This window comes from Pholis gunnellus, assembly GCF_910591455.1.
Source record: "Pholis gunnellus genome assembly, chromosome: 4".
Lineage (NCBI taxonomy): Eukaryota > Metazoa > Chordata > Actinopteri > Perciformes > Pholidae > Pholis > Pholis gunnellus.
In genome coordinates, this window is record NC_136530.1 from 5,065,604 (window position 1) to 5,339,245 (window position 273,642).

Here is a 273,642-nt window from a genome sequence, read left to right on the forward strand (position 1 = left end):
ATGAGGCATGGCAATGTTGGAGAGGCGGACGACTTTATCTATCCGAGGACTGTCGCTGCGGATATTTCTTTGCCTCTTGATATTAATTTGATTTAGCACAATAAGGCCAGAAGTTACTAACCACTGTGTGGCTGCTGCACTTCCTTTCCTCTGCATTTTCACGACAAAGAACCAACAATTTAGGGTCAGTGCTGGATCACTTTGCTTTAAGGAGATTATTGTTGGAGCACAATAATGAGATGAGAAATAAGAATGTCGTTCCTAACGGCCACTTTTCCCTCCAGAGCCGACACAGAGCAGCTTTATAGACAGAAAACGACCGTGCTCAAACAGTATATGAGTTGTGAGGAGAATTAATACCTCTGAGCTGTGCCACATTAAAGAGAGACATGAGACAATGCACAGCAAAACATCCACCGGACTAAGGGCACAGTTAGAGGTTGTTAGGCAATAAAGGATTTTCCCAGATACCTGAACAGCTAATTCAATCAGTCTATTCAATAATGTATGAAGAAAAAAAAAGTTGAATACTGAAAAAGCTAATCTAAAATCCACTTACACTCACTTTTCTAGGACTTAATTAGGCCCTAATGGGTCTAATATGGTGTGAAAATGTTTAGTGAGGTCATGTAAGTGCTCAGCGTCTGGCGCTGGAGGGCATGGATCATTTCCCGACTCTGGAAATTGAGTCAGAGTCCAACTGTGTCCTGCCCTGGCTTATTACTGGCTGAGAGGATCGCCCATCCCAGCAGCATAATTCCATCTGGGCTAAATATTTATACAGAGGGGGAACGACATCACTTATCCACAACACATTCATTCACATAAGAGGGAGAGCTACTTCCAGAGTTGAGTTAGAGTGACCCGTTCGGTTTGCCGGAGACACATCACTTGCTGCTCCTTGCTGATATTTGCAGAGACGAGCTTTCAGAGGAAAAAAAGAAAAAGGTTTTGTACCAACTAGAGTTCACAATGATCTGTTTCATTCCTGTTTTCGGGGTGATTCTCACTTTGTATCAGATCGGGAAGAATCCTGCCAGTGGTGAGTGGACTTTTTATTTTAGTATTTTTGAAAAAGTAGTACCACAGTGCTTTTAAGATGATGAATCGTCTTTATAATGATGAGGTACTTTTATTTTTACCAGAACACATATTTATGTACTTTTATTTGCTACTACAGTAGAGATGTTATCTAATCTTTGTATTCATACTTATTAAGGAATATATACACAATCAATACCAGAGGTTATATATGAGCCTTTTTAGCTCATTTACTGGACGTTGACTAGAAGAAGTCCGTTTGAAAGTAATATCATACACTTTTTAATGTCTTTGTACATGAGTTTATATGTGTTAAGAGAAAATCAACTTGTTTTTATCTCCAGCTGGGATGTGCTGGCTGCAGCAGAGTCAGGACCAAAGGTGCGACATGGTGCTGATGAGAGGGGTGACCCGGGAGGAGTGCTGTGCCGGCGGCCGCCTGGACACAGCGTGGTCCAACAGCAGCCTGCCCATGAATGAGGTCAGCCTGCTGGGCTTCCTGGGAATCGTCTCCTGTAAACCCTGCAAAGGTAAACAAACAGAACTTTTAGAAAAAGTAATTAGTTGAATCTGCTGAATATTGCTTTTGTTTATCATTGCTGCGGGGCACGGTATTAGCCATCGCATGTAACCCGAAAGGTAAATGATGCAATAAACTAGAACTGCTGTTCTAAAGCCACATTTAAATTCTTTACAGTCACATTGTAAGTGAACATTAGGGCTCTATACTGTCTGGGGTGTAGCTTTAAGGTAAGTACTGGGAGTTCTTCTTGCAGACGTAAAACAGAAGTTGGCTCCTCCGTTACACTAAATAACTCGAGTGAAAGTTTATTCAATAACCACAGCATTTGTGAATCAACACAGTGAGTTCCCGGTGAAGCGTCTGAACGAAAAGCAGACGTGGATCGTTCCACTTAATTCCACACGGCTGTCCCGAGAAGCTTCCCCTCCTGGACTCTCTGCAAGGTTCATTCAGGTTCACTAAATAAATCCTGGTCAGCACTTGCAATGTGGTGCTTATAGGCCAACAAATGTGGATATCTCCACGCTGATAAGGTCCAGTAAAAAGCTGGCTTCTGGCTTTTCTTTGAAGAGCACGGCCGACCACAGATCCCAGGTTTTTATGGCCTCGTCACTCAGCTTAGAGACACAGAGATGTGGGTTTTATTTATCAAAGGTAGCCTGCAGCTTTGTGAAGAAAAGACTCACAAAAATGTAAACGACTTTCACATGGAGAAAGAATGAAGGTGATCGAATCACAACCTCTGTCCTCCTCCTTCCCTTCTTCCATTACAAGTTCACTTTTTCTAAAGCTAGTTAAAAAAAATAGGTTTTGCTGTGTTTGCTTCCATGAGCAAAATAAAGAAATGTATTCCTCTAGGCTGGAAGAAATGCCTGCCACGTGCTCAGATGTCTGGGACTCATAATGTCTTGATCATTTGGAATTCTGTGGGAGGAAAACGTGGGTATTAAAATGAAAAGTTAAAAGTTAAAAAGTTAAAAAGAAAAATGTCAACGGTTTGTTTACAGACGACAAAGGTTATGAGGAGACGCAGAGGAGATAGAAGAGAGAATATGAAACAAAATAAAAGATAGAAATCAACCAAAAGTTAGACCAGGAGAGTAAGAGAGGAAAAAACAACAACTCTGTGATAAAGCAGGACATTGAAGTGCTGGTAAAAAGACAGGAAATAAGTTTCTCAGGATCATACATCATCTCTAAAGGTCCTGGGAAGAAACTTGTGTGCATTGTCTAATGTTGCCTCTGCACTGTGTAGGATTACAGTTCCCCCCTGTGCTCTGACATTATGGGGTGTCAGAGGAGCCCGAGGCTTCCTCATCTCTCAGCCCGTAAACGTCTCTGACAGCTATTTGAACTCCGTCTACCTCCGAGCCCCTCCGTCCCTCCGCGGGGAGCTTAGCCCAGTCTGTGTGCAGCCGTACACATAGATCTGTTATGAAAACACGCCAGGCTCGCATTCCACCAGGCGAGCCACCCCGGTGTGTAACGGTCAATAAAGAGATGTGATCATTGTAAATATTGTGCACGGTGGAAATTGTGTTATGGTCTGGGGAAAACCCCAGATCTCGGGGCTTGTTTTTGTTTGAAAATGCCTGCGGATCACCTGATGTCTGCAGACTTGTTAATACAGTAACATTGCACTGACACCTGGCACACATGAAAACCGCTCGCTGTGCTTTCGTAGAGACTTGCGAGGGAGTGAAATGCAGTCCCGGGAAGGTTTGCAAAATGAAGATGGGGAGGCCCCAGTGTGTGTGCTCTCCGGACTGCTCTCACATTACCCGGAAGCACGCTGTGTGCGGCAGCGACGGGAGGTCATACAAGGATGAGTGCTCTCTGCTGATGGCCCGCTGCATGGGGCACCCGGACCTGGACGTCATGTACCAAGGAGACTGCAAAAGTAAGCTCAAGCTGTTTCCAAGATAAGCTGTTCTGCACCAAAAATACTAAAATCACACTTTTTTATCTTTCTTCTTCCCGTCGCGCCTCGCACAGAGTCCTGCTCCAACGTGGTGTGTCCGGGTACGCACACCTGCGTGACCGACCAGACCAACAGTGCTCACTGCGTCATGTGCCGCACAACTCCGTGCCCAATCCCAATGCCGTCCGAGCAGCCGATCTGTGGCAATGACAACATCACCTACCCGAGCGCCTGCCACCTCCGCCGGGCCACCTGCTTCCTCGGCCGCTCCATAGGAGTCCGCCACTTCAGCCACTGCAACAGTAAGGCCGCAAAAACGCCTCGTCACCGTCTCTTTTTTTCCTCTTACTTGTCTGTAACAATGAGGATTCTATCGCTTTTCATGCAAGCACATCCTGACTCTCCATTTGTTTGCAGATCCCCCTCGGAAACCTCAAGCTTTCGAAGGCAGCGAGGAAAACTCAGTCTAGCTGGATAACTCCTGACGCAGTCCTTTTTCCCCAAGAGATGAGTCAGATCCACAAACATTTCCAAGTGTCGCACCACTAGCTTCCCATGATGACCTCTTTGTATTTTGACAATCACTCCCCCCTCCCCCTTTGTACACAGAATGACAAAACTGTTTGGAAGACATCTGTTGGAAGACATACAATAGTGTAACTGCCTCAAAAAGAGCTACAAAACCCCTGCAAGCAATTTGCGTTAATCTCTGCGTTAGTTTGGGAAATCGAGGCAGATGAACATGTGCGTGTCTCCACACAGAAATATCTCATTGGCTCTTCGGGAGATGTGTGCATATTGTAAATAGAATACCACTGCTATTTATTGGAGAAGGTATCAAACTCTATTTATGTTTTTACCCTAGTAACAAATCCATATATCCTCGGGAGAGCTGATGCATAAAATGTATTTATTGTGTTTTTTGTTTATTGTGTACATACAATAGCGGCCACTGGCATTGGCATTTTACAGCTGTTTTGCATTTTTCACATTCTCCACAAACAAACATCCCCTACCCACACAGGCTGATGGAAAGCATAGCTTGTGTGTTTGGAAAGTTGATCCCACTTTGTATTCTGCCAACGTGGTTTCAGGTCGACACGAACAAGAACAGGACAGCGACAGTTGTGCTGTATGTACTTAGGCTTTTGTCTGGAGGTGAGGATGGGCTCAGCCTAAACAAACCTTTATAGTCTCCCTCCCTCCATCCCCCCTTACATGTTTACTCTGGATGCTGATCTCTCTCTGCCACTTGCTGATGACTAAAATGAACTGTCTGGTTATGTTTGTATGAGTGTCAGATGACCTCCTCTGTGGAGAGCTTGGCTTTGTTTTGTAAATGTGTTGTTTTCGGTCTTGCAATGTTCATTCCATTGCTGTTTTCGCTGCTTTGATTTGATTTGAATCTTTCTAAGAATTTACTGGTCAGACAAATGCAATCAGCACCATCTGACTGAAAGGGAAATTAAATTTGTCTGAGAATGGACTGCAATTAAGGCCAATTGAGCATACCTGATTATACTGCAAGAGACGAGTCAAGCTGTTCGCCTGCCGGTCGACACAAATGATCCAATTAAATCTTTAGACTCAAAGCAGATGTCTTAATATAATACTCTCATTATGGAACATCTCAATGACTCTCCTGTAAATAACAGTCTCATGTGCACCTACCTGTGTACCTACTGTGAAATTTGAATGACAAATGCATCAACATATTTTTGTATTTTTGTACTGCCATTTCAAAAACAACATAAAGTTTAATAATTGTCACAACGTGTCCTCTTCCTTTTTTGCTTTTTTAAAAACAGAAACACACTTGTTGCTTTGCAACCTGTTTCACCTCAACATATCGTCTGTGTTGTGTTATGGAAACTGTGTCTGACGTACATTTGACAAAATTTGGATTTTTCCAAACTGTGTCACAGTCTTAATCAAGCCGGCTGTCAGCCAAATGAGATCATATTTGCACCCTAAAGGGAACTGGACAGCTTTCCTCTCATGCTGAAGTTTAGGGTGGTGGGTCAGGCGCCCAGTTCATGCGTGCAGTGGTTAGACCTCCTCTCCTGTGCGTGCAGTGGATGAGTCGCCTCTCCGACAAGAGGGCCTCGTGTGAGAATCTGAGAATCAAATCCAGGCCGGGCAGCTTTTCTCCCCTGTCTCCTCAGGGATATCCTCCTGCTCCGGGTTAGGCGGATGGGTCACGGGGGATGGAGGGCGAAGAGTGAATGTTTCGGAGTGCCGAGGCCTTGGTACTGACTCACGTCCCTGTATAAAGCACCTCCCTTGTTTTTCTGTCTTTCTCTCCCCTTCCCCTGAATCCTGCGCTCCGCCGTGCAGCAGCATCTGGTTCGACTTTAGGGAGATGTTTATATTCCCGTCCAAGTACCCTTTTATTACACTGGGAATGGAATTAGATGTTTTGTTAGTTTGAACAGGGCAAATAACAAATGCCACCGAGGGGCTGTTGCTGTGCCCATGGATAAAACACACACAATCGGCTTTTTCATAAACTTGTTTTGTAATGTTTTCTGCACGTTGTGTGTTTAAATCACATATGATTGATTGACTCAAAGTACCACAAAAACATATGCAACAAGCATAAATCAGATTTAGTCATCAGGCTTGCAGACATGACCTCAGTGTGGCCCGCTGGCAAAGGACGACTTCTGTCCAATGAGGCCTCCCGTTTCGTCTCTCATCTTTGGGATGAATACATAGCACTGTTCCGGATCTAAACTTTTAACTGCTTAATCTACACCTCATAATGTAAGGCGGATGTGGAACATACAGGCCCATTATCCCCATACATTTATGAGTGCGAGCCATCTGTAAATTCTTCTGTCACCCACACAATCAACTCACCAAACCCGTGTTTCTCGCCACAGTTTAAAACGTGGCAACCCCGCAGGAATTTGCAGTGAACACCCACTAAAATACAGCACTGTCTGTGGTCTCTTATACGGGAAAATACACGACTGAAACATTTTTGATACATGTATCTGGACACAAACATCCAGTCGAATACAAGCCCAATCCCAGTTGCTGTTGTCATAATGACTGTGTAATACACACCTGTGTATCATTACCACACGGCCCTGAGACTGGTGTCGGATGTGATGGGTCTGTCATACCAGCGGTGGTAATGACATAATCACAGAGTAAACCCATGAGCCATTTCAGAGCTATCCTGATTACACTTAACATGAGACCACAGGAATTCTCTGCCCACTTTGCTCCGTATTTCATTCTTTTCACTACATGTTATGGTTTGTGGTGCGACCGACGAGAGGTCGGCCTCACATCCACCGGAGCACAGCTCCTCGTGTGAGTGTGTGTGTGTGTGTTCGTCGGTATTTGAGTGTGTGATTATGGGTGCATCTCACCTGCTATGAGCACGGGATCAGTCCCACACATTACATCACGCAACCTCTGGTTGAGTTGTTTATATCCCTACAAACACACGGCGTGACGCCCACGCGGACATGTCAGGGATGCGTAATCATCCTCCTCTGATACGTCAAGCTTCTCCCTCAACGACGTCCACATGGTATCATTTCCGCCAAGTTGCCGTACTACTTCCAGTAAGTTAACAGCCAACATTCAGATCTGAAACGATGTTGTGATGGGACCAGGCACTGCGGAGTGTTTTTCAGAGACCACCCACTCTGGATCGCGCCACTGGATTGTAAACAGCTCAGTCCCACAGCTGAAACTAATAGATATCAGATCCATCACTCCATCAGAATATGTCTGCCTCAAACATGATTTCCCAGACTCGCTCTGTTACACGGCAAGTCTTTCAATTTTCCACATGTGCATGGAATTTCACTTTTGACTATTGATCATTACACTGACACAACAGCCCACACTCCCGTCTTGTAGTTCATACTGCTACAGATGACGTTCTGTGGATTTCTCGGAAATGATCTTTACTTCTTTCTGATTTCATAAAAAAGTAGTGTCATGTATGACATATCCGACTATATCAGCCAAACTGTCATCGTAGAATAACGCTCACATTTGATATAAGGTTCAAATGAAGAAATACATCATTTGTGCAATCTCTATCTGTTATTATCCCTCAAGATGGAAACGTAAGCCAAGCAAAGGACACTGCTCTTACAACTCAAAACTAGTGGTTCACTTGTTCAGTATGTGCAATCACCCTTTAAGCAACAAGTGAAACTCCCCACAGGTTTAGTGGAAATGAGCAGCGTGTGTCAGGGATCTGGTCAGGATCAGATCACAAACAACAAATCAGCAGTTAGGAAGTTGTGCAAATGCTAATTGTCCCCAATTATTCTTGGAGAAATTGTCTCACTTCCTCGTCGTGACCTCTGGGACGGCTTCTCATCTGGCTCTGTGTGTGGTCTGGCCCATTAGTCCTGACAGGAGGAAAATGTACTGGGAATGTAGCAAAGTATACTGTAACGGATTTAAATAATATATATGTTGAGTGTAAATATAAAAGTATTAATTGATATGTGTGATGTAATGGTTTTCAACAAACATTTAGGTACTGTGTGAGACTCCTCCGGGGTTTTAAAGTGTCCGGGAACACGTTTGACTGAGACACATAAACTATGAGGTTGTTGCCTCCCCTGCCTTGGCACTGACAAAGTCATTGAATTAACTCTGGTTTGAGTTCATGTTGAAATATGAAGCCACAAAACTGAGAAAAAAAAAGTCAATTAAGTCTGATAATTGCGCTACACTTACTACCCAAACTCAAATTGAGTCAAATTGTGCAATTTGAGGCTTGGGAAATTACCCGGGCCATAATTTCACATCAGCTTTTCAGGTGGCTCTCGTGTAGAAACAAGACGTATTTTATTTTATATAAGCCTTGGCCCACAAACCTGCTTGTTGTTTATGATGGAAAGTTGGTTGGTTTTCATGGAAAGTCAGTTGAACATTTGATTTGTCGTTGTGTGTCTGCCATGCAAGCTCAGCAAAGGTGAGAGTGGGAAAGTGGCCTTGGTTTGGATTTCACACAACCTTGTTGCTTGTTATCACCAGCACTTCTTATAGTCTGTCTAGCTGAACAGCCACTATAGGACACAGCTAATTCAGTTATCAGATCCTCTGCTTGTTGAAGTGGGACAGTGTATCACTAATAAACACAGCAGGCTCACATGGTATCTATTCCCCCAGACTACAGAGCTGCACATCTTGTAAACACACTGATGGTCAGTTTTAGATTACAGGAGTAACTGCACCCATGCATTGTGTTATTAGCTCCAGTGTTGCCTGGTGCCGACTGTGTGGAGACTCCGAGACGTACAACTGCGAGACCAAATATGTAAACATTCACACACTGTGTGCACGCCAGTGGAAGAAGTAATCAGGTCCTTTACTTAAGTAAAACTACTAATACCACACAGTGAAAGTACTCCACTACAAGTAAAAGTCCTGCATTCAAAAGATGACTTGAAGTTACTGTGAGGAGCTTTTAATTATGAAACAGTCTCAATTGACCTAAGTAAACAAGACCATCATTGAGAAGTTTGGCTACTTCTTCATAGTTATTTTTAATGCTTGTCATCGGTGCCACAGGGTCGGATTTTTGCGCAAAATTAGACAAAATCATGCATGTTCAGTAAAAACCCCCTCAGCTGAGACTCCAGCGGGGCCCTTCAGCAGCGACACCCAGCTTGATCAGACTCATAAAAAGTCTCATAAATAGGTAGATACTAAAGTACCTTGAATTTGTACTTAAGTAAAGTACTTGAGTAAATGTACTAACTGCAGGTACATTCCACCACTGATGCACGCAAATATATTCTAACAACACAGTCTGGAAACCCACACGCCATATCCTCACCCACACAAACAGACGCACATTGAAACATACACAGAGTACCTGCCAAAGGCAACACTCCAGACATTCCAGGAGACAATATTCTCTTGTCTTCTTCTCATGCACACACCTTGTAGTTGTCTTTTTTTTTTTGATCTTCATTTCACACACTTATCTACCTGCCGCGGAATTTCATGAAGAAATGTTGTAGGCTTTGTTTTTTTGATGGGGAATTTTTCTTGTCTCCTGTGGAGGTATGCGGTTTGGTGTTGCTATGTAGGATCGGCTGGGTAGAACAGATAACACTCTGTCTTTCCAACATGCTATCTTTTGCGTCTTGTGCTCAATGTCCTTGTGTTTTCTTTGACCGTATACTGCATTGCATAAGACGGTTCTCTGAGCGCTGGTTAGTGAGACTGTACTCACAATACCCGTACACAAGTCTTGCGGCATTCTGACATTTTCAAAATGACATTTGTAGAGACGTTTTCAAACTTGGCAACATAAACGTTCTAAATGGGGCCCTTTGTATTTCCTGTTGCGATATGGTTGTTAATGCAGTAGCTGACAGGAAGTGAAGGTGTTGACCTAGCAACAGAATGGCAATGAAAAGGTCTATAGACAGTGAGTGTTTATCACTTTAAAGAACTATATAAGTCCACAACCATGGTAGCGTAGCTGTGAGCTAAACGCTAATGCTAGCATGCTAACAGAATCACAAGGACAATGCTAACATGCTGTTTAACAAGTATAATGTTTACCACATCTTAGTTTATTGTGTTAGCATGCTAACATTTGCTAATTAACAACAATCACAAAGTACAGCTGAGGTGGATGGGAATGTCATTACAGTAGTTATTAATTAAGGTATTTGGTCATAACCACGATGCTTAGTTAAAAAGCGTTTAGCACTGCAAATCAGCCTGTGACAAGCACAAACACAAATAGACATTGATAAATTATTTAAACTGTTAAAACAACAGCATTTTTAACTGAGTGCACTGTGTGTAATTGGGACAGATGTAATCTTATTAAACAGTGGGTCGATAAAAGCAGATAAAGTCAAACTCTGCTGAAGCATCTACAGTGAGTGACCACAAACACTTCACTACAACAAAGGCGATTGAACCTAAATTGCTAATTGTACCCATGTGTTTCCTCTAGCAGCATCTATGTTTTCTTAGCTGCCCAGTGATGTAATCCCAAACACTTAAGTACCGAAGTAGTACCACAGGATTTCATTCTGGAACACAAGCAGAGCAGAAAAACACTTTGTGTGTAGACATGTTGAGGACATGTAAGGTTTACTTTAAAGGCCTCTTTGTTCATAATGTTGACCTTTACAGCCTTTTAGCTTTTTTTACCAGAGATCTTACGGTGTGTGTGTGTGTGTGTGTGTGTGTGTGTGTGTGATTGTGTGTGTGTGTGTGTGTGTGTGATATGCACAGTGTGTCTGGAGGGAGAGAGAGTCTTCGATGGGTGGGACTGAAAACAAGTGACGCATGACTAAGAGGCCCAGGAAGTTCCAGCAGGCGGCTGTTATTGCTGAGTGTGTGGGTGTGTGTGTGTGTCTATACATGTGTTTGTGTGTGCGCCAGAGTGTGATTCGGGGGCCCAGAGGGACTATGTGGGGCAATCCCGGCTGGAGTGTCTGGAAAAACTCTGTGGAGTGACAAAAGCCGCAGTGTCCCTTGCAGCATATCTGTCTGCTGCCTCGGCTGCAACACATTATTGCCTCTGAGTGTAACAGAAATGAACCAAGTAAAACGTAGGCAGAGAAAACAACACACTGTACGTGTGCACATACATGCATGTGCAGTCTAAAAGCTACTTAATTACAGCAGCAGGAAGAAATTAAATGAGTGACTTCCACCCCTTGCAGTGATTTACACGATATGTTTCAATCCGCATCACAGAAAGAAAACATTTAAATCATATTTAATTGTATAGTATTTATAATAAAACTAAATAATTCTAATAAATAAGTATTTTATTCCAAATCCAGATTAGTTGTGACTTTAAACTATGTGATGTGGAAGGTCGCTATGTCTGGTAGAGTTGTTTTCTGCTGCTCACACGACCTGTCTCTGACACAAAGTCACTCACTCCGCAGATTGCATTGCTACAATGAGCATTCGACTGGGATGGCTGTGACGCACTGGGCGCAGAGAGACAATAGCTTACCTCAGCCAGACAGACATAGCAAACCTCACTGCTATCAGACCCTCTCTAATCTCAGCCCATGGGACAGTCGTGACTTTCCTGCTCCCACATGGCCAGATCAGACACAATGCCGGCCTAGAGAGGACATTAGGACCTAACTAGGTAACATTGTGAGCTTTGCGAGGAAACATCAAGTCTTATTATAACTAATGATATCTATGTTATGCATGCCAAGCTGGGAAATTAAACCATTGGGTCACTGAAAGTTTTCAGTTGTTTTCACGGTTTATTTCATTACAACATGTGGCAAACAAGATTATTCCTTATAATAATGAACGCCATTAGGAGCTGCTTGCATTCTGGGCTGCTCCCCTAAAGAGCATAAAATTGAACATTTGTAAATAAAAATCAGGCCACACAGTTTGAGAGATGTGATTGGCTGATGGGAGGTCACATGGGAACTCCTACTTACTCCCACCATGTGTGCTAAGCGCCACAGATACTCCAGACTTGTGTGACATGTTTATAACCGCCAATCTGCAGTTACGGTAATCGCATTAAGGATACCTGTGAAAAAAATAAATATTGAGGATATTTTAATTTACAACCTCAAAAATGAAAACAGACCTGAAAACAAAATAAAATCAATCATGTTTCCCTCCAACTCTTATGAAACTCAGTGATCTCTAAGTCCTTCGCTGCTATCTCAGGGCCGCCAGATAGCCGCCAGCAAGAACTTGGCTGTGTTCACACACAAAAAACGAGAGAATGTCTTTCCCATGTGAGTGGCTATTTATTTACCGTTTTATGTCTCAGATTTGACACTTGATAGAATTGTTCCAACAACTTCTGTCAAATAATCAAGGACAACTCACAAATCCACCTCAGACGAGATGGATGGCTCCAAAACAGATGCTACTTTTAGACACTTCAAGTATGTCTGTTGGGCTCAGGAGGTGGTTGACAGGAATCCAATGGAAAACTAAAAATGTGTCAAAATAAATCCAACGCGGTGCCAGATTGCAAAAACACATCTCTGGTTTATATGTGAACAGGGAGAGCTGGGGGCCCTGAACCTGCAGGGATACAACATGAGCTCAGTGTGTTGATACATTATACAGATTTTGTTAGCGGGGCTTTGGTATGAATTATGAATTTAGGGCACCTTAACCTGTGTTTTCACCAACATATAATAACCTGACTTAAGATTTCATAGATTCTAAAAAAAACTTACCAAGAGTGCATTGTATCCCCAGTCACTGACTACATTGTGAAATACATTGACACTCTTCAACAACAAGTGGTGCACAAAAGCGCCACCATGTGGTGATATTCTGTGACACACGTGATTGCTAGTCTTTGTTAAATGCATATGAATGAATAATTCACAGTAAAATAATCAGTTTTTTTAAATTGCGTATGTTTACACCATTTATAAAACAATTCATTAATTGTAATTCATTTTGATATTTTACATTTATCTTAGTCTGTAATTCTACAATACATTAATTATAATCTATCCAATAATTTTATTTCTTACATTTTCTCTATCACGCAGTACATTTTGAGATATTTTTTGACGCATAGTAAATATTTCAATCACATGTGTCGTCGTATTTTCTAGGAGGTTATTGACCCTTCCGGTGCTCCGTAGTCCTTCCTCCTCTCTACCTGTTTAGTGGTTAAAGATGGCTGAAGCTCCTCCATGGCCCAGCCGGTTCTTCTGTCACAGATGCTCCGCAGAGATTAGTCCTCGTCTTCCCGTAAGTACCGTGGACAGAAATTAAAGATAGGGACAACTGGACAAATGAAAATCACAGTGGCGTTGTCGCCACTTTAATATAAATCGGCGTGGCAGCTGGGCCAACAGATAGCATGCTAACAGTGTTAGCATCTCTACGAGGTCCCGTTTATCTCGCTAGCGCTACCCAGCGTTAGCTAGCTTGTTATCTTAAGTAGTGGATCCATCAGCGCACACCCACGAACTGCGTAGTCATTACACACAGACCACTGCTAGTTTGTTCATAGGATATTTGCAACAACGTTGGTAGGATCATTTGTTGATTTCTGTGGTGTTTTACGGGGTATGTTGGCCTTTAACGGTTAACGTTAGTTAGCTTATATTCAAAGGTAATAACCGTTAACTGTAACACTGATCCACTTCAGGTATTTCTTGTATCAAAGAGACGCTGTTAACACTAGTCTGACTTTGTGAACTAGATTGTAAATCACATATGTGAACGATCCAGCAGCAACAATGCCACTGCGTCCTGTTCTTGTTTTGCCCCATTCACTAAAGCACACAAGTGGCATGCCTGTCTGTCACAGGCTAGAATGATCTGTCATAGAGCTGCAAATGTGCCCATCACAATGTAAAAAAGATCAGCCGTAGGTTTCTGGCTATTTTTGTCATTTAAACCATAGAAGATACAGCTGATTGACACACAGTTTCTGTAAGGATCAGGGTTTAGAACCATCTAAACATAAAAGAAACACAAGGACAAAAACATATGTATATCTATGATGACGTATAGTAAGGTGTTAGGCAGTCTGATAGCCTGGAGGAAGAAGCTGTACCTCATTCTGGTGGTGTTGGGCTTTATGCGGTGGTTTGCAACACCTGGAGGCATTTGCTAACCATCTCTATTGGTAGATGGCTCTCTTTCCGTGGAGGGGAAAGAGACCCTGTTGGTCTTCTCAGCTGTCCTCTGTGTTCAGCTGAGGGGGCTTACAGATTGCAGTTCCCTTAACAAATAGTGACGGCTGTTCAGGCCACTTTCAACAGTGTCCCAGTAGATGGTGGTGAGGAAAGGGTGGGAAGCCATCACCTGCCAATAACAAGGTAAATGTGGCAGGTACACATCCCCCCCCCCCCCCCCCCCCCCCATGGCAGATGGGTTAAGAAAGGCTATATAAAGGTTACTTGATAAGAGTCCATATTTCTACTGTCTGTCTCTGTGTTTTTATTTCTAAAAGGGGCAGATAAAGAAAATGTAGCTGCTGGTAGAAATGCTCAGTGACCTGCCACCGTGGCAGTTAAGGGAAGAAACTTAATTTGATGCTTTATTCGCTACAGCGAATGGGACGAAGGTTCGAGCTAGTTTTAGTCATATGAGACCAATTATCATCTTCTGTCTTCTTTATCTCTCTGTCCAGCTGTGCTCTCAGTGGAGTTGTGTTCGACACATCTTATTTGCAGTGTACACTTGCTCCATACTGACACACTAATGGCTGTAGCTGTAGTCGTCATGCAATTCAGTTTTTGTTTTTGTTTTTCGGGGGTTTAAATGATAAGTGATGCAGCTGTTTGTAAAATAGATAGTTGAGCATGTTATGTGTCTAATGTTCTGGTTTGTTTACAGGAGTATACATGTCCGAGATGTGACTCAGGGTTTATTGAGGAGCTACTGGAGGAGAGAAGGTGTGTATAAACTGTATTTTACTTAGTTTTTCTAATGTATGACTGTTGTACTCTAACTATTAGATAGTTATTAGAAGACTGCCACCATTCATTATGGATAATGGAATTCCGCGAATAATACACATACTTGGCTAATGAAGCTGATTCTGATTCTGAACTTGCAGTCACTGACATTTAGTATAAATGCACATTAAAAGCAAATTGTGTTATGATACATTTTGTTACTTGTGCTTTATTTGAAGTGGAAAATGAACTTTGGGCACTGCTTAACTAAAATGGCATGTTTTGCTTTCTTTTTCTTCGGCGGCTTAATACTTTTATTGTCCGTCCCTTTCCCCTTTTTTTTGTAACTCTTGATTTCATGATTGGGAAGGATGGAAACTATGACTTTAGTATCACTGAGTCGAGACATAACTTTGTCCACCACTTGTCCTCTGTCTAGTGCCGACAATGGCTCCATGTCTACCATCTCCAGCGGGCCCCAGAACCAGCAACCATTTGAGGTTTCTATGCTACTCTTTTCTCTCCTCTCTATCACACACACAACCTCTTTCTCTGTGTCTCTTCAGAATCTGCTAAAATAGTTTCCGTTTTGCTGATGTAGTACTGCACATGCTGGAAGCCAACTCTGGGTTTCCACTTCTGCTTTTGCGACGGACCAGAGTTTAAAATAATATTATAATGAATGATTGGGCTGTTTTTAACTTTGCCCAAAAAGAGGAAACATTCTTAGGCTGATATGTAGTTTATTTAAGTACTGTGGGGTAACACTGAAACATATTAGGGCTGTGATGATGCTGTTATCTAAACAATGAGATTCTGTATGCCAGCATCCATTTCTATTAGGTTGAAAAGTCAACAAAACTCTCAATGCTTCAGGTGTGTTGTTTTGGCAATAAGCAGTTGCAAATATTTAGAGAAATCCCAAAGCTTCACTGGTTTCTACCAACAAGATTACAGTTTTTTTTGTGTGCTTTCATCTGTTTTTCTCCCAGAATCCGGACCAGCACTTGTTTACATTCCCGTCTGGCTACGGACAGTTTTCCCTGGGCGTCTTTGACGACCGCTTCGACTTCGGGGCTGGTCTGGGAACAGAGGATAACAGGGATGCTGAAAACAGGCGAGAAAGGGAAACGGCATCACGGCAACGATACGGTGCCCGGCAGCCGAGAAGTCGTCATGGTTCGAGGCGACAAGCGGGGAGGCATGAGGGAGTTCCTACTCTAGAGGGGTAAGCAGTGCAGACCGGGGCTTGCGGGACTTGAGTCATAAATCAAGCTTGAGGACTTAATTAGTTCATTAAAGGATATTTTTCAACCTGTACCCTATTTGCCCATGTTTTTGTGGGTTTTGTGACTAACGGGTGCAACAATTTCTAATTGATCTGGCAACAAGTCACATGACACAATATCAAACAGTAAGCAAACGGTAAGAAAACCTTTTTATTTCTCTGTAGGGTCCTCTCCACACATCGTCATAATAACAATCAGAGCCCCTCGGTGGCATAAACAAGCACTTATTGTGGATGTACATTGACGGTGAGCGGCTGCCGTCTGCAGCGTTCTCGCTCAAAACTGGAACAATTTTCAAAAAAACTGTTGTTCCTATTGGTTACTTAGACCCCAAAACATGGGGAAATAGGATCCAGGTTGATAAACACAGGTTACACGTCTTTCACTTTTTCTCATTTCTCCATCAATACATCTGTGTCACAGCTGTATCTTCTCTTTTGTAGAATCATTCAGCAGCTAGTGAATGGAATAATTGCACCCACTGCAATGCCAAATATCGGTGTTGGACCCTGGTGAGTGTCTGGAACACACTTACATTTAACCAGAAAACAAATCTTCACCCGTCTGTTTCTCCTAACTGATCTAATGTGTGACTATTTTCTTAAAGGGGTGTTCTTCACTCAAATCCTATGGATTATGCCTGGGGAGCTAACGGACTAGATGCAATTATAACTCAGGTATTTTTCAGAAACCTTTAAATGTTTTTAAAATGATTGATGTGCTTATTCAAAAATATTGGTTCTAATCTAGATCCTTTTAAACGTGTGATAAAATATGCAGTAACATGCATACAAACATCTTTTTCTCTGTTTTTAGTTATTAAACCAGTTTGAGAACACGGGACCTCCGCCTGCCGATAGAGATAAAATAAAAACTCTTCCTACAGTACAAATTACACACGATCACGTTGGTAAGTTCAAACTAATGAAGTGTAACATAATGTTTTATCACTGCTTTTCTTTTTTCTTCTGATATCTTAGACAGATTGTGTTATTTGCACAGCAGTATAGTGTTCTTTAAATCTCATGGTTGCGTGCTGCAGTTTAAATTGAATGCGAGCAGTATTTTCGCCAGACTAGCTGGCTTCATTGGGCTTTAGTCTTCAACATTATAAGAATGTTTCTTTTGAAGCATCTCACCAGGGACTTGAGTTAATCATTCATGAGAGCGCAAATGCATAATTCTGTAATAAGATACATGTTGGTGGCACAGATAACTCAAACGGTGCACTTATTTGATAATCAACCACAAGATACATCTTTGAGATATATATATATATATATATATATATATATAAAAATATAAATATAAATAAACATTCAGAGAACTGGTCCTTTGCATGGCTAAAGGAAAATCAGACGAGTAGCATAGCATCCAACCCTTCTTCTGAAAAACAACACTTTTGATATTCCATCTCATTTAAAACCTAACTGTGGCTATTAATGACTATGTATTTCTAAATAACATTGATGGTTCATAATGTCATGTAACTATTTGTAAACCCCCCTCATTTATACTTGGTATTCTTTTCACATTTGTAACTCGCTGTGTCTTTCAGCTTCAGGACTGGAATGTCCAGTGTGTAAAGAAGATTACAGTGTCGGAGAAAATGTGAGGCAGCTCCCGTGCAATCACATGTTCCACAATGATTGCATAGTCCCCTGGCTGGAGCAGGTATTAAACATCCACGATCTAATGCGCTCCCCACTTGAATATTCACCATTAGCTATCTGAAACCATGTAATGGGGTATTGGTGATTTCAGTATTTTTCAACCTGCGCCCTATTTTCCCATGTTTTTGTGTCTTAACTGACTAATAAGGACAACTTTTTTTTTTTTTTCCAATTGGTCTAGTATTGAAGGAGAACGCTGCAGCCGCTTAAAGAGCTGCAATTAAATTGAATCGGGCAATTGCGCACCATCATTGTACGTCCACTAACTGCTTGTTTTTGCCACTGACAGGCTCAGATTATTATAAGTGTCTGACGACATTATGGAAAACACCCGACAGAGAAATACGAGTTTCTTTCCTTTTCTCTTGATCCGGTCCGTCTGTTCACGAGCAGAAATCTCGTTCTGAAATCTCGAGTCACATCCACATTGTTGAAATCGGCTAAATATTCAGCCATGACATTGTAAATCTTTCAGATAACACTGAGCTACGCTTTCTGTACTTCAACACAGCAAACACCGGCACTCCTCTCTGCGACTCTCACTCATGTTTCCACCGTTGTTTTCAGGCAACAAGTCACATGACACAGTAACTAACAGAAAGTGAAGGGTAAAGATAAACGTTTTATTTCTCCGTAGGATCTTTCCATAATGTTGTCAGACACAATCGTCGGTGGCAAATACAAGCACTTACAGTGAACGTACATTGAAGGTGCGGAATTGCACGATATGATTACATCGCAGCTCGTTTAGCGGCTACACGCTGCAGCGTTCTCCCTCCATACTGGACCAATTTCAAAAATGTATTGCATTATTTAAAAATAGACCAAAAAAAAACAAAGTTCCCTTTCAAAGAGCTTCTTATTTTGACCACCCTGTCGCTCTTTCTCTCCAGCATGACACTTGTCCAGTGTGCAGGAAAAGCTTGTGTGGACAGAACACGGCAACGAACCCTCCAGAACTATCAGGGATGAACTTTACCTCCTCTTCCTCTTCCTCGGCCTCCTCATCTTCCTCGACCCCTCAGTCCTCAAGTTCGGCCAGCAATGAGAACTCCACTGACAACTCGTAGAGGGCCGTTTGTCCTCGTCGCCCTGTGAGCTGCTTACAGCTCGTAGGGCTGCTGTTCTTAGGGGCGGTGACCTCCAGTCTCTCCCTGCTGAAGGGCAGAGACCCGAGTGCATCTCGACCAGGAGCACTCGAGCCTGATTCGGGGGGCAAGTGATACGCGAGGTCCATGTTTTTCTGCACGTCCTGTTGCTCCCATCTTCGCCAGGGATCCGAACAAAGGAAGGGGCGGAGGCCCGGAGTGCAGCTGCTGTCAGGGAGGGTGTCGAGAAGCATGGAGACTTCAAGAGGCTCGATCTGCCTGAATCACCTCACACAGGAAGAGAGAACAAAAAGAATCCAAAGGTAAAAGTCTCGGGACAACAAGACAGTCGCTGTTCTTTCTTTTTCTTTTCTTTTTTTTTTTTTATCTCCAGACTGTGTGAAATATGAAATGACCCACTTTTGCTAACGAAGCAAAAAGAACTGTACATTTATTCCTTTTTATAAGTAGTATTCATATCTCGCAGATAAAATGACCCAAAGTGCACTGTAGTGCACTGTTAACAGTGTGCACTTAAGTTTCTTCTCCTTGGTTTAGAATGATGCTACATTTTGATTCTTTTATTGTTTTGCTCAAAACTAAATTCCAATATATGAACTGATTAACTTACAGATTACCTGACACCACACAGGTACAGATGTTTGCACTTGAGATGATGCGGTAAACTGCAGTAATTCTGTGCTGTTTGGATAATGATGCGGATATCATCACTAAATTACACACACATGGATTTAGTTTTATCTGCAAGTCTAAAACACTCAGACACTTGTAAGAGCATTTTGAAGATTTTAACGTAAAGGTAAATGACATATTTTTTGAAGTTGCCAGTTGACTATTGATTTGCAGTACGATTGTGTAAAAAAAAAAAAGTGATATGAAAATAAAGCTGTTTTTGGGTGATACCACTCAAAATTCATGTTAAGCATTCTCAGTGTGTTTGTGTGTATAATACACTCTTAAGCTTTAATCGTGAGCAGTAGTAGTCCTACAATGTACTGAAAGACATCTGTTTGCTGCACTTAGTGTGTGATGCTGTGGTTAGACACTAGATGGGAGTGCAGTTAAAAAAAGGACTTTTCCTCAAATGTGGGAATTGGTGCAGCAAATTGGCTAATAGCCACTTGTTTGTCCCAATATTAAAATAGAAATGGTAAACAATTTTATGGGCAAACAGGGAAATATGAGCTGTGTTGTGTTCCCCGTGCTGAATTGTTTGTCCCTTTTAGTGAGATCTTGCAGACTCTTAGAAAAACCAGAGAACAATAACGCCATCGAGTGATTTCAAAGCATAATACGGTTTTGAGATTTTAAAGTAAGGCCTTGGTCCAAAGCCACGAATATAGTAAACAGACTCTGTATTAAATCTTTCAGTGGGGTGTTTTCCTGTTAAATGTTATCAAATAGCAAATAAATTCAGCTTCCTCTCATTGTGTAGCCATGCAGACACCTTTCCTCTACATTGTGCGTCTCTCCTCCTCTGGAGTTTATGCTCAAAGGCCTTTAATCTGAGGGGACTGTTATGAACAGAACATTGGTCTCGCTAGATGACAAGTGGACACACTTAACTCATAGTTATGAGTTTGACTTTACAATGAGAAATAACTGATTCATATTCTCAGTTTATTGTTACCTTTGTGCCTTTTTTAAAATATATACCAGGAGATGTGGCAAGCTGTTTTATTATTGAGTTACTACAGATTCAAAGTGTAGATCTACATGTGAAGGTGTAGGTAGCCATCTTCTTTTTTTTGCAACCTGAATTTAAAAAGGATTCAGATTTTGTGAAGCTACACAAAATATTTTGTGAAAACATTGAAATAGATTTTCAAAATGTTGGCAGCACTTTCAGAAGCATTGGCATGACACATCAGGAAATCTGAAATGAAATCCACTGAATTTTAAAGACTGAAGTCTGACCACAGATGGACTTTCAAGTTGTCTTCAGGCAAGCCTTTATGGCAACTCCCCGCACACAAAGACATCTAGCATCACCACATTTGTTGCTAATATTTAAGTTGAGTTGCATGTATTTAAGTGTCTTTTTACAAACTCCAGCTGTGATCACTCTGAAACACGGCCTAGATTTATTTTACCGGTGTGCTCGGTGTAATGTCCCATCCATGCTGATAAAAGATGTTCCTGCAAAGAGAACTACCTGATTAAGACAGTCCTCAGTATTTATTTTTGTTAGATGAAACCAAGATTCTAGAATCTCGACGTTAGCACTTTACCATTTAGTCGAGGAGATGAAACCTCTTTGAATATTGCAGACATTTCCTTCCAGACACTTTTTCTTTAGATGGCTGACATGCATGCTAATCCTGTGAATGTGCGACATGAAATGTTTCTTTCTAAAAGAAAAGAGCTACTTAACAGTGACATTATTATTTTATCACATCATTTTTGAGACATTAATATTCATCAAAAATGTAACTTAAAATCACCTTCACTATTTTATTTATTTATTGGTTTATTTTATAAGGGACAGTGCACATTAATAAAAACATTGCTGTAAATGCGCCAGAGTTAACCAAGAGACTATTTTTCATCTCTAGTCCCAAGAGGCAGATGTTACAAAGTAAACCTAAAAACAGAATATAACATTCAGATCCATGTCAGAGGCACAAAACATAAAAGCATGTAGAATATGTTAAATATATAAGTAAGTCAGACACAGCTAAACAACAATAAAAGACATGCATGCAGGTAGATGAGGTAGATTTCTCTGTATGTTTTCCATTAAAAAAATATTACATCGAGTCTGTGTTTTTGCCAATTTACATTCGAATATGATTAGTTTAACTGAATATGATTAGTTTAATTAAATGAATATGATTAGTTTAACTGTCTCTTTAAGTGGAGACTAATGTGAGTGACGTGACGTGACCACGCCTCTAAACAACACGTCATATTGTACGTGCTCTTTCAGGGCGTGTGCGTGAGTTGCAACTAGAGGACGACCGACTCCACTGGATCGTTCAGCGGAAAAGGAGGAAGAAGAAGAGTCATCTCTCGTAGCTCAATAACATTGCGTTTATTCGACACCTTTAGTAAAATACTAAACTATCCACCATGAAGTTGCTGTGGGCTGTCAGCGCCCTGCTGTTGGGCTGTTGGCGAGCCAACGCGTCCACAGGTAAGAATCTAGTGTGTCAGCCATGTTGGTGGAAGACTTTGCCCTGAACCACGAACATTTATCATGTTCACGCCGATTCCTGCTTCGTTAACGTGACGGCAGTTGTATTTTTTTGTTCGTCGGACATCTTTTTTCGTAGCAGCTGTGATTACGAAATGTGTCTGTAACGTTAGTAAGAAACAGTCACGTATTAGCGCTAACAGTTAGCTTCATTTCGTGTTATTGCTAATTTGCACTCAGGACGGTTAACTGACCGTTTCTTGACTACATTTAAAAATGAATGTATTTATCTATCTTTGTATGTCTCATTTTTTTTTTATTCTCCAGAAAGGTATTTAGCGTTAGATATTCGGTCACGTGAGGTCTAACGTTAATTTTTAAACATGGTGGCTCAGTTCGGCCGAGGCCGTTGGTGTCCACTAACCTCGTAATTAGTTGCGTAACGTTACCAAAGGGATGCTATACATTAGGAATGAACGTTAACTGTCGTTTTCACTTACCAAAAAAGGACTTATTACACCTTTTAGGGTGTAAGTGTTTCCTCCACACAGTGTTGTAGGAACCGGAGCACTAACGTTAGCTTGTAGCGTTAGAATTGACAGCCATAGTTGCTTGTTCGTATTTATTTATCGGTTTATGTGATACGGGACAGTGCACATTAATAAAAACAGAGTTAACCGAGAGGCTATTTTTCATCTGTAGTCCCAAGAGGGAGATGTAGTATCATTCAGGAGACTCTTATACTACATTTGTCAAGTACTAAACAAGACATTCAACACACAAAGCAAATAAAATGAGGGATAACTATGTTAAATACAAACATGGACGAAAGTCAATATTATGCTGCATTGTTAGACACTAACAGACTATGTGAAATATATAAATCAGTCAGACACAGCTAATCAATAAAAGGCATGCATGCAGGTACTCCTAATTAATCCCTGTGATGAGTATCAGTGATCACAATACAGTATCAGTTTGTCCTCCTGGTTCTCTATTTATTAACGTTACAGAACAAAGAGCTACATTTTCTTCACACTCAGCTCTTTGCTTGGTTACAGTGATCACAACCAGTTATTTGTTGGATGTCACGTGACTCTCTGTCAGCATTGCGACGACGGCTATTATGGAAAAAATATCAGACTGGCTCCCTGGGCATTAGGTGGGAGGAATATTCATCGTGCTGCTGAAGTGCTTATTTTTTTCCCCCTCTGTTAGAAAATACAAGTCTTAAAATATGATGATAGTCAACACGTGATACAGTATTTATACCAAGAGGACTGATTCAGTCAAAATGTTAATGTCTTGTCTTTTCATGACGGTAACGCCTTTCACTTAACCGTAAACCTAAACTTAAAATGGAATAATTTTGAAATAGCTTTGAGCTTCCTTTGCTGAGTTGAGTTTTAGCACTGAAGGAGTTCCCCATAATTATTTAAGTACACTTCAAAATATCCAAACTGAGTCAATTCCCCCCTGTTTTGTCATCCTAAAGGCATTTAAGATGGATGAGCAAGTACCTACACTGACGTACTATGTCGTAAAACCATGTACTTTGAAAATCATTTCAAATGATTAATACCGCTGAATGTTTCCTGCTTTAATAACGACGGCTCTGAGTAGATCAGGAGTAAAATTAGATTTCCCTGGAGTTTCAGCTTCTTCTCGAGCACTGAAAAGTGGGTTACGAGGCAGATAGGTAATGTGTGACAAAGGCACGCATCTATTTTAAGTGCCGGGGCTTTTAGTCCAAGTAATTTGGTAAATGGTGTTGAATATGGAGTCATTTTTGTTATTGACCACCATTTTGAGTTCCCAGCTGCTTAACCTGCTTTCACCTAAATTATCCTTCAATGATGAAAGTCTAAACAGTAGCACCGACAGTGACGGGTTGTTCTTTTGGGTTTGGGAGTTGAAATCTGTGGTCCACCACAGCTGAATGAATACATTAGACTGTTGCCAAATAATACAATGCTGAATTGAAAGCTTGAACCGACCTCTTTACAAAGTGTCTGGTTCCATGCATCACTGCTGTCAGTGTTGGAACCAACGGCATCCATCTTCTGTTGGAAAGGACGGCAAATTGTTCTAGTTTTTCCTGTTCGGTGTAAACAATTCAATACACTTTGTTTCTTGAGTATTAAACATGTTTTAGTCTTTGTGTGTAGCCTTTTGTCTTTTCAAAGGGCGTAGTAAAGTCCTTGAGTTGTTACTTTCCAACCAGCTGGTTGAATGAAAACATAAACTCTATGAAGATGAAGCATGTATCCCCATGGTGTGGGCTTATTTGCGGCTCTTTTTGGGGTAACAAATCTGTCTACAGCTGTATAACATTAAATATAAAAGCTTTTTTTCCTATTTGGTTAAATATATAGATGTCCAGGCTTTTTTTTTTGTTCATTGTTCGAGCATGTAGCATGTTTGTTGAGCATAGGTAAACATAGAGTATCAACTTAAACATGTTGCTGGTTCTCATGTTAAAGAGCAGAGGGATTCCTGTGGTTTACATCTGTTCAGTTGGGACTAGGTCTCAGCCTGTATTTGTTGTTGAACTTTCTTTCAGCGTGTGCTACGAAGGTGACCTTTTGATAGCAGTGGTGAAAGTCACTAAGCTAGAAAGGTTGCATGCAGAGACTGAGGCTCCTTTTTTACAAATTCACAAGTCTGCCTGTTTTGTCTTTAATTGATATCTGCTGACAGTTTTGGTTGGAGGGGTTTTGAAAATTGAAGTTCTCAAACACAAAATTCAACATATCTTAATCAAGGGAATGTACTGAAAGGGTGTGCGTTTTAAAATAGGGAGAACCACCCCCCCGATATGTGACTTGATGGTTGGATGTCGTGGATTAACTCATTGTTCGTGTTGGTACCTCGGGCCCAGTCCTGTTTTTCTCTGCTTTTTGTGAGCTACGGATTCTCCTGAGAGCAAGGAACAAGCTGGCTGTGCGTTAGCCTGTAGCGTGAGAATGTTATTTTTCTCCGGACCCACCTAAGTGTATAACCCCCCCCCCCCCCACTCTGACCACCACTGAGTGGCCAAACAAGTCCCCCGTCCCCCCCCTGCCTGCTATGGATGTGGAGAACTGTGATACTGGGAAGGAAACCAATACACAAAAGAAGTAAATCCATCAGAAAGTGATGTGACATTATTGTGTCGCCTGAAAATAAGTCACCCATAATGTTATTCTCATGTCAATGCATCGATGGGAAATGCTGAATGTTTGCCTCTCAGTGGGGATTGACAGTTTTGACTTCCACTCACATTGATTTCATGTGCAATAGTCTGCATGAAATCATTGGCAGAACGTCCTGAAAATAGGCCGTGTGTGTGTGTGTGTGTGTGTGTGTGTGTGTGTGTGTGTGTGTGTGTGTGTGTGTGTGTGTGTGTGTGTGTGTGTGTGTGTGTGTGTGTGTGTGTGTGTGTGTGTGTGTGTGTGTGTGTGTGTGTGTGTGTGTGTGTGTGTGTGTGTGTGTCTAGTTTAACTCCCTGATCTCCGCTGGGTGACACGAGGCACAGCAGAGAAAAGACGCCAGCCCGAAATGCGTGCATGTCCTAAGCCTTTTGTGGATTCTTTTACTTAATTTTATTATGTGAAATGTTTTTTCCATTTCAACCTCATCTGCTTTTCTCTTCATGTTCTGTTCATTCATTTTTTTGATTTCATGGGAATGCTATTGGATGCTTTAAATGTGTTGTTTCTTCTTCTTTTGCTTTACCTGCCTTTAGGGATGTCTTGATCGAGCATTTTTGCCCCCAGGCCCAACCTTTTATTGTTCAGTAATTGCTTAAAGCCTTTTAAACCAAACAAACGGCCATATAAATGAACTTCATTTGGTAGATTAAATTGACGGAGATAGTCCCCCAAACCTGTAAGTAGTCTACTCTCATTGTCAGTGTACAAAACGTTAGCAACGACGCCAAGTGTAATGCCATACAATTCAACTGCAACACAAATTACAGCCTCCAAAATGATCATAACATTAAGTAAACACCTTTCTAAAACAGTCTGAACTAAAATAAATATATAACCTTCATGAAGCTTGCTGTATGCAATAAATTGGAAACTGAGTGTATGCTTGATGTTGCGCTCCCATATTGTAATCTGAATCAGCTTGTGTCGTCCCTAATTGCTTTTATGTTAATTTCTCATTTTCATCTTGATGGGTCAGAGGACCAGGAATGATCAAACATTTCCCCCAAAAATAATTGGATGAAAATCTGTTTCTATGTGCATGCTTTCATGTTTTCATTTCATTTGTGTTTTTATTAACTTTGTTTCTTTTTCTTTCTTTTTTTCCTGTTTGCTTGCCTTTCTTCCATCACGGCCTTTTATCACCAATCCATGAAATCAATCGGCTTGCTTTAAACTCACCACTTTAAAATAAAATAAAAATATCTCTATTTGCTGGGATTACTGTAAACGGTGCTCAGCGGGCTTCATCAAGTGTCCCCTGTCTCAGATGAAGCTGATCAGTGACGGGGCAGATCTGCATTGTGAGGTGATAGGGACCCCCATCCCCGAGGTGCAGTGGTGGTTTGTAGAGGGCGAAGAGCCCAACGAGACCTTCACCCAGCTCTTTGACGGGGCACGGGACGGCTGTGTGCTAATAAACGCCACGTACATTACGCACGCCACAAGCACCATTCACCTCACTAGCCTCAGCCTCAACGACTCCGGCACGTACGAGTGCCGCGCTTCCAATGACCCCGACCGCAATGAACTGAAGAAGACGCCCAAAATCAAGTGGATCCGCTCGCAGGCAAACATTATTGTGATCGAAAGTGAGTGGCGGAGGAAGCACGAGGAGACTACGGTCAAAGTAGCTCGGCTGTTATCTCCTCATTAGTGAAGTCCTGGACACTCGACTCCCATGCTTCCCGGTCCAATACCCTCTCCATCCTGCCTCCCCCAGTCTACGCTCTCCCTCCTCTTTCCTCAAAAGCTCCAAGACTGTCCCTGTAGTAGAATCTGAACCTGGTCATGAAGCCGGGCCGCTCCCTAATCCTGTATTACCATTTAACGTGTCTTCAATCTGATGCCTTTTTTTTTTTTTTTTTAGGTTCCACTATGATAGGTTTTCTTGCATATAATACTGGGCAGAAGGTTTGAAATTTGCAAATGGCTCCTGAAGAAAAATTCTGAAATAATAAATAAATATAGGAAATGGCCGCCATGTACAATTTTTCTGAAATTGTCAAGGATAAAAAGCTTGTCTGCTTCTTTCCAATGTGATCCTTGATAGACTGAGGTATTGCATATCAACAAAATATGAATATTTTTATTGTTTAAAGAAAAAACAAAAAAAGGGTGTCAGATTACTGTAGCGTCTTGGTAGATATTTGTTTTCCTTCATTGATACTAACGTTGGCGTTGCCCCTTGTTAATGCTTGTAGACCAGCCCTGTGGCTTATAACCTACTCAACTGTTGGCACAGAAGATGGCAACTCATTGTTAAAACTACATGCTCAGCCATGGGGTATATTTCTGCCTTGTGGTCCAGTATTATATTGTCACTTTCTTTTTAAAGAATTTGTCAGTTTCTTCACCCAGTTGAAGCAAAAAATACATATTTATTGTATGTTATCATGTGATTGGCACTTATACTGTCAATACTACTTCATTCTCCTCTTGTTGCTTCTTCTGCATGTTTTAAAAGATCTTCTCCCCCGTGACCTTGTTGTAAACTATTGTATCTGCTAGATTTCTGGTACATCTCCTTTTCTCCCCCCCTCCTTCCCCTATTCTACTGTTGGTGGGACAGATCTCCCCCTCTTTGGGAAGCTCTTTCCACCTTATTCTAGGAAGGTTCTGAGCGTTTGTTCAGAACTTGTACTTGTGTCCTGCTGTTTTCTTGGTGTAACTCCGGAGAACGGATTTGTTTTCGTCTCAAACTTGGCAAGTGGGAGGATAATTCAAAGGATTTAGTGGCTAATTCTGCTTTGATTTCCACTTGCCCACTTAACACTCAACAGTTGTGTCAACAAATTCCCAGAGCACCCTGGCTGAGAGGAAATAAAGGTGCTCTGGTCTCAGGGTTGAATTTTTGCACTCTGCCGACCTTGTTTTTCTTAGCAATGAGTGAGTGGAGGGCAGCCACGAAGTCATTGATCTCTGTAAAGACAACTCTTGAGTGTTAAGAGATCAAATGTAAATTATACTTAAAAAGAATGAAGTATAAGGGTATTAAGACCACCGTCTGCCCTACAAAGGAAAAGTGCTGTAACTACAAACAACAATGCATATACTGTTTTGCTTTAAGTTATTTTCACGGATATTACACACTTCTATGGCGCTTTTTTTAATATCTTAAAACAGTCGTCAAATACAAGTTAAAACACAATTTTGACCAAATGTGTAGTTACAAGTTGTTTTTCCTTTTCTAGGGCAGCACTGTCTGTCGGTTATGTTTAGAAAAGGATGATAAATAATGAATCCCCCCCCTCTCTGTTTGTCTGAAGCCCCAACAATCGTTACTGACCCCATGGAGGTCAGCAACCAGACCTCCGCAGTCCTCAGCTGCAACCTGACGGAGTCCAGCCTTCCTGTCAAGGGCTCCCACTGGGTGTACAACGGAAAGCTCATTGAAACTTCCAAGTCTGCCGACGCCACTGCATACACAAGCCTCCAGTAAGTAGCTTCATCAGAGTGCCATATGGGCAGATCTGCCCTGCAGTTACTACGTCACTATAAATTCACTCATCCTCTGATGGTTCGTCTTGAATAATGTTTGGTTTTATTTGCGGTTTCCTGCTAGCTCGTAAAGCAGAAGAATTCCTTGTTTATGTTCAAGACAACAGTGCAATTAGCTGATTGGTTTATTCACTCAGTACAGCTAAACGATAAAATGTCATGTCCAACTGGCTTCAATAAGTTAAGACATTTAATCATTTCTCTGCCTAAAAGTCAGCTTTGTTGGCCTTGCAGGTCTTGCTCTAGTCCTTTTTATTCGATTCTTATACTCTCCGTCTCTGTTACTACAGTCAATATCCATCTCTCTCCCTCGCATTTGCATCTTCCTCGTCGGGCATCCCTCCCCCCCCTTTTCACCGTTCTCGCTGGCTGCCTCCCATTAGCAGCAAAGCTAGGGGCGCCATTCAGGCATTCGCTGCTCGTGATTAGCAGAGAGATGGACCGTGCATTCGTGCAGCTTTGCCAGTAGTCTTGGCAGCCGGGATAAGCGCCCCGAGCACTGTGCTCACTTGCCCTGACCTTAATTCCCCATTAGGGTGAGCGAGTAGAGCAGTACGGGACATCAACATCAAACAATAGCGGGATTGTGATTACCGGGGGAAATTTGAAATATTTGTTGCATGGACAAGCAGCTTTATCTCCCCCCCTTGCCCATGAACATAAACAGGGTTCTTTTGTGAGTTTTCTACTTAGCTAAGTGGAAAACTAATCGCTGTCATTAAAGTGAAGAATTGTTCACCACCTGCTATATGCTCGGTCTGCAGAGGTTTGTGTTCTTGCAAGGAATTCTCAAATCTCAAATTCTCTTTCCACAGTCTGGACAAGATCACCCACACTTCTGGGGGAAAGTATGAATGCGTGTTCCTCACCGAGCCAGAGGTGAAGCAGATGATTGAAGTCAAAAGTAAGTTATTTCATTAATATCACACATCGATGTTGACATTGGGGTTTTAGCTAACTCGGTTGCAAATGTTATGCTTTTATAGTCTTTATATAAAATACAGTATATACTTAAGATTAAATGTCAAAGGCAGCACATTTCCTGGAAGCATCAACAATAAGCACTGGTAATATTTAAGACCGTACATCAACCATTAAGAAAAAGTATTATGTGCCCAACACAGCTGGAAAATGGGTTTCATCTGCACATGCAGCAGATAAGAGAATAATCATGAGGGTGACAGTTTGATAATGAATTTGAATTAAAGTTCAGCATCAGAGGAATGTTTTCAACAGGAAACAATGAACTATGGGAATCAATTATTCAAAGTTTAGTATTATGACGGAGCTCTAGAAACGTTCCAGTTGCCTCTCTCTGCGTTTTGGTCCAGAATAAATGTTCACTTATTTCGGTCTCAAACTTTCCCGTTCTAATCTGAATGTGTTTGTCGTCTTGCCGCAGCACTTCCCCATGTTGCTGCCTACAAGCACTCCGAGCACGGCAATGAGAACGACAAAGGGGTGATGGTCTGTGTGAGTCACGGCTATCCACTGCCCACCGACTGGACCTGGTTCAAAGAATTAGACGGCTCCCAAATGGTATGCGTCTCTCTTACGCTTGTACTTTTGATTATCTTAAAATGACGTATTTATGTTTTTGATTTACAATTCTAAACCAGAGGACCGTAAACTAAACTAATGGTACATAAGTTGCAAATGATGCATGTCCAGTACTTGACTTGTAAAATACAATGAAGCAATGCCGAATGGTCACACCTGTCTTGCTATTTGCGTTACTAACTCCTTCACTAACAACCCGCAGCCTATCATCAATGGCACCAGCGACAAATATGAGATCAAGAGCACCCCAAACAAGACCACTCTGACCGTCAATGACCTGAGCATCGAAAACGACATCGGCAACTACGTCTGCTCCGGAACCAACGAGCTCGGCACAAACAGCGACAAGATCTACCTGCGTGTCCGCAGCCGGTTGGCTGCTCTCTGGCCCTTCCTCGGCATCGTGGCCGAGGTCATCATCCTGGTGACCATCATCTTCATCTATGAGAAGAGGAGAAAGCCTGATGAGGTCACTGACGGTACGTACGCCGTGCTGCCTCCACCACTACATACTGTATACAGAGTTTAGACAACAAAACAATAAATAGTGAGTGGATCGTCTGACATGGCGCTGCAGTCAAATGTGTTCAAATTCACATGACTTTGTTGCTTTTAATAGGTTCATTCAACTGTTTTACCTTACTTTAAAGCATTAGATGACATGATTACAGAAGCAGTAACTCGGTTGTCTTGTCTCATAGCACTATATAAAGGCTGTTGATCTTCTCACCGATGCCTGACGCAAACATGCCACCACCAGTTCTCTCCCTTTTTTTAACACTATGCTGTTTACAGTCTGACCAGACCTCAGAATTTGATGAATTCCAAAACGTGTTGCTGTTTTACTAATTACACAGGTTTGGGAAAATACCCTCATGTCATAAATAGTTAGCCAGGAAGTAAATCTGTATTTTCAGGGTAGATGCGGCCGTTTCTCAACATGCACTCATCTCCTCTGTAGTAATGTGTGGCTGAAAGAAATGTAGAAAGGGTCTCTTTGAAGTCACTCAACTTCCAGTAAGACAGAAATGCATCAAACTGTAGACTCGCGTGTGGAAAGTTGGAGGCTGTTAAAGAAAAGCTCTGTTCCTTAAGGACAACTACTTGCATGTTATTCCTGTGATCTAAGACGGTCAACAAATATACGTAAACATGAACAACTCTCAAAATCCAAAAGACTACAGGTTAAAGTTTGTGATTTGATTATAAGTCTGGAACTGCCCCATTAATAATGAATTGGGAAAGATGTTATAGGTCAGTGGTGTCCACTTTAATAACCAGACTAGATCTGCCATCATGAATCTAAACTGAATATATTCAGGGTCATATTTCTCACCACATGTTTTGGAGCCTTTACTGGCGCAGGTTGTCTCCCACATCACTCCTTTTGTTTTACAAACCCATCCATTTTTTGTCACTGCATCCGAGGGAACGTTGGCTAGTGAACAGTGGTGGAACACATTTGTCTCTAGCTGATGATGTGTAGTGGTGATATTTAAACGTAACGTTTATGTGATTTCATGAGCCCATTTAGAAATAAAATGACCTAGCTATGTTAAAAAGGAGAACATGTTTTGGGCTGAGAATAGCTGTTAAAAGTGACTCTGAACCAGCAGTGTTTTAGGAAAAGTACATTTTCCTAAGGTTAATTTTGACATTACAGATCGCCCTCAACACCGTGTCTTTAAAATGGTTAAGATATCGATGAAACCGTATCTAGATAATGTGGTATTGACGTCACACGAGCCGTTAGATGGAGAGTGAATCACTGTTTGAGTTCTTGGGACTAACAAACACACTCGCTGTCGTACGGTGGTGTTACAGAGTGACTCTTTCCTCGTAGTCTTTGAGTACAGACGCCGTCTCTAACCGGCCATCAAGTCACAAACTTTGCTTCTCTGGTTCCTGGCTTTGAGAAAGAGCGGCTCATGCTCACAAATATTGATTTGAACTTTCCTCGGTCCTGGAAGTAACGTATCAGAACTCTTAATTTAGGTGGGATGTACAGACTGTAGTTGCATGCATTCAATATGAACCCTTATTGTCTTTGGTTTTGCTATTATTTACATTTTTAGAATAAAGATCAGGAGTTCACTTCCCACTTTTGTATCAACGATCTGTGATAGAAACCTTTTTTATTTTTATTATTTACACTTTTACTTCTCTGTTCGCTGCTGATTTTGCATTTTGGTAAGTGGACAACACTGCATGTCAGACTGAAGTGGTTGAGCTGAGATGACCGCGTGGAACAGAACGCTATGGGAGTCTGAATGAACTGCTTTCATAGTCGCCACTTCTAAGAGGAATGCGCTCAAAGATTTGGTCACTCTTTCACTGGCCCTGCAATCGGAGCAAGCTTTAAAAAGTTTTCCTTCCACCTTCTATTGGTCCTTTTAAAAAAAAAAAAACCCAAAAAACAATCACGTGTTTGAGCCAATGAAAGAGTCGAATGAGACACACAAGCTAGTGTAATGGTTTGACATGAACTTGAACAGGTTGAAAAGTGAGAAGTTTCAGCATTCTGTCTGCATGCCCTCTGCATCTTGTGCTCTTTATGCATGATATCTGATAGGCAACCCTCTTAAGGTCAGTGCATCATTTAAGTTTGTCTCATTCACCGTTTGGCCTCAGAGACGGCCTCACTTTGTCAATACGTGCTCCTGCTCTGGTGTGACTTCTGCCTCTATACACCCGCCAGGTTGTCTGTTAGCTCGGCCAGTTCAGAGGCTCTTAACACAGCGACTGCCGTGTCCCGTTGGTGTCCTTTGCTTGTGCTGCATGAGCCTCTGTGACGCTAGGGGGGCGACTCTGGCCAATGTGCGGGAAAATGTTCATGAATGGCAATGTTCAAATCTTACCACACTTCTCTTAAAGAAACGTACAGCAGTCTGTTCAGTGGCATTTAGTAATGTGTCTTGTAGACTATGATCGTGTGGAATTGCTGCGTTAAAATGCTTTTCTACGGGTTTAGTTGTGTCATTCATTGTCAGAAGAGGGCGGGCATGCTTCAGCACATGTGCAGTTGGATTTGATCATAACCTCATTGGAGTCGTGTTGCAGAGGATGTTCTAACATTTGCTACCATCGTGTGTTGGGGAGGGGGATGGCACGTTTTGCTCACACCAGTAACTAGTAACGCTTAACTGACTGTTGTTTTTTGTTTTGCCCTCCTCCATTGATCGCTGACAGATGACGACTCAGGAGCTGCTCCCCTGTAAGTACAGTCAGCAGCTCAGTACCCTCATTGTCTCAAAGTGTCTTTTATTTTTTTTTTATAGAACTGATGTTTCTTTCTGATGTGTTTTTCAGGAAGAGCAATTCTACTGAAAATCACAAAGACAAGAATGTGAGGCAAAGGAACTCCAATTAAAAGCTGAAAGAGGTGAGTGACTTCCTGTGTTATCTACCAGTATACAGGGGATACACCAAAAATAGAATATAGGTTCTTCAAATGACTATAATTCATCTTTCATGCATCTTTTTTTTTAAATTTTGTTTTATTATTCCAGATGGCAGACCAGGATTCAGCTGTCGTGTGGCACATTCTGCTGTGCACCCTGCAAATTTAAAAGTACCTTTTTTGTGCTTGGGTGTTATTAAGAAACTGTCAGATTTGTTCTTGTTTTGTTTTCTTCTATCTTCTTCTCCACATTGTGCAGCCACAGAACATAGTGTGAAGTAATTTCTGCTTGAGGCCCAGAGGGCAAATATTGCATGAGTTAAAACGCCGTTATAGGAAAGTGTGTGTTTGTTGTGAAATCATAGACGGTTCATGTGAGGAATGCCTCTTTGTGGTTGTTTTCTGTTGATGCTTCCTACACTGACCTCGCAGTCTTTGCTTTTGTGTTCTCCAATCTGGAGCTGTTACTTGTAAAGAAGTACAAGTTCTGTTCAGAGTACTTCACTGCCACTCTCGTAGCGTCTGACCTGCTCCTACGCCATCGCTGATTCTCCCTTCTGCATAGTTCTATACTTTGCCTAAACGCCAACAAGCACCATTTATCTTTTGTGTGTAAATCTGACACTTCAAGTAAAATGCAGAAATGATGATATTAATATCTGCAAAGTTTTGTTGCCGTGAGAAATTACAGTTCTTTTTAGTAGAAATGCATTTTCCCTTTTTAAAGTCAAGCTTTTATTTCCGAATCCCATATTTTAAATCGGAAGTTTTACCCGCCAACGGTTTTCTCACCGACGTTTTTGTTGCCGATGTCACATCCAGAATAAAAATATATTGTTATGGACCAAGTGCAAGAGCTGTCTGTTACTTCTGTTGAATGCAACTTAAATACTACACACTAGCTTTCTTTAAATTTAGTAAAAGCAGATAAAACATTTAACAAGCTGTTCTTCTTTTCTCACTCGCTGTGATTTGTGTGCGCGATTGTTGGACCATCGTCTGTTCCCGTCACTGTGTAGATGATTCAGAAGCCAAATGTTTAATTCCATTTAATCTGATTAGTGTTGTGATTGATAAAAAGATCTAGCCAGAATTGTGTACCATTGTTGTACCATCAGAGTACATGGAACACCATCTGTTGTACAACTTGCACAAACTGAATAAAGGTCTTTGATTTTACATGCTGGATTACTTACTCGACTTCTTCTCAAAGCAAAGGGTGACTTAGAATAGCAGGTCTAGACTCTGTGTACGACGAGGCCCAAACAGCTGAAGATGATAATCCGTTTGTTTGACAAATGTCAGTCTATCAATGGATAACTATTACAAAAGCATAGCTTCCACAAGTCTAACGTGGTTTGAGAGGAAATTTAAAGCATGTCACCTTACAGTCTGACAATGACCTGAATATTCTGAGGTTGAGAATATAAGTATAGCTTTATTCATAGACTGTTGCATGTTGTTTACAGTCATAACACGCAGAGCAAAGATTCAAATAACTCCTCTGTGGATATGTGCGCATTGGGCTTAAATGTGCTCAATTAATTAAACATTTTTTTTAAATGTTTTACCAAAATGGCCCTAAACCAGGTTTCCTTTTTGACCTTAGCGTGCACAAATCCCTGTTTCAGGCCAAGACAGATAACGGCCAACAGAAAGCGTGTGTTGTGATCCCCTTTTATCAATAGAGCGGTGCATGTGTCTGATTATCTTGTGTTTCCTCAATGTGTAAAGGAAGGTTTAGAATTAGATTTATCTTGGTTTATGAAAGCCAAATGTTTGCCCCATTTGAAATGTGTTAATCTGCAGCAGAATGGTACGTTTATTAAAAAATGTTATAAAAATAATAATGCATCTGTTTAAGGGATTGTTGGGTTATAGTTCAGTCACAAAAGCGTCATGCATTGTAACGAGTTAATCTTTCCGAACGGTTAGAAAAAGGCCCATTTCCCCAAGAAGCTTGTGTACAATGTGTGCATTTCTCCACAAGGTGGAGCCCTTTAACCGAGAATGGAGGACTCCAGCACACATTGGCAGACTTATCAACCTTCAATCAACAGACAAACGCTGTTCATACAAGCGCTCTCTCAGTGAGGAAAGCCTATGGATCACCTGACCTGAGTAGGTTATTGGCTGATGGTCTACCTGAGATCAACTGTGGATGACGGAAGATGGAGAACTTTTTATTTTTTGTGACCTTCACCTTTGACCCGCTCTTATCAGGTGAGTTTATTTATGTATGTAATAATATATCTGTTTACTTATGTAAATAAAGTTTCTAATGACACTGACAGTTTTAACATTGTTTCTTCATTATAAGTGTAAGTAGTTGCAGCCCAAATGTAATACTGTCTATCTCTCTTTTGCACGCACACGCACACACACACGCACACGCACACTAACAGCAGCCAGGTGGCAGCCATAGCAACGCCACCGGTGCGCTGTTATCCTAAAGTGGGGTGGGTGTGTGTGTGTGTGTGTGGAAAGCAGAAGGCTGTTGCTGCTTTGAACTCCACACACTTCTTCCTCCGCCGCCGCCCAGTCTCGCCAGGTTCAAGGTGCGGGGAGTGTCTGTCCGTCTTGTCTTTGTTCTGGCTGTGATGGACGAGGCGGAAGACGGCGGCGAGGAGGAGCCCAAATTCCAGCAGCCTCGACCACCTCAAGTCTCCACCAGCTTGGCCGGACGCAAGGATCATGGGAGCAGTGGAGGAGCCGAGATGAAGAAATTCACGCCAGGAGGCGGAGCCGCGTCCATTGCGCGCAAAAACTCCAACAGCCACGAGCTGTGGCTCCTGCGAGACGAGGACTCCGCACCTGTCAGTGGCAGCGCAGCCTCTGCTCTGTTGTGCCGGAGGGATGCTGCTGCCGGAGGGGACGCACTTCCCGAGGCGGGCGTAATAGCAGAGGGAGCCATCGGCATGATATGCAACAAAAACGGAGATTGTAGAAGGGACCCGACCAGTTCAGGGAGCCTATCCTCTCTCATCTCAAGGCAGGAGAAGCAGGCGGATGGAGTAGTGGCAGCTGAAGACGGGAAGGGGCAGGTTGCAAGCATGGACGGCTCCATCACTTCAGCGGGGTCCCTGACACAGGGGCCGGGCGCCGAGGTCAAGACCGCGGCGGCGATGGAGAAAAAGGACTCCAGAGTTTCCTTCTCCAACGCCCCGACTAGTAAAGGACAGACTCCGAGTCAGCACTCGAGAAATTCTGTCACGTTCTCCAAAGCTGAGGATGGCTCTCAGATAGTGCCCGATGATGGAGACTCCCGGGCGAACCTGACATACATGCAGCGGCAGTTTAGTTCCATGCTTCAGCCTGGAGTTAACAAGTTCTCCCTGCGCATGTTCGGCAGCCAGAAGGCAGTGGAGAAAGAGCAAGAGCGCGTAAAGTCAGCGGGTAATTGGATTATCCACCCATACAGCGACTTCAGGTATGGGTCAAATTGAGTTAGGTCCATAACAGTGCATAGTCTTTAGATTGCGTTGCATGGCAGTCAAAGAGCTGTGTTGAATTTTATGGATTGTTTAAGTAACGCACTGCTTGGTGCTCATTTTCCACGTCAAACGTTATATGAGGAAAGTAATAGAATATTCAGGTTAATAATTAAAGCTCTTAGATATGTCCTCCAAATCACTTTAGCTGTATCCAAGATGAAATAAATAAAACAATAAATACAACTAATATTCAATATTTGTGTATATTTTTATTTAGCCACCTTGAAACTTTGATTTGATACATCATGATAATTCATTATTGATAGTAAGATATTGTCTATCTCAACCATGCATATTCCCCAATTTAGGGGACGGATAAAGACTCAAATAGTAACGTAACTGCGATACATCAGTGTAACAAGCAAAAGTCTTTCTTTTAATGAGTTTTGTCTCAAAGATAAACTTGACGGGAAGTTGGAAAAGTTAAATTTCTTGAGTTTGAATGCGTCTGAACATCTGTTTCAGCACCTAGGACAGCTCCTCCAAATCTCTCAACTGTAAAACGGCAGCAGTCTGAAGATAAAGACAGTTATTTGAGCTCTCAGCTGGCTGTGACTCAGATTTTTGCAATCAAACGATGATTTCATATAATGCTGAATTAGTGGTTTTTGTGGGGAATTATATGAGGGAACATTCATGACTCGGCAACGCTCTTCAATCGGTTCCTCCCTTTGCTTCGGAGGCTCTCGCGTTCCTTCAGCTGATCAGACAGAAATGGAACCCGGGGTTTCTGAAAAAACGTGACAAAAGCACATATAGGACTGCATCCACCAATGACCAATTATCTTTTGGTCCGTAAAATGTCTGAACATTTTGGAAAGAAAATCACTTTCCTGAAGCCCAAAATGACTGCTGTAAATGTGGTGTTTTGTCTGACCAGCAGGTCAAACGTATTCAGTTTAAGATCACATAAGTTAAAGAAGAGCAGCAAATCCTCGCTGGAGTATATTTGGCCATTTTTGCTTGAAAAATAGCTTAAAGATTGATTGATCATCAAAATAGTTGCAAATACATTTTCTCTTGATGGACTAGTCGTCTCATAAGGTGTCGCTCTTATAGTGCACTGCTTAAAACGCTTAACCACTGGTGGATTTTGTGGTATGATTAAACATGGAGCCGTTATTTGAACATGGGACACAATTGCTGTGATAATTGCTGAGTCATCCTCCATCAGTAGCTTTACTGTTCTGGCTGTCTGTTGTCCTTTTAAACGGCACCCAGCTTGTATTTCCTGTTATATTCCTGTCTCTCTGCTTGTCCTTGGTTTGACCTTGTCCCGAGTCAGATGGTTTAGGTTACATCACCAGGAGAAGATACAGTGCACTTAGTGAGAAAGGCTGAGCATCACTGTGTTTACGGTTGACTGTCTCTCAGTCTCTAACCATCTCCCCCCCCTGCTTTAGGTTCTACTGGGACTTCACCATGCTGATGTTTATGGTGGGCAACCTGATCATCATCCCCGTGGGCATCACCTTCTTCAAGGAAGAGACCACCACTCCCTGGATCCTCTTCAACGTGGTGTCCGACACCTTCTTCCTCATGGACCTGGTGCTGAACTTCCGGACCGGCATCGTGTTCGAGGACAACACCGAGATCATCCTCGACCCCAAGAAGATTAAGAAGAAGTACCTGCAGAGCTGGTTTGTTGTGGACTTCGTCTCTTCCATACCTGTGGATTATATCTTCCTCATCGTGGAGAGAGGGATGGACTCCGAGATGTACAAGACGGCCCGGGCGCTCCGCATTGTCCGCTTCACCAAGATCCTCAGTCTGCTGCGGCTGCTGAGGCTCTCCAGACTCATCCGGTACATCCACCAATGGGAGGAGGTAGGCAGAGGTTCAACATTTAAGATCCAATGAAAGGGTTTTGGGTTTTACTCCGATCACTCCAAGAAATCTCCTCTATTTAAATATACAGTGAGCCTACGGGCCTGGACCACTATGCTAATAAAGATGACAAAACCATGCAGTAGTGGCCTTGGGAAAGAAACAAAAACACAAGGGGAGAACATGAGCACCACTGTTGTAGGTTGTGTGCTATATTTAGGAAATGGTAGTTGCCACTCTAATGTAAGCCATCTGTACAGCTGTGCCCATCTGTAACATGAAGGATGTGGGATGATATACATCATATATGACCCAATACCAGCATCTCTCTCATGAGCCAGTATCGACCAATAATATGGTCTTATACTGTTTATACTGGTTTGTTAAATCTCTTACAGGAATCTCACAAAATCTCTTTCTTTTATTCCATAGAAACAATAGTGAAACAGAAGATACAATGAACACTTCCTGTTCCTTTTTGGTTAAAAGACACTAGATCTATTCTGATAAATACTGAGTTATTACAGATGCATTGGTGTTCTGCATACGCTGGCTGATAATTATGAATATGTCAGGGATCCATATCAAGATTGTTGTTAATGTGTTTAAAACATTTAAAAAGTGTCCGGCTAATCATCATTTTAAAAACTAAATAAAGGTATCGGCATTGACCAGGCTACAAAAGATAATCTCTGTTATCCTGACATCTCTTCAGCGTTTACGTTTACATCATGAAACATTCTTCGTCACCTTGCAGACAGAGGCGCCGCTGTGAGGGCGGATCACCACATCTGTAAAGGATTGTGCAGCATTATATTCTGTATAGAAGTAAGCTGCAGTTTGGATGTTAAGTCTTTTCCTGCCACTTTGAGTTGTTTGTTCATTTAAAAAAACTGTGCTCTAATTAATAATACAAAATTGGATTCCAGTGCAGTGAGTTTTATGTCAGCATACAAGTAATTCTGTTTGTACATCAAAACAATGCTCTGTATGATTACTCCCCGGCACAGAAACTGAGGTTTTACCATGTTGTAAAGCAATAAGCCTGATAGCTGTCTGATAGCTAGTGTGCTGATGTAGTTATGAATTCATGAAAAATTAATTTGTGCTTATTAGTGGAAAGCAAAGGGAGATTTTCCGAGGAAGGAACAGAACTCCCGGAGACACTAATTGCCTTTTCTATGTTCTCAAAACAAAAGCTACCTTTTTTTCCCTTCAATTATTATTATTGTTTTAATGTGACATTACAACTACACATCAGGGAATCATCATTTCTCATATATGCTTCTTAAACACAGTGAACCCGTGCCTGCTATGTGCTTTTGTATATAAAGGGAAAATCCATATTTGGATTAACTAAGCATCCACGAATCAAAAGTGTGCGTTCTCTCATGCCGAAAAATAAATAGCCACTGCTCATGTGAATACAGAGTGGTTATTTGAGCTCCAGGAGAAGCCTAATTACTGACTCTCGCAACTGAACGCTGCTTTGCTTCGCCTCAGCCCTGCCCCGATCACCTTAGTCCAGCCGAGCTCTGCTCCGCTCAGCTCGATCCAAACGTGGTTGGCTGGGTTTCCCCTCAGCTCGGCTCGGCTCAGCTCAGCTGCTGTGTGGCAGGGTTTTCCCAAAAGATCATCCTAGAGTTGTGATGAGTTCACCGTTTAGCGCCAAGTGAGTCAACCACGGTGCTCATAACAGATAAAAAAAAGAAAGAGCAGATGTATTTTTGACATGATCTTTGAATAGACTGGCAGTGTGTGTGTGTGTGTGTGTGTGTGTGTGTTTGTGTGTGTGTGTTTGTTTGTGGCACGGCCAACACAGCAGCAGAGATAAGCGTTGTCTGGAATAACCAGAGCAATTTCCTGAGGCAGGAAGCTTGTATCAAGGCTCTCCACTTGCTGGCATGCACTAGAGAGGATGCCTTTTTCATGAGCTAGAGTGGACGATGACGGCAAATGGGCGGCAGCGAGATTGCTTGCGGGAGTAATATTCATCAGGTTCAATATAGTTTCCTCTAAACGGTGTCATCCCGTATCGTGTTTGACAACGTGCTGCCGACGCGGGAGCCGAACGCAACTTTATCTGCGTTTCGCAGGCCGTGAGTCGTGGTCACAGTAATGGGCCTCAACCCAGATTGTGGCGTGACAGTGACACATGGCGCAGGTGCGCAGGTGTCACGGGGAACATTAGTCCTGGAGCCTCATTAATCACGATGGGAATGCTTTCTAATCACAGGGCAGGTCCCTCGGTGTGTTTCCCTTTCCCCTTCGTCAAATTAGCCAAGGCCATCAGCCATTACAGCAGGGGGAAAGTAGTGAAAGTTGTGTCTTTGGCATTTGGCCTGCAGCTAATTCGCAAGGGGAAGGGAAAACTTAAAATATGCAGACGGGTGAAGAATAAAGAAGAAAATCAACATATATGTGATTGAATATCCACCAAGTAGAAACAACACCTTGATGCTGGTAGATATTCTAGATGGCGGTGGAGGATAAGGAGGAGGTGTTTAGTGCACAGACAGCCAATATGCACAATACTAAAGTGTTATGAGCATTTAAAGCACTTTAAAGTCGAAGTAATTAATGGGACTTGGGGAACTCAGCCAGACGCGGGGCCATGAGAAAAGCACCGAAGCCACATTAGTGAGTGGAGTAAAATATGCATGTTGGTCTGTTTGGATGGAGGAATATGTTAGAACGCTTTGCTTTATTGTGTCGGTACTGTGACTAACAAGAGACATCTGCGCCCCGGGGGTTTCGGTAGAGGGATGCTGGTTTTGAGATTCAAGTGAGCTGAGGGTTTAGGGCAGCGAGGTGACCAGATGAGTCACACGTAGGTCGATCCTCCAGTTTCCAGTGAGAAATGAGCCTTTTGTTTGTGATGTAAGAATTCAGCAAATTGGGCCATAAAGCAGGGCTTTCCATTATACATGACTATGTAATATATACGTTGCAGACATACATCCACCTGGCCTACTTCCCTCATAGGACAGTTATCTCTCCCTAGTGGGGAAAATGCTTTTGCTTACGTTTTAGCGAAGCCTCCAGTTGGCCCAGCTAAGCATGGTTTTCACAGCGGAGCCCACACATTGATGTAAACCTACTCTCACGCACAGACACACACATCGTGGTTAACAAGGCCTGGCCAGTAGCCAGCGAGAGCCACACTGACACTAGTTCTGCACAAATGAGCCTTCGTACCTGAGGAGAGTGAATCTAAAAAAAACAAACAGAAAGAGAGAGAGAGAGAGAGAGAGAGAGAGAGAGAGGCCGACCCCAGGCTGCTGATCAAAGCCTCATCAGCGTCGTTCATCATTCTTCTTCTTGTTCATTTTGCCCACCTGGTTCTAATGTAGACCCTCAGCCTGACACTAATATGCTACTAAGATTGAGGAGGGATGACATGCAGCACGTCAGCTTTTTGTTCCTGATTAGTGACATGTTTTACCTCCTTTAACATCCACTATGTGAAGCACAGAAGCATCAGTCGGGCCAGGCTGTTGTTTCACTGAAAGTTATTATGAGGAACCTTTATCTGATTAAGAAACGGTCTCCATTTAATACCGCTGCCTCCATATGACCTACTTAAGTAAACAAGACCGTCAGCGAGAAAATTGGCAATTACTTTATAGTAATTATTAATGCTGGTCATTGGCCGTCGGGATCTCTGCCGAATCAGCCTCACCTGAAACTCCTTCAGCTCAGACAACAGCGTACAACAGTCGGTCGAATGACGACTTATAATGTGAAAGAGGTTTATTTCTTGTCTTTTACATTATTGTTTTGGTTTCTGTCCCACAACGGTACTATTTTGGTTCACCCTTACCGCTCTCAGCAGTGTCATTTGCAGACACAGCAGACAGCTGTTTATTTTTGTGGAAAAACACTCACTTTACCTGCCAAGCACTAACGGGTGCACTAATAAACTAGCCAGCAACAACAACAGAGCTGACAGGAAGAACGTGAATGATTCGCCAGGTAAACTGAAACCCAGCTCCAAATGAGTGATAAAGCTGCTCCGGTAAATGCTGGATGTATAAATAGGCAACTGTATGCTAACATGTTCACCATAATATCAACTTTATGAGATGGTTATGTGTCAATTTTGTGTTTACAGTATCTTTTCCTACTCCAAAGTGGGAAAAAATACAATAAATCAATTAACGCTGCCTTATGAGAAGGATGTTGGCCAAACTATCTCCTATAGAATACACATGTAATGATAATATTACACGTTCTCCTCTTTTTAGAAATGTACTGGATGTACAGTTCACCTCTTTCTGTGCGAACAGATTTTTCATTCCCCTCACACATCTATCTCCGTCTTTCCCTCCTCTCCACTTTGATAACCCTCTCCTCTGTCCGTCTCGTCTCCTCCTGACAGATCTTCCACATGACCTATGACCTCGCCAGTGCTGTGATGCGAATATTCAACCTGATTGGTATGATGCTGCTGCTGTGTCACTGGGATGGCTGTCTCCAGTTCCTCGTTCCCATGCTGCAGGACTTTCCGTCTGACTGCTGGGTCTCCCTCAACAAGATGGTGGTAAGCAAAAAATGTTGCGTATTATGTTTGCGTTATAAGTCACACAATCACAGGAATATCAGCATGCGAAGGTGTTTGAAAGAACAATCACTGCAAAAGCAAAGCATTAAACATATCCCCCATGGAGCACAGAAGTGTGTTATTTCAGGCAGATGGGGAAATAGGATTTATTTAAGGTTTAGTCTGCACACACACACACTCACACACACACACACACACAGGACCAGCCTTAATTAAACCCTCTCTAGTTAAACCCAGGAGAGATGCCAGTGTGTACAGAAAGCAGGAGTGAGGGATGAAAACAGAGCCTGTTTTCACTCGGTTCATACGGCGCTTCATGTGGTTTGTTCTTTAGCCAATGTCTTCTTTCTCTCTTTTCTTATTTACTTCCCTCATTCTAACTGGCAGCTATAGCTTCTGGCCGTCTGCAGACATGAAAGATAAGAATGACACAAAAAATAAATGCTGCAGCTGCATGAAAAATAATGATCTAGACCAGATCATTAATGAAAAATCATTATTAAAAGCATGTTTATTTTGACCTTTATACCTTTAACCAGCCTGTTGTTGCCAAACAGGAGCATTACTTGATCAAACCTCTTGAACCATAAGAATCTCAAAGAATCTGCAATCAATCAATAAAATACTAAAGTACAACAAACTACAGCTTCCAAATTACTATAAAATTGAATTAAGACCGAATACTGCTTCAACAAATACTGAAGATTATAACCTTAAATAAACTAGCAAGAGTACGCTAGATTTAAAAACAAACATCTCAAAAAAGTTACTCTTTATGTCCGAGCATTTCTTTTATTGATTGCTGTTGGGATGTAAACAAAGTTTCAACAATTATAAAATAAATAAAGATTTCCAGCTAGCTTGAATAAAGGTAGGATTTATTATAATAATTTTAATAATTAACCGATCCAGTTTAATAGTTTTGGCCATGGGGGACTAATAAACAGGAAACTGTGTTTTTTTTATGGCTGCACTGTTACATCACAATGTCACAACATCAGGAACCATTTTCACCTGTTTGTGTATTTATCATTGTGAGCTTAATCCCTTCCATGCTGTCTGACTCGTCACTGCGTATCAGAGATAACTGGCTGAGATTTGGTGACTGACAGAGCCGGAGGCACGGAGAAGTCAGGGGATGTGAGCTGTTAAAAACACATCTGCCGGGTTGCCCGTTGCTCAATACATGCCGTTTCCACACTTTTGTTTTGTCTTTTTATAACTTAAATACTATTTTTCCCACACACACATACACACACTCACACATATTGCCTGTGAGTCATGTGGTAGGCCTGTTAATAGTGCAACCAGGAGAGACCAACCATACAAATTAAGATATTTATAATATTCTGAAGAATATTAAGGCTTAGATTTCAGAACTGGCTCAAACCTTTTGTATCTTGATGGTTCATGCAGGTCAGATGATGGGCTTAATGAAGGGCTGTGACCCCTGATGCTGAGCTCACAGTATGTAGGGTGTACCGTGGATTGGTGAAAACCAACACTGGTGAAATGCTTTGTGAGTAACTTTAAAGAAATAGAGGATACAAGGATAAGTGGATTGGGAGTTAGAGAGGACAGTTTGCATTGACTGGAGCGGTAAAGAGCAAAGTGATTGGTTAAGGCTGAGGATAACTAGTTGGCATTAGTGGGGAATGACACAAGTACACGGGCGGCAACCGGTTCTTAAAAGTAGAGCTAAAGCTGAAGTGCTTTAAACTTGCATTCTGTCTTAAGGCCATTAGGGGGCGACTCCTCTGGTTGCAAAAAAGAAGTCTGATTTATTACCTCAGTAAACATTGTGAACATGAGTTTATGGTCTCGGTCGCTTCAATACAACATGATGTTCATTTAGTAAGTTATTGTCCTATTGAGAGTCTTCTTAGAACTTTAACCCTTTAACAATGTTTTCAGTTCATGAAAGTTAATTGTAACCGTTTTGTTTGCCTAAAAGGGTTTTATTAAGCGTTCGGTTTGACTTGGCTCCGCTTGTGCCACTTCTGGTTGCAAAACAAAACCAAGATGGCGACGGCCAATACGCTCAACTCGAGGCTTCAAAACTACAGCCCTCAAAACCAATGAGTGACGTCACAGTGACTACGTCCACTACGTCCACAGTCTATGGATCAACATCATCTGCCTCACAAACTAGCCCGCCACTGTGACGGAGCCCAAAGATGGTTGACTTTTTACTGTTGTATCAAAAGCTGCAAATAACTGGTTTGCGAGGTAGTTTATTCTATTTCATGGACCGAACATCACATGACTGTTGTGTCTCGGGAAGTGAAGCACAGCTGGATGATTCCTTCCTCGCGCATATGTCGTTGCACAGGCTGTCTCCTGAGCAGGCTGTCTAAGACTCTCTAAGAAATGCTTTATATGTTGAACCTTCTAGTTTTGGCACATACAGTAGATTTGAGACTTTCAGCCCTCGAAAACACTGTGTGCTATATGACACGGTGGTGTGTGTGCTTGCGTGCATAGCTGTCGCGCGCGTGTGTGTGTGTGTGTGTGTGTGTGTGTGTGTGTGTGTGTGTGTGTGTGTGTGTGTGTGTGTGTGTGTGTGTGTGTGTGTGTGTGTGTGTGTGTGTGTGTGTGTGTGAGTGTGTGTGTGTGTGTGTGTGTGTGTGTGTGTGTGTGTGTGAGAGACAGAGAGAGAGAGGGTTCTCCAGGAACAGATGGATCTCACACCCATTGACCCTGGGGGACATCACTTGCTTCTCTATCGCTCCATCTCTTGTTTCATCTCCGGCCATCCTTTTTTCTCACTCTTACCCTCTCCACAAAAAACACACACACACACACACACACACACGGAGGCTAACAAGAAGCCCACTGCTGTTTGTCACTTCTGACTAAAATGCAGTGAACAGCGATTTGGTAGACGTTGACTTAGTTTGACTGAGAGAATGAAGTGACTTTGTTTAGATGTTATAGTCTCCGCTTGCATCCCGGCGTAGTGCTCGAACACTTCTGCTCTGTTGGCATCTGGACTTGTTTTCTCAGCTCACATGTGCAAATATAGATGTAGCGATACCAGCCTCTTATTAGAATTCAATTCCAACTCAAATATACATTTTGTGTTGATGTCGTTTTCTTTTCCAATCTCAGAGAACGGGCAGCTCCTATATTGCATCACAACATTGTCGTGTATTACGTTAATTATCTCCAAAAGGTAAAATAAATTGCTCTCTAAGCTGTCAGGCTTCTCCCCTTTCCTGCCTCTCTTCCAGCTCGCCGTGCTTACGTTCAGCTATGTCTCTTGATGCCTCGGAGTGATGGGCGTCGCTTAAGTCGGTATGCAATTTTCCGAGCGATATTTGCCACAATGCCAGCGAGAGCACCCATGTGGGCGCGGCCCGCCTGCTGTGCGGTGCTGCTCTCCGTCTCAGGGTAATCGAGGTCAGAGATCCTCCTCAGAGCGGCTTTGAATGGGAGACGCAGCGTTAAATGATACTCATCCTTATGCTTCACTTCTTGCCCGCGCTGGACATTTACTGGACTCATCCTTGCACTTAGGCTATAATACAGCCGGATAGACACAACATGATTCTTTCACTTGCTCGGTCGGCACTCTCATGTGGACTATTACACCTGCTGTCACATGAATATATGTCTGTCTGTCTTTGTGTGTGTACGTGATCTGATAAAAACAGCTTCCCTTCCAACTATTTCCCCTCCTGTAATGTATTCAGCTCTGCCTCAAAACATCAAAAACAATATCTGTGACTTGTAAAAGATGTGCACGCAGCCGACAATGGTGTTTATTATAAGCCCAACAATCAGGCTCCTGCAGCATAGTGATCACAAGATACCAGGTCATCACAGCCTGTTACTTAAAGTGGCTCTCTGTACGGTGGATGACGGGTGGGTTTGTCCCATCTGCCTCATCCTGATTGGCTCATGGATCAGCGGCATTAGAATAAAGCCTCTCTCTTCCTCTCCTGCTTGAGTCTGAGCTCTGTTTCTGAATTTAATATTTTAGGCTGCTGAGGGATATTTTACTGTAGAGGAAGGGTTGCTAGAATTGCAATAGAACACACATTTGTGTGGCTTTATCACCTATGCATGTGCACTGTATCCTCGCACACACACACACACACACACACACACACACACACACACACACACACACACACACACACACACACACACACAGAGATGCACTTCAAGGAACCCTCCTGCTGTGAACGTTAATAAGGGTTTCCCCCATTCATTTAATTACTGAAGTGATCTAACTGGCAGGCAGGATTGTCAGCATGCATAAGAATAATGGGCTGTTACTGTGTGGAGGTGTTGGTGTGTGTGTGAGTTGAGTAACTGCATGTTATGATCCTGCAGCTTCTTTTACTTCTATTTGGTTCATGCATTATAAAGTGTAAACGATCTCCGTAACACAACATCCATTTTTAAAATACAGTCATCAGAGATGAACATTTAACATGAGTGTTACTGTACAGAGTGTTTTAGAACACAGGCAATACAAGTGAGTGCCATGTGGAAATTGATAGGATCCTTCTGTAAAGGTAGTCGCAGGTTGTTTGAGACATCAAACAGGTTAAGTCATGTATGTGTTGAGTTATAATGCATTTGAAACACGAGTAAAATCAAGTAAAGTTTGGAGACTGTTGACTTTCTTGAATAAGCTGGATCAAGCCATGTGTAAGCCAGCAACAACAAAACAACATTGCTGCCCAGTCTGTTTGGAGCAATGTTTGTGGGGCAAGTTGCCCCAGTGAAACCAACGCCATTTTAAGAAAATAAATTGTCTTCTCATATTTATCTAAGTAGTGATATGAGTTCAGGTTTTTATTGAAATACAGGATAAATATTCATCCAGGTTTTTTGCAAACAAGTTGTCTTCATATCGTGAAGTATAACAACTTAAACTCTGGAAATAGTAAGGGAGGTAATGCTCCATGACTACGCCACGACAGATCCCGAGGAGTGAAGCCAACATATCATGATTGCCCCCTAGTGGTTGGCTGCAGTAACAATTCAAAACACGCTTCAAATCAATTTTTATTTAGTTACTTCTGTCACTTTAGGTAGGTTTCACGAGGTTGACATATATTCAAGAGGTCCTTTTTCTTAAAATGTAGTTTTGAATTACTTATTTGATTGACACAAAATGGGGTGTGGCTTGAAATGACCGATCATGCTAACATTTGCTAAATAGCTCTTAACACAAATTAACACAGGCTGGTTTTTGCAGGTATTTAGTCATAAACGACAAATAAAAATGTGTCATTATAGATTGACAATCCATCCAAAAGTTGTTTAGATATTTCAGTCTGGACCAAAGGGGTGGAACGACCGACAGGCTAGAGTGGCTAAAAAAGCAATGTTGGCATGTCAGTCTGGCTTTTCCCAATTTTGTAAAATCTAAAAGCAGTATAGATTTTTTTCGTTTTACTTATGCCTCGTACGTGTCATGATCTTAGCAGCACAGATGCTTTGGGCTTGAGCCATATGGCCACAGCTTGCATCATCAACAACACATTCTCTGGGTGCACATGGTCGCACACCAACAGCAGTCTGAAATCTACAGCTGTGTCTCAATCCAGAGGCTGGATCCTGTGAAGGACACGGCCAAAGGCGAAGGTGGGTCCTTCAGAGCAGCGATTCTCAAAGTAGGGCGCTCTGTCAGGGGGTCTGCCAAATAATTTTTCTAGGAATTATAAAATTGTGCTGTATCATTAAAAAGTGCTTATCTACAGATGGGGATCATTTGTGGCAATACAACAAACTAATTGTGTCCATTACGACTGAGACCAACAGCAATAAATTCATTATTTTTAAGTAGAAGCACTTTAATTTGGTCCTTTTTAAATCTGGATGTTTTTAGGACTCCTCCAGTCTTGCTACCGTTCATTTACTGAAAGCGTTCAAGATCAATTACTTGAAAGAAAACCTAAAAGCTATAGAAGTGGTATTGATATGATGTTCATCACCATGAAACAGGTCCTTAAGAATTGCAAAGTTTAAGAAAAGTAATTCAAATAGCATCTAGTTTAATTGGTGGTAAGCATATGCTTAATCGGTGCTATGATAAAGAGGCGCTCCTTGGATAATGTTCATCCCTTTAAGGTGTCCCTGCTTCAGAGGACCTTAAGGCCAGACTGAACCTGCTCCCCCTCTGCAAACAACTCACTCCTCGTATACTTAGATTAGTTACAGTGGTGCTCCAGCAGCGTGTGTCCCTCGGCACACCTTATCCACACAAAGTTCCACTTGCATGGCTGAATTTTGTGATTTGCTGAAAGCAAAAGAATGAAAGCTGTGCTGTTCTCTGTTGCTGCTCTGCCAGGGTTGAATACCTCAGGGAGGAGGATGAAACTAGCAACTCTTCTAAAAACGAACAGATGTCAAGCTGGCAAAACGTAGCCGGCTAAAAAACAGCTGAACGTTTTTATATGTAGTAAACAACGTGAACGGAGGGGTGAGATGACAATTTACAAAAGAAACAAAACACATTGAATCTTTGTATTGTGTTCTTGGCAGAGGGAGAACAGAGGTGTGGAGTCACATGATGTGGACTCAAGTCACTAGTGTGATGACTTTTGACAAAATCAAAAAAGACTTAAATGATTCGTGACTTTGGACAGCCTTTGAACTTGAAAAAAGACTTTCTTTGAAGCCAAATGACTAAAACATATGTTATTTAAAAAGTGTGTGCTTGAGGCAATCAACTGCCCGGTACCAGAGGTTCTCCAACAGCACCAGAGATGTTGGTTCTTTTTGCTTTATGAGAGATCTCTTATTGATTCTTTCTATGGAAAGAAGATTTACTCGTGGGAAAAATACTAACTGAGCAAACAGAATTTTCCCTGAAAAGTGTTTTTGTGAAGAGTTGTCTTGGAGTTGAATCTCAAGGTTTAGGACTTGAGAGCAAAGACACGAGACTTGCTTGTGACTTGCAAAACAAGGACTTGGTCCCACATCTGTGTGGGAAGAGAAAACTAGCCCCTCTCATGTTCTCCCAAATATTATAATTATATTCCCTTTTCTTTAGCTGATGTTCAGCTATATGTTCAATGATAAATAATCAGATTGCTCAGTCTCCACTGTACAGCAGACATGAAATACAGTTAGTTTAACCCACAAACCATGATCATCTCATCTATTTATTGGTTGGAAGTTGTTCCTCAAGCACATCCTGTTGCACATCTTCCTGTCAAAGACGATTAAACTATTAAAGCTAATGAACTCAAACCCAATAACTACAGCAAAGTATGATCCACCGAGTCCAATTCCTCTCGCAAAGCAATTAAATTCCTGCAACATCATTTACAAGAATCCATTTCACATCTGATGAATTCAATTAAAGATGTACAGGAGTCAGCGGAGAAAGACTTCCATGAACCCGACTGACATGAAAACTCAAATCACAAGTACAACACACTTTACTTTTTATTTTTATTTGTCTTATTTTGGTGCAATGTCCGGCTCTCTAGAGTAAAACATAATAATTATAGGCTACAGCTGCACCACGCTGCTACAGGCAGACAGAAAATTGAAAAACGCTGCATTTAGTCAACCGAGACCTTTTAATAAGCTGCTCATTATATCCAGAGAAAGTAAATGTTCCAGTTCAAGCTATGAATTCAAACTTGTGATGTTGCATTTTCAAACACAGCCACCACGAAGCCCTAAAATGTGGTCCATTATTCTCAATTTAACTTCATGCAAGATCCAATCAAGAGAAATCCTTTTTGCTTTTTAACGCCGGCATTCCTCGTTAATATTGTCCAGTACATCCAGCCGACACCACACCATCTTGCAGCTTCCCGTACTCATTTGGTTTTAAATAATGAATACAAACACAAACACGCTGGTTCTGAATAATGAAACCAAACATTGCTAACAAGGTCCTTTTTGTGGCAGTTTACATATTAAAATCCTAAATGTCGGTGTCATCTAAATGTCACTCCTTTTTAAAGCAGTGTCAGTTTTCAAGCTGTCAGAGAGGGACTGCACCCTGTCAAAAAACGGAAGCTCGGCAGCATGACTGGCAAAAGTCTAACGCACACACACACACACACACACACACACACACACACACACACACACACACACACACACACACACACACACACACACACACACACACACACATATTCAAATACAAGCTGAGTCTCAAACAGCATGCAAAACCCAGCCGGACGTGCCAGCATGCACGTACGCTCACTATTCTATACTTACCCCATCATGTATCATGGATGTCCCGTACTCCCGTTGGTGTTCCTGCCTAAATGTATTATGTACAATTAGCCCTCATCCACACTGCTCAGTGAAGATCGATGGGAAATAAAATGCACACCAGAGCTGATTTCATTAGCCCCCCCTCACACAGGGTGGTATCTCTGTAGAATTAGTTTATTTTGTTACCATGAGGGACGTCATCTTCAACAGTAAGAGACAGCTGCACACCGTCAGTTTTAATCAGCTATTGTTTCAAACTTAAACACGTACTGACCTGTTACAGCTGGTCAGGGTGCGTTGTCTCCGTCTTCCTGCTCATACAGTCACGTTAATGAATACACACTTGTTTTGTTTTCAATTCTGCTTGCCGAGAGTTACAGTAAACAAGAAGATTGATACCAGTCTCACACACGGCATCACCATTAAATATGAAGCGTATCTCAGCAGCTGCTGAGCTTACTTCAGCATAAAGACTGGAAGCAGATAAAAACAGCTAGCTGGCCAGGCAACCAGCACAGCCAAGAAATAGCTAGGCACATTATTTATAACAGCGTTGTTTTCTTAGTATTAAACAAGCTAAATGGTTAGTATCAGTGTTTGGGGGTGGTCGCCTTTACCCACCGGGAGTAGGCGGTACGAAGAATAAGGATACTCATGTAGACAAAAATCAGAAGTGCCGGTACTCGTATACACAGAGTCTAACATTCATATAGTAAGAATGCATCCATTTGTTCTAATTACCTAAGCTTGGAGCATAAATTCTTCATAATCCAGGGATATGATCGTGTTGTGTATTTGTAATGAATATCAGAGCAGGAGACTCACCAGCAACTTAGGCCTCAACATCCACAAAAACCTTTCCCGGAAGCTGATTCCTGCCCGTGGGCTTACAGTCCCATGACCACACAGGACAGACTAAGAGCATGCAGCTTTGAGTCATATGAGTTAGACTGTTACACCCTGTGTCTGTACCAGGCAGCAACCTCAGGGTCTGAAAAAGTGCTTTTGAACTAGCATTCTGGTTCCGAAAACATGTCTGATTGTATAGAAGTCTATGAGAAAATGACTCTACTTCTCTCTTGATTTATTCCCTCAGTAAACATTGTAAACAATAGTTTATGGTCCCAATCGCTAGTTTCAAGTCTTCAACACAGCATGATGTTCATTTAGTAAATTACGATCCATTTAGAGTCAAACAGACCATAAAGCAGGGTATGCTTTAGGGCGGGGCTACCGTGTGATTGACAGGTCACTACAGCGGCGTCATCCATGTTTGCGTTTTAGAGCTTTAACCCTTTCAGTGTGTTTTCATGAAGAATTACATTGAGAAAAAACATTGTATTTTTCAGCATTCAGTTGTATTCGTAGCTCCACCATTTCATGTCACTTTTGGTTGCAAGAAAACAAAACGACAAACTCAAGATTTCAACACGGCTTTCCAGCGAAATCAAAGGGTAACGTCCTGGTGACTACATCCACTTCTAATATACAGTCTATGAGTTTGGTGCATTTACAGTAATGTTGTCTTCAAAATGTTACCACAGCATGCTGTAATAATAGCTAATAATAGATCCTATGGGCTATTTTTGATTTTACGTCCTCTCAGCAGCAGTGCATTCTAATCTTTTAATTTCCTTTGTACAGTTTATTGTTAAGTACGTTTAGGATAGATCCCAGAGATGGTGAAGACTTTAATCTCTGGTGCTCTGTCCATTGAAATACTGTATAAATGAAATAGTGTGTGTGTGTGTGTGTGTGTGTGTGTGTGTGTGTGTGTGTGTGTGTGTGTGTGTGTGTGTGTGTGTGTGTGTGTGTGTGTGTGTGTGTGTGTGTGTGTGTGTGTGTGTGTGTGTGTGTGTCTGTTAGAGAGTGAGACAGACAGATGCAGCCTTGTGTAAGAAGGTGTTTATTTCTCTGCTGGGCTCTGGCTTAGGGCTTCCTTCTCACGCTGTTCATCCACCAGCAGTGTGGCCGGCATGCTGACGGCTGACTGGAGGGACTCCCGGTCTGTTCACCACTCGTGGGGACAGTGAGGATGAGGCTCAGACTGAAGCGGGAGTGTTTCAAACATTCTGTTTGTCTGAAATATTGCTTATCATAATGGGCTTAAGGACGGCAGTGAGACGAGGACAACAACTACAGAGCTGCGTATTATTGAGATAACATCAAAGCTGGAGAAGATGGTTCTTGTAACCTTAAAGCCGGTAAACTGTCTGTTTCTCTGTCTGTTAGCTTCTCTCAAAAACCAACAGATAGGAAACATTGAGCCACGCTCGGCTTTCACAGTCGTCCACTAGGCAGAGTTTCTGTTACTTTCCATAATGCTAAGTACCTTTAAAATCTAATTTTCTTTCTTTGCTGTCCCTCCAATCACCTCTCTAAACACACATTTTCATTTGGCGGCAGTCTCTAGCCAGTACGTCCTCTTTCACCTCCAAAAAAACAAGAAAAAAAACAACCAAATTTGAATCTCAAATGAAATGCAAATGTTCCTGGAAAAAACACAAATCAGATACAAATCCAAGCAAGTCAATCAGTGACTGAAGGCTCCACTCGTATCAGAGAGGGACAGAAGAAGAAACGCACAAACAGGGGTGAACCTCGGACAGTGTGTGTGTGTGTGTGTGTGTGTGTGTGTGTTTGAGGGGAGGATGTGAGGTTCAGCGACGCCTGTGGAGGGCTTCATAATGAATCTAACATGGGAGAATTAGGGTTGACTGAACGTGTGAGCACCAATCACAGGCACACTGGAGCAGGCAGATTTACAGGCTCCTCATTAACACCATTGTTGTTGTTTTTTTGTCCTCTTCTCCTTCTGCTTTGCTCACTGATGATGATGATGATGATGAGAAGTCTCTCCAGCAAACCTGAAACAGTCAGAAACAGAGCCATACACAGGTCTTACTCTTTAGCCCTCTTGTTCTTTAATTCACTCTCTCTATCACCACTTCTGTCGCACTCGAACCGTCTAGTAGAAATGGCTTCGGTCATAAAGAATCATTGCAGCATGGAAGTAACAATATAAAAGTAAGGAGCTATTCTAGGAGGACACGATAACCCTGATTTTTCCTCTTTATCCTCCTCCGCCTTCCCTGTATTTTATCTTCCTAACTTGTTTTCTCCTCCGTCTCTCCCCACAGAACGACTCGTGGAGCGAGCTCTACTCCTTCGCACTCTTTAAGGCCATGAGTCACATGCTGTGCATTGGATATGGAAGACAAGCCCCAGAGAGCATGTCGGACATCTGGCTGACCATGCTCAGCATGATCGTCGGAGCCACCTGCTACGCCATGTTCATCGGCCACGCGACCGCACTCATCCAGTCTCTGGACTCATCCAGGCGGCAATACCAGGAAAAGGTAAGGATCCGGCTAGTTTGTTTCACTGGATGTTTACGACACATTTAATTATCCCGAGTAGCCTCTAGACATGCAGATAGTTATCCAGGGTTGTCCAGGTTTGAGATGTCGGTCTCAGTAACAGCCTACAATATGGAAATGTGTTTGATCAATGCATTGAATTTGAATTTAAAGTTACTGTTAACTGGTTATGAAACAGTCTCAATTGAATACTGATGCCTCTATATGACCTACGTAAGTTAATGACACCATCAGCGAGAAGATTGGCCATCTCCATATAGTTATTCTTAATGAGTGTCATTTGTGCCACTGGGTCAGATTGAAACCAGGTGATTTTGTTGGGCCCGCTGGAGGGAAGGAGGGCAGAGGAGAACCAGAACCAGGACTGAGCGCGGCCGACTGTCAGACCCTGCTGCTGTAAAATTAGAGGTTTTCTAAAGGGACTCTGGGTCTTGGAAACACTAACGCTTTTGTCCTCAGGTATTTCCCAAAATCAACAATTGGGTGAATCAACCCTTTGAACTCAAACATATCTGAGGAAATAGTACAGCGTTTTAGCTTTTTACAGAGAGAACCCCCCCCCCAAAAAAAACAGGGTTATACAGTTTGTTGTTAGATCACTGGTGAAATAAATCAGGGGGCTAGCTAAAGGATTTCCTTACCCGCCATACCCAGGTGTCCTCTCTATCTAGAGCACGGCAAGAGGCCATAAGGAGACTCCATAAGGAGACGTAATCCACAGTGCAACGATGTAAATAAACATTTGATATGAACGCAGAGGGTTTGCTCATTTGATTCCAACACGCTTTGATATGAACAGCATCTGTTCTATGAGTTCGATATCCCGTCTGACGTCTCCGCACGAAGGCCGATCAAAGCTTTCGGTGTCTGCAGGCCAAGCGTCGGGGAGCACGCTCCTGCTTTTAAAACAGCCACGGTGTCAGCGGTGCTCTGTGTCTTGTTAGTGTCCTTAGATCCGGCGTGATGTGGAGATGTCTTATGCTATCTGTCACTCGTACACATGCACGTAGACATGCACGCACACTTCAGAGTGATTGGTCGGTCTTTGGTCTAAATATTGGCCCAGAGGCTTCAAACAAACAACAAAGGGTGATCAGGTTTGCGTCTCTCTTATTGAGTCATACGCCAACACGTAGCTGTTTATTTTATTACTTGAGCCTTGGTTGTGCATCATGTTGAATAGATAATCATCCTGCTTTACTTTCTAGGTCATGATAGCAGTGATGTTGAGCTTATAGCAGACCAACACTCTTGCGAGAGGAGCTGTGGTGGTATTTAAAAAGTAATGAAGCTACTGTATGTGTCAGAAATATGAGCATGGTATACGCAGCAGGGAATGGAAACATTATCAATGGATCTGGGGTACTCCATCCAAAACCACTGAGCGTACTGAACTCCATGTGCAAACAGAACGAAAACATTGGATTAATGACACTGAACCTTTATTTTTTGTAATTTGGGTTTATCCATCCTACTTTCGTATCACATGTACGTCCCCGACATGTTGTACGGGATGTTAACCTGAGACCCTCACACAGTGATTGTGCAGTTTCAGTCAGCGGCCTCACATCTGCAGACTGCTCTGCTCCAGGAAGTCAGACTCACTAATTCAGTAGCATCTTTTAAATCCACTTCTCAAAACCAACTCAGAGACTTTGCTGTTATGTAATTGCCTTTTGATCTTGCCAACTTTTAACCTTGTGTTATGTCTCATACATTTTATGAAATCTAATTTCATTTTCTAATGTTTCTTTTTCTTTTGATCATGTTTTCTATTTTTATATCTTCATTAGTTTTTCTTTCATTATTTCATTCTTGCCTCTATGCTTTGTAAACTTTTGTTTTAGTTAAGTGCTATTTTCAAAGTTTCTCATTTCCTTATTTTCACTGCAATAAGGTTATATCATTAGTTCTGTCTGGCTGTTAGTTAGCATACTCATCCCCCAAAAAAGCTATTAGCAGATTGTAGTGGAATTTGCTGGAGACATCAAGCTGTGATGTAGTGTTGGGCAAAGATCAGGTGGCCATTAATAAAATACTTTGTCTTATACTTTGTCTTTGTTGTATAAGAACTTTGGACCCCAATGTTTTTTTGAACTATTCCTCTTACAAATGTCACCCACTCCTCACTAAGTTTAATGCATAACTTAGTTGGATGAACCTGAAAAAAGTTGCTGTACAAAAAAAATTGTAATTGGTTTCCAGTTGATCTGTTTGACATTAATGCCATACGTCTTAAGGACGTCCTCCTGCAGCGAGCTCGGAGACTAAAAAGAGGAAAAATTGAGAGAAAGGGCAAATGAGCTGCCGAGTCTTTGCTGGAGTCTCTGCTTTGTGTCAGTTATATGTCGCTGTACTCTGTCAGTGGTCTGACGTCTGCAGTAATCAGTTCCTGCCATCAGTCTCATGTTCCTCGTCCTCCGTGATGCACAGCAGTGAAATAATGAACAGAGTGGCAACTCCCTGCCAGGCTAGACTACAGCAACTCATCCACCATGCTGTCCCTCTCCGGTGCTCCATGACTGTTTGCTCATTATTAACCAATGAAACTAACCACGCTGCACCACAGATAACATACTAGAGACGGAGCTATGGGTAGAAACCTGCCTTTCTGACGAAAACGGATTCTTTGTCTAAGATAAAGTAAATGCTAGCAACTGCATGGCCTTGTGTTGACATAACAGAGCAAACAGAAAGCATCACGCTCAGTGTTGAGACAGAAATGTCACAATAGCTGCAGCACTAAGCTTCGTCTCCTGTCTGCATGAAGAGACCTCACCGACCAAAGAGAGATGAGGATTTGAAACCGTTTACTGCAGGATCAAGAGTTAGACAAAGCATGCTGGTATTTCTTTCTGCTTTATCAGAGTAGACGCATGTTGTTTGGTTAGCGGTGTGTTTAGAAGGTCTAGGAACAGGAATATAAATATAGACAAACACAGTAAACGTGAGATAAGAGCGGGAGATGCTAATGAGAGACTGTAAAGCAGTTGAATCGTCAGTGTTTAGGTCTGTTTGCCTTCGCATTACAACTTTCAGTGAAGCTGGACTTTTCAACCATTTATCCATTATCTTTAGTTAATTATTCACCTGTTTGTTCATTACTTTTAGCTAATCATTTCAACTGTTTATCCACTTTAAGCTAATTATTTCAGTTATTTATTCATTACGTTTAATATATTATCTAGCCTGTTTATTCATGACTTTTAGCTAATTAGTTCAACTACTTTTAGCAAATTATTTCTCATCCATTACTTTCGGAAAGTATTTATTTTTTGCTTTTAGCTATTTCACCTGTTTGTCCATTACCTTTAGTTAAATGTTCTCTCTCAGCTAACTTTTTACACCACGTATCATTACTTTAACACAACTTTTAGCTATCTCTGCTAGCTTGCTAACTAGTTTTCATGCACTCTCGATATAAAAGTGTTACAGCTGACAGGCTGATGAGAGACACGTAGTACAAAAATTAACGTATCGTAGCCGCTAGTCTCCTGGTTATTGCGACAAATTTACACACCATTTTGTAATCTTGTGTGGAAAGTTGTTATTTTCCTCCTAAACGCAGTATATTGATGTATGTATTTTTTATTAAACTGCAGAAGTACCCTTGGGATAGAAGTACCTCTGGTTGGGAATCTTTGTAGAGCATCTCCGTTCTCAAGAAACTCAAACGTTTAAAGATGGAGGAATATGAAGTGGCTGGATTTTATGAGGGGCCGCAGGGAGTGACACATGAAGTCGTGGATGTGTGAAAATGAGGCAGTGACAGCAGTTTAGCGTTCCCTCGTCATCCCCTCCTTCACGTTGCGGTGACCGGTGTCCACATCGCGTGTTTCTCCTCCCATCTCCAGCCCTCCCCTGCTTCATATGTCCATTCGCCCTTGACTGTAGGGCAACACACCATCTGCCAGCGGACACAGCACATGGACGCAGGGCATTAGCCATTATGTAACTCCACTCCCGCTCCTCCTCCCCTATCATCACTTCTTCCCCTTCTCGAGCAAGCGTGTCCGAATTGTGGTGAGCGTAGGGAGATGTGACCACTGAGGCCTCCGGTGATGAGCACTGATCCACTTGGGTCTTGACACATTAAACGGTGACTTGAACTGCAACTGCTCACTTCATAACCCAGATGACCACAGGGGCCTGACCTTTACTATCTGCGTCTCTCACACCTAAAAATATCTGATTTACTTTAAAGTGCACCTTTTCTGGAGCTTTAAACCACCCACGTCTCATAGCTGAGAGGGAGTCAAACACGGTTGAAAGCTCCAGAAATAGCGTGTAAGTGGACCTTGAGTTACGATGTTTTTTTTTTACCATCTCCAGGGTCAAGTGTGTAGTTTCACGCTCACCCTCACCTAATATTTTCAGAATATGAAGATTTATTTTATTTATAGGTCATTGTTTGTATAAATATTTAAAGCCAGGCAAAAATTGGTGCCGACTAGATCATGGACTCTAGGAAGTGGATGTAGTCACTGTGATGTCACTCATTGGTTTGTGGACTGCCCTTTTGAAGCCTGAGGTTCGTCCATCGACATCTTGGCTTTTTGCAACTACAAGTCACACGAGAGGGAGGCGTTAAGTCCAACCGAACACTGAATGAGGCTTTTTCAGGGAACCAAACACGTTACAGTTAACTTCAATGTACTGAAAACACTGTGAAAGGGTTAAAGTTCCAGGACGAAAACAAGGACAACGCCCTAAAGCGTACCCCGCTTTATAGTCTATTTTATTCTAAATTGGACCATAATTTACAAAATGAACATCATGCTGTATTGTGAAAGACTTGAAACTATATTGAGACCATAATCTCATGTTAACGATCTTTACTGAGGTAATAAATCAAGTGAGAAGTAGAATCATTTTCTCATAGACTTCTATACAACCAGACTTCTTTTTGCAACCAGAAGAGTCGCCCAAGTTTATGACACAGGCCTGTTGTTAACAATTAACGTTTCCAGAGAGAGTAGCCACGATGACAGTAAACTGAACTTGTACTGTAAAATCTGTTTGAAATGCAGGTTTTCTGGACATCTCTCTGTTATTTCCCTTTTGTCGGCCCTTTTCCACAATCCATCCAATCAAACATTGTATTTGCATAAACCTTGAAGTAGTACTCTCTCTATCTACATCCATATAAGAGAAATCAATATGTGATAACGGCATCGACCTGGGTTGATGTCGTCAGTGCGCCTTATGAAGAGAGAAAGTGTCTCTGATATTAGAAATATTAGAAACACTGCGTGTGTGTGTGTGTGTGTGTGTGTGGGCGCACACATTCGTGTGTGCTTATTTGTGTGTATCTGTCTCCGCTCTTCAGGCAGTGAGCTAAATGATACTGCTGAAGTCAACCAGGGTTTTATATACACAGGACATCACAGACACACACACACAGACAGATACGGGACTTGTCACATCCCGAGCCATGATGTTCAGTGACATGGCCCATTAATGGGAGGGCCAATTCAATTTCTTCCTTCCCTCTGTGGCAGCTTACAGTGACAGCCATGCATCACGCTCGCAAGCCACCAACTAGCGGCTTTATGTCCCATAAAAAAAGCCTCCGTGCTGCCCCTCAGCTAAGTCGGCAGACCGAGGGGAACAGATTGGATTTTAGAAATGTAATGCATTTGTTAGTTTTATACAAGTAGCCTACTGCAGAAGGATCTAAGTCCAGTCTTATCTGCATCCCCGTCCTCAAAGTTTCATTTAAAAAAAAAAAAAATGGACACTGCATTATTAATACAATATAGGAGGATAATATCTGTGACATTATGTTAAAAATGAGTGGAATACGAAACATTTCAAGTTCAGGTTCTGAAAACTTGCCATCTCAGAGGGTAAATATTAGTTGTAGAAGTGTTACTCTGGCTGTTCACGTGGGTATTCGTTCGTATGTACGGGTTCTTCGGTGTGACTCGGCATTAACTTACAGTTCACCCGTCATCCCAATGTTCCTCTTTGGAACATGACCATGTGCTGGATTTCCAAAATATATTTTCTTAATATTTCCCTCTCAAGAGAAATTGGTGAATAATATAAAGCTTAACTGAAACTGTTGTAGGATGAGACACCCCAGTGAAAAACATAGCTTTTCATGCACTGCTCAACTCTTTCAGACTAAGAAAACATCAAAAATACACATTAATGTGTCTATTTTACTACTTTGTCTATTAGCGCTGTAGGTTTCTCCTAAATTCACCAAAAGTTAGTATTAGATTATGCCTCATTTACATATTTAAACATAACATTTTAGAAAAAGTGTTATCCAAAAAATGATTGTCTAAACCTAAGTAATCAACTGGGAAAGTGATGTCCATCAGCTACTTTTTGTACCCTGTTCATCTGGGGTGTCTTCCTTTTAATAAGTGAGCAGATTTATTTTGCGACTTGTCACTAACCTGAATCTAATGCTGGGAAAATCAGAAAGTCAATAAAACTCTGGTCCTTTCAACAGACACTTTTAAAGAAGTGTGGTAACGAGAGACAAAGAGAGAGATGTCACTGAATTGTGAGGCAGGAAACACTTAATAGCAGCCTCCCTGTTTATCCCCACGGTTGATTGAATGAGCTGGATACTCTGGACGTCGACTGCATCTTTATTGTTACTGACACACTGCAAATGGGAAGTAATTTGTCAAGTGTGTTTCATTGAGTTAGTTAGGAATGCGTAGATTCTGGAGTATCCCCGCTTATGTTCTTTTCTTAACAATTCAAAGAGACAATTCCGATTGTTGTCTGGATTACGTGTTTACATTCAAGACGTTGTTAGAAACCTGCAAAGATGGCTGACGTTGACACCCTGTAATGTTTTCATTGAGTGCTGCTGAGGCTTTTCATGCTCAATGGACCACGGCCCGAGGCAATTAATCAAGACTGAATGAGATTGTGATTAAAATTGGTTTACATGAGAAGGAAAAGGATGCCGTTAATTGTTTTTGCAGATGTAATTTCATATTGTGGTTCATTAAAGTAAGTGATCCATCTGGATTTTCATTCAGTCGCGTGTAAGGCCATGCTGTGCCGTATGCATGCGTTTGTAGTGTTTATTTGTGCAGTATATACATCACACTGGGGAACAGTCTGATGTTGGCCAATCATTGGGGAAAAGTGCCCGAAATAGACTTTCCTCACACAGCAGGTGGATTCCCACGATGTCACAAGAACGTGCGAAAACCCATCTTGTCCTGTTTCAAGTCATGCGTTCACCTGCCAAGTATCGTTCAGAAAGAACAGTTTTCATTGACGGGTTTCTCAGATGGTTCTGTGTAATAAACCATCTGGCGCGTCAGGTTAGAAAGAGACAGGGAAGGGGAAACAAACAGTTTGAGGAAAATGTGTGATAAAAAGTAGAAAGAGATTATATCAGATTTAGTCTAAATAGAAATGAAGTTTTCCTGAAAGTAACGAGAAATTCTCTTCTGTAAAAAACACTCACAGCTTTATATTACGGGGAGAAAATCCGACTGTATGGAAACAAATTGAATGATGTCCTATGTCCTACCATGACAACCAATATGTGCTGTATAAAGGATATTGTGATTTGCCGTGCGACCAGGGTCAAGCCTTCATTTTCGTCTCTAACCCATATGTCACCTTACAGCTTGACACGATGTAATTTCCTGTACAGGGAGCCACCCTGTCCCATGCACGTGTCATTCAGTGTTACGATCAAGGTCAGCCACCCCCCCCCCCCCTCCCCCCCCCCCCGCTGGTCCTCCACACGTGTGCCTCCTTCTAAAGCGTGATTGTCTGGTCAACACTCACAGGCAGGATCATATCGGCACTCTAAATGATTAAAAGAAGTGGATGTAGTATGTACGCACAGAGACGGCTTAAGATCCCTACTAGGCTGTTTACACGTCTCAGTTAATACTTAAGTCTTTTTGAAGGTTTCTATTGGCCATAGATAGAGATGGGTGACAAATTAAAGGACAAAATCTGAATTAAGTGTCTTTGTACAATGTTGAGCCAACACAAGCCTCCAGTGATTGTTGACTCTCTAAGAAATACTGGTGCCTACTAGAACCATATAGGAGAACCATTTTTGCTTCCAGGTAAGTAACCCTTTCAGAGAGTTCTTCCTAGAACTCAACATAAAGGTTTGTACCTGGACCCATCTGAGAAAGGGTCTACCCCTGGGTTCCTCATGACAATCATGGTTCACAATCAATAGTTTTGGGGTGTTTGGGCTGGGAGGATCTTTTAACACCCATGCTGTCAACAACCTTTAATTAACTTCCAAAAAGGGTTCGTTGGGTTCTTAATTGAACCCATGGTCTTCTTCAGAAGCAAATGGTTCTGGGTAGAACCTCAATCCTTCAGGAAGAACCCTTTTGGAACAGTTTTTTCTAAGGGTGTCTCCAAGTCTCTGTAAAATAGGATGTAAACACTTCCTTTTTTGCCCACTCTTGGGTAAAGCATATGATTCGCATCATTAGTCATCAAATGGTGCCCTGTATGGAGGCGTCTGTTTGTTCCTCCGCTGATTCATTCAGGTTTTTCTTTTCATTTCTCACCCATGTAAAATGTCACCTGAGCGTGTTTTTGAAAATCTCCATATTTTCAGAGGCCTTTTCAGCTCTTTGATCATTTTTGAGTTTATCCAACTCATGATTGAAAGCAAAGTTTTGTTTTGTCATATTCCGTTTTTTAGTTTTTTCTTTCCCGTTATTCTTCAGTTGAGGTTAAAACAATGAAAGATTGACAGCTACAGATTGACAACAATAACTTCAAAGGTGGAAGAAAAACGAATTATAACTGCTGATTAATATAGACACTAAACCACAGGTGAGCTGTAAACAACGACAGCTTTGCTTGACAGGGTGCAATCAATTTCTTTTTCACTGACAGTGAGTGTTACTGAGCGAAACGTATCATATTTGAGCTCTAATGAAGATTGGAGCTGCGTCCTGTTGTATCTTCTGCTGTGGTGTTGAACACGGGAGGTTCTTCCTTGACCCTCTGCTTGAAATCTAGTACTCATCCAATTGACAGTTTATCCCTCAGAGGGATGAGTCACACTGCTTAACACACAGGGAGAGCGAGAGAGACCGTACGTAACATTTTAACTCCAACAACACGGTTTTGATCACTGTATTAAAACATATTTGGGTCCATGAACAGCTGATTCATTCACAATTCTCCTGCTTGTATGTTTTTGTTGTTGTTGTTATCCATTGAATTTTGGCTTTTTTATGGCTGCACTCCGGCGCCAGCCGTGGCCAGAGGCATCATGTCTTTTGAGTTGTCCGTTCATGTGAACACAATATCTCAGGAACGCCTGGAGGCAATTTCTTCTTTCTTCACCTGGACTCAAAGAGGCACTGACTCGATTCCGGTGGTCCAAGATCAAAGGTCGCTGTGACCTAATGTCCGCCCCATTTTGTGAATGCAGTGTCTCAGTCTTTAGGGAATTCTTCAAATTTTGCTTAAACGAACGTCCACTTGGACTCAAGGGGGAGGTACCGATTAGATTTTGGTGGTCAAAGGTCAAGATCACTGTGACCTCATGTTCGTCCCATTCGCATAAACGCGACATCTCAGGAAAGTCTTGAGGGGAATTCTTATGCTAAATATGACAATTTCACACAAATGTCCAATAAGATAAAATGATGTTGTGATGACATTTTTGCACAGAGATGGATATAAATTGTGACTTGACTGGGTCGAGGAGGCAAACAACCATGAAGCCGTAATTCAATTCTTTCCGTGTACCAGTTGTTGCATCTTTCTGGGGCGTGAGCGCATTTGCTGTTGATATAACAGGAAGTAAACCGCTCTGTGCTAGTTTCAGGGGTCATCTTGTTGGCCTGTTGTTCTAAAACATAAGTTATGTGGCCATTTTTTTCACCCTCAGGAGGCTTTTGTTGTGTAGCTTAAGGGTGTGTTTTGTATTTACAGGAAGGTGGTGATGTGTGAAACCAACACACAATGTGCCATCTTCCTGGTATGGATAAAAACAAACCCTAAAGCCATTCCATTTGTGTACAGTGTAGGGGAATAAAAGCAAGAGACTTATTTCTCAATTGACACCGTGCCATCGTGCACTTGCACGTCACTGCAGAAGCTATACAGCAGATGAGTGCCGGCTTTTTTCAAAGGGAATCCAGGCATGAAATGTGTTATGGAGCGTCATGAAGAGCTGAGAGAAGTGGACATTCGGTCTGCATGTGATACAGATAAACATAACGGTGGCAAATATGTGATGGTGTGAATCACTTGGGTGAGCAAACACAATCTGCTGCAGCCCGATGCCGTGTTCAGCTTTGGCTTTTTTTTTCTCGCCACATAGTTACATATTTATCCATTCTAACATAAATATCGAACATCTTCCTTTCTCAGAATAGTAACCAGAGTCCACAAATGCCCCACTCGTTCCACTTAATTATTTACCTCATGGAAGAGTTGTTTCGTATATTTTACACATGAAAACACAGAACAATAATACACATATTTTACCTTTTGGAAAGCTTGATTATATGTTCTGTACCCGTCCCTTCAAAATAAAGCATTTCGTACACCAAAGTACGGAGAGAGAAAGAGACTCGCCATGGTTAAGATGTACAGTAGCAGCGTCTTTCTTCTCTAAACACAGCAGAGCGTAATGAATCCTCAAGGGCTTAACAAAGCTGTCATGTTTCCTTAACAGCTTCATCACTTTCTTCCTCCCATAGCTATACGAGGTATAAATGGGTCACAGGATCTTCATGTTTGCAGAGCTGTACATCTTAATAACTGCACACATGAACGCTGCAGCTGAGAAGACAGACTGAGAGGAAAGTATTTTGTAGTATGAATGAGAAAAGAATGGCTTCCCCACAGCTGCTGGTCAGATAAACTTCTCAGACCTCTTCCCGTCACAGTTATCTAAAGAGTTTCATCGATTTACGCTTCTTGTGTCTCCTCATCTCTCTCTCACGCTTCTCTCCTTCCTCCAGTACAAACAAGTGGAGCAGTACATGTCGTTCCACAAACTACCGGCAGACTTCCGACAGAAAATCCATGACTACTACGAGCACAGATACCAGGGCAAGATGTTTGATGAAGAGAGCATCCTGGAGGAGCTTAATGAGCCTCTACGCGAGGTATGAAAACACCCAAGCATCCACTATAAAGTGCTCATTCACACACACACACACACCCACACACACACACACACACACACACACACACACACACACACACACACACACACACACACACACACACACACTCTTCTCAACTCTCCACCGAGCAAGTAGACTGGAATGAATTAATTGTTCATTATTGCTCAGCTAAGGTGCCCTTGTCTGAACAAAGAAGCCATAATGTCCAGACTTACTTTACTTATTGTTCTTAAAGAGTAACTGCACACTTAAACATGTTTTTTAAGCTATAAATGAAATGACATGACTGTACTGAGTCTTATCCGTGCTGGTGTTTGTATTGACCTTTCTAACCTCGTTTATAAAACCAAATCTTACACGGCCAATTCTGAGAAAGAGTCGACCGTCTTATCTATGTCATGAATAAAAGAAAGTCGCCGTCTAATCAGACCCCCCCCCTTCTCACCTCTCAACACGGCGTCTATCATTTTTACTTTTTCCATTACCACTGTGTGTAGCATTAGAATCACAGCACAGCTCAAGCTTCTCCTTTCTGAGAGCTGTAAATTAAGCTATCTGCACATTTCTAAATCTGGTGAATCAGTGTTAATGTGAATGTGCGTTATGTTACCTGAAGTGCACACCAGTTTTCACTGGAAAAATAACTCGGTTTTTGAAGAGAGGAACAAATGGGTTTGAAGTAATTTTCACACGGACTCTGTGTTCCCAACACTGTTTACTGGCGCTTACAGTAAGCAAGGTCCTCTTGCTTCAAGGTCAGCTCAAAGCACCATTCAGGTAACAGAACATGAAGAGCCAAATAGGGAGAATACTCAAATGAGCGGTGCCAGGGTCACTCAAGGTAAGTAAAAGAAGTCTGCTCAGGAAATAGTGTTTTTATTATCTGATTATGTAACCCTTTTATAATATTAAACATTGATCATTATGACTACGTATCGGGGCCATTGAAGGTAAATCTACCACTTAGATATGGGGTTTTTTTGCCTGTAAATGTTCACATGTAAATGTTATTCTTTTTTTACCTACAATGGCCATTATAGATCAATTCCTTTTTCCAAATATAATTTTTTTTCGAACTCATGTGTTAACTCTAAATCAATCGTGACATTTCTAGTTTTACAAGTTGCTCTTGCTGAAATGTCAATGCAGAACACCCCCAAAACAAATAAAGCTAAATCTTCTCACCTATTTTCCCACAACTGATTGTTCCTTCTGATGTTGGAATGTTGATGCAGTGTAACTTGTTTTAGCAATGGTGCACTGCTGCTGCATCTACAGACTGAGACTTTTATAGTGACACATGATCCACTGCTGTTTCCCGCTTCAAATCTAGGAAATCGTCAACTTCAACTGCCGTAAGCTGGTGGCCACCATGCCGCTGTTTGCCAACGCCGATCCCAACTTTGTGACGGCGATGCTGACCAAACTGAGATTTGAAGTCTTCCAGCCTGCAGACTACATCATCAGAGAGGGCACCATCGGCAAGAAGATGTACTTCATCCAGCACGGGGTCGTCAGCGTCCTGACCAAAGGAAGCATCGGCATGAAGCTGATGGATGGCTCCTACTTTGGAGGTACGTCGCTGTCTTTGTCACCTCGGGATCATCAGTTACTGCTCTGTTCTGTTCTGTTCTTAAATTCTACGGTTCTCTTTTTTCCCATTCTGTTCTCTTCCATTCTTCTCTGTTCTATTCTATTCTTTTGTTCTATTCTGCTCTGTGCTGTTCTATTCCACCCAACAGAATAGAAGTGAATAGAATAGGGTAGAATAAAGCAGCACAAAATATAGTAGAAGCATCAAATACAACATTTATGTTGTGTTACACATTCTACTCCGTTCTATTCTTTCCTATTCTGTTCATGACATAATAGAATAGGTCAGAACTGAACAAGAGGATAGAACAGAACTCTATTCTATTCTATACCAGAGTCCACTGGCAGTAATGTTGATGTACAGGCTACCCAGAGTTGCACATTCACATACGCATCACACATCCAATTAGTGAGAGCTAATTAGCACAGCACAACGCAGATGACGGGGGGGAATTTGTAATGTCAAGCATAGATTTTTCAGAGCTGTCGCTGCCACCAAGGAGGACATAACAGGTCTCTCTTCTTACGCAAACGTAGCAGTGGGCTTGGATTGGAGGGACAATATGGTTTAACCACCGCAGTGTGTGTTTGTGGTAAAATCTCTCAATTAGGAAGTAGACGGGGATGTCAGGCCAAACATGTGACTTGTGATTAAAAACATTAAGTGCAGATGTATACTGTACCTGTTATATTATTTGCATTCTGTAACGTCACATGTATGTACATGTATGTACCTGCTTGTACCACATTTTTGTACACATTTCTCATTGGAAAACTCCGTTACTGTATTGATACATTTCGTAAGAGACAGAGCTTTGCAGACTGAGTCTGCAGCTCAGCCTTTGGCTATTTTTTCTTTCAAAATTGCTATCTGGATGAACAATGCACACAACACTTTCCCAGCCACGGCCATCACACGCCAAAGCATTTATTCAGTATGATTAACTGCTTGAAGCTAGATTGGATTTGTTGAAAATATTTTTGAACAGTTGCACATTCACCGCCGTGATTATCAGTCTGCACATGTTTGTGTTGCTGCTGTGGTGACTGGTGAGCTGCCAAAGCTTTCACAATATGTCGCCTCAAAGTCACTTTTCTTTCTTGATATTAAAATAATTTATTTCGATGATTACAGATGAAGAACTTATGTAGTTAACTGGTTATATGAACTGGCATACATTTTCAGAATCTAGAAGATTTGAATGAGGGAATAAGGGAAATATGTTTATATGGGTACCTGAAACAGGAGGAGGAGTGAACATATCAGGCACAAAAACTGAAGGAAAAGTTGTGGATATATTTTCTACGGATGGGAACAGGAAACCGCGCATCCCAGGCTAAAGGAAAAAGTTAAACTAGTCATGACCCCAAATAGTGCATGGAATACTGCTAATATTCACTCTACCCATCCAGGATTCCTCTGTATTTTTCATCATTTTTGAGGATGACATCTACAAGCTACAAATGGTTACCCAGCGGTTTGAACAGCTTTCTAATGCAGCCCCGGTGGTTTCATTAGAATATTATTCTCTCCCGGCACATCCCCCTAATGATGCTAGCAATATGTAAATGCTTGTGTTACTGTATAAGCAGAAAGATCCCAAGTTACAATTGATGAAAGGACGTCTGGGGCTTCATGTGGATTCTGAGGAGATTTTCTCCACAACTCTTACTAAACTGGAATATCTATAATGCTTAAAACTTAAACTTCACTCCTCTAACACGACTGGGCGAAAGCTATGGAAGAAAGCAAACTCACCAAATGTATAGACAATAATGTCATTACTACATGACATTGTTCTGTCTAAAGGAGTTCATACAGTACATCACCCCTCAGCTTTACCTCCATTACAGCAGCTGACCATGAGGATCATGCAGTAGAGCATGTATCCATCTATAAGCGTCGGCTATTAATCATTCATCTACAGAGGAGCTATAAATCCTTAATCAGATGGGCCGAAAACATGGTCACACTCAAGGTCACACTTAAATAATCTCTGAATAAAAAGCAGCTGTATCCTGACTCATGGTCAGAGAATGAATGTGGGTGAATGTACTGTATGTACAGTATCTGTTTTAAAGAGACATGTGTTTACATGCAAAAGAGGACACACTAATAATATCTGGCAGTTGTGGCCTAGATCCTTTCATCATGGCTAATCTTACGATTATTTTGCCCTTAAGATACATTTGGTAACTATAAAAAAAAACAACCTTTTTGTCATATTTGCTCACACTGTTACTAGATTCTGACAGAAGTACATGAGACGGATAACCTGTGAAAAACTCTGATTCCTCTGCCTCCTTTAAGTGCTCCTCGTGGCGTTTGCAGGATTCTGCCGCACCCAAAGGAAAACAACCAATCAGAGCCAAGGAGCCTCCAACGCAGCTGTCAATCACTCCCCGCGGAGCTTGTGAAGTTGGAGACTCCTCAGGGCTGATTGGATGTTTTCCTTCGGGTGAGGTAGAATCTTGCAAATGCCATTAGGAGCTTCCAAAGGAGGCAGAGAAACCTGATTTTTCCACTGATTATCCATCTCGTGTTCTGTCAGGATGTAGTGACAGTTTGAGCAAAAGTGACAAAAAGACCTTTTTTATAAAAGTTACCAGCTGCAGCTTCAAAAGGATAGACATATTGGAAAATGCACTTATCTTCTTTATCGGGATATAGATGAGATAATTAATACAGCTCTATACTGTAAATATGAATCTAGAGACAGTATTTAGCTTAGCATAAAGAGTGGAAACGGAGAAACTGCTCGCTTGTCTATTAACTCTCGTCAAAAAAGCAAAGTAGCTTTTTTCCTAAATGAAACTAGTCCACTAATGAACACTTACAGAAACGTATGCTTGTTATATTTGTACTACTTTTTAAAGACATGCATATGTTTGTGTGTCAGTGTTGCTCTGTGCAGCACCCCGTTTGCAGCTGGACATGCTTAGGGGCTCAGTTTAGCGCCCCTACATGCATGTCCTTAATGGAGTCTCCTCGCGTTTCGTTAGTTTTCTCCCTTTTTCCCCCACAGAGAGTCAGAGGTGGTCGACCTTTCAAGCAGGAGAAAAAAGGAGGGCATACGGTTGTCAAGACAACAGTCAGCCCCAGCCCATAGAAGAAGAGGAGAGCTAGATAAACTATAGGGGAAGGGGAACGACTGAGTGTAATGAAGCTTAGCTGCACATCTCCAAATATAGAATGTGCTTCCTTCACACAGCTGTCTGTGCTTTGCACAGGGCTGGAGGAAACACTCCTGTCAGTGGGTCATACTGGCTACAACACAACCCTTCATTCTGACCACACATTGTCTCAAAGCCTATTTCAGAGTGCTCAACAACTCTCTCCTTTATATACGGTACCTCTGTTCTTTGCTCTGTCACCGTCTGACACCCAGGAATCTGTCGGTCTGTGAATCTGACCGTCTGCTGTCTGCTGTCTCTCTCACCTCACCAGAGATCTGTCTGCTGACCCGTGGCAGACGGACGGCCAACGTGCGAGCGGACACCTACTGTCGCCTGTACTCGCTCTCTGTGGACAATTTCAACGAGGTCCTGGAGGAGTATCCCATGATGAGGAGGGCCTTTGAGACGGTTGCCATTGACAGATTGGACAGGATTGGTAAGACTGCTATCTGGTTTGTTCAACTGCACCAGGAGAGTAAACTTTATTTTAATTTGTTTGACAGTTAATTACCAAAAAGCATGATAGTGTTGTTTGGTGTGTAAAGGTGTTCAAATACTTTCACAGCTACTGCTTGTTTTTTTGGTTAATTCAGGTGAACAGCGCCTTTTAAACTCAGATGCACACTAATATCCCTTTTACACCAAAATTAGCCCATATATGCAATTTTCTTTAACACGGGGAAACCAGCCCCCAAAAAAGGCAATAGATTATTTTCTATTGCTAGCAGACGAGTCACCCTTCTGCTTTTTTTTTCTGGTGTGTCACGTTTGACGTTACAAACGTACTTGTAAACAGGTTTAGTAAACAGTGAAACTGTTAAGTACTTTTATTTTGTTTCTGTCAAGTTTGAATGAAGTGTGTTTCGTTGATCAGCGAGTCTGGTGGCTTTTGAGGACAGCATATGTGTGGTGTTTTTACGTTAATAAATCATAATAATTGTCCAAATTATATGGAAGCCCATTCCCGCCAGCAAAAAAAAAAAGATTTCTATTTATCTTTGCTGGCTGAAAAAAAAAACAGATTCTATTTTTATTTTTTTTATTTTCTTTTCGGCTGAAAAAAAATAAAAAAATGCACCAACACTTTTCACAGTCATAGAAGCAGCTCTTTATAGGTTACCTTACATTTGACATATAAAATGGATTGTGAGTACATTGAAGACTTCTTTAAACGTGGCTTTACAACAGATGAAATACTTCAATTGCTTGATGTTTCATATGGATTGTACTGAGCAAACGCACCCTTGAATAGAATTTTAAGCAATAAGCAGCTCTGCAGTATAAAGAATAAAACCAATGTGGCTGAGGTGGCGACCTTCAAAAAACAGCAACTGGAAACATCTGTGTTTTTTTCTTTTTGCTGGCAGAAAAAAAGTAAAAAGAAAAAAGTAATAATAAACTTCTTTTTTTTTTTCGCCAGCCCCACCCCAAAAAAATAGAAATATATATATATTTTTTTTGGGTGGATTTCTTTTTTTTATGTTAACTTTTTTTTTTTTTTTTTTTTTTGGTGGGAATGGGCTTCCATAATCATCTTTACATCCAGACCTAATTTATGGGGGATTTAGTCACGAATAATTGGCATTACGACTCCCTGATGAAAGCCACAGGTATGGTGTCTTGTCTTCATAAGCAGTCATTCATAAGATGAATTGAAGCATAAGGAAATCCATTCAACTCGATGTCTCTGTCAAAACACTGTGTTATCTGACAGCTGCGATTCCCTGAATGAATGATCCGAAGGAGGATGACGTGTGCGGTGGAGGAAAGGAGTCAACGGGGAAAATGATTCATGGCTGTGAATCATTTTATCATCTAGTTTCTTGATCGGTCGTGGAAATTGAATGCTTCCAGTGGATATTTGCCATTTTTGAAAACAGTTATTTAACATGTTATTTAACATTTAACATGTGTGACACTTGTTAATTACCTGGCAGAAACCGCTGAGCAATATGATTTGTTTTGTGCCTCTCTGTCCTCTCTCTAGATTCATTTACTGACTTGTTTTATTTGCACACCAACATGCACAGAGACATGCTTTGGGATCTCCTTGTTAACGAGTAAACACAGACATGTTATTTTTCTCCGCCATGCAAACAACTTTCCCCTCCCATCATGCAGGTCAGAAATGCTGCCAATGTCACATCCCCCCGTCACATCGACACACTTCACAATGTTTACAAAAGCCCTGCATCTGCCACCTGCCAGCTGTTGCCATAGCAGCCAGATTCCACACATGAGCAGGATTCAGTCGGCAGGCTCACATATTTTGGGGGGGGGGGGGGGGGGGGGGGGGGGGGGGTGGGGACTAACGTGTCTGCTTCAGGACCAAACCACCGACCAAATATTCCCACTCGGCTCGCTTGATGAATATTATAATAATGTGTTCTTTTGTTGGTCAACAGTGTGACATCTGGATCATACACACTGAGGGCTATCAGAACCCAAGAATACGAAATGTAAAAATACAGACTCGCAAATAATGACAAAAGCTTTGATCCTTTCGGGTGTAAAGAGAGACTGTTGGATGCATCTCCATAAGGTGCTTATTTTAAAAAGCGAGTAGAATCCAATGCTTCCAAAAAACATCAGTGAAATCTTTTAGTTCCATCACATTTAAGATTTCTGTTGTTGAGCTTATGTGACCAGGAGTGCTTGTTTAGCTCAGGGCGCGGTGCGAGCGTAGCAAGAGAGTGACGGAGGGTCCGCTCAGGCAGCAGAGAAGAAATTAGCAGTAACGTTGTTTTTAGTGGTAGTAAATGTACAGTGAAGGTTTCAGTTTGTCCTTGAATAAACACTACAGCTCCTCCTCAAGAGCCAAGTTAAGTTCCCATGTCTTCAAAACATTACAACGGTGAATATTTGTTCTGTTTCTTTGTTGTCCATGGCTAAATATTTTCTGTATGGTATATTTTTGCTCTTAGGTGGGCCCATTCATGTATGCCTGTGTGCCTACCTCTCCATCAGGTGGTTGCGTTCCCGGTTCCCTTGTCAGCTTGTCATTGTGCCATCAGAGAGTTATTGTGTTTCGATGCCCCCTATTGCATCTCTTTGCCATCCAGGACCCCCCCCAAGAATGACCCAAGACTGAGTTGGTGCTACCTCTGTACCTGTTTCTCGCTTGCTCAGGAGGAAGTGTACTAAAAAACCCAAATATCTCCGAATACGACCTAAAGGTGCTCCTTGAGGAAGAACTCTCTCAACCTTATACCCGGGCTTTTCCAGGCTGCAGGACAGCGAATGGGTATTCTTCTGCCTCCTCGCTCTAAACCCTGAGAGGAGACATCGCCAACAAGCCTCAACTGTCTGTGTTCGGTCCACAGATGGAACTCATAAAGCATGTCAGGAGGGCGCAGGAGTCACCACAGTCTGGATCTGCCTCCTCCCGTCCTCCTCCTTCTGGCCAGGCTTCTGACTGTGAGAGAGAGTTCATCACCCGCCTTTTTGACCTCTTTGCTACACGGGTATCAGTCAGGCTGTTGTGCTGACTAATGCTGTGTTCGCACCAAACGCGGACATTTTTTTTCCGCACAAGTAAATTACATACAAAGTCAATACAAAGACGCGAATGGACGTAAGTAAGCGCTAATTTGCTCATGGCGACTCGAATGGAGCGACGCGAAATTTGCCCGACGCTGTGTCTTTAAAGCCTATCAGCGTTGAGATGCCTTTACTGTCATCGATGACGTTCTGCTGTTGTTGAATCAGGAAAAAAATATTTCAGCTGTAGGTTTGGCACCCAGAGCTCTACAATATTAGCTAGCAGTGACCGGAGGAAACTGTGTGTTTAAATGTAATCTAGGCCGTATTTACGCCTAGATTACGTTATTTTGAGTGTAGATGGAGCTGCTACAATGTTAGGATAGCCCAGCACCGATCGATCGGAGCTCCATTGGGAAAACAAGTATTTTTAAAAGCTGTTTGCTTGTCGTCTTGCGGAGAGAACTAACAAAACATGAATTCAAACTTTTTATCATCTGAACCTCAGCGGGAACACGGACGGGCAAACCCCTCTGATTCAACGTTCTTCTTTTCTTTTGAACTGATTGAAGGACACAGCTGACATACTGAGGGTGTGTTTGCCTCAACTTGCCATTATTTAACTCCCCATCACATGTCAAAGAAATGGATTCCCTGGTGAGACAGAATCATTCACCTTCTCTCTTTTCATCAAGAGGAGAGATGTCTCTGTTTACTTCCCCCATCACCCTTTCCTGGTCATTACGTCAGAGAGGAAGAACTTGTAAATTTAACTCTCAGCAGGTTTCAGACGCAGCAGTCTCTAACACAATCATCTTATTCACCTGACAGCGTTGAGAGCCCAGGGGGTTTGAACCTCACCGCTTTGTGACGCACACTCTTGTTTTCTTTCTCCGCCACAGCCTGTGATGAACAATGAGAGATTAGATAGGATGATTCTCTCACACACTTCCCTGCTGGGACGCCTCTATCTACCATTACCTCGCTTGGCTAAAGACATGCAACATGCTTTTTCCAGGACTAAGTGGATTTTCAATCCAATTTTCAGCCCAATATCACAAATCACAAATTAGCTTCAGAGGGCTTTTGCAATCTGTACAACATGCGTCATCCTCTGTCCTTTGACCCTCACATCGGATAAGGAAAAACTCACCCAAAAAAGGAAATTGAAGACAACTCGGGGTGAGTAACTGAGGAGGGATCCCTCTCCCAGGATGGGCAGAAACTTTCTCCTCTAGACTATCAGAGAGTGCATCATCTAATCACAGAGGTAGTACACCCATAGAGGCATAAATAAACAAATGCTTCGGCAACAGACATGCTCTCTCTCGCATTGTCAGAACTAAGGTAACTCTGCAAAAACTCTGGCTGGCAAAACCTCTTTCCTCATATCCTCATATCAGGGAGTCGGTGCAAAATATAATGCTCTGTATTTCTCTCTATATATGTGTGTGTGTGTGTGTTTGTCAGTGATGGATTCTGTGCATGGAGCAGATGTCAGATAGTTCCATATATAGGCTACACTATCCACCGTAGCCAGGAATAGAATAAAGGATGACGGTAAACAGTGAAACGGTTATTTCTGTGTCTAGTAAGAATTGAACGAGAATAAAAGAAGGATGGATAATACTATGGGACCAAACTTTGCTTGTAAAACTTTGGCTGTTTTTCTGTCTCCTTCTCATTTGCAGGCAAAAAGAACTCAATCCTGATGCACAAAGTTCAACATGATCTGAACTCGGGTGTTTTCAACAACCACGAGAACGAGATGATCCAGGAGATCGTCAAATATGATCGGGAGATGGTTCAGCAAGTTGATCTGCCACGACCGCGGGCCATGTCCATGACGCCTCCTCTCCACGGTGGGATCTTTAATTCTCCAGGTTCCTCCACCCTTCCCCAGAATTCAGCAATTGGCACTCTGCAGCAGGCCGTAGCCATGAACTTTTGTGCCCCCATGCAAGGGAACTCGATGGGAGCCGGGAACCTGCAGTCCCCCAGGATGGGGAGGAGATTCCAGGTGATGGAGAGTGTGTCCAGCCCTGTTTCAGCCTCTCCACTGCAGCCTCAGTTCCTTGCTTCTGGTGCCTTTGCTCCCGTCCTGTCCAGCCCTCCCGTCCAGAGTCCGCTGGCACTTGGAGGACGGTCATTCCAGTATGGATCCGGTGCCCTGGCTGGTCCCAACTCAGGCTCCCAGCTTTCTCTAGCCCAGCAGCACATGGTCAGCCCTGCACACCGGCCCAGCACACATAAGAGTACTCACTCCTTACAAATGGGCAGTTTGAGCCAAGATGCCAGGGTACTGTCAGCCTCTCAGCCCTCACTGCCTCATGAGGGGGCGCAACCAGGTGCCCCTAGTCCCCCCCAGTCTACACGAGTCTCCTCCACTTCCATTGGACCCCCTCAGACCCCATCAGGTCACACAGGCTCTCGGAGCGCTATACCACACAGGGTGGTACTGCCCCATCAGATGTCTGTGGGGGCCTTCCCCGTTGCGTCCCTGCCTGGTCCTGTGCAGGGTTTTGGGGCTGGTGCAGGGCTGGCAGTAGGGGGTGCAGGAACAGGTCTGGGGGACTCGGGACTACCCAAGAAAGACTCTATAGTGAGCCTTCCGGAGACAGACCACATTAAAATCAGATCCAGACTATCCTCAAACTTGTGATCGTAATTGTGGGAGAGTGACTCAGCGAGGGGCTTGACTGCAGGAACACGAGGGGGATTTCTGCTCTTTCTCCTAAAGTTCCTCTTCTCTTTCCACACAGTTTGACTATCCGAATGTATGAACGCTGAGTGAGCGACAGCAGGGAGAAGACTGTGCTCACACAAGTCTTGACTTTTGTGACTTTTGAAACTGCAGCATTGAGATGTTTCTACTCAGAACTAGTAGTTGCACAGTAGTGGTAAAGTAGCATCTCCAACTCCTTTATTTACTGTATTTAAGTCAACAACATATGGGCATATCTGCCTCACTATCCTCTTCATTCACCACAGTTAATGCAAACTTTGGGTCGAACGGGACTAAAAGAAAATCGGGAATATCAGAGGTTGGCACTTTAATTGGGTTTAACTACTATATCTACCACATTGTGACAGTAGGCTGGCTGTAAAAGACGATCTTCTCACAAAAGCATCACAATTGTGGTTTTCGGAAAAAGTCATAAAACGTTTGAACGTTAAGATGGTGTTCTACTCGTGTTTCTTGAGTATCCCTGTAGACCAAATTTGTATGAACAAAATTGAAGAATATTAAATACTGGCCTTTTTATTATCTTAATATTTGAAGCCATATTTTACCCCAGACTACTGATACATGGATAACTGAGTATATTTATACATCAAACATTTTTTTAAATATTGTTGGCCTCTTCTTCCCTTCCTCTAATAGTCCCCACAGATAAATATGTGAACGCCCAGGACGTCTATGTCGCAGACGATGAACATCCTTCATACCGAAATTACAGCTGTGGGACAAATTGCCTGGTTCCGGCCAAGCCATCGATTTCTACAGGAAATGTCTCCATGTGTGTTTAATTTAAGTTGCATCAATCAATATTTTTATACTAACGGTGAATCAAATGACTAAGGTTAATGTGGAGGGAGTTGCTTGCCGTCATGAACCCACCGAGAATGCTTAATCAACTCTCATGGAGCCTTTTAGCTTCTTTATTTCATTTTTTAGCTCATTGTTTTGGCTTTAAAACCCACAGATTTTCTGTACAGTTTGGACCTATAACTCATCAACGGTGTTTCCAGTAGCAAAAGGCAGCAGCTTTCAGCAAGAAAAGCTCCCTTAAACCCCATGATGTGAGACCAAGCAAGCTAAAGAAACAGATATCTTTTGGTTGGTGTACACTAATCCAGATCTAAAAGATGAGTAACTATATAGAAATAGGACTCCCAGTTGGATGGTAGAGTTGCTCGTGTCTGCTGGATGTGTAAGTAGCCGTTTCTTTGGTAACTTGTCGCCCACAACAACTTGATAAAGTAATTATACGTCACGGCTGTCAGCTTGTGTTTTGTTTACGTTGCCCCAAGTGGCCAAAAACTAATTAATGCAGCTTCAAGATTCACGAGTTAACAAGATCCAATTAAAGTATACCCGACTAAAGGACACTTCTACTTAACAGCAGAGTTGGTACCTGAGTTAAGGGGTTTAGTCATGTGAGTCGTAACATCCGACACTTTGTGAAAAGTATTCTATTGTATCTTAGAAAGTATAATCACTGCCAGGTAATTACAAAGAATGTTGTGCGACTCAAAACTCACAAAATCAGATCACTTATAAATGCGTTCTTCTCTAACCCAGGATCTCACATTTCTTGCAGTAAGCAGTTTGGGCAATGTGTCACGATGCCAAAAAGTCACACAGATAAGGAAACGTAACCTTAATGTAAACGCTACAGCTCTGATCAAACAGCCAAGACACCTTGCAGGATGTATATCGCTGTGTGCCTCTGTCATCAATGCCTCAATAAGAGTTCATCAGATATCGCTGATTTGTGTCCAAAAGCGTCATAAAAAAGGGACCCTTTTCTCCTGGACATGTCATTCTACTCACCTCGTCTCATTAATGCCTGCACCATGACTGGGTAATGAGAGTGGGAATTGGAATCCCTCGGGTCTGTTTGGGACTATTAATATTCTCCTTCGATTGGATTTCATTATTCATTGCCAGTGATGAGTTCCTCCTCCGTGATCGTTTTTTTTGCATTTTCATTTTGTTTTACTTTCAGTTCCTGCGTTGTTATCCACCTTGAGAGTTCTGGATGGGACACAGTTGAAGGTTTGTAAGTATTTTTATACAGTGTTTTTGGAGGTCTGTTGTGTTTTTGTTTCAATGCCCAAATTATGCCCCATGGAACCTATTTGGCTCCTCGGAAATAATGAATATAGAGGCATGTTATGAGAATAGTGTTTTACTGAACTTCACGTTGTGTCGTGGAGTTAACTCTTAGAACAAGAAATGCATTTAGTGACAAACTAAGTATATAGACATTTTTTTACTTCATTAGAAGGCCCACAATAGAGGAAGACAGGAGGAAAAATGTGGCCGTAGCTAAACGTCAATCACAAGCAGATAATAACTGAAGTGCAATGATCCTTAACAACAACCACACAATTTCAATAAATGCTGAAAAATGAACAGAGTGAAACCAAAGTTACATTTTTTTGTATGCAAGTGTTTCAAAATGTTAAGATACGAATGACTTGTCAGCGACTGATTCATCCTCACTAACTCAACGTACCAATCAGAGAATAGTACACTAAACATATTCACTCATTTTTACAACAATAGTTGTTTAAAAAAGAGTGCGATGAAGTCCTGTCGTATCCTCGAGGTGTTGATGGAGATGCAATATTTTACCTTTGGATTCATTTTGTTTATTAGTTTTAAGTCTGTTTTAGGAAGAAACAGATCAATTTATATCTGCGCTCTTTGCTTACAAGGACTTGAGTGACATGGTTGTTATTTCTATGTGTAAACGTCATGTACACCAGACTATTTATTTATTTAGCCTAGTTTACTGTAACTGTAGACATACTGAAAAAGAAAATGTTTGAAAATGGAATATCTTTTTAAATCTTTGACGAAATGCATATTAACATCTGGTGTGAACAGATATTACTTGAACATATAATTAAAAGCAGAACAAAACAGTTTGCATTACAAACGATGTATCACTTCTTTTTCTACAGTCGCTCACAGAACCACCCACAGTTTGTATAATGCTGTGCCAGTTGCTGTGAGGTCTGCATGGTTCTTTCTATTGTGTGTGTTTTATTTGTTTATTTGTTAATCTAATCTCACACTCCAGCCCATTTGCAAGTCTTGGTGCTTTGACCAACGCTGCTTTCTGACTTTTTTCCTCCTTTTATGTCATTACTGACATCTAATTAGCATGTTGCCCAAAACTCTGTAAATGCACTTTTTCTCTCTTTTTGCAACTTTACAAACATATTTAGTGTTATGTAAATGTTACAACACCGCAGCTGTTTAAGATTTCTAGTACACCTTCCAGGCTTTGGGAGGGATGCTGTCTGTACCACACACACACACACACACACACACACACACATGCGGCAGCAACAACATCCACTGAAGTATTTGTGTTTGCCAAGTTGTGAACTTTCAAAATGCTTTTTTTTCAAAGATCCTAATTTTTCCTGTTGCCAATGCTACAGCTTCTCCAGAGTTAAAACTTGATTCCATCCTAACGTGTCTTTGGGTTCATCAGTGACGGTAAAGCATAGAGATTCAAAGTGTAAGGGCTGTTCATTTGGATCGAGCAAAGATGTGATTTTTGGTCTCCAACTCACACAAGTACATTCATGCCAGGGAGTGCAGATGAATTCTCTCTTACTGACAAATAACGACTACAGAAACACTGAAAAGACAGATTTTTTTTTAACAGAATACAATATCTTTGAATATCAAACCATCACTCCTTTCCTGCTTTCTGTTGGCCTAACTCTTTCTTCATCAGATCCCAGACCTGTAAGTGACATTCGATAACACGGTGACCGAGTACAAAGCCGACAACAATTCCAAAACTAAATCATACCGAAGCACTACAGGCAATAGTAGGCGTGATAATGTACTCTGAGGTCTTTAACGGTAATCATGATTTTCCCTTGAATCAAACAGGCAATCTCAGGCAGTCACTGTTTGTGCAATCAGACAATAACTGTGCGGTAAATGGGTTTCTGTATGAAGGATCAGATTTTCTTTTACCGAGCCGCCCTACCGTCGTCACATCCCATTACATGTACTGTGCATACCTAGTGCCTAGCATATACTGTAGTCTCCGCATACATGGACAATAATCTTTGTGTATGTGGCTGTAAAAAAGTGAAAGCAAGCTCGTCACAATACAAACGTCACTCTCACTGAAATGAAGTTAGCATAATTGGAAAAGCACAAAAAGATCATGATCGTTTTGCATATTCTTGATAGAAGCAAAACCTCTTAATGCAATAAAGGAACGTGATGGTGAATGTCTCTGCTTTCTGTCCGTCATGAAATGATGTGTCGAAGTTATAATGGCCTCTGAATCTTTGTTATTGATTGTTTACATTTAATGTCATCTGATTATCTGCCTGATTATCAATATAAGAAATACCCTTCAAACTCAGTAAACGATTGCAATATTACTTGTGTGGTATATTGGATTCATATGTTCAGTGTTTAAATGCTTTGATTATGAAATGTGACATTTTTCAAAGCCTTCGTATGGGTAGTTGTTCATATTTTAGAATGCAACTGGTTATATCTTAATAAAAAAGCCTTTCAAAAAAAGGAGACTTTTTTCGACATGCTTTACTTAGACATTGTTGACCTACTATACTATGACTTTTTGGGATTTTTTTTGACCTGCTATACCGTAACGTTTTTCGACATACTATGACTTTTTTTCCCACTTTTGGGATTTTTATATATACTGTTACTTTTTTCAACATACTGTACTATGACTTCTTAAGACTTTTGTCGACATGACAAAAAGTCATAGTATGGTATGTCGAAAACGTTATAGTATAGTACTGTATATCAAGAAAGTCAGTCAAAAAGTCCTATATAATAATTATAATAACTATGCAGTAAAGGAAACACTTCTCTCTTTTAATTGATTAAATGACAGCCAAAACCTCGAACTAGAGATTGAAACAAATAGTTTTTTTTTCTTCAAATATTCAAATAATGGATAAGTCCGCTGATAAGGCATTCCAAGAATGCCACTTTGTCTAAGTTGCAGGTCTGGCTGCAGACACGGTTGGGATTGATGTCTCAAAAGGGGAAACTGAACATACATCAAACGCTTGTTGAGTGAGATGCCATCAAAAGGCTTAAATGCAGATTTATTTAGGACTTTCTGGATATAATTTAATGGCTATTTCACCACAGTAAAAGTCCAAACCTCGACAGAGCTATACATCTCCGAATAAATAATCAAAAGAAATATTTTCACATCAAAAAGAAACGCATATTTTATAGATTTAAACATCTAAAGGGAGGCCCTCTTTAAAACACACCTGTCTTCGACACCTGTCTTCTAATCAGGTCCAGTTCACTGAAGCAGCGCTGCATCAGGCACCAGATGTGTGTGTTTGATGGTTGTTTAATCAACCCATCACTACCTGTCAGTCAGAATAAAGGTCAAACAAAGGAAACTCTCTCACACACACACACCTGCCAACACTGCGCCACCTGTCTCTCGCTCCCTCTCCACGGTGCTCCCTCCTGCTTCCTCTCCCCTCCTGCTGACAGGGAACTCTGGCCCCACTTGCTCCCTCCAGGACCGTCTGTACACTCCGCTCCCCTGCTAGAGCTGCTGAGTGCCGGCCACTCGCGACGCCACGGGGCAGGAGATGGGCCGGGGTGAACCCGGGAACCTGGCAGGGAAATCAAAGTGCTCTCAGTGAGAGTGAGCGGTCTAGCTATCGAAGAGTGGCTTCAAGCTCTGGCATGCCTGGCAGATAACGGCCGACACCTTCCTGACCCCTCTCTGATGTGCCTGTGGCTGGAAGAAAGAGCTTGTTATGTACGCAGGTGCGGTGTCATTCAGAAACATACAGTGCAGTCACATATTATCATACCAGCAAACATTTAATTCAAACGTAATATAAATCTAAAACAGGCAATATTCCACACTAACACATCTGTCATGCAAAATAATCATTACTTTAACGTCTATTTCTGGTCATGTTGGGCTTGAGCCTATCCCACTATGCTTTGCGTGTCAGTCAGGGAAACACACCCGAACCCACGCTATAACACAGATAAGAGGGACACTCACCTTTACACTTATGAGCAACTTCAAGTCATCTATAGGACTGTTGGCAGAAAGCAGACCACCTGAATGAAGAACATGACTTCACTCAGAAACAGATTGATCTGACACTGGCTGTTACCCACCAAGCCTCTACTTTCAAGACAAAAACAATTTACAAAGATATTCTGGAAACGTAACATAACTAACAAATAAAGAATATTGAGATGTAAACCAAACTAAGAGAGTTAAATCTTGCCATAATCAAGTAAGTTGAACACCATTCAGGAAGGGACTTCCTTTATTAGTTTGAGCAGCAAAGTGTCAAATGTTTACTGAAGCTTAGTGATGTGAACAGACAGTGATTTTTTTATTGTTTTCACCTTGTGAGTGTGTGTGTGTGTGTGTGTCAAGGCAAAAATGTGGTCCTGGAGACGCGTACTGTATCAGGAACTACCTGAGAAATGGTTTTCCGTACTTTGCCAGGTGTTTATAAGTCCGTTTGTGGATCGATTTTTCTTATCAAGGTGCATCCTGCATCTTACAACCCTGTAAGATGCAGTTAAAACACTTCACAGGTGTGTGGAGATGAGATGAAAAGGAGGGCAGAGTTTAAAGGTGGGTGGGGTTCGAGCAAGGGCGCCGGATGAAGGGTGGTTATGGAAGTAGGGAAGAGAGATTTGGCGGCTGGTGAAATCCAATTGCAAGATAATCTCTAGTTTAAAATGATGTTTGGAAAACCGGAGCGTGACGCTTCTTGACCTTAGAAATAATAGCTTGTTCGAATTTTAATTCAAGGTCCACTTACTTTTTATGGAGGATTATGGCCATCAGTGCTAGTTTTTTCCAGAGCTTTCAGCTGCATCCCCAGTCTTCATCAGCAGCAAACAACTCAGCAAAATATCTGCAGATGAAGGCAGTTGAAAGCTCTAGAAAAAGCTAGTAAGTGGACTTACAACTTGTTTGAAATTTATTCAAATTGCCAGATATATCACATATTACATAACATAACCTTTGCTGAGCCTACACTACAGTAATCATTTTAATCAAAGGAGAACACGAGAGTCTAATTAAACAAAGCTGTACTTTTTACTGTGGCATACAATTATAGACAATTTAACCACAAACCACTTCCTTAAATCTAAAAATAATGTAGGTCAGACAGAGACAGGGAAGAACTAAAACATCCCGTCTGCTGCTGCCTTAAATATTATGGGGGACTGAATTTAAATGAGATGCACGTCAAGAGAATTTTTAGCTGCACTGCTTTGGACTTAGAGCCTCAATCAGTTATTTATGATGGCTGGCATGTCATAGATGTTCAGTTGAAAATGAATGTAAAAAAAAATAAGGACAGGAGATCAACATATAGAGGCCAATCTCAGTGGGCTCAAAGGGGATTATCATCATTTTAAAAGGAAGTCAATAATCGCATTTTCTTCTCTCGCTCTCGTCAGAACAGCATCACCTGCACTTTAGATTTCCCCACCCAAACACAGAATCATCATCAAAACAACACGTTAATCTCTGGAGACGACTCGTAATGGAAAGTATCGTGGCTATTTCCTGCTACAAGCTGTGCTCCATTACCGCAGCGCTCCGATCCAACAGCAGACATCCTTGGAATCACCCCAGAGAAACTGAGACAGGCCCATCAAGCCTCTGCTGTAAGGACATCTTCAATATCCTGTTTACTCCCTCGGCCAAAGTCAACGGTAGTTTACGTCCAAAACACACACACACACACACGTCATCACAATTGTTTTTGTGTGTTCCCTGAACTACCCCTCCGCACTAACACTGCTACTTGTTCTGCCATTTTACATGATGTACTGCCGGTATTTTAGAGCTAATTCACAGCTGCCCCACAGCCAGAGTCCCAGCTATTGATTGAGACACTTAAACCCTCGGCACCCATGAATCCCCCCATGACGACTCCTTAGTATGGAGCTCAGCTCATGTAGTGCAGCACTTTTTTTTATTCCTCAGCTGTGCGTCAGAGTTTAAGTTGTGAAATGTTATAGGCCTATGTGTTAAGTATGTGAGATCCTGAGAGCACTTTGAGAGCTCTGCCCTTGACAACAGGCCTTAAAGAGACGAGGGGAGAGGAGACACGCTGGGCCGACGCCTGCTGGAAGAAGACCTTGGCATTTAGATGGTGGCAGGTTCAGTGTAAACTTTACAAAAAGTTAAAGAGTCGCTTCTTCAGCTGAGGGGAGGAAAAAGAAGGTTAAATTAAAGCTGCAAGCAGCGATGTACGGGCCCTCGTATCCTCCCGCACGTCGGAGGTACTGGCGGGATGCCGGCAGAAGCGGCCATAAATATCTGCGACCATCAGACAGCGAGCCCACAAGTTAGACTTATTTTTAATGATTGGACTGTGTGACACTGGAAATTATGTAGTGCAAATATTTCACCAGTTCCTGTATCCACTATGTGGCGCTAGAGAACACGCGCAAACATGCATTATGTTGCTCTATATCAAGTATAGACCACATCGTGTAAATCCAATTCAGTGTGTCACATAACGACACACGACATAACTAAAAAAGTAAAGTAACTAAAAATGTAACTTTAAAAGTAAAGTAACTTTAAAAGTAACTAAAAAAGTAAAGTAACTAAAAAAGTAACTTTAAAGGTAAAGTAACTAAAAAAGTAACTAAAAAAGTAAAGTAACTTTAAAAGTAACTTTAAAAGTAAAGTAACTAAAAAAGCAACTTTAAAAATAAAGTAACTTTAAAAGTAACTAAAAAAGTAAAGTAACTAAAAAAGTAACTTTAAAAGTAAAGTAACTAACGAAGTAACTAAAAAAGTAAAGTAACTAAAAAAGTAACTTTAAAAGTAAAGTAACTTTGAAAGTAACTAAAAAAGTAAAGTAACTAAAAAAGTAACTTTAAAAGTAAAGTAACTAAAAAAGTAACTTTAAAAGTAAAGTAACTTTAAAAGTAACTAAAAAAGTAAAGTAACTAAAAAAGTAACTTTAAAAGTAAAGTAACTAAAAAAGTAACTTTAAAAGTAAAGTAACTAAAGAAGTAACTAAAAAAGTAAAGTAACTAAAAAAGGAACTTTAAAAGTAAAGTAACTAAAAAAGGAACTTTAAAAGTAAAGTAACTTTGAAAGTAACTAAAAAAGTAAAGTAACTAAAAAAGTAACTTTAAAAGTAAAGTAACTAAAAAAGCAACTTTAAAAATAAAGTAACTTAAGTAAAGTTATGACTTTTCGACATGGTACACTGACTTTTTCATGACTTTTTTCGACATCCTATACTATGCTGTTTATAACTCCGCAGCAACTCCCTTCATCAACATCGATTGTCTTCCTTCAGGATGGAGTCCAATCGCCAAAGACGTTGCACTATTCACATTTGTACAATGTGTAATACATTATTGTGAAATTCTAATGAAGTCTCTCCTGATTGAATGACTTTTTTGACTGTTTTTCGACTTTAACCCCAGTAGAACAAACTGAAAAAACACAATTGGGTTTCATCATTAAATTCTTTTCTTTACTGCATTTGCACATAATTCACTGAACACACAGAAGTCCAGAAGCATCCAATACATAAACTGACCGATGAAAACAAGGTAAAAACAATACGTCTGTAATAAAATACACTTTCATGTTCTTATATGCATAATATAAAAACAATAAAGGAAAATATTTAAATTGCAGTAATTACTATTTACAAAAGGCATTTTCTTTTAAAAGGAACTTTTACAACTTCAGTACCTAAAATAAATCAAACTATATGCAGGTCAGGTGCAGTAGTACAAAAAGGCTTTGATATCAGGAGAGTAAGGTGACAGTTTTACAGCAGGACAGAAAGGCGGGATAAGGCCTGATGAACATTAGGTAGCCTGGAGGAGTTCACCAATGAGGAGCGAGTGCTTTTCCTCCGTTTCGTCTCTGGCCGGTCCAGGTTGCCTTCCAACCCAGCTGATATCACGCAGAAGTTCCAAATCATCAAGGTTGATAGGGTGAGGTCATCGCTAACGGAAATAACGAGCCTGTTGACGAGGGCAAACATATCAATAGTACAAACTACTAAACTTTTTCCCCCTATCATGTCCTACAGCCCGTCAACGGCCTCCCTACTGCACAGACCTGCTTCTTCCTGTTTCGCCTGCCCCCTTACACGAGCCAGGTCATCCTCGCTGAGCGTCTGCGTTACTCCATCCACAACTGCCCCTCCATCGACAACTACATGCTGACCCACAACACCGACGCAGCAGACAGCTCCGACACAGAGGAGTGAAGCGGCCAGCTGTGGTCAACCTGGTGATGAATGTATCTTCTCCCATGCCATGCACATTATGCACTGAACACAGACTTCTATTCGCCAAACCTGTAAGGTAGTGTACTGTACTGTTTATATGTTGGTTGAAATTAAAGATATGTGTAGTTTTGGTTTTCCAAATGTGCAAGGTGTTGTAATTAATGCAGTGCTTACTCTGAATCAACACTACAGGGATACGGAATAAGAGTTTTTCAAATAAAAATAAAGTAACTAAAAAAGTAACTTTAAAAGTAAAGTAACTTTAAAAGTAACTAAAAAAGTAGAGTAACTAAAGAAGCAACTTTAAAAATAAAGTAACTTAAGTAAAGTTATGACTTTTCGACATGGTACACTGACTTTTTCATGACTTTTTTTGACATCCTATACTATGCTGTTTATAACTCCGCAGCAACTCCCTTCATCAACATCGATTGTCTTCCTTCAGGATGGAGTCCAATCGCCAAAGACGTTGCACTATTCACATTTGTACAATGTGTAATAAATTATTGTGAAATTCTAATGAAGTCTCTCCTGATTGAATGACTTTTTTGACTGTTTTTCGACTTTAACCCCAGTAGAACAAACTGAAAAAACACAATTGGGTTTCATCATTAAATTCTTTTCTTTACTGCATTTGCACATAATTCACTGAACACACGGAAGTCCAGAAGCATCCAATACATAAACTGACCGATGAAAACAAGGTAAAAACAATACGTCTGTAATAAAAATACACTTTCATGTTCTTATATGCATAATATAAAAACAATAAAGGAAAATATTTAAATTGCAGTAATTACTATTTACAAAAGGCATTTTCTTTTAAAAGGAACTTTTACAACTTCAGTACCTAAAATAAATCAAACTATATGCAGGTCAGGTGCAGTAGTACAAAAAGGCTTCGATATCAGGAGAGTAAGGTGACAGTTTTACAGCAGGACAGAAAGGCGGGATAAGGCCTGATGAACATTAGGTAGCCTGGAGGAGTTCACCAATGAGGAGCGAGTGCTTTTCCTCCGTTTCGTCTCTGGCCGGTCCAGGTTGCCTTCCAACCCAGCTGATATCACGCAGAAGTTCCAAATCATCAAGGTTGATAGGGTGAGGTCATCGCTAACGGAAATAACGAGCCTGTTGACGAGGGCAAACATATCAATAGTACAAACTACTAAACTTTTTCCCCCTATCATGTCCTACAGCCCGTCAACGGCCTCCCTACTGCACAGACCTGCTTCTTCCTGTTTCGCCTGCCCCCTTACACGAGCCAGGTCATCCTCGCTGAGCGTCTGCGTTACTCCATCCACAACTGCCCCTCCATCGACAACTACATGCTGACCCACAACACCGACGCAGCAGACAGCTCCGACACAGAGGAGTGAAGCGGCCAGCTGTGGTCAACCTGGTGATGAATGTATCTTCTCCCATGCCATGCACATTATGCACTGAACACAGACTTCTATTCGCCAAACCTGTAAGGTAGTGTACTGTACTGTTTATATGTTGGTTGAAATTAAAGATATGTGTAGTTTTGGTTTTCCAAATGTGCAAGGTGTTGTAATTAATGCAGTGCTTACTCTGAATCAACACTACAGGGATACGGAATAAGAGTTTTTCAAATAAAAATAAAGTAACTAAAAAAGTAACTTTAAAAGTAAAGTAACTTTAAAAGTAAAGTAACTAAAAAAGTAACTTTAAAAGTAAAGTAACTAAAGAAGTAACTCTAAAAGTAAAGTAACTAAAAAAGTAACTATAAAAGTAAAGTAACTAAAAAAGTAACTAAAAAAGTAAAGTAACTAAAAAAGTAACTTTAAAAGTAAAGTAACTTTAAAAGTAACTAAAAAAGTAAAGTAACTAAAAAAGTAACTTTAAAAGTAAAGTAACTAAAAAAGTAACTTTAAAAGTAAAGTAACTAAAAAAGTAACTTTCAAGGTAAAGTAACTAAAAAAGTAACTTTAAAAGTAAAGTAACTAAAAAAGTAACTTTAAAAGTAAAGTAACTTTAAAAGTAACTAAAAAAGTAAAGTAACTAAAAAAGTAACTTTAAAAGTAAAGTAACTAAAAAAGTAACTTTAAAAGTAAAGTAACTAAAAAAGTAACTTTAAAAGTAACTTTAAAAGTAAAGTAACTTTAAAAGTAACTTTAAAAATAAAGTAACTTTAAAAGTAACTTTAAAAGTAAAGTAACTTTAAAAGTAACTAAAAAAGTAAAGTAACTAAAAAAGTAACTTTAAAAGTAAAGTAACTAAAAAAGTAACTTTAAAAGTAAAGTAACTAAAAAAGTAACTTTAAAAGTAAAGTAACTTTAAAAGTAACTAAAAAAGTAAAGTAACTAAAAAAGTATGTGGGGGGGGATGTGAAATACGTTATTTTACTTTCTTCCTGAGAATTACACAAGAAGATCGATATCGCTCTCATGTCTACAGTTAATGTGACAGTTGCTTAGCTTAGCATTAAAGGCCTGCACACACTGGGAATTAAAACAGCAACATTTAGCAGATGAATAACCACAATCAGAGGATCTGGAGGCAAAAATAATGAGCGTGAATCTTCCTCTTTAAGTTCAACTTTGGTGAACAGTAACAATAATTTGCAATGTTGACTAACGGCACCAAGCCTTTTAGGTGACAGAGAGCATGAGTCCACAATAGAGGAAGCAATCAGAACCGTGCAACTGTTCTACAAAAGAACAATGGTTTGCAGACAGTTACAAGACAAGAATTTATGGTGTAAATATGTTGAATCTTTTGAATAATCCGTGTGAAATTCATTGTCCCCTTAGCGACCGAGCTATGCTAACGAGCTATGCTAACAGTCAGTTAGCAAGCTTGATAGCTCTGACAACTTTGTTTTCCCTCTTCAGTAATGTTTTTATAAGCAAAATGCCAGGGGGAAGTTAACAGTGGAGAGAAAACAGAAAAGAAGCCGGAGAAGCTATTGTGTGTGACTGGTACTAGCCCGACCAAAACCGGCATTTGAGTTACACAGCCAGCTAGCCAGGCAAGCTAGCTATTTCCCTCTGCTAAGCTAAGCTGCTACTTGCTTCATATTTAGAATATACAATTCAAAGTTGTAATTTCTTACCTAACTCTCAAAACTATTCTTTTAATACACAAAACAAAAGTTGTTTTCTGGTGCTGTTAAAGGTCGGCTTTCATTTGAAATGTCTGTAAACAGGAAAGGAAACCAGGTTATACTATCAATTCTAATCATGTGAGAAACACACAAACCTTTCATTTTCAAACTTTTACATTAACACACTGTGCGTTTGTGAATATACCTGTAAATTGAAGAAGAGTTCACTGTAAAGTCATTATGCGATTGTTCATATTTTTTCGTCTAAAATAGTAAAATAACTGATGAAAGTCGCAAATCATGTCTCGTGCCCGTCATAAAATATGAGGAGCATCTCCATGTGTGTGGCGCCATGCAAATCCTCTGAAAACCTACAGTCTAATCAGCACACTAGAGATTATTTCCATTTCATTACATTGCCACTCAGCCAGCTTTGTTTGGCTGAGTCTACGTTTGCCTTTGAAAATCAACGGCACCTTTTGTCTGAAACTGCTGTAACGTTTCCAGCAATGATCAGATAGCACTTCTGCTATTTTTACTTCTAGTTGTGGCACTGGCCCAGAAAAATAAGATCCGAGTTGATTAGTGAAGCCTGCGAACCCTTTGTGGTGCATCTAAAAGGACGCCTTCATCTCAAGACACACAATAGAACTGAAAAATGCAGATATTACTAAATAACAGGATCTCATTCATCCTTTTTAAGCACACCAAGAATACCAGCTATTTCTTTGAATGACTGAATGAATAAGGAGACATTTTAAGATACTTTTATTTTAGGGCAATTGTCAGGTGCTTAGTCACCCTGAGAAGGTGAGAATCAAGAGTACAATGGGACACAGTGCGGGCTAAGATCTCCTTGACTCACCCTTTTCCCATTTCTCTGAGAGTCCTCTATCCCACGATGTCAGTGTTTCTCTCATTTCCTCTCAACCGTCTCTTCTTCAGACAATGCTTAAATATTGTGTCAGAGAGCATCCTGTCATCCAGTAAGTGATGGGATCGATGATCGGGTGGGATAGTCGCAGAGGGAAGTCTTCGCAGCATGAAAATGCACACACACACTCACCACCAATCACTAGCAATTACAGCTCGTAGGTGAAAAAGGTTATTGAGCAGCAGAAGTGCTGAGTGATGGAGTCCGTATGGCTCATGTACACACAGACACACACACACACACACACACCTACACACACACACACACACACACACACACACACACACACACACACACACACACACACACACACACACACACACACACACACACTAATACCTGAATATGGTCTAAGCGCCCATTATAAGAGGTGCTTTCCACTGATTGAAGTCTTAACATTCCCATCCGGTGCTGATTCCCTCATCATTTCGCCTGAATGAGTATCCCGTCCTCCCTTCACTCAGCCCACTAGTCAGTCAATCAGGCGAGTTCACTGTGTGTCAACGCCTCCAGCAGCTCCAGCAGCTCCAGCCAGCCTGCGGACCAGGAGGCGGGCAGGGAGCGGCCGGATCAATGTCCTGAAGTCTGAGGGAGACAAAGCCAGCCGAGATCCGGGGGCCTGCAGCGTCCCTCCCTGCTGGACTCTGTCAATTCCACTCATCTCCCTCCGCTGACTCGGACCTCATGAGTCTCTCAGCTGAAGAAATAAGTGGACTCTTTCACCCGCTGGAGATCAAAATCACCTAGAGAGGCAAGAGGCGAGGTGTCAGAGCAGGTTTAAGTCTGTGGACAGTAGTTACAGAAAGTAAATTACACGTACTGCAGCTTTAATTAGAAATAACACTTTAGATTACCAAATAGGATTACACAGATAGCTATGCTAACACAGCTAAATGGCACAGACCAGCCAGCATAGCATTAACCCAAACAACGGAAGGTCATTAGTTTTGCAGGTATCGGTCATAAACCAAAAGAGTCAATACATAAAAAGCTTGAAGTGATGTTGGAACTAGAGGGAGACCGACAGACCATGACCATGAATACTGTCACTGAGAAGGAATATGCACTTTCGTAAGGTTTGAATTCATGTTAACTCTTGATAAATTAAATGGTACAGCTCATGTTGATTTATCCTGATACAAAATGCATTTTTTACAATTTGCACAGTGATTCATCTTTTATTTGTTTATTATTTAATGTGGTTAATGATTAAATTAAGGAAACAGAACTATAATATGTTTGTAGGATGTTGTTTGTTCTGAGATATAGTCTAGGGAAAAGACTCTTGAACTTTAATATTCATTTTGGCTCTGGGATGAGGCCCGGTCCTCTTTGCCCCTGTGACAGCAGACGACAGCAGCAGAAGCTGAAGCCTGAATTATTGAGGAAAGGCCATGAAAACTTTAAGAAGAAGAAAATGATGTTGATACGAAAGCTTAAAGTAAAATACTGAGTAACCAACAGTAATGTTTAGGTTACCTGTCAAAACTGTTTTTGCTTATTAAAATCCAAACTTTAATCTAATCCATACAGTAAGAGGTTGTACTTTCTATTTTGCATTTGTATTAAGTTACTGTGTTTTGTGTAGGAATATTATGTAATCATGGTATCACACATACAGACTGTTACCATGATGACATACTGCACTGAATTGTGTGATAGAGATGTTTTTCTTACCTTCCCTTCTTGCCTTATTGATATAAAACTATACCAAAGTAAAAATGTTGGTGTTTAAAAGAGCAAAGACATGAACTTAAAGCTTCCACTATTCTAACTTCCTTATCATCATGAAAGTCAGACCCTCGCTGTTGAAACACAGTAATGGCTTTAAGTTATTCAGTGAGCTCTCCAGACCTTTTTCTCCCTCACTGTGGTCATAGATGCACCTGATTCATCTGAACTCCTGCTGGATTAAACACAGTTCAGGATCCTTCATAGCGAAGATTATAGTTGATTTTAGTCTACGGAGTCTCATACTGAACACTGAGCACCGGTAAACACACAAGGACACACAGGCAGCCCACAGGAGCCCACCTGACTGGTCTCAGCCACATAAGCTGATTATGCAGAGGAGGGACACAATTAACAGTAATCAATTTATACAACCCAGCTGTCGGTGCCAAGCAGACAGTAAGTGTACAGATGGAGATTGAGCGAGGGGTTACGTAACAGCAAAGCCTCCATCCACTTGACTGACAGAGAGAAATCCTGCCTCTCTACCTCCACTCTGGACAACAATAGACTGACACTCGCAGTGGCGTCCAGAGAGGCTAATCTGGATCTGCTAATCTGGATCTGCTAATCTGGATCTGCTAGTGGCAAAACATGGCAGACATGAATATACACCCCTCATGGCAGAAGCTGAAATAGTTTTTTTAATATTTGAATGAGCAGGCTAAATACCCTGTGTGGGAAACACAGACAGCTAGACAACTAACTACAGACAATGGGATAACTATATAAACAATAGGCAACAACAATTAGCAATTATAAACCGGGATAGAAAATATAAGGATTGTGCAAGAACCCAATTCAATAACTTTCCTGTCGTTTCCTGCTAACCTCAGACAGGGCTTCAGGACATACACGTTCACTTCAATCCAATTAGTAAAAAAACAGCATGCTGCATGTTGGCCCTCTCAAACAATAGCCCAGCCTGCCTGAGCGAGGCCAGTTGTTTGGGGGCCAGACAGCTGCATGCAAACTGACCTGTCTGGGGCACTTTGGCCAGCAGCATCATCAGCCTCCTGTACTCCTGGTACTTCTTGTTCTTGGCCTCAGTCCTGTTACAAACGAGGACAACAAACAGAAGTTTAAAAGAGGAGCATGTTCGTGTGTCTAGAGGTGTTGAGTCAAACAGCACTTTCTGAGTTTCAGCCCTCGTTCAAGTGGCCTCATCTGCTGACTTATGTAAGTATTTAAAGCTCTGCAGGATGTTCACACTTGGATGTCACATTTGAGCTGTCGAGGTTACACGCGAGCCAGTGCAGCCAGACATTGCCTTTGAATTAGCACATAATTAGTACTTCTAATGTGAAGTGCTAGAGGTGGCACAACGCACCTGTCAATGTGTGAGATGTGACTGGTACACTCAAAAATAGCCAATTTAATATTTTACCAACCACCGTTGTGCCTGTGTGACGATGACATAATGTAGAACTTTTTACAGACTGCTGGTACCTTAAAAAGTTGAAAAAAATGCTCACACTGATAATGCAAACTTGATGTTAAGCAGGTGGTTACCATTGTCACCGCATGCTAAAATGAGCTAAACAGCGGTAAACAAAGTACAGTTGAAGCTGATGTGATTAGTTTTGCAGGTATTTGGTCTTGAACATACACAAAAGTATTGGATAAATTAAAAATGTTGGCCTGATGAGGGCGCTAGATGTAAAGTTAAAGGTTGACCAAAGTTTTTACGATTCATCCTCAGGGGAACATGAATGTTTGAACCTAATTTTACCGCAATCCATCAAATAGTAATAAGAATCTTTACCCCCTTAACTACAAATGTCAACCTCAGAGTAGAAATAGGGAAACGGTCAGGGGTCACCAAAGTCAGAGAGATTCATCCTGTGGGGACCATGAATGTTTCAACAACATTGTATGGCGGCAAATATTTGAAGTTGTGGACCGACTGACATTACCTTCCCAAGGTGGTTGTAACAATAAAATAAATGCTTCAAATTTCAAACACTTAATACATTGTAAGGTCTAATAAGCAAAAATAATCCATCTGAGGAAGAAGTTAAATTATAATCATATTTAACAAAATGTGCTTAAACTGTAGGGAAGGTTAAAAAAAATCTATTCAGTTACTCATTGCGACAAGGGAAGGAATCCAAAAAGTCTTTAGATTCCCACGCGTCTTTCTCTCTGTGGTGCCTAGAAGAATGAGTAATGCGTTCGCAAGGCTTAGGGGGCATTAACGTGCCTGTGAGCGAGGGAGGGAGACAGACAAAGAGGGCCGAGGGCTGCTGTGGAGTAAAGGCTGTAGAGAAGGTGTCCAATTATCCCAACGAGAGAAAAACACAGTCAGATGATGAGCGTAACCCAGCCTGAAGCCAGCAAGACAGATGCACTGAGAGAGAGCGCGAGAGGGGAAATCATTCTTGTATCTAATGTTTCAGAAAAGCGGAGGAAAAACTCTGGCGTGCTAACATAACTTTTACAATCTTATAATGTCAAATGTGTGTGCACCTTCTGTTTGGACAGTTTTATAATGTATGTACATGTAGGAGTCGCATGTTCAGCGCACATTGACTTCAGTCTATACCATAAAAGTCCATAAAGATCCGACAGGGTTGTTTAAACACAGACAGAGAGACTGATGGCTGTTATGTGAATAAGATGCACAGATTGCAGATCGGGTAATTAAGGTTGAAAATATTACCTCATAACTATCACATAAGATTTAGCAAAAGATACTGTATGACAATAATTATTTGTACCTGAATAGGAAATGCTATGAAAAACAAATAGCAGTTTTTCATCACCATAAACCTGAACGATAACTGACCACTGTGTTGCTCCTGAGACTTCATGTACGTACATGTATGCGAGTGTGCACAATCACATGTGTTCCTGCATGCAGGCGTGTAAACTCACGGGATCGCGGTGCAGTATTTCTGCAGCAGGAAGTTGGACAGCTCCTGAAGGATTGGCTGGCTGTGCAGGGCGACAAACTGTTCCCGACAGACCTGACAGGAGGAGGAAGAGGCAGAGAGAAGCGTACTTGTTACTCAAACCCTTGACCGACAAGATTGAACACCTCTGCTGTGGCTGTATGGAGAGGTCTGTGTGTAAAACAGAGGGTAGAGTGTGGATTTGATTTACAATGCTGCAGTGCTGACACACAACACAAAACCTTGAAGAAAGAAGAGCCATTCATTGTGCTGCAGGTTATCATACAGAAGAGGACAAAGGACATGTGAAACATGTATTTGAGTTAGATATTCCTGAGATCTAAACAGCAGTCTATTCAGATCTTCACATTGCTAAACACGAGAGAAATAGACTTGAAGTGTAAAAAGAAAAGCTGCCCGGCATCCGTGAGATGCATCAGTGTGAATTTATACATTTAATAAAATAATCTATTAGTAAGTTGTGTTGTGACTATTTGCAAATACAGTTGTGTGCCTCTGACAATTAGTCAAGTTGCAGTTTATATCAGAGTCTGTCCAAAATGTCTTTTTATCCTATTTAGACATTTGTGTGACATTGTCACAATTAGCATATCAATTCTTAAATTATGAGCAAAAACTTGTTTTGTGAGGCTACTGTGGCTAAAATCTAATCCGTTCATCCCTGAGTCCAGGGTGGATGTTTGTGTCTTCAAATTTGACAATACATATATTCAAGATCTCTTATAGTATGTTATGAGTGCAAAACTCACATGCTTGCTGTGTGTACAAGATTGACTCAAAGGAAATTACAAGTTCTTAATCCATATTTATTGCAAGTTTGTTGTTGTGTTGGCCGCATCAACATAAATAGTTGGTGGTGCCATTAAACCATTGGAGAAGAAGAGGGGGCAAAAAAAGGATCACCAGATTAGTTTTCCTCAGGGCTGCTATAATTTCACCTTAGCCTAGCGTAAAAGCTTTTTTCGTTCTAACATTTTTGTAGCAGTGAGAGCCGCCTGACCGATCACATGCCTCTTCCGAACCAGTTTCTGTGCAAAACTAGCCACAGCTTACTAAAACCCACTAGAGCTTTGTGCAGTTCAAACAGCAACAGACACAATCTTCATGTTTATCTTCTCATAAGCTCTCAGTCATTGTTTGCACACATCTCACAGTGACATCACTCAGAAACCCGGCAGGCAGGTTCAGAAAACGAAGGGGGGGGGGGGGGGGGATGAATCAGTCACCATTAAAATAAAAGACCTTCTTGACGTGCTTAGGTGTTGACTAAGATATCGAATACCCCTCCTCTGCCGCTCCGTTCAATTACCGGTGTAATGAGGAAAGCGTACGCACACATCAAGAGAATATGAGAGAGAATAAATGTTCTGAGAGGGAACTGCTTCATTGGTTGTAACTCCTCTGAGATTGGATGAAGACATAAAACTGTGACTGTGCTCTGAAGCTACATCTACAGAGAACTGGGTCTTTATGGTAATTCGATCCATTTAATGCAACGCTGTGTCTCAGTCTGGGCCTGAAGACAAGCTAGTTTCAGCAAGCAGGGACAGTCATTTATTCAGGCTCTATCTGATGGTGCTACCTGCAAGCCAGCAGCCTGCAAAATATATGAAACTGGGAGAATATTCTGTTTAGTTAACTGGCTTTATAAAGCTTCTACTTTAGCACAAGCACAAGGGATGCTACAAAAAAAAAGGAAATCTGGATGTAAAGGCAAGAGAGAGGCAGAGGATCTGAATCACACGTGTAACTGTAAGCTTCAATTAATCAGCAAAAAGAAAGGTGAATTCTAAACCGTGATGATAGACCGACAGGATGACACAGCTCTGAAAGGATGCTGAGGATGAGGAATGGGGGAAAAGAGAAAGGATGCACTGTAATGGGATACCTTGTTCATGGTGTCCACAGTGAGGGCGTGGGTCCAAAAACAGTCGTGAACTGAGACGAACGTCAGGCCGGCACTGAGACGAGAGGAGAGAAGAGGGGTGAAGGGAGTGAAACCAGAAAAAAAAAGAGCATTGAAGGCAGAGTAGACATTAAAAATGCACGACGATAATTGCTAAAACCCTGGCCGACGTTCATTCAAATCATGTGCGAGTTCTCACACCTGTCAAGAGGCCCAGTCTGTGAATTGAGCGAACATTACAAGGCATATCATACAATGCTTACCGTATCTGAGGTGATAATTGCATTCAAGATGAGAGGGTACATTGACAAAGCTATATGAGGTCATGCACACATGGAGAGACAATATCAGAAGCATATTACAGACTGCCTTTATAAATCAAATGACTCCAAGAGGAGACAAATGCATCTCTGTGTAACTTGAGGTGTTCCAGATATCCATGCTGTAAGTACAGTATGTTGAACGGTACCTGTAGCAGTGGAGAGCAGTCAGCATCATGTGTGTGGAGTCCAGAGAGTGAATGAAGTTTGGCGGGAAGGCATTCTTCTGTTTAACGGTGTCTGGCCTCCTGTGAAGGGACAAAAACCAAAGTACAGACATTAGAATATGTACTTTGCTGCTTTCTAATACAAAATGGGACGTTTCAGCCAACTTAATTCACACGACTGAAGTGGCCTCGTTATGAACTTCTCTGGTAACAATCCTATATTTTGATTCCCTTTTTAGGTTTATGCACTACTCAGGAGACAGCGCATGTTAATAAGAATTGCATTAAAAAGCCCTGTTCTTTGGAGGATGTTTTTAAGTCAGAGGTTACAGTACATTTGCTGGTGAGTGAAAGTGGTCGTGGCTTAGCGAGTGCAGAGCTGTGGTTAGATATGGAGCTTGTAGAGGACCGCTAGACTCCACAGACACCTCGCTCACACTCATTGCTAGATCCAAACACACAGTCTGACCTTTTGTATATCACTGTGTATCACAAGAGCTGTTCTATATGATGAGCCTGGTTATCTAGTCGCCTCAAACCACAAAGCAAGAAAAAGCAAGAAAAAGAGGAATTTAGATTTTTGTTATAAAAACAATATTTTCTTTTGTACACATTTATACGACTCTATATAATTTAAAGAAGTGAGCTGTTTGGTGAGCGGATTTTGTAAACTTTGGAAAGAGCAAAGCTACCCCTTTCCCCTTGTTTACAGTGGTCGTGCTAAGCTAAGCTAAATGTCTAACTAACACCACCAGAAAGGTGCATGTTAAGAGTAACTGAGGAACTTTTATCTGATTATGAAACAGGCTCAGCTTCATCCGGAAGGAGGGGTTTTCTAAAAGGGACTCTGGTGCTCAGAAACACTACCACTGTACTGCAAAAATCAACACTAGATTAAAGGTCCTTGTAGTATCTTAAAGGAAAAGTTTTTTTTATTACTTTTTCAAGGACAGCAACAGGACTATCACAATAACTACTTTTGTTAGATAATATATTGTCCCAGAAATAATTGCGATAAACAATATTATTGTCATTTTAAGACCATTTTATGCCAGAGATATAATAATAATACAGTAATGCAAATACACCCGTTCAAACAGCAATTCACTTTAAATTTTTAAGAATATTCAGAAATTGGAATTTGAATGCAATATATCAAATTAAAAGCACTATTAACAAAAATGTGCAATGTCTGCGCAATGCCCAATTCTTATAATGGCGGGAAAACCCTGCTTTTTATGTAAACACAACGGCCAATATCGAGCAAGTGATCAAGATCAAGTCTATATATTGTACGATAAGTTGCTAACGTGATTATCGTGACAGGCCTAGTTAAGGCTCATATTAGGAAGTCATAGTGACAGAATAACAGGTGTAGTAAACAACACAAACATGCATCATTGATATTATTAATCACACATGTGCTTTCCCTGCTATGACAATTCTAAAAGGACTGATTTGAAAAGGTCAAAATAGATTTCAACATCAATACCTATTTTCTGCTACGTGACCCTCATAGTCAATATGAGAGCACACAAATACAGAAGTGACAGAAAATAAACAGTACAAGGTAATATGAATGCAGCACTGCTGCTACTGGTGATGGAACTGGCAGTGAGAAAAAAAAAAAAAAAAAAAAAATGCCAATCTGTATCCCATGTTCCCATTACCCTGAGCCTGTGCCATTCAAATCCTCTGGGCTGCCACAGACCAGAACGCTCTTCTAATGGGAATGGAGACAGAGCGGAGAGAGCTTGGGCCAAACCCAAAGCTAACACACACACACACACACACACACACACACACACACACACACACACACACACACACACACACACACACACACACACACACACACACACACACACACACACACACACACACACACACACACACACACACACACACACACACACACACACACACACACACACCGGATGCCTGTCTGTCAGTCTTGTTTACCTTCTGTCCGCTTTATTTTTGGCTAGGGAATGTTAGACTTTTATCAGAGCGCCTTTAGTTCTGCTGTGTCGGGCTTGAGCTGAACAAAAACAAGATTCCTAGAGATTTATTTGCAAGCTCACTCGGCTGTCTGCACTTAGGACGAGACTGTCTTTCTCTTTTTCCCCTACATGTGTACACAAAATAAACATGTCACCTTTATCTCCCGTAGGCGTGACAGATTGGAAAGCTGCAAAGTCAGTCCTCTAAGGGTTAGCAAGCACAGCTCTCTAAAGTGTAACTGTTCTCCCTATAGAGCTGATGGTTCACTTCGGTTCACAAGAGATGACGAACGTTGTCATAGGGCTTAGCATTTAATGTTGGTTTAGAGGCCTGGATAATCAGCCGTCCCCTAAAGACGAGAGGGACGGAGGCTTCACTGTCACTACCCCGTCTGCGACTATTTACATATTTAGACGCTGGACGAGCTTTTTTTTAGGGTCCTTAATTACAGAGAGTGTGTGAGCTCCCGTTTTGCATGTGTGGAAGGAAAAGCGGCGGAAAAATCGACCATGTCCGGTTTGGCTCAGAATGTCAGCCTGTGAAACACTGACGCTTTCCTCTGACAGCGAATTTCAAGTTTCAAGCGAGACGGCCTTTCTGAGAGGCATCCCGCCCTCGCCGCTTCAACTCCCTCCACCCCTCCCTGCTGCTCTGGCTGCTTTTTAAGAACTGGCACCGCTGTAGATGTCAGATTGAGGACGGCTGTCAGTCCTCGTCATATCTGTCTTCAGCGCCCTCACTCCCGTCTTCCCTCGACTTTCCGTCGCCGGCTCTTTTTGTCCTCTACTCACCTCTGTCAGTCGTCTCTTTTTAAACTCTATCTCCACATTTTTCTCTCGCCTGCCTGCCACAGCGGTCATTCACTGATCCCGAACTAGCACGTATTCAAGGAACACCACAAATCACAGTCTTCTTTATCCCAAAAGGTCAAATATCATCTATTGAAGTAGACTACCACTCAGTAAATCACTGATGCAAAAGGAGCCGGTGTATTAATTTAATGTGAAATGTCTTGAATACGTTCGCATTAAATCTTCTTTTAGTAACCTATTGGCATCAAAAGAATAAAGCTTCTCTGTCGGAGTAAAAATAATCTAGTTATAATCCTTCTGAACAACCACTGTTAACTTTGGCAGATATTTTAGATTTAGTCAAAGTCTTACTCTTTGGGTGAAATGCTTAATGGTTTTAGACACATTTTAGTTTTAGTTGAAGAAAACTCATTACATTCTAATAATAAGTAACTTTTAGTCAAAATGTTTTCTGTCTTGCTTTTATCAGTCAAAAATTATTTTTAAGTCATCAAATTATATTGAACATTTCAATCAATCTGGTGCAGCCAAAACAAGTAATTTTGTCATTTTAGTCAGTTATTTCACATGAGCTTTTATCTTGTCAATAACATGCAAAAATATGCGTTAAAACAATCCTACCCGAAAAAAACAAGCCCCAACCCGACCTGCAAGCTTTCTTCGTCAGCGATATTGCATGTTTGATGTACAGTATGTTGACGCGGTCTCATCTTAGTCGTCATATTACATTTCGTCATAGTTCTATTACACAAAATTAACACTGTCAATATGTTAGACATGATAAAATGTGGATTTGCTCAGGTTTTAAAGTTGTTTTTACTGTTTATTTCAATTTAGTTAAACTTCCACGATGAAACTCTAATTCAGCCCATTGTTTTTTTGCTGATGTTAAATAATGTCACATACTTCTCATAAGATGAACTCATTTAAAGATGCGTTGTTTGCTGCTGACTTAGTGTATTTTGCCATTCACTAAACCTTTTTTGCATAAACCCCCTTTTTTCTTGTTAATGACTGTATACTATTTTAGCAGTAATATGATTTTGCAGTATATGTGTTGTACATCCATAATGAAGCTTCTGGACAAAATAGTTTAAACTACTTTTATGAACTAATTTCGATCACTTTGCTTTTAAAGGTTTTCCAAACACCTCTGATGCCATTACCTACTTTATGACAGCTGCAAAGTTACATCCGAGTTTGAGTAGGCAATTAGTGGAAATAGCCAGTGGAGAAAGAGCTTTTGTGCAGCTGAAAATGAAGTTCTTGAAAAAGTAAGCTAATTGCCTCCAGAGAGCTCTACTTTCTACTTCCATTCACCTCTAAAAGCTAAACCGAGAGTTGTCAAGCTGTCTGCACTACATTATAGAAACCTGTGAATGCAAACTCACTAAAGACACAAAAACAAAACCAAGACAAAAATGTTTTCCTGCTGTAAGCACAATTTCTCTCATCAGCTATCCGCTGTCTTTGTTCCGGGGCACCAATATGACACTTCAGCACAAAATGTCAATGAGCGAGAATGAGAGAATAAAGAAGTTTTTCATCTGCTGTGGGTCAGTTTCAGTACGAGAGCAGAGAAACAGATGTTCGTTGCAGGACGACTTACTCTTTGGAGTCATGGCTGATCTGGAGGTTGATGTGTTGCATGGTACTCTTCAGCTGGAGAGGCAAAACAAAGACAAACAAATAAGTGGGATATTCATCTCAAACCATACATTTTTTCATTGTTTGTTCTTAACATAAAAAAAAATAAAAAACATTTTTTTTAAATACATACAACAGCTAAAAAAGTCAATTTCCACACGATGAGGCATTCAATAATAGTAATACAATTTGCAATTAAATACATTAAATGCCCGGTTCATTACATGAGAGGCAGACCACAAAATCAACACAACAAAACCATAGCTGACATGAGTCCCTTCACCTGAAGGACATTTCCAAATAAGTAATCAAGCCAAACCTAAAGCCATTTAGATTTCTTGCCTCAGGTTGACTTATAATTGGTCATCACTTTCTCAACCCAATTGAAACCCAATTCAGGGTGAAAGTCAATAAATTGACTAACAAATCATGCTTGATAACACATATAGAAGCAGATCTATAACCACCGGTCCATCTGTCCATCCCTCTTCCAGCTGCTTATGTAGGTCAGGGTGTCACAAGGTGGCAACGTGAAGCCGCAGAGACGCAACGCAGGCGACTTGAACCCTAAAGGCTGCGATTGTGGTTCAACGGTTCAACTCTGCTTTACTGATTAAAAATAGCTGTGCTCGTCTTTGTAATGGAGGCTATACGCCTTTATTGGAGAATTAAACCCAGTGTCAGATATTATATTTCAAAATGGGTATTAAATCTTATTATAACAAATGTTATTAAAACCATTTTATTTTTTCTGCTGTGCTGAGTTATTTTACACCATCATATGAACATCATATGTGCAAATGTTTAGTATAACTAGTCCGGGTGGATCTTGGCTAAAAAAACAAACAGATTAGTGAGCTGTATTGTGCAGCTTTTGGGTGGCAACATGCTCATCAGGGACAGAACTGTGAATTGTTCGAAGGCAAACAATCAGAGGAAGAGAAGCATGTGCGAGTACATAAGTGACCTCATAATGTCCGGCACACCTCGATCACTTGGTTTCTGTAAAGATTCCACAAAATGGGGACTTTATTTCCTGGAAAACTGTCACCTAGAAACCAGTGAATATTGACTGGTGACCTCATCGGGCACACGCATGCGTAAACATAATCCCTGATCAATAAGGCCACCACAGTTGTTTTTGTTAAAGATATCCCACCCCTCCTTCTATTCCTGCTTTACTGATGCCAATAGTTTAGAGTATAAAATGATCCCTCACCCCGACATTTTGTTTAAAGATAAACTACGTTTGCATTTCTTGGGGCCATGAAGTGCTATCGAGAGTATCACCTGTTCTCACCTTACTCTCACAGACTCAGACACGTCTACAAAGGCAAATACACACATTTGCATCGACACACGAACAGGGCAGGAGATGGAGTTAGTTCACGGTAACGCACAGTCATCACAAACAGGAAATGGATGGAAAAGAGAGCCAGGAGAGGGGAAATTAACAACAGGAAACTTCCAAGCAGGGGCATCCCCATTACTGAAGCACCAATAGTATGCTACGATGTTACACCTCAGTAAAAGTAGGTGGTAATCAAAGTATAGTACTAGTATACAGTACAGGAATATTATCAAAACAACCCTAATGACCAAGCATCAGTGCAAAAGGCCGGATGTATTAGGCACAGCACGATATTTTCTAGTCTCTATACACACTCAGAAGACATCAGGCAAATACCTGCTTCTGATCTCTGCTGTTTTCTTCATACCATCATTTTTATTTTTTTACACGCTCTAAGACCAACACCAAAGCCTTTAGTTCCTAGTGGGGGGAAGACTTAGCGCTCTAATCTCCCAAGCCTTGAGGGTCCATCCAGTTAGCTCGCTGTGCCAAGGCATCTGTGGCAGGGCAGTCTTTCCCTGACACCTTGGAACCGTGCCGGGGTGGGAACGACGGGCTACTATCAGGATTGAGATATGACCGGCAGCAGGAGGCCAACGGCTCGGCAAGGTGAGCATTAGTGCGTTTACCTTTCATTCAGCCTGAACTAATGTATCTGAGTGACTTTGTCTGTCGCTCTGTCTGAACACGTTTTATTTCCCCCCCCAATGATGTCGCTTTGATGCGGAAACTTTTTGCTATTTCAATTCAATGATACTCAGAGTGCTGTACTGAAAAAAACCCAAGAGCCTTTATTGTTAAAAGTCATCAGACATTTGCACCGTTAATTACTGACCAGATTTACCCACAATAATATAAAGTAATAGAATTTGTTCCCAATTATGAACAGGCTCACACGAGGACAAACACGCTTTCATTTCCTAGATTTAAGGTCCAATACATGGAAAAACAGGCAAAATAAAGAAACAAATCATTTATTTTTTAATTTTATTTTATTATACTATATTTATCCCGGAAAAGGGGGAAATGTGTCTCTTCATTTGACCCATCCCTGTATATAGGGAGCAGTGGGCTGCCTATGACAGGTGCCCGGGGATCCGTTAGGGGGTTCAGTGTCTTGCTCAGGGACACTTCGACACATGACACGTCGCAGCCAAAGATCGAACCGTCAACCTTGCGGTTACCAGACAACCCTCTTAACCCAGTGAGTGAGCCATGGTTGATTTTAGTCAGCTTCGACGAAAACGCTGAGCTGGAAATTGGGACATCAAGAACGCCATTTACAATGAGGTGACACATTTTGAAATTGGTCCATTGACATATTGAGTCATATTGAGCGTGTGCGCTCACTGAGCATTTGTTTGAGATATTACATCCTGAAGAGTGTATGAGTGATGAATATAAGACATACACCATATCCCAGTAAAGTCGTCATGGGTGCCGTCAGGTTATGTACGTTTTTTTCATTACTCGGTGTCTGCAGAGCAGCTCCAGGATTTGTCTCTCTACATACTATTACCAGACATATGTCTCTCAAATTTCCTCTCTTCAAGTTCTACACTACAAAGAGTCCACATAGAATATTGAACAAATGAAAACTTTGACCTGATGATGACGGTCGATGAAAAGATACGAGGTCTACAAGGTTATTATAGTTCACCTCGAGGGGGGCTTGAATGTCTGCACCAAATCTAATTTAAAAAACACTCAACCTGGTGGTGGCTCACCAAAATCATTAGAATATACTGTCTGAGTGATAAATGTTTCTCCAAAATGTAGGCCAATCCATCAAGTAGATTTTGAGAGATTTTGCAGTAGTGAAAAATTTGACCTGCTATGAGCGCTAGTGGAAAGTCAGGGGACAATCAAAGCCAGTAGGATTCATCCTCTGGGGACCATGAATATCTGCACCAAATGTCACGGCCATCTATCTAATAGTTGTTCAGGTATTTCCCCTGCCAACCGAAATTGCCAATCTCATGATGGTGCAAGAGAAGTCGGTCGTTCAGTACGATTCATCCTCTGGGGACCACGATACCTGAATAAAAGTATCACGGCATTTATCAAATCTAATAGTTTTTGAGATATTTCAGTCTCAACCAAAGTGGTGGACCAACCAACCGATCCATTGAGCCACGCCGCTAGCTGTATGAAAATAGTATTAGTATAAAAATGACTCAAGTGCATTGAGATATTGTTACAGATTACACTTTTCTTATATTTTTATCTTCTTTTATCTACTCAGAGTAGAACAAGATGGAGGTGCTTTGATGGTAATAAGACACAAAATAGACATACTTTTCTGTAAATAATATTACCATGACAGCCTAGTTGTAAAAATGTAATATTGTAATTATTACATATTAGGGATTAAAGTTACAGGTCTTGGTTGAAAGCACATTAAAGCTAGCTTAAAGAAGCCTGCGAGCTACTGGGTTTGGACATTCCAGTTGAATACTTGAAGGTTGCTGTGTGATGAATGACGGAATCACACAATTATCAAGAAATGGCTTTAAAAGAAGCGTGGTGTGGCAAAACCCCATTAGTTCCTGCCATGGCTGCTATCTCATCCATCATTGCTGTAGGTGGACTTGTGGGGGGAATCTGTCCATCATCCCCCTCTTTACATCCGCTGTTAGTGTGCTAACGGATAGGTTAGAAAGGGAGAACGCTGCGACGCAAAAAGGTGCGAGGGTGAAAGAGATGGCGGTTACGTTAGATGTGAGTAATGGACTGCCACACTGTAAATGAGGTCACCATCCAACACCGGACCCCTGTTCATTATAATGCATACGTGCATGATTTGTGTACACGACCTGGCTCAAACCCAGAGGCTGTGATGAATGAGACCTTGGCGAACACTGCTGTGTGTCCGTGGGGAATAGGCTTCTGTAGTCTAAATCACATGAGAGTGGCAGCACAGATGGTCATGGATACACCAGCCATCACTAACCACATATACACCGTGCTGCCAAGAGGGGAATCCCCATTCATCACATAGTGGTTAATAACACACGTCTCTTCCATTGAAGTGGATGAAGTTTCTTTTCTCTGCTCTTCCGGGTCACCTGGTCCTCCCCTTCGCCTTCTCCCCACTGAAGACAGCTGCAGACTCTTTGACACTGACACACACCCCTGAAGCTCGCCACACTTATACTGACCTTTTCCCAAACCTTCCTGCTATCAAACTTTCTTTTTCTTCCACTCGGGAATGTCCTTGAAAACGCAAACTGCATTCATTATTTCATCCCAAAATGCCACAAGATTCTGCAAGATCACCGAAACTCCATGCTACCCCTGGGAACAGCATGGCTTCTGTTCCAAGGCAAAAGGAGGCATGGAGGGCATGACGACGACATTTAGAGATACCAAGTTCCCCAGAAATAGAAAAGCCGACTCACTCTGTATAGAATTGGAAACTTTCTCCAGGCCTGTACAATCAAAAGGAAAAGTAGACCAGACAGAAGCGTATATAATCTTTTTGGCCAAGAGATGCTAAATGCCCACAATGAGACTCAAACTGACCAGCAGACGACCATAAAGAGACACAAAACAACATCAAACGGACGTAGAACTACAGAGAGTCACAAAACTACCAAAATAACTCAGATTGACCACATAGCAACAACAAACGGACGCAAAACGATCAAAAAGAAATACAAAGTGGCCATAAACGGTTTCTCTTTCAGTTTGGGTGTCTTGCTCCTATGTAGGAGGGGTGAGTTCCTGTTTTGTGTGTCTGTCCCCAGGAGACCCATTGTCTCATAATCCCTACATGATTAGGAAGATATTTCTTTTTTTTTTAATAAAAAGGTATTAACTCTTACGGCTTAGACCACATCATACTAAACTCTCGATGTTGACAGTGGACCATATTGCTACTTGTACTGTAACAAAAAGAATAGCACAATGCCTAACTGTCCACCAATCACAAGCAAAACCTCACTGCATCTTTCCACACAGAGGACATTAGATAACTCAGCTTTTAGTCACGCTATAAACTCACAAATCCAGTCAAATCCAGCTGACGACTCCCGTGTGTCACCATCCCCTGAGAGTGAGATCTCACTGTAACCTTGCATGGGAGGGGAGAATGAAAAATAAACATGGAATATGAGCCAGAGTGACCTCTGATCCGATTAGTATCTCCCAATCCTGTTAAGCAGCCTCCCTGATGTATGTTCAAGCTCCATTCAGCTACTCCATCCTACTTTAATTTCCTCAACTCCCATCAGCCGTGGAAAATACTCGGCTACACTGACCGGCATTTGTACTCATCTCTGTACACACACGGAAAAGAACCAACAAACAGAAACGCTAAAAGATACACAAACATGCACACGCAATCCTTTCTGATGATGTGTGAGTGTAGCTACTTTCTCTCCCCTTATTGGTTTTCTTTTGGTGCATCACACTTCATCTTCCCGTTCTATCGAGAGTCTAATTACTAATGACCCCCAGAAACACTGTGGCCTTGGATTTAAGAGGCAGAGAGGAGACTGGGAGATTGAATTTAATCCAGCCACGCAGGGAAAAGGGTGACCTTCCTGCAAAGTTTCAATTGTTGTTGCCCAATGATGCAACTGGATTAGAGAATTATTGACGGGGATGAAAAAAAGTTATCTGTAAAATGTAAGCTAAAAACCTCAATCATCCATGAAGTTATCATCTCATTCATCATCTTTAGGCCTTGAAAAAAAAAAAAAAAAAAAAAAAACGCACATGCTAATCAGCTTCCTTGTCCCTGCTGGACATTAAAAGAAGCCGATCAAATCAAAGGAAATCGGCCTAACACATCGCCACTCTCTCATCGAGAGAGACATGCACCCTCAGGGGACCCGCCATCTGTCACCCTCGCTCTCTTGCACCTTCTCATGAGGTGTCACTGCCCCTCTAAGCCAACCGTCTGCTTGATGTCATTATAAAGAGCAGGCGGCATGCTGGGCCAACCTATCAGCAAGCTGACTGCATGTGCTCGGCATACGCTGTATGTCCGTCTCTCCTTTCACTTAGTTAATGACCTTAAGGATATAAAGGGCAACATGGATTTCATATAATCATCACACATACATCCACACACACACACACACCAGCATGTTATCTGCAGATGTGCTGGCACGCGGACGTGTTATCTCACAGACTCGTTACTGTCAGGATCTCCACAGTGACGGACAACTCTCGTGATGTTGTTGAGCTCCATTAAAGTTGAGGCACTCACAGCAATCACAGCAATCACAATACACCATCAGTGGTGCACTCCCGCACCGAAGCCATCGTACATTCCACCCGCAAGGCATCCTGTACTTAAGCCGTCATGATGGATTGGGTGTCTTGCATGTAAGAAGACTGAAACAATAATTATTTTTAGAGAGTTGGAGAAGAAAAAGACAGAAGACTGGGGGAGGGGAAGGAAGAGAGAGGGGGTGAATTAAAAGAGCAAAAAAGAGGCTGATCCAAATGCATGTAGAGGAGTTTGGGGCTATGCTTGTTGAGCCTTGCCAAACCACAATGAGTTAAGCAAAATGTGTGGGCAGGCTGCATGAGGACGACAGCTTGCTCTCAGCGGCTCAAAACGACGAGTTTTAACAAGATTTATGGCTCGTTATGAGCTGACAGATATTACACAAACCGATGTTCTTTGTGTTGTTATATTTGTCTGTAAATACTCATTGGACTCATATGTGTGTACTGAACACCTCTGACTTAGAACCAACCGACCGACTCACAGCAAACTGGCCACCAATGACTTATTATCAGCTTCATCAGAAATTCCATCAAAGTCCAATGAAATATAATGAGTGGGAATTGCACTGTGAAATTATGATTATAGTCAAAATGATGATCCAAAGCATCTCACTACCTCACGGAAATATTGGAACAAAATGACAATGAGGGGTAAAGTTTAAAACATATTACACTATATCAGCACTAAGCTGGTTCTCACAGGGGTTTCCGTTACTAGTCTGTATGTAAACAGAATAATAAATGTCTACAGAGTCGAAAAGGTGTGTACAAAGTGTGCTATGAAGAGGTGCGGTGAGTATTGAGAATGGTGTGAACGGTGAGACTTACAATACAAATTATTACAACCCCCACACATGCATAAAGCCGCAGGTGATTTGAGTCCCGCGACTACTTTTCAAGGAAATAAAAGGTTCTGTGTCTCTATAGCGTATAGAGATTTGGCAAATTAGTCCGCTGATGTATGAAAAAGTAAAATGACACGGGACGAGGGCTGCTGATGGTCGCAGGGGTAAACACCAGCTTGTTCATCTAAAAAACACGTTGAACAAAACCAAACCTTGGTTCGCTTTTGTCTCACTGCGAACCCAAATCTATACTTGAGTACTTCCTTGTTGTATAAATGAAGCGGGACACGAGTTGAAGCCGCGGCACATTGTGTTTGACCAATCAGCGACAGTAATCCCTGCTAACCCCACTCCGAAAGTTCCTGTACTTTCAGAAAGTGCTGGGGGGAAACTGGGGGAGTGCTGACCTTCATCTACAGTAGGTAAGACACCGACTATGGATAAAGACCTCATTCCACCCCACTTCAAAAACACTCGATTTATCCCTTTAATTTACTTACCACTTGGCTGCGTGTGCGGTGGTAAGGCTGAATGATTGGTAAACCCAGGGGCGTCACCCACTGCACAGTGTGGCCAGACTTGGAGATGAGCCTGGCGCTCTCCGTCAGCCAATCCTGCAACACACGGACGCCAGCAGGGGGAGAGTGAGGGTACACACTAGAGCACACTATAAATATTCAAAGCCCTTCACCAATCAAGAGTGTGAGTCTGCCTATTTGGTATGTTTGTAACTGTGTGTGTGTGTGTGTGTGTGTGTGTGTGTGTGTGTGTGTGTGTGTGTGTGTGTGTGTGTGGAGAACAGAGCAATCAAGCTCAAATCAGTGAGTTTGGACAGTTGAGTGGCAGATTTAATAAATCAGGCGACAAATATAACAAGACACTACAATGAAAGAGAAAACAGGACTTTTCTCTCCACAGCATCGACAGATGATCTATGCATTAGGTTTCAATTTCAAGTTATCTATTATCAAATGCAACACCAATGAAAATCTTGGTTCTCAAGCCGCCCTCCATTAAGGTGACAAGTCTGCTGTTCTACTTCCTGGAGCAGAAAACTTGCCGAGGAACATGTGAGGAGTTGTTGCCGGACTGTAAAAATGACGCTGTGTCTGGCACAGTCTGGCTCCAAGAATAGAGACCCTATTAATGCCCCGCAAGTGGCTCCTCACACATGCAGGCACACAGAGAGCTGTTGGAAAGATATATTTGTCCTCACAAGTTGAGGTAGCAGTCTGGCCCAAAACCGCTCCATTCATCACCACCTCCCCTCCTTATATTCCCAGGTACAATGAAACAAAGATGGCATGAAAGCGAAGAAACGGGAGGGAGAGATCAGCTGACGAGGAAGCTGGAGATATTACCCGATCAATCGATGGATTGATAGGAGGCAGAGGGAGAGTGAAAGCAGACAGACAGAAGGACGACTGAACGACTTGAAGAGAATGAGTAGCTGCTTGACAGGATGAATGGGAAATATACAGAGAGCGTTGAAGAGGTCAGGGATGACAGCACCAGGAATTGATCAGCTACATCTCTATCTCTCTCTCTCTCTCTCTCACACACACACAGACACACACTTCAACTCACCTCTGGGAAATACAAGAGGATGTGACCTATTTAAAAGCAGCAGGTGCGCGCACACACACACACACACACACACAAGCATCAGGTTGGCACCAAGGCATGATGGGGAAGGGGATTTTTCATCTCAGACTGGGCCATGCCGACACATTCCCCAGAGGACACACACCAGCGGTGGGTGGCGTTTCTATTTGCTGCCAGACTCCTCTCTGCCTGTGGAGATAATATACACACCCCAACCAGGTGCACGTCCTAAATCTAGTCTGCGTGATGAATGGGTGTCGTTGCCGGGGTAATAGTGAAGTAAACTAGTCATCAATAAAAATAAAATATCATCCTATGTGGAGTAGTGGGTCAGTAGTCAGAAACCTCTTATTTTACAGGTCTTTCCTGGGGAAAAACATTTGTATTAATTAAAAAGGGGAAATAGGGATTATGTTCTGTTATCTTATTAAGAGTAAGTCAGTTATGTTGGGTTTATACATAGTGGTTGATTCCCGCATGCTTCTACGGTGAACGGAGACTCCGAAAAGAGACTAAAATGGAATAATTCCTTCATGAACGGAGGCCAAGTTTTTTAGGAGCAAAACTATAACAAACATTCACAGAACTGCTTCGGTAAAATCCAGGTCTCTAATGTCCAGCGGTATTCTCACTTCTTGCCATCCACACGTGTTTTCACCAAAATCGTATTATTTTAAAAACATTTGTCTGGACAAGCATGAGATGGCAGTGGCAGAAGTTCTTTTAAATAAAATGTTTTGGTAAGTGGTGAGCCTACCACTGAATAGACAAGACTTGGATTGTGTGAGTTGTGTGAGAGTTTGCAAACGGTTGTTTTAAATATAATTTTGTTAAACGAGACACAAATTTATGTAAAAACGATTTTTCTGTTTTTGTATTCTCTGTTCACCGTGGAGAATAAAGAATTCAAGGTAACATGCTGTGAGTAATTAATAAACGAATAGTAATATTAAGTATTCCTTAAAGCGTAAGTGTGTTCGTTGACTTTTGTCTTAAAATTCCCCAAAAATAAGTAGCAAATCAAATCTGCCTTTATAGAAAACTTTGATCAAGAAATTACAGAAACCTAATAAAAAGTTACCAAAGTGGATGTTACTCTATACCAGGGGTTAGGATCTACTGCACGTGTGAATGTGGATCCTGCATGTCATATTTGTGGTGATTTGTTAGATGAGAAAATGTATTTGACTTTACGTAGGTGCAATGAACCCACCTGGATCTCTCTGGTCCCTGTAAACATCTCCTTCAAGCCACTGAACACCATACGCACCAAGTAATGGGATGCATCCCATACATGCTCCTGGAAATACAACACACGATTAGGCTTGTGGATTTGTTTCCCCCACACAGTCACACACAATATCTTTGTGCTCCGCTGCATTTCTCATTAAAACAAACTATACATTGTGTTTTTTTACCCCCCACTTAGTTATAATTAGGGATTAAATGTAAAATGTAAATATAAGTGATAAAAGTTGCAGCACTGAATGAGCGTGGTATATTCCGCATATCATTACAGCGATATGATCTCCTCCTCGGTTGGAGCTGCCTCATCCTTCCCCCTGTAATCACTCACAATTACACGTGCCCCTAATTCCCTGTTTAAACGATTAGGGACATTATGCAGAAGTAATTTAGCACAATCCTCCGGCTGTGAGCTGGTAGATACACCGACAGCGGGATCATGCCGATTCCATCTATACGGACAATGAGATTAACTCCAACTATTGTAAGGAAGTATATAGCTATGTGACAGAGAATCAGCACCACAGAGCTGGAAGAAGATGAAATGCCTCCATCCCCCTGCCACGGTGTCATTTGACAGAATGGGTGGCTCCATTTACGTGCAGCCAAATCGAAGTGCAATGGTTCCGAACTAAAAATAGATTCATAATGACCGTGTGCAGGGTATCGTATAAATCTGTTGTTGCATTGCACTGCTGGCCTCCCTGATAGAACCATGCCATATCTTATTTCACTGCAATGAGATGATCCATAAATTAGCTTGACTAAAATAAACTTTAAAAGCTACTGCTCTGTGCGGCTCCCTAAGAGACAGTGTGGTGGGACTCTTAATGTCAAGGTCAAAGCTACTGGAACCGGACAAATTATATGCAGTCACTTTCGACTGTGTGCTAAATGTCTTTGTGCACACGCAGGAGACAATGGAGCAACATTATCCGGGGAGCATTGACTTCAGTAGAGAAGATCTTGTACATCATTCCGACTCGGTCTGGGCTCAGTGTGTGTTAGAATGTATAGCCTAAGAGGAAGACGTAAGGGGACACCTATATAGAGGAGTGACTGTGCTAAAAAGGCCACTCTACCGTACCACGCTGATACAACGCTAAAAATAAAACAGTACGCAGTGCGAGGAAAGCCCCCGATCCATCACAACTGCTGTACCTTTGGGAACTCATCAATCTCCTTCAGTCGTTTCTCTATCTGGAGGCGTCCCCCGTAGCGCGTGACCCCGTACACGACAGTCATCACGGTCTGTTTCACCACCTTCCTGCTGATGAAGCCCTCCAGGACCTGGGCGATCTTCAAACCGCTCCGCGCATCGCGCGCTCGGAACTCCTCCACCTGAAAACGCACGGGCAAGTCGGAGGTACACACAGACGTGTCATTTACATAGACGCAAATGACAAAACAGCCTCAGTTCAAAACGTGTCTTTTGGAGGATATTTTGATTTTAAGTGCTGAAAAAGGTCAATCACAGTAGTGACGGACCGATTCAATCGGTTGCCTAAAGAATCGAGTCAAGTAATTACATTTTGAGATTAGGCAGCCTTCAGCTGTGGAACAAAGTTAGCCAACACCAGGGAAGGCCACGAAACAAACATTTTTATTTATTATTTGTATTCATGCAAGTTTGGAAATTCCATTCTCTTTCAGAAACAGAGAGACGCCGCTATCCACTGACAAATGCTGTTCTTAAGTCCACTAAAACACAATTTTTCATTCATAAGTTAGTTTTCTGATTAACTGTAGGAATATTTAACTAAAAATAAGTGCACTGCACACAGAGTACTGATCTATATAAAAGGGGATCAAGATCTAGACTGATAAATAGCACTAAAAGGTAAGAGGAAGAAATATGTATTTGTGATTTTGCTGTTTAGAAAATGTGCTAAATTTATTAAATTGTTGTGCTTTATCAGACCCCCCAAAAAAAGAAAAACATGATATTTGCATCGGCCATTGAAAAACCCACATGGGTCGACCACTACATCACAGTTTTGTGAAACTCAAGGTGAAGCCATCAAATGTCTATTTTTGTGTCCGACAGTCCAAAACATCAACACAAGAAAAGCAACAAATTCTCACAGTTTAAAAGTTTGAGTCAGAAAATCTTCTGCAACTTTTGCTTAAAAAAGGACCAACAGCTGTCAATTCCATTTCTGTTGATCAACTAATGCAGTAAACAACTCAGCTGTAGTAGAAGTAACATGGTCTACATGACTGTCGCCACTGCTACTTATTGTACAGCTTATCTTACGAGTTAACGAGGTGTTTCACAGGCCAGATTTCATTATGGTAATTATTTTACAATAACTGTGAAATACAACAATAAGATAGTGTCCTGCAGCGAACTGCTCTTTCAGTCAGCCCCCCAGCTCACTGACAACTCCACAATGTACTTTGTAATTACAGTCACTGCCATGGGACTGACTTTTTTTTTTCCTCTGCAAACTCTGATTCCTCCTGTACTGAAATGTCAGTTCATAACAATTGGCTTCACATTGTTTCTGCTTAAAAATAGCTGGGTTCTTTTGATAGCATTGCATATGCACACTTGCCTCAAGCCTTTGGATATGCGATGCAAGGCATGGGAAACTTATAAATGCAAGACCTACAGTGAGAAACTTGAAATATATTCTCAATGCTTAATCTGTCACTATAGTGAGTCATCTGAATATTAACAGCTGAGCAACTGCAACGTGCCTTGCAATTAAAATCGCAGTTCGGCTTTGTTGTGCGACTCCAAGTCCATGCAGGGAACAAAAAACAATGCAAACCAAAAAGCACTGGTGCTGACCTGCTGTGCTACTCCGCTGTACACATCCTGGGGCACGTCACAGGGCATGAGGTTGACTGATGTGGCACCGATAACATCTCTGCCTAGAGCAGCGTAGTGCTGGAGACCATTACAGGAGCCGTCCTGGAGGAGAGGTGGAGGGAAGGAGAGGAGAGATTAAAGCGCGGGATGAGGAGGAGGAGAGAACAGAATTACAGGGACAGGCACCAAATGGGAGAGGGCAGCGCGGGGCTGGTTGTAGAGGTTACAGTTGAACAAAACAAAAGAACCGATGATCTAAAGAATGTGGAAGTGAAAGAACAAAGAAACTAGAGAGAGGACAGAGGAAGTGCGTAAGAGCAATAAGAAAACATTGATTATTTCCATGTCCCACAGCTTAAAGTGAACGCTAGACTCGGAGCATCTTTAACTGGATCTGGCATCAGACAGAGGAAAGTCACAAGGGGTGTTCATAATTAACTGATGATCAATTATTTGTCTTTCACACATTTAAAAATGTATTAAAAGTAATAGGTAATTGTCTTTGTATTATATTTAACTAACGTCTCAATCAAAGAATGAACTGTTTTAAGCCGTCCATCAAACTCAGCAGTTTAAATGCGATTAGCTGGATCTGGGTACCGGCAGCGTCCCCGTGTTCAGCTCACAAGGCAAAATGAAAAAGCCGAATATAAATACTGCAGTGAAGTCGGCCACGTTCCTGCCAGCTGCAGAATTCATCTTTTTCATTTCATTTCCATCACAACGTGGCCTCTGACCCTCGTGTCTCTCTGCTCTTCTCTCTCTTTGCCTTCATGACCCTCGTGTTCGGGCTAAAGCTGTAGCATCTGTGTTGTGCGGAGCAGCAGCGGGCTGTCAGTGTGCTTAATGCTGTTCAATTAAAAGTTAAGTTTCTCCTTTTGGCTATTTAGATCCTTTTACTTTCTTTATTTAGTCATTATTTCAGTACACATTAATTACCATACATTTGATGATATTGTGACTGACTATTGTCTACAATCCTTGAGCAGGTTGAAGTTCAATGCTGCACCGTGTGAAAACCTTGACGCTACTGAAATTTAAAAACAGCTGCGAGGAGGTGGTGCTAAATACTGCTCAGTGGTAGAGCGGGTCCTTCAATCAAAAGGATCGGCAGTTCAATCAGTGTATGAAAGGGTGAATAACATGTAGGGTTAAAGTGCTTTGAGTGCTCGGAAGACTAGAAAAGCACTTTAACAAGTACAAGGCCATTTATTTGTAGGAGATTCAACATGTGTTTCAAATCGCTATTCAACTCTGTAAATAGATAAATAATTGTGTTGTTTTTTAAATGGTACCTGGTGAACAGGAAAATGGGAGATGAACTGTGTCGGATCGGGAGATCTCACAGCGTTGGCTATTTCCATGCTGCAGGCCAGAGCCTGCCAAGGCTCATCTGCATTCATCCACCACTTCTTACCCTGAGGAAGACAAACACAAGCACATGGAACATTATACTGCTGACATAAACACTCCTGCTGGAAAAGCTCACTATTTAGACCGACCGTCCCTGCAGTCAGAGAGAAAGGGGTAATGCTACAATCTGCATATTTCAGAAACTGTTAATAGTAGCTGTTTTTGTATTTCTGCAAATGTTAATGGTGTAAACCTCAAAACTGATACGTTCTAACAAGAAATGCTAAGTGGAACTATGAATGTAAGGTAGGACTAAGCTTTCAATGAACAGGAAAGAGCAATAAGGGCAAACTGACATTGAGTGGGTTGTCTGCCGAGTCCAATACGTCCTCCATGATTGAGTTAGCGTACTCCAGCCGTCCCTCTAGTGAGCTCCTCTTCTTCAGCCCTGTCAGATTGACTAAGTGGATCTTTAGCCAGTCCAGTCCCTTTGGACCGAGGGGCTTCCCCTCTGCAAACACAAGGACCGCCCGCGTGACATCACTTCCTAGGTGATTAAAGTACGGAGGACAGGGGTAAGTACGACCCCGGAAGTCCATGTTGTGAGGGAACCAGAAGATCTCATCCCGCATGTGGTTGGCGATGGAGAGTTTGTACAGAGCATCCATGCGCAGGCTGTGCATCTCACTGCATTTCTTTTTGGCATTAATCACCTCCCTCTTCATGTGGGCTTTCTCAGAGGCCGTATAAGTGGGATCTTGGACGTTGAAGTGGGGTATTTTGGGGGCCTCTGACAGAGGAGGAGGGATGTCTAGCTTATCACTGCCCCGATCATTGAAGATGGAGATAATAATGTCCAACAAGGGTTTGTTGATAGTCCAGGCACAGTTGCCCAGCTGGTTGAGGGAGTCCAGGACCGGGAGGAGGTTCTGGCATCTCTCCAACAACACCTCGTGTTGCGTGGCCCCTTCCACTGTGCGCATCAGCTTGGCAGGTGTCAGCAGGTAGGCTCCAAACTTGACAGACGTCCAGGGCACCGGAGGGCACAGCATCGGCATCACATAGGAGTCAAAGGTCAACTTGGTCTCCATGGCGTCCTGCTGCATCTGAGTCAGGATGGGGTGGGGTTTGATGAAGCCGACCTGGAGGGTGAAACATCAAAGGAAACCAATTAGAAGCAGAAATGAGCAGATACACAAAATAAATAACATAATCGAACATCTGATTAATAGAAGTTTGAATCATAACTGACAACAACAACCTCTGCACTAGTACAGAACCAAACAAACAGGATAAACATAAGTTATCAATGATATTATTCATCATTCATACAACTGGTCACCAGCTAATGTCAGAAAACTGTAGCTCCATAAATAGGGATGCACAAATCCGACTTTTTCAGTCCTGATACCGATACCTGGGCTTTGGGTTTCGGCCAATACTGAGTACCGATCTGAAACCAGTGTTTAATTAATGAGCTGTGTGCCTCACTGTGTGGAAGTGACTGGGATTATTCTTTGATGTGGCAACATCAGGCTTGACTTAGAAATGGCTTTCCTAACTTTGTAAAAACAAAATGTAACTAATAAATACATCAAAATGAATTTCATTATTTTCTTTTCTTTATTAAAATAATAAAACAAACACCAGCAACTTGGTAAAAAACTAACTTCAAAATTAACAGAAAATTAAATGCACCAACAAATTGGTCCAAACTTAAACAGGAATTAAAATTCCATTCTAAAATGTAAATAGCATTTAAACATAGATATGAATTGAATAGATCGGCCCAATTGTCACGATACCCGATCAAGCTATTTGAGTCAGTATCGGCCCGATATACAATATCGGTGCATCCCTATCTAAAAACCTCACCGCTAAACTGAATTGTCCCATTGTGATCACTGAAATGTGGCTTACATACTGGAGCTCCCACATTGCAGATGAACTAAAGGAACTTCTTTCTTTTCTTTCTATAATGATGTAAACCCCCAGCCAGGGTGGCAGACCGGAGGTGATGTTTTTTCTTTGATGTGACAGAATTATGTGTCCTTTGTTCTAACTCGTACGTACAACACGTAGGACCGGACATAAAGACCATCATAAGAACAACTACAGTAACCTGACAGAAAAATAAAACTCCTCAGCATTGCTTGCATGAGTCAGACTGTCATGCTGTGCTGTAAAATCATTAGGATGCTCCCCTGATGGGCTAACCTCCGAAGAGAGAGCGAAAGGGGAGGGGGAGAATACGAGGAAAGAAGAAAACTCCGCAACAGTGTCAAAGTGCATTTAGTCCAAAAAGTCCATGATTCTCTCTCTCTCTCTCTCTCTCTTTCTGCCTCACCCATGACACGGTCGGCTCACCCTCCTGCAGGCTCCTGTGGCAGTAAATCAACGAGCCAATTAAAGGGACACTAAAAAAGGGATTAGCCCGGAACCTATTCATCTTGCTCGACCGTTCCCTCTGCCAATTCACACAAAGGGGAAAATAGTTTTAGAATTCCCACTCTTTGGAGCTTCACATGGATTGGCGGGTGCACAGGTGTACGAGGCGATGAGCTTTAGAGTGAAGGTCAAGTGCTTTCAGGTATTTCTTTCACTGTGGTTCTTTCCATATTAATGAAAATTATAACTTCTGTGCAACAACTGTACCCAATTAACCTAAATCATACTAATTGTGTGTAACTTTCAAAAGGTCATAATGAATATAATAGTTTGATTTAACTGAAGGAGGGTTCTCACAATGAACAGTTGTTGTATTTTTAATCCTTTTGAATATTTTCCTCAGGATTCAGGAGATCCCTTTAAATATAATCCTTGACCATTTTTCCACATAAATCTGAGCTGAAAGGATCTTTTTTGGCTCTGGTTTAATGCTCCGTAATCCTGTTACCAGGTTATCAAAGCCCTGTCTATTTGGCAGGAGTATAATCGCTGCCAACTCCAGGGTTGCCGACTCCTTTGATATCCCTGTGAGCACTTGGAAAGACCTGCGCATCCACCGTACCTGTCGTGTGCTACGGAAGGTGTACATGTGGTACAGGATGGGGATGCGTTTCCTCTCGAAAGCCGGGTTCAGGATGTCGCTGTTGATTTTGAGGTTCTTGACCATCATATCCACCATGTAGGTGCCCAGCTCCAGGGATACGATGTATGGCCAGTGGGTCTCTCCTCCCTGCAGCGAGGGTCCTGAACTCTGGTCCGCCTCTAGCTTAGTCCACTGCTCGCTGGGCAGGACGTCATACTCCTACAGGGAGAAAGATGGAAGCGGGTTGTTTTTTGATTTAGTGAGGATGGAGTCATCGCTCATCCCAGTGAGCTGCAGTGTTTGGAAGGCATGTCGACATGTTTGAGAAGACCCAAGATCTCAGTTGATAGTCAGACCTAAAATAATTTGTCAAACAGGCACTATTTTTGTGATCTAATCAAAAGATAGCTTTTATGTTTCAAGAAAAATGATGAATACTATGATAAAAGCCTTGATGCATTAACATTTCAGCCAAAAACAAGAACACACAGCTGGGGAGCCTTCAAGAGCAAGATGATCCAAGAGGATAAAAACATGATTTGGTCCTCAGACAAGTAAGTAAGAAGCTGATTGTTTGGTGTCATAACAACAACAACAACAAAAGCACAACAATAGGTATACTTTGAACTACAAAGGCTGCATGCAAACAAACTAACCGTAACTAACTTCTGGTATAACTAGCTACTGGAGTGTAATGAGCTGTTGCTCATTACAATGTTGATGACACTGGCGTTTTTTACCCCAGTGTACCACAACTATCAACGCACTGGAACAGAATAGAGAGTCACGGATTGTGTTTTATGTAACTAGAGACTGAAGCAATGAACCACAAGGTCTTTCAGTTTGCACATTTGCTTTTCAGTTTCTAGAGCCGTCTGTGTCCTTCCAAAAGATGAAAAACTACATAAACTCATGTTTACAATGTTTACCGAGGTAACAAATCAAGTGAGAAGTAGAGTCATTTTCTCATAGACTTCTATACCATCTGACTTCTTTTTGCAACCTGAGTCGCCCCCTGATGGACATTAGAGAGAATGCAAGTTTAAAGCACTTTTGCAACAGCTTAATTTTCAGACATGGAGGTTACCGCCTGACTACTCCTTATCCACAGTGCATCTCCTAGACGCAAATTATAAATAAAATTGTACCAAATCCGTTTACCCAAAATAGTATTCTTTTGCTTTGGACTGCAGCTGCAACATTCATGAAGGTTTTTCAAAGGCTGCCGCTGTAGCGGTTATGCCGTGCAACCCAAAAGTGAAGCCAAAACATCTCGATCGTCCCCTGACAAGCTGGCTGTGAGTTTGAGAAGCGCTAGATTTGATATGCATTTTACATTACCATATATGCATTTCACAGTAAATCTTGTTCATTTAAGGGTGGGAAGCCGAAATCGTGATCAAGATTAATATTCGATTATTGTGTAGCCCAAAAAAAATAAATGCACGCAGAAGAGATCTTGCTCAGACTAACTAACAGGACACTTTCTCTAATACACATAAGAAGTACATACAGGAGAAGACATGTGGAGCGAGATGATTTCTCTACCTTTGTGTCTTTGGCCAGCAGGTCTGTGTAAGCATTGTAAATGTTGCGCAACTTTTCCACCATCTGGTTTTGGTGCTTCTGCCGCACAGAGTACTTGGTGTAGACCCGGTTTCCCAGATCTCTGGCTAATATCTTCAGCGACTCTCCACTGGGAGGCATGTTGGCAACGCTCTGAAGAGTAGGACACAGTTCAAAACGTCAAACAGAAGGAAACATTTCGGAAAATTCTGTCCCAATAAGCAGATCTGATTCAGTTTTAATGAAAAAGCAATCTCTCAGTCAGAGGGGAAATCAATGTGTAAATGGTCTTTTCAGAATAAAAAAAACACATGCTGTGCATTTGTCTATGTTGGAAGCAAAAGGTATCTGATCAAAGCATGCTATTCTTTGCTGCCAAAGATAAAGCCTGATGCTTTTGCAGCTGTCTTCACTGTCGGTTTTCTGATTTGTTTTTTCCCAGATGGGTTCGGTCGTATTGCACAACAGCAGTGTGGAGAAAACAAATGAGCGTAGCGGTGACATCACGACAAATCTTTTCTATAACACTAGTAAAGTTAAGCTGTTGTCCCTCAAATTACTTTGACTCAAACACCGACAAGTCTTTGTTAAAGCCAAGACTTCTGGCTTCTCACTGAGTGGCAGGCTGGGTGGTTTGTATTACCTGTATCATGATGTCAACATACTCTCTTTCCTCCAGCACACAGAGGTAGGGATAAAGGTTAAGCCGGTAGTCCTTGGTGTTGGTGTTAGCCAGGATCATCTTACTCTCCCTCAGGGCCTGGAGGAGGATCTTCTGCCACTGTGCCCGCTGATCCGCCAGCAGCTCCCTCTGAAAGGACAACACAACTGATCTCATGACGGTGACTGCCAGCAGGAAAACCTCAAAGGATGTGTCAAATAAAATGAACAATCCTGCACCGATGATTGTTTATCACATATTGTCTGAACCAAATGGAACGTCATTTTAAAGTGTGAAGCGGGAGATGGGGCCACCTCTCACTGGACACAAGGTATGGTGAAGCATGAGCGTGCATTCCATTTGATGGTTAGGCTTGTTTGGAGGAGAAACCTCCAGGTGACAGAGAAGAAACAGACTATCCTTCTGAGAGAAACACTACTGGGCCACCGACTAGAACTGAATGGAAAAAAGTTCTTGGCCCATTAGAATGGCTTGCAGTGATGTAATCAATTTATCAATGATACCATACATCCTCATAACATTGACGTTAAAGGATTTGTTTGACATTTTCACTTTCTTGAGAAGATTGATGCTAGTATAAAATTAGAGCCAGTTAGCTTAGCACACAAACTGGTAAATAGCGTGCCTGGTTTGAACAAGCTCACTAATTAACATTATATATCTTGTTTATTCAACCCGTACAACAAACAAAATGTTAAAACGCACTATTGTGTTTTTTGCGGGAGTTACATAGAAAGAGTCAGGCAAACTGTTTCTCCCTGCTTCCAGTTTTTATGCTAAGCTAATCGCCTGCTGTCTGTAGCTTTATATTTAACACACAAACAAGTGTATTTTCAAAAGGGTCAAAACTATTGAGGAATTTCATTTTGGGTGGTTTAGCTTTACATAAAGAGTTAATGATTTAAATGATCCACCAGATGATGTGGCTAAAGACTGGCTTCTGGCTTCTGGTGACTTCCAGTTACTGGGATAAAGTTATACTAGTGAAATATCGCTCAAAATGACTTTTTCCAGCCAATTTCAACATCTCTTTTTTTTTTATCTTGAAAGGCCTAAATATGACATCTTGTTTCAGGAAATCTTACTAGGTGAATTGTCCTATCAACTATATTTTTGTACTTTTTACAAGCATTACTTAATATTCTTGAAGTGCCCTTTTTTAAGTTTACTGTTGATTATTTTCCCTTTTCATCTTAAACTAGACAGCCATCTAAACACACACTGCTCTGTGCTCTCACATCGTGGTTCATATTTTGATCTGATGCGATTTAAAAGTGGGAGAAGCCAGAATGAGCACTTGCCTCGGCGTTATTATTTTTGGTGCACTTTAATCACTTTTCAAGCTATGCTTCTTGATTTTCGAGATTTACATGAAACAATTGAACGAATAATGCAAAATGAGATTCTGTAGATGTGTGAGCAGTTGTTTTGTTCATGTGTGCCTGTGGCGGTATTGTGGCTATACGCATGTTCTGTGCACGACTGTGTGAATGCATACTCTTCAGTCAGTCTGCATTGTGGATGGAGAGGCGACCCGGCGTTCTCTCCAGAGGCTTCCATTACAATACATTATTATTCTGCCCTGCCTGTCTGTAAATGCTTCCTGACCCCCAGGGACTCTCAGCCTGCTCGCTTCCTACGTAGCCCATCTGCAGGGGCAGACGAGCCAGTCTGGACTGTAAATGCCAGAGCTGGAAAAAAGACGGCACGCGACAGGAATATGTTTCTTACTCCAACATGTCCCGCCTAAATGCATATTATTTAAAAGTTGATAGAGGAAAAAGAGAAACTTCACTCATAGGAAACAAAGGGTACCCATAGATATAATAAATACATAAATGTCAATACATCATCACCGCGTAAACAGGGTTATATTAGTATGATCTTTTCAACTGCCAAGATAAACACACCCTCTACGTTTGTATTGTGAGCCAGAATGTTGGATTATAGAGGATTGTTCACAGATTAAAAGACACAAAATTACAGCAAAACATTTTTATCAAACAGGAAGCAACCAGGTTTATGGGAAATGTTGTCTTATATTTTTTTAAACATTGCATCAGCAACAACATTTTTGTAGATATCTGACAATAATGGGTTGAAATACCAAATCTTGTACATCTAGTATATTTTAGGATTTAAGGTTTCGATATAGACCAAACCACCTATTATTAACAACTACATAACACACATTTTTAAGAATTTGTGGATTTTCAGCATCACAGCACTATAAATCCACATTTTTTTAAGAATCTAGTGTATTGAGAGAGTGTGATGAAGATGAGGGGAGGCAACAGGTAGGTTTGTTTACCATTTTAGCCATGTGTTCAGTAACAGGCTTGGCAACCTCCACGGAGTCGATGGTGACAGTGCAGGCCTGTTCCATGCTGAGCTGGAGTCTGAAACGCTCCTGAAGCTCCTCCTGAGTGAAGTCCAGTTTGGGGTACTGGTGGTCGGACCTCTAAAAACACACACACACACACACACACACAACAGTGAGAAAGACAGAACCTAAAAAATAATGATTGCTTCAACTGTATGACATTAAAAAAGGTCCAGTGTTGAGGATTTTGTGGCAACCAACTTAACACCCCTCTGCTGTAGAAACATGGCGGTGCTACACGGCAGACTCTGTGAAGAGGAACCGCTCCCTGTGTAAATATGGAGGAATCGTCCTAAGCTAACGGGGATTTTACACCAGTGAAAATGTAGTTATGAATATTATATTCCATTTCTGACAATAGTTCCCCCTGAATCCTGCACACTGGACCTTTAAGGGACTTTCTTGCCTTGTGCTTCACCTCTCAAGACGGTAAGATTGACCGACAGACACCATCTTACTTTTAAGCACCTCTAACCCACCAATCACTTATTGGCTGGAAGTCACTTGGAACACGACCGGGGGATAAACTTTGCCTGAGAGGATCAATTCAGGGCAAGAAGTAGAAAAGAGTCTTTTCGGGCCAGTGAGCGAAGGCCAAGTCATAAAACCATCTCAGTCCGCCGCCAAGAGAGCATTAAACCCAGTTTCAATCTCACAAGCTTTGGCTCAGTATTGCTAGAGAGCAAACAAAGAGTTCATTGTTCCGAGTTTATTATTTTCAAGACTCGACTGGACATTTAATGGCAGCTTAGAGGGTTTGGATGGTGAATTTTGGAGGCCACCGTTACATTATATGAAATAACTCCATCAAACTAAGTGTTCTACAAAAGCCAATATTGATCAGAAATAGGGCTGTAAGGGTGTTTGATGGACAGATGCACAGTATTTGTTCATTTTTAATAACCAAAGGGACATTATTTTACAGCTGATTTTTCATTTAGTAGAGAGTTAAAAATGTAAACTAGCATGCTTTAGTTACATATGATGTTATAATTCTATCCAATTTCTGTTATCAGGATTTTATTATTATAATTCAGTTCTCCAATTCTTTAGGGGTAATTGTAACTGAAAATAATAACAATAGCAGTAGCTGCAGTTGCTATTCTTTTAAGCATCACTGTCACAAATAATAATAATAATAATAAAAAGAAGAACAACAACAATAGTGCTCCTTAAAGTGGTTTGCACTGACAAGGTGACCAACTACTGTCAGGAACAGACTGACTGTTGCCAAATTTCTTGCTAAAAGAAATAAAATGTGCTCTAAAAGTACATTGTTGTTTACAGAGGCAGTGGGACCATTATCTGTCCACGTCGAAGAAAGGCTGTGGGCATGAGTGGATGGAGTACACAACAGCAGTAAGAACAACATCAGACTGTAAATCAGGCCTCAGAGAGATGGAGCATGGCCAGCGGCCAGAGCAAAGCTTAAGGTAGCGTCCCTCACAGCTCTTTGTACAATAATACAACTTCAGAACAACAGATTAGCTAAGAAGCTAACACCACATGATCAGTATACCAGGAGGAAATAGCGCTGGCATGATGGTTTGTAAAAGGTACAAACTTCCGAAGCTTCTGGTGTTCAAAGAAAAGCAAAAAGCTCGACAGACTGCGCTGGAATTTTGTTAAAGCAAAGCTGTGCGATTTTATTTGAATACTTTGCGACACTGAATGAACTCAAATGTCCAAACCTATAATGTTTTTCCCAATCCCTACAGTGTCCAGCCCACAACGCATATCGGCCGGTTTCCATATGAACATAACGATCAAATGATAGAATACCATTCAACCTCTGATCACAAGTTGAAACTAGATCAAACTGCATTTTGTACGAGCATCAGCTTAAACAAAATTCCATCGCACAACAACAAACAATATTCTAATTAGATTGTGTGTCTGCCGCTAACACCGATTCAAAATCCTCCGGAGACCATCCAGTCTGCTCCTCTGTTATCTAGTGGACCAGTTATTTGGACAGCCTTTCAGTCATTAAAACCAACCTGCCAGAAAGTCACAGTCACAGTCAGATAACCAGCCTTACAAATGCAATCGGAACTGTAATGGAGCAGTCACATTTGACCTGTTTCACCGTGTGGCATAGCTTCACATACACTCCTAAGATAAAAATACATGACCTGCTGACTGCTGCCATCACACACGCAGGTCAATAACAAGATACAGGAGACCAAAAATATGTCACTCAGATGACGAGCAAAGTGAATGCGGCGCAAGGATTGAGGCTAAAAATACCGCAATTGAACAAAAAAGGTGTTAATGAATCATGTGAGGATCATCAGTGGAAGAAAAAAAGAAAAAAGAAAAAGGACGAGAGGTGAGAGGAGGAAAGGCAAGGAAATCGAGGGATCCATTAGAAAGCAGAGTTGGCTCACTATAAATAGGCCAGTGCCTGTCTGGCTGTGAGGGGGTGACAATCAAATCTTTCGTAGTCATGCTGGAGCCTTGACAGCTTTCCCAGCTCTCTGGTGCTTTGACACTCAAAACATACAGAATCAGCCTTGAAGAAATAACTTCTTCTGTATTTATAGTCATACATTATCACTCTTTAACATAAACCCTCCCATGCAGTTCTTGAATAAATTTAAGTCATTTCTATAATGCTTTTTGATTGAATATCCATTTCATATGAAATATACATGTCATGGTGTATATACATCGCATCGCAGGAACACAAAATTGCTGATTACAACAAACATCTGCCATCCAAAGATTAGCATGAAGCAGTCTCTGTTACATCCACTGAATTCACTGTGAGGTTGAAGCATGACGACCAGCAGCCAACACTGGGACGTACATGACACTGATTATGATGACTGAAGAGATTCAATCGTTTCTGTGTTTATCTTTAATATAATGATGGATGCTAAAACTCGTGAATTTATGAATGCTTTACTTTGAGTGAACTTTGGCGAACCACAAGGATTACTGCCCGGACCACTGACTTTTCTCTGCTATTCAGTCAATCCACAATCTCAAAATGTTTTAATTACAATTTACATACTTACATACATACTTGAATGAATAATATATATATATATATATATATATATATATATACACACACACACACATACATATATACACAGGAAAAACATAAAATGTTATAATTTATTAAGAGTTTAACAACAACTGATCTGCCTCATACGGACTGTGTGTGAAAAAAAAACTATTGATGAACTCTTTTTATATTTATTCAGGATAGTCCCACCGAGATTTTAAATTGCTTTTACAACGGGGGTCCTGGTCTCTGAAATACGCGACTTAACCTTTTGTCGAACAGACCGCTTAAAGCATGGACAAAACATTTAAAATAACCTTAACTGTTCAAACTTTGGGAGAAGATAATGTGTACATTTATGGAGCCATCACTCAAAGTCAAGCTTCATAATTGAGAAAATAGGCCGTCAGTGCCTGTAAGTAATAATATACCAGTGTACGGTGTCAAAGCGAGCCTGCGATACCTGTGTGTAGAAGTCGTGGACCAGCGATGAGGAGCACTCTGTTGTGCTCGCCTTGAGGCTGGGCTGGTAGTCGGGCTGGACGATGTGCACGGCCTTCAGCACCATGTCTCTCTCATCCTGCCGGAACACACACCGGCTGAACAGGGAGTCCACAGACAGGCCGTCCTCCTCCATCTGGCTCAGGCACCTGCACACACACAGGGACATACAGTTGGTGTAGCAGGTTGCTATTGGCCCTGGAGCAGATTTGAGCCATGTTACATCTGTGGGGACGCTCATCAGAACAACTGGCTGCATATTTATTTTTGCCAGGTTTTGAGATTTCTGGCGGTTAAATCTCCGCTGTTGGAATTTCTTTGGAATAAAAACATGCTGTCCAGTTATTCCCCAAAGACTCATATGAGATCTATGAGTCGGAATTGCCAATAGTACAATCAATAGAGAGTGTTAGAGTAGGAATACAGACTAGACATCATCTGGTTAAAGAGTCAAACACAGAACACCTAAAGAGTTTTATTTAACCTTTACTTAACCAGATAAAATGCAAAGTTTAGTGTCAAATGAATGTTGATTTATACAATAAAACAAAACAATACATTACAGAGTAGAAACTAAAGTCTACGCATCAACAGGAGAGGTTAAATAGACACGGATAGTGTGGGATACAAGACAAAAGCACTGACTGACCGACTAAAAAGTCATTTTTAAGCTTGGTCATGCTGCGTGACTTATTTCTCTGAAAATTAGGAACACATCTCTAATAAACACAAGATTTAAAGTGTTTTTTTTGTGATTCATTATGGAGAAACTCAGTTTTACAGATACGTCAGTTAGTCGACAAAAAGGTCGTGTTAGTCGTGTAAGAAACTTTGGTCAGGTCAGCCGTACTTAAGACAATAGCTGTTTTGTACAAGAGTTTAATACATTATAGTCATATTTGTGTAACGTGTCTTAACACTTGGGCACCTATTGTGCTATGTGATACCTGCAAAAGGATAAAATAAAGCAGACATTGAAAATTCTTTGCGATTCATTCCAGAGAACACAGAGGTACACCACAGTACAGCTGCAGCATTCATCCGCTTCATCTCCCATCACAATGAAGATACACTATACAACCAACAGACAGGTATGCAATGTAAGAAAGAATATACAGACAAAATGACGACAGAATGTACTGATACAACACAATATAGCATGACGGGCTCCAGACAACAAACCTTTATACCTTGCTTTGTGATTTACTGGAAAATATATATTTTCCTTTTGAAAATGAAGGTCAAATGTATTCATGTAAAAATGTCATTGCTTGTTTTGTAAGGGCTGCTTGTGTTTCCCTGAAAACATGCGCACAAACACACACACACACACCGACATATGAAGAAATATGACCTCCATACAACTCTGTTGCAGAAAGTTATTTGCTCAGAGTTCAGAGAGTTGACTAAGTAGAGTTTCATTTACGTGGGAGATCATGGTTGTTATGATGGAACAGACTTTGGAGTTTGATCTCAAGTTCAGAGATCACGACCTTGTGACCTGCCTGTTGGTGTGGGAATGGGGAGTGAGATAATCATTTAACTTGCCGGGCGCCTGATTAATTCAGCTTTTAAAAAAAACTCCCTCGTCTGTCAGATCATTGTATATGTCTCGCCGTCCCTAATCAACAGTTGCAGAATATCAATTGAAATATTTGCACTGACGGGGGCTTTTCTGTCAAGAGTCAAAGCATGAGTTGGAGACAGAGGCAGATGGGCACTGACGACATCAGTGAAATGTATATTTAAATAGAATCTCCTAGAGAGAGCACAGTCTCCATGACTGGACTGCAGAATAAAGACAATACCCAATGTGCAACCAATCCCTGGCATCTAAATGAGAGGTGCAATAACATGGTTATAACTCATGTTGATATAGGACACCTCAGAATGCCTGTGAATTAATATGCATCTTTATTCTTCTGTGAGATTCAGTGATTCATATTTTGTTTGTGTAAATGATTTATGAATTTGGGTAAATAAATAATATTATTAAACTGTACATCGATGTATTCTTCTGGTCTATAAATTGAGCCGGTGCAATGATTTATACAAGGACTGAATGTCATCCATGTACTGAATGCTATTTGTATGACCTACAGTGTGCACTCCTCCTTATACATGTAATTACAGAAGGCTTATGTATACAGGGGGAGAACCTTGTTAGTGTCGCGCACACTTTAGGGTATAAAGCCCAACCACGAGCCTGAAGATCATGTTTGGTTGCACTGCTCCCTTGAGGTTAACAACAGAACTACATGACTAAGGCGAGAGACGGAAACGAGGAAACCCCATTTGTCATCGACCACAGAGGATGAGAGAGCTCTGCTTCACCCAGCACTGCTTCTCCTAAAGACAAATAGAAATAACAGCGAGCTAATTACCATCTGGAGGAAACCTTGGCTCAGCAACTTCCACCGACTTAATGTAACCAGAAGTGAGCGGGGTTCTGCACAGAAATGAAGAAATACAACTAAGAAAGCCTCGTATTACAACATTCTGTCGGACGTCTAGTGTTTGAAGTTATGAAGTGTACGTCATATTTCTGAGGTAAGCCAAAGAGGTCAAATTTCTTTAGTATTTGCACTCATGCCTCGGATTCTCGTGTGATGCAATGTGCAATTTTGGTCAGAGTAAATGAGAGAGCCTCCAACAAAGAGAGGATTAGTCTGGGTGCCGGCACTGTGGTCCAGAGGAACAAAGACGGCAGAGAGGTTGAAAGATAGGGCATAATCAGCCTGGTGGCTGCTCTGCTGCACCCTCGGGGGCAAAGCGCTCTGGAGGACACAGCACTTACAAAAGGGAAAAACTTAGAGGGATAAGGGTGCGCGTGAGTCAGAGTGTGTGTGTGTGTGTGTGTGTGTGTGTGTGTGTGTGTGTGTGTGTGTGTGTGTGTGTGTGTGTGTGTGTGTGTGTGTGTGTGTGTGTGTGTGTGTGTGTGTGTGTGAGCGTGAGAGAGAGACAGGGGAACAGATTGGTACATTGAGGGCGAGGATGCTGCAGGGGAGACTTCAGAGGAGAGAGTGATATTAGGAGAGCACAGCAGTCGGGCCATAATAAATAGGTAGAAAACACAGTAAAAGGAAAGAACAGGCCGACTACAAACACATTGAGTGACGGAGAGAAATGATGGTGGTGAGGACTGCTCGGCCAGAGACTGAGCAGGAGGTGCACCACCGCAGAACAACGATGTCATACGAGCATCGGCTTACAGTGATCGATGGGACCAACCAGACACCTACCCACACAACCCCACTGGCCCGCTATTGGACCACGCTGCATAGGGTGATGTCTCCTGAGTCCAACATCGTTTTGGAAAACTATTTGACGAGCAGCCATTGAAATCAACTACATGGATTTAAGTCTAGTTGCAAAGCAAAACACAACAGCACCACTGTGTGGCAGAAAATGAACAGATATAGAACATTACATCGTTGAATTATCTGAATGACAGGATTGTGACAGGCCTACATAAGAGTGATAATATTTTATAATTTCACTGTAAAACTCCTGTTGTAGGAGCGGGCTCTTTTGCACGGCGTGATTAGAAGCGACAGTAGCTGCGCTTCGGTTCACAAGGTGCATTCTTCAGAGTCAGACCGAAGGCTGGACTAGGGTTGCAAAAATTCCGGGAGAAATTCAAGATGGACTTAACGGGAGTTAAGAGGAATTTATGGGAATTCATGAGAATGATATTAAATAATGGGAATAAAATGGAAATATAGGAGATATTTGCTCAGGCTGCATTCACCGTGTCATATGCAGACAGAAACTAAACTTAATCAAGCAGTAACATTTCATTATTTTGCCAAATAAAATACATACATTTGTGAAATACATACAGCGTGAAGTGTACAGTCTGGTGAGTTAGCAAGCTAGCAATCCGAGCAGACAATGTGGGCTGTGTGCAAACTTTGGGTTGCACGGGTTGCACAGGTTGCCCCACCCCCCTCCCCCAAATAAGTTCACTATTAAAAAGGTACAATTATTTATTTTGACTGAACCTGCACTCCCTCTGTGAATGAAGGGGTCTTATATCGAAGGGACCAAAACTTATAGTGCATTCAGGCAGAACTTGTTGAAGTTGTCTTCAACATCACCAATAAAGTGACAACTAACCGTAGAACACAGTCAAGTTCACCGATACCCAAGTTTACCCTACAAGCCCTGATATTTATCATAACGGACCAACAATGTACAGCGTTAATAATAAATATCAGGACCAAACCAATAATGGATTTGTGAGGGTGATGCTTATATCGATATGAGAGTTAAAATCTTTTGGAGTAAGATAGCGTTCTCCACATATAATGATGTTTTTCCTGAAATGCAGACTGAGAAGGAGAAGACTCCTGAACTGGGTCATGGCTTTTCAAAGAGGGCATGAAAGTGCATTGTTCAACAGGGTCTATACAGTATTTTTGATGCTATAATAACTTCAGGTTAGGCCCCTACAAAAAAAAAAAAGCAAAGTCTATATGAGCCCTGCCACTGCCTGGGCAGCAGGCCAGCTGCTTGTATTGGCTGCCATCAAACAGGCACACACACACACACACTGTGACACACGTAGAGTTCTGCTGAAGCTGTGCCCAGTTGCTGGATACTGTATGTGCTAAATGTCATGTAATTAATCCGACTGTGGGTCTGACACACAGTCAGTGACATAAAAACTTGATTAATAATACTTAACGGGGATTTGTCAAGATGACCTAGTTACCGCTGAGACACAATTGGGCTGCTGGCTGCCGAGGTTGTCCTTGAAAAGTTCAGTTCACCTCAATGCATGACGGCAGCGTCCTGCTGTCTTTTAACTATTTAATCAGCCTAAGACCACCTCATTACCACTGTGTGTCAGCATGCGGCCACAACCAAAACAAGTCTAGGTGGCCTTGGGAAAAGCTACAATAATTAATAATAAAAAGAGACGAGGGAAAGGAACAGCAGATGAGGTTCATAGAGTTATGAACACTTGATCCTGTCAGCTTAACACAGAGGAGACACCGAACACTGGTACTGTGTGGCACTCAAAATAAAGCGCGTCTGAATTTACGATTGACACACAAGACGACTTGTATCGTTTACAAATGGACCACAATGGAAGAGGGAAGCTTTGACCATCATTATTTGCTACACATTGCTTCTTCTCTGACGCCATTATTCTTAGATTAAAATGGACATAAACAGTGACAATCATCTTCAATCATTAATAAATAGTATAGGCAAGAACTCAGAAAGGATGTGCAAAAGTGCAAACTATGAGCACAGCATGACCCCTGCTGGTGAGTCTCTGTATTACAACTGTTCTCTAAAACTTAAAATCTGTGTGTGTGTGTGTGTGTGTGTGTGTGTGTGTGTGTGTGTGTGTGTGTGTGTGTGTGTGTGTGTGTATACCTTGTGATGACCTTTGGGGAGCAGTTGGGATTGCGGCCCATACACTCCAGGGCAGTACAGTAGGATCCCAGATTTGGCTTCAGACCAGCCTCTTCTAACAGGATAAATATGCGGCCAATCTGATTTAACGTGCCCTACAAACAGAGAGAGAGGGATGCATGGGAGGACCATAAACCTTTGCTTCCACCTCCTCTTTATTACTAATGTAACATGTGAAAATTAAACTCAAGTTACTGACCAAAGATGAGACTTCATAATATTGTTAACTTATAAAATACGACAGAAAGAATGACAACTACTAGAGAACCTGAGAAGTGTTCACAAGTAAGTACACATGTACCATCATGACTTATAAACAGTAACTATGCAAGATGTACTAGGCTGTTAATAAATCTGAGTGTTTCAATTGGTTGACCACCACACAAAAATAAACCCAGCAGACAAGAGGGGTAGCTAAACAAATGCTAGTTTCAATCCGTTTTAAAACATGGAGTCTTGGTTGCTGAACTCACCTTCTTGGCCCACACCCTCATCATGATGTTGTAGATATTCGTGTTCAGGTGTTTACGTCGACTCATAACTCTGTGCTGGCTGAGCAGGAAACGGTGCGCCCTCTCAACGGCCCCGGCGAACACGCACGCCTCCAGGTAGGAGCGGATGCTCAGCTGGGTGTCCCCGCATGCAGTGGCCTCACTGTCGTCCTGTAGGCGCTGCGAGTTACTCGGCGACGTCCACTGGCTTACCTGTTGACTGAGCCTCCTCTCCAGCTCCTCCACCTCGGCCAGCTCCTCGGCCCTGCCCTGGGCGTCAGCGACAGTCTGCTTCTGGCCCTCTTTACCGGGAACCGGATTTTTAGAGCCCTTCTGTTTCTTTTTAGATTCTTTATGTGCCATGGCGGCTGTCCTCGCTGCTGCTGCTGCTGCTGCAGCGGGGACAGCCGCCTCTGTTGAAGAAACTGCAGCACGAATCTCATCAGACAATTTCATCCGACTACCGTTCTTAATCAAGGGCACGGTTTTAGATATAGTTTTGTGTGAAGTACCGGGGAGCGTGGAGCTGCTTTTGCTTCCTCTAGATTTGGTGGCAGGTTTCTCCTTTACATTCTTCTGTATTTTCTGTTGGAGGTGCTGCTGCTTTGTGAGTTTGTTTTTCTTCTCCTGAGTTAATTTTTCCATCCAGCGGCTGGGCTGAGATTTAGAAGCCGCTTTAAGAGTCTTTGCGGATGTAGGAATGTCAGTTTTCTCCTTGGGTGCGCCTTTGGGACCCTTACCAGATAAAACGGCTTTAACAAAATGCACCTTTGCATGATGGACATCTAAAACGATGTCAGATTGGAGTTGCTGGATCCTGGCCTCAAGCACTAAGGGAGAAAAATAGAAAAAGGCACATTTATTGTGAGTAAACTAAATTATTGACTCGCCTGTTTAGTGATAGACAGAAAGAACTACCAAGTACTCTAGCAGACAGGAGTCCTGGACGAAATAGGACACAGATGCAGTTTGGGCTGGAAGCATTCAGAGAAGACAACTCTGATATTATTCAGCGTGAAATTGCAATTATTGATAACTTAAGTTACTATTGGGGGCTTGAAATGTGTCAGCATGACAACCTGCCGTCTACAACAACATACCGTCGAACAACTGAGACTGCTCCAGTACACGTTTCTTAGTATCGTCTCTCTTTGGGATCACAAAAGAAACATTTCTCCTTTGAAGCAGCAATGGTGTCTCTGAAAAAAAAAAAAAAACACACACACACACACACACACACACACATACCATTAGAGCTAATAATAAATACATGTGCATCTACTTTCTAAACAATAAGACAGTTTCAAAGACTACATATTATAATACTGATAGGGCGTTCTGCTTTCTGCCAATAAACAATTACTTCTATGTTAATTTTTCTACATTTTCCCTCCATACACGATGAGCAGTTGTGAGTTCAGAGTCCTGCTCAGCAACACAGGAAGAGCTGGGTGTCGAACCCCAAAGCTTTGGGGTCTGACCCGCTCCTCCACGTGAGCTACAGCCACCAGGTATAGTAGGAGTATAGGAGTGGCGGCTCAGCAGGTTTTCACAAAGAGGTCCTTGCAATATTGGTGACATATATATAATCTGAAGTTACTTCAATGACCGAAGAAGAAGAAACCGTTAACCGCTAACGTTAACTGTCACGCTCGTGACCACAAGGCATCCTCAGGCTGGACTCAATAACAAACCGTTTAAACAAACGGTTACATGCGCTGTATGCTCGTCAAACATCACACAAGCTATTCGATAGACCCCGGATGAGATAAACATACAAGTACATTCATATATATATCACAAGAGTCCTCGGACACTGGGTAAACTGGTCCATCATACTTGTAACTGCACACAGGAGTCCTTCGGCTCACCTGATATTCGTCTGACCCCGCCGTCTCTTATCGACACGCACAGCTCACAGCGGTCCGCTAGAGACACGCGAACAGGACCCTTCTCAAATAAACTGCGACGACTCAGACATTTTGCAAAGGCACATACTCTGAGGAGTGACATGTTGACATGTAACAACCGCGTTACTCCTGAGCTCTAGGCAGCCATCTTAAATGAGACCAAGCTAGTCGCGAGGAACTATGATCGTGGGTTAAGGCATGGCTAGAGGATCGCAGATAAATCGAGCAGCAATACGTTTTTAAGTTGCTCTGTAACGGTGGCTAATCATTTATTTGAATGTTAATTGAGGTGTAATGTTATCAGGTCAGCCGGAGTTTTTGCAAAGGTGTTTGATTATCGTCATGATTTGCTGTTGACGTACTTTGTGTACTTTTGTTAAAGCCATTATTCGAATATCAGGTGTGGGCAAGGAAACATTACAAATTAGTAGTTGAATATTAATGTAACCTAATGTTACACACTAACAGTAAACATGCTTTTTATAAATAAGGCTCCGTTTAAACAAACTTTCTATCTGTTACAATTACATGGATACAAAAATAATACAAAATATTATACTAAATAAATCAAAAAAAGTTAATTTTATTGTTTCAAATACATTTTAGAAAATAAATAAACCAGGACATAATTAGATGTATTTAAAGGGCTAGCAGTGATTAGAAAAAGTTTTAGTTATCACCCACATTATGTTAAATTGACTCCATGTATTTTCTCTCTTTCTATAAATAATAGGTCACTACACTTGTTTTTTGCTAATTATTTCTTTCTATTTTCTTCGCTGTCTTTTTTGTAACTAAAATGAACCGCCATAAACATCAGAGTATGGACAGTGAATTATTGTTTGGCCTACAGGTGGCAGTCTCATCAAAGTCAATCAAAGTAGGACTAGAGGTCAAACAGGAGACCAAGGTGAAAACCAGTGTCCTGCAATGGTACAAGCAACATTTGTATTCACATATGTGTTATTTTACACCCCCATTTAAATATAGGATTCTCTGAGATCTTTTGGTAATGCAATTTTACCATCATTGGTACGGTATATAGTTTAGTCTAGAACAGTAAAGTTATGATCATATTCCTGTGTACTGGTTAGTTATACAAGGAAATAAGTTTAAATTAAGAGCCCAGCACACAAAATACGTTATCTTGAGTAGACATACATATTGAATATGCAGCAGACAAAGTTGTGTATTTTATTTGTATCTATTTACTTACTTACAGTGCACATTAATACATACATCAGCTTCTACCTGCATGTAAATGTGCCAGCGTTAGCTAGAGCGCTATACTTTTTGGCAGGTTATTACAAATTAGTTACCTGATATTTTTTTACAACGCTTTAACAAGTTCTGCAGTACAACACAATATGATACCATGCAATATAGTACCATAAAATACATAAATGCATTACACAAGTTGCAGGTATGTAAAAACAATCATGTGCCAGAGGTGATGTGGTGAGATTAGTCATGACTGCAGGTTTAGTTTGCTTTAAGCCATCTCTGATGTTTATGTTTAAAGGTTTGGTAATTTGTGCTCTCTCTTAATTCAACAGGAAGCTCGTTCCAGTAGTGACTGGCTCTGACTGAGAGGACCGTTTGCCCAAAATTGCTACATCTGTATTGTACAACACGGTCCCCTGTTTAACATGAATGATAAAGTTATGGGAAATTCACAATTTCTCTTTGAAAAACCTGCAAGATAGAAGTGTGTAAGTTGTCCCAGGACTTGTACTTTTGCAGCTACAATTAAAATAGACTTCACAATTGAGGAAAAATACTGCGTATGTGGTTACATTTATTTCCATGAAAGTAATCTGAAACTGGTAGTACACACATGCAACATGCACGCACGCTGACTTTATTAAAGCCAATTTAAAATGATTGTCTTCTTCTTCTTCTTTTGGACTTTTGAAGTTCGAACGTCACAGAGTTTAAATCAAGCGTGACTCAGCTCCAAATTGAAAGCAAAACTGAATGTATCTCATTCACATCCTGTACACTTTCTGACCCCCCAGCAGTGTTGGCCTCCCCCTGTCATGCATCCATAAAGCATTCTTAAACACTTTAGCGGCCCTTTGTGTCTCGGCAGTCTGGAGGTTAACACAAGCACTACTTGACAGTGAGAGAGAGAGAGAGAGAGAGAGAGAGAGAGAGAGAGAGAGAGAGAGAGAGAGAGAGAGAGAGAGAGAGAAGGGGGGGGGGTTCAGGCAGTACATCTTTTCTCAGTGGAGGCAGTGGCTGAGAGCACAGCGGTGGGTGTCTGCTGCTGAGCTGTAGGTGAGGATCAGGAGGTGTTTGTTGCCACGGTTCACGAGCAGGGCCCCTTGACAGCCTCGTTTGATGTGGTTGGCCCCTGTCGGCGGCTGGCTCTTTGCGCTGGTGTGACAGTCATTGCCGGGTGAGTGACTGTCAATGCCTCGACCGACAAAAGAGGAGAAGACAGGCATTCATGGGGCCTGATAATGGCCAGGCCAGGACAAGGCTGCCATTCTCACACACTTTGATCATGTGGACTCTTTTGCACACCTTTGTAGGGGCTCCCTATTTGTTTAACAGATGGAGAGAGGGCTGCTTTTTGATGGAGATACTTCTGTGTGTGATGCTTGTGTTGGTAAAAGCCTTTGGCATGTGTTTGTGTGTGAGTCTGAGTCTCTTGTGTGTGCGTATGTGTGTGTGTGTGTGTGTGTGTGCACCACTTACATGGAATTAGTGACCTGTGTAAAATAAAACTGCTTCTTAAGGAACTACCCACGTGAGAGACTCCACATGAGACATCCGAGAGGTCATATTCAGAGCTGAATTTGAAAACTTTATTAAAACTTTTGGGCTCAAGCTGCACTTTTTTTACAGCCTTCTGCTAACTTCCGCAGCACTGACTCAAACATTATTATGAAATATTACTCATCGCATCACACACTTTATGTCCATTACTGTCCATTACAGGGAGACAGACATTAGAATGATCCTTCGGGTTTCTGCACGGGCCTTTACCGGACTGCTGTGACTCACAGAGCTCTTACTGCATTTGAAGACGGATTCAATTAGAGAGTCAGTTAAAATGTCTTAAGATGTGTCATGCTACTACTTACAAGTGCATGTTAATAGACTAATTTGAAAGAATTATGTAGGACTATACTTCAATGACGCTATGTCAACTTCAGCTTTCAGACAAAGCTAGGGAGAGTGAAGAAATGCTGAGTCAGCAAAGATTTTTTTAAAGTGCTTTTTTTCATCGTCCTGACCGCCGCCGTCCTGTTTCTGTCCGCGTGTCCTCTGTAATTTGCTTCTGATACATCAGATTAGCAATGCGCAGATGCTACGTCACCCCTGAAGAGTCTTTTTTCTCTCTCATCAAACACTATCAGACAGTTGGATCTCTGCTTGCTGGGAGAACTGGGAGGCTGGAGCTCTCAGAACTCTTCACAGCATCAGATAGACGACCCACTTATCATAATGCCCCCGACAATAGACAATGGTCACAGAGCAGGATATGCAAAGGGCCGCGTCCGAAACGGCACTGAGTTGCGGTGGTCTGGTCAGTCCCTTCAACCACGTCCGGATGTTTGTCAGCCAACCGCAGCAGACAGCTCAAAGATATCAAGCACACCTGCGTGTCGGCTCTGACGCAACAACACAGGCAGTGTTGGACGCGCTGAAAGGTGGAATTGCATAATAGCTGGAATTATGAGGATTTACTGCCAATGAATAATACGTGTGAGACAATTTCCTTATGCGAGTGCAGCAACTCCTTCCAGTTTAGCATCTACAATAAAGAGAAAGTAGATTGTTGTCTGGAAACAGTTTGGTTTAAAAAAAACAAACACCTCCCTACCACTGAGTTACAAACTGGCAGAATGTCAGCACTCTTAAAAGCACGAGGTCGTGGGTGAGCTAAAACACAACTGCAAGAGCAAGAGGGAGAGAAAGAGAGACAAAGACTTAGCAGCAGGCGAAACAATTAATAATAGGGAGCTATTACTGAGGGATTGTCAGTGCTAGGAGGGAGGTCGGGTTTCAGACTCTTTTGAAGACTTTGATGGTACAAAACAGGCCTCATTATAGAGATATTATCTCTATTCATACACTTACAGAGCCGCTTGGATTCCTGCTGGGAAAGATTAGGTTCCTCCACTTGAGAACATCCTCCTTGGATGCCTGGCTCCCATAGTGGTGTTCTCAGCTCAGGGCACACCCACACAAGTCCAGACTGAAATATCTCTTCAACTGTGTGATTGATTAAGATGAAACTTCGTGGTCCCCAGAGGATGAGTCCTAACGAGGATGTTGATCGCCTGACTTCTCCTCTAACATCACCATGAGGATCACATTTGTGGCTCAAGTGAAATGTGACAACAATTATTAGACAGCTCGCCAGGACATTTGGTTCAGACACTCATGTTCCCCTGAGAATTCATTTGTATCCTCTGGCACCGTCATCATGTCACATTTCTAATTTGTCCAATACTTTTGTTTAGGACCAAATACTTGCAAAACTAATGACATTCCCACCAGCCACAGCTGTAGGTCGTGTCGAGTGTTAATTAGCAAATGTTAGCATGTTAACAGGCTAAAAACTAAGCTGTATTAGCATTCAGCTCAAACTACTACTGCGCCTCACAGAGCAACCCTGTCTCCTGCAAAATTACGTTCCCATACAACTAAACTGCACTCTCCATTACGTTTAGAGGGAAATGTATTTTTTCCAGGATTACTGTCGTTTTAAACTCATGGCTAACGTTGTCAAGTGAAACAAAGCAAAAAAACAACAAAACGTCTTGGTAAGGTTTAGAAAAAACATCATGGTTTGGCTTAAAATTAATATGTTTGTTAAGTTATTTAAATTTCGAACGCAAATTAAAATTGGTTTCACTTTGTTTTTCCCGCCTGTTCACCCAAACATCCTCCCTACGCGGAATATAATAGAATCTTATCTACAAAAAAAGAAACTCAATCCAGGAGAAAATACTTTCCCTTGAAAAGTAATTGACAATGCTGTTTCATTGTAGAGGAATGTTATTTTTGGGAGACAGAGTTGAACATAGCTACAAGCATTAGTCGTTTTTTCCACAAAAGTGTTCTCGTACCTGTTTCTGATCGATGTAGAAGTTATGTAGTGGTTTGCACCCTGACCTAATTATAAATTGTGAAGAGGACATTAATCCAATCCTCATTATATTTCACAAAGTTGAAATAGTTTAAATTACGTCCTCAACTTCAAAGATGCACACTGTAAAACAGTGAGAGATTGCACGTTATGACATTTAACAAAGAAACACATTATGCTTGTGTCTTCTCTGGCACTGAGCTCAGAGCCCAAACATTTGCTTCCAAGACACCACAAAGCAATCTGCTGCCACATCTGACACTCACATGAGGCCCGAGCTTTGTTGTTGACCTCAGGGGGCACTCTGATTTTTTGAGAAGTTACATTGAATGATTGTATGATTTTAATTACGGGGAATTTTGGCAAAGAAAGGACAACTGGAACTTCCTGAGGCTTCCTATACTCTTTTGTTTCTCTCTCTCTCACTTTCTGTCTTTTGTTTCTCTCTTTGTTTTGTTTGCTTGTATGTGTGTTTGGCACCACTGTGTGAGACAACACCCCGACAGAAAATAATGAGACACCGCGTCCTCTATCAAAATGAAATAAGAGGGATTCATTTATTTTCTTAAATGAACTTAAATGAAAATTACATTAATGTTATTTTAACATAAAGCAAGGCTCTGTAGTGTGCTGAGAAGAGGGTCTACCATGTCCTTACTGGTTTCTAAAGTAGTTGGAATACTTTTAACTTCAGTCAAGATAAAATAACAAAATGCCTAAACCTCTAATGTATCTGATATGCATGTTATATATTGTAACATTTGAATAATAGTGTGCACAAACACAAGTGTTCAAAGTAAATTTTCTTCGCTTTCAAGTTTTCTGAATTTAAACATCAATACACAGTTGACTGACATGATTTTGAATATAAAAATAGTATCACTGTACTTTGTATAAGATACTAAACTCTAATACAGTAAAAGACCTTCTCTGTCTCTCTACCTGACTGTAAGGTGATCAGAAAAGTAGAATGAATTCTAGTTTAACTTCTGTGACCTGAATGAAAAAAAGTTGGCAAATCAATGTCATCCTGGAAAAATAAATGGTGAGGGCTGTTGGAGAGTTTACAATTGACATGTGGAGTCTGCTGGGACTATTAGCTGAAAGGATCATTTGACTTGCAAGCATGTGCAACACAACAATCTGCCTCGATCAACAAGGAAAGGGAAGCAGGATGTAGCAGGTTGACTTTTAACTTGAAATGTATTACTTCCTCAGAACAAAAATCGTGTCTAACTGATCAGTTCCCAAGAGTTCCCAAGTGGCCGAGATGATGCAGCTCCATCAGTGTTTCAAACTTTTGTCAGTCATGAAGCAAAGGCAACTGTTATCCAAATGCCTTACATAAATCTTTTGACAAATATTGTTACAGTGCTGAAAGAGAGAGAACAACAAATGAAATACTGAGCCAAGCCTGCAAACACTCAGATGTCCTGGAAACTATATCCATGTTTGTGTGCTTGTTGAAGATGGGGAAACAAGTTCATACATCACTTAACGAAGAACACGTTCACAATAATCTCTGTCCCTCTCTGTCTTTCACCAAAAACTGTCCTATGCAGAACAGACTTCCAAGGATAGAGACAGGAGGATAAAACCAGAGGAAGTTAACAGACACGGCAGCGTGGTTTAATTGAGGGTGAAAGACTGTGATTTTTACGAAGGTCCCATATAGATCTATGCTGAAAGCGGCTTTGATGAGGAGCCCAGCGGGCACCAAAAAACCAGAACTTACTGGCAGGTAGACAGGAATGGCTCGGGGGGGGGGGGGGGGAGGACTGGAGCTGGAAGTTAGGAGAAAGAGGTGACTGGTCTCGTTCTCATAAGTGTTTCGTTTTATGATGGGAAGGTTTAAAAAGGGGCTAGCGGGACAGCAAGTCTCAGGGGGGCAGTTAACAAGCTAAAGAGTGTGAAGTGACTGTCACCCTCTTTGAGCACGTACTCCTCAAACACACCTCCAGACCAGGACAAGCGTGGCCCCAGGGTGGTACTCATAATTGAAACAGGGACTCTTTTAAAAAGGAGGGAATTGCTGCTGGACAGCCTGAAAACTTCCACATCTTCTCTCTTTAATTCTCTCACTTTTTTTGTTCTCTTTTCATCTATCCACAAGCTTAGTTTTCGTCTCACTTTGAAAATGTTCAAACTTTAAAGGGATAGTTCGACATTTTATTTCAATTCATGGTCGTTGCATCCGCTACGTCCTTGTAGATCCGCCCACAGTTTGTGACGGTGTGGACTACAAGCGCACGGACTGCACGTAATCCAGAAAAAGTTAACTGGATGCTTGTATCGTGCATGTTTTTATGTACTGTATGTCCCATCCTGTCCCATCTCTTTAAGCATCTCTTTGAAGTCTCCATCTTGTTTTCTGGAGCCAGTAGGCAGTTAGCTTAGCTTAGGTTAGCACAAAACAAAAGGGAAACAGCTAACTTGGCTCCGTCCAAAGGAAAGAAAATCAGCCCAGCACTTCTAAAGCTCACTACTTTACATAATAAACACATTTAAAGAACAACATATTCTATTGTGTTTTTTTTTTTTACAGAGGATTATGTGTATTTCTTGAACAGGACCAGCACGTTTCTGGAGTCCACTGGTTTACTGACAACTGATTTCTTTGGTCTCATTCACATGAACGAAGGAAGGGAAATAACTCTGGGTGTGGCTATTAGTGCATTTTTTATAACTTTTAGGACCTGATTATTTTAATAAGGGCTAATAAAATGATCCGCTGAGTAACTAAAGCCTCTTTCCCAATGTAAGTCAATGGTAAAAGATCTTTGTGAACCAATAGCATCATGTGATGGACACAGTTGTAATTCCACTGTTTGGCCAACATGTCAAATTTGCTTCAAATCCCGGCGCTCTTGGGGCTTGAGTCAGACGAGCTGTTTCACCCCGTTTCAAGTCTTTATACTAAGCTAGGCTAACTGGCTAATGGCTGTTCCTTATATTTACCGTGGCGCCTAGTGGTATCAATCTTCTCCTTTAACAAGAAAGTACATAAGCATACTTCCCAAAATGTTCCTTTATGCTCTAGTTTGACAGGATAAAATGTTTTTGTCTTCTTCACATATTAATAATACACAATCACAAATACTCAAAGTAAAGATTCATCAAACCCGAATGGGCTTTCTTGCCCTAATCCGGTTCACTACACGGCTTGTAAAAAACAGACAAGAGTGTGGGAAGTCACAAAAAAAGGTGTTCTTCATTTCCGTCCTGTTCCCCCAAATTAAATGGCAAAGATCAGAGAAGGTGTTCCATTGAAATATTATCACAGGTGATCAGAAAGTCTCTCAGGCTTCATCTGGACTAACTCTGCCGACACTCCTGCAACCTGCTCTGTGTTTCCGACTGCTCGATGATTCAAACCAGCAGCGGCAAAATAAAAAAACGGCTCCCTTAATTTGCCACATGTGGCCAGAGAGAAGAAAAGAGAGTGAAGGTGTCAAAAAAAAAAAACAGTCTCCGAGCTGGTTCACTGGACAGTAATGGAGCTGATTTGACCGTGTTGCAAAATGCTTCACTGTTCACATCAAGGGGAGACAGCAGAGGTTCTGTGATGGGCAAAGCGGATGTAAGTCTTTCCAGGTGTCCGTGACGAAGAAAAAGAAAAAGAAAAAAAAAGAAAAAGAAGATAATAAAATCTTCAGGTGAAAAGCAAATGACTTGTTTCTCACAGAAGAAACTTCTCGGAGAGAGAGAGAGAGAATAGAAAAAAGAAAGGGGACGGTGCTCTGTGCGGGCTTTCCTCATTTGTTCGAAATGGTTATGAATGAGTGCGGTGGCCCCACCCCACCCCCACCCCTCTCTCTTTCAACCCCCTAGATGCTGGCCCTGCCCAGGATAAAATGCAGGACGACTCAGCCGGTGCCTCCACAGAAGAGAGGACCGACTGACTGAGCGTGAGGCCGTTCACTTACTGCTTCACTGCCCCGTGCTATAGCTGACACACACTCGCTGCCTGCCGCTCACTCACTGACACACAGACACACACACACTCTCACTGCCGAGCTCTCTCTCTCTGTCGCAAACACCGGCTCTCTCCCTCCCATACTCGCTCACTCCCTCTCTTTCTCTCTCCCTTTCTCTCAGTATCACACACACACTCACACTCACACACACACACGCACGCAGTCAGTCACCAACCCTCCTCATTCAACTCCCTCTCAGCCACGGGTCAGCAGCTCAGACAGGCACCTTGTTCCTATTCAGCTGGAAAGAGTAGTGCATCGCTAGGTGCACACACACACACACACACAAACACACACACACTTTACAACACAAAAATACACATATACATACACACACACAGACAAACACACACACACACACACACATGCGCATCTTCAAACAGCCCAGGACTTTATCTGTGGTACGGGAAAGAAGACCTCAGTCCAAGGAGGAGAACAGCCAGAGAAACAAGGAGCGACACTAAAGAGGAGCTTTTTCGAAGGTGGATTCATAAAAACACTTCACGAAAGGATCGGACAAGTAGAATCGCAAAGATGACAACTGGAGAAAGCGTGTCGCTGTAGGAAGGCCTGCTGTCCGCTCTGAGGTGGGGATTGGTCATCTGTGACAACCAGAGGATCTGCGAGGGCCATTTCCCTCCCTTCCCTCTTCAGGACTCCCACCTTCTTGTCATCCCTCCGCCGGGACATCTCCCCCCATCATCAGCATGCCTACAGCCTGCACAAGGTGCACCTTGGGAGTCTGACCCACCATGTGCAGATGGACGCCGTCCGTAGCTCATCTCTGTCCTGAACCTGCTCTTGGCAGCACCACCATCACCACCACCACCGCAGCCTCCACCGGGCGGACTCTCCCCTTACCCAGCGCGGCCTCCCTTTGCCTGGCATGCTTCACCTTGCTGCTGGTCACAGCTGGCACCGCCACGGGGGCCTGTCCTCCTGGGGTTGGACATGAGCCCCTTCAGGTGCTGGCGAGTGGCATCAACTGCTCATGGACGCTGGAGAGGCACACTCGCAGTTACAATCACCTAGAGGGCGACGTCCGGCTACGGCGACTTTACTCTGCCAACAAGTTCTTCCTCTGTATTGACAAAACAGGCAAGGTGGACGGCACTCGGCGGAAAAACTACGCAGACAGTAAGTGCATCTAAATTCAGTATATCAATTGTGTGTTGAGTGTCACTGAGAGGACAGGAAGCCCTGTGACGCCCTCACTCTTTATTATCATTTATGGCTGGACTTTCTTATCTGTTCACTTTTTACAGCAGTTCAGAGGGATATCCTTTGGTTCCATCGCTGCTGAGCTATTTGTGTTGTGTTTAGAGCATGAGAGACGCGTTGCTAGGTAAGAAGGGAATACCCTAGTGTGGATTTAGACTCCTCGTGGGACAGCCGGCACAAGATAGCTGACTTGAGGAGAGACATTGAGCATCAGTTGGCGATGCAAACTGGGCTTGAAAAAAAAAAAAGCTTCAGTTTCACTGGGGATTAACTTGTCAAAACTGTGACGAAAATGCATCAATTGTAAGTAGCAGGTGGAAACGGGAACACATTCCTCCAACGAATACACACACTGATTCACGTGTATTGTTCATAGTTTGATTTGTCATAAACAATGAGACTTAAAAGTGTTGAGAAAAAACAAAGTTGCATTTTAAAGCCTCATGCAACCCGCTATTGGATTCGTGCTTTCTTTTACTGAGCAATTTACTGTTTGCTGTCACATTTGTCTGACACGGCTGTAACTCTCTAGAGAGGCTGTGGCTCTTCCTTGCACCCCACAATCATGCCTCTTGATACCCAACGTGAAGTATCCAGCATTGCGACAATGCAGTTCTACATAGACACCCATAGGTTATTCTGTAGTCTGTGCCTAACATGTGCTTCAGGGACACCTGAGAAGAGGTCGCTCAAACAGCAGCCGAGCCTCTTCGGCGTGTCCATCAATGGGCGTCTTTCAGATGCTTGACCAGATCAGATGAGCCGCCTCTGGTCACGATCTGACCTCCCTCTCCATTAGTCACCGGCTGACTGACTGACTGACTGGATGGCCCTTAGAGACGTTTATGCCTTTGACTGTAATATTTATGCATTTGCTCGTTAATGCCTTTTTATACAAGTGGGTGAGTCAGAGTTTTTCCATACGGCTACCGGGGGCTGGAGCAGCTGCTGCGTCCAGCTAACAGGCCAGCCAGTCTGTTGCCACTGTTTCAATAAGCTCTGAGCTGCAGTCTGGATGACATTTGTTAACCTGTCGGGATTAGTCACCTGGCAGGATCTTTTAAAACCACACACACTGGTAGAAATTCAAGTTGAGATGAATTATTACTGCGTTAAAGTCGAAACCTGCGTGGGCTTCTCCAAGCTGGGACATTATTCTCTGATATTAGTGGTAGTTGTCAGCTACCATAATAAAATATCACTCCCAAAGGTTGCATGAATTTGACACCCCAGAGGTCATGCTGGAAGAATGGCTGCAATACCAGTTTGGCAACATGAGGGAGATTGACTTGAAACAAACGTTTAGAGTCTTTGGAAAGCAGCGAAAGTTACGGCTGAGGATTGTGAACATTCGTGCTTTTTCTCGCCATACTCGTGTCATTATTAATGCTTCGGTGGTTGCAGTGGCTCTCTGTGAAAAAGTGCAGTCCCCTCAAATATAATGTCCTCATACGTTTTAGCCATCAACCTCTCATTTCCTTTGGTGGAAAGAACGATTCTATCTGCTCGCTCACACACAGCGAGGGTGTGTTTCGGAGCCGAGCACAGTGCCAAACCAGCGGTCATGTGGACCTTGTGGTCAGTCTGTGGTTGCGCCTCACAATGGGGGCAGATCTGGTTTAAGGCCGTTTTGAGGTCTCACTCGGTTTCTGCGCGAGGCTACCGTTACTGCCGTCACGTGAGGAGGCTTTCAATCAGACTTAAAGCCTCCTGACCCAGACAAGTTGTTGATACTGATACGGTGGGCACGCTATAGATTAGAGTGGCAGGGCAAGCAGGAAGTTGTGCATATTTAATGAGAGGAGCAGTGACGCAGAGGGCAACATCGGCATTACTCTCACACAGGAAACAGGAGTCATTCCTTGTTTAGGATGTTATAGATACTTCTGAAATATTTGGTTCTATCTCAGATATTCTCAACCACTGGGTGGAGGCCCACGGGTGAACCTCAGAGTGTCATCTAGTGGGCCGTGGAGGTACTGACAAATGGTTAGACGACGTTTAACTTTGGGGTATTTTATAAAGCTAGTTATTTTTATATCTAAATGTGCACACGAATCCACATGAATAAAATAAAAACATAGCATATCAAACAAAGTAAGATTTCAATGACCAGTTAAGTTTGAATATCACCACGCCAACCACGACACATCATCAGGTAGTCGAACGTCTTTTGCAACTGTTAGCTAGCTAACGTTCCCTCACAATAGACGGACACAAAACGGATCGTTTTTTTAAACAAAAGAGTGATGTTGGAGACAATCTTGCACCAGTAAAAGCTCCAAAGCGCGTGGTGAGGAAATACGACCCTGCATATGTTAAATCTGGATTCATAATGGCAGGGAGTGATAGGTGAGGGTAAGCAGAATATGTATTTAGGTCATTACAGCTGACAGAGGCATGACACATATTTACAGCCCAGTTTATTTTGTCTCCTTTTTTTTGTCATGTTATGTTTTTTTTCTCATTTATTTGGAAAGGTGGTCCTCGGAATTGTCTTGACAATTTGAAGTTACAAAAAGTTGAGAACCCCTGTTCTATCTGAGGCAAAACCTAAAAAAAAAAGTTTGAGACATGTGTTTGACTTCTTGCAAAAACACACACAGACAAATACAGACAATGTTGGAGACACAGTATTGTTTGGGCCTGTATTATAATTTCCGCATTCTTCCATTGTTTTGTGCAAGGCTAACCTGAGCTCAGGACAGCCCTGAGCCTGCTGGGCAGCTTTCAGGAGCGCTGCCCAGCAGTCTGGCCGACCTCTCCTCTGTCCTCTGTGTTGCCCTTAGACTCTTGTCGACACAGCTATAACGCCCCGACAGCTCTGCCTGCTACACCCAGGCCCCGGCCCTCACCTTCCACCCCACTCAGTTTTTCCAGCCCAAACTCCCAGCTCCCTCTCAGGTGCAAAAACAGTTAAAATTAGTCAACAGGCTCTCTCTGCTAATTGAGGTTGGAAAATATTGTATCAATCCCAGCGGAGCAGGGGCATGGAACAGCTGAGGGAAGAGGCGAGAGGGAGGAAGACTCGGGGAGATGAGACAGCTGGACGGGGTTGAAGGGAGATAGAGGCAAATGCAAAACACAGACGGTAAATGAATGCATTTCAGTTTATCAGTCTTGCCTTTGGGTTTGTGAGGGATAGGCTGCTAGTATGACATGCAAAAATGATGCAGCAGTCATTAAAATAAAAAATCAGATATTACCAAAGGACAGATAAGAGATTAAATGCCCATTGAGTGATGGAATTCAAAACTTTCAGTTGTATCAGTTCCATCTCCAAAGTGTTCTGAGGAAAAAATGTCCTGCCTTGTGAGCACTCACGCGGAAATGTACACAAACATACACTCAGTCAAACTCAGTCAAACACACACAGTCAAACGTACACAGTCAAACGTACACAGTCAAACACACACACTAAAGTTTCAGGTATCTGCTCCTGATTTGTTTTCAGAATCAAACAAGTTTTATGCTTAGCGGCACGTCAATGTGTTTGTTAATCAAACCAGAGAGATAGAAATCAGACAAGATACGTGACTCGACTATCTGACTATACAGCCTGTGAAACCACACGCTCTAAATATAGATCCACCTACAACGATCATCTAAGTTTCTAAAAATAACTTGGCGAAAGTGCCACAAGACGAGACAATCTACAGTACTTTGAGGGACCGAAGGGGGAGGGCCCCGACATGTTTTTCTTTTGACCTATGGCAAAGCAGAAAATGACCGAGGGGAAAAACACACCCAAGTGTTTACAAAAGCTCCAGAGGCAGGTACGCATCATATCCTGTCCTGGGTCATCGGTCATTGCCTGCTAATTAGACAGCGCTGCAGCACAACAGCTGTGTGGGCACACCCAGCAACCGTTTCATGATCAATTGCAACAGCAAATCATAAAGTTAAGTGGAGCAGTAAGAAATAGAGAGCAGAGAACCGGGGGAAAGGGCTCCTTGTACGGTCACTAAAGTCACATTCAGTTAACACGAGAAGGCTCAATGAAATGTTATGGTTTTAATTACAAGCTTGTATTCTATTTCCCCTCCTCTTTTTCGGTTTTGTTTTCCAATTTTTTATTTTTGGCATGCCGCACTGCGTATATTTTATTTCGTGTTTCATTTTTTACATTTCATTTGAAAAAGGATGGACTGTTACATGTTGTGTGTGTGTGTGTGGCTGAAGGCTTCAAAGGTTTGTGCTGCCTCCAGGTAGTGACAGCCCGTTCACCCTTAGGAAATAAGGTCACCTCACCACACCGCTATGATCACAGAAGTCACCGCGGCCAGACAAGCTCCATTCGCGCTCTACAGCCGGTCAACACTCACAGCCAGGGTGTGTTGTGTTTACCAAATTTCCCTTGGTGTGCAACATCTTGCTGTTTGATGTGAGAGTTTTCCTAGTTCACGAGTGTATTTGACTTGGACGGGACCCATGGGAAGAAAATCTTCCACCCTGCCGAAAAATGTTGTGGGAATTATTCAAACTTGTTTTAGACAGGGGAAACTGTCACTCGCCAAGGAGTGACTGACTTGAGTTTAAAAATGGGAAAAGACAGGACGAGTGCTGCAGACAGATGACTAGATCCACCTCAAAGGTTTGACCAGTTAGACAGCGATGAACATTTGTCTCCGCACACACAGCAGTAAAATGAAGACGCGAGTGAGGAAGAGTTCATATTTGAAAATCTGTTTTATTTATGGGTCAACTGAACTTAAGTGTGGGAGTAAATACTAGTTCAATCATACCTCATACACAGGATATAGTATCATTATGTACCACTTGTGAACAGTCCTATACATTAAAGTACTCTCAAGCTCTTGTTAAGTACTCACCGTTGTATCTAACAGCATATGCAAAAAAGAAATCTTCGTATTTCTATATCAAAGTCCTATTATCTTTTTAAGACAATATATGACGTGTACTTGAGTGAGCTAGTACCAACCAATTTCAACCAATAATATCGTGACATCCATCTATCTTCAGCTTTTTTGATGTCCAATCAAATGCAAAATATTTGTTATATATATTAGTCTTTTAACTGTACACCGCTCAAATATTCCGTTTCACTGGGGAATACGTCACAGTACAGAAGCTAAATACACTCTAACTTCCGTTTCACTTGGATTTCAAAATAATTTTATATCAGAGATAGTCTATGCATACTAAGCCCTGTTCTTTTTGCATAAAGTGAGACTCAAAAGCACAACTATTCTCCATCTCCAGCTCGTGTGTTATCTAGGCTGCAATTTAGGGACAATGGCATACACATGCCAAGAGCGACAGACATTACAAAATGTCTGTTGCGTGCCGTCTGCCATTTTAAAAGGTGTAATAACGTTTATTCTGTCCTGGGCATTCTGCATCCTTACCATTACTCACCTTTAATTCTTGTAGAGCTCAGACGTGTGACTGGATCAACAGCACCGGGGGCTGGAGGGGCTAAAGAGGGAAGCACCTGGCCGAAGGAAGCGCTTTGGTGTTTTCAATCGGGAGAATACACATGTTAATGAGGCTCGGAGAAGGGCCGGGGCGTGCTCTGCTCAGTATTGAGGTGGAAATTAAAGGCTAGAGGAGTGCTGGAGCGTTTCCCGTTGCTCATTAGGCATTATGTAAGGATTCCTCCGGGTCCGTCTGAACTGAGAGCGGGATTCGTGGACATTTTGGATGCCAACAGGAGGGTAAAATCCCACGAATCACGCATTTGTTATCCCTTCAATGAGGACAGTGCATGGCCTCGGCCTGTCGGAGACAAATGAAAATCGACCCTTTGCCAGCTGTGTCTTGTATCAAGAGGCCGAAAGCTAAATAAAACATCACTGGCACACGCACGCATGTTAAACATGCATGTCAAATCGGTCTCTCTCTCACATACACACACACACACACACACACACACGATAGCTGTCCTGGGAACATTGCAGGACAAGAGTGTCAGTGTCACCCTAATTAGCCGAGGTTCCCTGGTTTCTGCCACCAGGGTTTGATATCATGAATGGGCTCTAGAAATGTAGCAATTAGTAGCTAACAACCTTTAGCAGTCTGGCTCTGGCTCCTCTCTGGGATTTACTGGGTTCATCAGCAGGTTTATAGAGTCTGACTTTGGCTCCAGCAGCCAATTCCTTTATAGCATCCCACAGCTCTTGACATCCTGTGGGTGTGAAGGGAACACAAAAGGGGAGACTTCACAGTGCCAGTAAGCGGCTACTTGGATCTTAAGGCCATTGATAAAAGGTGTTTGCACTGATGTTCTGAAAAGCTTCTTTAAGACGGAGAATGAGACCTGAATACAAGGTTCAAGTATATCCATTTCTAAATACTTGAAGGACGAAATAGTGTGAACATGAGTAAATGATTTAAGAGTGTAATAGAGCAAAATTGAGGTTTGACTCTTTAAATATTCTTTGGGCCAGAAAAAAATAAGCATTATACTATATTTTCCGTCTTTTTTTCCCACAAGAACGGACTGATTTTTTGCCATCGAAGAAAACTACTCCCTCAATGATTTAAGTGCATTATTCATTATTTTAATGAGCCGCAATTAATTACGGTACGGCAATGCAACATTGCGCTTGGTCACAGCCTGGCAGTACGTTTTTAAAATGGGGGGTAAAGATTTTGGCCTTTCCCTCAACGAGAACACATTAGCACTATTATTACTGCGTGCTTTTTTTTCTTCTTCTTGTGAAAGGTGTAAAATGAGTATTAATTAGATCAGATGGGAAACAGTGGGCCAGCTAGTCTTACTCATGCAGCAACACATGTTTGAAATCTTCTCACCACGGAGCAGCCTCCACTAGCATCTCGGAACCTACACACACACACACACACACACACACACACACACACACACACACACACACACACACACACACACACACACACACACACACACACACGCAGTGAGGTAATCAGCCCATTGAGTCAGGGGAGACAGGTCTTGCCTCAACCTCAGATAGACCAAGACAGATTAATGGTTTTGTTTTGACCCTTCTAATGAAGCCTCTCACCTCCCTGCTCAAACTGAACCAGACATTATGTCTTGGAAGGCGTTTAACCGCTGGCCCAGGAATAAAGAAGCTGTAGGAGATGGGGACAACTTGGCATCCCTAAATACGTCTACGGATGACTGGCTAAAGCTACGGGAGTTTAAAGGTGTTCAAATCTAAGCTAAAATCACAAGGAGTCCAAGACTAGGAAGCAATAATAGCTGGAATGTAATGCACCTGTTGCCCTGAAGACAGAAATCCGTCCCTGTAGGATTTGGCCCAAATCATAAAGGAAGCATTAAGAAGTAGTAAAATCAGGCGCTTCTTTCTCATAGGTGGCGTTCAGGTAAATCTGGGTCTCCTCGCCCTTTTTTTCCCCCTGTGCAGCTTTCAGCCAGCACATGGGAGCACTCCGTGGACTTTCAATAGACTTTAATCTCAGCCACAAACAGCTCACACATGCAAACAGAGCAACCACATCCTGCTCATTAATCTGTGTAGTTAAATATTGACTTGCTGTCAGGCAACTAAGTCATAAAAATCTAGTTTACAGCTCCTGGCAACGTGAAATAAAATTGAAATCTGATTAATCGTGACACCTATGTGGAGAAATGGAGCTGCATCACGCTGAGGATCATAACTGGAAATGACACATTTACTGTATTTAACTGATCACACTGAACTGTGCAGTAAATAAGATACTGAGCAGCAGAAAGCCTGTCATGATCCAACATTTCTTATCATGCAGACGTCACCTCATGTATTTCTGTGCGAGTTCTGATTATTTTATGTGATTTTAAACAAGACCAAGAGTCTACAGCCATGCTTGCTGCTCTGTGAGGCTGTAATGCTCATCGTAAACAGGTACATAGGTACTTAGTCAGTCAAGTTAACGTCAACTATGCTCTTTTCCTAAACCTTCCTGTGAAGGTATATTTTTAACAGACACTATGCATCTAACAAGCTTTTAACGACACGCCGTCACTGAGACGTGAAAACACTCGAGGCGTACAAGGAGCGTCATAGTTTGAAGCTTTAGTGCCACTGACCAAGCTGTGTTATTTTACGCATTGGTGTGATAATGTGTTTGACATTTCATTAAAAAAACGAAAATGCCATGAGAAAGACACTTGAGGAAAAGTCCAGGGATCACCAAAGTCAGCACGATTTATCCACTGAGGACCATGAATATCCGTAAAAACTTGAATGACTATCCATCCAATAGTTTTCCATTTTAGATGAAGTCCATAAATAAGAGAGCAGATATTATTATTATTTGAAGACAATTCACACACATGGCTCACAATGTAGAAATGTATGCAATGACACCTGGGTGGGAACAGGGTTCACCTATCTGGAATTACTAAAAATGTTAGATTTCAAATTTAGTTTGTCTTGAATTTAGATGCCAATTTTGTGAAAGCAAGAAATTGTGTGACTGTGACTTCAAGATTGAAGCGGAGAAGTCCGTCTGCTCTGAATAACCCGTATTGTAAATACATTTCTTGAGAGTAGGATAATTAATGCAAATATGGAGGGCTAAAAAACAGCGACTTCGATGCAGGTCTGCGCATACCAACAGGTTGAGACCATACAGCGTCTTCTCTGAACTGCATTACACACATCCACCCGTACCTGCTTTTTATCTCTTCGGCCATTTTGCTAAACGAACACGAGCAGGATGTGAGTATCGTGTCAGGGCTCTTTGAATGAGTGTGTACATTTTAGAAAGCATGTGCCTGTGTTTATACTTGTGCCATTGCAGGAGCATGAAGTGGACCCTAAACTGAAAAAGATGTGCGTTTCCTCTCCCTAATGGCTAATATGAACCAGACTTTACCTTGCACTCAATTCCGATGCATGCATGTGTGTGTGTGTGTGTGTTTGTGCGCACGCTGACATGTGCAAGCTTGTGTGCACACGGGTGTTTTCCCGTCTGGAACGTCCATGCTCCTCATTAGAACACAGAGGGTGGCTAAAAGCATTGCAGTGATACAGCTGAAGTCGGACAGTACAGTCCACAACATGCCTCACTCCTGTGTGGACGCACTGAGATCTTCGTCTTGAACGCTGCTTCCTTCTTGCTGAACACTTACTACAAATTGTATCTTGGCTAATTAAAGACGCTTTCACACATGCACTGCAACCCCGAAATGATCTAAACATTAAAAAGTATCCATGCGCAGTAATATGGAAAATTGAGGATGCGATGCTTGGAGATGCATCTAGAATCGTTGTGGTTTAAATCGTGGTTGAATTGAGTCGTGAGGCCAATAGATGGGAATGCGTCTGAAACACGGTCAATCAACTGTTGTGTGCTACATGTGTGAAAGGAAAATAGTAAACAAGTGTAAGACCATATTCTGTGGACATAGTCCGGAGTTCATATGAGAAAACTGCTTCAGTTCTCAGAGCTTGAGAAAGTGGACTTAACATCATAACATTCATCTACAACATTCCCCCCTTCTCATCTATTTTTGATTCATGAAGATACGGTTGTGGTTATAACACGCTTTTAGTCCCATGACTGAGCGGGCAGAGAAAATCTTCAAACACATGTGAAACACCGGGTTTTCATCTCATCTTTGCCAGAAGCTGGTTTGATGTGAACCTCATGCCCCTCTCTCTCTCTGTACCCATTTCTCTTCATTTATTTCTATACACATATCTTTCACTATCATCCTTTTGATTCTTTCTTTGTATCCGTCTGCCCCTTTCCACCCATCACCATGCCTCTCTCTCTCCTGCTGTCTCCATTTCCCCGTCTCCTCCCCTGCAGTGGATAGGATTAGGGTCAGGCCCCTTTGGCCAGTGGAGCAAGTGACAGCTCTGACAGGGCCCTGATTTCACTCTTGTGCCTTCTGTCACCTCCCTGTATGCCCATCTCATTTTAATAATGTAAATATGGGGCAAGTTCAGGCCACAGGGAATATTCTGTGTCCTGGTGCTCAGTCACTGGAACCTCGCTCCACACCTGAGCACTTGACGTTGGCAGTATTCTCCAAACTAACTTGGATTTGGTTGGTTTTCAGACTAATGTTGAAATACAGAACTACTTGCAACAGATTAAACAAAGAATGGTCAAAATCGAAGCAGCAAAGGCCCAGATATCCTGGGTTTAAAGCCAAAGTATGGTTCAAGCTCCAAAAACACAGGATCCTGCCTTTCCCTTGTTAATGCAACTGGATAGTTGCACTTTCACAAGCTGAGCAGTACTCCTCATGACGAGTAAAATAAGCTTCATGTGTACAATTTGTGTAGTGCCCCTTACTACAGTATTTTGTATCCATAAAATTGGGGTTAAAATATCTTGAACACTGTAATTAAAAATACTTTAGGACATATGAGGCGTCCATCTTTGTTTGATTTTCAGCCTACAAATAGATAAAAGTTTCCCAGTTATGATCACAGCCTGGAGTTTCACGTGAGCCCTATTTACAAGTTGGATGAGAGATGAATGCAGCGTGAGTGAATACTTTCACACATTTAGCCAGGCAGCCTGCACAATCATCACCTGCAAGATCTGAGTTCATTTTGCGGAAGAGGGAGGGAAAATAAGATGTTCAATCTAATCTAAAAATAGAAGAGCATATACTAATGTAGCCAGAGACTCACTGTGGTTAAAACTGACAGGGAATGCGGGTTTGGCTCAGATGCGGATGCTCTTCAATGACTACCCGGGAAGACGATGGTAGGAAACTGTAAACAAGGCCTTTGTTTCGTCCTGATTATGTTTCCACTCAGGGTGGCTGAGTCGGGTCTGGACAGCCAACCAAACCAGCCACAGATGCAACACACCAGCTTACTGCAATTAAGTGGCACAGGAGAATGACCTCAGTCTCATGTGGATCCCGTCGTCCCAGCCGCCCCTCCTCCATACCAAAGTGCAGGAAACTGCAGAAGCCGTGAGTCACAAAAGCTCTCGGCGGGCAGATCTGTTTGTAACTATCTGTGAAGCCTTTGATAGCCTGCTGTTCGCCTGTTACGGATGTGATGCATGATTTGGAGGCAGTTTGCCCTCCTTGATTAAAGAAAAGGCCTCTTGGTCGGTACGACTGCGGCCCCTCGGTACCACACAGACACAGAGGAGTGCACCGTGGGCTTCATTAACCTTTTTCACCTCTGCTATCCCTCAGCCTCTCTACAGCAGCGCTCCACCCCACCACTCGCACACTCCCCCAGGTTGTCCTCTAGTGTTACCCTTTCTGGCTGGCTTGCCCCCACCGTGCTTGTAAATTTGGGGTTTGATCAGTGGAGGGTCTTTTCCCATTTGATTTACAGTCCTGGAGGTCCCTAATGAACTGACTGATGTTCCATTACATACAATCACAGCTTAACATGTCCAAGGAAGTTAGTGTTCAGCAGTGTAACTACCATGGAGTGCATGCTGACAGGACATGCAGATCCACTAATCACTGTTTGATGGGGACTGTGTGTGTGGTACAAGAGGATCCCAGTACTGCCAGAATCTTTGACCTGAGCCTTGCCATTGTTTTTCACTAAACTCTCGTCTTTGTACTAATATTTAGTGCCCGTTAGTATCACTTTCTCAGTTTCACTGCCCGTATAAGCCGTGTTTTTGAACAGTGAAATTGTTCAAACACCTGAAGAGGCACACACATGTGTACACAGATATATCCAGATGTGGGTGGTGATTCTAGAGTATTGGGTCAGTCTGTCTGGGGATAAATCAGACAGACTAATCTGTCCTGTGAGGGGATGGAGGGTAATTGGTCACATTTGACCCCCGGCCTCGCGGACTGTGGGAACGCGCGCTTTATCTACCAGCGGTAATTGGCTAATGAAACACTTCCGCAACTCCTCCACTAGATTGTCATCCACCGGTTGGGATTGGCCGAGTCCTGCGTGTGTGCATTTGCGTGTGTGTGGCCGGCACAAGTTGCCAAGAGGCATGTGCGTGCGGGCCGAGAGTGTGTGCAAGTAGTCTAGAGAAAGAAAAATGGCAGGATGCGGAACTCCCAGTGGCCATCTCCACAACGTTATCAACAGCATCAGCCTCACGATGCCTGCAGCGTACTGATACATTGACAGAGCACACATTAACGGTTGTGTGGTTGCAATTACATTTCAAATTTAGGTTTGAAGTAGAAATGGTTAATGCAATTCAAAAGAAATCTCTGGCCCAAGGCAGGGAATTTTGTGTGGCGCACAACCAGGCCATGAGTGTTTGCAGCATTTGGATCATTCTCTCAATACCGCGGTCGATATGACACATGCCTCGTGTCGTATTTCATTGAATTTTTCTCATGTTTTATAGTCGTTTTTGTGTGTGATCGGTTATCTGGGCAAAGCCGTGCCCACATCAATCGAAAGACGAGAAAACCAGGGTGGGGAGAGTGAGTAGTGGGGGTTGGTAGGAGGGGTAGTAAGAAAAAAAAGGCTAAAGTTACGGTGGTGAGACAATGTCTCTGAGGTCCCATCAAGTGAGCCATTCATAGATGCGGGCCTACCAGTTTGTGGAGCCAGGGAGACACTCCGATAGAGTGGGGCCCAGGGTGGCCTTGTCTTTTTGTCCCAAGCTGACCCCTGCTCTCCCGCCTGGCCTCTGCGCCCCTCACCTGGCCTGTCCCAGCGCACTGGTAACGGGATACCTGTAATTTGCTCTAATGGCCTTTGAAAGACCTGGCTGGGCTAATCCCTGGAGTACTTCTCCCAGCAGCCCCGTATGAAAGGGTGGGGGTAACAGGGCCGCTTGCGAGTCCTGAAAGAGGACCGGCCTCTGGATTGTGTGTGAGAGAATGTCACCCCTTGCGGCCGGGGCTGGGGCCGAGGGAGTGCGGGAGTCAGCTTTCAGCAGATCACCACCATGTGGCTTGTTCACATGGCTTTAAAAAAAAACAAAAAAACTGGGCCCGGCTTGTAGAGGAGAAGATTGTCTCTACTTTACACCTCCCTCCGTGGCTTCGTCTGGCAGGCAGGGTGAACTGGCCGAAGACCAGCCTGCGCACACAACTCTAAGAGACTGCACTTCAAATCGTTTCCAGATTTGCTTTTGTAATTTGCGCTAAGGTGTTTCTTCACGGATGACATTTGCTCATTCTAAAACAGAATAGATTTATATCCCCAGTGCTGCAGAGCTGCAAGAGGAGCAGAAATATGGAGCGAATGGTTTGACGTGAAGTTAAAGCAAAGCAGCTATAATGACCTCGGTCAAGGGGACGAGACAGTCATGGATGGATGAGAGAACATCACTGTCAATGGAGGATGTTCCCTTATGTGACCTGCAAAAATTATAATAACAATAATGATAGTGATAAAAATAAAACCAATGCTGAACAAAACGCTAGGGCCATTGAACATGGACAGAGATTGAAAAGACAGGAGAAAAATAATCTTATCCGTCTCATCTCGACTCTCATCCCTCCAGAGATTTTAATGGAATGTGGGAACAGCAAGTGATATGTGGGCAGGGAAGACCAGCCCTCTGCTAGTCTTTTCTCTCCTTTCTTCCTGTCCTTTCTATCCCTCGTCCTTGTTTCTTTGATGGGGCGGGCCACATGCAAGGGAAAGTACTCACTGAAATACGCACACATGCACATGTCGTTTTTTGCGCCCTACTTCCTCGAGGAATAGAAGACATTGTACATTGTGTCATATTTAAATGGCGGCACACATGCACACCGTGCGTACAGGGTGATTGGGAGTGACGGCATGTTTAGACCTGTGAAAGTTCAAGTGTGCGAGGAAAAAAGAAAAAGACGCAAAAAATAATCCTGTTTCTTATTTCCTTTGATGATACTTTAATTATGTACTTTATACATTTGGTTTGATCAAACATGAGTCGAGTTGAAGGATTCCTCTCTGTCCAGGAATTCAGAGCTAAATTAGGCAAGAGCAACTTCCAGACAGTCTGAGCTCATTTGAGGAACTGAATTACTCGGCATATTGGCTTGAATGTGCTGCTTCAGGCTGTTTTCACCCACTATGTGTACTTATACCGTAGAAAGGTAATGCACCGTAACTCAAATATAACCCACGTAGTCATGAGCCAGGACATACAGGTCTGCCTCTAAGGAAGTCAGGTGACGTAGTATAAAGAGTGACAAATGGATGGATGGATGGATAGGTGGATGGGTGGATGGATGGATGGGTGGATGGGTGAATAGATGGGTGGGTGGGTGGATGGGTGAATAGATGGGTGGGTGGGTGGATGGGTCGAACAGACTCAGGCTGTCTCTCGATGTCTCGTAAGAAACCAAAAGACAATGTTTACTTATTTGACCTTACTTTTGTTACGTAACTACCGTACTTAAATAACACAACCTCTGTAAGTTACGTAACATAGTTATTTATTTTAACCCAAACCACAATCTTTTCCAAATCCGAAACAAATAGTTTTGTTGCCTAAAATTAACAAAGTAGTTCAAACATTACAGTTATTTATTTTTACCCAAAAAACAATCTTTTCATAAACCTAACCACCTGATTTGATTGCCCCAAACAACACTGCACTGCAGTGGCTTTGCACAGGCGCACTGAAAATGTTTGCTGCTGGACATTCATAGGGGAACGCACTAAAAACAAAAAATAACTTTTGGTAAGATATCACATGAAGCGTTGTATAGGAGGATGCGTTGGCTGCTTTGAATGACGTGGTGGGTGATGAGAGTGAGGGCTGCTCAGTTCATTTCATTGTCATTTCATCACTGGATATCGTGAGGACATCTTCTAGATTTTATTATCCTCCTTGTTTGGTTCTCGCTGTGAAAAACACCTGAGCTTTGTAAGTGCAAGAGGTGTGTTTTGTGTTTTTTTGTGTGTATGTGTGGGATAAATCCAGCCCAGCTCAGCTCAGCTCAGCTAGCTGCAGACATATTTCATAGCTGTTAAGGGATGAATAAATCATCCCAGTCCTGTGAGAGTTGATAGGTATGATGCATGTCCGCCGACCGGCAGGGAGGGAGAGGAGGGCTGACCCAGGCAGACTGTGGGACAGAGAGACCAAAGAGGTACGACAGAGGAGACGTGAGGGACAGACGGGCAGTGAAAGGCAAAGTGGCAGATGGGAGACAGGAGGAAGGAGAGAAAGACAGGTACAGTTTGTAGAAAGGGAGGGAGGAACTGCCTCTATACATCGACAGCTGCTCTGCAACACACACACTCACAAACACACGTAAAATTGCACATGACATACACACACACACACACACACACACACACACACACACAGCGAAGCACAAATCCTCTGCTGGAACAGTAGAGCTCTCAGAGTGGCAGTCACAGCTCCTTTAAAGAGTCTGTAAAATGTATACTGCTGTCCAGAACTGGTCGGTCCAATAAACCAAGAAAGGCATTGCATCATATTTATTTTGAGCCTGATCATGACACTTATTGAAACACAAATAAATGCCATCATTTCATCACTGTGTGTAGGAAACATTATGTGACTCAATCGGGGTGAAAAAGAAGTCCAACAATTTTAGTAGTAAATCTCAGAATGAGGAGCATAAATTAGCTTCTCATAACCTTAAAATAAATGTTTCAAATGGACCTGAAACCCTAGTAAAAATGTGTAAAAAAGGGAACCAGGTGAAAACATCTAAATTGGAGCGTAAACCTGCAATGTGCAACTGCTTATAAATTGAATAGTTATATCCTTGGCATGCCTTCAAAAGTCTGAGCATAATTAGTAATTGAATCAAAAGATGACCTAATTTACAATGTTATTTAAGATATAGGGCAGAAAATCATTGTGGCACCCCAATCAGTCATGTCAAAGCAGGTACTTTTGCCTTTAAAAGCAGATGTAAAACACCTGCTCTCTGGTCGGGGTGTGGCCAAAAGTCCTCCGTGCCCATGAGATTTTGCTTGTCAAACAGCCCAGTCTAATGTGTTGCAGTGCGCCTAAAACACCACCTCTCTGTTCAATATTACTGTTGACTGTTTGTAATACAAGTGTGCATAAAAAGCACATAGATGACCACCAAGTTAAAGATGTCCTTTCCACTGACGTGGCTGCAGGAGAAGAGATGCAACCTGGTGCACCCAGTCAGCCTGGTTTCAAAAAATGACGTTGCTCTCGGATTATGTTTGCTTTTTGTGACACAATTCAGATTTTAATCAAAGGCTGCTTAAGGAGAAAGAGGACGAGTTGGATGGTTGGGTCATACATCGGTCTTTCTACCAGGAGACTGGTGGTTGTGTCACGTGTTGAACCAGAAGTTACTTCTCTTTTTTTTAAAACCAAAAACATGATCTAGGGAATTCCTCACCATCTGCTAATCAAGGGCTGTGTGGGACGGATTTGTCCCAGGGGGTCAAAAGTTCGGTTGATAGAGTATACTTTACCAGGAGAGACTCTCAGTCATCCCCTGAAGTCTTGGTTCATCAGGAGGATCGTGTTTACTCTTGCCTTTGACTCAGTTCGGGTGTGTTTTGTATATGTGTTGTGATTCGACTCTATCCTCTGGTTTCAACTAATAGTCCGTGTGGGGCTGATCAGTGTTGTCCCTGTCTGTGCCTCCCTGACCTGATCTGCCCCTACATGATTTGAGAGAGGCATGTAGCTGAAGGACCATACATATACACTCCAAAAACATGAAAATGCTCACATTTTTGCTTTCAAGTGGTTCTTGATAGTCCAAGTCAAACCAATAAACCTTTTTAAACACCTAATAGTAAAACAACTTTGCTGTAGTTCAATCGTCACTATAAATACTAGAATACATCTCCACAACGAACACAGCAGGGCTGCTTCCAATGATTTTACATCCTCTGTCTAAGAGAGAGGAATACACATTAATATTAAAACTATTTCAGTCCAGAACACAGTGTTTCCCGTAAACTACTTTCTCTGTCATATTCCACAACAAATTGAAGATCGGCTTTCATATCAGCCCACTCGCAGCAATGAGATCATCACTGATCCAGTATCACGTGCCAGACAGCAGAGATTTATTCTTCCGGTCGCACAAAGAATTTTCCATCAGTCCTAGTTTTAAAGTCATCGTTTCATTTTGATTCCATCTCTCAGACAACGTACATTCACTCAAGTTCAAGCTATTTTACTTGACTATTTCCATTTTAAGAAGCTTTTTATTTCTACTCCACTATCCGGAAATATTGTATTTTTTTTTTCTCCACTACATTTGTCTGACAACTTTGTGTTCCTTTATGCGATGAGAACATTCTTAAGCTAATTAAACTATCTAAAAAGTCTCTTGGGTCAGCTGTAAGAGACTTTTTATAGATACGTGGTTCTCCCAGGACAGCGGTGCTACAAACAAATGATGATCTTACAGAATATGATGCATTGCTGTTGATTAAACAACTTAACAGTATGCAGAGTAGTTAAAATTAGCACGACCTTTAACATCTACAAATGTAGATTTAGAATACTACACCGCAGTAGTATTCATCCGGAAACATATATAATGATTAAACACTGACAGGGAACATTTTACTGCACAATAAGTACTTTTACTTTTTATAGTTTACGTACATTTTACTGATAACACTTAGTTTGCTTCTGTAAGTAAGGTTTTCAATGCGGCACTTTTACTTGTCGTGGAGTATTTTCAGTGTGGTTTTAGTACTTTTACTTAAATAAATGATCTGAATACTTCTTCCACCACGGTTTGAAAATGAAGGCCACTGACACAGAAGCAGTGATTCTTGTGCTGACACACTTCTTCACCACATGCTAAGGGCCGTAATCAGTTTTCTGCTGCTCAACATTATGTTGTCAGGGAATAAACAATGACCTCTGCCCCACATCAATGTCACGATTATGCTTTATTGACTATTAAATGAAAGGGCAGTGTGCAATCGTTGCTTGTGTTTCTTGGCTGCTTTTCAAACTGCAGGTAAAACTGGTCCACATCAGATTCTCTTTTTATTATCAGCATATTCAGAAAAGTCACATGATAACTGATATTGCAGGTTTGTGCCACATTTTAGTCAAAATGTTATCTTCATATTGTGGCTGTCCTGGATTCACCTAAAGCTTCAGTACGTGACAATCCAGCGGTCGCAAAAAAGTAGCTTGTATCTCGCTACCGTGGCTCACAAACGAAAGAATGTATACAAACATTTTAAACAATGCTAAAAAGAGGACAGTCTCTGTTTACCAAACTGACGAAGAAGGTCTACGCAGCAAAAATGGCTTCGCTTAGAAGCGCACATGCTAACGAAACACAAAAATCACATTGCCTATAGCGGGATTGTAATGGGCTATGACTTCGAAACACGCTGCCATCACAGCCTTCTTCCGGCTGCTTCCCATTGCCACATAATCTCTCTCCAAGAACTCTGTTCTGCTAAAAGAGATATTCGTGCACCCTCGTAGCCAGTCATGGTCCACGCAGTTGTACAAACGAAAAGTGATGAAAGTAATTGTGTGAAGAAAGAAGAGGGAGACCGAACCACCCACACAATAGAAAAGCTGATTGTCTCCGTCCTCTTTTTTAGTTGTTAAATTATTGTGACATCTTCTGACAAAAAAACATAAATACAGGTGAATGATGATGATGAAGTTGTGGTATATTGACAACCAGATGACTGATCACATGTTAGAAGTGGCTGAAGGTCTACTTAACTTTGCTAACACATATCAATACCACAATCCCCACTGGGTAGTTTATGTCATCGCTTTGCAACACTTCAAGTTTCCCTGTACACAGTGGCACACCAGGCCAGTGTTTGGAAGACTTAACATTTTTTGGATAAAAACTCAGTATTGGGGTGAGAAAAACTGCATTTTTAGTGGGAACAACGGGCCGAAGCAAAGAGTAAAAATGGAACCGAGTGCAGACACACTCTAAGAGCGAAGCTCAAACCTGCGCAAATTGGCTGTGACTGCCGGATTGTCAGTTTCAGAAAGTTACAAAAATGATCGGATGCAGCTGACACCTCCTGTGCTCATTCATGCAGCTCATTCATTAGACTGCGACGTGAGTTCATCTGCAGGTGCTGAGTTAAACTTACAGAAAGACAAAACTCGTCTCGATGTGCTTTGTTAAAGAGAAATTGCCACCACACAGGTTTGCTTGCATATCAATGTAAAAACGGTATCGACCACGAAGGTATTCGAGAGACCTGTGGTGCCAAAGTTGCATAAATACAAAATTTGTTTGCAGGTTGCACATTTCCCTTCTCCACAAGTCATTTGTTTAGTATTTTACTGTACATTCAAGGGTTAATGTCCAAGTTTCCATATCACACCACCTGTGATGGCCTCCACTAGGGCGCCTGTTCTCATGGTAATATCTCAAGGTGTTTAAAGCAACAGTGAGTGATGCAGCCTTTGTCTGTGCCGATACACACAGGCGGCTGCTTCGCCCAGTACCAGACCCTTCGAGGGGGTCATGGCAGATCAAAGGTGCTGGTCACAGCCATTAGGCCCGGCAGCCCAGACCCGACATGAAAAGCTTGTGTTTTGAAAAGGAGGGCAGAAGGAAAAAAAACAACAGGGCCCTCTTCGTTTAAAAAGCAAGCAAACTGTGAAATAATTGAAAAGGTATGTCAATCAAGGGCAGGAGCACAGCGGGAACTCCAAGATTCCCAGGCTCCGCTCTGGTCGAGCACTGAGCCATGGAGGGCTGCTCAAGGGGGCAAACCCAAGAAATTAAAGACCTGAGAAAAGGAATAAAAAAAAGAAGACTGGAGGAAAGGAGCAGGAAAAATCTATTTTCCTCACCCTCACTTCCTTCACTCTTTTCTGCTTCAAATTTGTGATGAAAGGAACCATTTTGCCACACTTTTGTAGAGCCCCATTCAAAACGCTTGGTCATTAATAAGATCTGGTCTAGCTCTTCACCTCTCAGGTGAGTAACAAAGACTTATTCGGGGGGCAGCAGCCATTGGGAGCGCCTGCCCCCACCAACCGAGACCCCCATCTTATACCCGGCACCTTCACCCTGTACTCGCTCCCTCCTCCTCCTCCCCCATACCATGAGTCTGACAAAAGGGAACCCCGTGAGAGTGTCTCTCTCTTTCCTTTCTGCCTTTTTTTTTTTTTTTTTTTTTCAAAGTCAGAAAAGGCTTGAATGATCTGACGTTGGGCTAAGGTCCAAAAAACTGGGGGACGGAAAGAGAAGAAAGAGTAAAAAAAAAAAAAACTGGGTAAAAGACTTTTTCTATGCTTTTAAAAATCCCATAGAGGAGAAATAAATGGCAAGTCCACAGTTGACTAGACATGTATAGTGCAGGATTTGCTTGTAATGGCAGCTTGAGCTTATTGACAGTCCCAGCCAAAACATGTCAAAGGTTAAGAGATCTTGCCAATTGCAAGTGGGAAGCCAAAAGTACCTTTTTCATGAGCTCAATAGGGCCATCAGTTGATACTTGCTCAGCAGAACGCGGAGCAGGAGTGACCTTCAGTTTCCAATGCAACTCAGGGACAAAGAATGAATTTGTCTGCGTTGTTTCTCTCTCTTCTTTTTAATTGTGATTTTGTTCGAAAGGTTTGAAACTGTTCTTGAATGAAAATTATTCACACCTTAAAAATACTTTAATTCTCTCTAGACACTGTCAACTATTACGGAAGAAAAAAGATCATTTCATTGGAGCAAACTATATATATTCCTGCCCGTTTGTGTTAAAAGTTCTTAAAAATTTAGACCAGACCACAAGTTATTAACAGGGTTTATCAAAGAGAGGATTATCCCCACACTGCACTTAAAATGTTAGATATATTCATTTGTCCAAACTAAATTTAAGTTGGTTTGCAGGGGCCTAAAAAGTCACAATTAATAGTTTTAGGATTTCTTAAGAAAACCACCAACAATCAAAAATAAATGATAAATGATAAAAGAAAATATGTAATAGTTTCAGTCAAAAATGAATACTTAGAATTTATTCCGGCAGCCAAACCTATAGCATACAGCCAATTTCCTTCCAATAAAGTGACCTTTGGATTCCAGCAGTTAGGAAAACCCTCTAATAGCTTGAAATACCTCACTCTGATTTCTCAGGCTTTCAACACAATGGAGTGACTTTTCAAAGGGGGGACTGTGAGTTATATGGATCTAACTGGTCTTTATAGATGTGTGGTCAAGCATCCAGAGCCCGAGTGATTCCTCGAGACAATGTGAAATCCCCATTTCATGTGCTCAGATCTTTTGTGTCTGCTGGCTGCTACACCAGCATGTATGAATGAAATGACATGAAGGCTACCTGTGAGACGAGAGGAGAGAAAGTATTTAATCTGTTGTAGAGATTTGTTGAAGTGCTTCACAAAAATCGCCACAGATATCAGCCAGAAGACCTCTCAAATTTAAAAAAATACATTTCTTTAAGACTACTTTCTAGCTTTAATGCTTTTTTTTCCTTCTAATTTGAAACTTTAACTGTTCACTAACAACTCTTTGCAATGTCTCAGATGTGACAAACATCCTTCCAACACACCTACTGTGCCTGGAAACTCAAACCAGCAAATAATGGCTGGCACCACTTACAGGCACCAGCGGTTTTCATTGGCCTGGACTAATCCCCCATAAACCCTTGCAGCGCTCCAATCACCAGCCGGGGCCTCGGCTAATTGCTTACGAGTCCCTTGCACGCTCCAGGTGCCACCGTAGCACACCCGGTGTTTGTAAACACAGCTCGTAAAGAGGAGGCTGCCATCAAAGTGTTAACGTTTCCTCGGAGGATCAGAGGCACGGCAGGAATGATAGGGGTGCAGCTGGGCTGGTACCTGGACGGACTCGACGGAGGCATTCCCTCCTTCCCTGCAGCTGTGGCGAGCGGATAGAGGGCTTCATTTACACGGTCCTGTCAGAGAAGAAAGACACTCAAAAGGAGTTTGTGTTTGTTTACCTTCGTCGCGGTTTTCCTCCTTTTTTACTCTTTGTACTTCCTTGTGCCTGAAGTAGATGACCTCACTTGGCAAGCACCACTGGGGATGTTCAGAGCAGAGCTAATAAAAAAACAGTTGGAGATAGTTGCGTGTTTAGAATGATGGGAGCAGCAGATGTATTTGTGTTTTTTAAGTTTTGGAGCCCTTCAGATGTGCTCATTGAGAAAAGTCGGCCTAGGCAGGCTTGCGTGGGTGAATGGGTCAACACACTTTAACACACTTTAACACATGATATTCACGTCCCATTTTCAACCGACAGTCGACTGCTATTCTTTTGTAAGCACGACCACAACCGTTCCCAAACCCCAACCAAGTGTTTATTATTGAAACCATGAAAACCTTTACCAAGTACTTCTTTTAACCCAGACCATGATCTTTCCCTAAACTTAACTTTACTTAACATTTTGGTGACGAACCAAACCTTTACTATGGCGTCGTCACGTCATCACACAGAAATATGACAGTTCTGGCAGACACAGACAAATAATGTCATCCTGGTAATCGGGACGAAAGAAATATATTTTGTTTAATTTGAAGGACTGTTATAAAGAAAGACTAGAAAATGTGAGAACCTACCCTTTAAAGTTTGTTCTAAAACAAATATATAAATCATTATTTCATCCAAAAACATATTAAGTCGAGCCTTTTAGTTCAGCTTTAATGTTAAAATCTGGATTTGCACAAATAAATAAGTAGAAGAAACTGCATTGCAGGAGGATTATTACCTGCGAAACCCCTGAGGTGAGCGTTTATTTTTCATTGCTGGACGGATTTAACCAGCGAGACTGCTCAGGAACTCAGTCACTGCCGTGAACAAGACTTGCGGTTGTACCAAAGCAGCTGGGGTTTGGTCAGTTGGGTGGCCAGACCAGTGGCCGACTGCTGCTTTTATGACTACTTCATTTCCTACCAGCTTTGGGTCAGCCTGTCCTTCAACACCTTGATCTGGTACTTTGTTTACAGCATCTTTCCAAAGCCAACAATCCCTTTTTTTTCCACAAAAATCCCACAGTGCCTAACCTTTGAGCAGCAACATTGCATGTTATCTTTGCACAGACGTGGTTTTCAGGGGTGTAAAAAGAAGATTTTGTGGCCTGATCAGATAACAGGCCGCATCAGGGCGCTTTTGAAGGTGTAAGTGGGCGATTTAAGCCAGAAAAAAAAAATACTATCCAAAAGAGAGCTTCATCTCCAGCAATTAGCTGCTATTCAGAACCATGCGGTGAGCCTTCAGCTCATCTCCAAAACATCTCCCTGTCGTAGCCATGACAATTGGTGTGTGCCGTTATTTTTGCATGCGGACAAAAACCAGATCAAGAGGGAGCCACATGGGACTTGTTTGCAATCAGTGCCCAGAGGAAACAATTAGGCCACAAGCTTGCCAGCTTTTTTCGCGGGGTGAAGTGAGTTGGAGAGGCCGCTTAAGTGGCCGGCAGACGCGGGTTTTGTGTCCCTCAGTAAACAAAACTGGGCATCATCAGGGTGGAGTGTCACATCTGGAGCTCGGAGGCTTGAATGGATGCAGGCAGTGAGGCAGAATGACACTGTGCAGGCTCAGACACTGTATGTGCGTGCTACAGAAGTGCATGTTACAAATTTGGTGCATCCCAGGATGTAGTCCGAGACCGGGGTGTACAGATGAAGTTATTCAATTAAGCTTTAATAAACTCCCGCCTTTCCTGATATGATCAAATCTCAACCTTTTGTGCGAGACGCTCCAAACTCACCTGGTCTTCGCACAAAGGGAGCTCTTCCGAGTCGTTGTGCATGTCATGTGAATCTGTGTGTTGTTTTCTCTCGACCTTGGCTCTATCCCCCCAGAGCATATGGCTGTCTGGTATTCTAATCGCTAATGATAGAGTGGCTTTTGATGGGGAAACTCCCAAAAGCTACATGTTTCTAACCCAGACTCTTGTTCCCTCTTTTATTTTCCAGGCCTGATGGAAATCCGATCTGTCAGTGTGGGAGTTGTTGCCATCAAATCTGTCAGCACCGGGCTGTACTTAGCTATGTCCAAGAAAGGCACGCTCTTTGGATCGGTGCGTATACAACCCGGCGACATTGTTTCTGCAGGTCAAGAGAGGAGGGCTGGAAAAGGGAGGAGGGTGGTGAGGGTAGGGGAGGTATATATGTATAGGGGTCCCGAATGATTGCCTACCCAAACATGCTGGATTGTGCGGCAGTAAAGGGAATCTTCTGCTGGAAAGTCCAGAGAAAAGGTCAGAGTGCCGCAATCAATCACGGCTGTACACCTGGGCCACGGCTGACGATACCTGCAGCTTGAGTTGGCTTGTTCCACTGTCAAAATAAATAGCAGAGAGAAGACACCAGACCAGCAATGACAAAAAGCCAGCTGGGCTCCTTTTAAAAGTCTTCGCGTGCCATCTGCCAATTGATGTTTCACACAGCGAGCTTTCAAAAGTAATCACCTCTCTTTGTTATAACCAGCCGCACATCAGACCTGAGGTGTGTGGTGTCTAGCTCACGTACTTACATCTTGGAAAAGGAGAAATCAGGGACAAGCAATCAGTCAGCAGCAGTGATAAGAGAAGTGCCGTCAACAAGCGAACACACAGTAAATAAGACATAAGCAGATCTGAAGACCCGGGCCTGAAAGCTCCCATAATAACAAAAAAAGGGCAGGTGAATCACGCCAGGCTCATACTACCCTGATGCTATCACAGACAGGGCCTCATTATGGCCGCACGATTACCATCTGGAAAAGGGAATGCAGCAGAACCTCTTGTCACTACAATATCTTTCAAGACTCAAAAGTGGCTTTGCTGACTGTTGGATTACCTTCACAGATTAATATACCTGAATAGCTCTTAACTTCATTAGAAAAGAGACAGCGGATTTGAAAGAACATAACATTACATTTTGAAAAAGGCTGGTTTTATTTCCAACTTTGTTCATTTTAATTACTTTGAGTACATTACCTGTTCTGTTCACCCAAATTATTCTCAATATTTGGGTTTAAATGTGTGGTATTTTGGGGGGTTTGAGCTTTGTTCCTGCAACTGAAACCCTGAAAGGATGGCATTCAAAAATAGCAACATTTCATTCCAGTAACAATGTCCCAGTTACTCAGGAGATTTCACAGACCTCGTTGTGATCCAGTCAGTGATCAGCTTTCAGTGATCGGTCCAGATGAAAACTTACGTGTGGCTTATTCCAAGTAAGCAGAACATTGTTTCTGGAAGGACATGTTGCTTTGAGGTTTTTATTTCTGAAATGAATTGAGCAGCACAAACGAAATTCCACTGACATAAACTGTATTTGGTTGATGGAAAATATGTTTCAGAGGTGGATATCTTGAAAACCCAATATGAAGAAAATTATGTTTTTTGACAATTTATGTGAACTCAGCCTTTAATTCTAAAAACGTCCATTGTGGCTTCAAAAAGACCAACCAGCGAAATACTGTGTGCAAAAACACTATAAACTACACACACCTGGGAAATATTTTACTGCAACAACAGACATTAACCTTTGTGCACTTCTTGAAAGCTGGCCTAATCCAGCACAGCAGGAATAGCCTCTTTAAACCTCTCCGTCTTCCTCCCTCTGATCACAGGTGAAGTACAACCCAAGCTGCAAGTTCAAGGAGCGCATTGAGGAGAACGGCTACAACACGTACGCCTCCCTCCGTTGGAAGCACAGCGGCAGGCAGATGTTTGTTTCGCTGAACGGGAGGGGGAAGCCACGGCGGGGTCACAAGGCTCGACGGAGACACCCGTCCACTCATTTCCTGCCCATGCTCCCCTCCTAGCTGCCTAAGTCTGAACTCTGACCGGCAAACCGGCTGACTGGCTCACCTGCCTCCTCACACTAGTGTCGATCCAGCCGTGAAGGCAATCTTTATTTTTATTATTCCATCCTCCTGTCACATAAATGTACATTTGTTGAGGGCTGTAACAATTGTAGATTTAGTATATTATGTACTTTTTAAGTTATTTTCTCTAATGATGTTCAGTAATACAGTAAATATACAGTAGGATCATACTATATCCAGGCATCTGTCTGGCTACAGTATCGTCTGTGTGTCTGAACGGCATGTAAAGCTGCGGTGTTTGGGTGACGACGTTAAGAGGCTGTAAGAGGACTGAAAAGGGACAGCGAAGCTATTCTAGATGCTCCGCTAATCAAGAACGGAAGCATATGATAGACTCTACAATTACATTTTCACCATGTATCATATCATGTTAAACACACCTCTCATCTTCATCACATGTTGACCACCATTTAAACCAATGAGAAGTTGAAAAATGATAATAAGATAATAAGAATTTCCTGTATGATACATTCAGATATATTGGTACATGGCTTATCACATGTCAAGCAGCATTTCAATGAATTAACGCATAATCTGTTTTTTGGACATTTTACACGTGAAATGGAAAAGATGAATTTTTCACATGTGATCATTTTATAAGGCTAAATCTGATTACTTTTAGGCCAGTGAAAATAAAAAAAATTGGTATCCATACACCAGAATCAAATTTAAGTGAAGTAAAGTTGTGAGGATTTACATCATTATAATCTCTTATACACAGATTACGTATTCATATACAGAAAGCATTGGCCTAAAAGGAACCCACCGGCGGTCGCCTGACGATGATCCAGCTTTTTATTGGCTTAAAATACGTTACTTGTGAAACCACACGGTCGTACATGGCGTCTCTTAACTCCAGTCACGCACCTCGAGTTGCTAATCGGGAGTGTTAACAAGGAACGAGAAACCAAATAATTAATGAACAATTGGACTTGGACTCATGCCCTCGGTAGTAAATCCTGGCTATGGCGCTGCTGCAAATCCAACATCCTCCACTGTTGCTTGGGATATACTGTACTGACACTACTGGATAAGAGACACTGATCTGCACCTGAACTGTGCAGACGAGATGAAAATCTCTACACATTTGATAAATGAACTGTTCTGTCTGTATATGTCTATGTATGACAAGAACATCAAGCTAACTACTGGGATTACATGCTGGATTTTTCTGAGATGACCTTTGTATGTTGGCGCATGCTTCTGTCGGACTGCTTCTCCCATTCAACAACCCCACAGCTAATAGAGTAGGAATCAGAATCAGAAAAGAAAAAGTCTCATCTAGTCTCCGATTCTTTGTCCTTAGGTCAGTTGTGAAATTAAAAAAAATATACGTTTTGAGTCATTTAACGCATTATAGCAGACGTAGGTAAAGCAGATGTCACATAGCAGCAACTTCATTAATTTTGTGCACAGTAGTAAAGGGTTATTACATGCTGCCTCTCTCTTAAGTCTTGCTAACATTTTCTCAACAAGGCTGTTGCTAATAGAACATTTAATATATTTAAAACATTTTGTACTCTAACTGTTTGAAGTTGATGTTTATTGTTATTGTCTACTTTTTGTGTTGGATTGTAGTCATACTGTTTAAAAAAATAAGGGAAAAAAAAAAAAAGTAATCAAGTCCATATTCAGCTCATTTTATATGGTATTACTACTGGATATCGGTACACTTGTGATCCACTTATCATAAACAGCTGTCAAGCTCTAGAGCAGTAATAGTAGTTTGTATATATACGGCCAAAGTCTCAGAACAAACAGTCTTTAGATTCATTTCAGCAGAGTAAAATCATGTGAGTGCCTTGGTCCATGCTGAGTTTGGTAAACTTCAATAAAAAAATGTGGATAAATCACGAGTCATGGCTCCCTGCCTTGCGCTACAGTAGCGAGCCGTTTGCAAATCACGTCTCCCAAAATGGCATTTTAATCTTGTCCCAAGCGTGACGCTGATTGTTAAGCGTTGGTAACGTCTCCATCAGAGCTCTCAGACATAATCCCCCTCCTCATCATAATCATGACAAAACTCACAGCAGGAGAGGCGTTGATGTGGAGGACCTCCCCGTGTCTGATGAAAGGTCCGCGGTTGTGAACTATGCACCCGAGCATCAAGGTCATTTACACACAGACGAGCCCTCCAGTGGCACAGGAGGCCACTCGGGTCTTTTCAGCCAACAGAAAGGAGAGTCGGGGGATGAATAGTGGCTGTTTGGGGGGGAATAAAGGCAAACCTTTCAGCTTGTCATAATGTGAGATTACTGTGACGGGGGTACATGTCTGGTCAGGATGGCGTGAAGTCACACTGTAGTTCAGCTCCACAGGTCTGGGTGCAGCACATCAGTATGGGGGGTCTGGCGGTACTGTTGCCATGCAAATGTCTTTGTCCTCAGCTGTGCACCCTTGAGGGATTGCTGTATTTACAAAAAAGTAAAGACTACTTGTAAATGTTCCTTTTGTTGCTGTTGTATTATAACTGTAAAGTATAGACATGTCATTAGAAAGGAAAAGTTTGGCACATTGGAGTATACGTGCTCATTCACTTTCCCGCCCAGCGTTATATGAGATCCGTACCACTTTCATGTCCGTACGTTTTAAAATGGAGCTTCCACGCAGCAGACAGCTAACTTAGCTTAGCGTAAAGACTGTAAACCAGGGGAAACAGCTGGTCAGTCGCTGTCCAAAGGTAACAAAATCAGCCTACCAACACGTCTTAAGTTCACTAATCAAAACGCATCTAGTTTGTCTTACCTGTACAAATGCCTATAAGTATAAAAAAATGAACAGCTTCCCTGCAACCAGCAGAGACTGACCAGCTGTACTACAATGTTGCATGAATATGATATACAGTATATTTAAGCCGTTTTGCTTTCCATGTGTAGAATACAGTGCATTTCAGTTTTACAGGTATCTCTGAACATCTGATTGGTATCCAACCCTCAGCAGGCACAGACACACTTAAACATGCGCGACACAAAGCGATCCCATTTTCTGCCTGTTCTCTCGTTTCACTCGCCTCTTCCTCAGTTTGTCGTCCACCTTTTCTCCTCTACCTCTCCTCTCTCCCTTTTTTTTTTTTTAACTGTCCAAGAATCTCTTCTTTCTTCTTGGCCTGAGGGGTGCGACTGGCTGTTGGTGCCAGTTCCAGGGACACCAAATGGGAGCTGTAATTATCATTGCTCCACCACTGTCCTGTCAGCGTGCTCGCCAGCAAAACAAGAGGGATCCTTTGGAAGTCCTGATCAAAAGCTTTGGCCTTTGATCACGAGGCAAAAGGAAAGACCTAAACACACTGTGCAAAATCAACGAGGAATGTCCCAAAGAGAGCCCAGGAGAATGGAAATGAGAGCCATCCAGAAGACGTCCTCAGCTCCTCCTCTGCCAGGATGTGTTGATGTCCAGAGCACAGGTGTTTTGGGCTGCGTTTGATCTGATCGGTGTAAACAGAAAACCGAGAGAGTGAGTCATGCGACGATGATGATGATGATGTTGTTGCTCAAGTGTCCGTCAGTTAGCACCTGGTAGGCTGCGCAGCGCGTCATCTCTTAAGACACCGCAAAGCACGTCACACCTTCACATGGGCACATGCATGGAAACAGCACTCGGCCGAAAGGTATTCCTGCATGACCCGTTAAAAATAGAGAAGGTTACATTGACTGCTTCAAAAATTAATTCGCAGCTGAGTGACAGAAAAAAAAAGTAATCATAGAAGCCCATTTTAAGGGCCTTACCCAAAATCTACAGGGGCACAAGTCACGCTGCTTCAGCGACAACAAACCACAGCCCCTGGAACCTTTGAAACCCTGTGTGGTCATTTTCTCTCACAGTCACTGAAAAGAACTGTGGTGGGTGGGAAAGAAAAAAAAAAGAGCCCCTCGCCACTCATAATACCAATCTTATGTATGTAGACGAAAATGGGAGGGATGGGAGGGGTTGGGGGGTGGCAGACGGACTAAGGCGCAATTTTAAAGCGCTTATTGAATTGCCATTACAGCTCCTGAGACTAATTGTGGCTGTTGTGTGTCTCTCGGTGGCCTAGGGGGCTCTGGAGTGGCCCTGTATGCTCTTACTCAGTGGGGTTTTCAGACCGAGTGGCCCTGAAAGAGAACAGGACCACCGTAGATCAATGGCAAACCTTTCACTCTTTCACAGGCCCTCGCTAATCCTTCTCATTTGTCTGCCATTTGTTGAGGCACATTCACAGCTCCCTGAATTTAGGATTAGGCCTTGTTTTGTTACAAAAACAGCCCAAGTTATAATGCTGAATAGATGGACTAAAGGGTGGACGACGGATGAGTGTGTATGCGAGTTTGTGAGCATGTGTGTGTGTGTGTGTGTGTGTGTGTGTGGTTATCAGGTATACACTACATACATGTATGTTTGACCAAATTCATGAGAGAGCAGAACCTGTTCAGTTTTTTTCTCTTAAATCCCATTTCATGTCATAAGTGGTGCAACAATTATAGTTTGTAGTGTGGGAGAAAAAAACATTTGTGTCTTGAAATTGTGTAAAATCAAATCATATCCATATCAGGAGAAGACGAGTGGGGAAGGAGGCTATGTTAATAAAAAAAACCCTCTGTGATGACTTGGCCGAGGTACACAGTGTGACTTGTCTAGGTGAAAGTTCAGGAGGAGGAGGACATCTTCGAAAGGGGGACTTAATAATGGAGGTATAAAATAATGTACAGTGCTATTGTGAGGTTAGTTGACTCCGGACAGCCCGGTTCACTCGTATACTTTGTGATGCAAATGAATCTGCGTGAAGTGAAGAAAATCCAATCTCTCTTGTGTTCTGTGGGTGTCTCATCACGGGTCAGATAGATTACTGAGCCAGCCGTTAGGTAAAGTCAAAGGAGCGGCTCATCAATGGGAAGAAAAAAAAAAACATTTTCCTTTGCGGAGGTTTTGTTGTAGCTTTAAACGTTCACACAGCAACAACGATCTTAACATTTGCAGAATCCTTCTCAACGCGGTATATGTGAAATAATACCATATTTAACACAGTCATGGATCATTTTGTCTTCATGTGGGACTAGAGGTGGCAATCTCAATTTAAAATGTACAACATTCTGGACACGAGTGGGTGTATCATTCGCTTGTGTTTAGACTGAGCATGAGGTGAATTTTAGAGGAGGCCCGATTGCGTGCAGGGTCGATAAAAAGGCGCGAAATTGGCCAGAAATGATGTTTGAATATTCTGTTTCTGTTTCTTTCTATCGCGTGCCTTGAAAGACTGCAATGGACGAGCTCTATCTATTCGATAGCTCCTCATTTCACAACAAAAACTTCAATAAGGTGACAGCTGGCTAGAGATCGCCAGGAGATCCTGAAAGTTTCCTACTTGCTGTCGGCTTTATTATATGTCATTTCCAGTATCACTATATTAACAACACCACGAGACAAAGCACACATCTTTTAAGCAAAAGTACCCACTCACATCCTAAATGAAGGAACAGAAAATAAACAATCGAAGAGCCCAATATGATCAGAATCCTAATATATTAGTTAAATGTCTAACAATGACGTTGACGGAGAGAGAAATATGCTGAGTGCTTTCAATAACCACAGATAAAGTCCCGGCACACACATTTCTTTTTTTAGAAGATGAGAATATAATATTCTGGCTTTTTTGGATGACATCACTTCACACCTGAATGAACTGAATTTAAATCTAAAGGGCAAGGACAAGTCAGTTAAATAAATCTTTCTAAAATGAAATACTTTATTTCAAGATAAACATTTTTAAAAGCTTTAAATGCAGCCCTTATTTTACTTGAAACGAGAGACGAACATTTATTTATCATTAGAGTATCTATTATTTATTATTCATTCAGTTCTATTTGAAAATTGACAATAAATATTTTGTAAATGTTTGTGAGTTGAACTTTCTTTATTTGACAGTCAGTTGTTGACTACATACATACGTTGATATAACTGCTGGGCTACTTCAATAAATATGGGACTAAATCACAGCGTAAGTGGAGGAAATCCCCTCTAACTGGACCTCGTTGAATTTGAATTGAATACCCCTGGTCTATGGGTTACACTTGTTGTCTTTTTGATTCTCCACAGTTCATTTTGTTCGTCCGCCCTCTGGCGTTTCGGAGGACAATGCAACGAACAGCGAAGTATAAACTTCTCCATGCATGCTGGGAGCTTGCACACGAGTATAAACAAAGTTTTGGAGTTCATCGGCTGTTTGAGGTGGACTGCCCAAATGAACCAGTGGTCAAATATGAGCAAATGACATGTTTGTTACACAAATGTATAAATTTAAAAGGAATTGAACAAAATAGGGTAGGTATAATAAGTTCAGGCTAAACTTGTTGTCCAGCATGAACTTGTTTTGGTTTGTCACTGCTTCAAAAGCAATGACTAAACTAAACTAACTCTTAAAACTTTATTTTTCCAGAAGTACCAAATATGTAATGCTATAGATGAAAACATTTCCATACAGTTATGCAAACACGACTCCTACATGATGTAATGGCACAAATTTGGAGCTACTTTAGAGATAATGAACGGAAATATCAGCGTTAAAGAGGTTAAAGTTTTCCACTTAGCTGTGGTATCATTTACCGTTGCACTGCTCTGTCAAAAATATGTAAAAAGAAAAATACAGGGCTTTTTAACTGTTCCGCGTGCTATATTTTTCATATATCTTCTACTTTATCTGAGAGCAAAGACAGAGTTCACTGTCCTGAGTCTCCTTTTGAAAATAAATAGTTCATAAGAAAGAAGGAAAGCATGAACAAATTGATTCATCACAGTCAAATACCTGCAAAGGAAATGCAATTTCATTAAAGTTGCAATGATTCCCTTTGAAGCCCAGTTTGTCCTCACCGTGCTCTGTCTGAACCCGAGAGTGTGCTCGGACAGTCTTGGCAGCCTGCAGCAGAGCCATCAGACTGAGGCCTTCTCATCACTGAGTGGATTAGTGTTCATGTCTGAAGCCACTTACTGGACATCAGACAGGGCTGCTGAGTGGCACATGCGCCACATTTCCCCTAAAGCCCTGCCATGCCACGCTGCAGGTATGTGGGGCCGACCGGCCAAACCCCATGTCGGGCATTCTCCGGATGCCTGCAATCGTGCCAAACGCCGGGGGACAAGGTGAAGAGGTGGACGGAGGGATGATTGTGCGAATCAGAATGGATGAGAGGAAAAGTAAGGAAATCAAATGATTGTTATTCTCATATGGGCGGATAAACCGAAAAGAGTATTGTTTTAGCAAGATGTGCCGAGGAAGAAAATGAGAATTATTTGTTGGGTTGAAAGTTAGGGAGAGACAGTGTGTGGATGCGTTGGGGACATGAGACAATACTGTTGTATTGGTGGCGCAGGGGCCCCAAACGTTTTATCCAGCACCAAGTTATGCTTTCAGGCCGAGAGTTTGATGAGACGGTTTAATACCTCTCTCACGTCTGCACAGCAAATATGAAACTCAAAGCCAGCAGACGGTTAGCTTAGCTTAGCATAGCATAGGGCCTGGAAACAGGGGCAAACGGCTAGTCTGGCTCTGTGCAAAGGTTGAAAAATCCACCCACAAGCCCCTCTGAAACTCCCTAATTAAGACATTATATAAATGAAGTGATGTAGACCTAAGTGTGAAAATGGCAAGAGGCTCATGTGCTGAAACTATTTCTTGGGCTGGAGCAGTAAGTTTCACCGTGATGTTGCCAAGCAACCATTGGAGACTTAAGACCAAACAAATGCGATATAGTGTGTTAATTAGCGAGCTTTAGAGTTGCTGGTAAGCACATTTCCTTTTCAACTTTGGACAGAGGCAGGCTAGCAGTCTCCCCCTGCTTCCAGTTTTTTATGCTAACCTCAGCTAATTAGCAGCTGGCTGCAGCTTCAATGTAGTGGATATGAGAGAGAGAGAATACCCTCACTATTATATTACCGTTATGTCCTTACCAATCTTAACATTCGCTATCGTGTCGGAACACGCATACAAAAAAACAGAAAAGAAAAAGCAGGAATAATGTGCCATCAACATTTTTAAGTGCATTTCGAGTAGAGGCCAGAATGAGAATGTGTCACACACGGTGTCCCGCTTACCCAGGGACAAAAAGAAAAAATGGATGGTAGATCTATTCAAGAGTGCACAAGTATTCTGTCACACACACACTGACACACGCACACACAGCAAGAAGACGAACCGCGACAGTGACATCTGAAAGTAGTTGTTGCGGCTGTCGGTCAGTTACAATGGCGTCCTGAAGTGGCGGTGGGATTCTTACTAGTGTCACCATGTAAGACATACCGTGTAAGACACGGTAGATGAATGTGTATGTGTAATAAATGTTTTTATAAAATGTGAGCTCATTTATGATTTAACAATTTTCACAGTGTATTATTTATACCGCGCATCACTTTTTTTAACTGTGGAAAAGTACACTGGGACGGTTTAAAGTGTATTTCAGGACAATTTGGGAAAGTGGTGAAAAAAGTTAAGTTAGAGCTCTGAATGCTAGACTCAAGGCTTTGGTGTAAAAGGCCAACAAGAGATGATAACTAAATACTTGCAGTTGTTCAAGACTGCAAGTATTTAGTGCTGCTAACTGCAAATTTTTCTCAATGCACCATTGTTTCACTCTGACCACAGGCTGCACATCAACAGATCTCTCTATTTAATGTAGCCTCAGCTACTGGCTATGACGCTCAACATTTCTTTATGCAGAATGTGAGTATAAAGGTTGCACCACTCCTGGTAAACTGTCATAGGAATGTAATCAAAAAGTACATAAGCAATCAAAATAAAATCTCAGAATATAAGAAGATGATCACAGAAAAGGTGGTGGCAGCCTTAAGGGGCACAGACCATCTATAGTTTGGCCAGCTGAGGCAGGCCAGCCACATGTTGGCCAACGTCCCAGTCAACATCATGAGGTTGTCTTTGGCTGTTAGAGACTGGAAAAGACCAAAGTCAGTGCCGCTTCATGCAAAGTGTTAGCCGTGCCAAAGCCTATCCACCCTGCCCCTCAAGGCCCGCTGTGTGAAGTAATTCTTCATGCCCCTGAAACCAGACAGACTCTGTGTTTTGTCACCGTGTGCATGGCGGTACTTTTTCAACACTGCAGTTGTTGTTTTTTTAATTCAAAGATTAACAGGTGTATTTTTCCTCCTTGAAAGCTAAATTCGTTCATGAACAGTGTTAAAATCTGCTTTCTTTTTCCTGTGAGGATATATGAAATAAAGCAGGTGAGAAGGTTTTCGTTGGATGTCCGTGTATCGGACTATTAGCATTTACTCTGTCCAGGTCTGTCAACATGTCGCAGGAGAAAGAACTTGACGCTAGCAAGAAAACTGGACGCCAGATCCACTCCCACTGAGTGTGTAAGGGAACAATCTTCCACTCAAATCCTGGCTAAAACTAAAGCCTTAAAAACAAGCTGTATATAAAGGTTATATTGTACTTTACCATAGCAGACAGATTGTGGAACAGTAAGAGCCGTGTCGAGTAAAGCTGTGGGTTCAACTGCAAGCCAAAGTGTGGGGCCTTAACCCTCCTGTTATGTTGCGGGTCAAATTGACCCGTTTCAAAGTTTGAAAATCTAGAAAAAATATTTTAAAGTACTTTTTCTGTATGAAACTTCTTCTGCTTGCCTTAATCAACGTGAAAAAAATTAAATAAAAAATATCATGTATGTGCAACCCCCCCCTGCAGGTTTATATAACAGAGATGATGTTCGGGTTAATTTGACCCGGCAGTGAAAGTGGAGGCTATAAGGGGTCAGAAGGGTCAAGTTTAGACTATTTCTTTCTTTGAAAATGTGAGACAAAGTATCTCTCACTCCTCCCAACATGTTTCACCCCATTTCACACACACACATACACACATACACACACACACACACACACACACACACACGTGCGGTCTCACTACCGCACCTGTGCGAGAAAGATACTATTTTGGCGAGAACCTTTTTTTTTCTCGCAGGAAAACTCCGCCCACACTTAGCAGGAGAGGGGAGAAACATACGAAGGGTTGCTTGGGAGTCCTACCAACATTACACTCTGCAGATACATGCAACACAGTAGCTTACTGGAGGACAACATGAGCAACAGAAACAAAAGGATGACAGGCCTTGAGGCTCTGGAGCACATCCTTGATCACGACAGTGAAATAGAGGAGGATGTGTCCGAACATGAAGACCATCTTGAGGTCAATTCAGATTACAATGTTACTGATTATGAACCATCAGATGAGGAAACTGATATATCTGTTCCTCCAAGCGAGACATTTGTGTCAAAAAATTGTGAAATACAGTGTTCATCCTCACCCAACACACGTATACCGAAAACAAGACAGTGGCAACATGTATCAGCACAAAGCACACCGTGATGACATGTCACTCGTGTGCTGTGTAGACACACACACACACACACACACACACACACACACACACACACACACACACACACACACACACACACACACACAGACACACACACACATACACCTCGTTCACTGTGTTCATATCTTGTTAATTTTTGTAAATGTCTGTTCCTTAACACTATAAGTAAACATGAGTACAGTTTAATTTCAATACAAATCCTCATGACTCATTTGGCTTGATTTTGAGTGAGCGGGTCAATATGACCCTGAACAGCAGAGGTGTCTCATCTCCATTTATCTACATCACCCCATGAAAAAAATAATGTTTCAAAATGTAAAAATAATTTAGAGAAAAATACATGTTATGGTAGACTAATGCAATTTACATCTAGGCTTTTCCAATGTACCTAAAAAATTGTTTTAACATGTATTTTTCATTAAAACGAGTGAGTTACCCTCATTGAACTATGATCTATGGAGGGGTGAATAACTTCATTCCACTAAATACTGATTGAATTGTTAGTAAGGGTGTTGGTGATGAGGTACAAACTATATTTATTAGGATTTTTTGGTTTCTGACAACTTTTGGATGATTAAACATGCACCGGGTCATATTGACCCGCGAACATCATGGCTGTACCTAAGAAACGAACATAACAGAAGGGTTAAGGACCAATGACAGATCTGTCCTGGCTCGACACATTATGTACATTATATGAAGGTTTGAAAACACATGACTTTGACACAGTGCCTCTAAAATCATTCTCCATGTTTCTGTGTCTACACGGTAGGCTCCTTTTAGCTCACAACATCACGTCACAGTCAGAAAGAAAGAGTCAAGGCAGAAAAAACTATGATGACGGTATGAAGAGCACAGAAAGATTGATCTCAACCCGACTGACGTCTATACATCAAAACTAAAATGACCACCAACGAGCGAGAAAATAAAGCAATGCAGTAGCTATTTAGTAAAGTGCAGTGATTTCTCCCGTCCTGTCCGGCACTTCCTCAGCCTCAGCACCAGACTCAGTGGCTGTGGGCCTCCAAGGCTCTGAGGTCTTGCGTTTCATCCCGAAACCAGAAAGATTCTGTTGCTGTTTAATCAGAAATTTAGATTTTAAGCGTTTTTAAAACCCAAATCGTGTAGCGGCACCACATAATTAGATATCAGGTAATTGGTTGTTTTCCGTCCACTTTATAAACCACCTCCGGGTCTCACTGTGAGACATGTATTTGGAGCAAGATCACATGCTCACTGTTTTTCTCAAAAGTGAGGGAGTGGGCTTGAATGCAGCGCAGACCGATGCTGTTATAAGAGTCATTAGACAGATCAATTTGTGACTTTACATTAGATTTGCACTGATGGAGAAGCGGCACCCTCTGATGGTGAAAAAGAAAAGCAATTTTAAAAGTCTCTTCGCAAACTCTGGCGCTCTCTGCTGGACGTCATGACGTACTAACAGCGTAACCGTAACAGCTGAGATAATATACACCGTGTGTAATGTTACACTTGATGGTATCCAAATGTAGAGTAGATGTGGGAAGAGACAACATGATGAAGTAAGACTGCACACTTCTCCCCATCCACGTTACACTCGTTTTTTTTTACCATGTATCTTGTGTGCACTGTCCACTTGCTGCTGTGATCCTGTAAATTTCCTCACTGCGGGACTAATAAAGGATTATCTTATCTAAAATGAACCAAATTCACTAAGAGTGGAAGTGGTACAAATGTTTATTGTGGTAGTGAGTAAGTTGTTTTTGTGTAGAGTATGTACATGTCATGACTGTGCTTCAATTTGGAACATCAGCTGGCGTATTCATTTAATTTAAGGTATCCACTGCACAGTAGATGGTAAAGCAGCTCATGGAAATAACAGCAACAACATTCTTTCAGGCTTTTGTAAAGTTTTTGGCAAACAAACGACAAATGAAACGTTTGATATAATAAATTATTATTTTGCAATACGAGCAAATATCCAAAGTTAATACAAATTTGGATGACAATAATTGACTGATTATTATGGAAAGGATCATATTTGTAACAATATCTGAACTGTACAAACACACCAGTCCTTCCAACAAGAAATATCTGTGGTAAAGAAAATGCATCTAGATTCAGATACAAATATTGTTATTTATATTATTTGTAGTAATATTATTGTAATGAACAGAAGGGGCTTTGGTACATTTGAGGATGAATGAAATGGAAACAAGTTACAACCCAAAAGCTGCACACATCTCAGAAGGCTTTACAGGCCCGGTGACAGATTGTATGGCCACGCTCTGTAGGACGACGAGGATTAACTCCCAAAAAGGGAAGAAACCTTGAGAGAGGCAAATCAAAGAGAGATCCACTCTTCAGGGATGGCTGGGAGCAATGAGATATAAGAAATGGAAAAATATGGGGGGAGGGAGTTATGGTGAGGAGTTGGAGTTGGGGGTGAGAGTTGCTCAGTGTACGCTTGGAGGATGAGGTAGGGTGGCAAATTCTCGTCCAGTTCACTTGTATAACCGGAGGAATCTCTTCTCCGCAGAGAGGGTCTTTTGGGTCTTTTTTTTTTTTTGACTGCTCAATCTCCACAGCTGAAGCTTCCTCTTGACTTTTGTGGTCTGCTTCTAGTTTCTGTTCCTGCCAGCCTGCTGTGTTTTGGCTCGTGCAGGCTGAGGGTTGCAGTGATGTGGTCGCTGTCCAAAGCGTTTTCTGTTGCATGGGACCCCTTTTAAAATCACCTCAAATCACCTCAACAGCCTTAACCTTAAAGGTCGAACAGGAACAGACCCAAAACTACACAGAAAACTAGTTACATTGAGCATGAAGTAGAAGCAAAAAGTTAAGACACTGATATTGAGTGAGACAAACCAGAGATATTCTGAGACTAATACAGAAACCTTCATTTATCGGAATATGAGTTTTATGTAAGACATCACTCTGAGGGGGCAGTCGTTCTCCGGCACAGTACGAAGCAGTCGTACCTAAAAAAAAAGTGCTGAGTCAAGATCAAGCAGTGGTGGTAAGAAGTACTCAAATCGGTTTCTTCAGTAAAAGTAGCAGTATCAAAAAGTAAAAATCCTGCATTTAAAGTTTTACTGAAGTAACGGTACAAACGTATTAGAATCAGAATATACTTTAACTACCATAGTAAAAATACTCATTATGCAGAATGGTCCATTTAAAAAAATAGAGAATTTATTATTATAGGATTATAATTATTGATGCAGTCATGTGTACATCACTTTAATGTTGCAGCTGGTAAAGGTGGGTCCATTTTAGTATTCACAAAACCTCTCAGGGTAAGTTTAAATAGTGCTACTCTGCTATTGCTCACCTCTCTCTGCTTGAGGTGCAGAGACTCTGTCTGCACTTAAAAGGTCAAACTGGATGCAACACAAATCTAACTAGCGTTTATGGTTTGCATAAAGCCTGGAGTATAAACAATGAAATATGTTTCAATGCACTTGGAAACATCTGCTGCTGCCTATTGAATAATGATACAACTATTGAAGTGTGGTTTCAAAACTGCAACTGTGCACCAACATCAACGCTCAGATCTGCAGCTGAAAACTGTGGTTTCTGTTGATTCAGATTGTAACACATTTCAAAGAAACCGTCGGGTTGTTTCAGGTCGGTAATGCGTATTTGTTTTCCACTTTGCACGTTTATTCAGCGAACGGTCGTTTGATGTGGCCACATATGAGTATTTACCAAAAGTGAGAGGAGAACCGACAAGGTCCAAAATAAATATAATGAAGAGAATAAACGTGTCATTGATGCATAGTGAACATGACTGGTGGTAGAAACTGATTCGTGCTAAACAAGTCTCCTTACAGCAAGTAATTAAACCTGTTGATGTTGAATTGAGTTGCAGTAAAAACACAGTGAAAAGATGTTGTGGATCTATTTGATCTTCTCCGCATGCTTCAGCACTCTGAAACTTCTCATATGATCTTGTTAAATGGGAATAATAACATACAAATTTGTCTGATTCATATATCTCGTTGTGCGTACTTCTTCATATATTCCTTATTTGACCTCAGACTTTATAATGCACGCCATTTACACACATGTTCCACTGCGGTCAAACCAAACACTAACAGATGAGTCATGATAGCCTATCAGACTTCTAGCTATCAGTATGTGATCTCAAGACTTTAGAGCATGCAAACCTGCGGTTTCTGTCACTCATTTAGTTGTTGGTGCAACAACACACTGACAGAAGCCAACAACAGTCCAAAGGACACAGCTAAAAAGTGGATCCATAGCAAACTATTTCGTTTTTTCACTTCAGGTTTATCAAACTAAAAGGTCACCTCAGCTTAAGTGTCTCAGTGTACACAACAGTGAGAGAAGAAAGTTTAAAGATTTCTAAGAAATAATGAAAAAACAGAGGTGACAGATGCTTAAAGTGCCAAAGATACAAAACACGGATGCATAAAGAGAACTGGATTCAGCGAGGCAGGGCCCCGTTCATTCCTATGAAAGTTACTCAGAGGAGCTTGACCCAAAGAAAGTTTGTCTTCAGAGTATAAAATTACCCAGAACTACCGGCGATCTTCTACATCCATGGAGTTCATGAAGCAATCGCTCTAGCGTTTCCTTTAACCCCGCTTCCCAGAACTCGGTCCAGACTCGTTGACGGAATCAATCACATGAACGAAGGAAGGGAATTAACTCTGGATTCTGCTATTAATGCCTTTACCAACTTTTGGGACCTATTGATTTAAATAAGGCTAATACAGTGCTCTGACTGGGGAGTTCATTTACCGACTACAACAGACGTGTCTTTCCAAATGTAAGTCTATAACAAAAAGTATTTTTAGGCCCAATGGCATCACGTGACAGACGTAGATGTTGTAATTCCAGGATTTGGCCACGAAGCTAAATTTGCCTCAAAGCCTGGCGCTCTTGCTGGAGGCCTCATACAAATGGAAGAGCTGAAAATATCAAATGACATCAAATGGAGAAGAGAATAAACTGGTTACCAACAGACTGTGTGAAAACCCATCCCATGCTGATCACATCATGTGTGTACGTGCTGCAGGCTGCTGAGGCTGCTGAGCCAGACGCTTTATATTTAGTGTAACAGCGGCAATACTGCATTTCTTTACTGACCGCATGCACTCATCACTTTATGACAATTAAAGGTGTTACCGACGTACAGAGGATGTATCTTAGGAGGTCTTGTCAAAGCAGACCTTAACCACAGGGTTTCTTACTGAGCAAACTGTGCTATAAAAGGGTCGACTTCACACCTCAAAGAGTATCACCAGCATCATGCATGCTCTGCACAGGTCTCTGCTTTTTCATCTCCTGGCGTATCTCGGACGAAACGGTAAGATTCCCAAAGTATTATTGTCGTTTTCCAACCATTTAATGGGACATTAACCTCATTTTGATTTTCTTATCTTTGCAGCAGATGGGAGTGAAATCATTAATGGGAAACTAGCCCCGGAGAACTCGATGCTGTATATGGCCTCGTTGCAGGACAGCACAGGTATTCACGTATGTGGAGGGTTCCTGATCCGTGACGACTTTGTGCTCACTGCTGCACACTGTGACCTGTGAGTAGCATTTCCTCTTCCAGCAATAAATCATGTAATTAGAAATCAATTGAAAAAAAGATGTCGAGATATCAACTTCTTAAAAATAAGAAATTATTAATATTGTACATTATGATTTTAGAAAATGTACTGACACCCCTTTGTTATCTCTCATTCAGTGGCATTACCCATGTTGTTCTTGGCACCCACAATCTCAAGAGGGCTAATGCTGACAACAAGATACCCATAAAAAAAAAATACAAACACAAATCTTTTAAGAATGTAGGAAGTGGTAATGACATCATGCTCCTCAAAGTAAGTTGATATTGAATCATCCTAACAGTCTCAGGTGAAGCATTTTTACAGTAAAATTGTACTTTCATGTTCTGATTTATTCAGTTCTAGTCTGCCCTAAACTGTAAAAAAAAAAAAAAAGCACTGACATCAATACTAAGGACAGCTCCATCTTCCACAAATTATTTTTTAACTTGAATTCTGAAGGACAAGACGAATGCTGTAAATTGGTCCTTTCTGGTTTTTCATTGTGACTTTGTCATTCCGTGTGTCTCCAGCTGTCTAGGAAAGCTCGACTGGGCAAGAATGTAAAACCGATTCAACTTCCAAACACTGAGATTAAGGTAAAAGATGAATCAATGTGCCGTGTAGCCGGATGGGGTTTCACAACAACTGGTGGTAAAGTTGTTGAAGGCCTGCAAGAGGTGGACGTGCCTATCGTGAACCTGGAGAAGTGCAAGACAAAATGGGAGAGTAATCGAGTTAATCTTCCTGCCAATGTTCTCTGTGCAGGTGGATATGGCACAAAGAAAGGATTCTGTCAGGTATGTTTTCTGTCCATTCATAAACATTTTTTATGTCAACGTGTTTTTAGTCTGAATGGTTTCTCGTCTTCCAGAAACTGAATAAACAAATGAAGCCTCTTCCTCCTCACAGGGTGATTCTGGTGGTCCTCTGGTGTGCAGTGGGAAGGCTGTTGGTGTTGTGTCTTTCAACTATAAAAAAAACTGTGACTACCCAAATGTACCCAACGTCTACACCGATGTATCAAAGTACCTTCCCTGGATCAAAAAGATTCTCAAGCAAAAGAATTTGTAAATGTAACAACTCAGCATACTTTGATTGCATTGCATTGTACTGGCTCCTCGGCTGTAGAACAGCTGTCCACCTCCACATGAGGTCAGCTGACACTGTCGCCGACTTTAAACCTCGTCTTTAAACTCACTTTTACAGAATGGCCTTTCTTAACAACTGAGATACTTTCTTTCTTATCATGATATGTTGTACGATCATTATTGTTTTCAACCTCTTGCAGTTATCTGTTTATTCCTTGTGAATTTACAAACTGTGTGCTTTTTGCTTGAAGAGTGCTTTATAAATAAAACGTATGAGGCGTTGCTGTCTTCAAGTTGCCCCGTTACTGTTTGCTCTATATCTGAAATGAAAATAAAATGTCACTTTCAAATGTCAAATACTGTATTTTAATTATTGTGGTTACACAAAGACTATATGTGGGGGGCGTCTTTACAAAAGATATTGACAAAACCTTTTTGGACCAAGTTTGCGCTGCACCCAATCCAACTCACCAGACTAAAAGGCAACTCTGGTGTATTTTCTATAGATGAAGAAGAGCGTTTTCAAATCCAATTTGCAAGACCTCAATGGAAAAACGATACAAATAAGAAATAAACCTCTGTTTCATTCTCAGTACAGGCCTGTTGTTTTGGTTTTCATCACCATGCTGAATGTATCGCCATAGATTTGTCCTCCCTTGGTTTGTGTGTTTGTGTGCTTGCCTGCATGTGTTGTAGGTATATTTGTTAACCTGCAGATGGTTACATTTGCATAAAGCCAGTATCCCCAGCGATACGATTTTGTAAGGCACTTCTGGTAAAATAAAACACGAACAGACAAAAACAGCAAAACTGTTGCTGTTGCAAAGCTGTGACTGCGAACAACTGATGCTCAAACCTGAATCTGGAAACTGTGGTTTCCGTGGTTCATCTAGTTTGTCACAGAATTCAAACCAATGTGTCAGAGGGCTGTGTCAAGTTGATCCACAACGGAGAAAATGTTGTGCCTGTGTCTTTTACTTATATGGCTTGAAGTGGCTGATTAGAATCCACAAACAGGGAGAGGAGAGGGTCCAAAAGAGGGTCAGAAATAACTGACTAGCTTCATGCACACTTTATTTCTCTCTCTCTCTCTCTCTCTCTCTCTCTCTCTCTCTCTCTCTCTCTCTCTCTCTCTCTAAATCAGCTGACTGGGGGCGTTCGCTCACACACAACCAATCAGATTTGGCCACGACCTCTCTTTGCCAATCATCTCGTTGCTGTCACCGTTTAAAAACAGTTTCTTTCTCTCCTGCTGTCAGCTGTCATTTAAGTGTCAGTTTGATGCAACCCTCGTCCACCCCATTCAACCTCCGGTCCTCATCACCAGTCCTCCCAGCCGGTCCTTCCAGTGAGCTCATCAGAAGTCATGCTCCACATCTCATCCATCCAGATCTTCAGCCATTGCTCATGCCCCTCTTCATCATCACCACCACTAGTAGCTACCCCCCAGAGAGATGTAGCAAAATAAGCTACAGCAACATGGCAACATAAGTATAACCACATCAGCCACATAATCAGATTTTTATATGGAACAATTTATACATATATATATGCCAAATATAAATTCTTTACTAATTTAATGACACAATGCTGCACGTTTATTCAGCGAAGGGTCGTTTGATGTGGCCACATATGAGTATTTACCAAAAGTGAGAGGAGAACCGACAAGGTCCAAAATAAATATAATGAAGAGAATAAACGTGTCATTGATGCATAGTGAACATGACTGGTGGTAGAAACTGATTCGTGCTAAACAAGTCTCCTTACAGCAAGTAATTAAACCTGTTGATGTTGGATTGAGTTGCAGTAAAAACACAGTGAAAAGATGTTGTGGATCTATTTGATCTTCTCCGCATGCTTCAGCACTCTGAAACTTCTCATATGTTCTTGTTAAATGCGAATAATAACATACAAATTTGTCTGATTCATATATCTCGTTGTGCGTACTTCTTCATATATTCCTTATTTGACCTCAGACTTTATAATGCACGCCATTTACACACATGTTCCACTGCGGTCAAACCAAACACTAACAGCTGAGTCATGATAGCCTATCAGACTTCTAGCTATCAGTCCGTGATCTCAAGACTTTAGAGCATGCAAACCTGCGGTTTCTGTCACTCATTTAGTTGTTGGTGCAACAACACACTGACAGAAGCCAACAACAGTCCAAAGGACACAGCTAAAAAGTGGATCCATAGCAAACTATTTCGTTTTTTCACTTCAGGTTTATCAAACTAAAAGGTCACCTCAGCTTAAGTGTCTCAGTGTACAAAACAGTGAGAGAAGAAAGTTTAAAGAATTGTAAGAAATATTGAAAAAACAGAGGTGACAGATGCTTAAAGTGCCAAAGATACAAAACACGGATGCATAAAGAGAACTGGATTCAGCGAGGCAGGGCCCCGTTCATTCCTATGAAAGTTACTCAGAGGAGCTTGACCCAAAGAAAGTTTGTCTTCAGAGTATAAAATTACCCAGAACTACCGGCGATCTTCTACATCCATGGAGTTCATGAAGCAATCGCTCTAGCGTTTCCTTTAACCCCGCTTCCCAGAACTCGGTCCAGACTCGTTGTCGGAATCAATCACATGAACGAAGGAAGGGAATTAACTCTGGATTCGGCTATTAATGCATTTACCAGCTTTTAGGACCTATTGATTTAAATAAGGCTAATGCAGTGCTCTGACTGGGGAGTTCATGTCTTTCCAAATGTAAGTCTATAAGAAAAAGTATTTTTAGGCCCAATGGCATCACGTGACAGACGTAGATGTTGTAATTCCAGGATTTGGCCACGAAGCTAAATTTGCCTCAAAGCCTGGCGCTCTTGCTGGAGGCCTCATACAAAGGGAAAAGCTGAAAATATCAAATGACATTAAATGGAGAAGAGAATAAACTGGTTACTAACAGACTGTGTGAAAACCCATCCCATGCTGATCACATCATGTGTGTACGTGCTTCAGGCTGCTGAGGCTGCTGAGCCAGACGCTTTATATTTACTGTAACAGCGGCAATACTGCATTTCTTTACTGACCGCATGCACTCATCACTATATGACAGTTAAAGGTACCAACTGTTATCTACTAATGTTAATACACTAACAATGGATAAGTAACTCATACAGCCCCACTTCATGACACCTGATCTATCCCCTTAATGTAACACAATTAATAATCCACATGTAATGAACATAATGTAGCACAAAGGTAATGTTGTTTACAGCATGTATATCATAGATATGATGTACTGGATTCAGGGCCGAAGGAAGACGAGCTATTACCATTGGCATCAGCTTATGAGGATCCTCTTAAATAAATACATACATATACTGTCGATGTGATCTTAAAACTCCCATGTATTATTTTAGCAACAACTGTAGCCCATTAATAACATACATGTCACAATATGAGCAACACGTGGAAATGCAAAGCACATAGTCGTAAATGTACTAACGTGCACAACCGGGCATGTCCCCTCGTGGTAATAAAATGACCACATAAGTAGAGTGAATGCCTGGGATTCTTTTGGTTCTCAGTCCATGGGAACATATTGATGGTGTGCATGTTGGAGCTAATTTGAATCCACATGAAAAGTGTTCAAAAGTACTCAAAAGCGATTATACTCGTGCACTGTTTCATAACTGTTTCTGTGGTTCATCTGATACCGTCATATCAATTCAGAAGAAAATGTTTGAGTAGGCTGTTTTACCAAAAAGCCAAATGATTCAGACACTAATAAAGATACTAAACTCATTACTACCCGGTATCTTAGCATTAGTGTCTCCTTTTTCATAAAAGAGATGTACAACAAAGTGCTATTGAGTCATCAAATTCACCCAATTTAAGTCTTATTGTGAACTTGTGAGGTGAAGTGGGTCCACAATGAACAAAACTGAAAGATGCCGCAAATAAATCACGAGCTAAATAAAAGGAAGAGGAGAATCAAGAATGGATTAATTGTGACCCGTATGACCACAGTGACACATTTTGACTTCCACAATACAGAATCCTGGTGTTGCATCCGAGTTATTCACTTATTGAATTCATCGAACAAAAGTCCCTTAATGCTGCTTAGCAATTATTCATAAAAAGTGAAGAAAGGAGGCCTAGAATTAACTCAATCAAGAGGCTGACAGTGTCCTAAATATAAAAGTGAATAGTGAATGACATAAAAGGTAAAAGAGGAAGAATGTGAACGAATGTGTGAAAGTCATCGCATGCTGATCATAAAGTGTTTCATGTTGTTGAGACATCTGACAACATTAAAAAAATAAGATGATGCAAAGATAACATACGTTGGAAACTGGAAAACAGACATTGATCAAAGGATGCGGTTAAAAGTCAAGATGAAACCGATGAGGACCACGCTAACCAACGAAGCAAAGCTGTATAAAAGGGTCTACATGACAGCCCCAAGAAGAGCGACAGGTCGTGCTGGCATCATGCATCCTCTGCACAAATTTCTGCTTTTTCATCTCCTGGCGTCTCTCGGACGAAATGGTAAGATTCCCAAAGTATTATTATCATTTTCCAACCATTTAATGGGACATTAACCTCATTTTGATTTTCTTATCTTTGCAGCAGATGGGAGTGAAATCATTAATGGGGAACTAGCCCCGGAGACCTCGATGCTGTATATGGCCTCGTTGCAGGACAGCACAGGTCGTCATCTATGTGGAGGGTTCCTGATCCGTGACGACTTTGTGCTCACTGCTGCGCACTGTGAACCGTGAGTAGCAATCTTTAAATCATGTAATTAGAAGTCAATTGAAAAAAAGATGTCAAGATATATGAACCAACTTTGAAAAAATAAGAAATTATTATTATACATTATAATTTTAGAAAATGTACTGACACCCGTTTGTTATCTCTCATTCAGTCGCATTACCCATGTTGTTCTTGGCACCCACGATCTCAAGAGGGTTAATGCTGACAACAAGATATCCATTGAAAGAAAATACAAACACGAATCTTATGAGAATGAAGGAAATGGTAATGACATCATGCTCCTCAAAGTAAGTACATATTTCCAGGTGACATCATAACTTTGTTGAGTCATATATTTTATTATTATCAGCTCCATATTCCAGCAATTGTTGTGAAATTAGACATTAGTTTTCACGTTGTCTGTCTCCTACTTTCATGTTCTGATTTATTCAGTTCTAGTCCGCCCAAAACTGTAAAAAAAAAAAGAAAAGCACTGACATCAATACTAAGGACAGCTCCATCTTCCACAAATTATTTGTTAACTTGAATTCTGAAGGACAAGACGAATGCTGTAAATTGGTCCTTTCTGGTTTTTCATTGTCACTTTATCATTCCGTGTGTCTCCAGCTGTCTAGGAAAGCTCGACTGGGCAAGAATGTAAAACCGATTCAACTTCCAAACACTGAGATTAAGATAAAAGATAAATCAATGTGCAACGTAGCCGGATGGGGTTTCACAAGAACTGGTGGTGAAGCTGTTGAAGGCCTGCAAGAGGTGGACGTGCCTATCGTGAACCTGGAGGTGTGCAAGAAAGAATGGAAGATTGATCCATTTAATCTTCCTGCCAATGTTCTCTGTGCAGGTGGATATGGCACAAAGAAAGGATTCTGTCAGGTATGTTTTCTGTCCATTCATAAAAAAATGTAATGTCAAAGTTTTTTAGTCTGAATGGTTTCTCGTCTTCTAGAAACTGAATAAACAAATGAAGCCTCTTCCTCCTCACAGGGTGATTCTGGTGGTCCTCTGGTGTGCAGTGGGAAGGCTGTTGGTGTTGTGTCTTTCAACAAAGGTGCAAACTGTGACTACCCAGATGCACCCAACGTCTACACCGATGTATCAAAGTACCTTACTTGGATCAAAGACACCCTCAAACGTTACAAATGAAAATCTTGCAAAGCATACATTCACTGTACTGTGGAGGTTTTGTGTTCAATCAGTGTGACCGAAGTTCAAAATAAAAGTTTATTGCAAATACCGTGTTTGATTTCCTTCTTTAACAATGTCATCAGAAAACACAAATTGACCAGAGTCAGACTAAAGGGTTGCATAGTTTCTCGCTTTTTGACCATTAGTGGGCGCCACTCCAACAGTTTATGTCACGTCTGCCCCCTGCAGTGTTACAAAACTCCCTCAGTCCAAGCCAAACAATGGGTCCGTCATCCTTCTGATAGGAGAGAGAGAGAGAGAGAGAGAGAGAGAGAGAGAGAGAGAGAGAGAGAGAGAGAGAGAGAGAGAGAGAGAGAGAGAGAGAGAGAGAGAGAGAGAGAGAGAGAGAGAGAGAGAGAGAGAGAGAGAGAGTTGTGTGATGGACATTCATCCTGAGGAACAGAATAGAAAATTACACATACTGCATTAAACTTTCCTTGCACTTCAGTCAAAGAGAAAGCACTGATGAAGCAATGCAGACATGACAATACCTGACTACACCATGAAAGCATACTGATGCAAAACTATGTGTAAGTTTGTGCTTACTTTGCTTGTGCCTCAGGAGGTAGAGCGAGTCTTCCACTGATAGGAAGACTGGCGGTTCGATCCCTGCCTCCCCCAGCCCACATTTAGAAGTGTATTTGGGCAAGGTACTGAACCCCAAAGGTTTTAACCCTCTGTAGAGCCCTCCTGTCCTGTGCCGTACACATCCCATGCCAGTTTGTAATGTTTGCAGTCAGGATGCTTTCTATTGCACCTCTGTAAAAGTTGACAAGAACTTGGCATGGGAATTTAGCCTTCTTATGTGTCCTTAAGAAATAAAGCCTTATGAGCTTTCTTCACCAGGGTGAAGATGTGAGATGACCATGTCAGCTTGTTTGTAATGATGAACTTAAAGCTGCTAACTTGCTCCACCTCAGCTCCCTTGATGTAGACTGGGTTGTGCGTCTTCGCCTCCTTTTTTCTAAAAATCAGCAATCGGCTCATTATGGTTTTACTGACGTTGAGCAGTCGGTTGTTTTCCGAGCACCACTCTGCAAGGTTATTCATTCCCTCTCTGGATGAAGTCTCATTGTTGTTTGTAATCCGGCCGATGACAGAACCAGACAGCGACAGCTTACATTTATGTAAATGTGAACTGTATCTGAGTACAGATTTGTGAAGAGAAAAACGCTGAACAATGTCGTTTGATTTGTATGACGGGCTCATTAACAAAGCCCCACTGACTCGGACACGTACATCCTCAGGACAAATACTGCACAAAAAGTATTGCACAACTCTACTCTTTAAATACACACTTGTCACTTTAATAACATACTTCTCTTATCGTACTATTTTTAATTCATGTCTTTTACTATTGCATTATGTTTATTGTCATGCAGCAGTCACCAAGCCAAAACTCCATGCATGTGTCACATACTTGGCAATAAACTGCTTCTGATGCAGTTTGATTTGTATGATGCAATATAATGACAATGAATAAATGTGAACGACAAAACATGACAGCAAGAATGCATTTTTACCGAATACTATATTACATAATGTCATATGTAGGGCAAGTTTTTTTTCTATCTAGGTCTGTGCATGTTTGTGCTCATTAGCATTAGTTTCATAACCGTGAGAACGAAACTCAAACCTGGAATCTGTGGTAAGACTAGTTTGATGCAGATTTCAGAGAAATGTTTCAGTGGGCTGTGCAAAGTATTTCTACACCAAAGGATATCGTTGTTGCATCTGTGTTCTTCACTGGTTAGATTACTGCAAGTCTGCAACATGACTTGCTGTGACCAAGTTGTTTCCACAAAACAGGTGGCAAGAAGGTCAAAAAAGGCCCAGAATGAACAACATATAGATATTTAAACTGTCAAAAATAAAAAATGGAGAAGGAAGAAAATAGCCATCCACCAATCTGTCAAATACTAATTATACATACGTTTCACCCTGCTGCACCACCAGATCTGCAAGTTGTTTTATTAACAGTAACTATAACATCAGCGCCTGAAGGATGAAACTAAAGAAGAAAGAAGAAATGTATGCTTCAAATTAGTAAATTAGCAAAATGTGATTATTAGTCTACAAATGGGATATTATGCAATTACGATATTTTTCTTCTTTTTTCGGATTTCAGGATTGGAATCATGATTGGGGAAAATACCTTAATGCTGTGCAGTACATTACATGACCTCTGTTACAAGACAACAGAGGTCACGTCCTTGTCATGTATTTTGCAGTGGTGGACCGTCAGGGCCAGCAAAGCCTTCTCTGCTGGCCTAAACAGAATCACAAAGTTATAGCTATTTTATAATTTCATAACTTTTCATAAATACACTACATGTATTCTAATTATTTTTCCCAATAGCTTATTTTCTCATTGCATAGCTGCTGTCATCCTCAGTTGCTTTGCTTCCAGCGCTGCTTCCAGTGCAGCTTGTTTTAAGGAGAGCTTTTATCCAATCAGATTTCACCCCTATTTCTCTAGGTAAGAAGAGAGGCCCGAGGCCTGCAGGAATCCATTTGCAGTTTAAGTATATGGGGCCGATATTGTTGATTCATAGGCTTCAACCACTCAGATTTTTAGTTTGACATGTTGGGCGTATTCTTTGGACGTGCCAGAGCTTTCTGGGTGGCCTAGCCAAGTACGTCAGCATTAACGTGCGGCGTGATTGGTCAGTGGGCTAGCGTGACTGTTGTGAAGCTTAAGCTAGCTAGCAGAGTTCAAGTTGAAAGATATGTAAGAAGTTATGACATTGACATGACATTTTAAGCGTTTTGCTTGGTGTAGATTCTTTTTTTTTTTTTTTACCTAGCTTTGTTTTTTTAACACTCAATGGCTAAAGGAGGAGGAGAAATGGATTTCTGGAGAAGGACATTTCAAGAAAAGCTGAACCTCAGCCCTGACCCAGCCACTTCTGTGCGCCGCTTCCAGTCCAGCAACTACGAAAGTTATTCCTGGTTAACAGCATCGTAGAAGCTGGGAATGCGTTTTATTTGCGACTGAGCGTCTTGGTGTTTGGAGTTACGCTGGATTTGCTAACCTGAGTTGGCTAACCGAGGCAGCAACAAGACACCATAGCACGACAGGAAAATTACAAGCTACGGTGCTGTTGAAAACTTTTTCAACCTGAGTGGATCTGCAACTCAATGAACAAGTTCGCAGGACCTCTGGCTGGAACTGAACTGAACCGATGTACTGTACAACCGCATCATTGAACTCTTTGTTAACAAAGAAAGGAGGATGGACTTTGTCTTTAAATAGTTAACAGCAGCTTTGGTAATTGGTGATTTTGACTATATGGTTTGTCCGTTAATGACGAAGCATCCCGTCATGCGCGTATTCATGTATCTGCAATCTGCAGTTAGTGTATTTGTAGGTGTTGAGCTTCATGTAACATTTTATTTCACTTGTCTAATGTTGCAGTGTTATGTGAATATGCGGTTTTTTTTACACAAAACAAATAACACATAGCTGTGGCGTCATAATGAGGTTATTAGGAGGTGGTTCAACTGTACATACGGGGCATAACTCATTTTTTAATAATTTTATTTCATTTTCTACTAAGACAAAGTCTGCAGTTATAAATCGAAGTAAGTATTTCCAGCGATTGAAGAAAGGAGGCCTAGAATTAACTCAATCAAGAGGCTGAAAGTGTCCTAAATATAAAAGTGAATAGTGAATGACATAAAAGGTAAAAGAGGAAGAATGTGACAGAGTGTGTGAAAGTCATCGCATGCTGATCATAAAGTGCTTCACACTGTTGAGGCATCAGATAACATAAAAAAACAAGATGATGCAAAGATAACATACGTTGGAAACTGGCAAACAGACATTGAACAAAGGATGCGGTTAAAAGTCAAGATGAAACCGATGAGGATCACGCTAACCAACAAAGCAAAGCTGTATAAAAGGGTCTACATGACAGCCCCAAGAAGAAAGACAGGTCACCTGTCGTGCTGGCATCATGCATCCTCTGCACAAATTTCTGCTTTTTCATCTCCTGGCGTATCTCGGACGAAACGGTAAGATTCCCAAAGTATTATTATCATTTTCCAACCATTTAATGGGACATTAACCTCATTTTGATTTTCTTATCTTTGCAGCAGATGGGAGTGAAATCATTAATGGTGAACTAGCCCCGGAGACCTCGATGCTGTATATGGCCTCGTTGCAGGACAGCACAGGTATTCACGTATGCGGAGGGTTCCTGATCCGTGACGACTTTGTGCTCACTGCTGCGCACTGTGAACCGTGAGTAGCAATCTTTAAATCATGTAATTAGAAGTCAATTGAAAAAAAGATGTCAAGATATATAAACCAACTTTTTAAAAATAAGAAATTAGTATTATTGTACATTATAATTTTAGAAAATGTACTGACACCAGTTTGTTATCTCTCATTCAGCGGCATTACCCATGTTGTTCTTGGCACCCACGATCTCAAGAGGGTTAATGCTGACAACAAGATATCCATTGAAACAAAACACAAACACAAATCTTTTAGGAATGAAGGAAGTGGTAATGACATCATGCTCCTCAAAGTAAGTACATATTTCCAGGTGACATCATAAATTTGCTGAGTCATCTTTTTCTATTATTATCAGCTCCATATTCCAGCAATTGTTATTAAATTAGTTTTAACGTTGTGTGTCTCCAGCTGTCTAAGAAGGCTTCACTGAACAGAAGGGTGCAAACAATTCCTCTTCCCACATCTGTAATGAACGAACAAGGCAACTGCCAGGTGGCTGGATGGGGAGCTACAAGGACTAGAGGTGCAGTTGATGATCTGAGAGTGGTGGACGTCTCCATCATCAACCTGGAAGTCTGCAAGGGGAAATGGCCTTTTGATCTTCCCGACAATGTTCTCTGTGCAGGTGGATATGGCACAAATAAAGGATTCTGTCAGGTATGTTTTCTGTCCATTCATAAAAAAAATGTAATGTCAACTGTTTTTTTAGTCTGAATGGTTTCTCGTCTTCCAGAAACTGAATAAACAAATGAAGCCTCTTCCTCCTCACAGGGTGATTCTGGTGGTCCTCTGGTGTGCAGAGGGAAGGCTGTTGGTGTTGTGTCTTTCAACAAAGCTGGAAACTGTAAATACCCAGATGCACCCAACGTCTACACCGATGTATCAAAGTACCTTACTTGGATCGATAACATCCTCAAACATTACAAGTGAAAATCTTGCAAAGCATACATTCACTGTACTGTGGAGGTTTTGCGTTCAATCAGTGTGACCGAAATTCAAAATAAAAGTTTATTGCAAATACCGTGTTTCATTTCCTTCTTTAACAATGTCATCAGAAAACACAAATTGTATTTAAGTGAACAAAAACAACGGTAATAATAATGGTTATGTTGAGCATGTGAATCAAGTGGAGTATAAAAGTGATAGCATGGACCACACAGAAGTTATTCGCTAAGTATTTGTACCTCGTACCCTAACATTTATGAATCCTCTCGTGTTCAGTCTGCCCGAGATCTCAAGCTCATCACAGGTGACTCTTGATAAAATAATAATAATGAATACTGTACTGAAGCCCTGCAGTTTGATTTCATTCCTTCACATATATTAGTCACATGATGTATATGCTTCGCCCATAAGATGTGGCACGAAATTAAAATAGATGGAAATAAAACTGAGGATCAAACTGCTGTATAAAAGGGGCAGACTTGAAAAATGAAGAGAGCCATGTGGATGGGTTGATCCGGAGAAGGAACTTTGAGATACGTAGACGTTGGGTACAAATATCTGGGTAGTTACAGTTGAAAGACGCAACACCAACAGCCAGCCTGTTGCACACCAGCAGAATCACCCTGTGAGGAGGAAGTATTTTGATTTGTTCATTTTCAAGATGATGTAAGATGTGTATACCTATTTTGGACTAGAAACCACATTTTATGCAACACAGTATCTTTTTCCCAGGAGCTTGGCTTGTGTTGGGAAATATTCAGAAGAAGTTTGGTCACAGAAGTTGGCCAGTGAGGACACTCGTTAAGGGACTTACTGAAATGTAGAGAATTACAGAAGCAGTGTGTTTAAAACAATAACAAAAAATAAAAATAACTATACTCAGAGAGCAAATCTCTGAGAGGTCTGTCTGCAATGACCACTGCAGCAGCACTGTGTGATTGAATGAAAACAACCCATCACTAGCCTGACCCCCAACGCGCTTCATTCAAACCCGTTCAAGCAGCGATGAATCCGGACAATTGTCTCGAAGCTGTCGTATAAGACACTACATACATTCTTGCCAAAAACCGTGGACAGACACATAGATGCACGCTTATTCAGTCATGGACGTACATGCAAGCGCCCGCGCACACACACAGACACATGCAACCAATCTCATGATCATGCTGGCAGGAACAAAAATAACGTGTGAATCAACTGAAAAAGAAAGAGCTATGTCAACCATTATACAATCATAACCTCATTATTTAATTTACTATATAGCTGTCTCCTTAGTATAAGGCTTTGTAACCTGAGCTGAAGGGCCTGTTATAAAGCAGCAATGAGCTGCAAGATATGAATGCAGCAGAATCGGTGTACTAATGAAATGGTTGAGAATCAATGCAGAATAAAAACAGTCCTACAGTTCAGTACACCTTCACCTACAATATGATGGAGGACAGATTTGCATTTTGTTCATTAAGGCAAAAGGAAATAGTACCAGTAATATTATTAAAATGTTTATTTATTTATCCTATCCAGGAGGCACTTCAGCTGAAAAAAAGGGCAAAGGTCAGCTGTGCATGACTGGAGATACTGCAGCTCTAGCCTGCAGTATCTCCAGTCCATAAGATCGATTTGCACGGCATTTAACTCGAAGACATGTTGGAGTCTGGTGTCAGTGTGAACATGGAAACTGTGGTTACTGCGGTTCAGCTACTTTGTCACACTTTACAAAGAAATGTTTGTTGAGCAGACCCACACAAACGAGCCTCAGTGCTCCGTCTGTTATTTAACTGTTAAATTTATGAAAATAAAGTTGACCAAATATGGCCATTCCAAAATTAATCTCAATTTTAAATGCTGTATTATTTAGCTTTCTGTGGTGACGGTCTCCATCAAGAGATATAAAATTATATTCAAGTCAATAAAACAAATGCAAAGGTTCTTTCTCCAGTGATCAGTTGAGCTCAACAAGTACTTAATACTCAACACTTAATAGAGTTTTACCTGTGAATACAAAATTGATGCACCCAATCCCAAACAGCTGAGAGCCTCAGTTGCCTGGTAGAGCAGCTGTTTGGTAGAGCAGCTGTTTGGTAGAGCAGCTGTTTGCAGTAGCCTACGTTGCATTGCGCAAAACCACAATCTTTCTTAAGAACTCCTTTTTTTAACACTCAACGTGATGCAACAGGATGAAAAGAGGAAAGCGAAATAACTCATCACACTTTGCAAGATTTAAATCTAAGCAGTATCATTTAGGAATAAACCACAACTTTGCAAGAATCCGCCACATACACACACACATATGGCCCTTTTTGCCCCTTTGTGGACTTTAACTACCATTTAGCCCTAAATGTTTACCTTTGCTAAATAAGTAGTAGGATTTTTTGGGAGACACAAATGGTAGTTCGAACACTCAGACTGCCAGTGTGGCGGTTATGTCTCTATCGCCACCGGTTTGTTGCATCAATTATGAAGCCCTGGTTTGGAAATCTAAAAACCACATCTTTTGTAATCCCACCAACGACTTCAGGGCATGTTAGCAAACACACTGAAGCAACAAAGACCACAGGATAAGCAAGATATTTTCTCCTTTAAAAAAAGACAAGACCGTGAGTAGCAGGTGTGGACCAGAGACCATGTCAACCAGATTCGTGCTACTGCTGCTCTTCGTCCTAAATGGTAAGCTCTCTATACATAGCAAAGACATATACATCTGCATTTACTACAAACCTGAAAAACAACCTGGATAAACAAACAATGCATGATGATTTTTGTGTTTCAGGAGCCGATGGCTCTCACATCGTTGGAGGCAGAGATGCTGCCCCGCAATCGCGCCCCTACATGGCCTCGCTGCAAATCCGAGGTCGCCACAACTGTGGGGGAGCCCTGGTGAGAGAGGACTTCGTGCTCACAGCAGCACATTGCCAGATACCCATGTAAGATTTTTTTTTTAAAAGACCAATATGTTTTTGTATCGCTGTTTCATTTCAACATCAATTCAGTATGAAAATCCACTTGCAGGGACTTTTTAAGTTTGCCAGACGTAAGCAATCCATCGTATTTAACATCACATTTGTTTTTATTTCTTTGTCAAACTGAAGCTAAAGTATCAAGCAGGAGTCATTTTGAAACCGTCAGGGATGCACTCTTTGACAAATGTTCACTTTCAAGTCTCTGCAATTGTTGCACTGTACTTAAAAATCAGTGGAAAGCAGTGATTTGTAGATCTAAAAATGTATCTTTAAACTTAAATCATGCTTTGAGAGTGCTCAGTATGATTTCTCTAAACAGACAGAGAGGCCAATGTGGAAAATGATTTCTGTTAAGGAGAGATTATTACCAGCCTTAAGAGTATATCTAATGTCCCGTCGTCATTAAATTGTGATCTCTAGACCTTACACAGTTGTACTTGGAGCTGGTTCCCTGACCGCTAATGAGCCTACAAAGCAGGAGTTCAGTGCAGTCAGATCCATTCCACATCCCAACTATGATGGACATGCAAATGACATCATGCTCCTAAAGGTGAGGACAGTTTAAATTGTTGTTGTTTATTATTACATAAACATAATTTTGCAATGTAGAAAGAATATAGTGTTTTCTTGCTTGCACAAAAAGCACACATGATGATGTTGAGATGACATTTTTTCTACCGTTAATGTCTCAGCTCAACAGTAGAGCCCGACTGACTGAAGCAGTGCAGCTGATCCCTCCGAAACTGGGCCGGCTGAATGCATCCAGTCAGTGCATCACAGCCGGCTGGGGAGACGTAGGGGATAACGGCACCTTACCAGAAAGGCTTCAGGAAGTCAACGTGACCGCCCTGTCACAGCAGACATGTCGCAGGAGATGGCGAGGTGTTCCGATCACCAGGACTATGGTTTGTGGCATAGGGGCCCGCCTCTTTCAAGGCTTCTGCTCGGTAAGAGATTGCACCGGCAAGACATCAATCGAGCAATCAAACTAACCTTTGAAGGAGTTGTGTGTAAAGAATGAGAGATACTAAACATCTTCTCCTGTGAAGATCGGAGATTATGTGCAGTAAGCAACTAATATTGAGCACAGGTAATAAAAAAAAGAGGCTATTTCAAACAAAGCACACCTTCTGTTAAGTGTCTTGTATTTTCTTTCTGTTAAAGGGGGATTCAGGTGGTCCGTTGGTGTGTGATGGAGCTGCAGCTGGCGTCGTCTCCTTCTCTGGACGCCAATGCGGAAACCCCAGGACCCCTGATGTCTACACACGCATATCGTCCTTCAGGGAATGGATTTCAGACGTGTTGAAAAACAATTAAGATTATTAGATTGAATGGCAATATGTCAGCATGCTTGATTGGGATTTACTTTTCAAGATAAAGGCTCTTTTTAATATAGACACACGTGATGTTGTGTTTTGTTGCTGTGGTGAATAAAATGAGGAAATACATTGTTACTTCTTGCAAAAAAAACAACAACATGCAAACACATTTCTGTGAGTTGAATGTAATATAAAAATGGCAATGGAAAAGCTAGTTAAATTGAAAAAATGTGACATACCACCATAGAAACCACGAATTCTGTATTTGCAATTTTGGAGAAAATTGTATTTTATGGGTCAAGTTTTGTTCATGTTTGGATATTTGGTTGGTAGGTCATTCTTGCAGCACAAATGTAACTGTCATATTTAATAAATAATAAAAGTGGTTTGACAGCAGAGCAGGCGTGGCATTCAGTTGAACTACAAGTCCAGCCTGAGTGAGGTCTATTTAGTTTGCAGTGATATGCGCATTTACAGCCTGTAACTTAACTGAAATCGGAATTTGCAACTTTAATAACTGTAATAATGTAATTAACAACGTGGCATCATTTGTATGGCTGCCTTCTTAAAGTCCATTAAGCCATGGAAATATCGACAAGATAAGTGCTCAACAAAGTTTTGCTTAACTTACATACATGCAGGTTACTCACGGTTTGTTGTCCAGTAGATGAAGCGGATGAATGAAGGTTATAATAACGTGTACGTATGTATGAGTGTGTTAAACTACGCGACAACAACAAAAGTAAAGCACATGCCGCGGCAACTCAAAGCAAAGAAAGACGGTAACTTTCGCTGTGTCAAATGAATAATTAACTCATTTAAAACACGTTGAAACACTACTTCGGCTGTCGGCGTCCTGAGGCTGCACAGCTGGTACTAAAATACAATGACGTCATCGGCGGGTGCCACTTTATTACCAATGCGCCAGGTTCATACCAACCACAGCCTGGCAGCATACCAGGAAATTGTACTCATCCTTTTTGGCTGCTACAATAATGACGATATAGGCTCAGGTGGTGCATTGAGGTTGTGCAGAGAGGATCGTATTTCAGGACATTAAAAATACATTGTTTTCTGTAAGATTCCATTTGGGACAAAGTATGAATACCTTGCTGTAAAACATCTGTGAAGGCAGGAGACCAGATGTTCTCAATCAGTTGCACATACTCACTAACCCTTAACTGCTTCCCGAGTGGTGAATGTGACTAGCTGTATGATGCCCATGATATGCATTCAGATCATATTTCAAGATCATCACCGCTGCTGCCTTCTGGTGCTACCATTTGCATCTGTCCTTACAGGTTTGAATCATGCAAATAGTTTGTGCAGCCGAATGTTTAAGGTTGAAGACCAAAGTAATTCACGTAGATGAGCGGTGGGTTTAATTTTATTTAAGATATGTAATTGTATGCAATGTGTATCCAGCATTGTAGTGTTGTGTTTTTTAGAACAAAAGATGCAAAATGTTGTCATGGGCAGTTCATGTTACTGAAAGAGTGAAGGCGGAAACATAATCGTAATAACTTTACATTAATGCTGACACCTATCTCACGCAGTCTGCCCCTTTAAGTCAAATTCTAGGAAACTCTGGCGTCACAGAAAATCCCGGCCTCACTTCGCCTGTTGTGGTCGGTTGGGTTGTGTACGTTTTCATGTCAATCATACGCACTATTGCCGTAATTACGCTATTTCCGAAAACACCCGAACGCAGCATGCAGTACCATCGGCAACACCTGTGTAACTTCGGTCGTTAAAAACTCCAGAATCACTGTCACCCAAAAAACTCAAACTCCCAGTGTTCATTGCGCGCGTGTTCACGTCCGTCTCCGCGGTCGTGGTAGCCGAGGGCTCGACGGGAACTATAGTCTCCTCTCCGCATCTCCCATTTTCCACAGGTTTCGCGAGATTTACACAGGCGGGTTTGGTGTGTGTGTGTGTGTGGCAGCATTTCTCTGCCAGGCGAGCCGAACAATACTGACATGAAATCTGCGTAAAGGTAACGAAGACATGTTCCGAGGCTGTTAACACACTGCTGTCCCCGGTGTTTGTTACCTGTCGTCAGCGGGGCGGGGGGGGTGGGGTGGGGGCACCGAAGAGCGGGTGTAGCTCTAAGCTAGCCGCCTCCACTGATCTCACAGTAACATCTGCATTGAAGCTAGGACAGACGAGTGGTATTGATAACCTACAGTGTGAGGTGTAGGTGTGTTGGATTCAGTCCAGCACAGGTGATACACGGCATGACTTAACGCGTGGTTTATCGGACTCGCCTCATCATATTTTACATGTGTGTAGCTAATATATAAGTTGTTTCCACTAAAAAATGCACCGGGCTAACGTTACATACTGTCATTTGTCAGATACAGAGAAATGGCTGATATATGCTCTTGAAGTTGTGTCAGCCATAATTATTATTTTTTCTTCAATGGCTTTTTTAAAAACTGAGGCTGTGCAACGAATATGACAAACGTACACAGTCTCGCCTCAGCAGACTGTGCATTACAAACAGTGACCTCCATGGCTGTGTAGTTAAAGTAAATAACCAGGAAGTTGTTGCAACATGCTAATCTATTGGCTGCTGGAGTTGTCAGTCTCGGGTCTCTTCCAGACAAGGCCAGCCTCTCAGCTGAAGCAGAGGCCTTCCTCATGCTGTGCAGTACAACAGTACATGTGAAGTTTGGCAGCTGTCTCGCTCACTCACTCACATAATACCTGAACCTTGCCCTGTCTTTCTCTTAATCAGTGACCTTTGACTTTCTGGAGGCATGTCCAAGAAAAGGGGCAGGTATGTAGAAAACAAAGCTACTGTGTATGTCAATCACGTGGTTATTGAATAGAATGTAATAGTAACTATAATGTCACAAACAGCGACATGTCAAAGTGATTAATTCAGGTACACAGTACTGTAAATACCCAATATCCTACATATATATATTTACTTCTGGGATGAATGAAAAATATTCACACTGCATATAATGTAAGTTTTTGATGGTGGCAGCCGCTGACCTGCATATTCCTATTCGTATTACCAGAAAGCGGAGTAGCGGGGAGCTGAGTGACACGTTGACCCCGGATCCCAACAGCATTCTGGGAGTCCGCATTCAGCACAACTGGCGCGAGAAGGGGAACCAGAGCAAATGGAAGGGAACGGTGCTCGACAGGCTCAGCGTGAACCCGTCTCTCTTCATGGTGAAGTACGACGGCTTCGACTGCGTCTACGGCATCGAGCTGTTCAAGGACGAGAGGGTGTCGAGTCTGCAGGTCCTGTCGGAGAAAGTTGGTGAGTTTAGTAAGGCCGCTTAAGCAGTCGCATTATGAGTCGCCATTGTTTCTCACTTTCATATTGCATGTCTTGTGTCTCCGTAGTAAACAACAAGATTAAGATACCTCCGGGGGCGGAGGAGCTGGTGGGCAAAGCTGTGGAGCATCTGTTTGAAAAGGAGGATGGAGAGAAGAACGAGTGGCGAGGCATGGTCCTCTCCAGAGCGCCCATCATGACCAACTGGTATTATATCACTTATGAAAAGGACCCCGTACTTTATATGTACCAGCTGTGGGACGACTACGCTGACGGAGACCTCAGGATTCTGCCTGAAGCAGGTACTGGTGATTTGTGTGTGAGACAAAGACAGATTCATGACTGATAAAGCTTTATTGAATATTTTTTTGTTGCCCTGAAGCTTTAAAGAGGACCTCAAGATCTGCCATGTGACATTTGAAAATTATTTTTCGTTAAATCTTTTTTTGACATGGAGACCATGTGAGTTCTCCAGCAGTCATGGTTTGTCATTGAAGTCTGTATTTATCACTAATCTACGTCAGAGGGTTCGACTCCCAAGTAGCAAACAGGAAAAATGGCATATTTACAAAGTGAGCACTTCTTCTTGCGGCCTTAGACACAGATACTCTTGATATCACGCTGTCAAGAGAAAAGGTGGAAAGTGAGTGCTTGGAGTTAAAACAAAGGAAGTGTTTTCTTGGGGAAATTAGATATTTATGGTCAAGATGTCGAAGAAGGAAAGCCAAGACATCACAGAGGTAATGGCTATGTTTGAACATCCACAAACTGCTGCATCTAATTTGAGGATATTCTATTGACTTTGGCGCATGTAACACCGTAACACCTAATCAAGTTTTAATTCAGAGAGTGAGACTTCTTCATGAAAGATACTACGGCCTGTAAAATCTCGTATATTAATATTTCAGTCTGTTAAAGCTTTGTGTCCACGATCAGTTTCAGTTAACAGATTACAAGCTTGGCTAACTCATACAAATATATATATATATATATATATATATATATATACATACATACAGGATTCTTACACTTTATTATGGAGAATTTTTTTTTTATTTCTAGGTCTGTAAATTTATTGACGTAATGTTGATATTGAGCAAATTGGATTTGAGAAAAAAAACGAGAGCACGGAAGCACATTTTTGTGATGGAGTAATGATGAGTTGGACCATTTAAAGAATAACACAGAACCTTTTGCTTTTTAATACTTTTGATGCACGTTTCTGCTCGGAAACCAAACGGGACATTATTGAATACCCACTTTTGAGATACTCGTTAGTAGGCGGTGTTTGGCGAGGTTACGCGCAGGAACGTTTCGATCTAACTCTTGACTTAAACGTGACTCGTTTTCATGTTTCACTCCACAGAAAACAAACACCTGTTGCCCGCCGACAGGAAGCCAGGAGAAGAGACGGAGAGTCTGGTGGGGAAACAGGTGGAGTATGTTACTGACAAGGGCGTGAAGAGAACAGGCCTGGTCATCTACCAGGTCCCAGCCAAGCCCTCCGTCTACTACATCAAATACGATGATGACTTTCATATCCATGTCTATGACCTGGTGAAAACCACCTAGAGATGGTGGACTCTCTCCAGCCTCCCTCCATCTGCTTCTGTTCCACACGTCGTTCCGATCAGTTTTTCCCAAAACCATGTCAGGGTTGAATAGTTATTATGCTTTATTGTTCGGAAGAGAGAGAGAGAAAAAAAAAAAGAACGTGCAATCTGTTTTTTCATATGCACAGCAGAACTGTAGCACCGCTATGCTTGGCTATATTTCGAGGAGATTGGATTGTTTTATTGTTGCTGTTCTACTTTATACTGTTATGTTTTGGACAGTCCAAGATTGCACTGCCCAACAGCTGCAAAGTGCAGTTGTTACTGCATTTGTATTGCTGTCGTTGAGATACTCTGATTTGTCCTTTTTAAAGTATTATCTTAATTAAAGTATGTCTCAAAAAGCTGCTCAAAATACTCTTTTGAGACTTTTCTTTGGATCATCTAACTCGCCAGTAAGCATGATATACACATTATATCTCGATGCCTTCCACTGAGGCGTCTATTGAATGGGCTGATACATTTTTTTTTGTATTGTATTTATGTAACCATATTATCACATTTAGTGTTAGTACTGGAAGGAAGGAATGAAAGGATTGCAAAATCACCTTAGTGGGGCCCTTATATTTACAAAAGCCTTTTAGCTGAATTACGCTCATGTGGAAATATAGTCCTGCACCGTTGCACCATATTCAGCATCGTATCGGATATTTTGCACTGGTGATGAAGACGCAGTTTGCTAAATTCTCATTTAAATTTGATCCCACACAAATCATAAAAGTGCCTTCCGGCTTGTCATCTTTGCAATATTGTACATATCGCATCTCTACCTGCGCTCTTACTGAGTCATTGCTCTTACTGAGTCATTGCTCTTACTGAGTCATTGCGTATGAAGGCTGCTATTCGGTTTTCATTCAGAAGTGGCGACACTGACAGCTTGAGGAAAGTTTTGCGACCATCTAGTTTATTTCAGTGCTGTGTTTTACTCTTAATGCCGTATGAAAATGTACTTTAAATATTACACACATCTTCATTGGTTGTATATGCTCACTGTTGAACTTGTGGGGAGCACTTTATTGTATAAAGTTTACATGTTTAGGTTATGGTACGCTATATAGTTTCCCCCAAAACGCTTTTTCCTTAAGAGCAAATGTGGCAAAATAAATGCTTTCACGCATGATGAAAAAAAAAAAAAAGTGTTGCAATACATTTAGATGACAGTATTTAATATGTACAACTTGTGTAAAATGCCTTGTAATGTTGCCTGTTGTGATTACTCTCATTTATATGAATATCTCATCAAAACCACCAGCTTTTAGTGAAAGGGTCGTTTATTTACATAAGATATAAACTGAATATTTACCCGGTATAATCAACGGACAAACCAGTTTGTTGACAGCAACTAACTAGCTCTGGTTCTAGTCTTTATAACTTTGTCTTGCAAACATGACATCTACGATTGCCATATTGGTTTCCTCTCAACTTTGTCACTAGCGGCTGAATTGGTTTTTGCCCTCTCGGTCTTCTCCAAGTCGCTCAGTGTGTTCCTCAGTGAGCCGGTCGGTCAGTAGGTATGCTCCTACTGTATCATCTCAACAGTGAAAACTTTTATTTTGACAGTGGAGAAGTGACAACGTGTGACAGAAGCGGTACGGTTTGTTAAACCCACATAAAAATGAAAAAAAAAAATAAGAAAAGAGGTTTACACTGTACATCACTGCTGTGTGGTGTTTGTGTCGTTACAAATGACTGTGCACAGTCTTCTTCATGCATTAGATCACTTCCTGCTCTGAAGTTGTAGCAGCATCAACAGGCAATTTGTGTCATTGTTAATCTGCCATGAGTAATAAAGAGTTTTGCACATTTGCTTGGTCTTGTTCTTTGAACACGCCGCCTAGATTTAACGTTCAGTTTCCACCTCAACAAATCAAACTGAAGACAGGACGTGTTTCAAGATGGATGTATTATTTAGTCACAAATGGTGAAACTGCATATATACGACAGACATTCTCTTCAGAACATTATTTGGGTAGTTGGAGAACAAAAGGGGGAAAGAACTACTGTATATTAGACATTACTGAGCTAAATTAAATATGGTGGTTTACACAAAATGAACGTTTTTAAAAATAAATGTAGCTTCCTAGCATTATGTACAATACAATGCCAATATCCTTTAGAGAACCCCAGTACCCTTTAAGAGACTGCCTTCCATGCAGCTGACTTCTTTTTGTCTGTTTTCTTTCATGTTGGGCTGTTTCTTCTTTCTTGGGAGGGACAACAACGTCTGAAGAAGTAACGTCATTATTTAAGTGCAAAACTGAAAACGATTGATAAATGTCAGGCTGTCCGGAGAGTTCCTGTTCACTTGGTGAGGTCTTTCAGGTACTGCAAACCCTGATTTGTGTATTTGGTTGCGTTTGTTGGAGCCTCCGAAAGAGATGAAATAGACTGCCGCACCCCTGAAATAAAAGAAAAGAAATCAATGGTTTGGGTTTGAGGCATTGAAAACACATTTAGGTTGTTAACCAATTTAAAAATAATCATCTCGGAGTCACATTAGTGATGCTGAAATTAATTACTGCCCCGATGAAATGTCAACAAGACCACAGCATCTGACAAGTAAGGTGCATAACCACAATTTAAAATCCGGGCTCAAAACACAAACTCATGACATTACCAAATGAGTGACCTTTCTCTGAAAAGAAACAAGCTTTTCATTCAGCTCTTACCAGAGTTCCACGCCTGAACCGGGGAGAATTCAACCTTAGGTATGGTTGGAAGCTGAGTCTGCGGAGAGGAAGGGGGCTCTTTAGTTTGAAACAGTGCTTTGTAGCTGTTAAATACAGACGCATTTGAAAAACCAGTACAGGGAGATATATTGGAAGTGAAATGTGAAAGATATAAGTGGCAATGACGATGGAGGGCAGACAGTTTGGTGCATTACTGAAAAGTGGGCATATTAGCCCAGAATAACACGGGAATAGAAATATGAAACATTATGAAATATAATTGGAATATTCTGTAGAAAGAATACACTGACACTTAGTTACCGACTACTAACAGTTAGTGTCAAAAGTCAAATGCAATTTTACTGAAAAGCGTGTTCTTTTTAGTCTACCAAAGATTAAAAATGTATCTTTGTGTCCAGATTACAACGGCTTTACTGCCTCTTCATTCAGAAATAAACAGGCCAGTTCCTTTATTTTGATACATTACTGTCATTGTTGCGTTTAAAACTGATTTGTATTAAAGGTGTCTTATAACTCCATGAGGGATGGGCCATGAGATGGGAGGACACGCATACATCCATTATTTCATCTATTGTGTGATTCATTAAAACCTTTGTATACGACACTGGCTTGTTTGCCTACTGCAGGGTCATTTCGGGGGGAAAGATGCATATGCAGCTTATCTGTAGCATTACCTCCAGTCCAAAGTACTTCATCCACTCCTCTATGGCGGGGGGTATTGCAGCCTTGGCCTTCTTTAGGGCTTCTGAGCCCTGATCACTGCTTCCCAACAGACCAGAGTCACAGGCGATGTACAGAGCTCCTCCTGCAATGGTCACCTTGGTGGCCAGTCTGAAAATCAAAGAACAAATGCATTCAGGCTCCAACACCAGATAACCCTCCTCTGTATCCAGTTATAAACATGTCAACTGATAGACAACACGCGTATGTAATGATTTCACTAGTTAGTTATTGAGTCAACTAGTTATGCAACCAGTAAACACAGTGTTTCAAGAGGACAGTTGGAAAGCTCTCTGGGAAACTGAGAGCAACGTTAAAAGGTATCGTCAGTTAGCTAACATGCTAATAGTGCAGCTAGCACCTAGCTAACTACAGCAGCAATGACTTCAGGGAAATTACGGGTGGAATGAAAATATACTAACTTCACTACGGGCAAGATCCTTGCCGCCATGGTCCACAGCGGTTTAGTTTCCTTTTAACGTAACGTTACTGTTGTTCCAGGTACGCCAACAATACGCTCGGGTGAAGGCTATCTGGATAGCTCAGGCTATTACTGAAGGACAACCCTGCTTGATCGCTGCGCACGCAGGTTGTGTCAATAAAGGGTTGTGTCAATAAAGTTTTACTTTTCAAAAGCTAACGCTAACGTTATTTAAGAGCCGCAGATTCGTCTCCTCTTATTTGCATCTATAGGGATTACAGTCTATGGATTAAAATCACAATTTTGGCAATTTACAGCCAAAGGAAAGAGAAGGGGGGTTTTTTTGTTTTGGTTTTTTAAACAAACAAATATAATGGAGCTATTTCTGTCTGAGAAGCAGGTCAGCCAGATGTATAGGGACAGATCAAATATGGTAGTGTTGAGAACTCATTTTTCTAATCTTATGTTTGTTGTACTTTACTTTTTCTGTTTTAGTAGATTAAAAAAAAAACTATATTTACTTTACAGGTATTCTATTTTGCACTGGTGTCTACTTCTTATACACGTAATATTACTCTATTCTACTGTTCAGATATTTGTTATTGTATTGTTTTTTTGTTGTAATCTCTGGCCCAATAATTTCCTCTGGGATTAACAACGTTGATATCTTATTTTATCCTATCTTTAAGGTCCAATACTACAGCGGAAGCAAAGAAAAGAATAGTTCACCAACAACAGAATACTTGTTTATTGAAATTCTAATTATGCACTTTAGATAACAGGAAAGCCTCCAATTAATTTATATGAGCAGTCAGTCAAGTAGCCAGCTCTGGCTGCCGCCCACACCCAGTCGAAAGTATGGCCCGATTCGAGCTCAAACAACACACCCACTTTACGCACGCCAAGAGAAATGCACAGGGGAGATAACATGAATGGCACTTTAGTGTCCTCACATTCCCAGCGCGAGGCAGCTGTGGAAAGTGGAAAGGTGGTGTAGTTGTTGCTGACACTTGGTGCTTAAAAAAAAGAAACTACCAACAAGTTCACAAAATGGGAACTTTCACGAAAGTCTTACTAGCTTCTGCGTGTTTCGCTTTCCTGGCTATCAAGTGGACTACGCCCCGCTTTGATGCAGGTAAGAGAGACGCAAGATCATGTGGACTTATCTAAAGATAAACTTATCTTTAATGTTACACGTAGGTTGTAAAGACCGTATCGGTTATCAGGTGTATCAGGTATCAAGGACTTGATTATTGTTCTGCACGGCTGATGCCGTTATGCGCTGAAGTATTTAAATCACTTCCAGTGTCGACATTAGTTATTTTCACCAATGGTAATAAAGGATCGATTTTCTCAAACATTTCTTTGAATGACCACTGAAGAATGGAATTCATGAATGTTGAATTTTCCCCGCAAATCTCTACAGAAATGCATTTTTATAGAACACAAATATGAGGGAACGGTCTCTGTATTGACAGTGGAGATACGCTGTCATAAGGGGTTTGTTCTGAACAGTATTCTGTTGAAAGTTTTCCGCAAACCTCTTTGGGCAATATTTTTTGTGAGAGTTCAAATGAGGGATATTGCAGCAAATTAGGTTTATGATATACTGTGCAGTGGCAGATTACATGTTCACTATCTGTAATCTGCAAGGTCTCAGAGCCACAGAAGGCGAAGGCATGCAGTAGGCTACATCCTGACCAACAGGTCGTACAGGTTATCACATGACACTGGACACAGACAACCATTCACACCTGCGGACAATTTAGAGTCAACTTACCTAACCTGCATGTCGTTAGCGAGGCAAAGCCCACACACAATGTTCAAACCAGCAGGTTCGAATCCGTAGCCCTCTGATTATGAGGCACACCACCATATCAGACCTTAGAGAACATTAACTGGCCAATTTAGCAGAATTGCTATGGGCTTCTTTTTTCAAAGACGTTATCTAAATTGTGTTTTGACTGCTGATCTGCTCAGCCCCCCCCCCCCCCCCCCCCCCCCCCTTTTTCCAGAACCATTTGGTAACATCTCTCTAATGCAACATTAATGCGTCTATTTAATGGAAAAATCATCCACTACACAATACATTTTGTGTTTTTAATGTTTAATTCCCCTCCAACATCTCGTTATTGTTGAACATGAAAGTATTCTGTGGACGACTGGAATCCACATGCTGCCGAAAAGACTTGAATCGGTTGTGTGTAGCTCAAGGTTATCGGATAAGCAGCCATTAAGACATTTATAAAATATGACATCAGTCGATTTTACAACATTATGATGATCATATCATATCTAATCAGTGGATCAATACTGTATTGATAAAGTTGGAATGTTGCCATGAGCGCGATGTGTACTGCCTTATCACGTATAGGCTCCACGTTGCAGGGCGGAGCACATAACGGGACCGCGCAGCCTCAACTTCACGCTGCAAGTCATGAATGTGGACCGTGCAAACTCATCATGTAACAGCGATGGGATGCTCGCTGTTCTGCATCGCTCAAAATGCCTGCGTATAACGAGGAGGAAAGTTTAAAGCTCCCCTGGGGGGAGTTTAGGAAAGGAAGCACAAACTGAGCGAGTAATTGGTGATAATCTGACACGCTTTCCGCTTGTGACCTAAAGGAGAACGCAGCACTTATCCCTGCTGTGAGGAAAGCAGTGTACAGTCCAGTGTCCGCAAGCCATAGAATTACATATAGCTTGAGTCAATGGAGAAGTAGTGTGTTTTCAACAATTGCGACTTTATATAAAACTAACTACCACGGCTGATACAAGTTAGTACACAGCACAGGTACGTTGTAGAGTCAGCTGTATGCATCCACAGACAATAGGCTACACAGGTGCATTATCCTGGAAGTTCAAGAAACTCTTCTCTTCCTAAAGTTAAAAGTGCTGTATTAGGTTAATAGATAAACAATGGACTATTTTACTGTACAGAGAAGGGTCAGACGGTTGTGGCTACATCTCTTAGCTCAGTGTCAGAGTCCAATGAACATTGGGTCAAAAGTGTTTTAAAGCCCTGTCAAGTGAAACGGCCGGTCTTGGACTTTGAACACGTTTGTTGCTGCCGTTTACATTTATCCTGATGCAACACAGGACACACCTAGCATAAACAGACCTGGAATACAACTGCACATGTTGTGCAACCCTTGTGTTGCAGAATGTCAATAAAGGATCCTTTTAATCCTTTTAATGTTCTTGTGCTGAAGGATTCTAGATAGAATGGGGGTCGTGGGTCAGATAACAGTTCAATGTCATCAAAGCACTTTTAAAACTATCATTTTTTTTTTTTTTTAAATGACCACGTACAAATGGATATTTACTAAGTTTATATCCCACACCAGTTGGCACAAATACCTCCCAGGCAATATACCTGCAACAGTGGCGCTCAAAATTAAATGTTTATTAATTTCAATCAACGCAATTGTGGTCACAGCACACATATCTTTTGTTTCATTTTTCTCTCAGAATCTCTCAGAGGTGCGAGGGTATTGGTGACCGGGGCCAGTACGGGTATTGGTGAACAAATGGCATATCACTATGCCCGCTTTGGGGCCCAAGTAGTAATTACAGCGAGGAGGGAGAAGGTGTTACAGAAGGTTAGTGAACTTAACATTGTCAAAAATGAAGCTCAAACCACTACATCTATCAACCACTAGTTCTGTGTCCATCATATATAAGACATAGTCTGGACAGACAACATCTTGATTGTTTATATGTTAATAACACTTTCTTTATACTCTTTTCTGCAACTGCACTGGATCCCTTCTGTCTCATCACTGCTTATAGGTGGCAGAGAAATGCCTGAGTTTGGGAGCCCAGAAAGCTCTCTACATAGCGGCAGACATGGCCAGCGAGTCAGACCCCGACAAAGCTGTAGATTTTGCTCTGGAAAAGCTCGGAGGGTTGGATTACCTGGTTCTCAACCACATCGGCCCGAGCCCCTTCAGCATGTGGGAGGGAGATGTGGAGCACACCAGGTGGCTGATGAAGGTAACGCGGCGTTCTGATGGTCTATCTGCAACATAAAACGAGGGGACGGCACTGACCTTTGTGTGTGTGCTTTCCAAAAGGTCAACTTCTTCAGCTATATTCAGATGGCGTGGAGAGCCTTGGCTTCCCTTGAGCAAAGTAAAGGCGCGCTGGTGGTTGTTTCATCGCTTTTAGGTAAGTTTATCATATTTATACACGTTGATTATATAGTTTTCACCCAGTAATAACAAACATTGTGGAATTTGGGCCTCGTTATTTTTATATTATCGTTATATTAATAATATTATAAACCTGCTTTGTATAGCACTTTTTCATATAAAACATTATATAAACAAATTCACCACAACATCCATATAGGAGCTGTTCTGCAGCTGTTCAAATTTTCATTTTTTTCTCAGGAGTTAAAGGAGTTAGATGAGTTTATAAGTATACCACAGCACATCCACAAGGAAAGTGTGTCCTTACTTACAAACATTTTGGAAAAAATTCAGATACTGATGAATCCGATAAAAGTTCCTAATTATACACAAGTTTAAACCTGTGAATGTCATAAATGAAGCCAAAAGAAAGCCACAATAGATTTTTATGTTTTTACATCCAACTAATATATTGATGCTTTACAGGTAAAATGCCCAGTCCCTTCGTGGCACCGTATACCTCAACAAAATTTGCCTTGAATGGTTTCTTCGGGGCCCTTTACCATGAGCTGGCTATGAAGAAAAGCAATGTGTCCATCTCTATATGTACACTGGGGCTCATCGACACTCAATCAGCTATGGATAAAGTCAGGTGAGTCAAGTCCGAATGCAAAGTGTCTCACAGCTACATCAGAGTGGTCACTGATACTTGTATATTGCAATGCTGCAACATATTTGGCATCATGTTAACAACTGCTTTCCACAGTAGTTAAATGGCAGTGCTTTTCTGTATCCTGTAGGGGAGTCACAAATGTACCAGCCTACCCCGCCACAGATGCAGCCTTGAATATCATCATTACAGGAGCCACGAGACAGCCGGAGCTCTTCTACCCCTGGTTCACCCAGATTGTGATTCTGAGTAAAGACTGGTTCCCTTCCTTCACAGACTATTTCATCCAGAACTCCTACAACTACATCCCATGAAAAACATTCATTCTGTAATTGATGTATTCCGCTACCCAAATTTAGCCTTGAAATTCTAGCACACACAGACTTTTTGCCCCAATCTTTAATCTTTTCAGATGGAAAACTTGGACACTACACGCAAAAACATTGTTTTTTTTCATGCACTAGTCAATTTATGATATTTTGCTGCCATGACATGTCTGATTTCAGACTGGTGGAAAGAAATCACCCAAAATACACATTTAGGTTTATATTTTACTACTTTGTCTATTTGCATCTGTGGATTTGTCCTAAATCACTAAAGTTAGCATTAGACAATGCCTCATTTATATATTTATACACAGAACTACTTGAAATAAAAAAAATGTCTTAATGTGAGTAATCAACTGGAGGAGTTTCATTGTGATACCTACAGGTAACGTTTTTTTACCAGTAGGTAATCACCTTTTCTCAAAGTGATAATTTTTCTCAGACTCTGTGCCAGAAATCTCCACATCAAAAACACCAGAACATCAAACATTCCAGTTTCATTCTCTCTATATTCTGAATGTCTTCACAGAGAAGTTTGATCATATATCATTCATCGCCTGATTTATACAACTTTTTACTCCTGAAAGCATGGAGAGAATGGCGAGTGATACAAAGACGTATCCAGTAATAAATGTTGATTCTAATATGTCAACAAAATGAAACTATTTTCAAACCTGGCTCCTTGCAATATGTATGCAAATATCAACATGTATGCAAAGTAGAACATATTTAATAAGATATTGTCTCCTTAAACACTCGGCTACCAGGACACCTGATAAGTGATTTTTTTTTTTAATTCATACAAAAACATTCAGCCATACAGACTTATAAGAATCCTATAAGAGTACTTTGATTGTCCACATGAGGGCAGTAGTGCCAAAGTAGTGAAATCACATGACGTCGTCCTTCTACAGTGAATTCCTTTCTCTGTTCAAAAAAAAAAAATCCTTAATAGCAGACTATCATGCATTTGATGGCGTTGTGGTAAACTGGTTTGAAATTATTCTTTATATTTGTCCTGGTATTCACAGATTGAGTCCTCTGATTTTTGGTTGTTGTTTTTTTTAAACCTCCATCACCATATCAATCCTCCCCCTGATCCTTTTCCTGTATTCACTGTTCTCCACCCCTGGATTCCTCTCCGTCTCCATTCTTCTCTCTCACTCAGTTCCCTCTTTTCCAAAGTTGGCCACAGTGGGCGTCGCAGACTTCCTACAGAGCAGGACTTTCTCTTTGTGTCTTTGTTCATCATCCCCCCAAAAGCACCGCAGGCTTCCTGTGAAGCTGTTGGCTCAATCCATCCTGGTGGTCTTTTCTTCATTGTAATACACCCCAGAGGTTGTACCCTGCTGATAAAGTGGTTTTTTCGACTGCATACCCAGAGTGAGTTGTCATTGTCGAATGGCTCGCCAAAAAATTATAGTGCGATTTGAAAAGTTGAGAAACAAAACAAAGTGCACTTTCTCCTGGATGCGTATAGATGACACTCCTAGAGCAAGTGGCCGTGAATCTTTAATCTGAAAGTTTGCACAGTGTTCTCGCACTTTGCTTTGTGGTCGTTTCTATTGATATGACTGATGGGGGAACAGCATTGGAATACATGTTGTCTTTGTCTTTATCTTGACACTCTCGGTGATATGAGAGGATTGTGGAGATGGTCTATTCTCCCTTCAGATGCCGTGGAAATAATAAAACTCCTTTTGTCTCTTTCTCTGTCACACACACACAAATATGGTGGGGCCTCCCGGGGAGGAGAGCCGGCGTGGCCCTGGGAGAACAGCCAGAAACACCTGCAACAGATTAGTGTTTCTAATGGCAGGTAATAAATCCTCTCGCCCTTCTCTAGCATCTCCATCTCCACCAAGAATGGATCTCAAAGGCTGAGGAGCATCCACCCAAAAAAACCTCACAAAATATAGCATGAGACACTGACACCTCGGTGCATCCACGGCCGTCTTCATTCTGTCGCCCTCTGTTACTATCAACTGCTGCAGATGAAACTACACTTATGTAATGTCTATGCTATGGTTCAGCGTCGTGGAGGTTTTCCCCAGGGTTTTACACTTGGCTCCATATCAAGATCAAACATTTTCATCATGGCTGCAAACAGCCAAGGCCGAGACCAAAGCTGAGGCCGGCTGCTTCACTGACTGCACATAAAACCTGAAAGGTGGCAGAATGATTGGCCAGTTGGACTCTTACTTACAGAGGTTCTGTAATGGAGGTTGAATTCTGCTTTAATGCCCGTGACACAGCGTATTATTTAATCTCCACGTCGGCCGATAAAGAAAGACAATCTGTATGTGTGCGACAGTAGTAAGCTCAAACGACATGTAAAAAAAGTCTATAACCCTCTTCCAGAGCACACAGTATGTCCTCGCTTTTTTATTTGCACACGACGTTTGCTGATGCAGCAGAAATTTCACGTTGCAGACCATAAATAGTCACCTATCCATGGCAATAGTACAGTGCGCCCCCACCATCAAGCACCAATTCCAATTTATGATTCTTTCTTGTGCTGCTCCTTTGAGCACAAAGGACACTGGTCCACAAATCTCCGCCCAGCTTCATCCATCAGTTACTTTGAGCGCTGCAGAAAGAGCGGCCTTGATGTACACACACATGCGTCGTGTCATGCATGCCGGCTGGCCTGTGTGTATTACGTGTGTGTGCGTGTGACATTTATCATCCACTGGCTTGGGAGCGGGCGACCAACTGCTGAGAATAAGTGGAAGTGGGAGAGTAAACCATGAGGTGAGGTTAATACACTGATGTATTATTAGGAGACAGCTCTCCTTGAAAAAAAAAAAAAAAAAGATTAAAAGGAGCATTTGGATTTACGTACTGAAAGAAACTTCACACAGCAAAATATATATATATGTAAGTAAAATCTTTTACTATGTTTGTTGTACAAATGAAACAAATTAGATATAGCATGTTAATTAGTGAGCTTTTGAGGTACTTTCTGTTTGCAGATTCTGTTACCTCTGAATACAGGCAGGCTAGCTGTTTCCCCCTGTTCCCAGTCTTTGTGCTAAGCTAAGCTAAGCTACTGCAGTTTCCAGCTACGTATTTAAATGACGTATATGAATGAGAGTGGTATCAATCTTCTCATCTAACTCTCTGCAACAAAGTGAAGAAGCATATTTCCCTTTCAATGCTTTTACAATATAAAGTTGATCAGTTTGGATATGTGACTTATTTTGAAGCTGCAGCATAGTAGAGAAGAACATACTTTAGTAACTTGTAACATAATGTTGCTAAATAAAGCAAATATGTATTGTTTCATACAAGTAGGCTCGTCTTTGTAGGCGAGACTTGTAGGCTACTAATATTAAAATGGCATAAATATTTAGCATATTGCCCGTGGTGTAAATTATATTTAAAATCTAATTTCCTATCCATTGGCTCTTCTTATTGAAAGCAGCCATTGATCTGCATTGTTGTGTGACCCGATTAATTTTCAAAAGAATGTTAACCTTCCTGAATACTGAGCTTGTGTATGACCGCTGAAAAGTTTTCACAAAACATAGAGCTATGATAACAAAAGGAGAGAGTGAGCGAGAGAGACAGAGGGGGGGGGGGTGAGATGAAAACCTATGAAAGGGAGCGTCAGTGTGAATAAAAACTGTGGGTGTGAGAGGTGGCTGAGGTGGCCCTGTGACCCCTGACCTCCTCCCCCCAGGTCCTTTCAGAGCAGCACAATGGTTGACACCTGTGTCCTTTCAGTGCTGGCACTATTATTATTTACATCAGTCAGTGGGAGAGCGAGGCAAAGACAGAAAGAGGCCAGAGGTGCTGTGAAGCACCAGCCTCATGCCAACAGCACCCCCCCCTGCCCCTCTCTCTTTCAAAGGCAGGTGCCCTCCTCTCTCCCTCTCTCTCTCTCTCTCTCCTCTCTCTCTCTCAATCTCGTCCTCTTTAATTATTTCAGATAACTCCAAACATTTCGGCGGAAGGAGAGGATCCACAAAGAGGACAGCCGGGGTGTTTTTACATCCTGTACCTAATTGTTTGACTGTGCTTCTGCTCCTCTGAATCACCATTAAGAAAAGAGGGCATCAGTTTAATTCATAGGGGAGGGGGGGGGGGGGGGGGGGGTACAATTTAATGCACATGTCCGTCAGCAGAAGTGCACTTTTAACTTCCAAAAAAAAACAGTTTCAGTGTAATGATGTTCGCAGGACAGTCCTTTTGTTCTGCTCTTGTCATGTACCCCTCTCTTGCTGATCAGGCTGGTGGGGAGAGTCACAGGGAGCATGGGTGGCAGGCTGGGGGTTACATGAATTCTTTTTTTTTTTTCATTGGGGGCGAGAAAGCCCAATTAACAAAGGATAAGAAGTGAACCGTAAATACCCTCAACAAGGCCCAACAAACCTACAAGAACAAGAGCTCTCTCTCTCTCTCTCTCTCTCTCTCTCTCTGTCTGTCCCTCCCTCCCTCACCCCCCTCTGCTGACCACTCCTCCCTCCCTCCCTCCCCCCTCTTGCTAACTCACTCTCTCTTCCACTTCCCTCACAAAAGGAAGGCTCAGAGCTTACAAAGTGCCAATTAACACTGAATGTTTGCCCCTCGCACCTCCCTCTCTGAACTGCTGACAGCTCTGGTGTTTGGGTTAATACCAAAGGCCTGCAAAGAATTATAATTCTCCTCCTTGCCCCATCCCCCTTCTCTCCCTCTCCTATCCTTTTATTTTGTCTCCAATGGGGTGGTTTTACAGTTCAATGCACAGTCAAAGGGTGATATAAAATGACTTTCCAAAGAATTTCATTTGGGGAGAAGAGGGGCTGTGTTGCATTGGGGCAGCCAGGGGCAGGACCAGGGATGGGTGGGTGGGGGCAGAGAAAGAGAGACAGCCATAAATTAAAGACAGTGAAAAGATTTTAAATCAAAAAATATTTCTATCATGTGTTGATCCTTCTTTTGTTTCCTTTTTTACATGCAAAAGAAACATTTTAGTTCACTTAAATCCCTGTCACCAAAGAAGACATTACTATGTGTTCTCCCTTTAAGCTTTGTTTGCCATTTCTCCCTCTATCATCAGTGCATTGTATGCAAAAACATGACCCCAGTTTACACACACATGTATCCACACACACACACACACACTTTCTTACCCATTGGAACTGTAGGTCCCACTTGAGATGAAGATAGCAGCGTGGGCCATTTATCACTGGCAAGGCTGATGGCTGGGCTATGCTTGTATTTCTCCCTTGTGAACTCCAATAAATCAGCCCTCTGAATAAAAGAGCGGCCAATGAGGAGAGGTGAGAGGGTTAAACTCTGGGAGAAACAGAGACCACTTGGCTCTTTAAGGGAGCTTCTGCCGGCACTCAATTCCCTGCCCAACCTGGCTCTGCCTCTGCAATTTATGACCTCTTGGGACCAGGTTTCTCCGCTCTTTCTTTACTTCGGGGTGAGATGCCCGGTTGAAATTGGTTATTCGTAGGGAAGGAGCCAAACTTGAATTGGATCCTGCTAGATCACAATATAGTTTGAAAAACAACACGTTAAATAACTTGCACGTAAAGGGAAACCGGGCCGATTTTACACATCACAATTATTTACAGGTCTTGGGGAGTACTACTGTATATGTGGAAAAAAAGTTTAATGTGGCCTTTTGCGGCCCCAGAGGGAGCTGTGTGAAATCTGATAAAGCGCCTCAAGTGATGTCACTGGAGTCAGCGTCGGTTGGGGCTGAAGACTAAAAAATCTGTTGGTGTAGAATTAGAAAGAAATTAGTTTTCAAGACCTCTGCAGCCGGCTCTTAATCTCTGCTGGAGGCTAGCGGCTAATCTCCGGCTCAAACGTTGGAAGTCAAGTTGCATTTTGGGTAACATAGCCGCCAGGTTTTGACAAGGAAGAAGAATGCATGGAATAAAAAGATGATTTCTCTGGTTCTGCTGCATCACTTTGATCCTTTTTTAAACACTGTCCAATCAGAAGTGCTATAAAATGAGATACATATGTGTAACCCCTTGGCTTTAGATGAAAGAATTACTTCACGGGTTGTTGTTACTTTAGTTTTATTGTTGACCACATTTGCTTCTGGTCATTTTAACACAGTGCCTAAGCGACTGTGTTCTTTGTTTGTCAATGTGTGGCCATTTTAACAGCAAAATTACAAAATAAGGCAGTGGGCAATGACTACAGACAGAAAAAAAAAAGAAAAAAACCTGTAGAAAACAAATTGAACAACCATAATGTATGATTATCAAGCGCACTTACATTCCAACAGGTTTCGCCAAACCCACGTGGAACTCGATACACTGTATTCTACCTCCAAACAGAGTTAAAATGAATGTAACCTGCACCACTTCTCTGGTAGCAAAGTACAACAGCACAATGTTCACGCTAACATTAGCCTACCATGCAATTGAGACCACAGTGGACAACGACTGGTGCCCAAAATTCCAGGACATGAATTAAAGTAACGCTAGTCTCTAAATCAAACCATACCGTTAAAATATCCACAGATAACGTCCTTTACGTGTTTGTACAACAATATTTTACAAGATATGTGTGTATTTACCAACCACTAATACTCCTACTCCTACTTTACAGGACGGAGTCACAGTGTCCACTCTGTAAATCACCAGATTGTTCGCACGTAAAACAGAAAGAAAGACCATGATGCATTTGGTGTTGTAACAATAACATTAGCAGCTTGCGACCACAGTCTGCATTAGCATGTTAGCAAAATTACATCTGAATAGATTTATCGCCCGATTACATATGTAGGTTATTATATGAATACGGTATATAGCACAGTAGTCTTTCTATGTAAACGTACACCTACTTTTAGTGTAAAATCAACTGTTTCTAACTTTTGAAACAAGACATAACACATTCCTCCTCTTACAAACAAAAAAGTTGTCTTTATAAGCAATAACATTAATAATTGTTCTATTTAACACACTGAGTGGTTTTACTGCGACAGCATCTCTTTGTCTGGTATGACTGTCAGCTTATAGTGGCTAATGTTAGCAAACTTAAGGAAGATAGCAATATAAGTTTTAGCATTAAGTATCACTAGTATTCACAGTAGCAGCAACTGTTTAGCAAAAATGACATAGCTTTGCTGTAATTTGTACCCTACTTTATTATTTTCCAGACGATGAACAAGAGCTTTAAAGTGAAATCCTTCCTGTTAGGATGTCATTTGTTGGGGCTACAAACGAGGGTGAGTAGCACTGGTGGTGTGGAACCAAGCCAGACTGGCTTGATTCACATTAAAGCTGAGCAGAGAGTTGACATGACCTGACACGGTTCATGGTTCCACCAGCGAGGGCTGGCTGGGTCTCTACCTCAACCCTGGGACCCCGGGGTCAAAACGCTCTGGAGCTTCTCTGTGATGAAGGCGGCAGGCGAGACATGTGACTCTGGCCTCTGCTCTAAATCCTGAATTCTGGGATTTACCTAAGATAAGGGGAGTGCAAAATGGGAACTCATAGCATGGGGGGGGGGCAATAGACGGAGAATTCACGTGGGAGTGAAAAAACAGTATGTATGCGGCCAAGAATCCGATTTCAACATTTCCAGACATATGATCGAGCTACAGTATATCATTTTTATCATAAGATTTATTTGGAAACAGGTGCTCCTCCTCTGGCTAAGCTGCCAGGCAGCTAAGGAGCACTCGGTCTCCTCTCTGTAACATCTGATTCACATGAGCTATAATTTCTGCTTGCCAAACGACGGATCCATAGGTCAGTAATGTGGCTGTGTCAAATGAGGGTCGTGAGAAAAGCCGAAAGGAGCACGTGCCTAGAATTAGATGTATGTCAAAATTCGTTCCACTCCTTCCTCCAGAACGGACACATGTGAGAGGAGTCACTTTGGCCTGAGTGCAATTACATCTCTCTCTCTCACACACACACAGTGAAACAGGATTTCCTTTTCCCTTTATTTCAACATTCTTCTTTTTTTTCCCCCTCAATCTTGCACTCTTTCTTCGGATCAAACCCGAAGAAATTTCCTACGATGGGATGTGAGCGTTGTGGATATGTCTGGAGTCTGCGTGACCCCATCGGTGCTGAGCAGAGCAGAAACGGACTGGCCACGGGGGCCTAAAAAGCCCTGTGGGACCCAAATCTGGCTCAACATCCAGGACCCCGTCCTGCTCCACATCGGAGCTCGGGCTGTAACTCACCCTCTGTCTGTCTGTGGTTTGGGATGGTGTGGAGGTAGGGGTGAACTGCAGGTCAGCCATGGAAAAGCTTGCTTTATTGTCTGTCTCAGAGAATGAAGGACAGAGGGAGGAGAGGGGGGAGAGAGCGGGGGGGGGGGGGGGGGGGGGGGGGGGGGTAGGAGGTGAGGGAGGTTGGTGGTTGGGCAAGAGGGGAGAAGACCATGAAGGACGAGGAATGTATCCAACACTGGATAGAAAAATAAGTTTTGACGTTTAGAGGTAGATGAAGAAAAGAAAATCGTAAAGTCTGAACACAGAGAGGTGGTCCACACGTCCGTCTCCCTCATCTGTGATTTTCAGCTTTTCCATATGTCCGCTTGAAGACAGTTTCCCCTTTAGCAGAATGGCTGTAAACACATGGCTATCTTTAAGGCTGAGCCAATGCCCTTGACACGGCATTTGTATCAAACGGTAGATCAGAAGCAACTCTTTGCAGTGTATATGTGAAGGGCGTATGAAAGTTATATTGAGTGCAGTTGACAGTTTGAAATGCCGCACAGAATTAGCACTGGTAGGAGAATAATATGAACTTATTATACATATGAGCTGATTTGTATAGTTGGTTATCAAATGAGATGATTTCTACCAGATTCTTGGTGTCAAAGTTCTCCGCGGAAAGTGATCGATGAGTGCCCGGTAATTGTCCATTGTGAGGAGATGTCAGGGGGAGACGGCGTGTCACCTCGCAGTGAGAGTAAAAGAGCCGGCAAATGGAAGCGATTACATCTAATATTTTCCATCTGGGAGTGATTGCCTCAGAAGACGAGTTTCAAAGGAGGAGTACGGCGGGGGGAGAAGAGAAAGAGGCAACAGTAATTTGCACAGGATTTACAAATCTCCTGAATTGAACTTGGGAATCTTTGTGCACATCTTGTTCTATTCCCACAACACAATCAGTCATGAAATGCACGCAACACATGCGTAAACAAAACTCCACACAAATAACTCGCACTTCTCTACTGCACGGATGTATTCATGCCGGTAAGATCGCTTGTTGCACAAACTCTCAGCAGTCCCGGAGAATAAAGCTTTTTACGTTTCCCTGCAGCCTGGTGGATCTTGAGGCTCACACATCTATACTCAATATATCTCGCAGTCTGTCTGTGAGCAATCACAAACCACCCAAGAAATGGTTGCCAGAGTGTCAGAGTTGAGCTGGAGCCAGGTCAGAAGTGATCAAAGACTGCTGAGGGGGGAGAGAGGGGGAGAGAGAAAGAAAGAGAGAGAGAAAGAAAGATAGAGAGAGACAGAGAAAGAGCGAGAGAGACAGAGAGAAGGAGGGTTATCTGGTCCCAATTACATTCAATCATGGGAAATTGGCAAAGTGCAAAGCGAGAGAGATCTTCATGATGAGAGCAGGAGGCCAGATGAGCCGAGGTGGTCCACTGACATTTCTGACTTCACAGAGATTACTGTTTTTATTTGGAGTGTTTTCGTATATATTTCGTCTTTTTGTTGTTGTGGGTCACGGTGCGATTGACTTTACATAATGAATCGATCGTCCTGCCAAAACCAAACATAAATTGCAGAGGAAATAAAAAAATAAAAAAAACACTCAAATAGATGAAAGTGGATAAAACCTGACAAACTACACGAAGCAAAATATAAAATAGAATACAAAAAGTGCATGAGGGTTGTTGATTTGATCCATGCTGTCATATGCATAAATGCATGCATCACAGAACATCATAAGTTATCTATAACCACTATAGAGTATGAGTGTTGGGCAGTAATGTGATTACTTTTTCAGTAATGAGTGTAAGGGGATACCTTTGAATTCAGCAATAACATCACTGCTACTTATCCCTAACTTGGCAATTTGGTGGTCGGTTAACTGTCTTCCCGCTCAATGTATCAACAGGCCGTATGACATCATACAAAGAATTATTTTGGTATTTTTTGTGCGTTTTCGCTCAAATGTCCAGCAACACGAGCAATCATTGCATCTGCGCAAGCCGCTGCAGTGTTTAGGTTACTAAACTACTTGGTTAGATTTAGGAAGGGATAGTGGTTTGGGTTAAAATACCTGCAGTGGCGTCACTTAATTAAGGCTGCTACATGACAAATAAGTCAACATTGACTTCTGGGTTTCACACAGGACACTAACAGCGGCCTCCTGGGTGAAAGTCCAGCGTTTTACAGCAGACATCATGATTACGCCACAGCGTCAATTGGAGGCAAAACAAAGGAGAGATTGGAGGCAAACTCAAATCACCTCAGACTAGTGGGCAAAAAAATCTAAAATGTATCAATAATGGCATCTTGCTGCATTGTTGGGTGCCAGAATCAATAAAAAAAAGAATCAATGTTCCCGTTGGTAAATGTTAACTTTCTGAAGTAACACTCGCGGTCGAGGAGAGTGAGTGACTCTACATATTGAGAGAGATATTTTGTATAGCTTAAAAAAAAAAGACAAGGCAACAAAACTCGCTAGCCAGCATTAACGAACATGTTTAAGGAATTATTCTGCATCCACTTCTGCAACGCCCACAAAAATACATCATCGTGTTCACAAACAGAAAAGGGGCTTGCAGAAAATGGGCAAGGACATCATGGCACATTGCATTCTGGGTAGTGGTTGCCGTGTTTTAGGATACCCCTTATTTTTTTCATGCATTCATTAATTTTCAACCACGAGCCCACAGCAACAACAAACACAAATCAATAAGAGAAAAACTGCAATGAAACATCATCTAAAAAGTCAAGTGAAGCGGCTCTGTTTGCACACTGAGAGCATGTTTGAATTCACAGCCGAAGCAATTTGTCAAAACGTGGGAGGGTGGTTAACCATCGTTCTAACAACATTGATAACTAGCTTTACACCAATCGCTGCAAACTGTTTCTTTTTGATTGTCACAATAATGAAAATACAGCTGATAGAAGTTATTATGTGAAGTCTAAACTGAGTCTGTGAGAGCTGAAGGACTAGATAGCGGTCTCACTGAAGCTCCAGAAACAATATATCGGTGGTTAGGGTGGTTAGCCATCATGGTCCCTTGGTTTTCGGACATTTTTATTTAATGTTAAAACAGTAGTTCCCCATCCCTGTTTGATTCTCACTCGCCCTCTACAGTAGCTTCCAATCCTTGTCCTAAAATACCCTGCTCATTGCCACTCACGTCTCAATCCTACTACAAACTTTGATGAACTTACACAATACTGCAGTTAAAATATTCCTATTTTCTATCGATCACAGTCTGTGAGCAATTTTCATTATACTGCAATTAAAATATTCTGTTAACAATCTGTAAACTTCATCCTTAAACTGTTTAATGAGGCAATAACAAGTGAGATTAGGACTTTAATACTGTTAAGAATCAGGGATTTAAATAATTAACTGTTGATAGTGTGTGATAATGTAATAAGTTAAGACAACAAAGAAGAACCAGCTCAAACAAAGGACTCTCTTTGTATACGAAGGATTTGAACAGACCACATTTTCCCACCTAATGAATGCTGATAAAGTGAGAGCAGATAACCAAACAGGCATAACAAAAGGGATTCCTGAAGGTTTCACTCGGATTTGTCAAGTGGTTCCTTCTCCCCTCTGATTGGTCGGGAGCGCTCACCAAAGAATGCCAACAAAAAAAAGTGACCCTCCAGTGAGCATCCCCCACCCTCCCCCCCTGCTCTGTGTCCCTCACCCCCCCCCCCCCTTCCCTTCCCTTCTACCCGCTCCCCCCCCCCTCCGTCCGAGCCCTCTACCACCCCTCTCGCTCGTTCACTCCCAGTTGCCTCACGGCTTGCCGTGACCCATCTTGCACCTCCCGAAGCCCACAACAGACGCTTGGTGTGTGAAGAAGGTCAGGAGTTCAGGCTCGGCTGAGGCTCCATCCCTCCCTCTGCACAGAGGAGGCCTGCCCTGCGGGTTTATAATTATCTGCCGTTGGCATTCAGCACAGGTTCAAGCACAGTGCAAGCGCTGGCACCAGCGTGGGGGGATGCGCTTGGCTACACACTTGGTGATTAGTTGTCCCTAATTGTCAGTTCCTTGTTCCTTTTTACCTTTCTCTCCCTCTCGCTGTCTCTGTTTCAGCCCCCTCGCCAGTTAGAACATCTTTACATAAAAACTCAGCGCTTGGTTTATTGTCCTAAAAATGCGCTCGGCTGTGCTTCTTTTTCTGCTTCATTATTCTTTGGATCAGTCTCGCATCATTTTATGATTCCTTTCACAAAATAATAAATAAAAAAGATCTCTGGCATCTGGTTCCTTCTCACAGATTCACACCTGCAGCGGCTGTGTAGGTAAAGTCAAAGAGTTGAATAGCGTTCATTCTTAACTCAGTGTGGATGAATAATGGATGCCGTTTTAAGTTCCAGTGCTTTTTTATGATGAATTTTAAATCTGCAAGTGATTAATTCATGGTTATCCTCATAGCATGGCTGCTGAGACGACAAGCTGGAGCGTCGGACTTTCTAAACCTCACTGACAGCAGATGGAAGAGGAACGCCATGAAACTCTTCTAAGAGGATAGACGAGGAGATCTGAAGCTACACAGCCTCCACAGATGGTCTGAATGTGCCACAGTCACTGACATGCGGAAACCAGGTGGCATTGAAGACGTTTGTATTCTTGTCGAAATGTGTTTATGTCTTTGACCAAATGAAGTTGTTCTTGTTTTTCCTCTCACAAAATGTATTCTATGCAAAAATGCATTTCTAAAATGACACTTTATCTCGTGATTCACTGCAGATTTTTACCCCCCTTTTTTGTGGAGCAACAGAGTCGGTTTCAAAGGTGAGTGTGTGCTTTCCATCAGGCATTTATATTGGCACCGACAGGCAGTGTGATAGATGACATTGGATAAATCCATTCGTCAATGCCTTCAGAGATGTCTCCGCGCCATTAGTCACTCACACTGGAGATCTCTGCGAGAGTCCATCATTGCTGCTCTGAGAAACACATCTGCAGACCTTGAGACAGCCCCTGAAATGGGCTGACAACTGAACCAATACTGTTGGGGGCTGTTTGGTTGAGGGGGGGGGGAGAAGAGAGGAACAGCAGTCAGGCAGATGTGGGGCCTGGATGGCTGCCAAGCAGCTCCCCGTCATCCTACAGCAGACCCTTCATCTCAATATGAGTGAGGGAGAAAGAGGGAGATGTGGAAAACAGCAGGAGGAGGAGGAGGAGAAAGGGGGACATGGAGAGATTTTGTACAAAAGGCTCCATGACTATTCCTCCATCTGAGAACATCCTCCAAAGCTCTTGGCCTCATTACAACATGACTGCACACCCACGGTGCAACCAGCAGTGCCAGCTGATGATGAAGAAACAAAACGAAAAAAAAATCGAATTTGAAATAATTAATTGTGCAAACACTTCACTGAATGCAACACTTTGACTGGCCTATTATTCTTTGACATTTTAGTGGAAAGTAGAACTAGTCCTGTGAGCCTTCCATAAAAATCTATTTTTAACACGGGCACAGATGGTTGGAATAAAACCCACATTTACCCCTCTTCCCCTCTTCCCCTCTGTTTTTGGTGCGAGGAAGTAGTCGAGATTTTCTTTTTGCCAATTTCCAGGAAATATGCGAGATGAGACATGGACTTTTGACAGGTGTTTGTTTGAATATCAAACAGAGCCGTGGAGGCGTGCAGATGGCAGGCAGATTGCATTCCAGACAGGGGCTTCAGTCTGGGGCCGGAGCAGTGGGGGAGAGCCCATCTTTGCTCCTTGATGGTTCTCCAGGGGAATGGATGTACAAACCTCTCGTCTGCACGACTATCATCCTCATCATCACCATCATCATCATCAGCGTGGCCTTCGCCGCTGTCTGTAGACGGTCTGTCCACTGTGGAGCAGCACAGCACTTTTGTTTTCCATGAGCTGTGTGCGGAGACGGGCTCAGCGGTGGGTCACAAACAAACAGTGTTTGATGTTTGCTTTCGTGTACTTGGCAGCATTTATGTGCCTACATTTTGAACCATAACACTCCTGTAGAATGTGAATATACTTAATTATGTAACATAATATGTTAGTTTAAATTGGCCCTGGCTGAAAGAGACTATAATAATTCAGAGAACTGGACTTACACTTCAGCTCTCGGTTGTAATGTGTGGCTGGAGACAATGTTTAGTGTTATAGAGGTATACAATTTACAGTATTTAAGAGAACGCAAAGGCCAACGGTAAAATTATTACCCAAACTATCGGTTGTAAACATTCATCACTGTTTACAGACCGACTTCCTGGTTCAACTTTGAACCACCATACTTGGGTTTCTGTACGCACACAATTCTGTGTGATGGGAATTTATTACTGGCATTTGGGGAGTGCTTAATATCTACGTTACCTCCAACTACAGTGGTTTAGATAATATGGCGTGTTTACGATGATATACGTCTGACATCTACGGACAAGTGGACACTCGTGTCTCTTGCCCGGTTGCATTTCATCCTAGCGATGTTGCCACATTCCCAGATCTTAGCAATTTCTTCCGTGTGTATAAAGTTACTACCTGTGTTGATAAGAATGATGAATGACACAACAATATGTTTGAAGAGACATAAGTGAAAAGGTATTAATCGAAGTTTACCAGATGGCTTAAAAGATAGATTAGACGATTTAGAATAGATAGATTGTACAGATTCCTCCGAGCATCCTTTGTACACTATAGTACATACCGAAGAAGAAGAAAATGATACATATAAGTACTCTCGAAGTAGGTAGTAGCTCTCGTTTTAGTCTTGAATTTCCCACCTGCTTAGCTGGCAAACCGATTTGCTGGAGAAATAGAATGAGAGTGGGAGGAAGGTATGAATAGCTGGCAAGGTGCACCTCGGTGAGTTAACAGACAATTGGGCACTGCCAGAAAAGGCCCATGTGGTGTGGGCTAATGCAGAGACTTGCAAGTCAGGTTGTTTGTTCTAGCCTCTATGCTCTGCTTTTTTTTTACAACTGAATTCCTTTCAGAATTAGTTTCTAATATGTTTTCACAGTTGTTTATTTCAAGCCTGTCATGTTGGGTAGGAGTGACAAAAGAGGCCGGGGAAAGGCTGAAGAAGAGGTGAGAGGCCTGAAATCAGGTTTAGATCCGTTCCTGCAGACAGATCCTGAAGAACATGGCCAACGTCAACAGGAGCCACGCCACAGCTCGGTGGTCTTGCCCACATCGCCCGTTTGGGTTCCGTAACATAACCTCTTTGGAGAAAAAAAACTAGTTGAATGTGGTTCTGTTACCTCTACTGGTTTTTATTCTACAGACATTAGTAGCTCTGCAGCTGTATCTCTGTTCAATTTCATGCATGTCCTCTGTGTGTGCTTGAACATCTTAGGAACTGAACCAGCAAGAATAAACCCCCGAAAGGAGAGTCAAAATTCCCCATGGTTCTATTTTTTGTATTATTTTTTTGTAGAATTTAGATGTTTTTTTTCTAAAGCAATTCAAAACCATCTGCACTTTGAAGAAAAAAAAAAGTAGAAGTCCACACAACGTGTACCAGATGTGCTTTTAGGCTCCACCGGCAAGTCTCCATCAGCAGCCTGCACTCTCCTTCCCCTGAGGGTGGCAGGCCAGCAGCATGCATAATGCCTGAGCGGTTTCATGCAACAGGTAGCCTCCATTTCCACATTCACCCCCACAGCTTTGTAGGAAACTCTGCAGATCTCTCACTGTGAACAAGCCCATAGAGGAGAAGAAGAGGGGTCAGTTCATCCTACAGCTCCATTGTGAGCGCACCCATGCTGCTTTTATACTGTAACAATGACCTGTGGATGAATGCACGGCCCCCCCACCGCCCCGGCCCCCACCCTGCCCTGACCCCGACCAACGCTGAGGTAAAGACGTGAGGTTATTTTCTTAACCCCGATACAAGAAAAATAGAGCTCCCAGGGAAAGGATCCGGGGCCAAATTTGTCTTTTAATTCTAAAAAGACTAAAGGAGGGGGTTACGCTGGCTGGAATGTTTGACTCCCATCTCTCCAAGAGTTGGGGGGGGGGGGGGGGGGGGGGGGGGGGCTTAGTGGCTTTTTACAAGGAGGCTTCTCTTTTTAAGTCAGACAACTTCAATCAAGTTTACTGAGGATTGTTGGTCCTATAAACACGGAAAGTTTTCATTGTACTTTCACTCTGACGGAAACCACATGACACAGGAAAAGCCAATAAAAAAAGCCCACATGCTCATGCTGGCCTGACATTGTGACAACAGAATGTGACCACATACCGAAAACGAATTGAAACAAGTGACTCCTGCCACTCATCTGTGACATTGAGGCTTTTCTCTGATAATATAAATCAAATCAAAAGCGCAACATTTTGTGCCAGAGAGGCCAATAAGATGCCGGTTACTGAACTTCAACCCTGCCTAAGTCAATGCATCTACTAAAAAAAAGGGTTCAAGGTGAGGAAAGCCCCTCAAACAAACACAAACTTTGAACAAAAGGAGGGATGGAGGAATCTGTGCTGAAAGAATGTGGCTCCTCTTTCAACTGTTGGTATGCTCGCGGCACCTCCTGTCAAGAGAAGAAAAATCCCAGGAAGAAACAAACTAAAGAAATGCAAAACAATCCCGACCTCCTGCTGCCTGCCGATTGATTGATTAGGACTTGTCGCATTTCTCTTCCTTTCAAACCGCTGAAGGCATTGAAAGAGTGAGTTTAGACCTCTGGGCTCATTCACATGATATAACAGTTTAAAGTTATAATTAATACGATTTTAATTAAATCAACCCCCATTTTTAATACTATCAATGGTCTGCATTTAATCAACAGCAGCTATTCATTGTATTTACATTCTGTAATTGCCATTAACTCTCACACTCACCAAAAAAAGATCGCATTTACAACCAACTTGGTCACAGTCTGGAGCCCTGCAACCTGTTGCCTAATTTGTACTTCTTCTTTGAGCCGCAGAGATGGTATGTGGATCCATCATAGAGCGGCAAGACGTGACGCACACCTTCGAAAGACTGGGACCACACGCCGCTGAAGTTTGATTGGACATCAGAGCCGGGATTTAGGTTTTTCAGACACATCCTGTTCCAACAACAACAACAACCTTATGAATTCTAGGCACAGGAGATCCTCCTCATCATCCAAATCTTCCATGATTTTTTTTTTTTCCAGCCATGGAATTATGTTGAGCCAAACTTTGGAAATAATCTAGGTGCAACACCCAATCCACTGCGGTACTATTTCTGGCTGGTGTAGGAGAGAGGTGCGACATTACGTATGTATGAATATGCTGTAAGGCTGTATGAAGTTACTGCTAATGCAAAGCAAACATTCCCTAATGTCGCTAGTTCACGTTAAAGGGATTCGTCTGTGCAACATAGGGTGGATTTTATTGAGAGGCAGTCTCAAGAAATGCATGTATTTGCCCTCACGGTTCATGCTAACAATGGTCGTTCATCAAAAATGAAAGTTTTTATTGGCATTTTATGTCGATCAATCGTTAATTTTGCAAAGGAGGACGGAGCAGCTGTTAGATGCAGAGTTGCAGTCGACAGGCTGCACACCTCCAAGTCGTACAGCAAGGTAATCTGATTTAACCCTCTTTCCCCCCTGCAATCTGATTTCACGACGTGTTCAGCATGAAACCAGAGTGCTGTAGCACAATCCTTATTGACCGACCGATTTATTAAACCAACGAGAGTCTGTTTGACTACACTGTAAACAGATATACAGCTGCTCCTCTGTTGTATTTATGACAATAAATACAGCTGCCCGAGAAGTGTTTCCTGTAGTATCAACTGCTCTCGCTGTTATCATGCTGACCACGGCTGTTTGCCAAAATCAACCAGAGCTGGAATATTAAGGATTATAGTGGAAATTGTGTAAGCGAAGTTATGATTTAGGAGAAGTCATATACCCAGTAGTATAACTGTGAGTTAACTTTAAGTAAGTACTATTTACAAGCACTTTAAATGTAAGAAAAAAATCCCATCGCAGTCACACACAAAGCCGCTTGTTGGCTTGTTTGTTCTTCCCCTCTTGTTTTGCTTCTCCTCTCCTCAAGCTGCAAGTCTTTAGTCAGAGCTTTGCTTTGACAGGTGAAGATCAACTGGAATCATCGCTATAGGCAACCATGTGGGACTGGAGAGGAAGAGGTGGCCGCGGGGTCAGCGGCAGCGGAGTTATTCTATACCTACGCAATAACACACCCGGCTGGGGCAGAGTTCACAACATGCCTTTATCCTCTTCCTGCAAACAAGCCGCGGCACTATTTCACGTTTTAAGCCCAACGGCAACAACAAGAGAGAACCGCCATTTATTTACTACCCGTGTCGAGTCCTCTCTCTCTTGTCAACTAGAAATGATGAACGGCGTCAACACAAGTACCTGAGTTAACTACCGTGTTAGTTTTCCTTTCAAGCGTGCCGTTACAGGAAGACGACTATCTTGAATCTTACGTCCTGTGTTCTGATGAACGGTCAGAGAGGAGCACTTGACTTCCGCTGCGGACACTTAAACCGGTGGAACAGCGGTTGGAGCGATTACGCGGCAATCACATTTGTAATTATGATAATGTCAATTGAGCTTGTCAAGGATGAATAATTTCAGGGGAGACAGTAAAATATACCTAACAAGGCTTTTCTCAGCGGTAAACACGGGGCTTTTAAAACTGTAATTAGCCCTCTAATGTGTAACACATGTCTCACAAGCCATCCATGGGCCCAACTTCCCTTCTCTCAACCACTTTCCCCTTCTCTCTGTAGGACACACTTTTCACATAGCTGGAAATCTAACCACACAAATAGGAAGCTCTCTCAGCGGGGTTGGGGGTGAGGCACAGGCAGGCGTAATTCAGCAATTGTGGGACAAATTGTTATTTTCCTGTGCTTAAAATAGACACACGGTAGATGCAAAACAATATTCTTGCAGGGTCCACCTTTGGCTGCAAGGGAAAACATTTTCCCTTGACAATGATTTTTGTTCTTTAGCAACCTAAACAAAAACAGGAGAACTATATGTGCCCTGCAAATCAAAAGTTCCAGGCCTCAGAAAAAGAGAAGATGCGAAAGTAACAAATGCAGCGCCACACTCCCCAAACACCCAACCACCCCCAGAGCACCCCAGCCTTCTCTCCCGCTCTCCCACAACTGCCCCTCCACGCATCCACCCACCCAAAGTGTTCAAGAATTCCCCCTTGAGAGACAGACACAGATAATTGGTCACAGATTTTTGTCGGCAGGACACAAAGGGACCTCCTATTCACCCCTGCGCAGCTGTCTACTTCCTTTTCTCCCATCTCTGCTCCCCTACTAGTTGTGTCGCCTCCAATGGTTCCCCCAGAGCTGAGCCACTCCTCGTCCCCAAAACACAGCCCCTTTTCACTGCCGCAATAAAGCCACCGGGACACATGCCTCTCGTGACCCTGACCCAGAGCCCCTCTGTAGCCTCCTTACGCCCCAAGGCCTCAGTGACATCTATGAGACCTTTGAATCTGTTACTAGCTCTCTTTGATAAGAGTTGTTCCACTAATTAGGGATCCACTGGCCTTCATTAATGCACCTGTCATGTGGTAAATAACTCAGCTCTATGTTTATTTATTTCTTCTATGATGGCCAGAATCATTTAGCCATTGACTATTAAGGAGTTTTTAGTCTGTTTGGTTGGAAAAAGGCGATTTCACACACGCCAATATTAAGGCATTTTGAACTAGCTCACTATCAGAACTAAGATGTTATAAAAAATTATCTCTAGAATCTGAGCCCCTGACAAGGACCCTGAGGACCGACAATTACAGGGTCGAGGAGGGCAACGTCACCCGCTGTGTGTGTGTTTGAGAGAGAGACAGTGACAGAGAGAGGGAAAGAGAAGGTGGACTGCAATAATAATGTGCACGTCAACGTTATTCGGTACAGTCTTAGTTATGGATATGATTTAGATTGTGATATTAAGGATAAGAAAATAGCCAAATGTTAAACGGACCATGATGTTGTCACACCAAGCACAGACATTTATAAAACGAACCGTTGAGACCTTGTTATTAAATAGTCAACCTTTTATAAATGTTTGTTCACATAGCTTTAACTGTAATACTTGCAAAAGGTTTCCACGGTTCTATTATTTGACAGTTCCGTCTCACACTGAGCCATGCCGCTGCGCTCTAGCGATTGGATCGCCTATCGGCAATCTCGAGGAACCACAATTGGACGATATGAAAATAGAAACGATTGAAACAACCCTGGTTCAGACCAATTGGAGTCTGAGGAGTCAGAGTACATCTAAGTATAATGTGTGTTTGAGCTGGTTACTGGCACAGTCCTACCACAAAGCAATTCATCCCGCTGTTTAAGTGTGAATGTAGATCTGCGTTCCTGGAAATCAAGCTGGGAGGCTCATCATCTACCGGAGGCGTTGGATCTTCTTCACTGGATCGTCTCACTCAGTAAAAGACCTGACCTGCATGTACAAACAGGCTTTTAGTCTCTGTTCTGCCTTCATATTTTCATCTTATCTTTCTCTCATGTAGCTCAGCATCACACTAGATCATGCAAATACTTAACAAAATATAAATGATTTGTTAGAAGACATGTTTCCAATGGATCGGCTGCCGATCTAAACCGGACAGTTTTCAGCTGATCGGCCATCTAACGCTCTACACTGACATGAGAGCGCTGTTGTTGGAATGAAGTCTTTTGATATGTATAACGCAAGACAAAAACACCTCTTGTGCAAAAACTTGTTGCCAGTGAGAATGACCAGGATTACGATGAAATGTGAGACTGTAACACTACACATATGAAAATAAGTCAGAAAACATTGGCTATTGCTAACGTTGGGAGTTAGTGAAAATGTAACCTAGTTAGATTAGATAACGATTTATTAAAAAAAGTATGGCAAACAAGTAACTTTCACACATTCTTTACAATGTGAAGAATTGGCGCTCTGCCCAGAGTACGCTCTGCTGCTCCGACATCGTGGTTCTCTGAATAACTAAACAGTACATTCCAACAGCGCTTCGGATTTACAGTCTGGCACTCTGAGTCCCTATTTACAAATTTCAATATGGAGGTTCTTTAGTGAGTGAAGAAGAAGATATAGAAATCGCAATTTGTCACTACAAGTAACATAATAAGCCATGGAGGAACATTTGGACCAACTAACTTAATCAGATACTTAGTATATTGTTGTTCATTCCCATGCATGCTGCTCAGAGTAATCGCAGTGACCGGCTTGTTGGTTAGTCTGGAGCCTTGCTGTCAATTATAGTTCTTAGAAGGTAAATTGGAATCAGCAGTTTAGACTTTTTTTTTAAAAATCGGAAAATCAGCCAAGAAAACTGTAGTTGGTAGTGGCTTTGGAGTTCAACTTCTCAAATTTTGCTTAAATAACTTTGTTTTAACAAAATATGCTGAGCATATATTGACACAATACAAATATCAGACATGAAAACAGAACTAAACTTTCAGATTTGCCAATATTAGACACATTACACATTAAACCTTACTCTCTCAGTAAACATTGTTTAACCAATTGAGTAAACACAATCATTTTGACTTCCAGGTTGATTTTAGTAACTGAACTGGAAAACTTAGCCCCAGGAAGAGTGCAGGGTTTTGAAGCAAATTCTACATATGTGGCTAAATTATAAAAATCGATCCGCTGGGAGGCGGGGTTAAAGGAAAAGCTAGTGCGCTTGCTCTACGGGCCCCATGGATGCAGTAGATCAACGGAAGATCTGCGTAATTTTATGTTCGAGAGTCAAACTTCTTTCGCTTCATGCACCACTGCGCAATTTTTAAAGGAACGAGCGGGGCGCCGCCTCCAACTCTGTATCCAGTTCTCTTTATACATCCATGATGGGAATGGGTGAAACAAAACATTTGTTATTACAACTGTAGAGTGTAATAACATAAATACAAAAATGTACTTTAGTCAATCGTTCAAATAGTCATAACCGTTCTCATTTTCTATTTTAACCTGTTTTTGTTCAGCTGGGTTATACAAACAACCATATTACACTGTGGGAAGAGTATAAACAGTAGAAATGTGTTCATGCAGGAAACAGAGGAAAGTAGAGCAACACGTTTCACCTTCAGCTTCCTGTACTTTCTCCCTCTTCTACCTAAGTGTAATGGATTGCATGTGCGGAGTTGGTGTTGTGCCGAATACTAAAAAGTCTAAAACGGACACAAGAAAGAAGAAAGGGGCACAAATACGAAATAGTACGGTGTTGAAAGAAAGAAGAAAAGAGAGAAATAAGAAGGAACGGCGAGAGTTCAGTTTGGAGGGGAAAAGGGAGAAGAAGGTGATTACAATTCCAGTCACAACTAGCGCAGCAGCTTGTGCAGTGATCCTAGATTTCTTGAGCAGCCGAGCACAGCTGCTCCCAAGGGGCTCATGGGAAGGCATAGGTCAACCACCCCTTTCCTGACTCACCACATGTTAAAGGAATTCAGCGGTGCATTGTGGGATGTGACACCAGTAACCCCCACAACTAAGTTTCCAAATTACTAACACATACATTCTCAAACCTGCCTGCCGTTTCAGCATTGGAAAAATGATAAATGTTGATGTAAAATGGGAATGTCTAATGTCATAATACTAGTGAGTAGGACACGTGTAGTTAAAAAAAAAGAAACATGCACTGACTAATGTAGAAAATGATGACTTTTTATTTATTTTAGTGGATCTAATTCTCTGTGTAAATGAAGACATCCTCACCTGCTTTTCTTCTTATCTCTGACCTCACTAATGGATGACTTACTAACACAAGTCAAATTGGGGGTATTTAACAAGTATTTATCACAATGTCCTGGCTTTACTTCTAGAAAACACTTCTTATCTGTTTACCAAATGGAGACAGTGCAAGCTATTGTAGCAGAAAACAAAGATAAGGCGGGCAAATGTTTGTAATTCAGTTTAACATTCCTGCATGCAGCTGGAGGTTTCATTTAATTTGTCAAATTCCTCCGTCGCTTCTCTTCTTTTCTCCCTAACATGAAACTAATTACAGGTTATTAGTAATCATACCTACAAGTTATGAGCTGTAACTATCTGCCGCTCGGCCCGGAAATTGAGTTAGGGAGATAATGAATGAAAATTGAGCCTCTGGACTTTTCACAATCAGGTCCAGAAAATTGCTGCGTGTCATTATTACATGCATGTTGAGAAAGTTTCTCTTCAGTTTGCAGAACTAACGCAGTTCAATGAGGGGAGGGGCACATAGAAATCACGTGAAACAAACTGTGGTACTAAACAATTTTCCAACTGCTGATACAAGGATTGTGGTGACTAAGATCATCACAATTACAGTCACAAATACACTAGGCTTTTAAAACATCATAAACATCCTGCCAGCCAGAATACTGGGTGTCCATTTATAGGGCTGTGTCTCATGGAGCAGTTATTGCCAGGTTCTCTTGTCGGCCTGGAGGTAAACGACGGAGCTGATGGACATCTGTCAGCCAGCCAAAGAAGAAACAAACCTGCAGGACTAGCAAAAAGAGAGGGAAAGATAGGGAGCTATAGAGAAAGGGATAAACAAACACTACTCCGATTACTTAGTAGTCAATTTCTTTTGCATTAGAGGACAAAAAAGTAACGGTTTAATTGACAGACATGGCGGAAAAATCCACCCAGTCTGGGAGGGCTGTGCCTGGCCATCTCTGACATGCAAAGCCCGAGTCCCTGTGAGCCCAGGGGGACTACTTGGAGCCACAACAGGCCTGAGGGAGAGCCTGGACCACAGGTGGTGTCCAGCAGCTGCTATGGGTCTGCATAGACAAACACACACACAGACACACAGCCTGCACTAATGCACATTCTCCGAACATACTCAAACTGTATGCATAAAAGTGCGTGCCAACATAATTGTGTCAAAGGAAGACTCGCCGATAGAACCACAAGCATGCAAAAGCATGGCACACGCACACATATATAGGGCCCATACTGTGAGATACATACAGACAGGCACACCCAAACACACACATTCCCTGTACAAACATAATCCACGGCTGATGTATAGTGAACACACACACACACACACTCTCTCTCTCTCTCTCTCTCTCTCTCTCTCTCTCTTACACCCGACTATTGTTTAGAATATTCTACCCGCATCTGGTCTGCACACATGCCAGCACAAAGTCTGCCAGTCGCTCAAAACCAAAGCGAAGAGAGAGAAGAAAAAAAAAATGATTCCCTCATGACACAATGGTATAAACACGCAAAAACACATGCAAACACCACACATAAGTCAGATCAACCACAAGCATTGCGCGCACACACTCGAAACATGAAAAAGAAAAAATGTGCACCCCTTCTCACACCCACACAGATTCCTGCAAGTAAACTCCAAAGCAGCCGTCCATCTTTCAGCCGTAATGCTAGACACACACCCCGAGGAGGGAAAACCCGCAACTTTACAGATTTACTGGCTGGAATTGACTCGATTTCTGGGTTGTCTACACCGCAACAGCCGACACATCTTTCTATCTGGCTGTTTCAGTCGTGATCAAAACCCGAGCCCACGTAGACAGAATTGCACCCACTTTTCACTGGTGTAATACAAAAACAGTAAATTTCAACACTGCTTTAATTATATGGAGGTGCGTTATGGTGAGTACAGTACATACAGTGTATTGCAAATGTAATTATGTTGAAATATGGAGTGGTTGAGTAGTCCGTTTTGGCACTCCTTTTTCTTGAAGCATAAGCTAAATTCCAACTGTTACGTAAGCCAGAACAACAAACTAATAAATATGGGAAACACTCACTAACTTTCCTAGCGAGACTACTTAGATGAACAATTTATCCTGGATTCCAGAGCAATGAGGCAACAAATTAAAACCGGCAATTTGAGCTCTCCTACAGAGCAACAAGACACATGACTGACAGCAGCGTTATGCAAACCCACAATTGTCCCTTTCATTGGTCCCAGGATTCAACACTCAAGGACAGGGAGAGAGTCAGGACTTGGTGGGTGGGATTCAACCTTAAAAAACCATAAGCAAGAAAACGTAACTCCTTACCGAATCAACCAAGAATTGACACATGACACAACAACGAAGCTTTAGCTGTGCAGCTTCCAACTATACCACCACGTGTTTGCTCATTATCTAAGTGTCATGTGTCCTCTCACTGTGCACTAAACAGAATCAGCTCTTATCTGATGCTCCTGGTTTGCTTGTGTGTTTGAAACGAGGCCTTTCGTGACCCCCACCCTTGGCTAAAAACAAATGAGTCTCATCAGACCAAACCTCCCCGTCACCGAATAGGCCCCTTTTCACAGCAGCCATTTTTTACATGTCATTGCAGGGTGAACACAGGTGTAATTAATAACATTAGTTATGGCCCTGTTCCATTTAGGTGGGGCCTATTGCCCGCTTACATGCAATGAGATGCAAGGGCACAAAAGACATTACTTTAGATTGTTCTGGTGATGTACAGAGGGGCTAAACAAACAGAGAAGAACCCGAGGGGGGGGGGGGGGATCACTGTACCTAAAGGCCCCCCCACCCATCGCCCACCTCTCACCCCACAGTGTCCAATCCCTTGAGCTGACACATTTCATGGCTGCTATAAAGACGAGACACTGCCCTCAATTTCCTATGAGCGAGGCCTCGATGAGGAGGCAACTTTCATTTCCAGTGTCTAGGAAAATGTTATTATCAGTGGGAGACTTTAGCATTGCACTCCCATAGCATTACTAACGCTGGACAGATTTTTAAAAAAGCATCTAAATGGATACTGGAGAACCAGAGATATTGTCTTTTTGAATCCACGCATTCTGCTTCCTTATCAAAACCTGGCGCCTACGTTACCCACAATGCAACTTGACCACCGACAGTTCGGTCGGAGATCCGTGTTATGCTAGTAGCGGCTAGTGTAGCCTCAAGCAGAGATGAGGAGCGGGCTGCAGGGAGGTATGAACTCACTTCTTTCTAACTCCAAACCGTCAGACTTTTTAAATTTTCAAACTTGTAGTCTTCAGCCCCAACAGACGCTGACTCAAGTGACATCACATGAGGCAGTTTATCAGATTTCGCACAGCTCCATCTGGAGCCACAAAAGGCTTTTATTTAATTTAATTTTACATGCGTAGTAGTGCTATCCAAGACCTGTGAACGTTGATGTGTAAAATCATTGAAATTCCTTTTTTTAAAGTGCTTATATATTTCTTTACAAAATGTACGCAGAGAAGGTAGAAAGAAGTCGGGTGAGTGGTGAGAAAAGTTGGTCTAAACTGCTTGCATAACCTTGAGAGCGAGGCTGTAATTTATGAGGTGTCTACAGAAAGATTAACAACCTTTTCTTCTATTTATCTCTCTCTTTGTTTTGGTTGTGTTGCCCACAGTGAGTTAAGATGATGGATGTAGGGAGTGTGAATGTTGTCAGGGATTTTGACTCAACAAACAAACGCGCTGCACATTCGGATGGGTAGATTCAGTAATGCTGATGCATGGAAGTTAGGTGGGTGGTTATTTGTCAATACAACAGGCCTTGTCTTGCCCCTCCGTGTTCAGCCGTTACACCGTATATATCTCTCATCACATGACTGCGCTGCAGGCAAAGAGTGGGGCGAGCATTCATGGGAGCCTGTTTGAAATGATTGTTGTGCCCCTCCAACGTTTGTATTTGTCTTTCAGGAGGCGCGGGGCGGAGGAGGGGGGAACCCTCAAAATCTGACAAATTGCTGAAAATTGCCTTCACACAGTCATTCCTGTTTGGACACACTTGGCACATCTGGTTGTGATCTGGTGACTAAAAGTGCCGTGGCGGAGGGCTCAGCTCTCAGAGTGGTGCCACATATTATCCCCTCCTCCTCCTCCTCCTCCTCCTCCTCCTCCTCCTCCTCCTCCTCCTCCTCCTCCTCCTCCTCCTCCTCCTCCTCCTCCTCCTCCACCTCCTCCTCTCTCTCCTGGTTTGGTCAGCAAACATGCTGCTGTTCATCTCTTCTCTCTATCTCTCCCCCTTTCCTCTCTTTTTCTCTCTCAGTGGGGCGCTTGGAGCTGATGGTGTTTATAGTGATGCTTGGCAGTTGTCCCGTCGGAGCATTCCTGAGCTCCTCTCCGACTTTAAGGGCATCAGTGGGTTGTAATTGAGGCGTCTGCAAAAGATGAATGCAGCGCTGTGACACTGCAAGCAGCACGTATTTTCAAAGGGGAAAGCTGCTCACAATCTGGCAACTTTAAACACAGCCAATAAAAAGATCCCAGAGATAAATTCTCTGTTTGGCACAATGCAGCACACATGCCTCCGCAAGTGCACACACACACACACACACTAGTAGTTCAAAAGTAGAGCATCGCAATCTGTAGACATCTCTTTGTCTGTGTGTGACTGTGATCGCGGTGTGTGGCGCAGCGGCGTCATTCAACAGCGTCCTTATGAATCCTCACCTCATTGTTTTACCGTACTCATCTGTGTGCTCTGGACAGCATCTGCTGGGATGACTGCGTGTTTTCCGTGCTAGCGCCGCTCATGTTATAATGTCTCCATGGAAAAAACACGTGATATGAATAAGAAGTAAGCTGCTCCGCTGACTCAAACTGCTGTGGAAAAAAAAAAAAAAAGATGCCGAGCATAGCTTTTCGAAAGGCTTCGATGGCATTTCTTCCCTCTCAACTCGAGATTCTTGTGTGTATTCTTTTGTAACATATGTGTCAAATAAACTTGCATTGGATTCTGAAGTAGAGGAGAGGTCATGGGCAAATACTTGCAGCATTGTCAATCCTGCAGCTGTGTAGCCGGGAGAGGAAAACTGAGTGCACAGCTGCAGACTGAGGCCTCAGCTTCTCAAATTGCTTCTGCCTCAGTTTCCTGCCCTCTTTACCGACCAGGCCAAGCAAGGCCCTTATTAGACCCACCCCCACCTTAATAATCCATGATGTCACCATCAACATCACTTTTTCTTTTTTTTTTTTCTTCACCTGCCTTTTTTTTTTTTTCATCCCGACTGCTGGTGCAACCCCCATTGTTTGTTAAATATTAACAGGTGTGGGAGGTCGAAGCGAATCCGTTCGGGACGAGGCTCTTCTGTTCCCGTCCGTGCGTCTATCTGTCCATCTACTGCTATCACCACATCTGCTTCAGTTTTGACTTCCCCTGGTTTGTTTGTCCATCTGTATTTGTGTTTCTCCCCCCCCACCACCACCACCTTCTTTTCCCCTGTCCCCCCTTTCAGTGGAGGGAGGCTGAGGAATGATCAGTCAGGCTTTGATGCCGCTGGCCCCTGCCCTGCCTTTCCACAGCACATGAGCCCAGGCAATTACGAAAGCGCTCCTAGCCGACTGTTATTACTCTGTATTGCTCCTGTCTGGAGCGGGAGGAAGAGCAGGAGAAGGATGAAGATGAGGAGTGTTTGATTTGATATATAGAACCACATTTGACTTGTTTAGTTTCTAAATATTTAAGATAAGTCCGTCCCAGCCTGTAACACTGTGATTGGCAGCTCTCTCACTCAACCATTCCTCCCGGACTGAGAGAAGAAAGTATACTATGGACGTCTGGATGCTGCAGCACACATGTGGCAGACAGGAAGTGCTTGGGCATGGGGGGGGGGGGGGGGGGGGGGGGCAGGAAAGATGACGGCCCCCTTTATCCCCAGTAATCATTAGACAAGACTCCAGAGGAAGTCAGAAATCACCACTCCATATGATCCATACTTCCCGTCTATAGGATGAGTGCATTTTAAAAAAAAAGAAAAAATCTGTATTTTTGTGGAAACAGTGAGTCCACCGCTGGTTAAAGCCTGCCATTCAACGAATATAATGGTCTGTCTGTGCACCAGCCATTAGAAATAAATCATGTGGATCATCTCTTTGGTTAGGGACAATTATGCTCTGCACTGACAAAGTGACGGCATCTGCCGGGAATAATGCACGGAGAGACAGATAAACCAACAGAGGAGAAAACAACAACAGCGTATTAAAATACCATTTTGTTTCGTGCAAAGTAAAGAGAAAGTAAGGCAGGGAGTTGTTAGGCCTTGAATCTACCATTCATCAACAGTTGAAGGGTACTTCATTGGAACGTCATTAGTTTAATATGCCGTGAACATAAGAGAGAGGTCTAGCCAAAAGTCTGATAGTTCTCCTGAAAAGCGAAATACATTTTGAAGCATGGATGAATGATAATCTTGGCACATTTCACTTAAAGCTGTGGAAATAAAATCTGATCTCGCTCTGCTTCCAAAAAAATGACAATTGCAGCAACCAGAGCTGGCAGCACCTGAGATGTTTGTTTGCCTGGAGAGTAGGAAAATAATTGCTTGTTCAGCATTTCACGTTGTAAATAAAAAATAAAAAACTTTTCTCAGTGAAACTTTGTGTTTTGGAAAGTTTTCACATTATGGTCATATTATACGGAATATTGTCTTTCTTTGCAGTGGATCAGTTTCAATTCCAGCATTTGGATTGTGACAATAACTTGGCCCATCCCCGGTATGAGATTTCCACTGCTCCTTGCTTCTGATATTGGAATCTGCTTTCCAGCTCAACTTCTGATTCCAAGTCAGTTAGTGAGTGTCCTCTCATCACCCCCATCCTCTCAGCCTCTGCGTCACCTACAGAGCACTGCGGCAGCTTCAGGATGCATTTGATTTGCTGAATCTCCTACCGACAGAGCTTGTCCCTTCACCCGAGGGCCATCACTCTCTTTGATCCCCAAGCCAGTTTGGCACCATGCTGGCTGGTGTGTGAGGAGAGGGATTACTCAGTTTACTATGCGCAAAATGCCACAGAAATGAATATAATAAACCACAACCATCAGGTATGATATGAATCTCTTCACATGGTGAATCTAATTATATCCTGTATCATAAATGAGTCTGAGCTTGGTAGCCAAAGCGCTTGGCGGCTCAGTTCCATTCAATTTTCCAAATAGATTCCAAAAAGAGTACACACATATTAGAAAACAATGGAAAAGCTGTTCTTAAGACTGCAGATCAGCCAGCCGCCCCCACCCAGCCCAGCTTTATCACACTCACACCTGCTGTGTGCCATGAAAGGAGGGAACAACTGGAGGCATGGACAGTGTGTGTGTGTGTGTGTGTGTGTGTGTGTGTGCGTGTGTGCGTGTGTGTGTTTGGAAGAGAGCACAACTGGGCATGCAAACTCTTGTGTGAATGCGTGTGTTTACGTGTGCGCGGTGCTGTAAGAATGCTTCGGCGCTCGTGGCACGAGGCACGGCCTCAGCTCGATTTAACTCCCCGCTGAATGCCACTGTGACGCCAGGCAGACTTTGTGTGGCCGCATACCTCCACAGAAGAAGATATGGGAAAAATCTGTGGACCAGTAAGTCTTGGAGATTACATGGCTCCTCTCCGCTCCGGCCTCAACAATGCTTCAAATCCATCAGTGCTGTGTCACTCCGATTTGAGGCTTTTTGTCTTTAGAAAAACAGTGAATCTCCATACCATCCCGCCATCATCACTCAGAGCAGGGGCGTGTGTGCGTTACTGAGGAAGAGGTAGTGTGCGTGTGTGTGTGTGTGTGTGTACGTAAAAGAGAGGGGAGGCATGAGAGAGGGGATTATAAGTAGAAATAGCAATGGATCAACTGAAACACAACATTGACTTGATTTTTTAATTGCCTCTCGGCTGCAATGAATGTCCGATGCAGCTGTCTGCATGAACAGCTGCTTGCCTAAAAAGACAGAACAAACTGGGAGTGAGGCGAGAACAATGTGGGATGAATCATATTCAGCCTATGAGGTATTTTACAATTTCGCAACTTTAAAAAGAAATGCATGCAGGATTAAGAATCACTTTTATTGGAAATTCACATCTGTTCCGAGGCACATTTCCCAGGGAGCCTGCAAAGATGCATTTACTATGCTGTCTGGGCAAGACAGAAACAGTATGGTGTGTTACTGCTTAAAGTAAACTAAAACAGACAATGCTTTTTTTCTTCTTTCAGCTTTGTTAATGTGGAGCCCTTGCGTTTACAAGTTGCAATTTACAACTGTGGAAGAACCAGGGGGTCTGAAAGATTTGATGGAGCAGTCTGCGTGGATTTCCTGCAGAATATTTGTCAGACTTGAATTAAGTACTGTTGTTTTGCTCTCTCTCTCTCTCTCCCTCCCTCAGCCCGAGGCCTTGTGGCTGACTACTCCACATCTATAAATCACCGGGAACGCATGCTTATATCCCCGAGCGAGTGCGCTGAGTCAGTCTGGCAAGGTTAATCACATTCACATCTCCTCGGCCCGTTTGCAGCCGCCAACTGATAACCAAACACCCATTACGGGGCATGATCCCTCTTGTTTGCGAATTCTGCTCATATCGTGCTTTAACAGTGACGCCACATGAAAGACGTTGGATGTAAGGGACGCTGTGGATCCGTGGTGTTTTTTGGCGATTGCTACCAAGCATAAACGGCGTGTTTGGACAACAGAAAATGAGGCCAATAACACACATAAATAATTACTTTAAAAGGCGAGACACAGATAACGTGAGGGTGGGGCTGGGGCAGCAGTGGATGAGGATCGACCACAATAACAGACAGAGGGCTCATTCACGTCGGACACATGCTCAGCTTACACTGGGGCCAATGGTCGGCTGCACTCATATCCTTCTGTCTGTGCGTTTGATGGACTTTTAGAGAATATGGGAAGCTTTCCAAGTGTGACACATGGTTGCAAGCCTATGAATATCTGGGAATATAAGCAGCATAAGTGTAGTATAAATGTGGGTGTGTTTGCAACTGTGCATGTTTCTGAATATGCGTGCATGTGATTGCGCTTCAATCTTTTTTCCGTTGAGGTTTTTTTTTTTTTTCTTTCTCTCTCTCTCTCTCTCTCTTCTCAGAAGTGCCCTACCCAGATATGTGGGAATTAGGCCACATCGCTCACTACCATCCTACTCTAATCAAAGTGCCGATTCTTGAAACAGACAGCTGTTGTCATGTGCCTTGATTCCAATGGCTATCTCTCCCTGTAGCTGCCCGAGCCCTTAGTTGGCCAGCTGAAGTTGTAGAGGGAACGAGGGTTGACGCCGTCCGCTCATTCAAACTCCAGTTAGAGCAGTGCTCCAATTCACAATACAGCATATACCACAAACACACTGATCCAAGGTAAGTTTCTTTTTTTCTCCTCTCTGGATTTACTCACAACATCCTCGGATTCAGACACGCCTGAAGATGCTAATTAAGATTTATTGCGAAGATGAAATGACGTTGATAGAAACACCGGCTTTGATTGTGACTTTTACTTTGTACAATGCCACTAAAAATGATTGTCTTAAGATCTGATCTAATAATTCACTAACATACTGGAGTGTCAATGGAGCGACTCATCAACACAAACGTAGCAGCTGATGGGTTGTTTTAATCTATAGAGTGTGACATGCATGATCCCGTACAAGCAGGACCGGCTTTTTCTTTAAACCTAAATGTGAGAAACATCTGCTGAAAAGCTAAAGGGTAGAAGAAAAAAAAAACAGCCATATCAATGTCCCAGCACTTCATATGGACTTTTCTCCACCTCACAGATCTCTGCTCAGTACATTGCAGTGACTCATTTAAACTTGATTGGTAGAAGTGGACACCATTGCCATGCGCCTCCATGTTTCAGTGCTCTAAATCAACCCAAGCAGCAGGTGACATTCTCCGAATGCCTCCTTGGCGAAACTTTGGTAGATCAGAATGGCTAAATGTATACACTCCTGAGTTATTGTCTATTCGTCTATTCCTGGTTCAGGGCAGTTGTCTGGGTGGGCCAGGACAGAAACAATACCAACTGTTGCAGACTAACTGAAGGACAGGCTTTATCACGATTAAGCCTCGAGCCGTCAGGTGTAAAGGGCAAACGGTTGAGAGCACACGACGGAAAAACCTAAACCAGCTTTTACAACTCCACGTATCGGGCTAAAGATTTGAGAAGGGATTTAAAAAATCCAAACTATACATTATTGCCATGAATCCTTGCATGTCATAAAGATCTGTTAAAGTCTTGAAATGAATGAGAGAAGAAACGTAAACCTCCAAATAGTGCAGGATTGGTGCTAGAAACAAAACGTCTCACTTTGAATTTTAGCATTTTCATTAGCATTTGGCTAGCAGTCTTTTAAGGAGATTTTTAAGGGCTTTTAAAAAACAAAATAGAATAAAGTATATGTTCTGCATTGCAGAACCATTCTTTTGGACCTAGGCACAAATTGAAAGTTTAAAAACAATTGTTGAGATGAAAATATTGAGTGTTAATTCTTCAGCTGGAGGGCAGAGGTATGACTAACATTTCGGTTTTCTGGGAGCAAAGAGTGTTGTTGTAGGTCATTACAAAGCAATTTGTTGCCTGTTTCTATACCACATGGCTCAGATGACTAAAAGCGTGGGAGTCGTCATGAAGACAGAAAGACGAGTTCAAACAAAGTTATGCATTGAAATCAGCTTCACAGGCGGCTCAGTGAAGCCATACGTTGAACTGTTTCTGCTAATTGATTTATTAGTTTGAAAAACAACTAAACCAGGTTAAAAAAAAAAAGAAAACATATTGGAGAATTCAAGATTGGGGAGAGGTTTAACTCTCAAAACACACACTCACAAACACATATCCAGGGTTTGAGTCAGAGGTCAAACGGCCCTGAACTCTCTCCCTTTAGGCTGAGGACATCAGAGGTCCCTCTGTGTGCTGCTCTCCATTTATTTTACCCATCATCCCTCATCAGGCCGGGACGACCCCGCGACCCTGCAGCTAGGGTTACCTGTCAGTTGACTGTCTATTCATGAGCACGGGGCTTGACGCTGTGTCAACATTTGCTCTGAGGGACACAAGGGAGTAAAAAGAGAGGAGTTTGGTGCAATATGGTGAAGACCAAAGCAACAAACAGAAAACTCAGATTGCATTAGAAAGAAAAAAAAAATACTTTATTTCAAAATTAATGAATGAAAATCTATCCTCCTTTTGTTTCCATACTCAGAAGCTAAGATTTCAGGCAGTGCAGGGCCCCCGACTAGCAGACCATCTACTCTTATGACATGCAAGTGTGATAATTCCTGTTTACTTGGAGACAAAGATCCAAAGGATCTCAGCAAACAGATGCCTGCATGGATACCTATTGAGGGGTACCTACAAAAACACACCAAAGGCCCCCCCTGTGTGTGCTGTCAGCTATCAATCAGGGTGCCGTAAGTGGGATCCTTGAGTTGAGATGCTATCAGCGCTGCCCCGTATACACTCACACCACAGTTTCCCTTATCTCCGCTGAGATAACAGATCCCCTTCTAACAGCGAGAGGCCTGAACCAGACATACTTGCTTTCTGCATCTCTCTCTCCATCTCCCTCTCACTCTCTGTCTCAGCTGTGCTACAGGCCACTTCATTTCAGACAGGGGCCCTCAGAAGAAAAAAAAAAAAAAAACAGTCAATTTGCTCTGGTTCCTGTTCAAAATTCAATAAGCTTGTCTCTTATATTGCAACCGTGTGGTGCTTGCGGAGGCTGCAGAGGGCGCGTGCTACTTCTGATCCCAATCTCTGATGTTATCGGGCCCCAGAAGAAACATGACACGTGTCTCGGTTGACGAATCTAGATGGGCATGAAATTGAACAAAAATCAGAAGCGTGACACATCAACAATTTCCTGCAACTGTACTTTTTCTTATTGTTTTATAAACATTGCAGTTCCAGAAAAACTGAATTGTTTAAGGTTTACAGCTCCTGTTTTCGGCAAAGAGAACAGACGAGTCAGGGTTTTGCAACTAAGCAGCGCTGCATTTACATGCTATAAAAACGTGAATATACACTTGTGTGTAAAATCCCATTGCCGGTCGGTTTTCATGGAGTACTGTGTGTTGACGACGTTGCGGTGTAGATATGTGAGGTCACTGCAGTTGGTTTTTCCTCGCTTCGAGGACAGCGAGCTGAGGAGATGATCCCGGACGGGCCCTGTTTTTCGGGCTTTCACCAGACCACAGCACGTTGGGCCTAATAACAAAAACAAGCATCCTGGTGTGGAGCTGGTCCCACAGTGTGAGGACCATAATGAGGAACATGTGGAGCTGCCCAGACACACAGTCAGAGGAAACCCAATCCCTCACTCCCCCCCCCTTTTTTTTTCTTCTCCCCCTTCCTTCTCCCTTCCCCCCTTTCTTTCTTTCTCAGCCTCTTTCACCTCACTCTCTACATTTTCTGTCGCTAAGTTGTAATCACTGCATTTGGGTCTTAATATTGGTGCAAAACTTAAAACACTTTCTCTCTGCAGTCCATGTAGAAACTAGCTTTTTTTCCTCTATTGTACCAGAACAAGCGACCAATTGTCAGCAGGAGAAATCTACGGGCCTTGTTTTTACTCGATGTACACCTTTGTAGCGGAGCCGCTCTCTCCCTCTCTCTGACTTGTTTTAGAGTTGGTAGCATATACAAACTGCTGGGTCATGCAACGCAAGACGCTCAGAAGGAAACATGGGAAGAAAGAGGTCTTTCTGCACCCATCAAGCCTGACAGGCGGTCTGGGAGTTCCTTTCATGTGCTGAATTCATCCTTAGCGTCCACCTGGATCAATTAACTGTTTGCTTCAGTGCTCATCAGTCCCGCAGTGTGGATCCTGAGCTCATTTAGTAGACAGCGGCTTATTGAGCGAAGCTATGGCTTTGATTTTGTTGTCTTTAATCTTTGTGTAACACACATCAGGGCATGCAGATGTAGTATCTCTGTCTGGGCATTTTCTCATCCTCAGCTGAGACAAATTCAAAGTAAAACACTGCGTTTTCTTCTGCAGGAGATGTCGCCTCTCGCTCCCAAGGAGAAACGGTCTAACAGGTGAGACGCTCATTTTTTTATTTATTTGCTGCACAGCGCATGCACACCATCAACAGATCTGCCTCCTACGCTGCGTCACTGCCCACGTGTCAAAGTTGTCACAGGGAATACGAAGTGTAACCTGCTTGATGGGATTTAAAATGTGACCATAAAGTGCAGCCATAAAGCGGATGAACCAACCAAGCCTTCAAAATTAGCTGAACAAACAGAGTAAGGTAGAGCCCTCCGGGGGGATAAACTTGGCACACTGGATCCAGTGTGACAGAGGCCCTTCTGGCAGCTCAGAACAATCCAAACGTTCCACTTGGGTTGAGCTGTCTTCGTTTCCCCCTCCACTATATATATCAGCCCCACATCAACATGGGCCTGTGAAGACCTTTCACAAGACTGACAGGCCACCTGAATCACACAATTGTGTGGCCGGAGGAGCCTGCATGTGTATAGAAAAACCAGTGATCCAATAACTGTCTGGGTTCACTTCTCTCTCATAAAGTCAGGAGGGAGGCGCAGAGGGAGACCTACAGCTACAAGCCAAATGTTCCAGCTGCACCAAAACAAAGCTTTAACTTTTCATTCCAGTTCTAGAAAATACGCAAACTGTGACTGTTGATTTTCTTTATACAGTATCTGGGTCGGTGCATTACATTTCTTTATTTGCATGGCACATAAAACCACAGAGTGTGTCTCAGGGAAGTAAAAAAAGTCAGTGTGTGTGCGCCTTGCAGATGGTCCGGCCTCACAGCAGCTGTGCAAATGAAAGACAGAGTGCCGTTGAAGGAGGTGAGAGAGATGGAAAGTTGGCCACAAAAAGGAAAAAAGAGTAACATGCAAGTTGCTAAATGAAAATGTAATGGAAAAATGAAATGCTCACGGAGATTTTTTGCTGAGAGAAGATAATTGAGAGTATTTTCTCTGACATGACAAAAACACACAATGTCCCATGAGCTTTGGCAGGTTTAAACCCCACTTTGTATAACCATCAAAATGACAAAAGAAGGGATTTATTGACCTTAAATATCACATCTAATCAGTGTAATGGAGGAAATCATATAATATATGATACCACTATACTTCTCCTTAGCCTAAATCATTACTTTACAGTTAGTTCACCACTTGTATCAGGTTCTAGAGTCAAAATATTCTAAGCAAGGTAAAATCTGTTAGTTGGCACACACAATTGTCAATCAAACTCTATTATTGAAACGCTAAATGTGGAGTGAGAAAACAACAGGTGGGAGAATCCTGTTTAATGCTGAAAACACACTCACATTTGTCCCCTGGAGGAGGAGGGGGGGGGGGGGGGGGGGGGGGGGGGGTCAGAGGGGACAGTTGTCCCTCAGTGCTTTGTAGTGCAAACATTTCTCCCAGTCTGTTTCAGCTCTCCATAAAAGCAGCTTTATAACTTGTCCCATCTGATTGGGCCGAGTAACTCCAAGTTGTAACTCCAACCTTAGCATCGTGCATGTACAGGTAATAGGTGATTGTTATACTGTTATAAACCACAACACCTTGTGATTCTTCAATTATAAATCAGGTCAATTATAACTTCACACCGCCCCCCTCTGCTGTTGAAGGCACTTTTTTTTCCACTGTCCTTAATCCCAGTAATTGCCACTACATGTAAATATCGAGCGGTTAGTGAATAATTAGTGTTTCATTGGCCAGCAATCACCTCTGAGGCCCCCGCCGTCTACGCGTTTAGACCCCTCCCTCGTAAGGGCCAGCCCTGAAGACAGGGGCCCCCTTTTTGAATGACAGCGCTTTGGGAAGGAAGACGAATTTGTGTCTGATTTCCCCCGCAGCCGCAGCGTCGATGAGAAGCAGTCGAGGAACTCCATTCTAACTGAATGGATTGGTATGGGGAGAAGCGGACCACAGATCACGGCTAAGCGGCAGCTTTTGGACTGTGTAACGTTGACGATGGTTTTACTTTCTCTGCTGTTTCGACCAGGTAAGTGTTGCCTGTTTTTTTCTTTTTTTCCAATCCGTGCTTCTCCACTCCTCTACGGCACGCGAAGCTGTGTGTCCCCGCTCCCCTCCGCAATGGAGGTGGGGGAAAAAAAGTTTTCCCTGTTTAGCTGTGTGGCTGAACTCAAACTCTTTTAACGGCTCTGACATTTAACACATCGTAACTTAAGTTTAGCGTGTTTGCTTGGTGTTTAAAGATGGTTGTTTGAAAAGTATCCCGTACAAAGTAATAATGTCCCGTTGGCTCTCAGCCTGCAGACAACACTAGCTCAGCAGCACGAGTTAACCCACTTAACGGGCGTATTTTTTTAAACATATTTCCAACCATTCTCGCATAAAACAACCGACACCAAACACGTTGTCACCAACCGCTTAACGGTTATTACGTTTGACAAAAACACAAGTGTCGCTGTTGCCATTGTTTTTTATCAAGTCGTGTGAAGTTACGGGTTAGCTCTACGTTAGCATAGCTCGCTAGCAAACCGGGGTCCAGCAACCCGTAGTCTTAACGAGAAGGAAAACTACGGAGCTTGTTGTTTTTTAACCAGAAACTACCGTTAATCGGACAACAAACGGTCACGTTTACTATTAAAGTCCGGAGTGTAACTTGAACGCTTAGTTTAGACTGTTTTTAGTTGTTGGCGAACCCGAGGGAACCATGTTATTTCACCCTATTCATGCTTCACTTATTAACTTTGTTAGCTGCCATGCATGGGGGTCCAACTCTTTGGCCTCTGAACGTGTCGCTCCTCTGTCCCCGTTAGAGATCACAGACCACTACACACTACGGTTGTGTTTGGATTATAAAGCTGGTTTATTCCATGTTTCAGTTCCAGATTTCGTGTTGATGACACACATGAGACGCAGATTTGATTTTCACAAAGGAGGTGCGTTTTGTTTTTAACTGTCGGCAATGTTAGATAAAGTTGAACAAATCGGTAAAACTGTTCTTTGGACAGTTGTCTGTATACTATATATATTTGTTGAAATGATAAAGTCAACAGACAACCACTTTCAATGTGGACATTCATAACATTCTAATTATTACTATTATTTTGATATGTAAATGTTTAATGTTAATCGTTCAAGATCACATGAAAGATGTCAGACGTTTGATTTTCAAATGATTTATTTTGACCCAATGTTCTTCATTCAGACATGAAAACTGCAAATCTTCTCTTCATATACATATTAAATACCAACAAAACAAAGAAACAATAATGAGTTATTGTGCAGCACCACATCTAAAGACCCCTGGAGGCCCCTCAGGATCAAATTTATGGTGCAAAAATGAGTTGCTGTCAGACTTTGGGTCGAGTAATGTAGGTCCTTTAATTAAATAGGTAATATTCATTACAAGTTTGATTATTAACATGGTGTCAAAGTGTAGTCACTATGGTGTATATAGGTGATTAAATAGTATTTAATACCATTAAGTGTTTTCAGTCTTTCAGAATGTTGATTCTCGTTAGTGTGCAAACTAAAGACGACGTTAAAGCCATTAGAAAACACCTTCCCAATGCCCGTCCTTTATCTCCAGGGTTTCCTTAAATCGACTAATCTCCACTGATACAAAGACTGTGTGCTCGTTCCCTTTATGCTCTCATATTCCCCTCATGGTCCTCACACTTGTTGGTAGTCTACTAAGTGCCGGAGCATAAAGACCCTTTGGGGAGATGCCCGCTTGTTGATGGCCGTGCAGGCAGTGATTGTCCAAAAGTGTCAATCACAGCAGACTTAAGGGTGACCTCGCAGCGAGGCCTGTTGGAATTCAGAGGAGGGATGCTGGATGCCTCCAACTTGACCTCTCACACTCCATCGCAGTTTTATTTTTTTTATATCAGAGCTGGTGTTGAAGTGCAGCGGCTGTGAGATGCATTAATCATCCGTCCTGCCTCCCCCTTCAGTGAATCAGACGTATGAGAAAAAGGAAGAAACTGCAGAAATATTCATGTGCAGTGGTGTGAAATCACAGCGCTTATCTTGTTGTCTTTGTCCACGCTGTTGGGAGATTAGATGGAGCCTCCGAGTAAACACAAGATTATTCTGTTGCAATAGAGGAGCGGTCTGTTGCAACGGATCCCTGTTTTTGCAGCAAAAGTGGTGGAAAATGGAAAATATATCAACAATACAGCACGAGTTATTATATCCCAGTCAGCATACTAGACATCCCTCCCAAACGTAACACTACAGTGAAATGAGTGTGATTAACATACACACTTTTCCCACAGAAATAGCTGCCATTTTTTTTCTTTCTCCCTTGATAATAAATATCCCACTTGTGAGTCGTAATTTAACAGGAAGCCCAGAATTTAGGCGAAACCTCCCAGATATCACATGCTGTGCCTTGCAGCCCCCACCATCGTCCCTCTATAGCTTCCAGTTTGGGCCCAGAGTTGCTGAACAAGTGTGACTCTTTGAGATGTTCCTCTTGAGGAAGTTAGCTGCCCCCGTGTGCCCGGACCCTGCCGTGCCATGTAGTGCAGCTTAATGGACTTCAATTACCCCGGCAACAGCCAAACCACATTAAAACACCCTCAGGCAAACTAACACAGGTTGGTTTCCTCCTACGGTGAGGCTACATGCGATTGCTGTGAGGGCTAGTTGGGGGAAATAAGATTTGACTGACTCGGAGGGGCTCGGTGTGGGATCATAGCATTTTGGGTTTTAATGGCTCTCCTGATTGAGCTAAACTTGATGGTGGAAAAGTTTGGACTGTGCTGAGGTAATGCATCCGTAAACGTCAGCTAGTCAGCAGAGAGAGGGAGGTTACTTATGAAAATGGGTGGAGAAGCAAACCTTTTCACAGTTATTGTGATGCATTAATGACGTTGCAGTGCAAAAATATTGACGTTCATTTGTGTTTTGTTCGTTTTCCAGCTCACTGCCAGCAGTGTCGAATCCAGCGCTGCAACGCGGATTATGTGTCCTCCACCTCGCCCTCTAGTGGTCTGCAGGATGACGTGGCTCTAGATCTGGACTACTGCATTGCCTTGCGGGCCTACGATCAGTGCACCCGGCGGCAGGCGCGCAGCTGCAGGGGTGACCTGGTCTACCACTCGGCCGTCTTCCGCATTAAGGAGCTATACTCTCAGCACAACTGCTCCAACGACGGGCCCACCTCCTCCGCCAAGGTCCCCAGCACGCCTCGCCCGGCCGTGTCGGAGCTGTGCGACTACGAGAACCGGGTCCTCATGTCGGGCTCAGCCGGGCAGAAGAAATACGCCCACTGTGGATTATTCGGAGACCCGCACTTACGGACATTCCGCAACGAGTTTCAGACCTGCAAGGTGGAGGGGGCGTGGCCTCTGATTGACAACCGCTTCCTGTCGGTGCAGGTGACCAACGTGCCCGTTGTGCTCGGCTCCAGCGCCACCGCGACCAGCAAGGTAAGGATGGCTGTAGAGCAGAGCTGCTACGTTACGAAGCGACACGTATTTTGATCACCGATTAATCATTTCTCTGTCATTTTTTTCAAGCAAAAATGCCAAATAATCCCTTGGGGCACATTCTAATATTGAGATGAGACGGTAAAGAATAAATGTTGAGCGTTCCAACAAACAAAGACGAAATATAAAGTATCGTGACAGATAGCTGCAGCCGTAGTTTAAAACAAAGTAATGTCTACTTGCAAACGCTCTCACATTCTACATATTCTTAGTTTCTTTCCCTATATTGTTTCGTTTGAACACAATTCAGAGTTCACAGGAAGAAATTCCAAAACTTAAAATTTGCCAAAATTTAAAATCTCAGAGCCTTTGAGGGCGAGTAGTTCTTCTCTCGCGACAAGCGTCCACGACAATATTAGAAACGCTGATTATAGTAAGATTATAGCAGGCTGGTTTTTTGAGTGCCTGCTTGCTCGAGTATTGCCATAAAGCATCAACATGTGAAGTTAATCGTCATTCCACGGTGCCTCTCGAGCCTCCAGCATTCCTCTTGTCTTGGAGCTCCTTCAGATCTCTGAGGGAAAAGCGAGAGGAGGGGAGTCTTCAGCGGTGTTGAATCACAGACATGCTTGAGCGCTCTACCTTTTAACACATGGGTGGTCATATGGTAGTGATTAACGCTCACTCAAACATTTTCCTCCACCGCCACGATCAGGAATGTTTTTTCACCCCTCTGGTCAAATAATTAACTGGGTGCCTTTTTGTGTAAATATGGAATGATGTGGAAAAATAAAAAGGAATAATTGGACAGCAGCGAGGGCTTTTGATTCGGTTAATGAAATAGGCTGGTGTTGTCATGCTTTTAAATAGTTGAAACCTTCATCATGTCTTTGTTACTTAAAGTCACATTGGTATACAAGACTCAGGACGCACAGATAATAGCCATTAAGAGAGGTTTAGAGAGCTGCTTTTATTTGAATCATAGGCTTAAATAGTGATTGACTCCCACGTTAACTCCACAATAAACTAAAATATTGCACTAAGGACTTCAGAATGAACTCAAAAGGCATTTTAAAGTGTATTTTGGGTTTGCAGCCTAATGCAAACCTGTAGCCGGGTAAGTCTGTGCCGGCGCCCGCATGCCCCCATCATGATTTCGGAGTTGTTTGCAACTGCCAGACGTGAGACAGGAAATCATCCATCAAATACTGTAACCCCGTAAGTGTAAACGTAACCACAGCCACCGCTTTGTCAAGATACTTTGAAGAAACACAGGTTAGGCCCCGATTTTTCAAAGCTCAGCTGGAATACAAATCACAGTCAGTCACTCTGCCAGCGTTGGAAGATGCATGGAGATTTGAGGCTGTTATGAAACCGTGTTGTTTGAGCCAACATTCAGGGAGGACTCGTGGAGTCATTGCCTTTTAGTTTCAGTATTTTTTTTTTTCCCCAGGTATGAAAGGAAATGGTGAGGACCACACAATGATTGTGGTTTATTTCAGCAGTTTCTCTCTGTGGGTGGTAAGAATCCAGTGGACCAGTGACAGCAATCACTGTCACTCCGTTAAAAGGCCAGTGTGGTGCCATCACACCTTCCACAGCAGTCAGCATGTTTGGTTACCTGCTGCCACCGTGTGGCTTTAAGTGGCACTGCTCTTATTCCAGACTAATTAGGGCATACTTTTGTAATGCTCGTCATTACATTTAAGCAAAGAAGATTATTTATATTTAAGGAACAATAGTCAAACTATAACATCAAATAATAAGAATACTGCTGATCTTTTCTTTCTTCTCTTTTTTCAGATCACTGTGATCTTCAAGTCCTTCCACGGCTGCACGGATCAGAAGGTGTACCAGGCCACCACAGATGATCTGCCGCTGGCCTTCCAGGACGGGACTCGCAGCGGCGGCGAGAGCCTGACCATCGCGGAGCGCGGCGGCGCCGGAGTGGGCCGCCAGGTGAAGATACAGGCCCGTTACATCGGCACGTCCATCATCGTCCGGCGCGTGGGCAGCTACCTGACCTTCGCCATCCGCATGCCAGAGGACACCCTGGACTTTTCGGAGGACAACGGCGGTCTGCAGCTCTGCCTGCACGGCTGCCCGCGCAACGAGCTCATCAAGGAGCACACGCTGGGCCGCCAGAGCCAGCAGCCCCGCCTGCAGGGCACCAACACGGAGCTGGGTCCTCTGCGGCCTCCTCACCAGGTCTACACGGTGGAGCGGGCCACGGCCAAGTGTAGAGAGACTCTGCAGGTGGAGGACGTGTACTTTCAGTCCTGCGTGTTTGACTTGCTGACCACGGGGGACCCAGAGTTCTCCATGGCGGCCTTTGGCGCTCTGGAGGATTTAAAGGCGCTGCCGCCGAGCAAACTGAAGCAGAACTCCCCGAGGACTCCTCGTCTTTACAACCGAGCAGCGTCGCACACGGCGGCTGCAGCAGCCAACGGCTCCCTGCTCTCACTCCTGCTCCTCAGTCTGCTGCTTTTGTAAAAAATATATATATATATATATATATATATATGATTTAAAAAACAAACAAAAGAGAAACCTGGTGACAAACAGAACGTGGAAGCAATACCAGCTTGAGGAAAGAGCGAGTAGAGCTCTGACATATATATTTGTAATTTTGTTTTGAAGGGGATGGGGGGGGGGGGGGGGGGGGGGGGGGGGGATTTGTGAATGTTGTGGTCTTTTTCTGTTTTTGTCATTTGAAGGATTTCACACATTAAATATGTTGTTTTTTTCCCACTTCACATTTCCCGTGGGATCCATGATTGACATCATCAGTCGAAATGCATGAACTCATGAGGTTTGGGGTCCAGCTCATCATGTTTCCACATGCTCACTGTTAATCGGTTTACGGTTCACGGCAGCTAAACGGCATTGAGTTGTTTTTTTGTAAATAGAAGAGTCGTCATCGTGCACAACCTTCAAACACTCCACCGCGCATGAAGCTGCACATGTAACTCCTTACGGTCTGTAAGCAGCGTGGCTCCTAGATCCTGTATAATCCAGTATTATCAATTGCACGTAACGCTTTCAACAGCAAGTTGTGTGTGCTCAGATGTAATTTCTTTGTCTATTTCAACGGTTAATTTCAGAAACCTGGTACGATAAATACACAGGATCCAACAACTGTATGTAAAAACTACCTATCCATAACACATGGTGTCAGTGTGATATTCAACAGTCCTCTTCTGTGAAACACTCCCTCTTCAAGCTGTTTGGCTTCCAGTTTTAAAAAAGGTTTTAAAAAAAAAAACACAAATCTTTATATAATAATATATTAAAAGAGTGTATATATGTGTTTTATATAGTGTACATTTGCCTGTGTATAGATGTTTTAACTGTAATGTGTTTTACATTTGTTGTGTTTTTAGTAGGTTATTTTGAGACATTGTAAGAAATGTTAACTAATATGCGTCTTCTGTATTAAAGTGTTGGACACTCCGGACTGTTTCTTCTTCTTCTTTTTGATCCCTCTTGTACCTGGTATCTTACACACAGGACAGAGATTTATTCCATCACATCGTGGGAAATTATTGTGTACAGAGATTGTCTATCAGCTTTCATTGTCCCTTTTTTAAACCAGAGTTATGAACCTTTTTAAATCAAAACACATTTACCGTTTCTGGTTCAAGACGCGACACATAAGATGACAAGCAAAACACAAAACGCTTTGAAGAACTCAGTGTTTCCCCAACTGTATGCGTGTAATACCTCCCGTGTCCTGGTGGGGTCCTCAGCCCATAAGGCCTGACAGCTTGTAGTTCACAGACAGCTTTGACAAGCTGGCTGTGTAGCTGTAGGGATCCACAGTATGTTCTCAGTCCCCTGTGTAAATGTTACCTCTGAGTGCTGAGCTGGCTGCTGGCTTTGCTTTTGTCTGCCAGAGCGCTGCATGGCTCCAAATAGGATTTAGTCTGTGGTTTAACACCAGGTTAGAGTCAACACACGCACGCTGCTGATATTTGCACTAAACGTGAACAATGAGCGCTGTGATTGGGGAAGAGGGATGTGATCGGGTTTTTTTTTACCATCGCCATCAAAAATGCAATTAAGAAAGCTCCGGCACACTCCTTATGAAGACATTACGAATGAATGCGCTATAATTAGCAAATGTGGTTTTAATTCATATCTTGAATTAAGTTTAAAGTGTCTTGGTCCTTTTACAACTCTCGAGCGGCAGAATGTTTCGTCACACTTGCAATCATACTTTATCTCTCCATGTCTTTACATTCAGCTGGCCAATGAAACATGCCACTATTTCTACCTATTACATCCTAAATCTGTCTTCTTTGTGTGACATCACCTCATCGTACCATCCTTAATATTAGGAGCACAATAGAGGGTTGATTGGAGGTAAAAACCTGTTATAGTATTGTCTCGTCTTGGGGAGCCAGACAGTGGTGGAAAGTAACCAAGTAAGTGTACTTAATGTGAGTCTTTCCATTTTATACAACTTTCTACTTTTACTCTATTACATTTCAGTGGCAAATATACTTTTTACTCCATAAGTATTTTCCGACAGAGGTGGAAAGCGTACTACGTTGCACTAAAAGTACTTTTACATTAAATACATGTTACTCAAGTAATAGCATTTGTGTAAAAATGTACTTAAGCAAAAAGTAGGTCAGTTAAAATGTACTCTGAGTAAATGTTACTGCCAGCCTTAATGCCTCCGATTATGAAATCCTCTTGGGCTTATCCAGAGGTTTTAGTACTACAGGCCACCAATCCCAGCTGTGGAGACATTGGTGTAGTCGTCTCTCTGTAGGACACTGATTTACGTTATTCTTAAAACCACGAGGTTTTATTGTGCTTTTGTATAACGTCTTGAAATACTGTTAAATCAAAGAGTGTAGGCTGCAAATGAAATGTCCAGTGGAACAACATCAGCAGCAGCAACAAGACACCTTCTATCCAAAGCCACAGATGGACACTCTGCTGTCTGTGCTTACAACAGATTATCAATTATATTTACAACCGCCTTCTTCGTGGAGCCTCACAAGAAGTGACCAGAAAACAGACGACACGCGCACAATTAAACAAACATAATCAAGTATTTAAAAAAACATCACCAAAGCAGAAAACGTGTAAACAATATAAACTCCACAGCGTCCATTAACCAAAAAAAACATACAGCTCCGATTTCTACACACACGCGTGGCACGAACACTTCGTTGCTAGGCAACGCCGCTGCCGCAAAAAAGCGTTCCGTTAACGTTCTTTCTCGTCTGGAGAGTTCACGCTAGTTCAGCTGCGCGTGTCGTCGTACTCACCTGTTACGAGCGGCACCGTGGAGTCCTCCTCCTCCACAAACTGATCCGGGTTCACCACCTCTCTACTCGCGCGTCCCTCAGCCATGATATGAACGGTACACACGGGCTGTGTGTCACAGTATAACCGGTCCACTCGACCGCCTCCAGTCCCAGTATAACCTGTCCTGCACGAGCATCGTGGGTGTGACAGTTCGCGTGCCCTGCCAGGTGATGTCATTACTGATGTAACTTTTATTTTTTATTTATGCCGATTCAAGATAATGCTAATTATAACCCCACGTAATGTATGGGGTCATTTTGTTTGGATAATGCTTGAGGTGGAAGCGGCACGTGAGCCGCAGCGTGAACGCAAACGTTTATAACGCGTTATTTCCGGGGTGTCTCCTCTCGCGAGCTCCGCCCTCCTGCGGCCGCAGACACACCTGCAGCTTCTTGATTGATCACTTTTCATCTGACGCTTGTTACATTCCCACACTGTTTATCAGGACTTTTTCATCTGACTTTTTGTTTTTATGTGTGTGACTTGAAATGTAGCGAAGTACAATACTTGTGATAAATAGCATTTTTTTAAGTACACAAAAATGACTTTGTTACAGTAACATGAGTAAATGTAATGTACTTCCACCCCTGCATTACATTTTTTTTAAATAAGTTTTTATTTTTTAAGTTTTTAAAAGTCCAATCAGTGGTTCCCAAACTTTGTAACCCCTTGAAAAAATCAGTGTCTTGTTGATGGGGATCCTGTCATGTTGAAGACCCGCAGAGGTAAAATTATGCAACGTCTTTTTCTCCTTTCCTCTCCCATTAATCATCTTAGAGGCGTCACATTTATCTTGTGAGCTGTATATAAAGGGGATTAAAACTAGTTCCACATCAAGCAGCTACAGCAGTAAAATGCAGCTTACACCTTGTTGCATCAGTACTAACAATCTATTAATGTCATATATATAATAAATAAAGCAGTCACAAAACTTTTGCCAACAACAATTATGTACTTTTACTTACATCGGTGTTTGAATGCAGGGCTTTTACATATAGTGGAGTATTTTTAGTAAGTAAAAGATTTGAATACTTCTTCCACCACCTCGCCATCTTTTATCTAAATACATAACTCTAAATGATGTCCCCTGATCTGATGGCAACTATGTAAACTGTGTGTATATGTGTGTGTGTGTGTGTCCTTCCATGTTCTTAATAATGTAAAAGCAAAGCTAAAAAGCTTCACGCCTGGTCCCGATCTGTTGAGATGCAGCCATCTGACAGTAGCCTTATATAACAGCCCTCAGTCTGTTGAAAGAAGGTGAGATTCTTGACTTCTCAACATGCAAACTCCTCTTTTTTTTCCATTGAAAGACTAGAAACGAGGAATATGTAAAGTCTTCTAGCAGCATGGAGGATGTATACACAGGTTTGCAGGAAACTGCTCATGCCTGCGTAGATTTGTCGTCCGGACACTTTGAGCCATCCTATCTTGACTTTCCCCTGTAAACAAGGACAATTACCAAACTAATGAGTTGAGAAAAAAAAAAAAACTGCATGAGTGATTGATACTCTCAATGGGGAAATTAATTTGATATTAATAGAGCACTTGGCAAGATAAATAGATAGTGGTGTGTGAGTCCTCTCCTTGATTGATAATGGATAGATTGATGGCTGTCTTAATGCAAGATGTTCCTTAGACTTAAATGAGGTGGCCTTGATGAGGAGCGTTTGGCGCAATATGGCGCTTCAAATTACCTCGACGTTGATATTTCAAGTTGCAATCTTGAAAGTGTTCATTTAAATAAATGTCTGTTAAGTCACCATCAATCGCTGAAGCAGGTAACACAATGAAAGTATTGCAATATTTATATATTTGCAGTATTACGAACTGGGTGTCTGGGGCGACATTCATGTAAATAAATGCTGTATTGCAGTTTTTGCGTTTGCCTTCAGTTTCATATGTCCCTCCTCAAATGATCACCTTACATCATTCCTGCAGCTCCTGATGAATCATAAGCGCCCCCCCCCCCCCCCAGTAACCTCCTCTTGCTGAAGCATTTTGCTTAATGATGCACTCAGAGTCTGATTGTTGCACCCAGTAGAAGACGTTCAACATACACATACATTACACCCGGTTACATGGGTCACTGCTGCGGAACAAAGAGTGAGAAGTTACTCATTTCTCAGTGTGTGTGTGTGTGTGTTTGTGGTTTTCCGGCTGCTGTAGTCGCAGCGATTATACAGCTATCTCATACCGCAGGCTCTCTCATACCTGACCAACTCAATCTTTCTGTGTCTCCTCAATAATCAGAGTGACAGCGAGCAACTAGACATATCTCACCCACTGGCTCACTCCAGAATGGGTATTGACCTACATATCAAATCATACGCTCCTGGCTTGTGTGATAGAGATTGGGGGTGGGGGGTGGGGGGGGTTGATTGGCAGTCCTACTTTAGTAAACACGTTGCATCCCCTGGGTTCCTGCGTCTTCCTATGTATTCCCTCTTAAAAAGGTAAAATACCAACGTCCCTGCGTCTCCTGCAAGCTTCAGGACCTCCTGCCACTTCAGCAGTGTTTCCCCCGCTACTGTAACAGTAGAGAACAGCTGAGAGCACCTGGTTGTCTTGCATGTGTATTTATATTAACGAGCCTGTGTCACCAAACTTTTAACAAATGGCCCCCCGGCACCCTGACGCCCCGAAAAACCCAACTCGGAAATTAAGCATCTGCATCATAAATCTTGGAAAGTTACAATAATTTGCAATTCACTCCCTCATCAAAGGCAATATTACCCTAATTTATTATCTCCCCGCACGAGGGGCGCGCAAAGGCCGTGCAGATAAGAGTTTATCAGGAGGGGGATTGATTTTCATTAACTGATTGTAATAAAGATGAACTGCCTGCCGTGCACACTGACCAAGAGCCACACTTTATTGTAATTGGGACAATTTATTTCATGAGCCAGTGGCTCTACTTTTTTTTCTTTTGTCCCTCCCACTCTTTTTTTCTGTCGCCGCTATTCAAAATGTGAATGTCTCAGCTGCACTGCTCTCGATGCTGCTGTGACTTGTGATGTAAGGAGATGATTACAAAGTGCGCGTGGTGAGGCAAGTCAACAGATGTTCCTTCTGTCACCAAAGCAACGCTGTAGTTTGTGACGCACACTTGACTGATACTCGACGGCATCCTTATTTCAATTTGCTGCCTCCCGCTTGTCAAAATGATAATGCTATTTGTTCCCCTGTCTTTTCCGTCTGATGTTTATGTGCCGCGGTTTTGTTTGTTGCATTCTGCTCCCATCACATACGTCCTGACACATATTTCAGTGGGTGTCTCCCTGTAGCAGTGCAGCATCGGGTGACCTGCTAACTGGTAAAGCCTTCAGTCTCATCAAAGACAGATAATCCAAATCACCCTACATGCTCCACCGCTGGGTTTCCATACGAGTATGAAATGAATACATTCTGCTGAAGCTCCCGGCGTCTCGTGATGAATACCAATGTAGACTCCTGCCTGGTGAGAGCAGAGGCAGAAACTGGCTTGTGTGAAAAATTAAATGTTTACGAAGCTGTGGATGCGCAATGATAACCCCGTCAATCCTCTAAAGGGCACTAACACCATCGGCACTGTTTCATCACTTCACACCGACGGGGCGTCAGCAACAGACTGAGAGGTTGCAACATCTGCACTCGCAGAACTTTCAAGGTCCTTGAGAGTTAAATCCTCGTGCAACAATTCCCCCTCTCTTTGCACTGCGGTTCAGCACTCTGCGTCATAGAACTGTGAGAAACAAAACATCCTGTTTGAATTTTTATTGTAAAATTGGAAAAAAAGGAGAGAAAGAGAGAAAAGCCCCAATAAGCATTTCTTTTTGATACATATCTTTATCTTACCATAACCATAAAAGAAAAGAAAAAAAAAGAAAAGTGGCTGAATAAATAAATAAATAATAAATAAATAGATAAATAAATAAACATCAAGTTACATACTTGACCCGATAATCAATTATAAAATTATTTAATCATCAATCATTAATATGAAGTAACCTAAGCAGCAAGTATTAAGAAATTTCAACAGGGGAAAAAATGTTTGGTTTCTCAGGCTAATACAGAACACATAGTTTTTTTAATAACTTTTTGTTTATAAAAAAGATACTGCTTTCCCGGTCAGTAAATCCATGCTGTACTGACACTGCCACAAAAACAGGTGGCGCTCTCCTTTAAAAAAAGAAGGAAAGAAAGAAAAACAATACAACCTGTAAACTGCATTTTCTCCTCCAGGTTTTAAAGAATAGTACTGAGATTCCTCTTTTTGCGCCCTGCATGTCAGTAAAGTCTTCTTCACAGACTCCATACTGCTGTTTATATGTTTTTGTATGCTTTGTGCTGAGAAACCAGAAAGTTAACATCTTTATAAAGCGACCCGCTCCCTCCCCCAACCCCTCCCCCATTTCAAACCCTAATCTATAATGTAACCAAAGAAAGGTCCTGTGCTGATTTTCCATAATATACAGATTTCATATTTATAATAAGCTACTATCCTTAGCATTCAAACCATAGTTAAAGAATCATATTGTTAATACTAGTAGTACCGTAATCTTTAACCCCCCCAGCCCCCATTGAGCATGCTCAGAGATTGAAAGGGCACCATGGTAGGATGACAAATATTAAAAGAAGAAAGATAGAAATGGATGCAAGAGTGAAAACGATGTAGAAAATCAACTTTAGTTTGACCACATGCAGCTGAATTATAGCAGTACTGGGATCAGTGCTGCTATTTCCTTTCTGTTTTAGTGGATTTCCAATCAGCTCTGGTAATTCAAAAATCTTAACTCAATTAACTTCTTGGATTTCAGTCGTTTCATTACATTCCCCCCTTTTTTTCCCAAAATTTCATAGTGGAAATGTATATTTAGGCTTATGCACCACAAACGGTCTCCATCCACAAACCTTCACTCTTTTAATTGCGTTCAATCAAATTTCATTTCTTTCTCTTGGCAGAATGAAATTAACTCAACATCTTTTCAAACTCATTAAATTTCAGCCACAGCTGGCATCTTTAATTTGCATTACCCAAGCTGTTGTGAAGGCCACATTTAATTTGATTTTAATAATTTAAAAAACTCTCCAGTAGAAACCCCATAAGGAAAGATTTTTTGAGTGGGTTTATAAGGCCCTGTATGGCCCGGGGTAAGGAGGGCATATATCACAGCTTCCTAAAGCTGCCCGGCGCTGACAGCAGAGAGGAAACTAACAGTAACTCACCAGGGGGAACAAAGCTGTCTTCTGGCAAATATATATGAAATCTAACCTTTTCACTGGAAAGCTCTATTGTATAAAATTACAACCTGAAAGGACCTTCCCTCCTACACTGTTATGCTATATCACAAAATCAAATACGTCTTTCCCTACTGATCAATATTTCCTGAAAACAAACACATTTATAAGAAACGATCCTACATTTTCAAGGAATCTGGCACTCGTTTAAAGTCTGATGAGGAAATGCAGTGGATATGCTTGCATAATTTGGCAATTCATGATGAGAAAAGGCATTTCTTAAAGACTTTCTTTTTTTTTTTTTTTTTTACGGCATCTAAGTATTGCCTGCAAGAGAACAATATACAGTGGATGAGGGTAGTAACATTTGTTGAATGGTCTACTGATCCTGTGGACCAGTAATCATACAAATAAAGAGGATAAAAATAAAAAGGTACAGTCAGCAGGACCTGGGGAGCCGTTCTGGTGATGACATTTGTCGTACCGGACTGCAGGGGCTTAGCAGTCGTGTTTTCTGAAGACTCCACATGTGTGGATGGGGCCATAGAGACAGCGTTGTGATACGATGACTGAAGTTTAGGGAGATGATCAGAGCGCTGAGGTCTCACAGAGTCCTGAGTGGCAGGCTGCTTCAGTGCAAACTGAGCCAATGAACGACATGTTGGAAATAGTCTCAAACTGAAAGAGTTGGATGTTAGTTGAACAAATCAGAGAGTGAAATGGATAAAAAAAGGAAAAAAGGTGACTCATGAAAAACAGATTTCATCTTGGCTGTACTGTATGCGTGTCCCTCTGTAAACAACAACAGAAAAGCATCACCGGCGATGATGCTAGAGTAGTTAATTAATCATATCTGATACGGCGTGATGCGTCGTGACCACACTGTATAGGAGCCATGTGTGACCGGTGCTAATGGTAAGCTGTCGTCTCGTTGAAGCAGCAGCAGCTGTAGCGGCTACACTTACAGGCCTGCTGCTGTCTAATTGATGGATCATTTTGCTCTTAATTTGACCTCCTAAGGCTGGTAATGCCAGGCTGTTCCTCACTGTGTACAAGCTCTCACTGTGCTAATACACCCATTGGAAAAAAAAAAAAACTACACAGCTGCTCTTCACTGAAGAACTCCTACGACCTACTCGAAACACTTTTTTTACACATCCTGTCGCAGCCTTGTGATCCTCTTTTTAAAAACATTTTTTAGCGCCGATGACGTAGATTCAAGTGCCTTTCGACGTGCCCCACAGGACACTGTCAGATTCGGGGGTCCCCTCTGAGACTGTGGGCGGTAGTTAGAAGACCACTGAGAGAAAAAACGGACTCTGTCACTCAGTCAATTCCTTCAAAATGCCAATGCGTAATTGATTGCGCATCTCTTGCCCCGCGGTGCTGCTCCCCATCTGATCAATATTATCATTATCCTAATTATGCTGTGGGTTAGCCCTCGGCCCCCGTGAACTGATGGTCCCTATTAAGAGAGAAATATGCTGGCACTTGGAGGTGAGGAGCCAGAGAAAATGAGGGGGGGGGGGGGGGGGGGGGGGGGTCTCCTCTCACCTGCTGAGAGCAGCTGGAGGAGCTAGGCAGCGGGAGAGGGCACGACCCGGCAGGGACCACTGTGACACACCGATGGAACTTTTCTTTTTCTTTTTTTTTTCTTTTTTTTTTAACAACTGCTGTCAGGCTCATTTGTATATTTTATTAAGCAGTTTACGATTGCTGTGCTGTTTTACTGCTGCGCATCCAGCTCAGCCGGGTGGCACTTTTACCACGGTGCTTTATGGTCAGATTATCTGCGATATCAAGGCTTTAATGAAGACGTGGAATTGCTCTCGCTTCGATTATGGAATTGCAGAGCAGCAGCAGACGCGCGGTACATGGCTGCGCACAGTGTGGAGCAGCGAGAGGCTGTTATTGTGTCACTTACTTTTGGCACTACGGGACTGTGTTTTTTTTCTTCTTCTACTGACACAATAACACCGACGGATCACACCTCCGAGATGAAATGCTGTGACGCAGATGAAGCAATGAGTGGCAAAAGAAGATTATCTGAACATGCCCGAAACAATGTCTAACCCACATATTCTACGCCACTAAAATAGTATAGCTTTATACATATTTTTTTTTCTGTTTTGTTTTAATATTCCTTAAACCCAGTAGCTATAAATGTAAAAGGAAAACAAACCGAAACCCATTTCCTCTTCTTTTTTTTTCTTCAACCTGAAGCTAGTATTTCTTCTTAAGTTTAACTTGTAATATTATTAGTAGTAGTTTGTAGTATTAGTATCATTAATACTATATATTACTGTTCAGAACAATAAAAATGTTTGGTCCTTTGGTCCCTTAGGGGTGAAAGATTTGCAGTTCTACTGTTGCTAATGGAAACCTCAGTGACCTCCAAGAGTCATAGTTCTGCGCTTGCTGAGAGAGACGTGAGAGAATAAGAGAAAGAGGGAAAGAGAAAGAAAGTCTGTCAGTGGACCAATAGAATAGCTTCTTTTTTTCCACTGTTTTTCTTGATCTTCAAGTTTTAACCCTCATTTGTCCAGTACAGTAAAAGCCACAAGCGCCTCTTTCCTTATATATATGTGTATATAATATGTATATAGAAATCTATTTGTTGTTGCTGCTTTTTTGTTTGTTAGTTTGTTGCTTAATTAACAATTCAAGTCTCAACAAGAAAAAGTTCTGTTGTTTCAGTCTCATCACATCTTTTTTCAGTTTTTTTTTTTCTTCTCGTCTTTCTTGCACTGTGCCATCTGTTACTGTTAAGTCCCCCGGTGAAGCGCCGCCTCCTCTTTCGCATCTTCTTTTTTTCCGCCGTAACCTATATCTTCATAAGTAAATGCTGATATGTCTTCAAAAATTCCTTATGCGTTGATTTTTTTAAAACATATTTTGCTTTCAAAGAAAAAAAGTTGAACTCCTCCGAGATATCTTCACGTGTCCTCTAAAACCTGAAAGATAGAAGAAAGAAGGGCACTTTCAGATCTCACTGCTCATTAAGCTGTCATTCCAAAAGATCCATTTCTCTAAACTTAGGATAGTCCAATATGGCTCTATTATATCAGTGAAATGGTCTGGAGAGAGCTAACCCACACGGGCACACCAATCAATCTTTGTCAG

At 42.1% G+C, this 273,642-nt stretch overlaps 13 protein-coding genes across 15 annotated transcripts; 11 read left to right on the plus strand and 2 right to left on the minus strand.

The window, feature by feature from the left end:
• The first annotated feature begins 825 nt into the window (after window positions 1-825).
• fstl3 (follistatin-like 3 (secreted glycoprotein)) lies at window positions 826-5,246 on the plus strand. The gene is made up of 5 exons (XM_079158542.1): window positions 826-1,042; window positions 1,386-1,571; window positions 3,249-3,464; window positions 3,560-3,787; window positions 3,903-5,246. The coding sequence occupies exons 1-5, from the start codon at window positions 973-975 to the stop codon at window positions 3,953-3,955; spliced, it is 753 nt and encodes a 250-aa protein (XP_079014668.1). The 5' UTR covers window positions 826-972; the 3' UTR covers window positions 3,956-5,246.
• Window positions 5,247-13,131: 7,885 nt separating this feature from the next.
• LOC306694441 (E3 ubiquitin-protein ligase RNF126-like) lies at window positions 13,132-19,852 on the plus strand. Its single transcript, XM_079157296.1, has 9 exons — window positions 13,132-13,211; window positions 14,811-14,869; window positions 15,312-15,372; window positions 15,865-16,100; window positions 16,605-16,673; window positions 16,769-16,838; window positions 16,978-17,071; window positions 17,720-17,835; window positions 18,728-19,852. The coding sequence occupies exons 1-9, from the start codon at window positions 13,137-13,139 to the stop codon at window positions 18,902-18,904; spliced, it is 957 nt and encodes a 318-aa protein (XP_079013422.1). The 5' UTR covers window positions 13,132-13,136; the 3' UTR covers window positions 18,905-19,852.
• Window positions 19,853-21,883: 2,031 nt separating this feature from the next.
• Window positions 21,884-34,910, plus strand: bsg (basigin). Of its 2 annotated transcripts, XM_079158467.1 has the most exons (9): window positions 21,884-22,079; window positions 26,512-26,862; window positions 28,540-28,708; window positions 29,587-29,675; window positions 30,174-30,310; window positions 30,534-30,810; window positions 33,521-33,545; window positions 33,641-33,713; window positions 33,841-34,910. In XM_079158467.1, exons 1-8 carry the CDS (start codon window positions 22,016-22,018, stop codon window positions 33,699-33,701), a joined length of 1,173 nt encoding a protein of 390 aa, XP_079014593.1. In that variant the 5' UTR covers window positions 21,884-22,015; the 3' UTR covers window positions 33,702-33,713; window positions 33,841-34,910. The 2 variants fall into 2 exon arrangements, with proteins under 2 accessions (XP_079014593.1, XP_079014594.1); XM_079158468.1 differs by lacking the exon at window positions 26,512-26,862.
• A 1,421-nt stretch (window positions 34,911-36,331) lies between these two features.
• hcn2b (hyperpolarization activated cyclic nucleotide-gated potassium channel 2b) lies at window positions 36,332-77,230 on the plus strand (the record flags this gene model as incomplete). Its single annotated transcript, XM_079158673.1, has 8 exons — window positions 36,332-37,161; window positions 38,629-39,052; window positions 43,434-43,595; window positions 54,962-55,180; window positions 66,151-66,297; window positions 67,652-67,892; window positions 71,360-71,524; window positions 76,260-77,230. The coding sequence occupies 8 exons, from the start codon at window positions 36,332-36,334 to the stop codon at window positions 77,228-77,230; spliced, it is 3,159 nt and encodes a 1,052-aa protein (XP_079014799.1).
• A 14,210-nt stretch (window positions 77,231-91,440) lies between these two features.
• Window positions 91,441-136,686, minus strand: polrmt (polymerase (RNA) mitochondrial (DNA directed); the record flags this gene model as incomplete). 2 transcript variants are annotated; one of them, XR_013767067.1, is made up of 22 exons in its annotated part: window positions 91,441-91,859; window positions 91,898-92,353; window positions 94,320-94,393; window positions 96,219-96,310; window positions 98,145-98,217; window positions 98,632-98,730; window positions 103,075-103,127; window positions 111,053-111,166; window positions 113,371-113,457; window positions 114,564-114,743; window positions 116,200-116,322; window positions 117,516-117,638; window positions 117,930-118,715; window positions 120,584-120,823; window positions 122,153-122,323; window positions 122,814-122,981; window positions 125,164-125,313; window positions 128,715-128,901; window positions 134,144-134,277; window positions 134,656-135,503; window positions 135,774-135,872; window positions 136,545-136,686. XR_013767067.1 is itself a non-coding variant. In XM_079158526.1 (21 exons), 21 exons carry the CDS (start codon window positions 136,684-136,686, stop codon window positions 92,304-92,306), a joined length of 3,993 nt encoding a protein of 1,330 aa, XP_079014652.1. In that variant the 3' UTR covers window positions 91,441-92,303. The 2 variants fall into 2 exon arrangements, 1 of the variants encoding a protein (XP_079014652.1); XM_079158526.1 differs by having other exon boundaries at window positions 91,441-92,353.
• Window positions 136,687-146,419: 9,733 nt separating this feature from the next.
• Window positions 146,420-172,464, plus strand: fgf22 (fibroblast growth factor 22; the record flags this gene model as incomplete). Its single annotated transcript, XM_079158273.1, has 3 exons — window positions 146,420-146,804; window positions 170,628-170,731; window positions 172,270-172,464. 3 exons carry the CDS (start codon window positions 146,420-146,422, stop codon window positions 172,462-172,464), a joined length of 684 nt encoding a protein of 227 aa, XP_079014399.1.
• Window positions 172,465-188,107: 15,643 nt separating this feature from the next.
• Window positions 188,108-189,725, plus strand: LOC306695279 (granzyme B(G,H)-like). The gene is made up of 5 exons (XM_079158486.1): window positions 188,108-188,202; window positions 188,284-188,431; window positions 188,590-188,725; window positions 188,983-189,249; window positions 189,362-189,725. The coding sequence occupies exons 1-5, from the start codon at window positions 188,145-188,147 to the stop codon at window positions 189,521-189,523; spliced, it is 771 nt and encodes a 256-aa protein (XP_079014612.1). The 5' UTR covers window positions 188,108-188,144; the 3' UTR covers window positions 189,524-189,725.
• Window positions 189,726-193,954: 4,229 nt separating this feature from the next.
• Window positions 193,955-200,676, plus strand: LOC306694817 (uncharacterized protein). Its single transcript, XM_079157844.1, has 11 exons — window positions 193,955-194,036; window positions 194,118-194,265; window positions 194,416-194,551; window positions 194,871-195,166; window positions 195,224-195,398; window positions 196,012-196,014; window positions 199,370-199,466; window positions 199,548-199,695; window positions 199,849-199,984; window positions 200,101-200,349; window positions 200,464-200,676. Exons 1-11 carry the CDS (start codon window positions 193,979-193,981, stop codon window positions 200,620-200,622), a joined length of 1,605 nt encoding a protein of 534 aa, XP_079013970.1. The 5' UTR covers window positions 193,955-193,978; the 3' UTR covers window positions 200,623-200,676.
• Window positions 200,677-203,193: 2,517 nt separating this feature from the next.
• On the plus strand, window positions 203,194-205,311 carry LOC306694793 (serine protease 57-like). The gene is made up of 5 exons (XM_079157807.1): window positions 203,194-203,301; window positions 203,405-203,558; window positions 204,015-204,144; window positions 204,287-204,541; window positions 204,759-205,311. Exons 1-5 carry the CDS (start codon window positions 203,259-203,261, stop codon window positions 204,909-204,911), a joined length of 735 nt encoding a protein of 244 aa, XP_079013933.1. The 5' UTR covers window positions 203,194-203,258; the 3' UTR covers window positions 204,912-205,311.
• A 1,456-nt stretch (window positions 205,312-206,767) lies between these two features.
• Window positions 206,768-211,066, plus strand: LOC306695037 (spindlin-1-like). Its single transcript, XM_079158148.1, has 5 exons — window positions 206,768-206,909; window positions 207,654-207,695; window positions 207,943-208,190; window positions 208,277-208,510; window positions 209,575-211,066. Exons 2-5 carry the CDS (start codon window positions 207,676-207,678, stop codon window positions 209,778-209,780), a joined length of 708 nt encoding a protein of 235 aa, XP_079014274.1. The 5' UTR covers window positions 206,768-206,909; window positions 207,654-207,675; the 3' UTR covers window positions 209,781-211,066.
• A 289-nt stretch (window positions 211,067-211,355) lies between these two features.
• Window positions 211,356-213,807, minus strand: micos13 (mitochondrial contact site and cristae organizing system subunit 13). Its single transcript, XM_079158149.1, has 4 exons — window positions 213,654-213,807; window positions 213,186-213,342; window positions 212,491-212,548; window positions 211,356-212,220 (listed from the first exon to the last, which is right to left on the minus strand). The coding sequence occupies exons 1-4, from the start codon at window positions 213,680-213,682 to the stop codon at window positions 212,123-212,125; spliced, it is 342 nt and encodes a 113-aa protein (XP_079014275.1). The 5' UTR covers window positions 213,683-213,807; the 3' UTR covers window positions 211,356-212,122.
• A 768-nt stretch (window positions 213,808-214,575) lies between these two features.
• hsd11b1la (hydroxysteroid (11-beta) dehydrogenase 1-like a) lies at window positions 214,576-219,613 on the plus strand. The gene is made up of 6 exons (XM_079157755.1): window positions 214,576-214,787; window positions 217,124-217,254; window positions 217,445-217,648; window positions 217,729-217,822; window positions 218,272-218,437; window positions 218,586-219,613. The coding sequence occupies exons 1-6, from the start codon at window positions 214,703-214,705 to the stop codon at window positions 218,767-218,769; spliced, it is 864 nt and encodes a 287-aa protein (XP_079013881.1). The 5' UTR covers window positions 214,576-214,702; the 3' UTR covers window positions 218,770-219,613.
• Window positions 219,614-256,388: 36,775 nt separating this feature from the next.
• On the plus strand, window positions 256,389-262,554 carry rgmd (RGM domain family, member D). The gene is made up of 3 exons (XM_079158065.1): window positions 256,389-256,568; window positions 259,466-259,974; window positions 261,778-262,554. The coding sequence occupies exons 1-3, from the start codon at window positions 256,475-256,477 to the stop codon at window positions 262,465-262,467; spliced, it is 1,293 nt and encodes a 430-aa protein (XP_079014191.1). The 5' UTR covers window positions 256,389-256,474; the 3' UTR covers window positions 262,468-262,554.
• The last annotated feature ends 11,088 nt before the right edge of the window (window positions 262,555-273,642 follow it).

Excerpts from the sequence above, each read along its gene's own strand:
- fstl3 (XM_079158542.1), top strand. The coding sequence starts at position 973 with ATGATCTGTTTCATTCCTGTTTTCGGGGTGATTCTCACTTTGTATCAG. Across the intron at positions 3,465-3,559 it reads GTACCAAGGAGACTGCAAAA|AGTCCTGCTCCAACGTGGTG; the intron begins GTAAGCTCAAGC and ends CGCCTCGCACAG. Across the intron at positions 3,788-3,902 it reads CCACTTCAGCCACTGCAACA|ATCCCCCTCGGAAACCTCAA; the intron begins GTAAGGCCGCAA and ends ATTTGTTTGCAG.
- LOC306694441 (XM_079157296.1), top strand. The coding sequence starts at position 13,137 with ATGGCTGAAGCTCCTCCATGGCCCAGCCGGTTCTTCTGTCACAGATGC. Across the intron at positions 14,870-15,311 it reads GAGCTACTGGAGGAGAGAAG|TGCCGACAATGGCTCCATGT; the intron begins GTGTGTATAAAC and ends TCCTCTGTCTAG. Across the intron at positions 16,674-16,768 it reads AATATCGGTGTTGGACCCTG|GGGTGTTCTTCACTCAAATC; the intron begins GTGAGTGTCTGG and ends ATTTTCTTAAAG.
- bsg (XM_079158467.1), top strand. The coding sequence starts at position 22,016 with ATGAAGTTGCTGTGGGCTGTCAGCGCCCTGCTGTTGGGCTGTTGGCGA. Across the intron at positions 29,676-30,173 it reads GCAGATGATTGAAGTCAAAA|CACTTCCCCATGTTGCTGCC; the intron begins GTAAGTTATTTC and ends GTCTTGCCGCAG. Across the intron at positions 30,311-30,533 it reads AATTAGACGGCTCCCAAATG|CCTATCATCAATGGCACCAG; the intron begins GTATGCGTCTCT and ends AACAACCCGCAG.
- LOC306695279 (XM_079158486.1), top strand. The coding sequence starts at position 188,145 with ATGCATGCTCTGCACAGGTCTCTGCTTTTTCATCTCCTGGCGTATCTC. Across the intron at positions 188,203-188,283 it reads GGCGTATCTCGGACGAAACG|CAGATGGGAGTGAAATCATT; the intron begins GTAAGATTCCCA and ends TTATCTTTGCAG. Across the intron at positions 188,726-188,982 it reads ATGACATCATGCTCCTCAAA|CTGTCTAGGAAAGCTCGACT; the intron begins GTAAGTTGATAT and ends GTGTGTCTCCAG.
- LOC306694817 (XM_079157844.1), top strand. The coding sequence starts at position 193,979 with ATGCATCCTCTGCACAAATTTCTGCTTTTTCATCTCCTGGCGTCTCTC. Across the intron at positions 199,467-199,547 it reads GGCGTATCTCGGACGAAACG|CAGATGGGAGTGAAATCATT; the intron begins GTAAGATTCCCA and ends TTATCTTTGCAG. Across the intron at positions 199,696-199,848 it reads ACTGCTGCGCACTGTGAACC|CGGCATTACCCATGTTGTTC; the intron begins GTGAGTAGCAAT and ends TCTCTCATTCAG.
- LOC306694793 (XM_079157807.1), top strand. The coding sequence starts at position 203,259 with ATGTCAACCAGATTCGTGCTACTGCTGCTCTTCGTCCTAAATG. Across the intron at positions 203,302-203,404 it reads GCTGCTCTTCGTCCTAAATG|GAGCCGATGGCTCTCACATC; the intron begins GTAAGCTCTCTA and ends TTTGTGTTTCAG. Across the intron at positions 204,145-204,286 it reads ATGACATCATGCTCCTAAAG|CTCAACAGTAGAGCCCGACT; the intron begins GTGAGGACAGTT and ends TTAATGTCTCAG.
- LOC306695037 (XM_079158148.1), top strand. The coding sequence starts at position 207,676 with ATGTCCAAGAAAAGGGGCAG. Across the intron at positions 207,696-207,942 it reads ATGTCCAAGAAAAGGGGCAG|AAAGCGGAGTAGCGGGGAGC; the intron begins GTATGTAGAAAA and ends TCGTATTACCAG. Across the intron at positions 208,511-209,574 it reads CAGGATTCTGCCTGAAGCAG|AAAACAAACACCTGTTGCCC; the intron begins GTACTGGTGATT and ends TTCACTCCACAG.
- micos13 (XM_079158149.1), bottom strand. The coding sequence starts at position 213,682 with ATGGCGGCAAGGATCTTGCCCGTAGTGAA. Across the intron at positions 212,549-213,185 it reads TGAAGTACTTTGGACTGGAG|ACTCAGCTTCCAACCATACC; the intron begins GTAATGCTACAG and ends TCCTCTCCGCAG. Across the intron at positions 212,221-212,490 it reads GGTTCAGGCGTGGAACTCTG|GGGTGCGGCAGTCTATTTCA; the intron begins GTAAGAGCTGAA and ends CTTTTATTTCAG.
- hsd11b1la (XM_079157755.1), top strand. The coding sequence starts at position 214,703 with ATGGGAACTTTCACGAAAGTCTTACTAGCTTCTGCGTGTTTCGCTTTC. Across the intron at positions 217,823-218,271 it reads GGTTGTTTCATCGCTTTTAG|GTAAAATGCCCAGTCCCTTC; the intron begins GTAAGTTTATCA and ends GATGCTTTACAG. Across the intron at positions 218,438-218,585 it reads TCAGCTATGGATAAAGTCAG|GGGAGTCACAAATGTACCAG; the intron begins GTGAGTCAAGTC and ends TGTATCCTGTAG.
- rgmd (XM_079158065.1), top strand. The coding sequence starts at position 256,475 with ATGGGGAGAAGCGGACCACAGATCACGGCTAAGCGGCAGCTTTTGGAC. Across the intron at positions 256,569-259,465 it reads TTCTCTGCTGTTTCGACCAG|CTCACTGCCAGCAGTGTCGA; the intron begins GTAAGTGTTGCC and ends TTCGTTTTCCAG. Across the intron at positions 259,975-261,777 it reads GCGCCACCGCGACCAGCAAG|ATCACTGTGATCTTCAAGTC; the intron begins GTAAGGATGGCT and ends CTCTTTTTTCAG.